The 275,395-nt window shown below is 41.2% G+C and overlaps 15 protein-coding genes, 1 long non-coding RNA gene and 1 other non-coding gene across 36 annotated transcripts; 15 read left to right on the plus strand and 2 right to left on the minus strand.

Moving 5' to 3' along the window:
• The first annotated feature begins 8,793 nt into the window (after positions 1–8,793).
• On the plus strand, positions 8,794–33,715 carry ngfa (nerve growth factor a (beta polypeptide)). Of its 5 annotated transcripts, XM_086043330.1 has the most exons (4): positions 8,794–8,949; positions 29,206–29,253; positions 31,085–31,210; positions 32,396–33,715. In XM_086043330.1, the coding sequence occupies exon 4, from the start codon at positions 32,407–32,409 to the stop codon at positions 33,229–33,231; it is 825 nt and encodes a 274-aa protein (XP_085899456.1). In that variant the 5' UTR covers positions 8,794–8,949; positions 29,206–29,253; positions 31,085–31,210; positions 32,396–32,406; the 3' UTR covers positions 33,232–33,715. The 5 variants fall into 5 exon arrangements, with proteins under 5 accessions (XP_085899456.1, XP_085899462.1, XP_085899470.1 ...); XM_086043336.1 differs by lacking the exon at positions 29,206–29,253; XM_086043344.1 differs by lacking the exon at positions 29,206–29,253 and having other exon boundaries at positions 31,101–31,210.
• Positions 33,716–37,751: 4,036 nt separating this feature from the next.
• Positions 37,752–52,786, plus strand: LOC147152947 (tetraspanin-2-like). The gene is made up of 8 exons (XM_086050234.1): positions 37,752–37,997; positions 43,976–44,078; positions 48,956–49,053; positions 49,135–49,209; positions 49,296–49,379; positions 49,746–49,802; positions 50,301–50,384; positions 50,478–52,786. Exons 1-8 carry the CDS (start codon positions 37,929–37,931, stop codon positions 50,541–50,543), a joined length of 636 nt encoding a protein of 211 aa, XP_085906360.1. The 5' UTR covers positions 37,752–37,928; the 3' UTR covers positions 50,544–52,786.
• Positions 52,158–60,572, minus strand: LOC147152948 (mitochondrial glutamate carrier 1-like). Of its 7 annotated transcripts, none has more exons than XM_086049898.1 (11): positions 60,428–60,572; positions 59,125–59,181; positions 58,954–59,018; positions 58,002–58,127; positions 57,263–57,318; positions 56,666–56,756; positions 56,461–56,579; positions 54,565–54,760; positions 54,329–54,486; positions 54,172–54,247; positions 52,158–54,072 (listed from the first exon to the last, which is right to left on the minus strand). In XM_086049898.1, exons 3-11 carry the CDS (start codon positions 58,974–58,976, stop codon positions 53,913–53,915), a joined length of 1,005 nt encoding a protein of 334 aa, XP_085906024.1. In that variant the 5' UTR covers positions 58,977–59,018; positions 59,125–59,181; positions 60,428–60,572; the 3' UTR covers positions 52,158–53,912. The 7 variants fall into 7 exon arrangements, with proteins under 7 accessions (XP_085906024.1, XP_085906109.1, XP_085905782.1 ...); XM_086049983.1 differs by lacking the exon at positions 60,428–60,572 and adding an exon at positions 60,288–60,333; XM_086049656.1 differs by lacking the exon at positions 60,428–60,572 and adding an exon at positions 59,878–60,265.
• camkvl (CaM kinase-like vesicle-associated, like) lies at positions 60,106–103,201 on the plus strand. 4 transcript variants are annotated; one of them, XM_086049535.1, is made up of 12 exons: positions 60,106–60,130; positions 66,694–66,819; positions 92,361–92,467; positions 93,294–93,425; positions 94,304–94,378; positions 95,061–95,199; positions 95,824–95,944; positions 96,365–96,440; positions 96,522–96,658; positions 97,710–97,788; positions 97,878–97,965; positions 100,926–103,201. In XM_086049535.1, exons 3-12 carry the CDS (start codon positions 92,373–92,375, stop codon positions 102,276–102,278), a joined length of 2,295 nt encoding a protein of 764 aa, XP_085905661.1. In that variant the 5' UTR covers positions 60,106–60,130; positions 66,694–66,819; positions 92,361–92,372; the 3' UTR covers positions 102,279–103,201. The 4 variants fall into 4 exon arrangements, with proteins under 4 accessions (XP_085905661.1, XP_085905399.1, XP_085905577.1 ...); XM_086049273.1 differs by lacking the exon at positions 60,106–60,130 and adding an exon at positions 66,389–66,609; XM_086049451.1 differs by lacking the exons at positions 60,106–60,130; positions 66,694–66,819 and adding an exon at positions 67,342–67,465.
• A 386-nt stretch (positions 103,202–103,587) lies between these two features.
• uba1 (ubiquitin-like modifier activating enzyme 1) lies at positions 103,588–119,564 on the plus strand. Of its 3 annotated transcripts, none has more exons than XM_086050444.1 (26): positions 103,588–103,805; positions 106,474–106,590; positions 106,673–106,731; positions 109,144–109,312; positions 109,926–110,060; positions 110,145–110,251; positions 110,326–110,416; positions 110,517–110,649; positions 110,737–110,834; positions 112,131–112,277; positions 112,403–112,579; positions 112,674–112,781; positions 112,876–112,956; positions 113,270–113,422; positions 113,496–113,661; positions 113,735–113,931; positions 114,019–114,083; positions 115,237–115,432; positions 116,027–116,101; positions 116,188–116,377; positions 116,464–116,549; positions 116,634–116,726; positions 116,824–117,015; positions 117,289–117,390; positions 117,477–117,577; positions 118,543–119,564. In XM_086050444.1, exons 2-26 carry the CDS (start codon positions 106,474–106,476, stop codon positions 118,676–118,678), a joined length of 3,174 nt encoding a protein of 1,057 aa, XP_085906570.1. In that variant the 5' UTR covers positions 103,588–103,805; the 3' UTR covers positions 118,679–119,564. The 3 variants fall into 3 exon arrangements, with proteins under 3 accessions (XP_085906570.1, XP_085906658.1, XP_085906486.1); XM_086050532.1 differs by lacking the exon at positions 103,588–103,805 and adding an exon at positions 105,034–105,274; XM_086050360.1 differs by lacking the exon at positions 103,588–103,805 and adding an exon at positions 105,727–105,895.
• LOC147152951 (small nucleolar RNA U6-53/MBII-28) lies at positions 117,087–117,207 on the plus strand. The gene has a single exon (XR_015089720.1). It is a non-coding gene; the product is annotated as a small nucleolar RNA U6-53/MBII-28 (small nucleolar RNA).
• A 346-nt stretch (positions 119,565–119,910) lies between the features above and the next one.
• Positions 119,911–127,708, plus strand: arhgef3l (Rho guanine nucleotide exchange factor (GEF) 3, like). 3 transcript variants are annotated; one of them, XM_086050746.1, is made up of 13 exons: positions 119,911–120,181; positions 120,377–120,425; positions 120,513–120,563; positions 121,882–121,953; positions 122,055–122,162; positions 122,241–122,399; positions 122,611–122,673; positions 123,878–123,974; positions 124,459–124,535; positions 124,619–124,876; positions 125,356–125,526; positions 126,521–126,713; positions 127,281–127,708. In XM_086050746.1, the coding sequence occupies exons 1-13, from the start codon at positions 120,144–120,146 to the stop codon at positions 127,526–127,528; spliced, it is 1,584 nt and encodes a 527-aa protein (XP_085906872.1). In that variant the 5' UTR covers positions 119,911–120,143; the 3' UTR covers positions 127,529–127,708. The 3 variants fall into 3 exon arrangements, with proteins under 3 accessions (XP_085906872.1, XP_085906963.1, XP_085907049.1); XM_086050837.1 differs by having other exon boundaries at positions 120,386–120,425; XM_086050923.1 differs by lacking the exons at positions 120,377–120,425; positions 120,513–120,563.
• A 109-nt stretch (positions 127,709–127,817) lies between these two features.
• usp21 (ubiquitin specific peptidase 21) lies at positions 127,818–134,464 on the plus strand. Its single transcript, XM_086051062.1, has 12 exons — positions 127,818–128,008; positions 128,289–128,597; positions 129,510–129,566; positions 129,647–129,764; positions 129,847–129,961; positions 130,665–130,784; positions 130,861–130,925; positions 131,002–131,189; positions 133,198–133,276; positions 133,359–133,466; positions 133,669–133,783; positions 133,912–134,464. The coding sequence occupies exons 2-12, from the start codon at positions 128,442–128,444 to the stop codon at positions 134,003–134,005; spliced, it is 1,215 nt and encodes a 404-aa protein (XP_085907188.1). The 5' UTR covers positions 127,818–128,008; positions 128,289–128,441; the 3' UTR covers positions 134,006–134,464.
• A 1,544-nt stretch (positions 134,465–136,008) lies between these two features.
• On the minus strand, positions 136,009–137,458 carry LOC147152954 (uncharacterized). The gene is made up of 3 exons (XR_015089549.1): positions 137,430–137,458; positions 136,651–136,833; positions 136,009–136,023 (listed from the first exon to the last, which is right to left on the minus strand). It is a non-coding gene; the product is annotated as an uncharacterized LOC147152954 (long non-coding RNA).
• On the plus strand, positions 137,457–141,099 carry LOC147152955 (rho-related GTP-binding protein RhoA-C-like). The gene is made up of 5 exons (XM_086051409.1): positions 137,457–137,543; positions 138,346–138,501; positions 139,109–139,229; positions 139,313–139,443; positions 139,524–141,099. Exons 1-5 carry the CDS (start codon positions 137,469–137,471, stop codon positions 139,695–139,697), a joined length of 657 nt encoding a protein of 218 aa, XP_085907535.1. The 5' UTR covers positions 137,457–137,468; the 3' UTR covers positions 139,698–141,099.
• Positions 141,100–141,227: 128 nt separating this feature from the next.
• rbm10 (RNA binding motif protein 10) lies at positions 141,228–155,328 on the plus strand. Its single transcript, XM_086050655.1, has 23 exons — positions 141,228–141,929; positions 143,596–143,662; positions 143,746–144,262; positions 144,333–144,503; positions 144,570–144,639; positions 146,605–146,678; positions 148,607–148,693; positions 148,801–148,861; positions 148,942–149,103; positions 149,252–149,412; positions 149,537–149,634; positions 149,964–150,051; positions 150,322–150,523; positions 150,771–150,850; positions 150,943–151,024; positions 151,115–151,206; positions 151,311–151,505; positions 151,664–151,810; positions 151,961–152,014; positions 152,098–152,292; positions 153,531–153,575; positions 153,710–153,765; positions 154,117–155,328. The coding sequence occupies exons 2-23, from the start codon at positions 143,646–143,648 to the stop codon at positions 154,205–154,207; spliced, it is 2,745 nt and encodes a 914-aa protein (XP_085906781.1). The 5' UTR covers positions 141,228–141,929; positions 143,596–143,645; the 3' UTR covers positions 154,208–155,328.
• A 123-nt stretch (positions 155,329–155,451) lies between these two features.
• On the plus strand, positions 155,452–158,866 carry lrrc23 (leucine rich repeat containing 23). Of its 2 annotated transcripts, none has more exons than XM_086051193.1 (8): positions 155,452–155,750; positions 156,413–156,516; positions 156,591–156,711; positions 157,149–157,290; positions 157,381–157,511; positions 157,589–157,725; positions 157,840–158,044; positions 158,142–158,866. In XM_086051193.1, exons 1-8 carry the CDS (start codon positions 155,676–155,678, stop codon positions 158,163–158,165), a joined length of 939 nt encoding a protein of 312 aa, XP_085907319.1. In that variant the 5' UTR covers positions 155,452–155,675; the 3' UTR covers positions 158,166–158,866. The 2 variants fall into 2 exon arrangements, with proteins under 2 accessions (XP_085907319.1, XP_085907407.1); XM_086051281.1 differs by having other exon boundaries at positions 157,197–157,290.
• A 997-nt stretch (positions 158,867–159,863) lies between these two features.
• Positions 159,864–169,470, plus strand: tktb (transketolase b). The gene is made up of 14 exons (XM_086051620.1): positions 159,864–160,140; positions 162,862–162,979; positions 163,068–163,181; positions 163,260–163,357; positions 163,507–163,698; positions 166,684–166,811; positions 166,892–167,088; positions 167,426–167,590; positions 167,755–167,911; positions 167,992–168,122; positions 168,224–168,307; positions 168,379–168,475; positions 168,620–168,739; positions 168,813–169,470. The coding sequence occupies exons 1-14, from the start codon at positions 160,043–160,045 to the stop codon at positions 168,983–168,985; spliced, it is 1,872 nt and encodes a 623-aa protein (XP_085907746.1). The 5' UTR covers positions 159,864–160,042; the 3' UTR covers positions 168,986–169,470.
• A 3,440-nt stretch (positions 169,471–172,910) lies between these two features.
• LOC147152959 (extracellular matrix protein 2) lies at positions 172,911–186,527 on the plus strand. Its single transcript, XM_086044466.1, has 10 exons — positions 172,911–173,067; positions 173,147–173,292; positions 175,128–175,364; positions 175,432–175,678; positions 177,578–177,693; positions 178,665–178,797; positions 178,881–179,038; positions 179,429–179,568; positions 184,430–184,756; positions 185,865–186,527. The coding sequence occupies exons 1-10, from the start codon at positions 172,911–172,913 to the stop codon at positions 186,037–186,039; spliced, it is 1,836 nt and encodes a 611-aa protein (XP_085900592.1). The 3' UTR covers positions 186,040–186,527.
• A 5,060-nt stretch (positions 186,528–191,587) lies between these two features.
• On the plus strand, positions 191,588–204,310 carry bgnb (biglycan b). The gene is made up of 8 exons (XM_086043124.1): positions 191,588–191,763; positions 197,171–197,432; positions 200,729–200,841; positions 201,298–201,511; positions 201,597–201,707; positions 201,947–202,040; positions 202,942–203,080; positions 203,157–204,310. Exons 2-8 carry the CDS (start codon positions 197,186–197,188, stop codon positions 203,352–203,354), a joined length of 1,116 nt encoding a protein of 371 aa, XP_085899250.1. The 5' UTR covers positions 191,588–191,763; positions 197,171–197,185; the 3' UTR covers positions 203,355–204,310.
• Positions 204,311–206,530: 2,220 nt separating this feature from the next.
• b4galt3 (UDP-Gal:betaGlcNAc beta 1,4- galactosyltransferase, polypeptide 3) lies at positions 206,531–215,846 on the plus strand. Of its 2 annotated transcripts, XM_086051744.1 has the most exons (7): positions 206,532–206,856; positions 208,242–208,731; positions 209,436–209,671; positions 210,535–210,725; positions 212,220–212,342; positions 213,338–213,442; positions 214,761–215,846. In XM_086051744.1, the coding sequence occupies exons 2-7, from the start codon at positions 208,449–208,451 to the stop codon at positions 215,110–215,112; spliced, it is 1,290 nt and encodes a 429-aa protein (XP_085907870.1). In that variant the 5' UTR covers positions 206,532–206,856; positions 208,242–208,448; the 3' UTR covers positions 215,113–215,846. The 2 variants fall into 2 exon arrangements, with proteins under 2 accessions (XP_085907955.1, XP_085907870.1); XM_086051829.1 differs by lacking the exon at positions 213,338–213,442 and having other exon boundaries at positions 206,531–206,856.
• Positions 215,847–222,576: 6,730 nt separating this feature from the next.
• Positions 222,577–243,428, plus strand: atp6ap1lb (ATPase H+ transporting accessory protein 1 like b). The gene is made up of 7 exons (XM_086052105.1): positions 222,577–222,795; positions 236,222–236,259; positions 236,779–236,861; positions 238,924–239,162; positions 239,777–239,827; positions 240,235–240,478; positions 241,497–243,428. The coding sequence occupies exons 1-7, from the start codon at positions 222,662–222,664 to the stop codon at positions 241,731–241,733; spliced, it is 1,026 nt and encodes a 341-aa protein (XP_085908231.1). The 5' UTR covers positions 222,577–222,661; the 3' UTR covers positions 241,734–243,428.
• Positions 243,429–275,395: the final 31,967 nt, after the last annotated feature.

The following is a 275,395-nucleotide window of genomic DNA, read 5'->3' on the forward strand; positions in this document are numbered from 1 at the left end:
TGGGAACATATTCTTGAAAAAAATATGTTTGGGTTGATTTCCGCATTAAATAACATTTACACCTTGTTGCTCTCTCTCTCTCTCTCTCTCTCTCTCTCTCTCTCTCTTCTCTCTCTCTCTCTCTCTCTCTCTCTCTTTCTCTCTCTCTGTCTCTCTCTGATATTGTTTTCTTACTTTTCTGTGAGACAAAGTAAGATGTCTGTGATTGGGGCAGCAGTTTCATGAGGCACATGATGAACTGCCTGTTTAGAGGAAAAAGGTCATTTGTTCAGTGGTCAGACTGTGATGGTTGTTGACCACAGTATTTCCATACAGCTTCTCTTATTAGGAAATGTCCATATCTGTCACAGCTGAAGAAACGTTCAGTAAAGTGTTGCTTTGTTTTGATATTTTATGTTACACAACATTTTGAACTGTAGAGTTGAGCTATAAAAGGCGAATATGTGGTCAGTTATGTGTACCACTCAGCACTTGACACTGATCACAAAGTGTCTCAGTTTTAACATGTGACAGGGGCATTCCATTTCCTTTCTGCTCCATCATAAGGAGGCAAGAGTGTACATGTGAATTCCCAGCTGTGATTGCATATGTAAGAGTTCGTCGGCTAACGGAGTTGAACCCCTGACAAAGACTTGCAAAGACGTTTCGAGAAGTAAAGCCTCACCAGCTGCTGCTTTGTTCAAGCCCCAGGTGTCTCTTTTAACTCTCCCCTCACAAGTGATTCCACTGCTCTCATCTCCCCCTCTCACCCGTTATATTTCACCAATAATCCCACGCCTCACTCAGGCCAAGCAGGAATGTTTAACATCCAAGAAAGCCACATTTCAGACAAAGCGCACATATAAAAGCATGATATTTATGGATCTGTCTCCGAAGTTGACGAGCACTTCTTCCTTGGCCCATGCTACACCCTTTCAGCAAAAGTCTGTAAAAGTCAGTTGATTTCTGGTAATGGGCCAGTGGTGGCTTTTCTGTGCCTGGATTTACACTACATTTCTCATGTGACACAATTCTGAACTTCTGCTCCCACGTGGCACAGTTTGGATATGGTTTGCATCGAATGCGATGTCGTCAGATCGGAATGAGTCCGTTTTTCAATGTGGATAGAAATGAATGAATGATAGTTGACTGCCAATACAACTGTACAATAACCAGACTGATGACATCAACCCTGTTAATATAAGTGTGATACAATCGCAGCACACTACACCAATGTATTACGTGTGCCCAAGTATGTTAATGAAACCAATACAAAAAAAAAAAAAACACGGCACATCACGGTACATCCAAACAACGGAGAAAGCATTCCATTAAAGATGAAACGTGCAAAGATTTCAGCCACTAGAGAAAAGTCAGTCCAGACCAATTCAAACTTTAAGTCATGCTAAATGAGTTGTTAAATAATTGTACTAATTATTCATTTGCGAGTGAAAGTTTACTCGGAATCGCAGACGGACGGTCGTTTCAAATTAGAGGCGGACCGGCCTATAGTTTTTATCTCCCGGAAAAAAGGCAAATGACAGACGATGGAAGGGTACCCACGCTGCTGATGGATGACGAATAATGGATGCTCAATTTGTAGTAAAATGCCCAGCGCTGGTGATTAGTATTGTAGCACGATAACATGAGAGAGTGTGTGCTCACATGTGCGCAAAAAAGGAAGGATGTGAGTCAATAATGGTTGCTGTTGAGACCCGATGGCTCAAATTCAGTCCATAGATAGAAAGGGAGGTGGAAGGCGGGGGGTTGGATTGAGGAGGACAGAAAAATGAGTTTGTAAGAACACGAGCCAAGTGATTTCCCACTTAAAACGCTTCACTATTTTTTGCAGAAAGTCCTCAGGGGTCGTGGACTGGCACTCATTTTACTGAAACTGTCTGTGATCATGTGACGTGATCATGTTTGCGGCCACTAAGGACCAGATGCTATGAAACCGTTTCGGGACAGACAATTTGGCCATTAATCTTTCATAGTTTATGTTGTTGTTTATAAGATTAAGGACTAGTTCAGGGTGTACCCCGCCTACCGCCCGAACACAGCTGGGCCTACGACCCTAGTGAGGATACGCGGTTTGGAAAATAAATGGATGGATGTTTATGATGATGAGTTGTTCGTCTACATTTTTAGACACATTTCACTCCTGTCAAACTGCTGGAAACATATACTCCTTGTATGATGTTAAACCCGTCCAGCCATTCGCCATTAGTCACACTGCTTTTTCTTAATGGGAAGTCAACCCAAACATTTTTTTTTTAAGAGTATGTTCTATGCAGGCCCACGAGTTGAAACAAGGCATTCTGATTAATAGTGTGTTTTGGGAATATGAGTTAAGCAGCAAAATCCAGAAACATTTCTATTCTCTGGCTTTTGATACGACCTGAGACTGACAAATTGTCTGCCGTTTTCATTGTCTATTGTATATAGTGTTTTGTGTTAATTTATTGATTTCATTTGTTGTATTATGGCTATTTTGTTGTTGTATGTAAAGTGGTGGCACGGTGGTCGACTGGTTAGCACGTCCGCCTCACAGTTCAGAGATCGTGGGTTCGATCCCAACTCCGGCCTCTCTGTGTGGAGTTTGCATGTTCTCCCGGTGCCTGCGTGGGTTTTCTCCGGGTACTCTGGTTTCCTCCCACATTCCAAAAACATACAGGGTAAGTTGATTGGACACTGTAAATTGCCCCTAGGTGTTATTGTGAGTGCGGATGTTTGTCTCTGTGTGCACTGCGATTGGCTGGCAACCAATTCAGGTTGTCCCCCGCCTGCTGCCCGAAGACAGCTGGGATAGGCTCCAGCATGCCCCGCGACCCTTGTGAGGATAAGCAGGATAGATAATGGATGGATGGGTGTAAAGTATTTGTTATAGCTGTAACTGTTGTGAAATGCGTTGTATAAGAAAATTGTATTGTATTGTATATTATCCGCAAAAAGCAAAGACGCAATATTGAGATCACCAATCCAGACCGCCTCTGTGACCTTCTTTGGAAATAAGTCCAACTTACTACTGGGAATGCTGTCCAAGCTCTGACACCTGTCATAGAGAGACCAAATAGCGTGTATAAGAGATTCTGGTACTCCATTCTCTGACAGCAGCCTCAAGTCCAGGACCCTGCTTGGGTGTAGAGCTGGCAAACTGTTGGGAGGCTGTTGGATTTGATCTGCCTGAATTTGGAACACATCTTGAATCCCCCGTCCCAAAAAGCTGGTCTGCAGAGGTGTGTCAAACAAGACAAGCCCAAAACAGACAGAGCTTGAGGAACTCTTCCACCCCCAACAACATCAACTCCAGATATAGGATAGTCTACTTCAGAGTCCCCAGTCTCTGCTTCCTCATTGTATCTGCCTCCTTGAAGTATTCTCCCCACCCACAACGTCCAGCCTTCCATCTGCATTTTTCCTCCTTGCAGGGTAACGTTCTGATGAAGTCCACCTCATTTGATTCCAAGTATTCTGGCATCTTCGGGGCTTCCCTCCTTGCCTTTTAGCTTTTACCTAGAACCATTGTTTTTTGTTGTTGTTGTTGTTTTTGTTTGTTTGTTAATGAAACATTTTTCATACTTGATTTCTTTTTGTTTGGATTTTTGGATGGAGGAATTTAAGACAATTCCTGTGGCATCCTGTGAAGCACTGATAGGTTTCCTGGATAGTTAAGGTGGTGCTGGAAATAGTGGCCACAAAAATTATAAAAAAATATTGACACTTTGGAGATTTTCACATAGGGGTGTACTCACTTTTGTTGCTAGAACGTGTAAAGTTTTCATTTGCCTCATTCCGGTATGCTGGGCTGTAGCGCTTTTGCTGTAGCATGTAGTGCACGTGATGCATGAGAGTGCGTGCAGGGCTACACACTAGGTTTTGCATGCCACGGGCCGTCCTTGACGAGACAATAGTGGGATTCTGCAAAGAGAGCCCGTGGGAGGAAGGGTACTGAGTGAGGAGGCTTCCAGATACGTCAGCGCTTTGCCACCACGAGGGTGTAAGAGGACAAGCCCGGCAACTCAACAATGTGCAGGATGTCACACATACGATATGCAAACAATCAAGGGTATACAGTGCAGGTAACATTCAAGCATGTTTGCGATATTCGGCTTTCGGGTGAAATTCCAGTTTGAACCTAAATTGCATGATAACTTTTACAGGTGAATTTAATTTGAAGTTCAACCTATCTTGAATGTTTATGTCATTTTGCACAACTTTCTCTTCTCTAAAGCCCTTTTCACACTGCACTTAGAAGGGCGCACCAGAGAACAGAGTGGTGCTGGGGGATGTGGCAAGAGGACTTCTGCCGCAATGACAAGTCGCTTCAAATTGGAAATTGTTCCACTCAAGAGCGGTGTCACTGTGACATCAGGGAACGTCTCCAATAGGAGAGGAGCTGGCGGATTGATTTAGTGCTATTTTGGTGGATTTATATACATGTAAAGACGTGAGGACAATGAAGGAAACCTTGATAAATGAGGTGTCTTGGTGTTCTGAGCTTTGGGACACACAAGAGATGTTGCACAGAGACATTTTCAAGAAGACACTGCTCCGTGCTAAAACCGAAATATACCTTGAAGCGGTCGTGGTGAAACTGAAGCTCACGAACGAGATTAAACTGTCCTAGTTCCCATCGAGACATTGGTAAAGTCCCTTTTTCAGATGCTCGTCTCCTCCTCCTATCTCTTAAGACATTTTCAGACCCTCTTTTACCCTAACATTTGAAAAAATGTGAACAAAAAAAAAGTATGAATACGTTCCTGGGATTGAATGGCTGGACTGTGAAAAGACAAGTAAATTCGTCAATGGCAGTGAATGAGTTAAAATGAGCAAAGCCAGAGATTTTTTTTTTTGCGACAATGAAAGACACATTTTGTCGAGGTGTGGTCTACTTCTTGTCTAAACCAGCGGCAAAAGTGTGGTACACTGCTACGTCAGCACTTCCAAATATGGGCACGTTGGCAACCAGGGAACCATTGTTGTTCTGGGCCGCCTCTCCAAACTGAAGGAGTGCAGTGTGAAAAGGGCTTAACAATGAGCTCCATGGCAAATGATGTCTTATTCATGAATGGAGCAACACATTTCCAAGGACGTCCATTTTGTATGCCTTTCTGTGACTCTTCCGGTCTCTGTTGCAGCCTGCTCGTGGTACACTGTGACACTCTTGCCATGATCTGATCACGATTATTTCTTTGTACCTTGCTCTATTTGAATTTTGTTAGTTGACTATTTTGAGTTTTCTTCGTGCCTTATTGCCCTTTTTGCAAATAAATGCTGGTCCTTGTGCTTGGGCCCATCTTTTACCTCCTCATCAACACATTGATTACCTAGTTGTGACAACGCTAAACTCAGTGGTTGCTTCCCTTGGAGAAAATTCTGTTGGAAGCCATGCAGGTACTGTTAGTCGATTGTTTGGTGTCTTTGCTGAGCTGACACCTCATGATTTTCACAGCTTAAGACTAAAAACTGAAAGTCAGAAGGACGTTTTTGAATCAGTTCAGTGTACAGTGCTAATCTAGGTTGTTGTTTTTTTTATTATCAGTCTTTTCCTAGTCTTGGCCTTTTTGACAATATTCAACGTGCTTGATATCACTGGTCCATTTTAGTGATCGCCTGTTGTGAATTTAGTTGTAAACCTCCTTGAATTTAGCTGTAAACCTCCTTGTAGGAGAACACCAAAATGTGCAAAAAATTCTGAAACATTGACTAATTGGACCTGCATTCAAATGTTTCAAGAAGGTCAAAAGAAGGTCACCGGGAAGGTTATCGTGCATTTTAGGTTGATCCAGTAATTAAAGTGCCCTATAAATACATTTGAGTTATGTTAGCAGGAAAATATGACAAACACATTATCTAGCTTTTGTGAAATGTGTGCTTTTAGACTGCCTTTGACTTTTGTCCTTTCCGCCAGGCAATACGTTGCATTGTGGTCTGAAGTAACTGAATTTTCCTCATTACTGGATCACTTTGAACATTAGAACTGCCCATAAACACATCAAAAACATTAATCTGCCCATAAACACACAGTGCCCATAAACACACAGTAAGGTGAGGTACAGTAAGTATTCCCACCAACGGACCTCTGTCAAACGGAAATTCCCTCACCCGGAAAAAAAAAAACGTATGCATATAAGTTTCTACTACTATATTACATGCGATTCCTTACAATGGAAATTCCGGTATCTGGAACCATCCATAGCGAAGCCCGCAGTAGCACAAACTCAACCAGTCCCCGCTCGATACTACGGAAAAACTTTGCAAAAGATTTAAAATGTATTCATTTACATTTTCGTCTGTAGATCATGGCATCCAAACAAAGAAGAATGGTAATGACCGTGGAAGAGAAAGTGAAATGCATCTGATTAAGGGAAGCTGGACACAAAGTAGAAAAAACATCCAGGAGACACTTGGAGTTGGAAAAACTCAAATCTACAAGACTTTGAAAAAGTCGTGATGTGAAGGCACTGTCCAGCAAGGAAGCTATGGAGATGGCATCAAAAAATCTACGAGACAGTTACTTGCAATTAGTAACAAAACTATGATACGCAAACAAACATTTTCATACAGCAAAGAATGAAGCCAACACAACAACCCAAATTAGACCGCAGGACCATGTTTGTTGTACTGTACTGTTTGTACTATTTGTTCATATACCTGTACTTTATAGTGCAGTTTTTGTTTAGTAAAAATTTGAGGGAAAATAATTTTTTGCATTATATTGCTTGTGTTGTTACACATGTATTTTGTTAACATACTTGCACGTTCATACAGGACATGTACCGTAGTGGTTTTTTCCCACATAAGGAAATTCTGTTATAAGGAAATATTGAACAATACAAATATGATTCCTTACTAGAGAATACTTGCTGTGTTCCAATTTGGATGCTTATTGATCATATTAGACAATGTTTCAGCTCATGAATATGATAATGATGCAGCTTTAAATCAAACAGTTGTGCAGTGCATGTGTGCATCAGGAACAAGTTCAAGTCCTTGCAGGAATTTACTGGAATTTATAGAGCTGTAAATTGATTATGACTCATCCCAATTATTGCTGGGAATGCATGCATGTACATGCACTGTAATAATGATTAATTGCGCATTTTTTGGAACAAGCAGTAATGTCTTGATGTCTACCTTTGGGCATGTTACATTGTTTTGTTTTTTTATATATATATTCTTTAATAACCAAATTGTTTTTTAATTGTGGTTTCACGTGTGACCCAACTAGCAAATTATAAACATTTTTGTCCTCTAAACTTTCCAACTTGTACAAATTGCTCATGATTAAAAAAGTGAGATAAACTGCGTGCAGGTTGATGTCTGAAGCGGACACCCAATGTGAAATATGAGCATTTTCGCGCACTCCTGACCTCTACGGCGCACTACCAGCCCAGCATGCCCACCCCCCCCTCAACATTTCTCACCCTGAAACAACCTCTGAGTCGAGTGCGAGGGCAAAGTCCACCGTCTGGGGGTTTCCTCTTTCAGCCCTTGTGCCGATAACAAGGGCCTAGGCAAATCTGACAGTGACACAGGCTTGGGCATTAGGCAAATGCTCACCAGGGTTTGAAGTCAGATGCCTGGGTCAACATTCTTAAGCAGATACAAAGAGAGAGAGAGAGACAGACAGACCCTTCTCAAGTAATCAAAGTAAGTTTTTTTTGGGTGCCAGTTTGCACTCAATAAAGTGTTCTCATGAAGGCCAAAACTACATCAACGCATCAAGTGAGATCGAAGGAATGTTTTGCTCTCAATGGGAGGAAAAAGGGATGACACTGACACACAATCCTTCCTTTCTCTCATTTTTCTATTTGTCAGAGAATAGGGGGGTGGGATGACTGTCCGCTCTGTCAGCGCCAAGCAGCACTACAGCAATACGGTTCGGGTCAAAAAGAAGCCGTGCAAGACAGCTTCACTTGGAAGAAAAAGAGAGGAGAGTGACAAAACAAAGGTGCCAAAACAAGAAAGAAGTGTCACTGTTGTGTGTACAAGAGCCTCAAGGCCCGAGGGACTGGCTTAATTTTTCATATTGCTCCCTCTGTTGCCATTCAGCAAGTAGCTAGGCTTAGCTTCTGGTCCTCTTTTCCGACTGCATGAATGTTGCATCACATTTCTGACAAAGTTGTTGCAGTCTTCACCAGATGCGCCCATCTGGAAAGGTATTTTGGAAACGCAATTCTAGCAATAACTCAGGTGGCGTACAGCAACGGTGATTTGCCACACAGGCGAGAACACTGACGTCCATTGGCATTGGAAAAGGGTTGCTTATCAATGTAAGTAACATGCATTTTATGCTGCGGATGACTGTCATAACTCAAGAATACAAAAATGTGGAATTGAAGTGATAAGGACAATGGAAACAACAAAGCCACATGCTTTTTGTACCAATTGCGCCTGTGGCAAAAACTCAAAGCAAGAGATGCACACCCTTCAAAGGGAAAGTAAATGATTTGAAGGTCTCCTCTGTCAATGGTGATTGTCGTTACAAGCATAGGTTGTCGAGCTAAGTACTTTTAACAGGACAATCACTTCCCTCTGTGTAAGATTAGCTCTTTAAAAATGTGATTTTCACAATTTTTTTTTACTTTTGTAAATGTGCATTTTACTAATTTTGCAAAGCATTTTTGTCCACTTTTGTTTCTACCACTGTATTTGTTTTTCCCCTTCCATGTCGGAGCACATGGGAGCAGACGGCACTAGGACCTGCAGTGAGGAACACCAGGAGGGAGGGAGCAGTATTGGGACTCTTGTTACTAAAGTTTTAGAACAATCCATTTTCCAAGAGTGTGGGAGAGAGACACACAGACGTGAATGGCCCCAGACCTGGATGCACAGCTTTGAAATAAAAAGCAGGATCTGACTTTGGGATAATTTTGGGGAGAGAGTGTGGTGGAATATCAAAACACCTTTTTTCTCTGGAAGTTTTCACTCACTGAGGAGAGCAGGAGAAGGAGTACTAACAGGGTGGTGAGTTTTTCATATAAATATAAGCATGTGTGGTGTGGATATTGGCTGGTCAAAAGCAAGAGAGAGTTTTTCCAAAGATGTTGGCTTTACGCCTTCTCAACACCTGTTATTATTCAGTGAAAGTGGACCCTCTGAATTGACACTGAGGCCAGCCTGAACCTTCTGCTGATGGGAGAAAAAAATCACCTCAAACGCATGAAGCATACCAATTATTTACTAATAAAAAGTGGGTGGGGTGATGAAGTTACAGCTTCGTGGAATTCAGGTAGGGGTAAATGAGACAACGAGAAGGGAGGAAAATTGACAAACTAGAGACTGGTTAAGAGAGGGCTGGGAGAAAAGGAGGTTCTCCAAACTTCAGTTGGAAGCAGCTTAGTGTTCTGAAAACCCCTGAGACATCAGGTTACCTTCTTTCTCTCTCACCCCTTTTTTCTATCTGTCTGCCCCCCCCCCCCACCCCCCTCCCTCTATCTGTCTGTCTAGCTGCTCATGTTACACAACCCTTGAAGGGCTTGTAGATTGGGATGAGCTCCAATGTCCATTTGAAATATGCTATTGAGGTTCCCCCTCATGCTTATATGGGTGGAGCCAAGCTGCAGACCCTGTGATGACCGTCATTGTTTATACCTTGACAGGTATACTGGATGTATGTGCTCCGATCTGCGTGTATACAAGCGTGTGTGCATGTGTGTGTGTTTGTGTGTGTGAAGTGAGACCTCATGCCTGCCACTCCTACTAGGGAATTCCTTTTGGCTTTGACAGGAGAGGAATGTCACCCGGGACCCAAATTTACTATTAATCCTCCAGCAGTCAATACAAACCAAAGACCTCCTCCAACCACTCTTGACATCTTAAATATATACAGTCGTACCATGAGATACACATTTTATTCAAATCATCTTTCGCCAGGGAAATTCTTAGAAATGCCATTAATCCGTTCCAAACCCATTTGTGTTTGTTTTTTAATGAGGGAAAATAGCAGTCTGAAATGTATTTTACAAAAACATATTGGAATAACCTAATCAAATAGATTGTAAAGAAATATTCAGTTTGTGAGAGAGTTTTAAAAAATGAGAAAATAACTACATTTTATAATTATGAAACTAAAACTAACTCACAATCACACCTAGGGACAATTTAGAGTGTCCAATCAACTTACCACTCATGTTTTTGGGATGTGGGAGGAAACCAGAGTACCCGGAGAAAACCCACGCAGGCACAGGGAGAACATGCAAACTCCACACAGGGAGGCCGGGATCAAACCCACAACCTCTGAACTGTGAGGCGGATGTGCTTACCAGTCGACCACCGTGCCGACCTGACGAAATGCATTTTATGCTAATTATAACCCTTAAAGGGTAAGTCAACCCATTTTTTTTTTAAATGAAATGAAAATAAAAGCTTAAAAAAAGAAAAAAAAAAAAAATATATATATATATATATATATATATATATATATATATATATATATATATATATATATATATATATATATATATATATATACAATAATAAACCTGCTCTAAAAACAAATTTACTAGAATGAAAAATCTAAAACACAATAACCCTCCAGGGAGGCAGTATAGTGCTGTATAGTCATGCAGAAACAAACGAAGAAGAATAAGTCTTCTTCTATTACTACTGTAAATGACTCAGTTAGATGCTGTAATATTCGTAATTGTTTGTAGATGACAAAGAATATACGCCTATAACTATTGTTGTATCAATTACTTGCGGGGTTCTAAAACCACAGTTGATGCTAACTGTTCGCATGTATTGCAATTTTCAGTTAAATGTTAGCAAATAGCTGGCGGGCCTTTCTAAATGCAACATTGATTGGTTGTTTTAATAATCACAAAGTATAATTATCTTTGTTTTATGTTTAGTTTGGCAGTAAACTTCAACAAGGAGTTTGCATTAAAAAGCTCGAAGTCCCTCTTTTCTTTCCCAACTCTTACTTGCTATAAAGTGAGTTGAATTGAGTTTATTGGTATCTCAAGTTTGTGCTCCCAAGTCAAAGCAGAAAATAAATAAATAAATAAATTGAATGATGGCTCATGTCACAAAAACTATTCGTCAAGGTGGATTTTTTTTTATTTATTTATTTTTTGTGCGCGTGTTGTTATTGTTTGTTTCAGCTTGTTTTGTTACAGCCTTGTACTTTACACCTAAATATTGAAACAGTCACCCAAACTTACATCCACCCATAATTCAGCCAAAAATGTTTCTTGAGAAGCAGTGGTACTTTTTATGAGGGTGCTTTTTTTTCTTCTTCTTAATGAGCTGACAGCGAAAGTGGCAAGAGCAAGCTATACCCGTTCTGGCAGTAGATTTCACACTAAATGACATCATCGCACATTCTCAATGAGCCATTTAAATTGATGTTCACATCCAGAGTTCCTCTGCACCAGGTCCAGAAATTGTTTTTTCACACAAAAACTCATCATTGACTGTCATTAGGGGCATACACAAGCAAATGGTTGGCACAGTTTTTTACTTCCAACTTTGTGGGAGCAGTTTGGGGAAGGCCTCTGTCAAGTTAGTTGGATGAGTTTGGTGAGAAAAGGAACCTACAAGCCCTGACCTCAAACCCTTCAAACCAACCTGGCGGCTGTGGCTCACTTGGTTGAGCAGGTCGTCTATCGATTGAAGGTCTGCTTCAAAAACATACAGCAGAATGTGAATTCCTTGAGGGGGTAGTGTATAGTTAAAAAAGAAAAAAATAATGATATCAACATTGCGAGTACCATTATGAGTTTGGTTTTAATTACCAAAGTCAGATTTTTTTCCATGTCGACATCTTCCATTGAAGCTCACAAACTGCTTTTAAATTGCCTTCACTCTGTGCACTTATTTTGTGCAATGCCACAAATTTTGCAAGCTGCAAGGCCAAGACCTTCCTGTAATCTTGTTTTGTATGTTGCGAGTCGAATAGCTTCATTTTTCATCAATATTTGTCTATTGAGCTGTTTGTATGATCACTGTAGATCCATTCTTCAAACCTCAACTGCAGTAAACACAAACACGAACTGGTGTGTGAATGCAAGGCAGATGGACAGTTTTCCAGTGCAGACAAAGATGTCTGTGATTATTCATGACCAGCTCAGGTTTCCTTTGAAGCTGAATTACAGTTTTCCCTATGCTTGGGGTGGGAGGGTAGTGTATAGAGAGAAAATGAGATCTTACAATCTATCTCCACACACCATGAATCAGGAAGTTAGAGTTTTCCTATCTTTGAAAGGATCACTTTAAAGGTGAATTCACTTTTTTATTTTTTTACTCCAAACCATACCCGCAATAGGAGAAATCCTCAAAGTAGCAGCCCAAATATGTATTTTATTATTTGTATGGTTACGGTATTTAAAGTTCCATGCATATGCCGAAATATATATACATGTGAGGTGCTGGTATTATGTTTGTCGACTTGGGGACTCCATCCTCACATTTCACACTATATCATCTGTGACGTTGGACTTGCGTGTGTCTTTAAAAGGTAGGCCTTGACTGTTAAGTGATGTGCAATTCAGCAAAGGTAGAATTGGCTGTTAACTGGCTAAGCGTTAGCTTCTCTGCTGTTCAGTGACGGCGTCAGTTGAGGCCGTCTGCTGGTCGTCTAAGAAAGCTTTTTTTTGGTATTGTTTGTTGAGTAAAGCGACTAGAAAGTGCACAAGCAGCTGCGTCTATATTCCCTATATTCTAAACTCATGTGGCAATGGAAGCGAAGGTTGAGGGATTACAACTCCAATTAGCGGCGGTTGGCTATATTAAATTAGCTAACAATGTTGACTTTACTGTAGATGTGCAGTTGTGTAACCTAAGACATTTGTACTTTGCAATAGACTCTCTTTGTTTTATGCACTCTTTTCTCCTGACTCGTGCTTATTACATGAGTCTCCAAGAACAGTCCATTTGGAAAAATCCTGCGATATAGCGTATACCCACAATAAGCATGATTAAAAAAATAAGTATGGCAAGTAATTTTATAAATTTTACATAGCAGATTGCTTTGACTCTGGGTCCACTTTTTTTTAAGTTGGCCCTTTTTTATATAACTATGTGTATCTCTTGATTTAGTGAGCTACGACCAATGTTGAAATTGCACAACTCTTCAAATGTGAAGATTTTGATGTCATGGCCACAATTATCATGCATACATACAAACCTGCACCGTCAGATTACGCACAGCAAAAGTAAGATATGAGGATGGAATGGTGTAAGCAATCTACAGAGCAGTACAGGACACCTGGGCAGGGGACAAGCTGTGATAACACACCTGGACTGGCAGTTTAACTGTGGCTATTTCACCTCGGGCCCATAGCCAACATTAAGCAACCTCTGAAGGCCACAATTACACATTCCAGCAAATAAATAAGCAGAGCTGGGCAGTCCGTCCGTTGGCCAGACCGTTCGGACTCTCTGGCCCCGCCGGATGCCCATTTTTGGGGTGGCGGCTGACAAATTTTTTAAAATGGCTGGACTAAGCATGGCCGGAAGTGGATTTTAGTCCGGCCCACTAATCGGCCCTCATGCGTTTGACGTGGTCGCAAATTTCATCGCAGCCTATGGTGACAGGCTTCTTTTTAGGCTTCTTTTTAGACAATTTTTATGAATAAGGGCGGGAGGTCGTGGCCGGAAGGTTTCCCAGGTCAAGAGTGGAGCGTCGCGGCCAGACCAGCAAAGAGGGTCACGTGCCCAGCTCTGTAAATAAGGTAAAGAAAAGTAGCTGTTTTAGCCCTGCAATGTCAACTCCAACGAAAAACTTGTTTTGCTTTATTGGAAAAGCACTGTACTCAAGTTCATAAAAATGTATTTTGGTAAACATGGTTGAGGTAGTAATTACATTTTAACAATGTCTGGAATGTAAAACACTATGGCCATGCTTGTAGTCAAGTAAAACTTTGAACAGTACCAATTTAGAACAGTGATGTTAAATGCAATTTTACATACATGAACTAGTCTAGAAAATGGTAAATGTTCCTGCTGTGCAGTGCTTCCATAAACAGTTGTCACAGGGCCTTTTGATCAAACAGTGCCACCAGTTTGACATCTGGGGCAGTGCCACTTGGCAGCCGAAGTTCAGTTCATCAAGGGTTCTCGATTACCTTTCCTAACTTATTGATTTAACAACTTTGAATCAAACAGATGACATTCACCTCTTATTCGCTTTTAAAAACCTTTTACATCAAACGACAATATCAAAACCAAGAGAAGTGATTTTCATGTTTAATTGTCTTCTTCAGATGCTTTTACACAGAGAATAAAAACAGTCCCATTCATGATTAATTTGGCCTGCGCAGCAAAGTAAACCTTTAATGATTTATAATGTGTCTATTATGAATCGCCTGTTACAACTATCTATTAAACTCAGCTTGACAAACTTCAGGATGTGTTCAAGTGAATGATTCGAACTTGCTTAAAGTGTCAGTGTGATTTTTCAAGAGTGCTGACAACTTAAACCACTGTGTTATTTTTTGCACCATGTTGCTTTCAACCAGACACTCTGCTCTCACTGTTTCCTTAACAGCAGCGCTGGCTACCAAAACAACATCTCGCGTGATAATTGCCTCAAGCTTTTTGAAGAAATAATTCAGTCTGAGGCATGTTCATGCATTCCAATTGATTTTTAAGAGCATTTAGATAAGACAATAAAAACATTAAGAACCAATTAATTACTAAACAATTACTAAAGAAATTACTATATATATATATATATATATATATATATATATATATATATGCTACTTTTTACACAAAGCACCACCTTGAAAAAATACTTCGCTCTAACTTGTGCCACCCTAAATAATACCAACATTAAAAGTCACATTCAATTGTTGTTTCAATCACAATATCTGCACTGCTGATGACTTCAAATTGCGTGACGGCTTTGTGCATCATTTCCACAGCTGTCATGTCAGTACCACCACACCATTGATATACTAACATTGCTTAAAGACTCTGTACTTTTGTCATGTCCTAAATGCTCATTTTGTTGCAGTGGCTTGGTTGCTGTAATACTAGAATGCCTCAAACTACAGGAGACAAATTCCTTGCGGGATTTTAACATCCGTGGCCAGAAAATTTGATTATGATCATCATTCTGTTCCTGAAAATACAGTAGTGTGAACAGCACAGTTTAAACATGTACATTGTGCCTAAAATTTAAATAATGATTAAATTAGATGTGATTGCACATAAAAGTTGAATTAAAAATGTACCTAAATAAACATTTGGAAACATTTAAGAATAATTAAATGCTTACGTATTGTACTTCAAACTTAAAAACTGAACTGTATTTAACATAATTCCATACAGGATTAAAAACCAAAAAATTAGTAATCATCTCTACAAATTAGGTCAAAAAAATCTTTTTATTTAATTGGAAAGACAGAATAAATGAATCACTAAAACATTGGTATAACCTGCTATAATAACATTAAAAACAAAACTTGTCCTCAAAACTTTTCCATAAAAGACAATATCACCCATTTTAGCAACAGCTGGTCCCCATTCAAGCAGTTTATCCCGAGCTGGTGCCTGTTTTTTCATCCTTCAAAGACTCAAGCTTGTCCTTGGGTGTGAAAGTGAGTGTGAAAGCTTGTTTGTCTGCGGGAGCCCTGCAGTTGGCTGGCATGGGGTCCTGCTCGCACGTTACCCAAGTGGGGGTGGGTGCTAAGGAAAGTGCATGGATCACTCTATTCACCAACAACAGCCCTTTTTGTATCGTCTCATATTGTTGCTTTGTTTGTTTAGTAACTACTCCCTGTTCTATACTGTTGCGTGTTTAGTTGATTGTCCCAAAAAATGTGCACCAATGTTCATGACAAAAAAAAACAAAAAAAGAACGTGAATAGGCTCAGAACATCTGGTGTAAAGTGAACCAGCTGAGCTGTTTGGTGGGGGCTCAGCGGAGAGGTGAAAGGTCAGCGTGTAACCTTGGGGTTACGATAGCTGTTGGTGGAGGCAAACTGAGATCTGGAGGTCACTGGAGCTCAGGATTGTCAAGCATGAGGCAAAGGATCGCAAATAAGTCGTGATAACACCATATGTGATCATCCTTGCCATTACCTACATTATAAATATTATTTCTATAATATTGAACAATTCAATCAATTATATATCATATTTACACAAACCAATACGAACAAAAAGCTTTATTAGCATTTGTATCTCTGTTTGCCATTTCCCTCCCTTTTTTTTCTGTATTGGCACAATGCATCATGGGATTAATTTAGGGGCTAACCTATTCTCACTATAAAATTGCAAAATCACTATGATGGTACTACAATGATTCCGAACACATGCGTGGTCATGCAGATGTCGTGTTGGAACCAAGAAAGCATGCAAGCAACAAAAACAGAATAAGATGGGGATAATGCAGCAACAAAAACCAGCTGGCTAGAACTGGACATACACAATGAACTAATAAAAGCCAAAGCAAAAGCAAGAGAGCTAGGAAATACACTCAGATTAATTGACACGATGAGGCGCAGCTGAGAAGAACCCGAAGGGATGGAAGGAGCTGAATGGTTTGGACACGGGGAGCAAAGAAACAACACACAGGTGAAGCCAATGCACAAACAAGCTACGCGAAGAGAACAAATATTGAAGTCCAAATTGTAAACTTAATACCGGTAATTCAATCCACAAACGAAAAAGACCAACGAAGCCGTGATAATACGACCGCTCTGAGAGCACATTAAAACACAACAGAACAGAATGACCCCATTTCCACCTGCTTTTCAGTTTGGAATCTGCATGAATATAATCTTGTGTATACATAGAAAACCAGTAACGTTCAAGCACGTCTTTGCGTTCAACAGAACTGACAGTTTTGTCAGGTGCTTCGTCAAAAGAGATACATTTGCCTGTTTGTGCATGTTTGCATTTCCATGTGTGTCCTCAGCAATTGTGCAGACGGCCCTGCTGAGTGCACATGCACGTATGCAGTGGACGTACAGTGTTGAGGTGGAAATTAGCAGGCGCTTGTTCCAGCTCAAATAATGCTCTGTGTGTGTTGTTGTTTAATGCCGCAGTTATGTTCTCAATTGTTTTGCTGAAGTTGTGTGGATATAGCCTCACTTTCATACCGTATCACCGATTGCTTGTTGGAACATGAAACAAACTTGCTGCTACTGAGAGTGCAAGAATTTTCTTTTTGTGCCTTTACGCCTGAAATGACCTAATATTAAAAGTAAAAGAGCTTTATTTGCCATGTGTGATAATGTACAACAAACCTTCTTGCTGGAAGCATTTTTCCTTCCTGCGAAATTGTGTTTGTCACTAAAGTCAGATTATTTATTCCCGTATGAAAGGATCATGTAGTCAAAGGAAAGTGATTCATAAGGACTTTTGTCTTGTTAAAGACTGACAAATCTGTATGTGAGCATATGTATGTTTGTGTTGGATACGCATCAAACACACGCACACGCCTTTGCCCCAAGTCTACAAGCGAAGCCGCTTATTATGCACTTACTCGGATTATGTCGATCTGGAATGCTCACTACATGATATGATGAGTCATAATTGGACTGCTAGACAACTGCAAATTAGTAAAGAGTAGTCTTTTACCGGAGGAAGGAAGGAAGTGATTTTCTGCTTCTGCTTTGGTCTACATGAGTGTTGTATGGGAAGCCATAGTTGTCAGATGTATCCAAGGTGACGCCTGTGACTCGCATCAGTAAATATGAAACCATCTGCGTTTTAGCTGCAGGTCATACTGGGAGCTTTATGTCTTTTAGTTGTGGATCCGCTCACATGGCCAACATGGCATGCCGCGAACAGACGGAGTGCGGGCCTGGGAGGTCCCACGCGGACAGGTGTTTGGCATCAGCTGGAGGGAGAGCGAGACTCAGGGACGGACGGTTGGGGGTGTGGGAGATTACGAGGCGGCAGCGTGGACGCAGGCGGGAAGAGATGACAGAACGATGTGGAGACCACACAGAATTGAAAATGGCCTGGTTATGTCTTCAGCGAGACTGGGGTCGAAAAAAACAGCGGGAGCGAGGAAAACTCCGAAGACAAGTGTCGAGTCATGACGAGGTGGTCTGCTGCATTGCACAATTTTTTTGGTGTGTGTTTCCTTAACGTAAAGAAATGGCAGTAGTTATAGAACATACCCAATTTTGAGTTCAAGGAAGCCAAAAGAGTTGTAAAATATGTTTTGACCATTTGAGGTCTTGTCGATACCCAATACTGACACTCTATAACGTGCTAATTACATCTTGCAATTGTGTGAAAATAGTTTTATTTTAATCAAGTATTGTTAAAAAACACATTTTTTCTAGAAAACAGGATAGCAATAGCATGAAAACACTAATAGTAGAAATTAGCAGAGGAGGGCATTCCGTCTACCGGTCTGTCTGTCCGTCAATGACGGACGCCCATTTTGCCGACGTTAGTCGATAGAAGAGAAACTTAAAAAAAAGATTAAGGATTAAGCACGGATGGAAGTGGATTTTCGTCCGAGTCCACCATTGACGGACGCCCGTTTAGCTGACGAGAGATGCAAACACGACCTAGACTGCATTGACTTTATATGTATAGCAGGTGGCGGTATGCACCAAAGGGAGAATCATGAGATATTCAGGCTGACTAATCAATGAGCCAAAAAGTAATAGTACTTATATTTGTATAAAGAGCTTTGAATACAGAGACAGTTTTTAAAAATGCTGATAAAGATTCAATACACTGAAAATGGGTTTGTAATAAAAATGTTGCAGCGGAGCCAGCAATAGCGCTCATCAATTTCGATGCTTGCTATCCGAGGTGTTCATTCAAAATCACTGAGCATCATTTTCAATGCACTAAAACTTTTGTCAACTGTTTCCTCAAAGTATCTGACATGGCAACTATCCAGAAGGCATATGTCAAGCTGGTGATGTAGTCTGACAATTTGTACGATTGACTTCATTTATGGTACTGATACCTAATTCTGGTATCAGTATCAGTGAATAGCAACTAATGCAGCTAAATACAAGAACATATATGGTTAACACTAACAAAACTCATCATTGTTATAAACAATATTAAACGTTGACAGATCAATTTATCGTGCAGTAAAGTGTGTGTACACAACTCCGAACAGCAACCTCAGTGCTAACGAAACGTGAAAAAAACATGCGTCACCATGCCAATAATAGAGACACCGTTTTTCCTAGTCTATGCCAATATCAAGATGAGTTTCTCATCTGTGGAGATGGTAACACATGCAATTCATAACTATTTATCTCATGCATACTTTTCTTAGGAACCAACTTAAGAGAAAAAAACACAGACAAACTGAATAACACTAAGAAGAGAAAAAAAGAAGCTAGCTATGCAAAGCAAATGAATCTGATTCGGCTTTTGGTAAGTTTCGAACTCTATATAAACAGTAACCTATTTATTGTAGAAATCTACTTATATGTTTCATAGAGCATTAATTGACTCCAATGACTAAACTTGATGTGTTATTGTACAAGACTTTCAAGTGTGTGTACACTTAATTTCTTAAAAACGTAAATATCTTGTGTTTTATCTCCTCGGTGGCTCTATAAATGGGGATTATTCATGTTAACTGGTCAGTGCATTTAACCCCTCGGTAAGTAGGGAATATTCAAAGAAACCCACGCATGCATGAATGCATACCCTAATGTCTGACGCAAAGCACACCTAATTCTGAACACAGCGTAAGTCATGCGTCATGGAAAAATGACGTGTCTCCAAGAGTGAGATTTGGCCCAGAGGTGGAAAAAGGAGTCTTGGGATTAGTCGTCTTCCCTGGTGCTTAGTCTATTTTGTGTTCCTATCAAAAAAATGTAATGCAAACACTACTTTAAATAAATAAGGCCCTGGACTATAAGGGCTTCACGTGTTGCTTTTCAAAAGCAGCCTCTTGAATTCCCCGAGGGTAGCTTCCTCCACCTGATTATTTTATATAGTGAAGGGTTTTGCCAAAGACAAGTCTCAGTCCGTCAAAAATATATCAGCCTGATGAAAAAAATGACGGCAAATTTGTGTAGCGTTCATATATACATTTTAAAAATGATGTAAACCCACTTTGATGTTATCACAACATGAATATACATTACAGTGGTGCCTTGAAATACAAGTTTAATTTGTTTCTCGGGAATTCCATTGATTAACCTCTGATTCTAACCAGGGGTGCACATAAGCGGTGCGCAGCTGCGTATGAGCACTGGAAATTGAATATTGCCCCCCAGTTCAAAAATCCGAGGCCAGCCGCAATTCGAAGTCAAGTCAGCCACCGCATTGATCTTTGACCCTTGCTGTACATTGCATAGTAGCATATGAACAACCATTGTGGTGGCTGGCTTGACTTGGCCGGCTCCCCCGTTAACGGTTACATTCACCGTGAGACGGACACGTCGCAGGAGGGCTGCCAGCAAGACGGTTATCTCCATGTCGCTTCGACGGTCCGTCACAATATGTTCTGACGCATAAACGGTCTGTGGTGCAAAAAGAAAGTGGACAGCTGCCCTCGAGAAGTGTGCTAAATTAGACAGAAGTCATGTCATGTCATCTTCCAAACCGCTTATCCTATACAGGGTCGCAGAGAGTTGCTGGAGCCTATCCCAGCCGTCAACGGGCAAAGGCAGACTACACCCCGAACTGGTCGCCAGCCAGTCGCAGGGCACACACAGACACTGTCACTGAGCGGGAATCGATCCCACACTGCCCGCACACAACTCGAGCGTGTGTACCACTACACTATCAGTGGACTAGACAGAAGTGGGCAATCCATTTTTCGAAAGGCCCATGCAACTCAATTGTGTTAAATATGAATTTAACACTTGGTGGCCGGGGGCAGGGTGTGTGTTAGGGGGCGGGGTCTTAGTGAAGGCCCATAAGAAAGACATATATATATATATATACATATATAAGACTACTATTCCCAAGCCTTCTTCTTTCATCGTCTCTCTAACATTAATAAGCTCACCGTACAGAATTCTGACAGGCCAATTCAAAGCAGCAGTGCAAATGTAAGTCAAGAGTTAAGAGTTAGTAAAGAGCAAAAAATCACTGCAATTAAAAAAAAGAAATATTTGAGCATTGGTCAGTGATCTTTATCCAAAATCTGGCATTTGTTTTATGTAATAAGATTCCGACTGATATTACCCTTCTCTCCAGGAAGATTAGCCACGCCAGTGATCTGCTCATACAGAGTGGAGTGTTTGCTTTGCAGGATTCCCTTACAGTAAATATGCAACATGTGCTGCAACAGCTTTGTTGGAGTGGGCTTTGCTGACAGGTGGAACAAAGATTTTCTTGTTGAACTCGATGAAACTCCATGTGTCCCTTAGTGCTATAACCCCCCCCTACGTCTTTGTTCTCAAATGCTCCTTTATTTGTTCATTGCCCACCCTCTATTGCTTGTTGCCTCTCCCCATCCCTTGATATTTCCGACTCCTCCCTCCCCCTCCCTCCCTCGTCTTCATCATTCTCTGGGTCACACAGAGATGCTGGCCTTTGCTCGGAGATGTTGGATTTTCAACAGCAAATGGGACTCATAAGTAGAGCCTTGCCAAAAGATTTAACATTAGCCTTGAGCGGATTGTTCAACGTCAAGGTCATAAGAAGACAAAGGTCTGGAAAACATGTTAAGGCATTGTGTTCATCCGAGCTATGAGGCCTCCCACATCTGCCGGTCGAATACTGGGAGAGTCATCAGGAAGAGGAATGGGTTTGGCTCTCACTAGCAAAGATAGCACATACTGTAGTTGGCCTCATCATTAGCACGGTCATGGTGCTTCAAATGTGGTTTTGCTCCACTGCCAGAATAACCTCTCATGGCTGGAATCCCACCGTGTTCCAAAACAGAAGTCAAGTTTATTATGGGGATATAAAATGAGTTGCCTGTAATAACATCTTAAGCCAACATGTCAGGGATCACTTTCATTAATGTGTCATTGCTCTCAGAGTGTGATAAATTCAAACGGAGACATTTGTGGGTTTTGTAAGAAAGACTGCTACTACACTTGTTTGCAAACTATGATCAATTCCCAGAGTAAGGAAAATTCATACGACATGATGGTACGGTCATAAATTTATCAATCTAAAAAAATGTGTTTTGAGGCTTGCTTTCCCTAGACACAACCTGGGGAAGATATAAAAACCTGTTCCAGAGTATTAAAATAGTTACAGCAGCTGGAAGTAAATGTGAGTTGTGTACAGATGGCTGTCATCTGATGCACTAGTGAAATTATATTCAGATGTGGTGTATAACCTGGGAAAATACTTAGCTCTCCAAGTACTATCATTATGACCAACATTTAAATAGAGTAACATAGTAGGCATCGGTGTTCATCCAAAAAAGAAAAAAAAATAGGCGGTGGTTTTATTTTAGAAACCGCACAGTTTGAACATTACCACTGGACTTAAATCATTTCAGTGGCTATTTAACCTAATCCACCTCTTAATAACAACATCATGTTTCTGAATAATATACAAAAACGCCTTAAACTGTAACTCTGTCTGGCATTAAAGAGGAGACAAAGGCAATTTGCATTGTTAAGGATGAATTATTACTAAACCAATGAAAAAGTTATTTTTGTCATGTACGACATCGTTCTCCCAGCAAGAATATGTTCCCAGCAGACCCACTAGTTGAAATTCTGATTAATATTGCGTTTGTGGAATCTGAGTTAAGCACCAAAATCCTGCCTCTCAGGTAGGGCTGTTCGATTTTGCCTAATAAGAAAATTCCGATTATTTTCTCTCAAACCCGATTTTATCATTAAGATTACGATTCCTTTGTAAAATAAAAAATAATGAACCATCTGAAACGAAATCATCAACATGAGAGAAGGTAGACAGTCAAGTTTGTAAACCAAACAGTCTGTCAGCAAGTCATTTTGCCACCCAGCTAGTGACTAGCCTTTCACCTTTCTCCCTGGTCTTACTTAAACATAAATCAAAACATAAATGATTAGTACAAAACTGTCACTCAATGATACAATGCACTGTCAAGCTTAAGTACGAATGCATAGTCCAGCTGGACCAGCGGTCCGTTGTAGAGAAGAAAAAAAAGGGAGGACTTTCAGACGTTGAGTTACTTGCTCACGGGTTGTATTGTACATGCGGGCGACACACTACACAACAGATCTATTTTTGCCCGATTTATTAACTAAACGCTCACTTGCCTGAGCAAACAGCAGAATCGCCGGTAGCCATGGATGTTGTCGTTTTTTTGGACTGCGCGCTCGTGGGAGGAAGCGGAAATGCAAAGGAAACTACGGTGGCTTAGATACACCAAAAATAACAAAATTGAACGTGCCGATTTTAACGTTTTTAACATCGTTTTATCCAGAAAATTCGGTTACGGTTCAAAATCGCTTAATCGAGCAGCCCTACTCTCAGGTAACAACCAATCACCACTCAGCTTCAGAAAACAGGTCAGCCGTGATTGGTTGTTATTTGAGCCCTGAGCAGTTGTGATGTCATTTTCAGTCGACAGAAGTTACAAAATGGTCGCCCCCAGAGATGGCTAAAAACGGGTGGATTCATTCATATTCCACAAACGCAATATTTATCAGAATGCCTTGTTTCAACTAGTGGGCTTGCATAGAACATATTCTTGAAAAAAATATGTTTAGTTTGACTTCCCCTTTAAGTGTAGAAAGACACAACAGCGCTGCCGACTTTAGTGGTAGAAACGCGAATATGCGCTCTCGGCCTTAATGGGGTAAATAAAGACAAAAGATTGTTGGAAATAAATTATTAGCATTGGACATAAGTTGTACTGCACTTTCCTTGCTTCTGGTAATGTTTGGGCCATCAGAGAAGTCATTGAAGGCCTTGACTACACACCACTAAGCATTATCTAGGGATTGTTAGCAGTGTGTTTGTTAACATCTACCCATATTTAAATTCCCTTCGCAATTTTCATAATCGCCATTAAAATTACACAGCTTCTCCCACTGCACAAAGGAATGTGCTACCAAAGCAACTTCAGTTGAGCGAATGTAAGTTTTCTGGCCGCCCAACTGAAATCAATCAACCCTTGCTGGGCACTCCTGTCTGACTGATTTATGGTGGCTTACAATAACATGTAGTGTTTCATGATGTTTCCTCTCTACTTCAATCGAACATGCAATGATAGCTGTAAGTTGTACTTAATGATTGAAGGGCAGTCATTAAAATTGCAGGAAAGATCTTCACCCAATCAACCATAGTTGACTTCAAAATGAAAAGACGGGCATAACTTCTGCTCAGTAAGGTATACAACTCGGCCAAGGCTGAACACCTGACCTTTTGGTCAACACATTGGCACTCGAGTAATGTGTGTTAGTATGCTGTTGAGTGTTTGCGGTATCTGCTGTAAACTAAACCCACATGAGAAAACACTGACAGATGCCACAAAGAGCAGGCATTCTTCTTCTTCTTCTACACTGAGTGAGTGAAGTGCATTTAAGAACATTTCACAAATCTCACAGCAACACCTTTTATTATTAGCAGCAAACTTGATAAAATATTTCAGTCAATGAGGCACTCTGTTTTGCACTGTTTTAATGAACACTTTATTTTTTCTGATTATTTTCTCTAAATTGCAATTATTTTCGTTCAAGTCAGTCTTTCCATTCTGAACGGACGGAAGGTCAGACGGATAAATAGGTAGGTAGATAGATAGGTAGGTAGGTAGGTAGCTAGCTAGCAAGATATAATTAGATAGCTAGCTATCTAGCGATCTAGATTGCGAGATAGCTAGATAGATAGCGCCGCACTTTCACTCTGAGAGATAAGGTGCAAAAACAAAGCCTCAGTCAGTTGAGAAAAAAAAAATCATTACAGTATTTGTTGGTTCAAAAATGTGCCAAAGTAACCAAAGTATAGGATACTGACTTAAAGTTTTCATGCTAAAAAGTTGGTCTTTGTCATTTGTTTCATTGAGCTAAACAGCATAAACAGATTGGATTTTCATGTTGATGTTTTCGACGCGTTATTGACGTGAAAGTAAAGCCATATGCAGACACGTCCAACTGTCGGAAGGATTTCTGTGTTACGGCCCACATTGGGACGTGGCCGTTTTATTTGTGTGGGTGGGTGTGCGTGTGTGTGGGTGGGTGTGCGTGTGTGCGTGTGGGTGTGCGTGTGTGCGTGTGTGCGTGTGTGTGTGCGCTCTCCCCTGCTCAGCCCTGATTGTAGCCACCCAATCAGAGCAGGGGAGAATAACCAAATTAGTTAATTTGCTTCAGGTGTGGCACCAGCACACAGTTTAAGAGGGACTGGGTTGCTGGTGTTCGGGGCTGGCTGTGGGTGATGCAGACGGTCTCTTGCATTTTGATTTTGTCACCACTGTCTTTTGTTTAGTGCACCTTCTTCGCCATAACCTTCATTTATACTTTTGAGTAGCCACATTAACCATCCGTTTTCGCCATAGATTCTACCAGTCATTCCTCAGTCATTATTCGTTCGCGTGTGCATTAGGGCAGTCGGGTTTGGGTGATCTCTCTGTTTTAGTTTTTTTAATGGCCAGGTTTTGTGTTGGTGCACTTTTCATTTACCCCTTCCAACTCTCACACCAATGTTAGACCCCTCCTCCTTGCCATCTAGAGGAGGGGTCGTAACACCTGGCATAACTATGCACAACTTTTGAAGCAGTACACAATTATATTTTTAAGTCTTAAACATCAGACAAGAAACACACACTGAGTGTGAGATATCAGTCAGGGAATTCAGATATACAAACCATAACAGGTATATGCAGCATCCCTGTGTATAAATGATTTTTTGTTGATCGAAAGAATACATACATTGCTGAGGTATTTTTTGTAGGATCTGGAGGTTCTGCTGCCAGCGAAGTTGAAATTTTCTGGGAGAAATGCTAGCATGTTGTTGGGTCAAGACATGTTTCATCTATCCATCCATCCATTTTATATAGTGCTTAGCATCATTAGAAAGATGGTGTGCCAGGGCCTATCCCTGCTGACTTCAGGCAAGAAGCAGGTCCTGCCTCGTAGAGGTTGAGAGCCAATTGCAGGGCAACTTCACACCAAAAGACTATTTCAAATTTTCAATCCATTTTGATTTTGGAATGTAGGGGGAAGCCAGAGTACCTGCAGAAAAGACAACTCGGATTTGAAACCCCAACCATAGAACTTTGAGGCAGACAGGCTAACCACTCACTATGCCGCCGGCATATTTCATTTGGTAAAATTCCAAAATAATACCATAATACAATATGCACACAATTGATCCCTGTGCTCATTTTTTATTAACTTACGGCACCAGTTGGCAGGAACACAAAAGTTTGCAACGATAAGTGATTTTATTAAAATGTTAACAACAGCTTTGTTGGATCAGGAGTTAGATTTTTTTTATATTTAATTTTAACATTATAATCTCTTATCTTATTAAATATCATGCACTTGTTTGTCTGGTTTATTTTTGTAAAATTCCAGTCAGAAGATTCTACGGGTAGGAATGGACCCTCGAAATATGAAAGTTGAATTGTTTTATATAATAAAAAAAATGTGTGTGTGGTGCATTTATGAGCAGCAGACCTAACATGCATGGGTGTGTTTTATTAGACAAGGTTGAATCAATAGCACAGTATAAACAACAGCATTAGGAGAAAACATACTTCTGTCAGGCATTAAAAGCGCAAATAGCATGGCACTCATGACGTATTATTGCCTTATGCCAACCCCATAATGATATATCAGAATTTTCAACAATATACCCTATTTGGAGTCACCTACAAAAACTGGTTTTCAATAAGGCCGTATTAAAGCAATAATCTCCATTCCCCATAAGCGCTAAGTGAAGGTCTTAGCCCACTAGCTTGAGAAAAATCCATCCAACCATGTCATGATCTCCTTCCTTCCTCGTCATCCCTTCATGAAAACAATTATTAACCGTCATGAAGGTGAAAATTACTGACCTAGGGGTGACTCTGCAGCCTGTTTAGCCCTACTAGCTAGCCAGCCGAAATGTGTTGGTAGCTAACAGGTGTAGCGTAAGGAGCATCGAGCTGGTGTGGCGTGACACGTGCTCAGTGAAACTTTTTGGAAAAAAATGTCAAATCTGTGATTTTCAATTTTGCTATTCGGTGTGTTAATGAAACACAAAGTGAACGTTTGGACTGGCAAACTGTGATGCGAAACCGCTTAGTGTCTAGATGGACATGATGTGCAATAACAATAATGATAAAACATTTAAGATGTGTATTTCGGGAGCGCGGAAAGCAAACGCACCATCTGTTTTATGTTCTCTCGGAATGGAGGCCTACAGTCCGACACATGGAAAAGCCTTGTTTTATAATATGTTGTCTTACCCTATTGATCAGTTGCCTTTTCCAAAGGATTTTTTTTGTCTGCATTGGCAACCTCTTAAAATTTGGCCGGGCAGGGTTTAATTCTGCGTGTAGACAACAGATGGTGCATGACATCAGTTTGCGTGACAAAAAGCATATGACGACATTGTATTAATGTGGTATTAATTTCAAAGGAGTGACTTGGTTATTGCCAATTTTTTTTCGACAAAGTAAAGATTATAATGCCATTCATCAGTTCAGTTCTCACATATGATCCGACTTCATTCTGTTGTGAGTGTACAGTATGTCAATTGCATTTACCCCAAAATACTTATCACTTGTTGGCTTTGGAATACTGGTGCGATACACTTGACCAAAAGACAGATTTATTGTCTCAGCTTTGAAAGCGGGTGTGTTGACCTGGCAGTCATCCCTCTCAATAATAATTTCCAGTGGAGGAAGTGCTCCGGCTTCATTCGATGAAAGACACGTACAGTGAAAACGTGTAACTTCCTCTCCATTTGCTCACTCCATCGCCACAGCTGTCAACCCCGCTTTCACACCTTCTGATTATCCGAGGCTGCTGTCGTCACCCACCGACGTGAGCTGTGTTTGTCGGTGGAAGCCGTTGACACGCTTCTTTTAGCCAGGGCTTTGTAACGCATGACAATTGCGGCATCACAGTTGAAGAGATACAGACAATGGCTCCATCCTGCTCTTGACTAGACGTTTTGCGGGTGCAGAAGCCAAACAAGCGTTGAACTAACAATCAGCTACCTCTACATAGTCAGTATGTGTCAAATTGAGGCCGTCTTCCCCTGCCTTGGGGCCAAGTAATTTGCTTCCTCTTCATGTTCCCGAATGATTGTTTTTCCAGGTCATAAACGAGCAGCGGCATGACCTAGATCGTCTTCCGTTATACATTCCTCTCGTTAGAACCACGATGCGTGAACCCACCATTGATGGTAGAATTTGAAAGTGATACGTGACTCACAAGGGATGGTCTTGATTTACAGTGAGGGTGAGGGGACATAAAGTCATGAACATCCCCTATGGTGCCAATTTAAAGACCGTACAAGGTATGACTCATAAAAGCCATATTGAATAACTGCTTTGTTTATGCTGGACTGTATTAATACAATGTGAAGCATCGTGTGTTTGTCACTCGTGAGATGTTTTCACATATGAACCTGGAGACCCTTTGTCATAATTGAAATTGTGCATTAGAGAAAAACTCAGCTCGCACAACACTCTTTCTGAGCTTTATCAGTTCCATATGATTATATAGTGATATTGAATGTCGTGTTTTGGGTTGTTTTTTTTGCGCCAGATGCATTTACTACTCTCAAATTGTGGTTGAAACTTTTGCATTGCAATGAGTAAAGTGATTCTGGAGTGAAACTGGGTTTCAGCAAACAATAAGCAATTGGCATCAGGAGCACATCCAAACTCCAGTTACAGAAATATTCTAAAACCTCAGGAGCGATTCACGAGTTTGTGTACGGATGCGTGCTAGTAGATACAGTTTGTTTGTTTTGCTCAACTCAACTTTGTTTACACTATATGCACTTTATACTTTACTTTTTCCAGTTGCAGCTGTAACAAAGCACTTTGCAGAACACATGGGATAGCACATTAACAATAATACAAACAAAACAAATTACGTCATATTACACAACAGTTGGGTTAAAAATAACACAATTTTGGGTCAAAAATGGACCGCTCCACTAATTGGGACAATCCGACCCAACGTCTTGCGTTGTTTTGTACAAAACAACCCAATGTTTGTGTTGTTTTGTACGAAACTACCCATTTTGGGGTTGCATAAAGTTGGGTCAAATTGATCCAAGTAGTGGATGGGTCCATTTTTGACCCCAAATTGTGTTATTTTTAACCCAACAGTTTTTAGAGTGAAAAGTCAACAAGTAATGTCTGTGTGTGTGTGTGTGTGTGTGTGTGTGTGTGTGTGTGTGTGTGTGTGTGTGTGTGTTTGTGCGCGCCAGGGTCACAGAGATGGATGACATCCAAGGATGGGGAGAGGAATTGATCCTGTAAGTCAGAGGTGCTAAGCAAACCGCACTGACCCCTGAGCTCCCACAGCAGCATTTGTGCTGGCTCCACCGTCATTAAACACAAGCCACATATTTTTAACATTAGGAGTCTCCTGGCTCGCACTTTACAGAGGGAGCTATGCGTCAGCCTGGATCAATCAACCCACTGCCTGCTTGGACCTGCTCCATTTGTGTGTGTGGGTTTTTTTTTTGTGCACACGCATGCGTGCATGTGTGAAGGCTCGTTGGAGCCAAAACAGTGGTTCCTCCAACAATTCCTCCCCAATAAGATTATTTAATTCTTGAAAATTATGAAATACTGTCGTACATTGCAGTAATTTAAAAAAATGTGTCATGGCATGCACTCACAAGTAAAATGAGATGAAATTCTCATTATTTTAGGATATATACTTTCGTGACATTTTTGGGGGGTGTTGTGCCATACAAAGTGGCTATCATCCTCGATTCATTTTAGAATTGATTCTTCCAACGACTGTTCCATCGAGTGAGTAATGTTCCCCACAAAGTCTGACAGTCCGGGTGTCAACATATTTTTGTATATCATTGCAATTAAAACTTAGGTTTACTAAAATCATTAAGTGACACTAAGCAGTCGTTTAATAGTAAAGATTTTCATAAGAATAAATTTGTCCAAAAACTGGCGTGGGGAGATTTCAGGCACCGGCGCGCATCTCAGGAACGAATGATGACATCCTTGTGCAGGGATGGACAACAGGTGCCCCGCAGGACACACCTGAGTGGCCCTTGATATGATATAACATAATATAATAATATAACATTACGTAATAATAATAATAGAACAGTACTCAGTCATGTTATTTATCCTCTGTGAAGAAGGGCTAATATAGTATTTAATATTAGTGCTACACTGACGATCTGAGAGGCGTTCAGACCTCACTATGTACAGTATATCCATGTCTGGCTTATACTACCCCCTGGTGGCCAAGACGGGCACACAGAAAGAAAAGTACAATATTGTAAAGTACATTATTATGGAGTGCTATTTTTCCTCATTAAAATACCCATTGCATCATTTGCTGTTGTTTTTCTCATTTGTTTGTTTTTAGTTCGGAACTGGTTAATGGCATTTCCATTCATGGTGATGAATGGAAATGTATTGTGTGTGACAAAATAAATGATTGTGTTCATCTGCTTGCTTTTCTTCAAATAACCTTCACAATCTTCCAATCAACAATTCAAAAGTGAGCATGATTGACTTTGATAACGTCCAATTTTGGAGATAGCGTTTCAGATCACCTAATTAGGGAGTGATCTAATGTGATGGGTGGCGAGTGTATTTATGACTTTTAACGAGGCGAGTGCTGAGAGATGTCAAACATTGTAATGCATGGCAAGTCTAAACTATAAGAGGTAAACATGGTGAGTGTGTGGCCGCAGAAAGAGATAGTGTCACATCAGGCTCTAGGGGGAGGTGAGAAGTCACATTTTAATATCAGGAAGAGTTTTTTTTTTTTTTCTTCCTGACTGTGACATACCGGCTATTACAATTCAGTACATCACTTGCCTTTTTTAAAATGTATTTATTTACATTTTTACATAAGCAAAAATACTCAAGTCTGTGCATTTTTCACAAATGCACTTACTTTAGTTGGAAAAACATCATGTCTAATTTTCACTACCATGCTCAGTTTGTTAGGTGCAGCTAAAGGTGCATGACAAGCAACAATGCTTTTCAGACTCATAATTTCACACAAATGTGTACAGACATTTTGTTCGATTTCAAGTGATTTCATGTGGAGATTTAAATAATGAATCCTAAATGTGTGTACTATGCATTTCTTCTGTACAGTGCGTGTGTGTTGCAGAGCTGTGGTTCAGGGGGGTCCAGATGGGAGGCATAAGGGGCCCGGCCTGCACTGGAGTCTGGCTCTAGAGTCCACCAAGGGCTCCCACTTTAACTGGACACATTCCACAGGTGCGTCTTTTGGGGTGAAAATGAATGTTGGTTGCTGTACTGGACCGACAAGAAAATCGCTATGCTCTAGTATACATTTCTTTGTATGCACCTACATGCTATATTATACTTTATATTACAACGAGGGCCAAATTCACTAAAGGCTTTTATGTGAGACTAACTGGTTTAAAAAAATTAAGAAATGGATCAAACAGAGTGCATGTAATTCACAAAGCACACACAGATGCTGAAATGTGCCACTAACTGCACTGTCAAACAAATTGTGTCATGGTGCGCCGGTGTTATTTGCCCACATTTAAATGAGGTAATATGTATATATTTGGAAATTGACCACCTCTATGCAAATGAAATTATTATTTTTTTTTTTAATATGTATTTATAGACAAAATCTAATTTAGAAATATGGCATAAACTTGGCGCTCCTATGAGAATGTCCGAAAATATCAAAGCAACCGCCACAGTATTTTTAATTTTATCGGCATTATTAAAACGTCTTCCTCTCTATTTTTGATCACTACACCTTAATGAAAAAAATGCTTATGTCCATAAACTCCAAAATAATGAGGCGATCTTTTTGATGTATTCTGAGATTTTTGTGGGCATGAGTAGAGATGTGCAAGTCAGTTTTGGTGACGATTGATAACAGTTTTCTGAAAGGCCCATTCGCAACTTCTCAGTCAGGACCTCACGTACTGAAAATGTCATCTTTCATGTCCTAACCGTGTTTGCTCTGCCACACGGCAGCAAAAGCCAGCATTTATACTTTGCCATGTGTGGCTTATTGCAATCAGAGGGAAATTAGGTGCAAACTACAACCTTTAGAGGCATTATTCAAAAAGTGCAGATAAACCTCCAATATGCATTTCCCACAAAACTGGGGGTTGGCTCACCCCACTACAAACACACACAGGTTTTTTAAAATTACTGAGGAAAAAAATGGCGAATAGGAAAACATATTCATATTTTTTTCGAACAATTAGCCTAACCTTAACCCCAAATCACGCCCCCCCCCCCCCCCCCCCCCACCTCCAAAATAAAACTATTTGTCAAAAATTGACTGACCCACTGCTTGGGTCAATTTGACCGAACTGTTTTTTTTTTTTTACCAAGCAGTTTTAAGAGTTGGACAAGCTGAAATGAATTGATGAATGTTTCGACATAATTTCAACTCTGTGTTGGTCTCAGGACGTGTGCCCATGAGGTCGTCACCACTGGTCCTGGTCCTCCTGATCGGCGTCCAGGCTGTACTGAACATGGAAGGTGGACTGGCCCATAGCGCCGGGTTAGCCAACCACAAAGCGGGACAGCAGACTATAGCCAATCACCGAGTAGGACAGCATCACCAGAATGCGGCGGTGGCGGGCGACCAGCACGCTGACCTTCACAGGACCAGCCAACAAAGGACCAAGAGGCGTCACCGGACAGCCTCGCACACGCCTGACCCCTCCATCCCGGTGGTGGACCCCAAGGTCTTCTCCAAGAGACGATACCTCTCCTCGCCACGCGTCGTCTTCAGTGAGGTGCCACCCTCGCATGACGCCCTGGAGGCTGAGGGCTATGACACTGAAGGTGCGAGGGGGCTACGGGTGAGGCGCAGGGCGGGCTCGCATACCAAGCACAGAGGAGAGTACTCGGTGTGCGACAGCATTAACACCTGGGTGGGCAACATGACCCAGGCCACAGACATCGCTGGGAACGAGGTGACCGTGCTGCCCAACGTCACAATCAACAACGTTGTGAAGAAGCAGTTCTTCTACGAGACCACCTGCCGAACCCCAATGCACAGGGGCTCCGGAGCGAGGGTGGGGGGGCGAGGTGGCAAGCAGGGCTCCAAATCGGGCAACTTGGGCTGTCGCGGCATCGACAGTCGCCACTGGAACTCCTACTGCTCCAACACACACATATTCGTAAGCGCACTCACTATCTTCAACGAACGGACAGCCTGGCGCTTCATCCGCATCAACGCCGCATGTGTGTGCGTGCTCAGCAGGAAGTCTTGGGCGGGGCGACTCGGACACTGACTAGGAAGGATATGAAACTAGCACACACATCTCCCAGACGACCACTACAGATTTCTTGCCAATACTGTAATCCTTGTCCCCGCGTCCACACACATACACACACACGCACGTGCGCATACAGGGCCTCATCGTTCCAGCCCCATGGCAGCCCCGCCCCTCACCCTACCTCAACCCGAGAAGTCCTGGTCTGGACTGCATGTTATATTTATGGTTTATACAGTGAAATATGAAATTATATAGTATGTGTGTGTATATATATATATATATATATATATGTTTGTGTGTGTGTATACACACAAAATGAACTCAAGCTTTATTGTTGTCGTTGTTGTTGTGTTGTTATCGTTGTTGTTGTTGTTATTGTTATTTATTCAACACATCTGTACTTGCCTGGTTTGTTTTGTCAATTTGAAATATGCACATTCAGAATTTTACATGGATGATGGATAAAAAGAAATGACCAACTCTACCATTGTATTATTGACTTCCTGTGCTCCTTTTTGACTCTACTAATCAGGTTTTTGTTAGATAAAGGCGTCTGGATGCAACTTATCCAAAGTCAACATGAGTCTAAAATACATACTGTATATTTAGCAACTGTGTAATGATATAGTATACTGAGGCAAATCTAGAATTTAGTGCCATCCGCTGATCACAATCGTGATATGTTTTGTCTTGCTCCAACAATGTTGTCATCCATCCATTATCCAAACCGCTTACAGTCACAAAGGGTCGCGGGTGTGCTGGAGCCTATCCCAGCTGACTTCGGGCAGTAGGCGGGGTACACCCTGGACTGGTTGCAAATCCTAAGGCACACGCAGACAAACAACTGGTCACATTCATCATCATCACAATCATACCAAGGGACAATTTAGAGTGTTCAATTAGCCCACCACGCATGTTTTTAGAATGTGGGAGAACACCGGAGTAGCCGGAGAAAACACACGCAGTCACAGGGAGAACATGTAAGTCCACACGGGAAGGCCAAGACCAGATTCGAACTCACGACCTCTTGCGCTGTGAGACAGACGTGCTAACCAGTCAAACACCGTGCTGCCGCAATGTTACCATTGTTTCCACATTTTGGCATTTCATCCCTGATAGGAATTGCTAAAACTGTCTAAAGATTGAGCTTGGAATCATCAGTAACATCATATCATAAGCATCTACAAAAGAGATGACTAAAAAGTTTGGACAAAACCTAACCTTACCCTCACCGCTCTCCATAAGCCAAGTTCCTTCTAAAATGCAAGTAGCCACCAGCTGGAAAATACAGACTGTACAGTATGTGCAAACTATGTTCAGGCAATAAAAAATGTGACAATGACATCACTGTTCAGTGGACTCATTTGGCACGTGTGTGGTGGATGTCTTTGTATTTAATTCATAAATATGACAACAGCGTGTGCCAATCCCAAGCAGGCAAACATGTCAGCTTGGTTCCCTCCCACAATGGCGAAAACGTCCCTTTCTCCCTGCGTCCGGATACCAAAAGTATCAAAAGAAAGAAAACTCCACCCATGTACACACTTAGATTGTGCTTTGCACTAGACCTGGGCTGGACACAAAAGTAGGGCCCCAGTTCTGTCATGTCACGTCATGTCATCTTCCAAACCGCTTATCCTATATAGGGTCGCGGGGAGTTGCTGGAGCCTATCCCAGCCGTCAATGGGCGAAGGCAGACTACACCCCGAACTGGTCGCCAGCCAGTCGCAGGGCACACATAGACACTGTCACTGAGCGGGAATCGATCCCACGCTGCCCGCACACAACTCAGGCGGGCCCCAGTTCTGTGTTTGATATTTTATTTATCGAGACCGATGACCAAGACCTGACACCTTCATGGACGGAGAAAAGGCATTTGTCGTTGTATGGACGTGTTCATATTTATTTCTACAGACAATAGAAATTGAAGAAGAACGTTAAAACATAAATTGATTTTTCAGTGCTACTGATTGTTGGGAAATTCAGCGGAAAAGATAATTGAGAAAGATGCACACATCTTTACATGATATTTTTATTCTCTAAAGCAGTGCAGCAAAATTTATTGAGCCGGGGCATCTGTTTTACATTTTAAAAAATTCTCAGCGCACACCACAAAATAAAAATGTCACAAAAGCACAAATAATTTAAATAACAATGATCTCATAGCAATTTACTCACAAATTGACTTGAATGTAAAATCTGGGCCTGCTTAATTTAACACAAGGCTGTTACAGTGCAGGAAGCCATGACTTATTATTTTGTAACTCGTACAAGAGCATTTAATTATCCCGCCTGTCACTATATCTCGCTGGCATCGAGAGAAGATATATTTGTAATTACTATATCATTTTCAATCACTGCTCCACACAAATATTCCAAATTTAGCTAAAACGAAAATGCATTCGTAGAATTTTCATCCACAGAAAGGTCGCAGACCTGTCCCATTAATACATCATTGTGTTTATAGCTTCATAGTTTATTTTTGTTACCTTATTCAGCAGCTCTCACTGGTGCAGGCCAGCTCTGCCCGAAAGGATAGGCCGTCAATCCGTAGCTGCAGTACCACCAGAAGGTGGCACTGTACTACCACAAATAGGATCTTACAGCTTTTAAGACCTAACGAAGTAACAATCGCTCTGCTACTTCGTCGAAATTACATGTCCACATACCGGTAATCTCTAACGGCACATACAACACTACAACGGTGCAACATAGTCATTTAGATATAGAACAGAACACAGAACAGGCGATTAGTTGTCTATAACTGTTGTCTGTTATCTGTATTGAAAAATCATCACGCTACCATGGGGCACAGCAAAAAAATGTGGCCTTATATTGACATAAATCAAGAGCGACAAGACCCACAAACGGTGTGAAAGGTGACACAGGAGCATAATTGATGGCGACCCTTGAGTTTTCCCTCATTGCATAATACAGCATGCACCATGGAACTGTTCGAACGTGGTGTGCATGTTTAACTCAAGTCATCATTAAAAGCAGAGCTGGGTTGTGAAAGGTTTTGTTTTGGTGAGGTTTTCCTTACAACCTTGTAATCTGCATACAGTATTTTTTGTTTTGCTTGGAAGTGCAGACAACCAATCACAAGCTTGTCCCCACTCATATCAATGTTTCCATTTTTGGCACCATTCTGGTAAGGTCCAGACGAAACCGTATTGTTTTGTTTTCCTCCCCAATTTCCCGAATAAAAGCTAATCGGAGACTTTCAGGAGGTCCAGATGTGAGTCCCCACACATTTCTGAGGCTCAGAAGAGATGCATGTTCACGATTATACACATACATCACCTATTTTTGTCTCACTTCTCCTCTTCTACATGGTTCAGCTTGGCTTTGTTCCTTGACAAGGACATTTTCAGAGCGTGGCCACATTTCTCGGAGAGATAAGATGAACTACTATTTGTTCCCTCGGGGTGATTTTTTTTTTTTTTTATGTTGGACCTGGTGGTGTTGATAATTTGCACCACCACAGAGGGAGCAAATCAATTTAATCATAAGCTTTTAGTCGGTCGGTGTCAGTGTCTTAATTTAGCTTATATCAGGGGCGGAGCTATGGGTGGGCCTGGGTGTGCACAGGCCACCCAGATTGACAGACTACCCAGTGAGATTCATGAAAAAATATATACTTTAACATTTTTAGTAAATTATTATTACATTATGTTTTAATTTGTGTTTCGTTGTATTCGTTGTTCATTATTTTATTGAATATTAAGAATGGCATAATTGTGGTTGTCTAAAGAAGATCAGAACTTCATATTATTCAGTTTGTCATTTTATTTGAATATGTGATGTGTTGGGACAGTAAGATTGTGCTCAGTGAGAGAAATATTCAGGCCCGCCCTGATTTGTTCAGGCCCACCCATCAGCCACGTCTGGCTCCGCCCCAGGTGTCTGTGTTCATTTATCTTATTTAGCTTAATTTAGTTTCATAATTTAGGTATTATCAGCTAGAACTAATACAATTTGATCATTGTTACTTCACTGTTCTGCCTTTTTGTACTGTCAAATAAAATGTACAGACTGTACTGTGGTTGTGTTTTAAAGCAAACAGCTGGTATTAGAGCTCCATTCATTCTTTTGAGTGTTCCCTTATGCTTGATGTTTTATTAATTCTCTTTAGAAATACATTGAAGCGGTTCTTCCATTAAGAAGTCTGTTTTGCATATTTATATTAATATATGCATGAGGATAGAGGACACAGGGACCAAAGGATTACCATTCGGGGGAAAAAGAAACTGTGACAGTTTGTTTTTTTTCCTTTCAGATTTGTTTGAAATATCTTTAAATAATTGCAGCTGTAGCAACAATCAACTATAGCGTATTGGAGAAATGAGAGAGAGCATTTTTTCCCACTCCTTTGTGAACATTTGCCAAATCCACATTGTAGTCCCCCCTGCAGCCAGCCCCTCCCTCCCTCTGCATTATAGAAGGGGGCGGTCTGGAAAGAAGTGTGTCTGTGTGCGTGGGTGTGTGTGTGTGTTTCTGTGTGTGTTATGACCCCTCTACATGAGAGAGAGGGAGAGAGAGAGAGAGAGAGAGAGAGAGAGAGAGAGAGAGAGAGAAACTACCATGACAGCGCTTCTTGATGCACAAGTGTTTTGACTCGCTGGGACTACTACCCTTGTCATCTTGAACTGAAGCAACTCCATCAACCCTCCCTCGGCCGTTTTGTGTGGATAAAAGCAAAGCCAGCTAACATGGGGAAAGTGGAAGGAGGGATGAAATGTGTGAAATATCTTCTGTTCGTGTTCAACTTCATATTTTGGGTAAGTGCCCTCGAAGATTGCACTGGTGTAAGCTGCGCAAGCATGCAGGTGCAGCGAGTGCATCTGTGACTTGTGGTCGAGATTGTTTACATACAAGCTGTCTCCGTCTTCCTCTTGGTGTGCGGTGGGCCTAAGTGCTTGATTTTGCAGTCAGTCAGTGTGGTTTCCCTCTGTGTAGCTCTGTGAGGGACAGCCAGAGTTTTCTGTTGTCATTTAACTCCTCAAATCAGATTTTCCACTGAAGAAAAAAAACAGCAATCGTTTTTTTCCCCTAAAGGAAAGAATGAATGAAGAATGGGAGATTGTGGGTCAGCGAGGATATCCAAGTCAGCAGTGGGTGCCACATGACCTCGTTGACACAAAATGTGGAGTTGATTGATAAAGTCAGCGCATATGCATCATCAACAAGCTGCCGGGACATTTTTAGCACAAGTCACTTGAGTGTTCATAGTGAGGCTCAACAGAGTCAGGTGGGCATGAAAGGTATACGTGTGTGCGTGTGGGGTTGGGGGGGGGGGGGGGGGGGGGGGGGTTCGATAGACACACACACACATTTCTTATCCAAGCTATGCTAGAGTGGAACTTTTCTTTTCTTTGTGTATGTGAGAGAGAGATTTTCCAGCAAGCGTCTGTGGTGAGGCTCAGTGTGAATGGATCCATTGTGACAGCAGGACAATAGCATCACTTCAGCCTGCTGCTCCAGCCCGGATAAGCAGCAGAGCCCGCTCGGCTCCCAAAAGCAGCAATAGCCCCCTCCGGTTGAGTTGCTCTAACCCCACATAGAATAATTAATCTTGTATCTTGATGGCTGTAGCTGATGCAACAAAAAAAAAAAAAAATCAAAGGCGCACAAACGCTGGAGGCCAGAAGACGAATATGTTTTGTGAGATAGGATGAGGGTGAGGGGACACAGAGCGAAAAAGGTCATCGGGAGATTGTGAGGGATGTTGGTGTGCGTGTACTTGCTCACATGCCAAAAGAGGGTCAGCCGGCATGAACTTGACCCAGATAATGGCAGAAAATCAGTACGAGGATAACACAATGTCATGTGAGTGCATGTGTTGACGTTACAGCGCCACAGATTTTATTTCTCGGTCAGTGCTGCTGTGCTCACTTAATAACAACGACCCATCCATCTCATCTCACTGCAATTCAGTTCCTTCAGATCTCCTAGATTTTCTTGTCATTATGATGTGCGCTTTGTGTGTTCCAATTAAGGCTCACAGCAGAATATCTTGCTGGTATGTCTGGTCTGCATAGTTCAACAACTGCCCTTTTGAGTCGCAGATATTAGCCAGAGACATAAACAGCGCAAGATAAACATTGCTCAATAGAAATATGCACTTTGAATCATCGTTCTCGCCATCATAGAATACAAAAACATTTTTTGGACATCTCTGCTTTCTATTCGCTTCCTGACATATAAATTCAGCTTTTAATTCCTTATGACGTGCTTAAATCCCCTGAAAACAAGCCCACAGAGAATAGTGTTGTTAACAACCTTGCCATACAATGATTTAAAAAAAAAAAATTTAAATGAGGTATCAAATCATGAATAATCAATCCCTTCTCTTCACTCTATGTGGGCGTGTCGGCTGAATGCACTGAAACCACGCCCCACTAAATAGTCAATCAAATAACTCTAATACAAATGGACGTTTCTTCGACTAGCATCTTTCTTATGCCTACACATAACTACGCTTCAGTCGGGAAAAGAGAGCCACTAGAAGCCTCAGATGGCGGAAATGTATCATACCGGCTTGTTGCAGGGCTTTTCCACACCGCAACAACGAGGCACTCTAAAGCAGCCGCTCCAGTGCAAAGTGTCATCCAAACTGGCTATCACATTGGACATTATTTTACCCCTCGCTCTTTTGCCTTCTGTCCGTGACGTATGTACACTCATGGCTGTCAATGAATTGCTCTAAAGCGGCCATGCCAGTCCGAAGCCCTGGACCACACGGGGGCTGTCAAGTCGGACTTTGAAAAAAATAATGACAGATTTCCCCCTCCTCGATCTTTGGCCTGTCTCTGCCTGACATTCTCACTCTAAAGCGGCCACGGCAGTGCACGGCAAAGCGTGCCGCAATAGAGCAGGATTTGCTGTTTTCTTTATTGTAAGAGTGAATAATATTAATGAAGATTCAAAACATACCAAAAAAATGTTAATGCCTTTAAATCCAGGTTAAAAACTATGCTCTTTTCCCGTAAATATGATTAAGGTCGTGCAATACATTTTTAAAATCATGACTTACAAAATCGTATCCATGCACTCTTCACTCTTTCATTAATTTTAGAAAGCTACTTTGTATTTTTTTACTTTCCATTCAAATGTCTTTACCTCTTGTTTGTAACTGCTTTGAAATGTTGTACTTTTAATTAATTGATGCACATTGAGTTACCTTGTGTATGAAATGCACCGTATATATAATAAATAAATAATAATAATAATATAAATAAAGCTGGGCTGCCTTGCCTACAGATATGCTGCACTACTGGCATTCGCTAAACACGTACAGTAGGAGCTTAAGAAAAGACAGTGTAATGACATGATATAGCGCCGTAAAAAAATAATTACACTTAGTTACATTATTACAACCTCACATATATTTTAACATAAATTCCCTACAGTCACTTTGCGAGTAGCAACAATTGTTACAATGTTAGGTGACTCTCCACTGTAGAGTCTACACTATGTAAATAGCCAAGAACATGCCCTTATATGCTTGAACGACTTGTGGCCAATGTAATCGGGTTAATGTGGCTAAGCCATGATTGGTCGTTGTGAGTAATTGTGATGTCATTTTCAGTCGACAGAAGACAAAATGGCCGCCTCCGGAGATGGCTAAAAACAAGTGCATTTTGCTGGTTGCACAAACTCAAAATTAATCAGATAGGCAGTGTTTCAACTAGTGGGACTGCTGGGAACATATTCTTGAAAGAAATATGTTTGGGTTGACAAAAAAACTCTAGGTAATTGTAAACATCTATTAAAGGTGAATTTTTTTCTTAATTTTTATAGACCCTTGTACAATACAGGGGGATTGGGGAACTTGTTTTTGCAAAAAATTGAGTATTAATCACAGGGAAATTACTGTAACACCACGCAAATATCTCTTGCCTCTCTTACAAGTTGCTGTTCAGTGGGGATCATTATCAACACCTCACAAACGATCTCATTATGCATCATAAAAAATTTGCTCCTCAGTGGATTAAAATAGGACAGAACACTTACTCTACTTTGGTTATATTCTGCACTTTTTTATAGCAGTATTTTAGTAAAGTGACCAGGAAAGTCTGAGCCCTACAGACATAATTTTATACGTCACAACATTATACCTGCTGCTTGCATGTTGTAGTGTACAATGGGCTTTACCCCACCCATAATTATCACCCTATTGCTTACATGTTCCCTTTCCCCATTTCGTTGAATATGCTTTTATCCCAAGCATTAAGTCGGTCTGTTTTCATTCATTCATCTATTTCATTTCAAAATAAAGCTTTTGCTTTATTTTACAGTCAACACTGTTTCATGAAAAAAAAGAATAATTCCACAGACTGTCTCTGAGTGAGACCACATCCTTGTGTCCGTTTTGCATGCTCTCATGGAAATTCCCCTCGCAAAAACACCATTTAACCTTACTATTTTAAAAGTTGCCTTTACGCATCAAAGAACTGTTCAAACATAAAGAAATTAACATCAACTTCCAGAACGGGCCAGACATACAATAAGTGTTAGCTCGTATGTAGTATGATTACGCATATAGTTGCAGGCCGCATCTGTTGTGTGTGTCCACAGGCAGGGGAGAAAAGATGATCCTCCGATAGTGTACGCCCTGCCGTCACTATGTTATTATCTCATTCATTGTGTTTGTCACTTTCCCTCCTTTTGTGCGCCAAACCCACAGGAAGACAGTGGCTCTTTGTCCTCTGGGGGAGATTGGGTGGGAGGGCATGGGACAAGGTGGGGTGGAGTTGGGGGGAATACATGGGGGAAAGTGAGGGGGTGGGTGCAGAGATTTAGGATGAGAGTCGAGGGAGGGGAAGGGTGTGTCTGCTGTCAGGATTCGAAGGAAAGAGTTTGGGGTAAAGCAGGGGGATATTAGTAGTGAGGGGGTTGCTTGGAGTTTTTGGTGCGCCGAGCTGGTATTTATTACCACACTGCTTCTTCCCCACAGGGCATATTTCAAATGTCATGTTGACTGTGGATTGCAACCAGTAGAGGGGTAACAAAGAACCCCTGACCCGAGCTAGAGCAAGTGTCTCGGATTGGGTGACATTTTCATAAGGGCACTAGTGCAGGCAGTCATCCTAGAAAGTTTGAAGAGTATTAGTTGAAAACTAGGATTCAGTGAGTTAAATGTTCTATGCAGGCCCACTAGTCCAAACACAGCATTCTGATTAATATAACATTTATGGAAAATGAGTTACGCAGCAAGATCAACCCATTTTTTACATCTCGGGCCATTTTGCCACTTGCTGTTGACTGAAAATGACATCACAGTTGCTCAGGGCTCGGGTAATGACCAACCATGGCTCACCTGTTTTCTGAAGTTGGGCCGTGATTGGTTGATACCCGAGCCCTGCGCATCTGTGATGTCATTTTAAATTGACAGCAAGTGGCAAAATGGCCGCCCCCTGTGATGGATAACAATGGGTGGATTTTGCTGCTTAATTCATATTCCACAAAAGCAATGTTAATCCGAATGCCATGTTTCAACTAGTGAGCCTGCGTAGAACATATTCTTGTATAGAAAAAATGTTTCGGTTGACTTCTCTTTAAGACAAGAATGAGCTGAAGAATGAGTTCATTTGTCTCCCTTCTCTACAGTTAGTGTGTTCAATCAATTCCCACTCAGTGGTGGTATGAATGTGAGTGTGAGATGTTTTTTGCCTGTTTTTATATGTACCGTGTGATTGCCTCTTGCCCCTAGTCAACCGGGATAGGTTCCAGTTTCCTGTGAAGATAATGACACAAAACGATTAGCAGAACCAGAGACCGGCATCAAGGATACAGATTGAGAATTTATTACCAGAAACCAGCACCTCCCCTTGAATGCACTACACAGACTATGCAAAATTGTCATACAACCTGTCGAGAGAATTTCCGAGATATAGGACGCAGACACACCATGTGACAATCGCTGCTTAATGCTCCTTATCTTGTTCTCTGTGCACATAAACATGTTTTGCGCCCGCGTATGGACTGGATTATCCACAAAGAGCGTGAGCCTTCACTGGCTGATTGTATTGATGTGTCAGAGTAGCAGCCACCACTGTTTGTGCCCTCCACAGCGCCTCCAATCTCACAGGAGCACTTTGACGTCAGGCTCGTCCAATAAGGTTACGCACTTTGTGGAGAAGACTTTTATTCAACATATACCAAATGAAGGAAAATATGAGCAGCATGAAACCACTTTTCCAAACAAACAGGAGGGCCTGGTTTAGCTCAAGGTGGCACACTGCTGCACACAGCCAATTTTCAAGCCACAGATGGTTAGGAGTGTTGTAAACGTTCTTCTTAATGGAATTTGTTGGTCAAAACAGCAGGCCATGACAAATGACAAATACTCAAGTCTGTTAGGTCATCATTTAATTTTGCCCACACCAAAATCACACTTGTATATATTACTGCTTAAGTGCAAAGGGTGGAGTGCCCGTCTGGAAATTTCCTGTCATCATTTTCTTCATTTTGGTGGAAAACCACAATTAGGCAGGGCAAGAGAACAAGTCGTCTGTTAAGCAGAAAACATGCACTTTTACAGTGTTTCTTTCCTTTGTAAGACTGTTGCTGAAACAAAGGTATTAGCAGTTGTTATTCTCCTCACTTTGCTCATGAATTTTCAGGTAATAAAGAATCATTCTTGATAAAAGAATACAACATATGGGTCTGCCTCTATTGAGTGCATTTTGTAGTTTGTTTTTATTTTACATTGCATTTGATGTGATCCTAATCTTTCTGCTACATCCATCCACAGTTGATGGGATCCTTTGTTCTGGCAGTGGGACTGTGGTTACGTTTTGACCCGGAAACTGTGTCCCTGCTCAACGGTGATAAGGCTCCAGACACATACTTCATTGGTAGGTACCACAGCATCTTATAAGTTACGTTTTGTATGTTAACTCTTTCAGTACCTGACCTCTAAAGTCATTGTGTTTGAACCAAAAGCCAAATTAAGCAACTGTTATGATTACAGTGGTGCCTTGAGCTATGAGACGAATTCATTCCATAACCATGCTTGTAACTCAAAACAATTGTATCGCAAATCGTCTTTCCCCATTGAAATGAATGGAAATTCCATTGATCTGTTTCAGCCTCCCTCCCAAAATTAATTTAGTATTCATTGAAAATTTTTTTTAGGCGGCACGGTGGTCGACTGGTTAGCACGTCCGCCTCACAGTTCAGAGGTCGTTGGTTCGATCCCGGCTCCGGCCTCCCTGTGTGGAGTTTGCATGTTCTCCCCGTGCCTGCGTGGGTTTTCTCCGGGCACTCCGGTTTCCTCCCACATTCCAAAAACATGCATGGTAAGTTGATTGGATACTCTAAATTGCCCCTAGGTGTGATTGTGAGTGCGGATGTTTGTCTCTGTGTGCCCTGCGATTGGCTGGCAAACCAGTTCAGGGTGTCCCCCGCCTACTGCCCAAAGACAGCTGGGATAGGCTCCAGCACGCCCTGCGACCCTTGTGAGGAGAAGCGGTACAGATAATGGATGGATGGATGAAATTTTTTTAAGAAAAATATCACTCCGTAATATTGTACTTTATATAAAAGCACAGTTATCATTCATTCATTGATTCATCGATTCATTATCCATACCGCTTATCCTCACAAGGGTTGCGGGCGTGCTGGAGCCTATCCCAGCTGTCTTTTAGCAGTAGGCGGGGGACACCCTGAATTGGTTGCCAGCCAATCGCAGGGCACACAGAGACAAACATCCGCACTCACAATCACACCTAGGGGCAATTTAGACAGTCCAATCAACTTACCATGCATGTTTTTGGAATGTGGGAGGAAGCCGGAGTACCCGGAGGAAACCCACGCAGGCACGGGGAGAACACGCAAACTCCACACAGGGAGGCCGGGGCCGTGATCGAACCCACTACCTCTGAACTGTGAGGCGGACGTAAAAGCACAGTTATGACACATAAAATATATATAAAACTGTTACATTTTGCCTCGATTCAATGGACATTGTGCTGCTCCCCCTCTCTCTCTCGCTCAAGGATTTTGTTTTTCTCCTCTTATTTCTATATTCTTAGTTTCTACAATTTTTTCAGCGACTCAAACCATTCCAACTTTAAACTGTTCAGCTTATCCCTACAATTGTGATTTTTTTTTTTTTTAATCTTTTTCGGAGGGGGGTGGGGGTAGGTTTATATCCACATTGAAAAGAGGCCCGGGTCGGAATTGAATAAATGTGAATTGTCCTGTTCACTTTGCATGAAAAATGTCACATGGCAAAAAAAAAAAAATTGGAATTACGTGATTCTATCTGGTGTTCGACTGGTTAGCACATCTGCCTCACAGTTCAGGGGTCGTGGGTTCGATCACGGCCCCGGCCTCCCTGTGTGGAGTTTGCATGTTCTCCCCGTGCCTGCGTGGGTTTTCTCCGGGTACTCCGGTTTCCTCCCACATTCCAAAAACATGCTTGGTAGGTTGATTGGACGCTCTAAATTGCCCCTAGGTGTGATTGTGAGTGCGGTTGTTTGTCTCTGTGTGCCCTGCGATTGGATGGCAACCAATTCAGGGTGTCCCCCGCCTACTGCCCGAAGACAGCTGGGATAGGCTCCAGCATGCCCCATTATTGATAATGGATGGATGGATGATTCTATCTGCAAAACTGTCACTTGTAACAGACTGACACATTACAATTCTCTTATCTGTCAATTTTTTGCTCACAATTCAAAGCAAAAAAAAAAGTCAGAATAACGGCTCAAATCGACAAACTTGTAAGTCCAAGCACTCGTTTGTGAATGCACCACTGTATTTTCCCAATTATGTCCAAATGAAGCTAAATCAAGCTAAAACAACCGTTCTTTTTAATCGTTCTGTTCCATTTGATGACCCTGACAAAGGAGCAGGAGTTACTACTTTGCTGTCACATTCATGTTTTCCCTAAATACTGGTCATAACGTGAGCCACGTGGCTCTCTTCTCATTCTCCGTCTGGAAAGGGGCTTAAAATGTTGCCATTGACATGTTTCCGTGCTACTCTCGGCTAAAGAACGACATCACTCGGGATATTCCTACCACCGTCTTGTGGTCAAACGCTCAGTGACCACACACAAAAGCCACATGTGCACTAGTCTTGGGTACAGCGGAAAAACATTCACATGGGATTTTGGCGTTTTTTTTCCCCCATACTGTAGTTCCGCATGCTCCCTTCCAAAGATGGATGATTGCTATACTGTATGTATATTTGTTCAAGCTTCAGAAATACTTGGAAATGAGCATATAGTGCACAGAGATGAATTTGGATTTAGTAATGGACATGTGCTAAACCACGGCAATGACTCAAAGGATAATATCAAATGACATGACATGCCGCAAGTGGAGCATTCTGAAATAATGCATTTCATGAATCATATGCATCATTTTGCATGTCTCAGGCATTCATCATCAGCTGTTGGCTTATAAATTCATGAGCGTAGCGTCTGAGGTGAACTAGTCTCAACAATCGCAGTCTGAATCATTCCAACATCCGGGTGATTTTGTCTTCGCCCAGCACAAGTGTCTGACTTTCAGAGCACAGCGTTTCAAAACAGTAATCCGCAGAGTGAACTGTGAAAGCAGATGTGACAAATGCGGTCAGAGCTATAGAAGAGTGATGTTGGGCTCCTAAATGGACGACAAGCCAGCTACGCCCAAAGAAGTGACAATAGCATTCATTTTAACAGCTCATTCACTGATTGTATAAATGTGGACGACACATGAGCACACAGAGTCCACTGCTCTACCATGGCTTAACTCATTTACTTCCAGACATTTTCAGACCCTCCTTTAACCTGACGTTTGAAAAAAAATTGAAAAAATACAAATAAGTTGCACAGTTTTTCATAAGTGCGAATGGTGGGCCACATAAGACCACCAGATGCATGACAAAAATGCCATTTTAAATATGAACAAAATATGTGCAAACTTGAAAATTACATGCTCTTAATATATTTCATTTTTCATAATACATTTTTCAATGCATGTATAAAAGATCCAATATCCAAACCCAAACACAAAGGGTTTGAAGCAAACAACAAAATAACCACAACCGCTGATGTTTTTCTTTTCCAGCGCAAAAATTACCATTCACGGACAGCACAAAACTGCTGTACAGCAGACCAACATTAAGTCATTTTGTGTATTTTTTCACAGAATTCAGCTCACTCGAAATTTTAATGTTATTGAGGGTCTGTATGCCTACTATGTTTGTGCTGAATATCATACCAAATCTGCAAAAAATTATTACTACTCACGTTGTAGTATCGGGCTGAAAAGACCTGGTGTAATGCAGTTAAGCTCTGTCTGCCATCTAGTGGTGAATAGTGATATTACAACGTAAAACTACAGTCCATCCCTGCATACTTGTGGCTTGGCAACCATGGATTCACATATTCTGTGATTTTTTTTCCTTTTTGTTTTAAAAAAAATTGGGGGGGGGGCAGTAGTTGTTTCTGGGATTTTTTTTCATCCATTGCCTCCCATGTTTTATCGAAAATATTGAATACCCATTAGTATTTCTTAAATCATCTTGTTTTTTTATAAATTAATAAAAAAATGATTTGATTTGATTTTAAATTAGTCAAGGGGCCACTCAGAGAGTGGTCGGCCCACAGGCCGCCAACTGCCTTTTCTCACAAAACTGGATCTGAATTTTTCATGTCGCCATGGGAAGTTCAGGTACAGGCAGCCTCTTGTGTGCGTGTTCCTATGGTGGCAAACGCACACAAAAATAACTCAAGTCTCCCTGTTGAGAAGAACAAAAACAATACAGCCAACACAGTGATCGTGCCTCTGTAAAGTTCTTTCGTTGCCACCTGAGCCCACATCACCTGGGGCCTCCAGGGGAGTAGCCTAGCAACACCCCAGCTGCACAAGAGAAGAAAACTTGCAGTTGTCGGCTTCATCTCTACAGACCCATGATGTACTTTTCCAAATGAGTTTAAGCTCTGGGTGTCGACATCTCACTTGAAGATTCCTCAAACCAGGGGCGAAACCAGATTGACAGACTGCCCACCCAGTGAGATTCATGAAAAAATATATACTTTTACATTTTTACTAAATTATTATTGAATTATTTTTGAATTTGTGTTTCGTTTTTTTATTTTATTGAATATTAAGAATGCCATAATAATGCTTGTCTCAGGAAGATCTGGGTCATATGATCATATGATTCAGTTTGCCATTTTATTTGAATATATGATGTGTTGGGACAAAAGGATTGTGCTCGGTGAGAGAAATATTCAGGCCCACCCTGATTTTTACAGGCCTGCCCACTACCCACATTCTGGCTGCGCCGCTGCCTCAAACTGATATTTCTGTGCGGCATTCGATTGGATTGAACTGTGGTTACATGTAAAATAAAACCAACATTTAGCACGGTAACTTTTGCCTTTTGTTCATTACAGTCATTCTGGTAATGTAATGCCACCGGGAATGGTGTCTTGACAAGCGCAGTCAACAGTCTTAGGTTTATGCTTCCCCCTGCTGGTGAAAAACAGAAGTAGCTGAACCAACAGGAAATAAAAGTATTTCCAATTTTTTTCCCCTCTTTGAACACACTTATGCTTTGCATACAACATTTAGTGTTGTTGGATTCATCCTTATGAATTGCACAATTTAATCGTAACTTGAGTTGACAAAAAGCTGAAACACAACATTACGTATAATATATCTATGGCTGTATAATGAGCAATATAAGTAGGCCTAAACACAAGAGGTGAAGTAAGTCCTTCCTATTCTCGCAGGTGTGTACATCCTGATCGGAGCTGGCAGTCTGGTGATGTTGGTGGGTTTCTTCGGCTGCTGTGGAGCGGTTCGAGAATCTCAGTGTCTGCTGGGTTCAGTGAGTCCAAAAGTAACATCTCAGCTGGAATCAACAGATAGCAATTTTGAATCATTGCTTGTATGTGTGTATCTCTGCTAGTTCTTTGCCTGTCTATTGATCATCTTTGGCGCTGAGGTGGCAGCAGGCGTGTTTGGATTCTTAAACAAAGACAAGGTACATTCAAAATTTCACAGCCCGGCTATCTTGTACTGTTTGTACACTAGTATGCGTGCGTGGTCAAGACTTTCTCTCTGCTATAGATCATCGAAGACGTTCAAAACTTCTATGCAACGACCTACGATGAAAATAACAACAGCACATTGATCATCTCGTACCAGAAAGTCGTAAGTTGGAAAAAATAACGTTTCTTGTCCCTCATTATCCACATGTATAATTTGACAAATAGTGAAATGGACTTACTCTTTTACAGCAGTTGTTTTGGACAGTAAAACAGTAATAGTATACATGCTTGTATTAGCAATGAGTGTTTCATTTAATTTTGGTGTATGGGAGGCCTTGCTATTTGTCAAACGCGAGGACAACAATAATAATAGTGCAAGCTAGTATTATTGAGTTTGAAACTTGTTGTTTTGTATTTTCTGCTTTTATTTAAGTCAGATAATTTAATGTATTTAAAGAGACTGCGAAATGATATATTGTCACAGGATTGTAAAAAAAAACATTGTAAACATGTTGCTTTGCCTTTCTAGCTGAACTGCTGTGGAACGCTAGCTAACAACTGTCCCGATCAAGAACCAGGAACAAAAGTACGTTCACTTGTTTTTATCCTCAGAAAACAACTAATATAACTGCTCATATAACCGTCCCCATGTTTACATCCGTTGGGCATCTATTGTTTATCCTTCACAAAAAACGACTAGTGACTATTTACAACAGTTTACTAAGTCAATTCTAGAGGACTTTTTCACGCGCATCTGTCTGTACTATACTACCCACGGTAGGCTAAGTAGCAGCGCAGTGTCTATTGAACCAACAAATGTGGCAAAAATTGTTTAGCTTTTTACATTTGATTGAATTCTGCCATTACTGCATGTTTTTACTAAGTGAATATTATAGAGTGCTATTTTTCTTATCAAAAAAACATATTGCATGTGTTTTTTCGGATTAACATTTCAATTCTTTTCAATGATTGTTGCAACAATGGTGACAGAAGAAATTCAACTCTATCGCAAGACACCGCTGTATTTCACTTGGAATTTTCATTTTCTTGACATGCACAACATAACATCATGGACATTATGCAGGACTGTGAGACAGCTATCAAGGATTTCTTCAACAGTAAACTCTATATCATTGGGTACGTTGGCATCGGCATCGCTGGGGTCATGGTGAGTTGGCCTTCGAGAACCGTTGCCAAAAGTCACGCGCAGCTCGTCACTTTTGACTGCTATTTTTAAAAATCTGAATTTTTGCTCTAACAGATCATCGGGATGATCTTCAGTATGGTGCTCTGCTGCGCAGTACGTAACAGTCGGGAGGTCATCTGAACGAGCCCAGCAGTGAGCAGCCATCATTCCACATCCGTCATCTGCCGAGTGATCCGCGGAGCAGCGCAAGATCCCAGCTGTTTTCATTGGATCCCCTTTTATTTTCTCAGTCTTCTATTTTACAATGTCATAACATGATGATGGTACTTGGCCCATCCCATTACAAGCAATACTCTGATGCCCCTTCTTACATTTCAGATTGTCTGCCCCTGTGGCCATTGGGCAACCGCAAACAAATACTTTCACGAGGTTTGTCGCACAGCCATTGACCTAAAACGCATGTCTTAGTCACAATTTGGCAGGACATGCTTAGTTTTTGTCTTTATTGATTCAAACATGCAGGCTGCAGATGGCAACTAGCTAGGTTTGTCTAAAATTAATTTGCCATGAGGGACACACAAGTCACATTTGATCTTGTGAACAATGTTGTCATCATTTTTAGGATTTTTTTTATGCTATCACACATGATTGGGTTATTTCATATCCGATCCAATGTTTGATGCTAATTTTAGGCATTATGTATGACATGATTGTTTTATTATTATATCCCTTTTTATTTTCTCCTGTTCAATTTTTCAACAGCATTTCTTTTTTTTCTTTTTTTTTGGGGTGATTCTTAGAGACCAAACTGTCTGCAATACAATTCAAACATTTCTGGAGATTCAAAAAAAAAAAAAACTTTTATTGTGAGAATGACATGAACTAATTTGGTCGGACATTTAACCCAGTGCCATAAATACCGATACCAAATGATTGCCACTCTTCTCTCTTACAATCTCTGTAAATCTGGACCCTCATGCAAGTCCAAAAGTCCCCAATCATGTGACCATGTGTTTCAGGCTAAACAAAAACAGAGGCCTGTTACTTGATAAATTGCACCAGGGTTGACAAATCCACTCCTCGAAGACTATCAGCGAATATGCCCATTTGTTTCCTTCCCGTCTGTGAAAAAACACTACTTAAGGGGGGAAACCTTTTCATTGTTGGTTCTTTCTTTCACTTTGTGGTCCATTATGTAAATATCCGACAGGTTGGTTTTTTTTTTTTGTAGCTGTCCATTTTTGTGGCTGATTCGATCGTACTTGTGTAGATAATGTTTTGGAATAGTTATACAGTCAGCATTCCCGTAAAGAAATAATCAGAGCTGGGCATTCCGTCTATGTGACGGACCGGACCGTCTATCCATCGCTGACGGATGCCCCTTTTGCCGACGGTTGACAGGAACATTTTAAAATAGACGGATTGGCGAGTGTCAGTGTAGTCCGACTTGCCGACAGACAGCCTTTGAAAAGTAGAGATGGACCGACCTATAGACGGGTACTATCCCCCCTGCCCCCGGAAATAAGGCAAATGACGGACAACGGAAGGATACAGACGGATGACGAATAACGGACGTTCAATTTTTCGTAAAATGCCCAGCTCTGGAAGTAATTCATATGGCCAAAAAACAGCCTTTCAATGTGCCTTTATCAACAAGCTTTTTTAGCGACAATGTGCTGTCTGGGTGTAGAGCGTAGATGTACATACGATTGTGACGTTGGACTGCATTTAATTAGCACATGTTTTCAACAAGTAGCACGTATGAGTCATTCAACTGTTTGTTGGTGTTGTTTTAGTTGTGCCACTCAACTGTGTCTCCTTAGCCTCTTGGTAAGAGGAAAATGTGTTTTAAAAGTCTTTTTGATTATATAAGTAATCAAGCAACGTGGGACATACCTTTTTGTTACTTATTATTTTAGTAGCAACACGAACAATGACGTGATGATTCAAGGCTTATGTTACAAGAGTGAGATACAATACAGGCAAAAGTGATGGGCCATGTGATCACGTAAATGAAAATATAATCGATCCTCCCTTTGCAGCGTGGTCATGCCTTCACTCTTCTGAACAGACTTGCTTCAAGATTTATTTTGTTTGTTCGTACACAAGAACATTTGTAGGATCAGGATTCACTGAAACAAGGCAATCGTACTGGTCACAGTCTTAGTAAGATGAAGATTGAAGAGGGACATAAGGGGTCGAGTAAGGTGATTATCTGGATACTTCTAGACGGACAACCCTGCTCCTCAGTTCACTTTACCCTAACAGGCATATATTGTATGGTATGTAATATTCCCCTCCAAAACAATTGTGCACACCATCAAGCCTTTTTGTAGTCTGTTAATTTATTTTGTTACCATTCTGGGCTTCTCAGGGCGACACAGTAGGTCTTTGAAGTTTAATAAAGTGTCTAAAGTTTTAAACTGTTTTCCTTCATTTTATTCCAGGTCTGTGATATACTTTTTGCCTTTGCATGTTGGGCATATTTGGTTATCGTTCTGAGATCGTTGCATTTTGCCCATCCGGTGTGGCTGAAGTAAGTCTTGCGAACAGAGCCATATTTTCATTGTTCAATAAATGTTCAGTAAAACAAATCCGTTTACCGTTGAAGATGCCCATATCAACATTGGTCCAAACGTTGACGCCGCAGAGTGAAGTGGGGCTACATTTCAACATGATCTTGTCGGTTTCGAGAATCCTTCTTGGTATTATCCAGCATGAGCTGACGTGACGCTCTTTAGAATGTGACAGGGAAGTTTGTGATTCCTACCATTTTACTAATTTCCTACATGACATCATAAAACAGGATTGGGTATCCCCTCAGTTGAGAAGGTACTGTATTAACTGGAGTCGAAAAGACAGCTGAACACTTGACTTATGTGAGTGATGTTGCAGAGGCCCCAGGATAACCCCAAGGTAGAGTTACACCAACACTGCAGCATGAGCATTTCTATGGTCACAAATGTGTCCACGCTAGTGCCGCATGCACTTTGGGGTAGGGTGACAGAAAGTTTGCAACAGAAAGTTGAGTTGTCGGAAACAAAACGCGCGCAGTGCATAAGTAAATAGATGAAATTGGATCAAATGTATTATTCTGTATTATTTACATCTATAATTCTAAAATGAATTTAAATGTAATGAAAGCAAAGTTGTTCTGTGGTTGAAAAAGTTATGATTTTTGACATGGTAACAATCTGAGGTTTTTTTTCAAAGTGTTTTTCCTCACTTTTGAGAAAATATCAAATATATCTACAAGACATATTTACAGTGCTTTAATTGCTAATTTTCATCACTACGTACGTGAATGCAATGCGGCAAAGAGAAAGTGGGAAAGCAGGCAAGTGGCTTGCATTTGGGCAAAGCCTCAAAATATTTGAGCTGACAATACCGTGTGCCTTATATCGGAGTTGGGCTATCGGGTATTCCAATGGCGGACACGTGACTTTTGTTCAGCTCCAGTGGAGACCACAACAGGCATCCTTTCCCTTCCAAACATGGCTCCTATCCGCTTTCCGCTTTATTAACAGGATGCCAGAAATGCCAACCTGTCTACGTAGAATAGATGCTATAAGGTGTGTAACCAAGCAGTATCTCTCCAACTCCTACAAAGTACACGACCTGGGCGATGCCAAAGAGAGGGGCGATGACAAGGGCTCGGCAACTGGCCCCCTTGAGAAAAGCAGACGGACCCTCTTTTCTCGTGATTTTTCTGCAATGAAAGCAATTATAAATATTTCATATTGGGGTAGCAATATGCGACATTAATTACGATTCAGCTCCTTCTAAAAATAAGACATGCCCGGTTTACCTGACACAGTCGACCACTCCATTGTAAGTTTCCTCGTTCGTTCCCTTTTTCAGGGATTGTAGTCTTGTTTTGACCACTAAACAAGACGGAGAAAAATGCAATCGCTCTGAGTTTGCATTGCTGCGCTGCCACATTTCTTTGAACGACAAACACTGACCATCACAAGGGCTGACGGCCACGGCTGCAACGGATCCAGCCAAGCATCCAGAAACAAAGGACCAATAGAAGGGCACTGATGGGTTTTCTGATGAATGCTGACCGAGTTGGTGCAAGTGTGCAAAAAGAGGGAAGTAAATGACTGAGAAGGGAATGTCCCTAAAGAGGCAACAAACAAACCTGTTAGGCATGGAAGGAGGTGAGCCAGGTTCAAGTGTACATTAAGCGCAGTCTCACCGCATTAATGTGGCCCCAAGTCCTCTGTACAACCCTGTGACACCTTTGGTCTTCAGTAGGTCTCTGGTGATCTGTGTGGCTGATACTGTCCTGACCTGAGGCGCAGGGCTTGCGTTGTAGGAACGACTAAGGACAGCACTGGTCCCACCCATCTTTAGAGTTGCTACCACGTTGGGTATCAACCGCTGCTGTGCCGCTGGTGGATGAAGCAGGGTTACGACAGAGAATTGTATAATATAAAGTTTCTTCTTACTCATTCCATCAATGAGGTGCCACCGCCGCCGCGCGTTTGAAATCGAAGGTGTTATGTCATGTAATCAGGTATAATCTTACTTTCGCTATACTTTAGCATGTGCGATGTTACTGACTGGAGACGTGTAAGATTTAATTCCTATATCGTTGCTGTCCTGTGAAAAACACGTATGTCCAATTTTGGATTTTTTTTTTATTTTCACGTCAACGCGACGTCTTTAACGCGGAAACACCATTCACATAAAAATAAGGACATTTTTAAAAAACTGGACATAAGTGTTTTTCGCAGGACAGCGACAATATATACAGTGTGTACATTTTATTTAGCGGTCTTGATCACTGGTGTTAAACTCAAGGCCCGGGTCCAGCCCGGGAAATTATTTTACAGGGCCAACAAAGTCAAATCATGTGTGTTGACTTGACATGTTTCTTTCAACTTCTCTTCACTTTTATAACGACATATGAGATATTGCAAACATTTGTGGCCAATCCCACCTTTAAAATACATTTTTAAAAGAGTTGAAAAAAGTTATTCCTCTGATTTCAAAACTAGATGTCCATGAATTTGTTGTGGATATGTGATAATATAATGCGATCATACATTTCTATGGGTTCACAGTCGTAATGGGGGACACCATAACTATGATGTGGCCGGCCACAAAAATGAGTTTAACACCCCTAGTCTAGATTATAAAGTCATTGTTTTAACAAGTGCGGTCCAAATATTTCATGGATTAATGCTTCATTTGCCTTTATCTTGGTATACTATAATTATCTAATGTAGGTCTGCACGATATTGGACAAACATGCGTTGGCTAAAGCAATCTTGATATTATTGTTATTATTATTATATGTACGGGAAAGAAATTACATTTTTATGATCGAATGAAAGAAGTTCATTTTTGCGACAAAATAAGCAAGATCAATTTATCCTTCACTAATTAATTGTAATTCCCCTAGATAATGTTCAACTATTTGCTGGCGATGCAAATTTAAGTTTGCATCTGACTCGTCAAATTCAGATAAGAGCATACATTCCATAAGAAAAAAATTATTGCGTGCCTAAGCGATATGCATATTGCATAGGCCATTATCGCAATATCGATATTTATTTGATATGTTGTGCATCCCGATTCTGAAGTTGTCTATTAATAAACATTAATTAATTGATTGTGTTTGTTGAAAAATATATTACGAAAGGACCTTGAAAAAAATAATTGCATATTAAATCGCAAAACTGAGGCAAAAAAATAATAATCACAATTAAATCATTTTGCAAATCATATACTCATATGTCAAGGTACCCCTGTATAGTGGAGGCCTGTCATTCGCCGGTATAGGAATCGGAAATCTGAGTATAATTGACGGCAATTGAAATGCATTCTAGGGGGAAAATAAATAAATGAAAATTTAACTACCAAAAATTCTTCAAAAACTGCTGATAAGCATTCAAACGTGGGGAAAATGGGTGATTTAACCTGCAAATCCTGCCCAAAAACTTTTTAAATATTGCAAAAAAAAAAAATAAAAAATAAAAAAAAAATGTGAATAAGCAAATCCACGTGTGCCAAACCACAAGTATGCAGGCATCCACTGTATTTTGTAAACAGTGCAAACAGCACAGTGTATCCTGTTCAACCTCACCGAGCCTTCCGGCATCCTGGAGCTGGATCTTGAGCATCTCCATGGGCGTGGTGACAATCACTTGGCACATTCCCGCACAGCATCCTGCCAACATCTCATTAAAAACCGTCAGCTTGCCACTGACGACAAATGCGCATAAAAGTCAGTTGAAACCAATACGACGCTGGGGTAGCGAGATCCAGTATTTCTTTGTTGAACTACTCACCGGTCTTTGCTTAGCTGGTGGCGAAAGAAGTCGTTGGCGGCGAGTTTGATGGCCTTCTCAGGAGTCACTAGGGTGAGATTGACAGCAGCACCTACAACGAGGATTTAATAAAATTAAGATTATTTGCGAAGTAAAGGTCAGTAAAAAGAATTCATGATAAACAGTGGATGGAAAATGTCTACACACCCCTGGTAAATTCTAAGTTGATGTTACATTGGCATCACCTGATGCAGCTTAAGTGTGTTGACCTTTTATAATATGTCCACTGCACACATTATTTTGTTTTTATCTGATTTCTGATATCTGATCTAAAGTTGAATGTCTTCAAAGGTATACTATACATCTACAAAGTTGAACCATCATATGAACCCTGAAATGGAATTTGTTGGCATATCTATCAATGACAGTTGCACTATAACATTACCAAAATCTAAAATGTTCATTATGTACAGTATACTGTAGACGATTTGAGATGAAAACATTTCTCCTAGTAATAGGGTACCCCTCACAAACTGTAGTCCTCATGCTAATTATGTTGACTTATAGGTACTTATTATTTTCACCAATCAGACGTATGAACAATGAAATTAACCTTACCTCTATACATGCCAAAGTAACCCTCGGATTTTACCGTCTTTATAAGACAGTCCATCCTAGAAGAAAAAAAAATGTTAATTTTGGTAATGCTCTGCGAGTGATCGCTGTTGATTAGATTAGATTTGATTATTTTCATTTCCTGCTTCTTGAGCTGACTTGATTGGAAACTTAAAGCAGAGATGAAAAGATGACCCTAACCACCGAGGAGAATAATATACAGCACAGGCACATCTCAAAACATAAGAATGTTGGTTAAGACCTGTTTTATTTCAGTAATTTAATTTAAAACGTGAAACTCATAAATCACATAGTTTTATTACACATAGTGAAATATTTCATGATTTTATTTTCCATGATTTTGAAGATAGACGCTTGTAAATGTATACCAAAAACCCAAATTGGTCCACAAGAAACAATCCAAAACATATTTTTCATAAAAAAATGTGTTATGAATGAACCTTCTGAAAAATATTTCCTTTGTTTGTAATGAATGTGAATAGTATACAAGTTTCACATTTTGAATTTAACTACTGTACTGAAATAGTGTAAGTGAACATGTACAATATGAGGTACACCTGTTGGTAACATCTAAAATAAATGTGGGTGGGAGGGTGAGTGTGTGTGTGTGTGTGTGTGTGTGGGTGGGGGTGTGTGGGTGTGTGCGTGGGGGTGTGTGGGTGTGTGTGTGTGTGTGTGTGAGTGTTGTGTGTATTCATGCACATGAAGAGGTGGTTCTTACATATTCTTGTACAGTTGCTGCCCGCTTCGTTGGTTTTGCAGGCGTGTCTTTGCCAAGTCGACTGGGAATACACAGGTGACTCCAACCATGCCTGCAATTCCTCCATTAATCAGTTTGGCTGGCAAGCTGGACTCAGGAGAAGTCAAACACAAATGCACAAAGATATATAGCAAACATTGCTGCTCTTATTATGCGTGAACAGTGGAATATCTCTCTCTTTCTCTCTCTCTCTTTCTCTCTCTCTCTCTATCTCTCTCTCTCTCTCTACATCCACAACTTGGGTCAATTTGACCCAACTTTCTTAAAACAACACCAAGAATTTATAGTTTTGCACAAAACAAGCCACAATTGGGCTGTTTTATACAAAACAATGCAAGAAAGTGAGTCAAATTGACCCAATTTGTGTGTTGTTATTTTTAACCCAACTGTTTTTAGAGTGTATGATCAGGAAAACAGCTGACATTGGTTTGGGGTCATTCAAAGGCACTTTAAATGGAAGCATGAAGTTTGAATGACACGGGTTAATTCCGAACACAGCCACACTAGTGCAACTACTGTACATTTTTTCCCGTTTATTTAGTTTCACCTTATTTTTACTTCCCCTCTCGGAAAGAAAAATACAGTGAAAATCAAACAAGTTGTACATCTTGGCCTCATCTTTCCTGGCATTTGAACAGGGCTCCGTAGACTTTTTATATCCGCTGTATGTATGGAGTAACAGTTTGGCGTTGTTACTAAAATAATCTAATGAATAAATGAGTACACCCACTTGGAAAAACAACTGTGATAATTTCAGTGTACATGCATTATAGTCAGTCTTAGTCACTGTGGTGAGTTTGCCGAATTACGCACAACAAAAAGTAAGGTAAGCTAAATTAGCTTGACAGATAAAAATAAATAAATAAATAATTTAAAAAAACCATACAGTGTATTGAAAGCAGGTTCCTCCTACCTCATCTGTTGCTGGTGGGCCATGGTTTTGGTTTGTTGTGGGTGCAAAAGCACAGCGATGAGCAGCTGAGGGTCCCAGAGAGACGCCGAGCAAGGCAAGAGCAAAGAGTGTCTCTGGGTTGTATATATAGACAAATCCAACACAGTAGCTCCAGGGATAAATTCCACTCACATCACTCCTCACCCCCTGCCATGCTAGCCAGGAAATGGAGCCAGTATAGTCATTGAGCTGCCAAAAGCAAACCACAATCACAAAACTTGTCAGGTATGCATCACTTAGCTGCGGATATACTTTTCTTTACATCAAATCAGAGTCTCCGATTTTAAAGCAATATGAAAATGTCTTGTCGACAATTCTATTCTAAGAAGCGAAAGCAATCATCAGGCCAAAGCCGGCCCATAACAAGAGTGTCGGATGACCCGCTTAGGTGTCATTTTCTCCTTGTAAATTTTAACCACTGCCACACTGAAAGAAAGAAAGGCCAATATGTGCCTGACGCAATATTAAGAAGACATTTAGAGGCCAGGATAAGAAACTAACAGTTGTCACCAACAAGTTTGTGCTGCATCCAATGGTTAATGTTTTAACCAGTAACTGTGTTAAAAGAACCACTCCTTACTTGTTTAACTACATTTCTGGGTAGCATAGGTTATAACTCATAATGTCACTTTTCTCAACATCAAATAGCTTCTCAGTAGTGAAGCTACACTCATGTCCACAGGAGCTACATTTCCCCGGGCTGTGCTAAAACTTACATGCATCTCATCCATTTGACGTCATGTCCCACACAGTGTAAAAAAAGATGCTCAAGAATAGTCTGACAATGCAGTAGAGCAGAATGGAAAGTGCACTGTGGGGGATATGGCAGAGGAGGGGACAGAGATGTGCATGTCTCGTGAATCACATTGCTTATGGAGTCCTTACAGTCACAGAAGAACAGTTATTTGTTCCATGGGTTACTGTGCAAACCCAAAAGAAGCTCCTGTCACCACAACACATTCAGGTATTTCCCGAAGTTAACACAACAGCGGCTAAGCTAGTCGACACAACAGCGGCTAAGCTAGTCGACACAACAGCGGCTAAGCTAGTCGACACAACAGCGGCTAAGCTAGTCGTCACAACAGCAAAGCTAGACGTCACAACAGCAGCTAAGCTATACGTCACAACAGCAGCTAAGGTAGTCGTCAGACTCGTCACAACGTCTAGCTAACATGGCACTAGCAACATGTTTTTGTTAGCAGAAGAATAAAACTGTACATGTGCATCCCTATTTAAATAATTGATTGACATTTGATAACTTGAAAAAGCTCAATTGCATCCAGGAGGACGATTACCACGTCTGCAGTTACGATATACACGTGGTACACACTGTTTGGTTTTAGAATTAAGTCTTCATTCTACCCCTCAAAGTACAACTTCCAAAAGTGGTTCAACATTCATGCTTTAATGTAGTTGAGCTAGTTTAGCTTGCTACCTTTCTCTCCTGTGTAGCTTCATTGCAGCGATGCTTCACTTAATGTACAATGACCTGAAACTTCGCTCACTACATTTGCCAATTAGGTTTTCAACACTGTTAGAAATTGGTTATATAGTAAAACTGTGAGCTGTTAAAACTTTATGGCAAAAGTTATTTTCTAAAACACACCTGTAATAGTAATTAAATCAGGCAATGTTTACCGGTCATATGTTTGCCAGTGGTTTAGTAGCCTTTTCCAATATATTGATAACTGAGGTAATAGTACACCAAAATATATTTTATGTATTTTCTACATGCTTACATGTTGTAGTTTACAGTGCATCTCAGAGAAAACATTTCAATATTCATGGAATGAAAACATTGTGGCTGGTCAACTTTAACCACCAGATGGCAGAAAAGGATCTCGAAAGCACTTTAGTGAGAGTCAAGTTGCGTCCACCAGTAGGTTGAATTATCTTCTTTTCGGGTGGTGACACCTAAACAATAATACCCACACAGATTAAAATGAATAAATTAGTTTTAAAAAAAAAATTAAAAATACGCAAGTCCCTTAGTCATAAACGTGATGTCAAGACTCAGAAGAACAGGTGGAAGATGAGAATGGCCACCTGTTACAGCTGTCTTGGAATTAAGCATGATGCCTCATGGGTATATTTTATTGACATTTTAAATGAAGGCCTCCAGGCCTAATTGCATCACCTTTACATTGCTTTTAAACACGACACCAGAAGGCTCTAGTAGATAGTGGCACAAATGAGTCATTGGAAAAGTAAAGGAAAAAGTGCATCCTGTTAAAAAAGAAAGAAATGTATTTCTGATGTTTGTTCTGGAGCTGAACACACCAAGATTTTTAGGGCCCTTTTTTTTGGAACTTCTCATAAGGAAGAGGAAATAGTTTGACCCAAATCATTGTTGCAGTCCTTGAAGAGAGTCTTATTAATAACCTCAGGAATCTGGAGACCATTCCTCCCACCTTCCTGCCTACCTCTTAATTTGAAGTTTTCATCACAGAAAGTTTTTGTTATTTTTATTTTACCTCATTTTGGACACCATTGACTTTCTTCACAGAGACCCTCAAGTTCCACACAGGGCCTCCAAATCAATCTTGCACTACTTAAAATTAACAGCCTAGTTCAAATAATAAGCCTAGTTCAGCCTAACCCCAGCCCCTAACCGGTGACGTTTCCCTTAGCTTACAACTTGTAGTTTTAATTGATTTCAATCACTTCGATCCTTAGTTCTTTTTGAATTATTTTTGAAGATGCCTTAATTCATACCAAAAAAAACACATTTTGCAGAAAGGGAATACCAGGATGCAAGGATGCCAGCATTTTCTGGAAGGTGAAATCGCTCCGCTTTTGTATGTTTGTTTATTTTGTCTGCTGCGTCATTCTGAGGCTATATTTGAAGACTGAATATGTCATAATATTGCACCAAGGTTATGCCACTTCGTTGAGGCCTTTACCGATAATGATGCAGCTCCATGAGTTGCGACACAGATAGTGTCTTCATCTGCTATTCAAATGAATTCAACCCATGAGAATGCAGCGTGTTGCATTACATGAAGCAAAAGGTCATACAACATAAGATAACGGGCCCCTAATTTGAGATGCTTGCATATACTTATTGAGTCAAGAAAGCATGGGAGTGAAAATGGGAGCGGGAGTGAAAAGCTGTCTTTCCTCATTTATAAATGTTAAGATTAATTAGGAACATTGCTTAAGTGATGCAGTATGTCTAAATGAGCATCTTCTTACAGACCTGCTGGTTACAAGCTTCAGCTAATGAGAACCACAACGTGGAAGAATACAAAAGCTTGAGTTGACCAGGCTCTAATTAAAAATATATACTGTAAGATAAAAACAAGCTTCTGAAGTCATGGTCATTTCTTGCTTTTATGCCACTTTATTTAAAAGACTGTTGTTTAATTGGAAAGGTATTCCAATGTGTCCCAAACCAGTGCTGAAGTCAAGGAGGCATTGGTCGCCCTACATTACAACTCAAATATAGCTGTGCCAATTAAGGCCAACTCTCCTATGCTACATTAAGCATGAGAGACAAACCATTCTATATCACCATATTATTTATCTCTCAACGTGGGAGCGGGTGCAGACATAGTCATGGAAAAAAAAAAAATGAGACTGCCACGTTTTCTTCAAATTCTTGTTCTTTGGAATGCCTGGTACCACTACATGTGTGTCATGGGACTAACAGAAAAAAAACATGGAATGCCTAAAAACAGTTTGTTTTTTTTAACATGCAACTATAGCTATTGATATAAGAACTAAAGTAATGCTGGTTATTATCAAGAAAACCATCAGATTGGGTCAACACTGGCTCTGAATGAAGGCCTGTGATGGGCCACGAGAAGAGACCAAGAATCACGAGAATGGAGGCCAAATTGAAAAGGGAGAAATAAGTGATCGCAAAGAAGTAGGAAAAACAGAGTGGATGAGCAGTGAACCGATGAGGGATGCTAGTGGGTGACAGAAGGGGAGGGCTGGCAAGATAAAAGGAGAGCTTCCGTCAAACGGAAGCGGGACACTGTCCAGTAAAGACACCAGAGTGAGGGGGGGTGGTGTATGTGCGCGCGCGCATGTGCCCTGATCGTGTACTTTATGCCAAAGTAAGACGCATGCCGCGTGGATAAATTCACCCCTCTTTGCGATTTCATTCCATATTAAAGCCCACATGGACAAAATACGGTAAAATTCTGTGAATAACATGCCCCCGTGTATAATACTTCACCCCAAAATCATCCTTAAAAAGCATTTTTTTCCCCTCTTTACTTGTGTATAATATGGTCTCCTGATTTGCTGGTATGTTTTATTATCAGAGTATTCACTCTGATGGATGGATGGATGGATGGATGGATGGATGGATGGATGGATGGATGGATGGATGGATGGATGGATGGATAGATAGATAGATAGATAGATAGATAGATAGATAGATAGATAGATAGATAGATAGATAGATAGATAGATAGATAGATAGATAGATAGATAGATAGTGAAAAGCTCAAGCTCTCAGTCCCTCTCTTTCAATGGCTGTTGGCCTTGAAGTTTGCCTGCCAGCGCCGAGTGACACATTTGGCACAAAGACATGTTTGCTCTGAGTCCTCAAAACCAATGATGCAGTTCACTTTTATCCACACAGCTGTGCTTTTGCTTCCTCTTTAATGGCACAATTTAGTTGACCACATTCTTTCTGTCTTTTTTTTCCTCCCCCAGTAGCGCAGGCGTTTTAATGATAAGTGTGTTTTTCAGCCTGGTTTCACAGCACCCATGGAGGTGCTTCTCATTAAGAATACAGCCATTCACTACAAAACATAATGGGTCTCTCACACCTCTGTTTGCCTTTTACGAGTCTTGCTGGCGCTCTCTCGGCGACACGTGGTGTGTGGACAGGTTTTAGAGACAATATAGTCAACGCTGTCCACTTTCATCAGGCTGCTGTCGGAAAGGGGTATAACAGGAGTAAATTTCGGTCCCTTAATGTTCAATCTGCAGTAATTACAGAACCCCAAGGTAACTGTTTTTACCTTTTCTTCGGGAGAAATGTACAGGTACAGTTAAGGCGAGGTGAAGCCGATTTGTTTATGTAGCACATGACATACACAAGGTAAGTCAATGTACTAAATGTACAACATTTAAAAGCATTTACAAACAAAACTGTAAAATACATTTAAAAGGAAAGGGAAGAAATAAAGAGTAGCTTACTGAAGTCTGTTTTTTTATCCTTATAGGTGGAAAAAAGACAGTAAAGTGACTTAAGAAACTATGTTAAATACTAATTTACATTTGGTAAAATATTCATATCCTTAATCCAGGTAATGTCTCAAACTCTCAAAGAGTGATGCATGGTACACAAAACAATCACTAAGTGCAGTTCAGTTCTAACTTTTTTAACTTTTATATATAAAATGTTTATATTTTCTAGAAAAGAAAAAAAACATATTTTTTGTAGTATCTATTGAATATTTTTTCAAAATGAATGTGCAAACGATTTCATCTTAATCATTTAGGTATTTTTTCCATATTCAAACTTTCTGACAATGTTGAAACTGCATAATGTTACAGTGACTTACAGCAATTTGTAATGTACTTTTTTGGAGTAAAATCTTCTTATTTTTTATTCCCTTCACCTATGACATTATAGTATTTTAGTGTTGGACATTGTGGTTGTACTTGGAGAGTGGAAGTCTTTTTTGAGGCAGTATTTGGTTAAAAAAAAAAAAAGAGTTTGAGAAAGACCAGCCTAGTGTCATTTTAACATTCAGAATAACTACAGTATACAATTATGACATTGGCCACACCTTTACTGAATATTAGTTGATATATTTGACTGCTTTCTCTTGTTATTTCCAGCTACAAAATACTGATTCACTATACCACAACTCAAAATGTGGCCAGTTTTTGGAATACTTTCATCTAAACTGTATGGTTCCATGGTGAGTTAGCGGTTGTCATGTTTCAGTGACAGTCACGGGATCCTGGGTTCAAATCTCGACTTTGGTCCTCCTGTGTCGGCTGTCATGTTAGGTTCATTTAAGACTCTAAATTTACCACTGCTGGTAATGTGAGAGTGAATGGTTGTTTGTCTATAGATGCACTGCTATTGTCTAGTGATGGTGGCTATACTTCGCCTCTTCCCTGAAGTAAACTCTGATAGGCTCCTGCTCACCAGCGACCCTATAATGACAACAAGCGTTATAGAATATGTTCCCAAAATGTCAAAACCGAGCAGAACATTTGCAGATGGCACCTGAGAGGTGTAATGTTAGGTGTTTTGAATGCATTTAAGATAAGCATGTCTGGACAGTGTTCCTCATTAGGACACTGATTTAAAATTCTCTCCATTGATGGTTGTCGATATCAGTGCATAACAACCAGAAGAAACCTTCACTGATGAGGCAATTATTTGGCGAGTTGTGACCCGTTCGCTCTCTCTCTATTGACCCGTCTTCTCGCTCTCGCTTTCTGTCACACACATAGACTTTTTTTTCCCAGAAAATTAAATATTGCCTGCCGCAAGCTCAAGGCGAAGGGTCTTTGTGAATGCAAATTTTAAACATTTGGACCAAGTGTGCAAGGTATCACTTCTTATATCAAGAGCTCAGAAAATTTGAGGCATTCGTGTCCCTGGTGAAGCTACGTGTTGCATTTTACAATACAATACAATACAATTAGAGGGAAAACGTACTGTATGTTAAATAGGGAGTTAGGCAATCTTTTTATAGCTGAGGCGATCTTGATGGTGAGCAACGATTGTTTTTTTTCAGATCCTCACAGAGTTCTTTATGAAGAGGTGCCATGTTGAACTTTGAGTGACAGGTATGAGAAAGTGTGAGAGAGGCACACCAAATTTAAGTCACGAGCAGCCAATTCACACCTGAGACATTGTAATACTAACATGACACCAGGAAGAGAAAATGACAAGTTGCCAGCTGTTTAGACAATAATGGCTATATGTTGAGGTACTTACAGGGGAGAGTACATTTACACTGCTTTACAAGCAAATATTTACAAAATGTGAATGGCATACTCAATTTTTTTTAGATATCAAATATAATAAATATAAATAGTGCCTCTCTAGTGCCGGCATAATCCATGCAAACATACGCTTGAACCCAGGAGTTAGTTCCTGCGTCATTACAGTAGCCATCTGTCAGCAGGCACACCGCCTTGGCTATGTTTATGCGTACACATACACTGCACATCACGTGCCAAACAACTCACCCGTGACCCCACTGACCCCTCCTGACGCACAGCGGGCCACCAGGGTTCTGCATGATGCTTTACATTCAATCCATAACGGAAGTGAAAGATTTTCACTGTCTCGGTTTTTTCTCCCCCCCCCCTCCATCTCTGGCCACATAATAGTGGCGCTCATCTGCCAAACACTGATGTCATTGTCCAACAGCGCATGAGATGAAATGATGAACATTTAAGGCATAATCCCACAGTTTAATCCTAACTCCTCTGATGTGCCTACACTGAGAGACGATTTGTTTGGCTGTGTAACATGCAAGTTTTGGACTGGGATGGAGCGCACATTTGGGCTTCAATCAGCTTCCAATGGTGATCTCACATGAAAGATGTTTTCGTTCTCAGTGAGCGAGCGAGTGTGGTATTGGTGAGCGGAGCAGGGAGGGCTGGCAGTCAGAAAGGAGCAAAGTAATTCTCCCCAGCAAAGCGCAGACGGTCGTGCTCGTGTCGGAGCTGCAGTTACATCCCCCTCTTTTCTCCTTTGCTCTCTAGACTGCTGGCATTTTCTGCTCATCGTCTGTTGCCCTCTCGAGTCCAGACGGATCCACTGGTCCCATTTTGGATAGTTCGGCTGCAAACGTGCGCCCCCACACTTCTCCAGAGCCGCCACAACTCAAGGTAGGAACTCACTGGTGCGTGATGTACGCCTGACATGCCAAGTGAAAGCATAAAAGAAAGGTTTTGTCATGATCATGCCGCCGATGATGAGGGTGGTGGCGGTGCGTGTGTGAGTAGTTGCGCATGGTAAAATCTGATATAAACGAACTTGTTGATTTGCATGTCGTTTACGTCATGCAAAAGATAGTCCTAAAGTGTAACTATAGTTTTTTTTGCGCTTGTATTGATTATCAAACACCTTTCCTTTTGCATGGTGGATGGAGAGTAAAACAGTCCTTTATGGCTCTGTTGACTTTTGAGCGCTTTACTTGCTCCATCCTGAGATCTGTTGACTGAAGGCTTATGTGGAATCAAGGCAGATGCTCAGGGGTTTTAAGTGCCCATTTGAAATAACTGCAAGCAGCCAGCTCAGATTGCTGATAGGAAAAGAGAAGGAGGGGCTTGTTAATCTACATGCTCTAAAGTATGATGTGTGCATTAAGCGCCGTCGGCAACATTTCTAATTGCAGTGATTTGAAATCATCATGATTGTTCAGTCAGTGAGCATTTTATCATTTTATATACATTTAAGAAATGATCTGAAGAACGCGTGCGCGTCAGATATTGTATCAACAGCTGGGAAAGTATAAGGATTGGCCAGGAATAAGTGAGTGTGGATGTTCACCTATTAATGTCATCTATGTAGTCACTGCCCCCTGGTTTGCAGGGGCAGTATTTTACAATTGAAATCATCTCCAGGGAGCTCGTGTAGAGTTTGTAGAAAGGATTCAGCCGAAAGGGGAAAAGGCTTTCAAACCAGGTGTGTGTTCTCTTCCTTTTACTTGTGTTCACTTTTTAATGGTTTGAAAAAAAAAAAAGGCTGTGCTTTTTATACTTTTTATGTTCCATGCACGCAGAGGGGATTCAAGTTATGCAGACTGCATATACTAAATTACTGCCAACTATGTCGATGTAGTCCTTTGTTGCTTTGAGAGATGCAGCACAGGTTATAACCTACATCTGCAGTTGCACACATTTTTTCCTCCAAATTTTGGAATTACTTGGTCTTCAGATTTATGATGATGTATGACTATATGAGTATAAAACAAATCGTTAACTGAATACCTCTGCAATAGTGATAATTTTAAAAAAATGCATTTTTCTGCAAAATGTTTTTACACAACTGTATTTAGACTGTACAAGTGTACCTAATGAAACATCTAATTAGTTTATAGATACACAGGAATCAATCATCTTTTATGATTTTGTCAGGTAGTTTTCTCTTGTGACGAATGTTAAAGAATTCAATTTCGATCATGTTTGGTAGGAAAGTTAAGCCGTAGGCCAAGAGCTGTATTTTGGTGCAGATATGCATGCAGGTGTGAGGCTCGCTTTTTATTTGCTTCCCATTCTGCAGCATTGAACTCGTGACCTTGCTGAATGAAAAACCGGCTTCAGCGTGTATTTCACGGCCATCCATTCATATGCGAATTTTCTGCAGATATATATTTTCAACGATTTCTCCCTTTTGCCATGTAAGTTGCTTTAAAAAAAAAAAACCTCATTAAAGTAGCTGCCTCTTTTCTATGTTGTTTTCATTTATCTGATTTGTTTTGTTCTCTCGGTTTAAGGATGTCCTTCATGATTGAAAACCGGGAAACATAAGCATGGTGTAATCATTATACTGGTATCGCTCAGCTCGCTTTTACAGAACCTTATTGTAGTGTGATCAAGGGTTCTTTTATTAAACATATAAAATATAAACCTTAAAAAGATAGAACACATGAACATTATTATCACTTAAATTATTCAATGCAGGATCAGGACAGTGCCGCATATCTGGTTCTGGCCAAGCAGATAAATAACATTAGAGCAGATTTATGATTTCATCAATAGGAGATTTAACAGCAAGCTGTGTGTATGGTGCACTATAGACATCAATATCTCATTATAGTGTAATGCGGCACAAAAGCAGTAAGGGAAGCCCTCTGATTTTTGGTGTGCCAAAATGTTAATATTTCCCGTCGCTATGCTATTGAGAAGACGGTCCAGTTGAATCTACTACTTAGCGAGCGGAATATGAGTAAACAAACAACTTGCTTTTTTTCACACACTCATGTTAGATAAGTGTCTGCTTTAGGATACGCTGAAAACACAGCATATGTTTCCCCCTAACTTAATTTGGTGCCGGAGGTTCCTTATGTCCATGTTCATTTTATGCCTCCTTGCATCTCATCTGCGCCCCCCCCCCCCCTCATCCAGCTGAGTCCCTTGTACATCACCCTACCTCTCATCTTTTCTATCTGAAACCACCCAACAGTTTTTTTCTTCTGTGCAAACTAACATTACTAAGCATTTAGCGAAGGAATATGAGAGTATTAACCAGCAGTTTTTTTGTTTTTTTTTTCAGTGTGCAGCAGGTAGACAGAGATTCAAATTGCCAAGAGAGATCATACAGAACACAAAAATTAACCACGTTGCTAAAATAGAAGTACACCTGACACAGAAGCGAGAACTTGAGAGCGAGCAGAGCATCGGTTTGCTGTGGAGAGCAAAAGATCGAAGTAGAAGAGCACAGATGACCAAACTGAATGGACATACCGCAAAATATTAAAAGTTACAAACAAACATGGTGATGATGATGACACCTGGCTGGTTTTATTGTAGGTTCCTGGGAAGCGTTGTGGATTGTGGCACAGTTTATCAGTGATGCTAGCAGATGATATCCACCCACTGGCCAACTGATTCTTAATCATCACTTTGTTTCCATTCAAAGGCTAAGCCATGCTTAAATTGGCATGTGTGCAAGACCGCAGTTTTTTGTGGGGACTGCATTTTACACACACATTCTGGAAAAAGAAAGATACAGTACTACATACTGTGCAGCAATCCCATCTCTAAAATAGCTGTAAAAAGAGTCTTATACTGTATGCAAGCTAAATAAGGTTGAGTGATATACAAAATATGACTGTTAATGACATGCTTTGCATTTAGTCCTAAAAAAATCTGTTAATGACATGCTTTGCATTTAGTCCTAAAAAAATCACTCAAATGAAAGAAGAGACACTAGTGATGGGGCAATACCAGATATATGTATCGGGCCAATATCTGCCTTATTTCAACGTATTGAGTTCTCACGTAGGCTTCCGATACCCAAACCTGTCAAGTCATATGCTTTTAATTTGTAGAGGTAGAAACTCCTCTTCAAACATGTACGTCGTACATCGCGAATCTGTACGGCCAATGTTAATTTTATAATGTTTACTTTTTTTTTTAATGGCACCATTTTTTTTGTTTTAATGGAGTTGCGACCGCCATTTGCAAACTGTCGTCTGCTCGCCCTCATGAGATTCTCGTGCCTCGCGATATCCTCGCATGAGTTTGATTCCGTCGACTAAAGCTGATTTCCGATCAGACAGCAGCCATTCGAATATAATGTTTAAAGTCCACGATTATATACAGATATGTACAGGCAAATTACAACTTTCGTGAGATTCAGCAACCCCGGGGTTGCCAGGTATGATACCAGTCACCGATACCAATCACTGGCGCCCTCTTGTGGCCATTCTACTATTAGTTAGTTAATGACAATGGCTGAGAGCATGTTTTTCGGATTTTAACTGCATTCATGTCAACTCTATCAAATGCCCAACGAGATGCAATTTCTGTCAGTATATGAGTTTACAACATTATATTAATGCTGACTGAAGTAGTGTGTTGCTCCCAAATATATACATATTTACACAATTATCCACACTTCTGCATGGCTGACAGTGTTTTTCGCTTTTGAATTCAATCCATGTCCGTCCTCTCTTATGCTCATTAAGATGCAATTTATACAAGTAAATGTATGCTTGTAATGTTTACATTAATGCTTGCAGTGCATTAGTAGTGTGTTGCTACCAATATTTCTATGTTTATTTGCTAACTCAATTTGGGTGGTATGATGACTTTCTCCATTATGGTATTTCATACATAAATATTTGACACATTTACCTTCTATCATCGACTGAGAAAAATAGAACGCTATTATTCAGTGCATTAAAGTGGAAGTCAACCCCAAAATTTCTTTTACCTGGAGTGGAGGAGTTCAAGTATCTTGGTTCGCGAGTGAGGGTAGGATGGAACGGGAGATCGCCAGGCGGACCGGTGCAGCATCTGCTGTGATACGGACTCTGTGTCGGTCTGTCGCGGTGAAGAAGCAGCTGAGCCGAAAGGCTTTACCGGTCGATCTACGTTCCGACCCTCACCTATGGTCATGAGCTGTGGGTCATGACCGAAAGAACAAGATGTCTCCCGGCTTGCCTGGGAACGCCTTGGGATCCCTCCGGAAGAGCTTGAAGACGTGGCTGGGGAGAGGGAAGTCTGGGCTTCCCTGATGAAGCTGCTGCTACGGCGACCCGACCTTGGATAAGCGGCAGATAATGGATGGATGGGTGGATGAGCCCTGAGCAGCTGTGGTGTCATTTTCAGTCAACGCACGTGACAAAATGGCCGCCCCTGCAGATGGCTAAAAACGCGTGGATTTCTTATATTCCACAAACGTAATATTAATCAGAATGCCTTGTTTCAACTAAGTGGGCCTGCATTAAACATATTCTGGAAAAAAATATTTTTGGGTTGACTTTCTCTTTAAAGATCTCTATCCCTTACACTGGGTACTCATAAAGACACCACCACAACTTGGAAAGGAAGATGCTAAACTCATGAATTCTTCATGAATTCTTGTGTTTCGCATTTGTATACATAGTGTATTCAGGCAGCCACGGTTTACCCAACCTCCCTTGTCCTGGAATTGTGCTATACTGCTCACACGTCCACAGTCCGTTTCTTTTTATGCAAACCAGTGTTTTCGTCTCAGAGTGATTGGGAAGCAATGAAATAACCAAACGTAATTTTTTTTTGGAACACATGGATGGCTTCATTTATTGATTTTTTTCTTTCAGGCACATGAAATCATAATAGCCTTTGTGATGTCTCTGTCGGACTAATACAACATTATATAATTCTCAATGAACATATTCATTGTCTTCAGTTCAAATGTTCACTCAGTCCTGTAGTTGAAAAGCCAATTTCTAAAAAAAAAAAAAAAAAAAAAGCATGCAAGCAAAAGGAAAAGAAAGGAAAGAAACAAAGCTGTCTTTCCTGACCTTTTTGACTACAGACTTCCTCCAAAGTGGCGGGTGGGAAGCATCTTAATCATTCACATAAAAGATGTGTTGTTCTTCACTTTTTGTAAGGTACTGAATTAACCAGAATTCAAGGCATTGTGAATACATACAGTGGGGAGAAGCTATGAATTAGTTATGAGTCACCCTATCCTTATTCCTCTGTAGTATCACAGGAGCAAGAGGAATGATTAGAAGTCCAGTACAGGGAATCAATTGGAGAGAATTAAAAGAGCAACAAAGAGAAAAGGACTTAATCACTGAAATGCCGTCTATCATTTTTCTGGTGACTACTTTTAGTCTTTTTTTTTTATCTGTATCTCTCTGCCGTGCCTTGTTTCTGTCTTCGTGTTCTCCCATTTTCATCTTATTTAACCGCAGTATTTGTTGTGTAAATGTATAGTTCATTATATGGTATCCATATGAAAGAAAAAAACAGGTGTAGAAATAGAGTGGCCTATTGTTTCTCAAATTGCTCTGTGGAGGTCCAACTGACTCCATTGGGTCCAATTTCCCGTGTTGTGTCTCTTGGGGTTCCTTCTCATGCTGGCCCAAAAATGCCAGCAAGCGAAAATGGTGCAACATTTGGCACAGCACTCCGAGAACACATAATCTGGAAATTCATAATAAAATAACAAACCCCATGACACACCATACCTGAGTACAGAAATGTCGCCTTCATCGCAGGGGCTACATTCCAGATTATATCTGCTATAAGTGAAATCCCCGATATAGAAATACCCTATTTAAATACTCTCGAAGCATGTTTTATAGCATTTACAGCACTTCTTGTTTAAGGACTTAAATCATACTTTTAAAAATAATACAAACACATTTAAAAAACAGTATGCAGAGTATTCCCACACTAACAAATTTACCATCACACAATATACTGTACCAGAGCTGAGCATTCTGTGTATGTGACAGACAGGTTCGTCTATCCATCATTGACGGACACCCGATTTGCTGACGGTAGACGATTGACGGGAACATTTTTAAAATAGACGGTCTAAACATCCTTGGAACCCCTTTATTTAATCCGTCATTCGTCTGTAGGTCGTCATTAGTCTATTTTTCGTGGTGTGGAACAATAGTCAGTTGTAGTTGCCTTTCATGCCGCAGTAATTCTTCCTCTCTTTCTGTTTAACTATCGGTCAGCAGGGTGGGGGGGGGGCTAGTTTAGTGAATGAATCGCCGACGGAAGCCCGTTTAAAATTAGAAGCGGACCGGCTGATAGACGGGTACTAATTTTTTCCTCCCAGAAAAAAAAGGCGACTGATAGACGACGGAAGGGTACCCACGCTGCAGACGGATGATGAATAACGGATGCTCAATTTTTAGTCAAATGCACAGCTCTGCAATATACATCAATAATCATGCCCAAAGATGTACATTATAAAAAAAAACATTCACACATTGGTTGTGCTGAAACACTTCCTGTTTCATTCTTCTTCTTTCCATTTTACAAACTCAAACTAAATAACACCATTTTATGGTCAATAGTGGAGTTACACCCACTATAAAAGAGAGACCAAAACAGAGTTGTCCATGCAAAAAAAAATATGTGAAATAGATGGACCACAAACCTGGAACCCAAAATTTGGGTTTATTGTATTGTCCTACTTATTACATTGTAAATGGAAAAAAAGAGGTCAGGGTAATTACAATTTATGTGTCATTGCATCATTACCTGAATAGTGGACAGTTTATTGTTTGGCACTTCATCATTATTATGTGCTCAGCCCAAGCCGTGAGCTCTTACGTAATGCCCCAAGCTGTTGGAATGATGGATCCAACATGGCACTGGCTTATCAATCCCTCAAGTGCGGCTCACCATCAGAGCATGACTAAGGATGGCAAAAAAAACCTTCAGGAATCTGTCCCCGCTGCTTTGACAAATATGGCCAACGTGTTTTTTCAGTTAAATGTCATGACTAAATGGGGTGATTAAACTTATAAGCGAGGGCAATTTTTATTATTGTTTGATCAGGTAACACTAAATAAATGTCAAGCGACTCCACTTAATCCACTTTAAAGCATGGACGGGTTTAATGGACAGCAATGCAATCTCTTTAATGATTCTATTTCAAGGAGAAAATAGGAAATAGTAAAGTTCTGGGCTAAAAAAGGGTCTGTTGAAATGATCTAAATGAGATGAGAGGAGAAAAGGAATAACAACAACAGGTCTGAACTGGTCTGTATTTATCGGCTGTGCGGGTCTTAAAGGACTTTCTATGCTCACATTATGCAAACCAAGATGCTATGCTAGCAATGAATGATGACTGCTCTGTAGGTGCTCTCTTTCTCATCGTGCCTCGCTCTCAGGATGGATGAGTTTAATACTTAAGTGCTTCACAACAAAGGCAGTTTTCCTCGCCATGATCCATTTTTCACTCTGGCTAACTCGAGAAATAAGACTAAGGGCTTCTTGCGCTCTTGTCCATCTCTAAACCAATTGCTTAACTTGGCCTTTGGCTTTTTTTTTTTCTTTTTTTTTTAACTTTTCAACCCTCTCTCTTCGCTGTGCTGCGGAGAGGCTTCTCATTAATGGATGAACGGATCGGCTCTTCTACAAAAGACAAGAACATGGTGAGAGGTATTGACAAGAATGGATGATGCGGTTTCAACCACTCTTTCACTGACTAGCAATCCAAATAATCACACACGCAATCTCTGAGCTATACAGCTTAGAGGTTGAACAGACTAGTCAACGCGCAATGATTATAGCTTAGTCGATTGATTAATCGGCAATCATGTGTTGCATGGTCATTAGCCAAATACAGAGGTCTATCTTCAACTATAATAAAAGCACTAGTGTGTTCACAGGTGTGTAAACGTATGGAGAATTGAAACTATTGAATGAAAACATACTTATGGTACCAAGGCTGTTACAACCGCTCCATTTTCTAAAACCAAAAACTATGAATATCTAGAAATCGATCCATGTGATCCATGTCAACTCGACCACAAAGAAACTTGTTTTTGTCAAAATGTTAAAAAATATACACCATAATCCAGTACCTTCTGGCCTACCTGCTATTCTTTGCTCTAATTTATTTTCAACCAATTGGATGAATGAGCACCTAGCATTTGTTGATTCATGTGAAGTAACGGACACCTAATGGCTAATCTGCTCTGTTATTATTTTGTGGGGTGGATCAGAGAACTTAACAAGGCCGTGGCGTGAACAAGATGCCGAGAAAGGCAGCTAAATTGGAGAAAAAGCTGGAGCATGCTCTGCTTTTGCTCTGACCTGGTTCCAGTTAATCCGCCCACTTTCCACAATGAACATTACCTCCACACTGTATTTATAGAGCCATTTGCTGTGTGTTTTTCTGTCTAAGCCTGCCTGTATGGATTTCTTACAGTATTTTCAAGTAGTATTTGTCCAGGGACTCTGAAAGCAGGTTATCGTCAATTCTAACAAATTAGATTAGATTAGTACAGTTTTCACAGGACATCGCAACTCATTAGCATGTCTGCAAAGGAAAATAGCTCCCCACGAACATTCAGTCGATGCTGACTGACTGCATGCGTCTCAATCAAATGTGTTTCAGTCATCACGCTTGGCTGTTTTAGATTTTGATTTGATTTTAGACAGTTTGAGAAAAGGCAAATAAACACAATCTTACAGTAGACACTGTGGGGCATTCAGAAAATGGCCATAAAAATAGCTGCCACACTTCATTCATTTTGGAGTGTCATTGGGGATATTTGTTCATCCTCCAGATTTGTGAGGTCAAAGACGGCCCGGCCCGCCTCACAATCTGTTCTAGTTCATCCCAAAGGTTTTGTCTTAGAATAGAATGGTGAAAGATGTCTTTCTATGGGTCAAGCCCAACCCTTGATTTATTAATGAATTGATCAATAGGCATCTCATTACTTTTATCCATGCAATATAGTGTAAGTTTATAATACTTTTATGGGTCAGGGATAAAACTAGAAACACTATGAGTGCATATGGACATCCAACTCCTCGAGGAATTGGTTCTGGCAAATTTCCATTTCAAGATGCAAGGCCATCATTATTTAATGAGCAGAATTCTTCCCCTCTCCCAAAGATGGTAGCCCTGCAGTGATTTCAAGCTCCACAGGTATACAGTACTGGATGCTATAAGGTGTGAGCCATATACGCTACAGTGTACACTTTCTAAAAATAGAACAGGCCCTAACAGTCCTCTACTCAGCTTCACTGCCGAGACCTCTGTTCAAATGGTCCTCAGCCTCACGACTCCTGTCCAAAACTTTAATAAATGCCGCTTTCTCCTCCTCATTGCTTTTCTTTTTTTTTTTCTATCTGTCACCAGAGAAGGTTAGTTCTCAATCATTCTGAATACTGTATTTCCAAAAAAGAACAACTATGACTTCTCCTGGCTTGGGTTGATCAACTTCCAGGGAACAGTTCTCACTTTGATTCCTTTCTGCCCTTTACGTTTGTCTGGCATTCTTCTTTTTCTTGGTTGTCATCATCTCAATCTTATTCTCCCCTCTGATCACACCTCATCGTCTGATGCCACAGCTCATTCGTCATCGCTCTCTACTGTGGTATTTCTCTTTCTGCTTCTCACTTGATCGCAAAGCTCGCCGCTTGCTCCATCACACCTGCACCTGTTAAACTGAATTTAGTCTATTGTTAAAAAAAAAAAAAAAAAAAAAGCAATGTTCATTTTTCTTCCTGCTGACGTCCATTGTTCATTGTACAGGTCAAAACACAATTTAATGTAACACATTAGCCACATGAGAATCTGAAACTCAAGTGATAAACCCACATTTTAAGAAGGATTGCTGATATTGTGTCCTGAATGCATTTTTCTTTTTCTTTGAAGCTGTAGGCTCTCCTTGTCTCTTATCATTTGCCTCACACACCTTTTCACACGAAGCTCTCCAAAGATGTTTGTTTTTTGTTTTTTTTTACTCATATTTGCTAGTTTGTGGGCTTACTTTTTTTATGATGAGCGGCATGACTACTGAGGCACACGGCTCTGAGTTTTGCAGTAAAACTTCTTCGGACTCTGATGAGCAATAAAAGTATTTTTTGTTCACTCTCTATGCAGTCCAGTAACAAATGTGCTCTGGACCGGTACCAATCTGCGGCCCAGTTGTTAACAAGTCACGCTGTGCAGGGGATCCCAATGTTGTGGCTAATGCGGGTATATTTAATCCAAAATCTCAATGATCACGTTCACAAAGGCTTCCAAGAAATGTACGCTGTTAACATTGCGTTCAATAAAGGTGCACTCCCAACAGTAAATGAGCGCACACATCATTGAAGACTCAAAGGCATTTCTCTTCCCTATGAATCATTTATGTGGGGCGCAGGCTCTATTTTATCGCCGTCGTTCCGCACTTACAGTTTATTTCATCTCAGACATATGATTGCTCATCCTTTCACAAGTCCTAATTGTTGCCTACATGTGAAATCTCCTCTCCAATATTCCAGAAATCCAAAGAATTAAGACCTATGGTCTGTTATTCCAAGAATACCTTTCTTCTATGAGCTAGTCATCCTCTTCCTCTGATTGTGATAACATGTTCAAGTCAGAAGTTATTTGTAATACAATGCAGGTAGAGACATTTGAAGTGAGATTCTATTGCATGACATTCACGGTTAATATTTCATAGTATACTACTCAACGGCATGCTACTCAGGAGGAGCCCAGCTTGGTGCCTGCAGGCTAATTCCATCAGGGTGACACGCACTGTGTCCCTCCTTAACATGTTAGTCTATTTGTTGCATGCCTATTGTGTAAATGAGTCTTAAGGAACAATACACTCCGAGCATACACTGGGATTACACTGTGTACTATTGAAATGTAATTCCATTTTTAGCGAACTGTGCGGTGTGAGCATATCCTGAGCGCTGCAGTCGTTTATTCCGTAGAAAGCAGCATAATGGATTCGCTGAAATGATGTAATTCACTTATATGAGATCAGATGCATGTGCATTTACAGTACATGTTGCGCCAACATATTCACATTCAAGACTCTGAGGAGAGGTTATTGAGGCAAAACAGAGATTGGAGAGTTTACACTCTAAAAATATGTGTGTGTGTCTAAAAAGGACCAATCCACTAATTGGGTCAATTTGACTCACCTTTTTGTGTTGTTTTGTACAAAACATTCCATTTTGGGGGGGTCAAACAAAGCTGGGTTAAATTGACCCAAGAAGTGGATCGGACCATTTTTGACCCCAAATGGTGTTATTTTTAACTTAACTGTTTTTGGAGTGTAGAATTTACAGTAGTAATTCCTGTGACTTGTGTGTGTGCCTGTGAGGTGGATATGTTATTCCCTTGTTCTCATCCTCCTAACATATCTTTCGCTTTCTTTATGATCCTTTTTTTTTTTGGTCTTCACTTAACCTTCTCATGCTCCGCTTTTCTCACTCTAACTTTCCCACGAGACCAGATGTCCTAATTTACTTCTTAAGACTTGAGCGGCATCACCCATGCAGTCAAGGGAGTGGGTGCACAGTAGAAGTGCACACAACACACTATAAGGAGCCCAAGGTGGTTTCTACATTATCCTTGATATTGCTTGTGCAGATGGGACTCAAACAACTGCCTCAGTCAGACAATGTAAAGCCTGAGTGCAGCTGTGTCCTTTTACACTTACAAACTCTCTGAAAGAATTAAAAGAAAAAAAAAAGCCACTCAGCCTTCATACAAATTGAAATTGGGCAATTGAAACCCAATTTCCAGGTAATGTGCATAAATAGCTGTGTGTAATAGTATGACATTGAACACAAAAACCAGAAGGAAAGAAAGGTTATGATAATGATGAAAATATTGACAAAAATAATATTGAACTAAACCGTGGTTAACTATTATATATTTTCTTATTGTTATATATTATACTGTACATCACCATAAATATACTGCAAATGTTGTTATTTAATATTTATATAATAATTTTGTAATTATTTTAATAATGTTGTGTTTTAAGTCAAACACAAAAAAATGATTAAGTATTTGTGCTAATATGGAATTTCCAAAATACAAATAGTTGACACAAAATAATAGTCTACTGTAGTTTTTAGGTGCATATTAAAGGTTTAATTGTTTTCTTTGGTCACTCTACAAAGTCAAAGTGCTTATCAGAGGCTCTGAGTACACGTGAATGGGGCGGCACCGTGGTCAGTCAAGAAGTCAAAGTGAGATAATGAGCTGAAACATTGAGAGACTTAAGTAACAAGTAATATGTGAACGGATCGGCTCTTCCACAAAAGACAAGAACTGATCCAGTATGCTGTACTACTGCAAATTGCTCTAGAAAAAAAAAAAATATATATATGTCCTGGCGTCGGGCCAAAATGTAATATTTTTTCAAAAATCTATATTATTGGTATGTCCACATGCGTGGGTGTTACTTATACACATTATTGTCCAATCTGAAGTGCTTGAAATGGCTTGCTCTCTTTCACGATGCAATGCTGATAACTGAGCAAAGTTGTTAGTTTTGGGGTCTCCTGAAAAGTGACTTCACCTAACTGCTGAATGTCAAATATTTGCTTAAGCTTTAAAACGGTGGGTGTGGCTGACAGACGTAACGTTGAAGTGCTTTAATGTAAACCATTTAATTTGTGACCCCCGTGAGGATAAGCGGTTTGGATAACGGATGGACGGACGGATGAATGCTGCAAAGCCTTTGTGCGTCTATGCACAATAATGACAAGAACGCAGCACTTTCCACATTTCTTCATTTCAGCACATCCCCTGAATTTTTAACTGAGATCTCAAGCTCTCATTCTTTGCAAGAAGTGCGCGTGTCCGAGTAGACAGGAGGAATTTTATTCAGTGGTTTTATATTTTCATGGGCAACATGCTCGTGACTGCCTTTTTTCTGCAACAGCAATTTTGCGTATATACTGTAGGTTCATTTTTCAGCAGCTACATGCATGAGTGAACCGTGAAATATATGTTTTTTAATCAGCTGTGAAGAACACATAAATGCAATAGAGAACTCAAAGTAATAACAGCAGCATTGCATTTTATTGAAGCTGGAATTTGAGAGGCGTTATTGTATTTGCTGTCTGGAGATGAAAAAGAAACAATGACTGAATACATTTCAGGAATGTTGCAGAATGGCAATGATGCCTTTCACGATTGACTGTCAGCAGATCTCCATAGCTTTATTTGTGATATAAAATGCAAAAGGCTTGGCTAAAGGAAAGAACATGGAACTGAAATGCTTTGTATATTTATCTCATAACAGAACTGTACGCAAACAAACTTAAAATAGTAACAAATGATTGGAAATTAATTGTAATTATTCTGTTGAGCTAAGCAGCAGCACTATGTGTATGCTTTTACTTTCTTCATATTTTACTTTCGTCATATCTTTTCCTGACATGACTGGTTCAGTACTAGAATGTTGACATCATAGAAATGGCATCTATAGAAGGTAACACATTAATTTCCACTTTCATAATGTATTCAAGATCCGCATTTGCACATTATTTCCTCGCATTTGGGACAAACATGAAATCTGTCCACTGCAGTACAACATGCATCTTGCAAAAAAAAAAAAAAAAAAAAGACGAGCAAAGCATAACCTCATGACAGGCTGAGTGACGCGAAAGCTACAGAAATTAAAGTCCCTGTAATAGGAAAATAAATATCCCAATCTTATAATGTAATCTGTATTCATCTTTCTTCTATATTTGACCACAACACAGAGAAAATTGTTGTTAACGACCCCGCCAAATTTGAATGATTAGAAAAAATTGCAACATCGAAGCCCCAGTCCACACGCTGGCTGTTACTTCAGACTTCTTCATTCCCCTTGCTATTCCGCCTTCACTGCATGTGGGCGCGCACTGTCTCATGACAATAATGCGCTCTAACCCGGTCATAACGGCGCACTAACGTAAGAATGCGTGACTTTTCGGGGTGTGGGTATAGCTAGCTTGCTAACTGCACATCGCAATTGCACCAGATAACAGCTGAAATGAGCAAAGGCACCCCACTTTTTATATAGCGGATGAGGTGCAACTAATGCCGGACTACAAATGCGTAACATGGCGTCGTTTTAATCACAGCCAAAAAATCAAGAAGAGTGAAAGGCTAACCATTTAATGCCATACCGAATCCCCACAAGTGAATGCACGTTTTCAGCAATTATTTTCAAACAAATCCCTCAATTATCTTTTCAGTGTCTTTAAAAAAATGATATCTTACTTTTGTATTAAATGTCTTTCTCGCCCAAAAATCTGTTTTCCTATGAAGAAGGCCATTCACTGCCTGTGTCTCTGGTCTTGGCTTTTCTATTCTTTTTGTCAAAAAGAGCACACATTCAATCCTAGACATTGCACGGTTCAGCATAAATTCTTGACAGGCATGTTCAGCCTTACATTTATTTATTTTTGTCCAGGTAGAGAAAAGCACTCTTGCAGTCCTGCAGAGGCTGACTCACCTAATGAGGGAACTGAAACCTGAGTAAAGACAATAGCTAGAGAAACGGAGGATTGTATTCTACTAGAACTGTGTAAAAAAAAAAAAACATATGCATCCATTATTTGTCAGTATATGTGCAGGTTGTGTTCATGCTATTTTACTGTTTTCTCTTAGCAGATTAGATGAATGCACTACTTCTTTGTTGCATTTTTCTCACCTGAATGCTTAAACTCTAACAGTAATTCTTGTGGCACAATACACTCAATTTCCCAATGACTAGAGATGCGCACTTTCCTCTTTTTTGCAAGTCCGCCTTCCGTCCGTGACCTGGGTACCCTTCCATCCTCGTCCTTGCTTCCTTGTTCATAAAGTAATCGTCCTCCGACTCCGTCCGTCCTCATTCTTTTAAAGCGATTTCATCCTTACATTCCATTATTTCACTGGCTAAGAATTGGTACCAAAAATAAAAGCAAATAGCGTATACGCTCTCCCGGCTGGAAAGGTAGAATGACGCTCTAGTGGTAGAAACGCGGTTAAAATACAATTGAAAAATTGTTCAACAAATATGACCTCAAATTAGTGATGGACAAATGAAGCTTCATGAAGCACTTGTGATAATGTTTGACTCCTCTTGATGACACTGTTGATTTAAAGAATCAGTGGAAATTTAATCAATTTCCATTGCACTAGCCTTGATCTTTAAACCAAGAACAACATCTAGAAGAGGAAAAAATATCACAAGTGCTTCATGAAGCTTCATGTCAGTTTGAGGCTCAAACTGCAAAGAGAAAGCAAAAAGCCAGATGTGTTTTTCATCCTTCCCATCAACGTGTAGTTGGCATAATGTCTGCTTACTAATATAATGGCTTGTGTTAATTGTTTGATACAAAAATATTTTTTACGACAGTTTGAAGAGTTAAGCAAGACTTGCCAGTAGTTATGAAAAATGTGCTTGAGCCATTACAAACAACTTTAAGTGCATTTCTAAGTGTGTGTGTAGGTGTGTGTGGGGGTGTGGGGGTGCGTGGGGGTGTGTGTGTCTATAGACACACTGTACTGTATTTCTTTACAGAGACAACGAGCAACACAACACACAAACATAATAAAGAGCTGAGATGAGAGTGGCGCTATGAGCAGTAAGGGAATTAGTGTTTAGTGCAAGCTGGAGAAGCACCCCGGTGGAAACACAGAGAAAGAAATAAAAGCAATTGAACTGATTGCCCGACACACACACCACACACACACACACACACACATGCTCGCTATTATATGTTGATGTTCACCTCATAATGTGTGAGTTGTTGTGTACCCAATATACTTTATTTTCAGATTATCCCTTAGCCTGCCTCTTCATTTCTCCTGAGTATTCTCTTTTGGCCTAGCAACTCTTGCTCTAGCTCCACTTTCACATCACAACATCGTAATAAAGCCAGCGAGTGACCTGAGGCGGACGAGCACTCGGCTCAATATCCAACGCACGCTTGTCAACTGGGGCAATGAGCTCGAGAGTAATCAGTAGACCAATTCCCGTTTAATGTTTTGCAGGCCAAAGTGATATTAATGGCAAAATATGTTGTGCGCTTTCAGATGCATCTCGAATATTGATTGTGTTATTGTTTCCTAATTACACCCTTTGCAATTCTTACAAGGGGTTGTGAATCCAATAACACTTCTACTGACAATTCCCAAACGCAAAGTACTAGAGAGACTTACAAAGAAGGTTGTTTTCCACGCTTACTACTTGCATGGTCGGGAAAATCAAAAGAGGTCTGAAGTATCAATCAATAAAGACTGAGCAGCAATTGCCTTACGTACTCTTTAGTACCGGAGAAAAAGAAAGAATCATCAAAAATGTGGTGTTCATCACAAATCGTGTTGAATGTGAGAAACTTAATGGCAGCGGAGGGCTCAATTACTCAGCTGACAGTGCAAGCATGTTGTAAGTGTCCGAGTAGCTCTCAATTGTATTTATTTAATTTTATAACATTGCACACGGCGAGGCAAGCCCGGCAGGACCAGCGGTCGTAAAGTGCTGCAATGACGACCACATTTCACCGTTGTCATTTCCGTTTGTGTAGTCGAGCATCCCTTTGCCACAATTGTTGTCGCTACTGATGTTCTTCCGTCTTCTGCTGTGTTCTGTGTGTGTGCAATTGCCATGATAACGCGAGTCGGCACCCAAAATGGGTCACGGCTATTTTTTTTTTTTTCGGGGGTGGGTGGCTCAGCAGAGTAAAATACTGTAAGATATTTGATTTACCTTGAAGCACTTTTTGGGGGTCAAGAGACCCCTTAGAGGGAGCTAGAACATTTTCCAAGGTCCCCAATAGCCTTGTATTGATTTTTTTTAACTGCTAGAGGCCATCACATCTAAATAGTTTGAAATACTTCATTCAAATTTTATTTTGATTTAATACAATACAATACAGTTTTATTTATATTTAACTGCATTTCCTGAGGATGTAATTAGATTGGCACAGTCCTATACCAGTTTAAATATAAGCTTTGATATATGAGGTGTGTCGGAAAAGTTCCAGGACACTGAACAGTAATGATTTTTTTATTTGAATGAAAGTATATACAATACCCATTTTGACAACTTTCCATAGTTGATTGTGATTAATCACATTTCTCAAATACAATTTTCTATGAAAATTAAAATAAAAGAACTCAGCAGAGATACTGTTCATCAAATATCTTAATGCAGGGGTAGGGAACTCCAGTTCAAAACAAACAAACATTCGCACTCAGGGGCAATTTAGAGTGTCCAATTAACCTACCAGGCATGTTTTTGGAATGTGGGTGGAAACCGGAGTACCCGGAGAAAACCCACGCAGGCACTGGGAAAACATGCAAACTCCACACAGGAAGGCCGGGGCTGGATTCGAACCCACAAACTCTGCACTGTGAGGCAGACGTGCTAACCAGTCGATCACCGTGCTGCCCTTGTATTATTTATATAATTTAAAATATAATATTGATTGTTTATGCATAAACTATTAATGTCTCCATACTGTATGTCTATGCACCGTCTCTATGAAGAATGTAGAAAAATTCCACGAGCCGCCACTGCAAACTGCACCATTGCTCATATACAGGTAGTTTAAATGACGTAATCCAGCACAACTGATTCTGAACTCCCTTGGAAGATTAGATTGACATGGCATGGCATGTCAGTGTATGCTGCTGTCACGTAAGAACAGTTGCACTGGAGAAATGTCCAGATCTATCGGACTGCGTACTTGTGTGCATGTACACTACTGTGTGTGTGTTCACATGGCGGGTGTGTAACAGGTGCATCATGCTCACATGAGATCTGACAAGCAAGATCTGTAAATTCTTGTTCACAGAGGCAGAAGTAACCCAAGGCCAACCACACACCCTCTGCTGCTCGAGCTCCACTCCCCAGGCAATCATTGATTTTTTTTTTTAATAAAATATTTCATAAGCACACTTACATACCACTCGACTCAGAATTAAAACCAATCCCAATGATAAATGACATCCTAACATTGTGAGTGCTGTATATATGAACGAATGAACTTTGGTTGAAGTTAGCAATGCGGTTTTGCAGCAGTTATTCTTACGATTGGTTCCTTCAAATTTTGTTCCAACATGGGAGCATATGCACATAAATACTTTAGTTGGGAAAGCATGTGTCTAATGTAGTTATTCTCAAAGTGTGTTAGCCCAAATATACAGTATGCCGGTGCCATATTGTCACCCATCTTGAGATAACGCCAGTCCGCAATGCAATTCAATGCAATTGACCATTTCCAAAATGTAAGGGATATTTTCCACAGAAAGCTCACAATCTAAATATTATGTGTTAATCTGATATTATCATCATGATTTAGTCAAGTACAAAAGAAATTTGCTCCTGTTAAAACAAGATATATATTTTTTTTTTTATTACCTATTCCATCACAAGGGGTGTGGGGTGTGCATTGGCGAGCACCCTGGTTTTAAAACAATATATCATTTTTGACATAAAATACATTTTCCATCAAATGATGCTCGATTTTTTATTTTTATTTTAATATTTGATTAATATTGGGTTTACCTCCCTCAGGCGGCATGTTTTGGGGATTTTCCGGAAACACTGCATCTGCATGGCTTGTCTGGAATGAGTGGAACAGCAAAAAGCCATTTAAAAAAGGCCGAAAACTCATTATTTTAAGTGGAAGTCAACCCAAACATATTTTTCAAGAATATGTTCTATATAAGCCCACTACTTGAAACAAGGCATTTTGATAAATATTGCGTTGTGGAATAAGAGTTAATCCACCCATTTTTAGCCATCTCTGGGGGCAGCCATTTTGTCTCTTCTGTCGACTGAAAATGACTTCACAACTGCTCAGGGCTCAGGTAACAACCAATCACGGCTGTTTTCTGAAGCTGACCCGTGATTGGTTGTTACATGAGCCCTGAGCAGTTGTGATGTCATTTTCAGTCGACAGAAGTGATAAAATGGCCGCCCCCTGGGATGGCTAATAAGAGGTGAATTTTGCTGCTTAACTCATATTTCACAAACGTAACATTGATCAGAATACCGTGTTTCAACTAGTGGGTCTGCTGGGAACATATTCTTGAAAAAAAAATGTGTTTGTGTTGATTTCTCTTTAAGTATGCAGCGTGATTAATCCTTCTATTACACAACTACATTTTGGTCATGATGGTGACACTTGAAGACCTAAGTACTAGGTTTTGGTGTAAAACGTTTGAGAATCACTGGTTTAATATTAAATAAATGTACGTATATTTTGTTTAGAAAATACCATACTAAATTGGATAATTACTTTTTTTCACACCAAAACCTCTCATCATTGCTGCTGCTGCTGTTGTTGACCTTCAAAAAAAGTCTTACTGTGTTTGTAATGTGAACTGCACTGCGTCATTCTGAGAGGTGTTTCTAATATGATATTACTCTAATACATCTTATTCAAATGTTAGAAACACCCCTCAATATGATTCCGTGCTGAACTGCGAGTCATTCCAATGTTAACATTATTATCATTGAAAGCCCTTCTATTGGATGTCAGAAGACTGACAAACAGTATGCATAATTTACATCCATAATTAGGTTTATTATAGCATCTGCATTGGAGGCACATTATTTAGGAATGAGCAGCAAAACGCATTATTGGCCTTAGCAGATTGATGCGCCACTGTGGGATTGAACATGAGTGCCAGCACATTGAATTTAGTTCTAAGAATAACCTTGACTTGTCGCCTTCCGAGCTGATGAAAAGATGTTTCATTCCATTCATTTTGGAGCCGCCCTGCAACCTCGACTCTGCACTTGTGAACAGTCATGATGACAACAGCACAAGCAATTTGAAATGAAAGTGTGATGTCTCCGAGAGCTCTGTGCATTCACACCCAACCTTTGCATGTACATCGGTGTCCCATCTCCATATGCGGCATTACCGCCGCGCCCGTCAACTATTGATTCTTTTTCATTTTGTGTCTTTTTCAGCTTTACTTCACCGTTTACTTCACCAGCATGAAACTCGATAGCCAGCAACATTTTATTGAACAGCGAGACCTTTTCGTTGTAATTACCAAGCTTTGGCACAAAGTAAACATGTCATGTAATGAGATATGTTAGCTTGACATTTCTTATCCCTCATATCACAAAATTGGGGGAAAAAAACCGTTCTTTTAAAGCGTTCATGATCAAATCATCCTCATTTCAAACCAACATTCCAGGTGTTTTTTATGTAATTAGCTTCATTTGTAAGAAAATTTTTCACAGCAACCTATTCTAACCTGCCCCAGAGAACTTTACTTGGCAGAACTGCTGAAACACATGACAACGTTGCTTTTCTTTCATCTCAGAAACGTACCGTGCAACCTCATGCATGAAGCATGTCTCGGCCTACTTTTTCTTTTTTAATGTACATAGCAGCCGTCTTGTCAGTTTAGCTTATCTGTGACATTGGGGACAGCCCTTCATAAAGAGACATGTTCACACACATCCACATCCACAAACCCATTTTTACCATTGTAAACGTTCACACACTCACACAGTTGTGAAGCTGTGAAGAGGTAAGTCTCAAATCTGCCTCTGCAGTTTTCTGTTTTGCACTGCTGCGCTATTTTCTATATGTTAACCCAAGTCGCAGAGCCCCATCCTTTTGCACCTCTTTCCTCATCTTTCATCTTTCTCACCACTCTGTTCTCATCTCCCTTCCTCCCTTTTGCCTCCTACTCGGCCTCCACTTCAAGGTTTGCTCTGACTCAGTGTTCTGCATGCATATAAGTGTTTCTACAGCATCTTTACATTGTACCTTGTGAGAAAAAAAAAAAATCCTGTGACCTCACGAGAGAGAAATATACCCGAAAGAAAGACGCAACCATAAGCCATGAATAAAATACATGATATAGCTTCACATTTGAATTGAAAAATAGCTATTCAAGAAGGAAACCATCTTTTAGAACTATACTTTGGAAATTGAACCATAAATAAAGAAAAACTCATTTTAAGTTTCACTGACCCTGACTCGCATCGATGCCATGTTCAATATCTCCTGCTAATCATTAAATTCGTTCCAAAGTCAGAATTGGTGTGTTAAATCTTTCATGCTGATAGATATGATGATCTGCATCCACTTGAGGCAAATCCAGACAAAATGTTCTTTAAGATGACAGTGCTACTTATTAAGAATAATCACATCTGTGTCTGCAAAGTGACCCGTCCTCCTCCAATGCACAGTGGACACGCATTTATAGACTTGTGAGCGCTTCATATATACACGTGAGCTAGGGGCAAAAATTGAGGAAAGGGTTACAGTATGTAAATAAACTTTGGGCGAGTGGCGGGGTACATCCAATAGTCAGCAGTCAGGGCACCTACATAAAGACAATCAGTCACACTCATATTCACACCAATGGGCGATTTATTCTTCAGTGAACCGAACATGCATGCTTTTGGAATGTGGGAGGAAGCTGGCGTACCCGAAGAAAACCAACGCAACAACAGAGGGAGCAACTCTTTACAGTAACTACCAGACAGAAACAAATCCAATTTTAACATGGTGTAGCTCATTAGCTAATCCTGGGATGGGAAACTGGCAGCTCACGGGCCGCATGCGGCGGCCTCTTCTAAGTGGCCCCCAATTAATGTTCAGAAAAAACAAAAACATACAGGTTCATCTATTTGCAGATGTTTTTCCCCAATATTTATTTAGGGAGGTTTATATAGGCGTGGGGGGCAGGAGGGTAGATGTATTTTTTCAATTTTTTTGTAGGAGCCAACACCCATTTTTGTGAAAAATGCTTACTGGAGGTTTATCAATGTTTTTTTTTTCAAGAATTTGGGGAAAATTACACAGATTTTTGCTATTTGCACATATCCATGAACAGTGGGGTTCTCCACTGAATAGTTATAAGGTGTACTATCACTATTCACCCCTAGATGGCAGACATCGCTGAGTTGCACTTGCACTGGGTCTTATACTGCCCTATACGATAACAAGTAGGCCTAATATTTTTTTGCAGTTTTGGAGAGAAACAGAAAACAAACTTAGTACCTGAATAATAATAACATTTTGAGTGAGGTGATTTTTGTGAAAAAAATTGTGATAGGAAAATAAAGCTTCATGAAGCACTTTTTTACTCCTCTAGATGGCCCTCTTGGTTTAAAGCTAAATACAATACAATACAATTTCATTTATATAGCGCATTTCATAACAGCTGGAGCTGTAACAAAGCACTTTACAAACAATAAATAAATAGTAATAAATAATAATAATAAACAATAAAAGGCCATAATATTACATTTCAACCGCATTTTTCGACCTATAGTGCCACCTAGAGTCACCCTAGTGTCAGAAATCACCGCAAGTGATTCATGAAGGTTCATTTGTCCGTCACTGCGAAAAAAATGCACAAAATGAATTCTTGCAGTTAATGTTGGTTTCTTGTTCAGTTTATTGTCGTCCTTGAACGGTAATTTTTATCCACAACAGCCCTTCGCATGGAAAAAAATATCGAATTAATTTTTTAGGATTGTTCAAACCATCTGTTGTTGAAGACTAGATCATTATACATCACCTGTTTTCTGAAACTGGGCCATGATTGGTTGTTACCTGAACCCTGAGTAACTGTGATGTCATTTTCAGTCGACAGAAGTGAGAAAATGTCATACATCTGCTTAGAAAGTGTGTGGTCCCATTTGCTCCAACTGTAATGCTGATGAAAAATTGTGGGCTCCCTCCCTCATTTAAATTTCCCTTCCCTGGGCGAATCAAATTTACACTCCTTATAAAATAGCAACTTTAGTCAAAAATAAAGTGTCCCCATACGCTTATGAAAGGCATTCAACACAAATTGTGCAAACTGAAACACTTTGAGTGTAAACACAAAAAAAACAAATCAAGACAGTCTGCGAGCCTTTTACAGAATAGCTGTTATGTGAGATTATGATATAGAGAACACTAGAATAAAAAGTGTATTTCATTTTCAACTTTATCTAAAATCACGCAAAACACAGACCACGGGCGTTGCCTTAATCCAATTGGGACACTTTTGTTTGTTGATCAAAACCCTTTTCACATCAAGCCTCACTTTCACCATCCTGGAAACTGTCATGGGAATGTTGTTGCATTTACATAATCTTTGCCTTTTGCAATCCACCTCTCATTTCCCCTCTGCCTGCTCTGAATTACCCCAGCGCACATATGGGCACGCATGCGCACACAAACATTCATCATCCAAGTCGAACTCCTATAAGCGCATGTGACATATCTGCTTTGACCTTTGTGCTTCGCTCAAACCGACACATTCATGAATGCACATGCGGACACACATACGTCCGTAGTGTATCCCAGTGCTCTGGATTAGAGATACAGATTAGAGATTAGGGCCAGCAGCGGTTTTACACAATTCTCGCAAGTCCCGCCTATCCTGAAGCGCCTCTCGCCTGATCATCTGCAATGGTGATGGTACATACAGACAGAGGGGGGATTTTACATCATTGCATTGATATTTGTTCCATAATCCTAAATTAGCACTCTCAAAATGTCATTACCGCTGAGGATTTCCATTGTTTTCTGTTCCAACGACTCTCCATTTGTTATCTGCTCTTGTCTTCCTCTGTCGGCTAATCTTCAAAAACCCAATTCTGAAGTCGTTGCAGCCTTATTAGTTTACTTAATGACCTCAGTTCATCAATGCTCTCTCGAAAGTGATCCCATTGCTTCTACTTGGTCAACTTTGTGGATTCATTTTCAGACAGATTCTGATCAAGTGGCCAGAACTATCCACTCAGTTGAAAGGTTAAGAGTACATAAGCACAATATTAATTAACTAAAAAAGTAGTCAAATCCATAATTAGGATCATTGAAACAATTGTCATGTTTTTGGCTCCGAGCACAACCACAATGGATTTGAAATGCAAGGAACAACTGCAGACTGTCATCTTTAATTTGAGCGGATTTACATCCAAATCATCAGAACGATGGAGGCCTTACAACAATCTGTGTGCCTCCCACTTTTTAAGAGACCAAAGGTTTTGGGACATTAGGCTGCTAAAATGGTCCAATACTAGGTGGAGATTAGGGCCATCATATATGACCGCCAAAGGAACTGGTTCCTTTGTTTTTATTGATGACGTGACTGCTGACAAAAAGCAGCAGGATGAATTCAAAAGTGTTTCGGGCAATATTTTCTGCTCATATTAAGACAGATGCTTCGGAACTCATTGGCTGGCACTTCACGGTGCAGATGGACAGTGACCTGAAGCATACTGTGAAAGCAATAAAAGAGTTTTATAAGGAAAAGAAGTGGAAGTTTATGCAATGGCCAAGTCAATCATCTGGACGTTAAAGATGAAAGTCAACCCAAACATTTTTTTTCAAGAATAAGTTATATGCAAACCCACTAGTTGAAACAAGGCATTCTGATAAATATTGCATTTGTGGAATAAGAATTAATCCACCCGTTTTCAGTCATCTCTAGGGGCGGCCATTTTGTCACTTCTGTCGACTGAAAATGACATCACAACTGCTCAGGTCTCAGGTAACGACCAATCACAGCCGACCTGTTTAATGAAACTGAGCCATGATTGGTCGTTACCTGAGCCCTGAGCAGTTGTGATGTCGTTTTCAGTCGACAGAAGTGGCAAAATGGCCGCCCCCTGAGATGGCTAAAAAGGAGTGGATTTTGCTGCTTAACTCATATTCCACAAACGCAATATTAATCACAATGCCGTGTTTCAACTAGTGGATCTGCTGGGAACATGTTCTTGAAAAAAAATACGTTTGGGTTGATTTCCCCTTTAGATCCTCTTGAGCGTGCATTTGGAAGAATTGTCGATGTCCCAATCTTTATGGGCCTAACTGTACATCTGGTAAATGCTGGAATGTTGCGCTAGAACAGGAGCTTGCAATACAAGACATGGCATTAGCTTGCACACAGCGTCTAGGATGTGGGTGGGTAAAGGACCGGGAGAAGTTGCACTGTATTGATTGCTGATTCACTACTTCTCTTACCTGGATGTTCAGGCACTCTTATTTTAAAATGGACTAGATATACAGCGTCTTTGTGTGCGCATGTGTGTGTCATCTGTATACTGCATATTACGTGGAGGAGTGGAAAGTCAACCAAAAATTCATCCAACCTGATGGACATTGAATGAAATTGCCTTTTAACATGATGAATTTAAACTTTCTGTCAACTGCAGTCAGTGTTGCTGACTTCCCCAGCCACTGCAGACATTGACTGCAAATAGACATTGACCTTTATAAAGCTTCATTTGAACTTGATAGATGTCGCAAATAACTAACAGAGTGAAGCCGAGCTTAGTGAGACGCATAGTCTCTGTTGACGAGGCTAGCAGTCAACCACGAGTCTGCCATTTTGTTTAGAAGTTGACCATCATTGAATTAGATGCGTACCTTGTCATTAAACGCGCAGTCCTGAATGAACATTTTGTCAAAGTGAAATGTCAAATAATTGGTCTTTTTCTTCCTGTATTTATGTATGCTTTCTGTAGGTGAATGCCGTCATGCCATTTGGGTGCCTTGCTCTGCGAGATGGGCAGACGTATGATAGTATATCCGATGTGACAGACAAATATGAGATTGGCCAGGTTCTCCGAGCGTAAGTACTATAAATCTTTGTGTAATGTGTTTTGACTCCTTCCTCTTCTGCAATGTTTAATTCATTGACATTCCCATTCGTATAGGCAGTATGCATAAAAAGGAATTGTGTCAGGAGCTCCAATTCTTTTTGGGCTTGAGAATCCAATGATTTATTCAGAAGGACTGAAGTTGGTAGTACGAAACCTGCAAGTAGCAGAATTAAGAGATTTAGTTCTGCTAACTATTCAAAGTTGGCCAAGCAACTGTGTAATTTTGCTCTTGGTTGTGGCGTGAAAATCACTGCTGCTTTTCGCCCAACAGAAAACCTATTCTTGACACATTGCAGCGACACACATACCCTCTTACACGTGTGTGCGCAAGCGCGAGCACACACACACACACACACGCACACACGCACGCGGCCATATGGCAACGTCAGCATCTGGCCTCAGAGATTTGTGTGGATCTTTTATATAACACATCGAAGACCAAACTTAAGTGCACTTTATCACGTGGTGTAGAGAATATCTGCGTTCTAATTCTTTCTCCTTTTTTTTAAAGTTGATTTAACTAACATGTCATGAGCTTCACATTCAACAAATAATTATAACAACACAATTTCCTCTGCTGCCTTTCTAAACTATAATAGAAAAATTGTTTGTTCTTTAATTTTGCATACTTGTCCTTTTCAATTTATTTCTAAAGCTTCTACATTTTTGTCACTTAAAATCTATTTCATTTTTTATTCTATATCACTGAAATAAATGTGATAGGATTCTAAAGCTCGGTTGTAACAATGCTGTATAAGCATTTGTTTTTCTTCCTGTTTTGTTCTTGTGACATAGGAAGGAGTTCTGTGAGCTGTGCCTGGCTAAAGACAGACAAACTAACAAAGTATTTGTCTGCAAGAAATTTCTCAAGAAAGATGGCAGGAAAGTCCGCAAGGCCGCCAAGAACGAGATCATGATCCTGAAATTGTACGCAGTCAGTATGTGGACAGAAGGACGTATGATTGAGGAGTACAAGGAGCAGAAAGCGAGAATTTGAAATGTTCATGTTTGCAGTAATAATCAATAAATTGTACTCTATATCAGTGAAGTGTCCAATTTCACTTAGGGGGGGGTTTGCAAATATTCAACGACCAAAAAAAAACACTTTTTGGTTTATTTGTAAAAAGAGGCATTATGGCTTGACATTGTATAATTATGATCTGAGAAAACTTCAGCCATCTCTTGCCTGATCTTGCACCTCGAATTTGATACGCAAGAAACCACTGCGCCTGAGGAAACACAACCAATCAGAGACAGAAGGCTTGGCTCACGAGGTGTCAATCATTCGTCATAAAAGCAATTTATTCTTAATGAACTGTTGCTATAACACGGAATGTTATCAGTTTGAAGTTGTTGCGGTATTTATGCGAGGCCGCAGGATTTGCCCGACAAATTACTGCCACCGTGTGAGTGCAGCCTTCCATCTTTGATGGGTTGTTTTTCCTCAGGTGTGGCGGTTTCTTGCATAACAAATGAAAGGAACGTGATGGGGCCAGAGGCAGTTGATTTTTTTTTTTCACACATATTTATCATGCACTAATCAATTCATCAAATCAGAATTACTGCTTTAATATATATGGCAAAAAAGCGTTTTGAAATTGCCTACTCCCACATTAATTGCTCCCGCAAAATGATTATTCATTCACTTCAAATGGTGTACTGTATCTTGGTTTAACTACCTATGGCAGTAATTTTTGTTTGTAAAATACGTTGTTTGGCTTAAGAAATGTTGGGAAACACCGCAGTCTACATTAACAAGTCTTGGCATCCTTCTAAATAATCTGACTCATTTTATTATTTCCTAGGGTCAACCACCCAAACATCCTTCAGCTCATTGATACATTTGAGACCCGAAAAGAATACTACATCATCCAAGAACTGTGAGTGTCCTTAGTTTCATGTACAGTATCTTTCTTGAGCATCCATGAATATAAATGGTTGGTTAACAAGAACCAGAAATCTGCTAGCTCAAGGGGCCGAGCAGAGCGTACGCTGTTATTACTGTGTGCTCTGATGTAGCCCTCCACAACTGAGAGAGGTGTGCGATTTGATGAGATATTTGCTTTCTCGAACACTCTACACTACTTATTGCCCCTGAAGCGATGCTTTACCTTAAGAGGATCGATATTCTTAGTGCAGCCAGCCAAGAGTGTGTTCGCAACTTCTTGTCTCGCAATAACAGCAGACGTGTGGGTAAGGCATTTTGGTTGGATTAGGTCTCCAAACCGTTAGGAGAATTGGGATGGACAGATTGGGTTATTGCAGTCACGCTGTTGGCCTTTGCAGGTACTCGTCCTCCTTTAGGCAAGACACAACTGTCTCACCTATCATTTATGTTCCTTCCAAAGTTAAGTAATGAGCCATGCTCCCATTGCTTTAATTGCTCACAGTGGTACCTTGGGGCCCCGTGGAAGCAGATTGTCTTACTAATAGACATGAGAAGTAGCAAACGCAGGATTTTTCTACTGCGTTAAAAGCGATTTATCGCATTGCAACATGTGGCTAACAGCAGCAACGTTGCTCTCTGTTCATGTTTGTGTTTGTGTTGTGTTTACGCACCAGGGCCACGGGGGGAGATGTCTTTGACTGGATTCAGGACCAAGGCAACTACACAGAGAGAGATGCTTCCAACGTCATCAGACAGGTCTTGGAGGCTGTGGCATATTTGCACTCCCTCAACATTGTCCACAGGAACCTGAAGGTACTTCAACGTTCTGCCATTTCTCACTAGTATCTTTGGCCATCATGATCAACCCATCAGGGTTAACTGTATATGGAATTGACTTAACCAATTAAATACATGATGGCCTTAACCAGAGCGTTTACCCCTCATTGGAAAAGTTGATGAGCAATAATTGTAACAATTCTTTTGTGGCCTCCTCCTTAGTTCAATCAATTAAATAAATCGGACAGTATGTACAGCTGAGTTACAAAGTATTTATGATTTTATTATATATTTGTATTTATATAGTTTTATTGTTTAAGAGGTTGGTAGACAACATGTGATCTTTAAGTGACCTAAGTTTGAAGATTGATTTTAATAGGGTTATAATAGTATCTGTTAAAGTCATTGTCAATGAATATTGCCTAAGCAATTAACATTTTGTGGAAAACATTTCCTTTTAGGATTTTACTCAAATGCATATAGTGACAGGATGACAAAGACCTTTTAAAAAGACCAAATGATTTGACATTAAAGCAGAAAGAAAATGAACTGACCTCTTGAACACCAATCAGTTGTAAAGTATATTTCAGAGTTGAGACACTCTTAGATTTCCAGTGTGTGAAATATTCATATGATTTGTGTCCTCCCTCTGTCTCTTAGCTAGAAAACCTCATGTACTACACTGAAAACAACCACAACAAAGTAGTTCTGCGAGATTTCTATCTGTCCAGATTTGAGAATGGCCCCATCACAGAACCCTGTGGCACGCCAGAATACTTAGGTAGGATTTGATCACTTACTCGGAATAATAATTGGGATTTGTCTAATCACGTCGTTATGTCTAGCTCATGTTATTTCTATAGCATTTTCCACAGCGCGTTGTTGCAAGTTTTCAATTTTACACAATACATGCATCATCAGTTTTTTCCTCTGTGTAATTCTTAATGTCTGTAATCCCAACAATTTTAGGATGTGCAAGACCTACAGTACACTAAGGGAAATATACAAGCAGTCCTACCAGTATAAGTCAATTAAAATGAATAGTGAAACCCTGGCCCGCGACCCTTGTGAGGATAAGCGGTATCGATAATGGATGGAGTGAAACCCTGTGCTGGGTCGAATTATGACCATGATCTGAGGGTATTCGGATGAACATCCATTAGAGTAATTTTGATCAAACTTTTTTTGTTACATCCCTCAGCACCTGAAGTAGTGGCCCGTCATCGATATGGCCGACCTGTGGACTGCTGGGCTGTAGGTGTCATTATGTTCATACTGTAAGTCTTTAGCATTTGTATAAATTAACCAACAACAGATTAGCTTCTTCTGTATCAGACGAATAGGGTTTTGTTTTTCAGATTATCGGGTAACCCTCCGTTTTATGATGAGACAGAAGAAGAAAACACAGATCTCCATAATCGCATAATTTTCTGTCGAATTGTTGCTGGTGATTTTGAGTTTGATTCTCCATACTGGGATGACATCTCGCCTGCAGGTACACGTTTTCGCCACACGATGGCAACAAATATCTTCAAAGATTCATCACACAGTGGCCAAGTTTATCACTGGTAGCGATGGTGTCACTATTTTGCCAAATTAAATATTTTAAATAAAACCAGATACATACAAGTAAAAGTATTGCAGGAAGTTTGATTTTTATTGTATGAATATAACATTAGAAATCACTTTTGAAAATAATATATTGCAAACAGTTAAAGCAGCAACCAAAATGAATTGTAATGCATTAAAGGTCAAAAATGCGTCACAACCAAGCTCTGCAAACCCACACTCCCACCCCACCCCCATGCACACACACACACAAAGAAAGAAAGAAAACCATGCATAAAAAGAAGTACATGTAGAAAAACGTAGGCTTTCTAAGTGTTGGGCAAACAAGGAGTGATATGACTATTTGGTGAGGATTTGAAAACAAATAATAATAGAAGATTGAATTAACAAATGGAGTGGAAAGATGAACATCAGTAGCATTTGTAATCCCAGAATTTCAAATAAAACAAGCTTTAATGTTAGTACATCACTTATACAATACAATAATCATGTGTCTAATAAGGATAAGCAGTACACAGAATGGATGGATGGATGTCAGAACACCTAATAGACTAAGTTAAATTGCTATGGTTAGTGTAGTTTGTTTAGATTCACTATATAGCATTAAGTAACTTGCACTGTGGAAAAGAAAGTAGAAGACCCGACCTTGGTTGTGAAGAATAAATGATGCTATTAAGAATTTGGAGCCAGGGACACAAGTGTTAACTTTCCTGGATGCTATTTGGAATAGAATAGAGTTTATTGCCATTTGTGCAAGTTAAAACAGGTCAAAACAGGTATAATTCTTGTGCGTGTCTCTGAGTCAGTAACAACGTATGAACAAACACACAGTGCATTCGACAGTGCATAAGAATAGCATACAATATAACAACACTACCTGCTTGAAATTGTATCACAGTTTATTGGTCAACTAATTACTAAATAATTCCTCCCTAGTTCCTTCCTAATTACTGTATGTTGCATTATGACTCTTTCAGCTAAGGAGCTCGTCTGTCGACTCATGGAGGTGGACCAGATGCTGAGAATCACAGCACAAGATGCACTTTGGCATGAATGGTATACTAGTAATTTTTACATTGTCTCACAAGTGCAAATGTATTTGTACACAGCACATGGGCTCACATGTTGTGTGCGGCTTTGGTCAGGATTGCAGGTAACGGTGCATCAGAGAAGAACCTAAAGGATGGCGTCTGCGCCCAATTTGAGAAGAACTTTGCAAAGGCCAAATGGCGGGTACGAAGTCAAGCTCACTCGCCATCGCTTTACATCAAATGATGTTATTGTAAAGATGCTGGATACATGATTCAGTGAGAAAGTAATAGAAAAAGGATTGTTGAACATAGTAGGGATGCACTGATAGCACTTACTTTCAAACTGAGTAGGAGTAAAAGTTATTACATTTGAGTACTTGCCAATACCAAGTACTGATACTCGTTATTAATAACATTACATCTTGCAGTTGTGGTGAAAATGTGTTTTATTTGAAACAAATATTGTTCTCAAATTTTCTAAAACCTGGCATATGTTTCAGTCAAATACAACACTTTTGTCATTACTGACCCTTTACCATCTAACTGCATTTTATTTTTTATAGTTAAAAATTGTTACAAACTTGCCACATTTTTCACTTGAATGTAGCCTGTGAGGCTTCAGTTACGTTCTGTTTCAGTGTGAACACTAGGGGCACTATCCAAAAGGATTACATAAGAAACAAAAAACGTAAAGTCTGACAAAAAATGTAGAGTCTGACGTACTGTATATAGGACTAGGAACATGGATGCCAAGGTTTCCTGTGTGTTAAAGTGGAAGTCAACCCAAACATATTTTTTCAAGAATATGTTCTATGCAGGCCCGCTAGTTGAAACAAGGCATTCTGATAAATATTGCGTTTGTGGAATAATTGTTAATCCACACGTTTTTTGCCATCTCCGGGGGCGGCCATTTTGTCACTTCCGTCGACTGAAAATGACGACACAGTTGCTCAGGGCTCAGGTAACAACCAATCACGGCTGACGTTTTTTCTGAAGCTAAGCCGTGAATGGTCATCACCTGAGCCCTGAGCAGCTGTGATGTCATTTTCAATCAGACAGAAGCGACAAAATGGCCACCACCTGAGATGGCTAAAAATCGGTGGATTTTGCTGCTTAAATCATATTCCACAAATGCAATATTAATCAGAATGCCGTCTTTCAACTAGTGGGTCAGCATAAAATATATTCTTGAAAAAAAATATGTTTGGGTTGACTTCCGTTTTAAGTTTGTTAACTACAAAATAAAGTGAGTAAAAAGAAAGAACACATCTTCTTTCTTCCGGATGCGCCGCTGGCTCAGAGGGAGCCGTGCAGCCCGGAGCAAGAGGCGACAAAGCTGGAGAGCATTGCTGTTTGCCGGATGCCACCTAAGCACAGTTCATCACCCTTTCTTCAGAGTATAATTTGCAGTGAGCTAACAACATGTTATCACACGTGTTTACTTTGAAGTATCCCCACATGGTTGACATGCCTCCTACTCCACTTGCCCAGACGGTATATGTCAGGCTAGTAAAGTGGTATCGGTGTCAAAGTATCAGAGCCATTTTTTGAGTGCAAGTATGAATGTAGACATACTGTATCAGCACCACTACTGATATTAATATCAGTGCATCCCTATAGAAAGTAGTACCCTACATCAGAATTAATGAATAGTATATCATAATGTGACCATGTTAAGGAGAGAGCGGGGGAATATGAAGGTGCTATTGCTGACCTACACAAGTAACAGTCATAAACTTCTTCTCTCTTTCCCCATATAATTCCCAGGAGCTGAAGGTATTGTAGATCATTATGATAGAGAATGGAAGGACAGAGCGTGGGTGGAACTGCACATTCACAGTCTGGCATGATTCCGTGAAAAGGCATCTTTCTGTGGCTGTAACTGTATTTGAATTGATTCTTTTATGGGTAAATACTACAAAAGAACTAAACGTGAAGAAAAAAGGCAGTCAGCCATGAGATGTGTTGATCATATCTTGACTGGTGAAGGTCTCCTCATGAGCTCTGTCCATGCACTTTCACTCTGCCTGTCCCAGAGGAGATCCACTGTCCCACTTTTCCTTTTTCACAGTCAAAAGTTCAAAGTGGCCGGCTCTGCTCCTTTCCTACTCCTCATCTGCACTCGTCTATGAAATCAGCTTAGTTGTACAAATAAGATCATGATCAGCAACGGGGATGTTGGGATGTTTGTGTAGTTGTTACGTTAGTGTAGATAAGGAGGGAGTCAAATGGAAAGGATGCGGTGGCTGTAAACCACTGTGGACCATTTAAATGTAATGATTCAATGTACAAGGCCCCCTGTCATTCCTCATATCAAAATCCACTTTGCACCTCAATGTTACGTTTGCGTTAAGAAACTAGAAGCTGCTTCGTCATATGAACATCATAGCTTGTGACTTCCAGATAATCCATTCCCTGGTTTAGAAACATCTTTTAAGATCCCATTTTCCTAAATTCATTCAGTGTTTACAGTCAGGGGAGTGGAAAGCTTAAATGGGAAATCAACCCGCACACATTTTTTTCAAGAATATGTTCCCAGCAGGCCCACTAATTGAAACACGGCATTCTGTTTAATATTGCGTTTGTGGAATATGAGAAATCCACCGATTTTTAGCCATCTCAGGGGGCGGCCATTTTGTCATTTCTGTTGACTGAAAATGACATCACAACTGCTCAGGGCTAAGGTAACAATCAATCACGGCTCAGCTTCAGACAACAGGTCAGCCGTGATTGGTCGTTACCTGAGCCCTGAACAGTTGTGAAATGGGTGGATTAACTCTTATTCCACGAATGCAATATTCATCAGAATGCCTTGTTTCAACTAGTGGGCTTGCATCGAACTTATTATTGAACAAAATATGTTTGGCTTGACTTCTGCTTTAATTAAATATATCAAGTAACCAAGAAGGAATATGGGAATATGGAGTCTTGAGACTGATTCACACCAGGGCGAATTGTATCAAATCCACTTGGAAGTAAACACATGCGCAATTCACTTCAAGCGAATCACATCAGAGCGCTCAATTTTAATGTGCCTAGATGAGCTAGCATAAGTATAGCACCAAAGTTTGAATGTATTGTCGGGGCAGAAGTAGTCATGAGCCCATACTGTATGTGAATAACTTTTCTGTTTTCATTCTATTTTGTTTCCCTGTCTTGCAGAAAGCGATCCGCGTCACCACCTTTATGCAGCGTCTGAAGAACTCTGAATCAGTTATTGACAGTTCAGCTGAGGTGCAGTGTGGGGAAGATGCGAGGGAAGTTAAAGGAGGGGTGTCCAAGTTAACAAGTGATGAGGAGGGTGGCAGTGTCACACAGAGTGGGGGTATAACAAGTGGTGTGCCTTTAGAGGTCACGGTTGAAAATAGGCCACCGGATGTTAACCCGGAAGTTGAAACACAGCAGGCAGTAAAGATGCATCTGGAAGTTGGAGCATCCCCATCCTGCGATAAGCTGGGCGCAAAGAAAGTGCAAGACGGTCAAACCAAGAAAACAGCCCCCAATTTGGATGAAAACAAAGAATCTAAAATAACGACCACGGAACACACCAAGCTAACAGACAGTAATTTAGGCCCTCATCTTAACAGGGAACCGCCATGCGCCTCCCCTGATCCCAACAACAAGCGTAAGATGACCGCAACACTTCATGGGCCTCCACCCACAGCCTCTGCTAACGCAACACAGGACGATGGAAATGACGGCAGCTGGTGTCAAACACAACTGCCGGAGGCAGTCGCAGAGAGTTCAGTGGGAGCATCAGCCACTTCGACTATTGCGCCAGGAGCTGGGCCAGATGTGGGTCTCGGTGTTCGGTTAAGGGGCGAAGCCAGTCCCGTGTTGAGGAGGGACAGGGACGCCAAGAAAACAGACCGATATAGTGCAGAGTTTAATATTGCCAGGGAAAGCCCTCCAACAGGTCACGGTTGCTACACAATTGGCAGCTCTGCTAGTTTGGGCCGGCACGCCACACCGTACAATAGAGACATTGGCACCGTAGGCATGGGAACGGCAGGGCCCTATGGGAGTCCATATAGCACCTTATATGCAAGTGGAAGAAGTGTCGGGATGTATGGGACGGGGTTACATCACGGAGGAGTGAGCAGCAGTATGACAAGCGACTGGCAAATGGACAGCGTGATCGAACAGATAGAGAAGCAAATGGTGGCGGTGCTGGAGAAGATTGAAGGGGACATGCCCTCGTTGTTGGAGCAAATTAGCGACTGCCCGTCTGAACCACTACGCATCCGCAGCGCACACGCCTCACCTGCCACCTCCCGGGCACGCACCTCACATCACTCCTCTTCGGAAACCTTGGCCACGCCGCCACCTCTTCCGACCTCTCCCAGGCCTGCGCTGCCTTCTCTCCCTCACCTTGCTATCCCTCCTCCTTCCTATCCTCCGCCCTCCCCACCCTCTCAAGCCTCAGTCCAGGCTGCAGGAGAACAAGAGTGTGGACAGAGTGGGACTGAATGTTCTGGACATTCATCCAGAGCTGGGATGGGTGGAGGTTTATAAAGTATAGGTGGGCATGAATGATCAAATACAAAACATGTCACAGACTGGAATTTGGTATAAATCCTCGTATTTTCCCGTGATTGGCAGCTGACCAGTCCAGATGGGAGTCCTGAAAATGGATGGATGGATAATCTTATTTATCGTTACTCTGTCACACAAAGACAGCACAGCCACCTCATCCTTTGAAAGATGTTGTAGTTTGGTACAGCCACAAGACGATGCCTTCTTGATATGTTTCGCACCAAACACTTATAGTTGAGTAAAAAGGAATAGACAAAAGCATATCGTTGTATGGAAGCAGTAAAGAGCATGATCTTAAAAAAACTATGTGTGCATTACATGCTCACTATACAACATCATCATTCTGGAGTCCAGGCGCTTTTGAATAGTTTGACGATAATGCACAGCATGGGGGGAGAAAGTAGAATAACAGAAATGACTAACCACAATTTGAATGATGTCCGGCAAATTGTAAATACATTTACTGTAACTGGCTTCCCAAATTCGTGTTATGCTTTGTGTTGTAATCTTCCTCATGTCTAAATATCTTTTAACTTTATTGATCAAACACTTCCAGTCCTACTATCATCCTTTTTAATGTAGCACTACATTTGAGATGGAGGTCAAGGTTGCAGAAAACTGGACTGCTGAAACTTTATCAGTGCTATCGAGATTTGTTCTAAATAGGCCTTTGATCCTTGAGAACACCCAGTCAAACCTATCCAAAAATCTTGATTAGATATATTTTGGGCAGAAATAACTTATTTTACTATCACAAATGTAAAAGCGATGTACATTTTATTTATGTTTTTTGGGGTCTATGTTACCTCCATGTTATATGCTTTTCTCTGGAGCAAGTCCACCCAGTATAACATATATTGTGTCTGTAAGCCTTTCAATAAACATAAAAATATCTTTACCGATTTTATTTATTGGTGTTTTGATTGAGAAGTGATAAATACTTAAGTCAAAATAAATCATGACTGAATGTGGTTGTTCAGTGGGGGACAGCCAACTCCATCACACAGACGTTCAACGAGCCTACATATCCCATAAGGCTTTGTGCGCATTTTGGATTATACCATCATTTTGAGGGCACGGGTGTGGAAAAACATACATAGCGGTAAACAAAGCAAACACGATGCAATTATCGTCAAGTGTCCAACTCGATCAATTTAGAATTATCCTTTTGAGTGAACATGCATGATTATTGAAATTAAATCTTTAAATAAATCATACAAAAGTCTTTCATTGAAGCTTCTGAAAGGGTCAGATGGGTTCGTCTGTAACGTGCACATGTTGCTGCTTTGCTTTCTACTGAAATAGTGAGGGGGGAAACGCTTGAGCAAGCAAGCACCGGGCAGCCAGCCGTACAGCGGAAAAACTCACGCAGAGCCCGCCACCGTGACATACTTTCCTCACTGCCATCAGTAGTAGCGTTCAATTGTCACGCGGTTTGTTCGGACGTTTTTTTTCTACAGGCCGATTTTTTAATACTACAGACCAGGCAGGGCAATATCGGATGTGGTAAGTTGTGCACACTCGTGTAAGATTCACGTCAGTGCTAGCCCGAGCTACATGGCTAATGTTAGCAAGCTAACGAAGATAGCGGCACGAGATGGGAGAAGTCATTGGGTGGCTAGATAGCTCGAAGGTTAGCTAGGTGCACACACGCTAACAACTACGCAGTCGGGATATTGGTAGAACGCCGCACTAGTTCAGTTCTTCGATACAGCAAAATCGTGGTCAAGTGTCTTCAATTAGCATCTGGACATCCCCTGGAGTTGTTTATTCTTTGGTATCTTCAATGTAGCTGGGAAACACTTTACTGGGCACATTAAGATGTGCTGAAAGTTAAGCATATGCTCATTGCAATTTCCATCAAGCGACGATGGCCAGAATCTGCTGGAACAATTTCACGAAAATGGCTTCGATTGCGAGGTAAACGTTAGATTAGCACGATACGACGTTAATCGAAACACGACCGACGTTACCGGCCATAGAATGCCGAGCATCTTCTCGAGCTTGCCAAGTTATGCTGCCTGTGTGACATTTTACTAAGATTTTGCAGCATGGTAACGCCATGCTCCAAATGTTTTTTTTAAATCATGATGGGGTGAAAAGCCGAGTAGACTAGTGGAACCCATGTCGACATGTGTACCCGAGAATGTGCGGCCCACACGTTCCTGAGTCTTTGTCATTCAGCAGGCAGGCACCCCCTCCCCCAATACTCTTCTTCTTTTTCTTCAGATATGAACGCTCCTCACCCTAAACCTTTACTTGGCCTATGGCTCAGAAGGCTCAGCATCACTTGATATATATGCGGCTCCCGATCACACTCCATTTGCACTGTTTGGTTTAACTCGTTGCAAGTTTTTGTCCTCAGATTAAATGTGCAGACAGTGTAGCAACACAGAGGGACCAATTGTGTTTTGCGTGTTTATATAATTGTCCACAGTGATGTGCTTTTCATGGCTTGATCTCTCTCCTTTCACTTTACTCGATTGAAAATATCAAGCGTTGAGGGGATACTTGGTCGCGAACGGCTTGACTAGTAGATGCTGCACTTGATTGTACTGTACAGTAAGTGCAAGTACTACTTTCCATGCGGCCGTGTCACAAGGGGGCGGGGCGAGTGAGTGCGCGCAGCCAATGGCGCGTCGGCGTGCGCGAGCCGCGTGGCCCAAGCCAACCTTTCCTGTGGAATATTTCGGGCAACGCGTCACGCCTCCCCCCGCCCCTTTCTCCCCATCTGCCATTTTGGTTTTGTTCCCGTCTGCAGTCGTAAAGCCAGCCAGCCAGCAGCCTATTGCATAGGAGAGCCCTCGCATTGCAAGCACATAGTGACTCGACAATATAGCGCGAGGAGACCGATCTTTTCACCAAGCTTTTTCCCCCTCTTCTTCACCTCCGTCGACATATTTCCGACCGCTGACATCTGAACGCAACGGGAGGGGAGCGGGTTCGCATTGGAAAGGCCCCGGGAAGGATTATTGGTAAGAATGGAGAAATCAATGGGGCGCGAGTGGAAGCGGCTAAGAGCCGAGTTAGCGCGAACGGGTCGTGTGTGATCGCGCATGTTTGACGTCGCATTGTGTCCCCTACCTTTTTTAACATACAACCGAATCGTCTCGCCTAGATGTGATCGGAAGCTTTGGGGAAGATCCGCGCTTGCTGGTCGTTTTGTTGGCGAGAGCCGGTAAAGTTGTGATGCCGGCCGAGTGACCGAACGAGGCCTCAAGGCCAGGCTGTCGCGCTAATGGCGTTGGGCTTTGCCTCTTAACTTATTCATGTTGCCACCCCGTCCGCTCGCCAAAACGACTTAACCGATTAGTGGCACGCAGCCGGCCGCATCTCGCCGGCCTCCACGAAACCCTGACGCGCTTTTTGGGGCGTTGTATTAAAGCCTTTGAAGTGGCTTCCTCGCTAGCTTTTATCGCGTTGCGCAAATGAGCCAGCGTCAGGGAGCGTGCAGTCGTGGACCGTGTGCGGGAACACTTTCGTTTTTTCACCCGACATCCACTGTTATGCTCAACCGAACTGTGAATTTTGTTCTGTACGCCAACTGGCTGCTGCTTTTCCGGATCGTTCGAGGGTTTCAGAAACTGCTTTACACGGTAAACCGACACTGACTGGCGTTCGTTACACGGTGGTTGATAATTCCGACACGCCGCGGCCTATTTGTCACCTCGAGTACTGGGGCGTATTTTAACTGGTCACTCGTCGGAAGAGACTCGTCCTTTCGGTTTGTGGATGGTTCGTTCTTGTGGCCACACCTGCGAGTCATTGTCAAGTGTTAACCGCATTCAAGTTTGAATGATTCAGCGTTTTTTTGTTCAAACGGCTCCTCGTCCAAATCCAGGTCTCGTACACAATAGAGCACCATCAACAAGGGAGACCTGTGCCTGCATGAAAGCGGCACATAATGCTGCTATTCATAGCTCTTCCTAGGTTCGCTGTGTTGTCTATCAGATTTGTTGTTGGCTCAAAGCCAGCCCCCCAGCTGCTCTGTGGATGAGAAATCCCTTCTCAAAATGACTAGGTTCTACCATGGATGAGAAATCCCTTCTCAAAATGACTAGGATTCCATCTGATTTTAGATGGATCCACGTCGACTGTGATTTAGTTGCCGTTTATTCCGTGCGGATTGTCCTACATTGAAAATGATCTGAATTTAATTGCCGCCAACCTGCAGATGTCCAGCTCGCCGCTGTCCAAGAAACGTCGCTTGTCAGGAACAGAGACGAAGACGGGATCCCACTGCTCCTCCTCAAACTCCGTCAGAACTGATCTGTCCCACACACCTGCCAACGTAAGCACACTCACCTGCCGGGCAATGGCTCGTCAAAAATAAACATTTCAGTATTTTCACTCATTTGGTACTGTCTGGGCAGGGCATGGCTAAGAATGGCAATGACGCTGAGATTGATGAAGGCCTGTACTCCAGACAACTGTAAGTACTAATTCTCGCTTTCAGAGTACAATAGTTGTGCTTAGTGTACCTGAATCAGTGTCGCCATAAACTGCCTTTGAGTCTTCCCTATTTCAAAGTTTTATATGTGTATAATCCTTGCATTAAGCAAATTCTGTGCTGTTAGAAATGCATAACGCTCAAGCTCATACCCCCTCCTACCTGTTTTACAAATAAACTGCAAGCAGACGATGTACACGCAAAATATGAGCTTGCAGACTGTGCGGTGGTTTTTGACTGACACACAGTTGACCTTCACCCTGCAAAATTCTTCAGTTAGCAAGCGACTGTAGTGTTGAACTAATATCTAGAATTTCTGAAAGGGCATTATATCAGTTGCCATTTCGTTTTGAAGATGTAACCTTAACAACATCCAACTACACACATAACATTACAATACACTAGTGTAAATACTCCCAACTAGTGGTGCAACGGATGAAAAAACTCACGTTTGGATTGGATTTAGGTCTCGGATCGTTTTTCGGATCAGGAAAAAATAAAATAAAACTTAAACACTATTTCCTATTAAACAATTAACTCAAAATGTCAAATATTCAGGATAAGGCAAGATACCCTCTTATTTTATACATGGACTGTGAATGAGAAAGACCTCAAAGTGCAATTTAAGGCACATCATTTTCCTTTAAACACAGAGAGTGAATTACAAACTAGACTTTGTGCACATCATTGAAAAAGGAAAGAAAGCAAAGCAACAGCCGTCGGCACTACTTTCTGTTGCCAGCCGAGCACTCGCTGCTGGCAGCTAGTGATTAGCTGTTTGCCGCGAACACCAGAGACCTGTACCGTGTCATATGATGATGGTGTAATTAACTAATGGTTTCTTAGCATCCTAAATTAGTGGTTGAATATGATTTTGTGATTGAGTTGTCTTGATGTTGGTAGTAACTATGGAATGGCAATAAAAACTGTGACAAGGCAAGCCGAAACGCCAAAAAGTCATGCTAACCGTCACGCCACCACGCGGGCTAACTTAAAATAAAAGCCTACTGAGGCTATTGCATTGGCATCAAGGCGTTATGTGGTAAGCCTTTATTTTGAAGTTAGCCTTTGCGTTGTTAGCGTGTTACATTTGCAGCTTCCTTGGCATGGCTAATGAAAGCGCACGCACCAAATAAACTGTTACCCATGGTAGAAAAAAAATCCTCTCATTTTTGGGGGAGATACCCAAATTACTTATGGGCTCGTATCACCCCTAGTAGCCAAAATGCTCCCAAACATGCGATTTAACATGATCAACAAGAGTTTTCAAGTTTCTCTGCTGCTATTATAGTGAATGTGGACTGATCATGTCTTCACGTGAACACGCACACATTTTTTTCCCCACTGGCCAATCCGTGGACCATGTACGGCTCAAACCGTGATCGAATCACGTATTAAAGATGGTCCGTTGCACCAATTTCTGCAACTGTCAATTGTTTTAGCCTCCACTGGCGAAAGACAAAATGGTCATGTTACTGAAAACATGTGAGTTGTTGGTTTTTTTTCCTCGTAGTGACAGGGTGGACAGCGATTTCAGGGACGCACACAATATATTTGATATAGTTGTGAAAATAGAATATACATATTAGGAATAGACCGATATGGGTTTACCAGGGCCGATACCGATTATTAGTAGTCCAGGAGGCTGATAACCGATATTTGAAGCTGATATTAAAATGGCGTATAATTTTAGAATAATAAAAACTCCAGCTTTTGACTCTTTATATTACTTTAAGCACATGTTTATTAAACAGCTTTTGTGATTTGCAATATGTTAAAGTTTTTTTTTATATCTTAGAAAATGAACAACTTAGTTTTAAAATTCTAACAAAATGTAGACTCTCTCTCGAAGCAACAAGCAGCTTTGACTGCTGATTGGCTGTTACCCTCTGCACGAGCAACCAATCAGATGGTGCTGTGGGCGGGTCAATGCCGGACACAGTCACAGCCTCAGCAGACCAAGACGTGCGCTGCAGCTATGAGAGCCAAAATAACAAGAGTTTTTAATTGATCGCATATCGGCCACCAAATTAATAAAAAGGCTGATGCCGATAATCGCCAAAATGCCAAATATCGGTCCCGATAATCGGCTCGACTGATAATCGGTCTATCTCTTATACATATATTTCATCAAATCTGCTGTGGACAATTTTTATTTAGTATAGTTTACCCACCTACACTCATTGCTCTCACATGTCGCCGTTGGGGGAATTGTGGGTGGTAATAATGAAGGAAACTCATTTTAAGAGCCTCATAGTACTAGTATGTGTGCAAATGTTTGGCCATTTAATCATAAGACCAAGTGTTTTATTATTTTGCCACATGTTCATGAGTGATTCTGATGAGGCGACTAAGTCATTCGTTGTGACATTGTCCCACCTATTCCTTCGTCAGGTACGTGTTGGGCCATGCTGCAATGAAGCGCATGCAAAACTCTAATGTGCTCATCTCTGGTATGAGAGGTCTCGGAGTGGAAATTGCGAAGAATGTCATTCTGGGGGGAGTTCGAAGTGTCACCGTGCATGACGAAGGTGCCGCAGAATGGAGAGACCTCTCTTCTCAGGTGAGTGGACACGTGCATGGAGAGTCGTCTTTTAATGATTTACTCCATTTTTCAATAAACTGATTAAATCTGGTGAGGTTTAATAATCAATTTGATCTCCTATGATTTCCACAAACTGCAATGTGATCTAATGAGAATACTTTTGTATGCTATATGAGAATCCCAAATCATAACCATGCACTGACATGATCAACTCACCATGTTAAACACATTTTGCCATTTTAAAGCAGCACTTAAGATTATTTTTTCAATTGTGAACGTTCATTTCTATTACTCGGCACATTCTCCTATTTAGTTTATTACAGCAACAGGCTTTGAACTGCTTTCATTCCAAACAAAGCGCCGCTGCAAACCCACCCCTCAATTACTGTGAAAGACTGACCCAAATTTATCAGTGGGTGGCCTGTGGTTGAATCGTAATCACAGTGGAGCTCAGGACAGTTTTAGGACATCATTAAAGAGGGAGCTTTCGCCTCACTTCAAGTTCATTCTTGAGAATGTTTTTTTTTTTTTTTTTTTTTAATTATTTTTTTGATCTGCCACCGATCATTGAGAAGAGAGTGCATGTATGCATGTTTAATGGCATTTATGAATTCTTTGTTTCTGCATTTAGTTTTATATTCGAGAGGAGGATCTGGGTAAGAACAGAGCAGAAGTGAGTCAGTCCCGTCTGGCCGAACTGAACAACTACGTCCCTGTGGCGGCACATACGGGTGCACTCACAGAAGACTTCCTGACCAAGTTCCAGGTATAATCTGTTTTTGAAAACTCAGTGAAGGGTTATGGTATGGACAAATAAGAACCTTTTAATGTTTCACTTTTTGTAACCCAGGTTGTAGTGCTGACCTGCTCCACCCTTGATGAGCAGCAGAAAGTGGGAGAGTTCTGTCACAGCAAAGGCATCAAGATCATCGTTGCAGACACTCGGGGCCTGTTTGGGTAAGATCGTGAACGTCCTTTGTTTGACTTCCACGAGGTGTCCGATGCTCTCTGACACATCGATTCTTTTGTAGCCAGCTTTTTTGCGACTTTGGTGAGGAGATGATTGTGCATGACACGAATGGAGAACAGCCACTGAGCGCCATGATTTCCATGATCACAAAGGTTAGTCCTTTCAACCTGCTTTGTTTAGTAATGGTCATTATTACATTTCAGGACTAACGTCTGTGTTAATTGTTGAACAAAAACTGACCTTTTTCTCCAGGACAATCCAGGTGTTGTGACTTGCCTGGATGAGGCCCGACATGGTTTTGAGAGCGGAGACTTTGTAACCTTCTCGGAGGTTCAGGGAATGACCGAGCTAAACGGCTGCCAGCCGGTTGAGATCAAAGTTCTGGGTAAGACCTTTGTGTGTTTCCATGATTGTTATTGCAATTGGTCTTGTGACGAACATCACTCGACTGACGTGGTCCATCTCTGTCCAGGCCCCTACACCTTCAGCATTTGTGACACAGCAGGATTTACAGATTATATTAGAGGAGGAATTGTTTCCCAGGTCAAGATGCCCAAGAAATTCACTTTTGTAAGTTGAGTTGAACATAAATGGACAAACATTGAGTTGGTCATTTTTATTGGCTCACTTGCGTAGTAGTGTTCATATTTGAGTAGCTAAACCAGAAATGAGTGCTACTGCTTTGGTGTTCGTCATGTCTTTTTAAAATAGATTGAAAGTTTAAGCAATCAAAGCATGCAGGAATGCTCCTCGGATGTTCTGAGTTTTCTCAAAAATATCTTTTTGGTGCTCTTCAGTCGAGGGATCAATGCAGGACTTAAAAGCGGAAGTCAATGCAAACACATTTTTTTCAAGAATATGTTCTATGCAAGACCACTAGTTGAAACAAGGCATTCTGATAAATATTGTGTTTGTGGAATAAGGGTTAATCCACTAATTTTTAGCCATCTCTGGGGGAGGCCGTTTTGTCTTCTGTCGCCTGAAAATGACATCACAACTGCTCACAACGACCAATCACGGCTCAGATTCATAAAACAGGTCAGCCGTGATTGGTCGTTGTGAGCAGTTGTGATGTAATTTTCTGTCGACAGAAGACAAAATGGCCGCCCCTAGAGATGTCTAAGAATTAGTGCATTTTGCTGCTTAACTTATATTCCACAAATGCAAAATTAATGCCGTGTTTCAACTAATGGGCCTGCTGGGAACATATTTTTGAAAAAAATATGTTTGGGTTGACTTCGGCTTAAAAAAAGAAAAACAAATGTAAAGTTTTTTTCTTTTTTTACACAAATGTTTTTCCACTATAGAGAAAAATCTCTTATCTTGCTGACAGTTTCGACTGTCACTTCAGCCTTCGTCAGAGCTGACATCTCTTCCTTGTGTGATATGTCTAAAAATAGCCGAGTGGGTCTGGAAACCTTCAAAGTAAAGCTCCCTAACCCCTGTAGGATGGTGTCAGATGCATGGGAGCATGTAACTCCCCTCGTCCCTGTTGATAATGCCGTCTCCACGCCTCCTTATGGCGGGTCTCCTTTATCCATCTTTTCAATTACCGGTAATTGGTTTCTAAGGTGATGACGGCGATGGGGTTTGGAGCATACACTTGGTTGGGTCGGGGAGCTTTATTTTGATGGTTTCCTGGCCCGATCAGCTGTATTTAGACGGCACACAAGGAAGTTGTGACAGCTCTGACCAAGGCTGAAGTGACTGTCAGCAAGGTAAGAGATTTTGCTCTTTATTGGGAAAACATTTATCTGTAAAAAAAAAAAAAAAAAAAAAAAAGCAGCTTTGAACCTGGAATTTATTACTGACATACTATGTGATTTTGAGGAAAATTACCATCTTGTATTGATCTTGGTGCTGTAGAAATCCATTTCCTCCTCCATGGCTGAACCAGAGTTCATAATGACAGACTTTGGCAAGTTTGAGCGTCCCGGACAATTACATGTGGGCTTTCAAGCCGTCCACGCCTTCCAGAAGAAAAACAACCGTCTGCCTGCACCATGGAACCAGGTAATCTTGTCACTGTCGGAAGCACAAGAACGTACCTTTTGTTTTTATAAATGGGGTGTTCCATCCTGCCTGCCTCTGTCGGGCATTTACGGCACATTACTAACATTGCTGGCTTTTCCTTTCAGGCTGACGGTGAAGAGATGTTGACATTGGCCAAGGAGCTGAATGCTGCTCAGTGTGGATCAGCTAAAGTGGAGCAGCTTGATGAGGCACTCATCAAAAAGATGTGCTACGTCTCTGCTGGCGACCTGGCCCCCGTCAACGCCTTCATTGGCGGTCTGGCTGCACAGGAAGTTATGAAGGTCAGTTGGGAGCTGTTGGCTCACTTTTGATCTATATATCAACCGCAATTATATGATCATGTTTTTTCACTGATTTCTGTGCTGTTTGTTTTAGGCATGCACAGGGAAATTTATGCCTATTATGCAGTGGTTGTACTTTGATGCATTGGAGTGCCTGGCAGAAGAGGAGGGAGTTTTACTCACAGAGGAAGAGTGTGCCCCTGTAGGTGTTATCAAATCCCCCACAAATATGGATTCTGACTGTAGTGTAAAGCTCACCAGTGCTTTTTTTTTTTTTTTTTTTTACCCCCTCCTAGAGGAACAGTCGGTACGATGGACAGATTGCAGTATTTGGCACCAAGCTGCAGGATTTGCTTGCCAAGCAACGCTACTTCCTGGTGAGTGTGTGATTCCATCCACTGGCATTAATGGCCTTGTGTAATCAAAGCAGATTGTAATGAGAAGTTTGGTGGCAGCAAATGCACCAATGAAATTGTCTGCGTGGAGACTAAAGACTAGTTATAGCCCCAAAGTGAGAGGTACTAAAACAATACTCAAATGGTTTGTGACTCTAATGATGATCTAAATTACAGTACTGTTGCCCTACATTTTTTGGACTTATTTATGCACAAAAACAGGAGAATGTCTTTGTCTGACTTGCTCTATAGCTGCTGTTTTGTTTGAATAATTTCTTACTTGCCTGACTTGCAGGTTGGAGCTGGTGCTATTGGCTGCGAGCTCTTAAAAAACTTTGCCATGATTGGACTGGCTGGTGGCGAGGGCGAAATCATTGTGACAGATATGGACACCATCGAGAAGTCCAACCTCAACAGACAGTTCCTCTTCAGACAATCAGACGTTACCGTAGGTGTCGTCTTCTCAGTGTTGTACCAGACCGCCAACAATTGCGTTGCTCACGTCTTTGTGCGGTAAACAGAAAATGAAAAGTGACACAGCTGCAGCAGCAGTCAAGCAGATGAACCCCTCCATCAAGATCACCGGTCACCAGAACAGGGTGGGCCCCGACACTGAGAGAGTCTACGACGATGACTTCTTTGAGAGCCTTGATGGAGTAGCCAATGCACTGGACAATGTGGATGCTCGTACGTAACCATACGTGTCGTTCTTCCACCCTGCCTTGCAGCACATCATCAGGTTCTTTGTATTGTGGTGCAGGTTTGTACATGGATCGGAGGTGTGTGTACTATCGTAAACCTTTATTGGAGTCCGGTACTCTGGGGACCAAAGGCAATGTCCAGGTTGTGATCCCCTTCCTTACGGAGTCGTACAGCTCTAGCCAAGATCCACCTGAGAAGTCCATCCCTATCTGTACCCTCAAGAATTTCCCAAATGCCATTGAGCACACACTGCAAGTGAGTAAACGTGCGCAGTTGCTGCGATTAAGGGGGGAAATGTTGAGTCAAGCCGATTATTGATGTGCTCTTACTTGTTCTGTTTAGTGGGCCCGCGATGAGTTTGAAGGGCTTTTCAAGCAGCCACCAGAGAACGCCATGCAGTATCTCTCGTAAGTTGGCTTCCCTCTAGTTGCTTTTTTGTGTTTCGTAGTGGTGAACTAGTCTACAGCTGCACCCAGGTCTTTGTGTCGCGCTTACACAGCTACTCCAGCAAAAGTGCTTGCACGTGTAGTAATTGAACGAGGAGTTGGCTTTTTCTACAGCACTCTACCTACTCGGTTGAAAAATATTCTTTCACACCTACAGACACTGTACTCCAATTGTGGTCTAATCAACAAGAACTTTTCATGACGCATTGCACAGAAGTCACATCGATATGACTTCAAATTTGGTTTTGCTAAACAGCAAAATTAGCTTGATTTAAAATGTACATAAGAATTTAAACGACATATGAACGGCTGGCATTAGGTGTGTTGAGCTGCTACTATCATTGGGATATATCGTCACTGCCGTATGAAAAACACATATGTCCAATTGTGCCCTTTTTTTTTTTTAATTGAAAAAGTATTTTCACATTATGGGCGGGATGTCTAAATCGGAAACCCCATTTACGTAAAAATAAGCTGTTTGCATAACGGATAGATGGGGGAAAAATGGGCATAAGGGTTTTTCACAGGACAGCGACAATATGCTCTTACGCAAACTAAATCTATCAGACTCCATAAAAAAAACTTTTTTATCTCTTATCTTGTCTCTTAAAGGGGAATTTCACTCACCGTCTGCTATGTGTTTGTCTAGTACACCACATAAACAACTAGATCACACTCATGCAGGCAGGCAAGGAAATGGTGCGAAAGCAGTGCACATAGTGCCGCACCTCTTAAGCTCAAGGGGTGGAGTCGATGCCTTGGGCAAGAGAATCAACAGCTGCCAGGAAGCAGACTAGCCTCCGTCCAAAAATTAGTTGTCTTGTTTTACGTTTTGTCCATAGTGTGACTTGAACCGTGACCCTCTGGTTTAAGTCCTCACAGATTCACTCTGCAAACTGCTCTGATTGATTAGTCATTATGAGCTGAAGACAATATTTAGCAAATATGTGTTTACATGCAAGTTTTTTTTTTTTTGTACCAGTGTTAATGGCACTAAGCAATTCAAAAATGTGTATTTTACTGAATATTTGGGTCGCTAATGCCTCATAATGGTGGAACCGCAGTATCGTGACTAACAGGTTTGTGTTGCTCGACATACTGCGTTGTCTTGCAGTGATCCCAAGTTCATGGAGCGCACCCTGAAACTTCCCGGAGGTCAGTCTGCTGAGTTGCTGGAGGCTGTTTACAAGAGTCTGGTAACAGACTGCCCCCGCAATTTTGCCGACTGCGTAGCCTGGGCACGCAACCACTGGCAGTGCCAATACAGCAACAACATCCGCCAGCTATTGCACAACTTCCCCCCAGATCAGGTATTCATTTAACTGTATGTCACTGGAGCGTTTTCCTCTCATCTTGAGTCCACTTAAGAATTAAGAATAATTACATAAAGAAATGAAAGAAAGTCGACGCAAAGTCTCAGCCTTGAAACTTGGCAGGGAACAATTTTCCACTGGACTGTTAGTGCAGTCAAAAGTACCACTTCCTGTAGAAACACGTTTTGAGGGCGGCGAGCCACGAGGAGAAAGTCAAACATAATTTCTGAAGTTTGACATAATTTCACTTTGAGTGCAATGGGTACCACAACAGCAGAGCTACAATCGCCAACACAAGGTGACACATCTACGATAGCAAATTAATGTAGCCTGCCATCGCTAATTTTGTTTGTTGCGTTCTTTTTCTTTGGCTGTTGTCACTCTGCCTATATATACCATGCAGTTGACACACCAGCCAAGTTGGGGTTTACTAATCCAGTCTGTACCGTGTCTAAATTCAGCCGTACTGAAATTTTCCCGTTGGTGAGAATATGCCTTGAGTCTAGTAGCACAAAACCTGGGCAATTGTGTGTTGGCAAAACCTTTTACGATATTCAACATCTATTTAGAATTTGCATTTGTGGCTTTCAGCTGACCAGCTCTGGCGCCCCCTTCTGGTCCGGTCCAAAGAGGTGTCCTCACCCCCTAGAATTCAGCACTAGCAATGTGAGTATGCATTTGTTTCCTCGTCGTGTTTTGGACTCAAGCAGCATGTCCGGTTCATAATACCAGGAGGTTGATTTGTCTCGCAGGACCTGCACATAGACTACATAGCGGCTGCAGCCAACCTGTTTGCCCAGACGTATGGCATAGAAAGCTGCACCGATCGCGCAGCTGTGGTCAAGCTCTCACAAGAGGTCAAGGTGCCTAATTTTACGCCACGGTCAGGTGTGAAAATCCACGTCTCTGATCAGGAGCTACAGAATAGCAATTCATCTGTTGGTAAGCAGGCATGATTCAAAATATGAATGTCATTTATAAAGGTTTGTCTTTTATTCTTTAAGTAAAATGTCCTTTTGCTTTAACAGATGACTCTAGACTAGAGGAGCTGAAGGTCCTGCTTCCTCCACCTGAGTCTTCTCAGTTCAAACTCTGCGCGATCGACTTTGAAAAAGTTCGTTTTCTGTTGTCCTCTCTTGTGCAGTTGCTTTTTTTTGTGTTTGTGTCTTTAAACCCGAATTGTGCTCCCTCCCATTAGGATGACGATACAAACTTCCACATGGACTTCATAGTAGCAGCCTCCAACCTGAGAGCTGAAAATTATGACATCCCCCCGACTGACAGACACAATGTGGGTGCTTGCATCATTGAAGTCATCACTCCGATGTTCCTTTCCTGGATTTTGTTATCTCTGTATATACAATTAACCTTATTCTCCCACCATCCAGAGCAAACTTATAGCTGGCAAGATTATTCCCGCCATCGCCACCACCACAGCTGCTGTGGTGGGTCTGGTGTGCCTCGAGCTCATCAAGATCGTCCAAGGGCATAAGAAGTTGGAGTCATTCAAGAACGGTTTCATGAATCTGTCTCTGCCGTTCTTTGCCTTCTCCGAGCCCATCGCTGCTCCCAGACATAAGGTAGGAATCCGGCACACATTTTGTACTTTTCACATGTGTGGCTCACATAGAAAATTCCCACCAGTGATTAGCTCCCATGATGATCCAGCCATGCTAATACTGATGCATCAGGCAGATGCTGTTCATCTGTCGGGGTGCAAGTGCGTTCTACTGACCTTCTCACGCTGATAGTTTCAGTGTGTGCTGAGGAGACAATTTGCTCGCCTGCTGGAGGCTGCGAGGTTGAACGTGATGATGACGACTAATGATCCCATTTTGGCCTTTATCTTACAGTACTATGAAATTGAGTGGACGTTATGGGATCGTTTTGAGGTCAGTGGTTTGCAGCCCAGTGGAGAGGAGATGACACTGCGACAGTTTCTGGACTACTTTAAAGTATGGGTTCATCTGCTTAAAGAGACACTCTTCATGTTACCATTTTAGTCTGTTGTACTAAAATAAACTTGTTTTTTACTTTTAAGAATGACCATAAGTTGGAGATCACCATGCTTTCTCAGGGAGTGTCCATGCTCTACTCATTCTTCATGCCTGCTGCCAAACTTAGAGAGAGACTTGATCTGCCGTGAGTAAAACCGCTCATGTCATGTTGTCAGGGAGAATTTGGGCTGCAACAATTAATAGAATACAGTTATCCCTTGCTTTATTACGGTTCACTTACTGCAGTCTCAATGCATCGCAAATTTTTATCTATTGTACCTTAGTTACTCAACTGCATGTCTCGGCTAAAGTAAACATTCTTACCTAATTGAATGTTGCCTACCGTTGCTAGTGATGGAAAAGTGAAGCTTCATGACGCACTTGTAATACGTTTTGCCCCGTCTTGACGGCACTCTTGGTTTAAAGGTGCTGTGGAAACTATGCATTTCCATTGCGCTAGCCTTTATTTTTACACCAAGAGCACCCTTTAGAGGAGTAACAAATATCAAGTGCTTAATGAAGCTTCATTTTCCCATTACTAGTTAAAAGTCTTGTAATCCTTAACAGGTGGTTTCTCTTTCACTCACTTCATTAAACAAACGGCAACAAAAAAGAGAAGACTGTAAACACAAGCATGTTATCAGCACACTCCCGGTAGCCTCAACTGACACATCACTGTACGCCACAGTGGCTAATGGCCAATCCGAAAGGAAAAGAAAAACTCAAATGAGTGTATTCATACACAAGCTTCCGATGGCCGCAACTCGCATCGAGTCACTCAACACACAGAAAGCAAATGGGTTAGCCAGCTAACAACCAGCCATCTCTGCACTCGTTTGACACGCGTCACTCACCAGGCTTGGCCCCGCCTTTTCAAGCCATACAGATACTACAGTAGCACATGGGAATGGCGACCCCCCGACCCCCCCCCCCCCCCCCCCCAGTTGACAAAAATAATACCTGCAACACATGTGCTTGTTATGAACATTGCAAAATCAATTTATCTGATTTACATGATTATTTGATGAGGTAATCAGTAGAATAGTCAATTCCCAAAATATTTAGAATTTATTGAATTTGACAGTATTGTTTCTCTTCTGTGACCCGTAGGATGACTGAGATTGTGACCAAGGTGTCTAAGAAGAAGTTGGGCAAGCATGTCAAAGCTCTGGTGTTCGAGTTGTGCTGCAACGACATGTCGGACGAAGACGTGGAAGTGCCGTACGTCAGATACACTATTCGCTGAGCTCCACATTGGACCCACCTGAGGGAGGTTGGGATTACTGGAGGGAGACAGTGTTTGTTATGAGGGGTTGAGGTAATTTTGCGGGCGGGGGACTAGGGTGGTCCAGGTCTTCTCGATAGGACAAATCGATCTTTTTTGTTTTCAAGGCCTGTGGTTTGTCTGAACCCCGTGCCTCGGTGTACATAGCCCCATTGAGCTGACTCACTGGTAGCGCGTGTGAGGGATACACTTGTGCTCAGTACTTCGAGACACGGCTGTTGCAGGAGGCAGGAAACCTGTACATATACCGGACGTCCTGAGATTTTTGCAGAGCCTCGGGGCTCAGTTGAAGCCTGAGTGACGTTGCAACTCAGAACTCCATTACATGTCACACGACTGTTTCCTTCTTTTTACATGTTGCATAGAAGAAACCCGCCTCCCCAATAAAATAAATACATCAAATGATACATGTAAGTATTTTATCCATTTGACTGTACTGTACAACTACCCCTCATTCTACAATGACACCCATTTTTGGATTGTGGGACCGCCAGAAGATCTGATTGCGCCTCAATTGCCTCCTCAGCACGCAAAAGTTAACCCCCCCGTCAAGTTGAATTGATAGCGGGGGGGGAGTTCAGGCACCTCACCTCAGTAAGCACTCGTTGCAGTGTCTTGAGTGCTCTTGCACATTGAATCTGATTTTTTTTTTTTTGTTTCATGTCCTGTTTTTTTTTTTTTTTTTGTATTTTATTTTTTGGGGCTAATTAGGGCTCACCCAACATGTAGATGATAAACTCTTCTCTCTCTACCGTGTAAACTCTTATGACATTACAGTGTAAAAGCAAGGTAATGTATCTTGATATGGGAGCACTTAGCTTGATAGTGAATAAATGTTAAATCATCACTTGTGCGTTTTTTTTTTTCCTTTCCACCCTCATTTTGCAGCGATGGTTACTACCCTAAATACCATGCGTCTATTAAAATCTCTGATAGTCAACATTTAACTTCATTGCAGTTTGCTCATTACATTAAGTACACAACTCCTGAGAACCCTGCCTGACTAGGCAAAATACCTCCCACTCACTGCTGGGAGTTTACAGCTTGTAGCATTGATTTTGTAGAGCTGCAATCACTAGCACTAAATCAAGTTTGCCTTTGCAAAATGTACTCTCACTTCCTCTTCTCACAAAGTATTGCAGCTTGAGTTCACTCATGCCTTTGCCACATACGTGTAGTGTGTGTCAGATAAAAGTAGGTTAGTTAGCCTCCCTGAGTGGGAACGGATACATTGTGAAGTACAGCCCCAAAAGGATGTGGTTGAATGTGAGATAGCGAAGCAAAACGAGATGGAACAAGTTTGCCCTGCTCTCTGCTGAATTGAACAGCGTCTCACTACCAATATAACGAAAGCCTGGCTGGTTTTCAACATTCTTTTTTTGGGGTAATGTAATGGATTTCTAACAAGGATTTAATGACATAGAAGATGGAAGTGGAAGAAAGCTGTGAGATGACAACAATCTGGTATGACTATGCTTATGTCCAAAACTGATTGAATGCTATTTGGTGTTTTATTTAAAATACAATTTGTAGTTAAATTAATCTAACCTAATCTAATCTAATCCATATTTGCTGGTATTGAGTACAACTCTTTGGTTGAACATTTCATTTGTTTAGTTATTTTTCTTCATGAAATTAATTTTAAAATATTTTTCGGAGGTCACAAAGAGGAGAAATGCAGTCCACAACCACTTGTGACCATGCTGGAGTAAGTCTTTCAATTGGCACCCAATCACAAAGTAGGCCTAATCGCCCCATTATAAAAAAAATCAAACTTACACCATTCTTGTTTTAGAAAAAGAGAAAACAAGACTTGACCGCCGAGGCCACGATCAAAATCCCAGAAGTGAGTTGTCTCTAACTCCCATCTTGATCTCTTTGTTGCCATCAGATGTTAGACAACATTAACTTGGTGAGCAGAGTGGATGAGTGCTGTAAAGATTTTAAACCACTTATTTTCCCTCATTTGTATTTTGTGCATCAATAGATTTCACTGCCAGCAATTCCAAATGCTTTTCATTTCTGCATTGACAATAGAAGTAAGCCGTCCTCTTGCGTTTTACTACACAGGCCCACTTTCAACACGCTTCCTCTTTGAAAGAGCCACACAGGAAATGAGAAGGCCACACCACGCAACAGCTCTTGTTCCACTTTTCTGAGCTCTCTGCCGACTTTTTGTGTATGCAGTGGATGTGAAATGTCTACACACCCTTCTTCAAATATCAGGCTTTTGTGATCTAAAAAAAGACCAAGCTAAATCATTTCAATACTTTTTCCATCATTCATGTGATCTTCAACCTGAAATCACAAAAAATGAGAAAATATTTTCAAATATAACTGAGAATGTACATCTGTGCACATCTGCTTATAACTGGGGATAATAACAAGCAGCGTTGTGTTTACGCCAGCTGTAATTTTGGTAATTATGACCCAAAAAGTTAACCTTGTTTTCTTTGGCCTGTGGCATATTTTCCCACATGTCTTTGGGCAATGTTAAGAGCTTGAGAAACCACCTTTTTGGCCATAATTTCATAAGATGTGCCAACTTCACTCCTCATTAGTAAAAAGTGTACGTAGGTTGCACAAAATCTAGCTGTTTCTCCCAATGGTCTCACATACTGATCGCAATTCTAAAATGGGGCATCAATCAACTTGATACAATCAACATGTTTCCAAATTTGAAATTAGCATCAGCCGCTCTTCAACCCATCCCTGTTGGGAAAAAAAACCCTAAATAGTTATACAGTACTTGACATTGGTATAGTGAATGAATAATTGCAGTTAGTCTTTGCACAAAGCCTTGGCGCTTCTGCTAGAAAGAACAGTGTCAGGAAAGCCTACTTGAACATCTGAAATGTGTTTGAGGATATAAGAAGCACTTCAAATGGTGGCGGATGTGTGTTGACTCCTTAACATGAATTTGATTGTGAGTAATTAACTGAACATAGCCACATTTCCAGTTATAAGAGGGTGTGCACACTTCAGCAACCACGTCTCAATTATTTCTACGTCTGCTATTGAAAAGATTTTTAAGAAGATGCATGGGTGCTACTGGGTCACATTAATGGTGAAAAATGTATTTTATGTCACACAAACCTGGCATTTGAACAGAGATGTGTAGACTTTTTATATCCACTGCATGTGCCCTCTTTTGGTTTTGCCAGGACGAGGACGAGGATGAGGAGGTAGAGCCAGAGGAGTGTGAAATGTTTCCTGAGCACATGAATGACTCAGAGGTGAGTTTTCCACGTCGGTAAAAGTCTGACCACTGAGCCAACCTGATGAAGCTCTACTTTCTCACGCAAGTCGAATTTGGACTCTTGATTTTCCCTTATAGGAGCCCACCAACAAACGGGTCAAACCAGTGGTCAAGTCAAACAGCCTAACGGGGGTCATCAGCCCGGTCAAGACCCCTGCACTCAAACGCATCGGACTGTCCATTTCGGTAACAGTGCAGCAGCACGCTCAGTGCACTGGTCCAGAAGAAACATATACGCCCTGATTCACGTGTTCTTGCGCTCAGCGCTCCATTAGTTTTCGCACGGAAGCACGGCCTTTTCCCACGCCGCCCCTGCGCGCTCGCACCAAGGGCTCGTCGTTTCCACGGAGGCGCAACAGCCAATGCTGGAGTGACACGGTGGAAAGTCACAACCTCACCGCCAAGGAGATCAAACGTCAAGAGGCGAGTGAGGAGAGAGCTCAGTAAAGCTCAACATATTGCGTTATCAATGGCTCCGCGAATGATTGCGAAAGAGGATGTGCGCTGGAACAGCAGGCTTAACTTCCTTTATTGGACGGTCAGCTGCGGGAGCTCACGTCGGCCCATCTGTGCATCACGCGCGTTATGCAAGCGTGTGCGTATTGTGTGATGTGTGTCCTCGCCTCCTCTGCAGGTGATTTATGAGCTGACTGAGGGGGAGCGGCAACTCATTGAGGACCTCAGTCTTGTTAAGAAGGTACGCCACCGCAATACACGCTCTAATGCACGTATTCAGTTCTTTGAATATCTCTTACATCATACACTAGGGCAGACATCATAGGTCCTACCTGATGGGGTGCCCCCCCCCCCTCATCAATGATATATATACACAATACAGCAGTGTAGTAGGCCCAAATGTTCATCAAAAATCAGACCGATTTTTTTTTAACCAACCTAAAACATTTTGTACTATTGTAAACCACTGTAACATTATGCACAGTTTGAACATTAATAATATACTGCACTTTTATATATAGGAAAATAATATTTTTAAAATACTAAAATAATGGTTCAGATGAAATGTATTGCAAATACTATACTGTATGTTTTGAAGAGTGATTTTGAAAAATTGTACCAAAGTAAAATTTAAAAATACAGTTCTTAACTCATTCAGTGCCAGACATTTTCAGACCTTCTTTGACCCCTAACGTTTGAAAAATGTTTAAAAATATATATAAATAAGTTCCTGGGATTGAATGGCTGGACTGTGAAAAGACAAATAAATATCTCCTTGGCAGTGAATGAGTTACATAAATATTGATTGATTAACTCATTCAATCCCAAAGACATATTTATATGTCAAGACATATAAATATGTCCTTGGCATTGAATGAGTTAAAGATTAAATGTAAATAAATATATTGTATTAAAAAAAAAAACATACAGCTGAATTCTATAGGAAGTGATTATTTCACATACCACTAGAGGGAGCCTGCGTACCACTATTGGTACTAATACCCAGAGTTTGGTCATTTTATTAATATTTTGCGGTCCGTTCATCGCATTCCGCTTGCAGCCGGGGTACCCTTCCGTCTATCCGCCATTTTGTCCAGTGGAAACAAATCTGATTAACATTTTCAATGGGCTTCCATTAGCGTTAACCCTAACCCTAGGGCTCACAGTCACAGTCAACATAACATCACTTACCACACTGGCTATACTCAGCCATTGCCTACTTTTTAAGCACTTGTATGTACCTATATTCTGTAATATTTTGTGTCGGTTTTACACTATGGTTCAGTAAAATGTCCAAAAGCAAGTTACGGCTTCAAATGGATTTATTAAACTCTTTGTCTAACTGACTGCATAACCGAACTGCTGATGATCTTTGTTCACAATTCTCTGTTGTTAAATTGTGTGTATCAAAAGTGCTAATGGTGTCATTCTGTGGTTGTCACCAGGTGTACTACGAGCCAATGCTCAAACTAGACATCATGTCCGAGAGTGAACTCAGGCAAATTTTTGGCACTCTGGACTCTCTCATTCCCCTCCATGAAGGTGAACACCCACTGTTGCTTTGCACATCATCCATTAAATGGGTGCCTGCCTGCATGTTTTATGTAAACTCACATTCTGCACACATGAGTATTACAAAATTCTGGCTTTGCAAAGATAATAATGCTCAGTTTAGATTTCAAAGCGGTATTCATTTCTGTTGTGTTGAAATGCACTATACAGTATATGCCGCCAAGAGGTAGTCTTAAAGAAGAAGTCAACACAAACATTTTTTTTCAAGATTATGTTCTATGCAGGTCTACTATAGTTGAAACAAGCCATTCAGATTAATATTGCGTTTGAGGAATAAAAGTTAAGCAGCAAAAATCACCCGTTTTTAGCCATCTCGGGGGACGACCAATATATCGGTGTTGATGAGTGTATTGGATATTTATCCTAAATTCTGACGGTCTTTATTGTTGGCATTTAAAGCTGTGTTGTTATAATGACAATTGACGCAAAAGGCCTGCTTTTGCTCCCCAAAAAGATCTGCTGAGCCGTCTGGAGCGTCTGAGAGGGTCGAAGAAAACTGTGGGCGAAGTGGCTCCCACTCTGATGAATTGGGTTGGTATATTTAGTACCGCACCCCTTCCCCAAAACCGCGGTTGCTCCTGAACTCGCGGCCTTCTCCTCTTTGCACCGAGCAGTTTCCTTGCCTGGAGGCCTATGTGACATACTGCTGCAACCAGGTGGAAGCCAAAGCCCTGCTGGACCACAAGAAGCACGAGAAGCAGGTGGAAAGGTTCCTTCGCCTGTGCCAGGAGTCGTCGTTCAGCAGGAAACTGGACCTCTGGAACTTCTTGGACCTCCCTCGAAGTCGTTTGGTGAAATACCCTCTTTTGCTGAAAGAGATTCAGAAGTGCACGCCTGCTGAGCACCCTGATGAGTTCACATTGCCTGATGCAGTGAGTGAATATACAGTCAAGACATTCACTCAAAATATTTATGGTTGCTCTCCGAACAGTATGCAGAGTTATGCTATTTTTGTGTAAATAGAAAATATACTGGGGACATCAAGTTGTCACTGATTATTTTCAATTAACAAAAATTAAAAAATAAATTACTGATGGGAAATAGTGATGTCCTAGGGATGTTTTAGAAGGGATCCATTTTAAATGTCAGTACTTGCAGAGAATTTTTTTTTAAGTTTTGTAAATTGATATACAGTATATGTTTCTTACCTTATAATTATTAAGTTTCTTCACAAAGATGAATGTCATTAATTATTAATAATAATGTGTTTGTTTGAATAATTATTCGAGCAAATGTGTTGTTTCGGAAGCGTGTCTCAAACTACCAGCCCTTCGGATTAATCAATTCCCAAAAAGTAGCTCAGTTTCTTCAGTTCCCAATTTGAAAACATTTATTGCTCATTTATGCTTAGTTGGAATTGATCCAGAGCATTGTGGCGGAGGTGAACAAAAAGACGGGTGAGGCTGAGTGTCAGTTCTACCGGCGGGGGCTCACCTACCTTGAAGACTGCCAGAGGCTTCCCGAGATCCAACAGTCACGTTTCCTTTATTGCCACGGGGAGCTCAAGAACAACAAGGGCCAGGTATACATCTTGTTTGCTTCTTTTTGGGGTTCGCTAGCTGACCTGACCTAACTGACTGTTTTTCATCGAAAAATGAACAGAACTTTTTGAAGGAGGAGTCATGCTTTTATATTTGCACAAAACAAATGCAACTGTAATATCCTTCAGTAGTTTATTGCAATATTATATTATTTGGGTTAGAGAAATTGCAGCTGTGACCTAAACCTTACATTAAAATACATTTTTTAAACACACATATACGCGGTGTGTCAGGAAAGTTCCAGGACTGATATCACAAGCCATATTTCAGAATGTTGTGTTTGGGAAAGAGGGGGGAAAAAATCACACGGAGAGAGGTCAGGTGACACGGAGAGAGGTCAAGCCAACGCCACATGCTGGTTGACCGTTTGATAGTCTAGTTTGGATTTAAAAAACATCTTTTGTGACACCAGTCCTTGAACTTTTATGACACACATCATTTGTTTATACACTACTGGTCAAAAGTTTTAGAACACCACAATTTTTCCTTCTTTTTAATTTTTATTTTATTTATTTTTTTAAAGAAATTAATGTAGTTCAATGTCTCGATGTACTCTCAAATAAAAATGTCTAACAAATACACAATTCAACAAAAAGAAATTGTGGAGTCAATCTAAAAACAAAAACGTATTCTAAACTGTCGATTTAAGACCTCGGGGATACATGACAGCTGATCACACTCGTGGCTACAATCAAATCAACGATTCTTGATAAAGTTCTTCCCAACTCTGTTTCAAAAGTTCCCATAAATGATTGGCACTTGTAGCTTGCTTTGCTCACTCTTTTGTTCAGAGGGTTTAAAGTCTGGAGGAGTGTGCCTTTGTGGGTCATTTTCACCTGTTTATTTTAATCCCTGACAGTTCACCACTTTTCTTGGCTTGTACCATTTCAAGCTATTAATTGGACATGACTTGACTTTAATTAACTTGACGTTCAATTTTGAAGAATGCTGTGTGTTTGTGTGTGTGTTTGTCAGCGGCTGCATGTATTCCTCTTTGAACTGGCTCTGGTGCTGACCAGACCAGGAGAGGACCGGGAAGGAGGTCATGTCTTCCAAGTCTACAGACAACCTCTTTCCAACGCCTCCTTAAACCTGGAGGTGATCCCAGATGGGGAGACGGGTGGAGGGGGTTCCTTCAGAGGAGCCTTCACGGGGGGCAATGACAAAGGTAAGACTTATGCTTGGGAATGAATCAGTGATGTGCGGTGAGATTCACGGATGGTGATACACTGATGTTAATTTAAAAATGTATGAGTCAAACAGAAACAGAGTGGCCTTTTTGCCATTAAATTAGCTGTTTAACTCATTCACTTCCATTGACGTATTTATTTGTCTTTTCACAGTCCAGCCATTCAATCCCTGGAACTTGTTTGTATTTTTTTTCAAAATGTTTCAAATGTTAGGGTAAACGAGGGTCTGAAAATGTCCGGCAGTGAATGAGTTAACATAACATTAAAAAACGGTCAACTTGGTATTTTCTGACTTGATGTTTGAAGCACTGTCATCCAGAATCAAATTTGCACATGCACAGTAAGGAGATGGAGTGAGAAGGAAGGGGGGAGCATTTGAAATGATAGATATTGTTGCTATTATATAAATGTGATTTTCAGCGTGAGAATTACTATTAAAACAATAAGAATTGCTTCAACCTGAAAAAAAAATATGATGCTTCTATTTGGCTAATGGTAGCCCGAGTATTGTATCACTTCCTCTATCTTCTGTCTTCCCCTCCTAGTGAAAAACTGTTTCCGTGTGAGCAGCAGGGGGCGCTCCAAGGCCCACTCCTACAGTTTACAGGCCAACGACTCCTTCAGTAAGCAACAGTGGGTCACGTGCCTTCGCCAGGCCATGGTCCAGTCTCGAGACAGGAAGGCCCGGAGCAGACAGTCGGCGGCGCCTCCCCACTCTGACCCCGCTCTGTGTCACATCGCCGACCTCACCCTCGGTTGTGACACCGACATGGCCGACGTCACCAGCCGCTGAGTGAAGCGAGCGGCCGTCGAAGGGCCTCTTGGGTGTCTGCTCGGCTGTGTGTTGGGCTTTTTGATCTCTTTGGGAGAACCCCACTGAATGGGCTTCTTTCGTACAGCTTTGGAGCAATATTACGGAATGTACATTTATCCTGTGTGAATCTTTGTAATAATAAACTGGCACTAAAAGGTTTGTTGAAGCCTGCGGAGGTGTGGTGTCCAAGTATAGCCGACAACAGGGAGCGAGAAAAGATTAGAGATGATTATCCTCTGTCACTCTCTCTCCCTCTCCCTCTTTCTTTTGACCCCAGTGACGGGGCACGACACAGAGGTAGACTTTCATTTCTAGCCTGCACACACACACACACACGCACACACACCCACAGTGAAACAGTAGACACATCCCCTCCATGCATTTTTAAAAGCTCAGCAGGTGATGGGAACACTTAGGTCGGGACTCTTTGTTCGCAGATAAGCTCGGCCAAGTGATCAGGTGAGTCCAAAATGTTTATTTACCGAGGCTAATGATATTTAGCAGGTGTTTGTAAAGCTTGATTCTCTCAAAACTCTCTAAAGCGTAAGGGCGTGACACAATCAACGTTTGTCACAAGATTAAACAATACATTGTTTTTCGTAGCCAGACTCTGATTCAAATCGCTTTGCAAGACATGGCGACAAAAAAAGGACCTCCCGTCACAACGGATCAGCTGGATTTATTTGAGACAGACTTACCTCAAGGGGATGCTCATTTCATACTTAATCCTGTTTTTCAGCTGCATTTGCTGAGTAAGGGGATAATACCCTGTTGTACTTCATTCATCAAAAAGGGTTGACTTTATGAGCTACCACCGCATTGTCATCACCTTCACCCTGCATGTGAAAGAACAACCCCCCTGCTTGAGAGCCTTGTCGGTAGATGCGTCAGGATGCCCGGAGCCGACGGCGCCAACCAGGAGGGTTCTTGCAAGGCCTTGTGTCGAAACTTGGTGTCCCAGAACGGCCTGCAGAGAGAGACAGCTGATATCTCACAATCTGTCCTCTATACCTCCCTGATGGGGCTTCTGTTGGTCGCCGACAACGAGGTGTGTGCCACGCAATAATGTATACTGGATCAAATCCTCATTTTGCCCATTTGAGGATCGATAACAACTGCATGAGGGTCGACAAACTTAAATAAGCCTGCTCAGTGATTCAAGTCGGATGTTTACCACGGGAAAAAAAAAATACTTGGAGCCACATCTAAAGTGAGGTTTACTGTCTGCTTTTTATATATTTACTTTATAATTGCCAATTAGAATGTGTATTTTTTTTTTTTAACCTGGTTTATATGTTTTTTTTGCTCCTGAACCTAACTATAGAGCATCTGCATATCGGGGCTGTAGACGTCACCTTTGTTTTTTAAGATTGTGAACTGTCATCTGTGAGGCGCGAGCGATGTTTGGTTTTATTGTAGTTCACGTAAACCATAAACATTGTGTTTTATTCAGAAACTTGTCTTTTCTTGGATTTATCCATGTTTGCCAAATACCTCCGCCAATCTTGACACCTGGGTGTCGGACATCGGCGCTCGGGAAGCGCATTTTGAGCGACAAAAAGAAAAGTTTGTTTTTATGTTACAAGAGCACCGTAGTCTTCAAAAAGTCATTTAAAATTAAATATTTATTTTCCAAAGTCACAGCTCCAGCAGATGAGTGAAAGATCCACATGTGGCCCTTGAGCCGCAAGTTGCAACCCGTACTGCACATCAACATGCACATGTTTAAGCACCTGTCAGCACTCCTCGGTCTCTAATAGGATGAATGTTTGCCACTGACCTCCTTTTAGACTTTCTTGTTTTGCTAATGAGATAAGAAGGCTAAATCTGTCCTAGCGTGCACACAAATAGACGCACTGGCACGTTGGGGTTAAGGCAGACACACGGGGTCAAATAATGCAACGCACAAAGATCAGCGATATTATTAGTGTCATCTGGTTTTTGTTTGTTTGTTTTCTAGAAGGAGCTCCTTGCATTAGGGAGTGGAAGGGCGGGTCTGAGAAACATCGGCAACACAGTAAGTAAAGAGCTTTCTTCCCAAAGAGCATTATTTGGGGTCAGCATCATCATCGTGTTTACTCTGCTCTGTTGCTGCAGTGTTTCTTGAATGCAATAGTCCAGTGTTTGTCTCACACTCGCGGCCTGCGGGACTACTGCCTCCTCAAGTCCTACAGACATGACAAATTCTCCAAGGAGGAGCCAAGACTCACAGAAGGTAAGTCCTCCACACTGCCATCATTCTGTACATTTGCATTGTGACGCACTGCTTTTTGCTTATTGTTATTGTCCTTATCAAGCGTTCTCTCAGGTATTGTCCGGACTTTGGGACTCAAAAGAAGAGGACACTGTTGTAAATCCAAGACAGTTTTACAATATTTTCAAAGACGCTGTGCCTTACTTCAGTGGTTATAGGTAGGAATACTATACATCAGTAATGTTGTTTCTTTCTATTTTGACCTTAAGATCTCCTGTTCACCACCGTAAAATGTGAAGCCTATAGTTGTAAACAAATTGCTGTCAGGCTCTTTACTTCTACCAAGAGGTTTAGGTATTTTCATTGTGTTTGTTTACTTGCCTATTTAAACAAAAAGAAGAACTTACATTTGGGTGTTGATCCTGGTTTAGGATCTCTGCACCCCCCCACACACACATTTTTTTAAAAAGAGGAAGTCAACCCAAACATGTTCTTAACAATAATATATTGCATGAACCTCCGCTAATCTAAACATTACAATTGCGTTTGTGGAATATGAGTTAAGAAGCAAACTCCACCCGTTTTTATCCATCTCAGGGGGCGGCCATTTTGCCACTTGCTGTTGACTGAAAATGACATCACAGTTGCTCAGGTAATAACCAATCACAGCTCAGCTTCAGACCACAGGTGAGCCGTGATTGGTTGTTACTTGAATGGATAAAAACAGGTGGATTTTGCTGCTTAATTAGTATCCCCGAAACACGATATCAATCAGGTTTGGATCAGAGTGAGGCTGCATAGAACATATTGTAAAGAACATTTTTGGGTTGACTTCCACTTTAAGAATTGCAAATAACAGTATTGCTGATTGAAATTATGTTTTTTGTTTGTTTCTTTCTTTTCCGTCTGTTTTCTCTCCAGTCAGCAGGATGCTCAGGAGTTTCTCAGGTTCCTTTTGGAAAGGCTACACACTGAAATCAACCGCAAGCCCTACATTCGACGGTCACTAAAGGACCCAGAGCAAAAATATGCCAGATTTAGGTGCGTATGGAAAATGAGTTTCTTCAAACAGTCATGACATTCATACGATTTTCCTTTCATTTAAATTCCTCATCAGGATATCTGAAGAGGCAGCTGCAACATGGAAGAAGCATTTAGAGAACGACGACAGCAAGATCGTCGGTAAGATGCGCGCCGGCCTCATCTTTCCCTTCTTGACACAAACTTTGACAGCGAACTGCCTTCGCCCTCCCGACAGATCTGTTCTCAGGCCAGCTGCGCAGCTCGCTGCACTGCTCCGTGTGCTCTCACTACTCCAACACGTTCGATGTGTTCTGCGACCTGTCGCTGCCCATCCCCAAACGCTGCACTACTGGAGAGGTTACGCTGAAGGAGTGTCTGGACCTCTTCTCTCAGGAGGAGAGACTGGACAAGGAGAATTCTCCTGTGAGTTCATTGAGATTTGAAAATGGATCACTGGGGTGACAAGGGATTAGTTCTTTATACCTTGCTTTAGATATTTCCAGTTAATATACGGTACTGTATTACAGATCAAGGGTGTCAAACATACACAGCCCATCAGGGGGTATCCCCTGGGGACAGAGAAAACATTCAACATTATCACATCAACGTACATTTTTTAATATAATCATAGGTCTAGTAATCGCTAATTATATAACGCAGGGTGCGCCTCCCGGAACGGAGGCCATCTTTCTGTGACGGATACCCAAAGGAGACAAACTAAGCAAACATAGTTCCTCAACATCATGACTATAGCATGTGTAACAAATCCAATGCACTTACCGGGCGCCACTTGAAGGAATACTAAAAGTTGTTTGTGATGACATTTTGCTTGCACTTCTGCTGAGGAAATTGGTGGTAGGCTTGCAACGTGTAGTCTCTTTGAGGCGCCGTTTTGTGTGTGCTTCAAAATGCTTGAGCTTCAAATTTAGGTCGTAGCATCCTATTAGTTCAACACTAGATGGCACTAAGTTCTACACAATGTCCCTTTAACTATTTTCAATCAAATTAACTGCCATTGCCAATTTAGTCTACCGGAGGGCGCATTGACGACGGCACTTTATGAAATTGGTTGTTTATACTTAGGGTTTTCGTAGATGCTTCTGATGGCCAAAAAGTTTTAGGAGCTAGGTAAACCGACGTCATACAAAATGTCGTGCCGCCTTTACACTAGTTCTGTGAAAATAAGAAAAACCATAGAAATGCTTTTAAAAAATTGAATATTGCAAAATGTCAGTCAGATGCTTCAATTTGAAAGAGGTTCATTTTCTGGAACCCTTTGTGTGTTTTTTGTTCATGCACTGCCACCATTTGTATGTATTCATACATGGATAACTGCACTGTCTTTCTGAATAGTTCCCACTTTAGTTGTTTATGCTGTGATGAAGTCGGTTGAGGTTGTCAAAATGTCCAGATGTCTGGGGAAAGTCATATGAATTTAAAAGGATTTCTATATCTTAACAGTTGTTTTATGAGGGTACATTTACAGATCCACTTTAATCTGTAAATTGAACATGTGTAAATGGAAAAAAAAACGGATTCATAATACTGCTGAAATTTGTATTGCTTTTGTTAATAAAATTTCAAATTGCTCAAATAATAGACAACAAGATCATGCTCAATAAATTGGAATTACTTACAAATATTTGCAATATAAAATGGGGGGGTGAATTGTTATCTATATCTTGTTAATTAAGACATGCTTTTGTTAATAAAATTTCAAATTGCTCAAATAATAGACAACAAGATCATGCTCAATAAATTGGAATTACTTACAAATATTTGCAATATAAAATGGGGGGGGGTGAATTGTTATCTATATCTTGTTAATTAAGACATGAATATCCTAGTCTGGCCCACTCTAAATGAAATCGGAGTGAATGTGGCCCCTGAACTAGAATAAGTTTGACACTCCTGTTAAAGATATTCGCATCAACCTTAAAAGCACCACCAATAACAAACATTACAGCATGAATACACTTTGAATTGCAATCTGTGAGCACTGAAGTAGCCATCTCTATGTGAATGATCATGCAACTGTGACCTCTGACCACTCATGTAGCACTAACTATGAACTATTATGTATATTTAAATGGTGGCTTTTATAGCTCGCTCACTGAATGTGAATGCACATTGAGGTGTGTCTTGAGATAACGTGTGGCAACCCCACTGCTGTGGCATTCCTGCTTATTTCACGAAGATGATGCCAGCCCACATTCCAAACATGTTACTACAGCCTCCTCTCATAGGAGGTGGATTGACTAGAGCTGGCAGCAATTGTTGTACCTGCAGTCCACACCCATTTCCCCGCTAAAGAAATATGAAAGCAAAGTTGGTGAATAACTGAGGATTTATACATAGCTGCATAGATGACGAAGAGAGGAATTTCCTTTGAGCTTGATTGCAACTTACTTTCAAGTGCTGTGTGTTTCAGATGTGCGAAAGGTGTAACAGGCATACAGAGAGCACGAAGCGGTTGTCCATCCAGAGGTTTCCCCACGTTATCGTGATCCGTATCCTCAACCATACTTCTTCTGAATTAACCTGCTTGCTTACATGAATGACACCACTATGATACTTAACACGCTCAATTAGATCTGAACCGTTTCACGACGTCACGGTGGTCGATCAGTAAAAGCACCACCTACGTGTCCTTCCCACTCACCAACCTTGATCTCGGGCCCTACGGACCTGTTGACTGTGGTAAGACGTATGTTTATGTGGGGGTTAACCTAGTGTGTCGTTGAATTTATTTAGAGAAAGAAAAGCTCACGGGGAAAGTTTACTTTCTCGCAAATAGAGAACAGTCTAAGAGACGTTGTTCATTTGATAATGTATCGCTTAGAATTTGAAAGTGGCTAAACAGAGGAAATAATCATCTTTGTGTCTCCGTATGTCCCTAAAGGAGCAGTATTGTATGATTTATATGCAATATGTAACCATGTGGGGACTGTCAACATGGGTCACTACACAGCCTGTTGTTCTGATGAGAATGGATGGTGTTACTACAATGACACCAGGTGAGTTCTATGCAATGTTCTACCCAATTCATTTGACTTATCATAACTAGCTTGCGTGCATTTGTATTGATGCACATTATGCCCAAAATTGGAGCAGCTTCTCATGGTTAGTCTCTGTCTAACCACAGTGTGTCAGCGGTTTCCGAGAGCCAGCTTCAGACCAATCAAGCCTACGTCTTATTCTACCAGCGCAGCAACAACGCCATCACTACAAGGAAATAGACCCCTGAAAGCCAATCAGAGATGTTTTTACAGTCAAGGACTATAGAAACCAACACAGTGGAGCCACGCTCGCATTCATGAACTTTTCAATCCCAAAGAAATGTGTGGCCTAAATGGCAGATTAGAAAAATCGGGACCACAACGGAGGGCATTGTGAAGAGGTGAATTTGTCAAGGAGAAGCATCTGAAAAGAGTGTGGGATAAAACAGCTGAGATGCCTTAAGAGTAATTATGCAAAAAATTGTGAGACCTGTATGTGAACATTGAACATTGCTCTCATGATTGACAAGATTCATGCTGGATAAACTCAACCACCGCAGCCCAAGTTCTCAAGGACATGGAATTATCGGACAATCATTACATAATACTTGTTTATTTTGTTTTCAGTTTTTGTGCCACCATTTTGTAGAAGTGGGTGTAAATAGACAAAAGGAATAAAGGTATACTTTTTAAAAAGAACATTTTTTAAAGTGATTGCACACATTTGCTCTGCTTATCCTATGTGGTGTCATTAGTAAACGGAAGCCTAACCCAGTTGACCCTAGGCAGCTTGAACCATGGACTAATCGCACATATAGACAATTATTGACATTCACATTCACACCTGCAGTATGTATGATTTAGAGTGTTCTGTGAAGCTAACATGAATGTTTTTGGTATATGTGAAGTCTTCAGTACCTGGAAAAAAAACACACAACCAGAGATGCAACCGGGGATTTGGATCCTATGAACATAATTTCAGTACAGACCCAACCAATTCAGTGTCATAAATTGAAAGTAACAATTTAAAGTGTTTAAAGAAGTGAATGGAATGCAGGATGAAATCAGAATGTCAGGAGTACCCATGCAAGCATGGGGAGAGAACAGGAAGGGATCAAGACTATACTGTATGTCAAAACTCAACAAAAAAGGCCATGATTTTTTTTTTTTTTTTACTGTGAGGCAAACTCTCTAAGCAAATGCATCACCGTGCCACAATTGTATTATCACTGTGCCACAATTGCATTGTTATGGTTAATTTTGTTATTTTTTTCTGGACAACTTGAAACTGGATTGTACTTTCCTCTTTTTACATGCAAATCTGTGCTAAACTAGTTTTGAACAAATTTTTTCACACACAAATGACACAATATTAAAGGGACGGTGGGGCCGGGATGGCCATGTTTTCACTAACAAGTTCATTTTGTATATTTTTCGATCAGGAAAATGAAAAGAGTTGCAATTTTCTATTTTAGCCATTCATTTTGGAGAAATTAGGAAATAAGTAACTCCATAAATAACGCCCCTTGATAATGAGTACAATGGCCGCGCCCCCTACCATTCTATCCTTGTTCGCCGGGGCCACGCGAGGAACCGATTCCAAACCCTCCATTGGAAATCATTGTACTTTTATTGCTTGTAACGTCCAAAAATGGCGATCAATTGGCACCAAAATTTATGTGGACATCTCTACTAATGACCACTACAACCTATCAAAAGTATTAACCTTAACCCTAGGACGGGTGAGGCATTAAACACCAGTCAGGATATTTTCAGAGACTGAAGTGGGAATGAGTAGACGTGCACATTTATTTGGATGAGGAATGGCCACAGTTTTTCGACCGACAACGCGCCGTCCAATTTGGAAGGTAACAGCCGAAATGGGACGTTCCAATGCGGCCACACTCGGCTGTGCAGTCAGCCTCGCTAGAAATTTTTGTTCGCTGTTCGATGAGGGCTTTCGTCACTCTCACGCCGCTTCACTCGGGCAGAAGGTGGCGGCCGCAAGCAAGCAAGCAAACAGGGACACTGCGCGCGACTGCTTGCGAGGCGACATGAAGACACAGGCTCATCTTCACCTCCACACGCTGGGCGGACAGTAAGGAGCTAATGTTGTTGTGCTAACGCCTTTTGTTTTAACGGCCTGAAGCTAGTTGTTGCTATTAGCTGTCCCATTACCTACCTTTAGCCGGGAGGGAAGAGGGGGGCGTAAAGCTCCAATCTGCCTGCTGCTGCTGCTGCAAGCCGCCGTCTATCTCCTGAGAGTTGACACAAGTTTAGCGTCACTAAATGTCAGAAATATAACTAGTCGGGGTTCGTGTGCGCATTCATGCTCTTGTACGCTTCAGCTTGTGAAAGTCGAGGAGCAATCGCCACGGTATTTTTAATTTTGTGGAGGTGATCATGATGAGATCACATTTTATGTCAATAAATCCAAACTATTGTGCAGAACACTTTTATACTTTCACAGGTTGAAGTGGACAAGAGTAGTAATGTGCATTTGCATTTTGGTGGCGATAGGTCACCGACAACAGAACTGACAAAGCGAGCAATGTTACCAAGCGTGCCTTCCTCGCGTGACGTAGACCGCTGAGACCGAAAACATAACATAAGCCACGCCCCTTTGTGGGACTGGGAAATTTGTCGTAAACCTAATCACAAAAAAAGACCTCCTCAAAAGAGAGTCTTTTGAGGTGGGCATTTTAGTACTAATGTCATTTTTACATGCAAACCTATTATATAAGTGCCAATGTTAAGCTCACCCAAGTGTCCCCTTAATATTTTATTATGTTGACAAAATACATTTTGAGTCCTTGTGGTCTTTTGTTTTGCATGTATGCCTCACAGTTCTGAGGTCTGGAGGTTCAAATCTCAGCTCCGCCTACCTGTGTGGAGTTTGCATGTTCTTGCCCTGTGTGCTTGCGTGCGGTTTGTCCAGGTACTCTGCTCCCTCCCACATTACAAAAACATGCAGGGTGGGTTCATTGAAGACTCTTAATTGTGCATATGTGCTCTGCAAATGACTGGTGACCACTTCCTGGTATACCCCACCACTCGTCCAAAATCTGCTGGGATAGATTCCAATTCAACCACAACCCTAATGAGGACAAGCGGCATTGAAGATGGATTATCACTTTGTTTTTTAACACCTGCATTCATTCATGAATTGATCCATTGTCTACCATTTATCCCTGAATCTTATCGCAGCTGACTTTTTACTTGAGGCAAGGTACATTGTATGCCTACTTGTTTACATCCGCCACACTGTACATTCTTCTTCCTCTCTTATCTACTGTCCAACAGTGTCAGTCGCCACATAATTGAAATGCCTTGTTACAATCCACATTTATGAGGTGTGGCAAGAACAAAACAATAACAACAAAACATGTAGTTTGATGCTAGAATTTAAAAAGAGTGTTATATTTCAGGGTTTTTTTTTCATTTATTTATTTTTGCCATTTTCAAGAAAAGTTTGTGTTTTTCAATATATAATAACCTCAATAATAATAAAACACGTTTTCATCATAAATGCAAGAGTAATCAAGTGTCAGTACGCGACTACGCGGTACTGACGACGAGTACAGTACTTGAATTTAAGTACTTGGAATCTATACGGGTTGACAGTCAAAATGGCCCAACCACAGAAAAACAAACAAAAACAAACCTTTTGACACCCTTGCTGCGTGTCTGACGTCATACGCGCATGCGCTTGAATGATGGGCGGAGTCAATCAATCGGTCAGGAAGAGGAGGAAAGGCGGACGCAGAAACATCAAGCGGTAACTCTTTCCAGCGACAGTTTTCAAACTTTAAACGAGGTTTTGTACTGCCTACAAGTACAAAGATGCGGTTTGGTTTGATGTTTTCCTCATGTCAGAACGTATCCGCCGATTGCCGATTATGTAAATCAATCAATCCATGATCCAAGCATTAGCCCCACTGCTTGCTAACGTTAGCGGGTTGACAGGCCCAGGCTACTGTACACTTTCGGAAAGGGACGCCGTACCGCAGTACTTTCAAATTTGCATTTACTGTTTTCCCGTGAACCTTCGCATTGTCGAGCGAACCTTCCTTGTAACCCGTAAGTCCTTTTGGCACGCCCGGCCAATAAAAAGTGGTACGTAGTTGTCTGTCAAAACAACAGATGGCTTTCGGTTGGAAGCTGGACGATGATGGCCTTGTGGGATTCAAAACATTGACTTTATCGTGAGAATGGCTATGACGATCACTACGTGGTTTGGAGGGATATCGTGGCCAAAGACACTGAACATGTTTATTTTTTCTGCCACTTATCAGCCACACACTGGACAACACTACACTTGCGTAACTGGGTCCAATTTTAAAGCAGTGTCATTATTCTACTATAATAACAACAATAATAATATTTAGTTTCGACAAACTACTTTTCAGTGATGTCCAATTATTACATTGAATCATGCAGTACTGAGTGCGCTTCCTCATGCTTCACTGCAGTGCTACATACAGCAGCGATTATAATAGGCTTGAAACAGACATAAAAAAGCTCTTCTTTGTGGAAAGTAGTGCCATGCGCCTAACATTGTTTTAAAATCCTTCCTGTAGATGGCTGCTATCAGGAAAAAGTTGGTCATAGTTGGAGATGGAGCATGTGGAAAGACCTGTCTGCTCATTGTCTTCAGTAAGGACCAGTTCCCAGAGGTTTATGTCCCCACAGTGTTTGAGAACTATGTGGCCGACATTGAAGTGGATGTCAAACAGGTGAGATATTGATTTTCAAATTTGGGCCTCCAAATATATACTGTGTTTTGACTAGATTAAAAAAATAGTAGGGGGTAGCCCATCTGCCTCACAGTTCTAAGGTTCAGCGTTTGATTCTCCGCTGCAGACGTTTCTGTGTCCAAAGTGCATGTTCACACAGGCAAAGCAGGTTGTCCCTCGAATAAAATTAGATGTGTAGTGACATCTGTCTTGGGTGTTAAACTTCACACTGTGGTCACAGCTGGCAACGCTCTGCCTTTGTGGGTGTAATTCTAGTCTGCTGGACTGGGAGAAGAGACGTTTAAGTTGAAGTGTTGAAGAGTAGTCGAAGAGCGGCGTACAGCGTTGTAGAAGAAGAGCGAAGCAATGTAACCTATGAAAGTGTGCTCCGAAGCAGGCTTTGCTCAGGGCCCATCTCTATGGAAACGAATGCCAGATTATGAGGCTAGCTTCAAGGGCCGCGTAAATTTGCACACTGGCGCGTGGTTGGCGTGCGCTGGAAGTTACGTCATGTGATCTTCAGATTCGGGCTTCGGAGCACGAAGCCTAAGAATTTGGACACAGCCTATGTTTTCTGATGCTAAAATGTCTCTCATTCAAATTTCAGGTAGAACTAGCACTTTGGGATACTGCGGGTCAAGAAGACTACGACCGACTGAGACCTCTCTCCTACCCTGACACTGATGTTATTCTCATGTGTTTCTCTGTAGACAGTCCAGACAGTCTAGGTACTGTGTGTGCAACACTTGCATCCTGAACCTTCGCCAGATTAATGTAACTTAATTGCTGATTGCTGCGCATCTCCCGACAGAGAACATTCCAGAAAAGTGGACGCCAGAAGTGAAACACTTCTGCCCAAATGTTCCTATCATCCTTGTGGGTAATAAAAAAGATCTGCGCAACGACGAGCACACCAGACGGGAGCTTGCGAAAATGAAACAGGTGAAGGAATTGACAACATTGGGTATTTTTCGTTGCTGTAGTAGTCAAAATATAAACATTGTCTCTAAAATCTTTTGTAGGAGCCAGTTAGATATGAAGATGGCAAGGAGATGGCAAACCGCATTTGTGCCTATGGCTACCAGGAGTGCTCCGCCAAAACCAAAGAAGGTGTGCGGGAAGTCTTTGAGATGGCAACTCGAGCCGCGTTGCAGGCCAAGAAACGTGGCAAAAAGTCCATCTGCCTTCTGCTATAGGCTGTGGCACAATGGAAAGTTACCCTTTAAGTGCGGCTGGAGAGCTTGCATTGAGAATTGGATGTTGGGGAGGGCCCAAAAAAACTTGTACGGACACTCAATTTCTGATCACCCATCGCACATCAGCAAGCTCAGGCAGATTTGACGTAAATTGATACACAGTGAAACTTTTGGTCCCTGGCCTGTATAATACCGTTTAACTTGGGTCTAATGAGAACTGTCGAGAAGTCAGAAGGACATATGGGAGGGAGGGATTAAGTATATTCATCGAGCGGTTCAAATGTGCCATATTAGGAATGGAGACAGAAAAAGGTCTACCAGACCAAAGTTAATGGAGACATCTGACAGGTCAAATAAGTGAGATATATATATGAGGTTTTGAGTAAAGACAAAGTCTAAGTGTTTTTAATGATGGTGTCACCTACACATAGTGCCTTGAGAGCAGCAGGAGGGCTGAGTAAAGCGCAGAGGAAAACATTTAGAACTTGGATGAGGTGTCATTCCTCATTTGTAGTATAGTGTTTTTACCTCTGTTATTGTTAGCCTATGTACTGACTCGGGCGCTATGCAGGGGGATGCCTAATCCAGATTGTATGAGATATTCCCCCCCTCCACACACACACACACACACACACACACACATGCGCGCGAAAAACGTAACTATACAGTAGTGAATTTGAGTGTGAGGCCATATGGTGCTTCGTTTTCTCCAGTGCAGGTCTGCATGCAGTGAATGTGTGTACATTATTCTCTTGTCTAAAACGTGCTAGTGCTATGGAAAGGCATTCAGCGACACGGATCGAAAACCCCTTATTTCCATGCCAAAGTTACTCCTGAAAGCCGTATTTTGTGGCTCGGGCTGGTAAAGGAATTAACAGCCTCTCAGGAGTGATATTCAAAGCTCCACTTGATGAAAGACATATACAGTACGTAAATAGAGGTGCAATCAGGTTAATTATTTTGTGACTTTTAGGACCTTTGTGTGTGTGCGCACACTTAAGATTTGATTGTTTTAATCAGTGCTAATCATGAGTGGTGTGGTTAAATCGAATATTATTTCTAAAAATTCAAGACGTACTGTATGTCTCACAAGGCCTTGTAAGGACATTTTAATGATGCGTTTACTTTTGACTGAATTTATGAATTCAGAATTCCTTGATTGTCACTATTCTTTTTTGACTTTTTTATGTTAACTGTAATTTTCTTTGTTTTATCTCTCAATTAATCCTGCTATTATATGTTTAGGTCATCATTTATAAGCATAGTCATTTAATTCATCGAAGGGGTCAAGCTTGGGGTGCAAGGTTTTTGGAGGGTGGGATATCAGATATTTGTCATTTGTTTTTGGACCGTGACTGCTTGGAATATTTTGTTTCCTCAAATAAAGCTGGTATTGGGGTTTTCTGTTTGTAATGTGCATGTTTTCTTTAAAACGAATACATGGAAATTTGCCTTCTTTTTTTTTTTTTTTATACAGCTTGTATACTAATAGGTGGGCCTTTGAGTGCCTGCCCACTCAGCAAGTGTCAAATTCCACAAGCTAGTGAATCTTTACAGAAACTGCCTGTTTAAAAGCACAACTGTTGTCGCTAGTTACTTGTTGGACTTTTGGGGAAAACTCACCAGAGGAGTGCATAGTGGCAAATTTGGCAAATGGACCACTTGCTTTTCAGCCTCTGCAAAAGATCTGGATGGGGTGAGCAGTGTCTTATTTGCATTAGAAAGGACTACCACCCCAAAACATTATTTCAGCAAAAGTATTTAAAAAACGTGAAAAGTGTTATAAAATCTTGAATCTTGGGGGATTTGGGCAGAAGCATGTCACTGGACATGTTAACAAGATAGGAATTGGTTTAAATTGTGATTAGAATGCATAATGTCCCTTAACTTGCCAGTTTCATGGTTCAACAGCTGTCCCTGCTCTAATAATTTAATGTGATCGTAATTCCTGAAGTGTGAAGATGTAAGCATCACGATCGTCCCTGAGCATAGCACAGTACCTCTGTTTTTCGGTGATTGGCTTGCAGTTCATCGTTGTTCTCTTTTCGTCCAATTAGCTTCCACTTTAGTGTAGCTGCTGTCCAATCACGGGCCAGAGTGGGACGCTGTTCCGTCCCACTGAAACGTTCCCTTACTGTGGCCATTTTCTAGCGTTCGCTCGAAATAAAAACATTCAGTTTAATTGGAGTGCTGATGTGTTGATTTAGTGAGCGTCGGCTTCATAAAAAATTGGTAAGTCTTCCCACAAACTTCATCTGTCTGTCGCCATGTCTGCGATCACTGCCGCCAGTGAGGACAACTTGCTAGCATGCCTCACACTAGTTAGCATTTTCGGCTAAAAGATGACCGCCATACGTCATTGTTGAATATATTTGAAAGGTTATGTGCTTGTATTATCAGTACGACTTTCCTCACACTGGTTCAACCCTCGTCTTGCACTCTTTAGTACATAACTGCACCGGCTAACCCGATGACAAAATTAAGACGTAAGGTTACCTGTGTGTGCACGCCTTACGCAGTACTGTGTAGAGGTGTGTGTAAAATTTCAAATATTACTTTAAGACGATTCAAGTGATACAAGTATAATATTTCAGTGGCATATATTAAGAAGTTATGACTCTTTTAAACCGGTTGCCAATGTATAAATGCAAAATAATAATACAAAAAAATAGGGGTTGAAATTTTAAGTGTGAGCTTTTTTTTCCCCAGTACGCCGGTAACGTCGGAAAGCTTGCTAAACAGACACGATAGAAGCCATGGGCCCAGGTTTACAAAAACGTACAAAGGGTCAAGTGACAGTTTTCAGATGGTGGTTAGGTGATGAGTCGTTTAATTTGGCACTCATAAATGCAAAGAAAAAACAAAACAACAAAAAGCCGAGAATGAACAAACACTCCATAAGTTGATCAAGTACATTGTAAGGAATACATATAGCACAGTTAAGGGGCATTTGTAGTTGGTAAAACACATAAAATAAGTGTTGGAAGCGATGGAAAATATGAGCCATCACGACGGAGTAACATGGTCCCGAAAAATGTCTCTGGATTGACCAATTTACATAAAATGTTCAGAATAATAGAACAATGTGTAATAAATATCTGCTCATGGATTTGAAAAATGGCTTTGCTCACCTAAAAGTTGTCAACTTTAAATTCAGAATATGTTGTCTGACAATTACAATACATGTACTTTATCTTTAAAAAATAAAGGAAGTTCTAATTAAAACTAGGACATGTGTTCTACGTTATCTACAGTGGTGTATTGTGGTAAGGTGAATAATGTAGAAAACAGTTCCATTGCCTCTCAAATTGCGCTAACATGATTGTGGCTCTTTGAGTGAACATTGGCGACAGTTAGCTAGAGATACACTCATACCTACTGTAAACGATGTGCACTACTTTGTGCACCAGTTCACGAAAATGTCTGCTGTAGGGCTGCAACCAATGATTATTTTAATAATTGATTAATCTGTCGATTATGTTGTTGATTAATCAATGAATTAGATTATTTTTGTTTAAATGTCTTCATTTCCATCCCTCTATTCAAAAACCGGACATTATTCCCAAAATAATTATGATTCACTTAACATGTCAGGAAATACGTGAAAATTATGATAATTGTTTTCCAAAGTAAAAGTAGACATGTTTTATTTTAATTCAACACAAAGATAGTTAGTCCGCTTTCACTGAGGGCTACAGAAATCAGAGAATATTTCATGTTGAGAGTCTGAAATTCAGAGGATATGGTCACTTTTTATAAAACAAGGTCTCTAAATGAGTTGAGACTAGATGAGTTGTCGATGAATTGTTGCACCTCTAGTCTGCAGACTTTCTGCGTTGTTAATGAATTCATTGCTTGCCTCACATTGAAATCCAGTCAAATGTTGTCATAACGTCAGGTTATTCATGCTGATGAACAAAGACAGAGACTAGCGCCAGTGGATACGGGATGGATACTGAGCGAAGGTGAGTTATCCTCTCGGCTACATCGTTGCCCGTGAATGAAAGGATCTGTCAGACAAGTCTTCCCATGTTTTATTTGTGTTCAGTGGTGGGCGAGGTGATCGCATGGGGCGATATGGCAGCAGTCATGATGACCACAACTTTCAGGACATGGACTACCGTGGTTTTGGCCAAGATGACGAGGCGATAGAAACAGAATACGATGTCCGTAAAGAGGAGGACGGCCCCTATGTCTACGACGAAACATCTGTGTGCGCCTCTGAAGTCTTACCAGGTCACCTCCAAGATCGCCAAGGGTTTCTTCAGAGAGGGGATGGTGGTTGTGAGGCCAAAGGGCTCCTGTGGCCGCCTTGCTCTCAATCCTCAACTGATGGATTTGACGAGGAGAGATCCAAGAGAGATTTTGAACGGCTACGGACTGGGTCAGAGGGAAGGGGAAAGAGAAAACAAGGTAGAAACTTTCCTGAGAACTCGACCCGACATTTAGGCAGCGGCGAAGGAAACTGGGGTCGCCGAGGTGGGGCCTGTTCTGAGCAGATGGAGCACAACTTCAACAGGCACCGAGAGGAGGGCAGATTCTCTCAAGGAGCGGGAATGAGACGGGTAAGGGGGGAACGCAGCTGTAACTTTTAACTTGCCACTCTCGGTTGTTAATTAGTCCTCCTTGATTCAGATGTTTCCAGCTGAGCCAGAGGAGCATGGCCGTAGTGGTTGTGAGCCAGACCTGTCTCATGAGGAGTTGGAGCAAAGAGACCAGGATTACCGTGCTGATCTGGACTACAACCAGAGGCCCAGCAACATTGTAATGCTTCGCATGCTGCCACCCAACGCCACTGCCAATGAGGTGTGTGTATGTTGCTGGCCTCATTTTGGATTTCCCTCCATGATGATGTCATCAATGTGTCGACAGATCTGGGCAGCGCTTCAAGAGCAGGAGATCCAGCCAAAAGAGGTTCGACTCATGAGGAACAAATCCTCAGGTGAGAAAACTTGTCCGTTGTCCTTTTCAAATTTTCTTTTTTTTTTTTTTTTTTTTTTTTTTTTAAATAACACTGGTCAACAAATTTTACTGCTACTGATGCAAGTAAACTTTTCTCAGCGAATTTTATGCTTTGAACACGAATCTGCAATTTTCTCTAGCACATTAGGTTTTCATAATGACAGTAATGTTATATGCATTATATTTAGTAATATATGGAATAGGTTTTAGGTTCAGCAACAGGTGGATTTTTGTTCTTAAATCTCACAGTTACACAATTACAACGTATGTCAAAATCCGTATTGCACAAGCTGTGATAGGTCAAACTTAAAAACAAAAAATGAAAATATCTAAAAAAATATATATTTTTTAAAATAAATAAATCTTATGTGCTAGAAAAAAAAAGTAAGGACATTTTTTTTAAATCAGCGTCAAAAATATGTTTAGGGATAAACAAAGACACCTTTTGATTAAGATTTGCTGTTGACCAGTGTAGTTCTCCCACGGATTCCCTTGCTAGCCATTTCATCAGGATACTTTCTAAACTTCGTTTTCATTAGCATAACATTGAGCACCAAACATATCCTCCTCGTTTTCAATGCAGGAAAAATACATGCACATCACAACACTGTTTTTTAAGCATACATTGCATTCACCAGACACATGGCGTAATTAGGGAACTTCTCCATTATAATCCAGCCCTACAAGAGGTAATTAACGAATTATGCATTGACAAAGCGGTCACTTCTTCACCGTGCCTTCTTTGTTCGTTCATTATTCTGCCATCTCTGCGTGAGCGAGTACATGAACAATGCTCACAAACCTCCTGGATGACTTGACAAAAGCTAGCCTGTCGAAGTGTGTCACCGCGTTTGCTGTCGTAGTTGCGTTTACGACTACTACAGTCAAGGTTCTGCAAGTACTTGGCAATATTGTGAGCATTACATATACCAACCCCTCCCCAAAAAAGTATCCATTTGGATTCATGGTTCCTACCTAACTGGTCACCTGTGCTGTGTGTTATCAGAATTAGCCACACACTGCTACTCTACCTTTCCCACTCTTTCTGATTACCGTAATTTCCGGACTACAGAGCACACCTGGTTAAAAGATGCAACAGCTAAATTTAGCCATAAAAGCGAATGTGTAGATACAGTGGTTGCTTCCTCTTATTTGTCGCAGGTCTCCATGTTCCAACGTGGGATTTTTGCACATTTTTTTTTTCCAAGCCAACCTGGTGGTCCCGTTTATTCAACACAATTCTCGATGAACACTTCATAAAAAAAATCTTTATTGAACACCTCAAATTACAAAACGCAGACAATAAAGTTATGAGCACACATAGCAGATATTCTCGGCGAACACTCCCTCGTCGCGACTTCATACGTCATCACTGTTTGAGTTTTCACGTTAACGCTTCACTCTTTGCTTGCGGATAGATTTGGTAAAAGCTTACGTCATCCAAGCCTCCCACAGAATTACGCAAATCAGTCATTACGTTGATCTATTTTTGCTCAAATAAACCATTCTCGCTTTGTGAGATTATTTGACTAATGTGGCAGCTAAAAATATTAAAAACATAACCACAGCGGGCCATCCAGCGAGTTTTTTTTATTTTTTTTTTCTTCGCCCAAGTTATTGCACTCTGAAACTTGGCCATGTGCGTGTCTCACTTGTGTTGGCATGTGGGTCCAACTTAACCTGGGGAGTGGCCAGGAGTCTCCCTCCCACTCCCTCCTTTTGGCCACCAAGATACGGGACCTTGTGTCCTCCTCACCTTGCAGAGAATCTTTTAACAGTGGCTCTCCAAGTGACTTGTCAAGCCTCTTCATTCCAAGGGAGAGCGGTTGTTGATTTTGTTAGTGCTGCTACAGGGTCTCTCTCTCCTCTGTACACAAAGCACTAACCCCTCACTGCGTTATGTTGTTGTTGTTATTCGGTAACCATGGCGCTGGGCGGTGTCCAGGTCAGAGCCGAGGATTCGCCTTCGTCGAGTTTAATCTCATACAGGAGGCCACCCGCTGGATGGAGACCAACCAGGTCACTCTCCCATACACACATGACACGCACATATATGCAATGGGCAAGACAAATGTATTGTCACATCACGCCTGCTTCACGTTAGACTATAGCATGTCATTTGCTCACGAAGAATGTGTGACAGGTAGGTAATTCTTACGTTGGATTGATACATGAGGAAACCATGTCTGGAACTGGTCTGGGGTAAACTTGCAAAAAATAACTTATTTGGGCCCCCCCCTGCACCCCCCAAAAAATCATATTGTTCTTATTTTCGCTCTTCAGTTTAAAATCCAGTCTATGGAATGGATTTTTGCTGTTGTTTTTAGAATAAAAATAGTCGGTAAATTGTGAATATAGCTCAAAATCCTCTCAATAGCTTTTATTTCCGTACATGGGAATGTATTGGGAACATTGCACATTCTATGCTGAATCAAAAAACGTATCATGTGTTATTCCTTAAAGGGGAGTCAACCCAAAACAATTCTTTGCAATAATATGTTCTATGTGACTTCACTAGTCTAAACATCACATTCTGATTAGTATAGCATTTGTGGAGTATGAGTTAAGCGGCAAAATCCGCCCGTTTTTTTTTAGCTATCTCAGGGGGCGGCCATTTTGTCACTTTCTGTCAACTGACAATGACATCACAACTACTCAGGGCTCAGGTAACAGCCAATCATTGCTCAGCTTCAGAAAACAGATGAGCTTTGCGCTGATAAAAAAACCCAATAAAAAACATTATTTTTGCATCTTCGATTGAAATAGTAACAATTAATAAACTCAGGCAGGTTTGAAATCCACATGTCTAAGATTTCAATTTCATTTTGGAATTATGTTACTATCTGCTACAAGGGCTGAGATATTGATTATTTTCTAGGTGTTCAATTTCCGGGATAACTTCAGGTTTTCGAGGGTGATTCCAAAGACGACCTTCGGTTTTAGAGAGTTGTTTAGCCAGGCGCTTTAGGCCTTAATGGGTTAAAAGAAAGTGAAGAAAACTGAACATTAATCTGGCCTTTTTTTGTTTTGTTTAGAAACTCATTAGCTGGAATAATCCATATAGGTTCTTCTTTCTTGTGGCTCATTGATTATGAATTTGTTTGAGAACTGCTTCACATCTCTGTTGCACCGAGTGAAACAACTTCTGGCAGCTGTGATGTTCCCGCCCAGGGTCTTTTTTTTTTTTTGGTCCTAGAAACAGAATTTTTTTTTTAATGTCCTATATTGGATTAAGGTCCAGGGATTGGGCTGGCCACTCGAGAACGTTAATCTTGTTGGTCTGGAACCAAGAAGCTGCTCTGATGTATTGAAAGTGATCTAGGATGCCTGCTGTGCCGTTGATACACCAAAGTATGAGAAACAGCCCGTATACCACGCTTCGCTGTCTTCAGTGTATTGTGGCTTGGATTCAATGTTTCCAACTGCCAAAAGATCAGTCGTACTTTCTGCTTCCATATGTCCAAAAATGTTGTGCAATTGCCTCTTTAGGTGTTGTTTTTTTCAATTAATGTTTGAGTTAAAGTAAAATGAACAGCCAAATTTGAACAACTTTTAAATTGGAATAAAGAATGATTAGTGTTTTTTTTTCCTGTGTAGCCTGTGTATGGAAAAGCTATTAATGAAGATTTTGAGCTTTACTGGCTTTTTAAACACTGCTATTATTCTGATCTTTACAACTGCGTAGTACATAACAAACTACTACTTAATCTGGGTCAGGTGAATAGTGTCGTAAAACGCAAAAAGACGGCATCAAACAAACTTCCCTAAAGCTGAAGGTTGCCATTCTCTGTTGTCTTCTGTCTTTCAGTCAGGTTTCTTTGTCTCACTCTTTCCCTCTCTGGTCCCCCTCATTCGTTCTCAGAGATGAGGCCTCACTCTGATGCGTGTGGCCTAATTCTTGCTCATAGTCATCCACTGTTCCCCCTCCCTCTCTCTACTTCTTTCAGGGCATGCTACTGATTCTTGGACATCGGGTGTCGATGCACTACAGCAACCCCAAACCACGAGCTAATGAGGACTGGCTTTGCAACAAGGTTGTGTTTGAATACATGGGCATGCATGTATGACAGTCATGGTTCTGCATTATTTCTTTTAACAATAAGTCTTGTCTTAAAAAAAAAAAAAAAAAAAATCTCAACAGTGTGGAGTGCAAAACTTTAAAAGGAGAGAAAGGTGCTTCAAATGCAGTGCTCCCAAATCAGGTAACAATGAACCGACCTGTGTTGTCCCCACTACAAAATATTGTCGCATAAGGTAAAGGAGATATTCTGCCTGTTTTCAGAAGCTGAGCTGAAGTTGCCCCAGATACACAAAGATCCAGCTCTTGGTCTTCAAAAGGAGGGATCCCAAGGCTTGCTGCCCCTACCAGCACCCTTTCATTCCTCAGTTTCTGCCGTCCACTCAACGGGTCAAGTTACTCAGCAGGCAGACGTTGCCAATGACAGTAAGTGAAAAGGCGTGGAGCAAAAGCAGTCATGTTGTGTGCCCATCTTGTTATCCGTAGAGAACCAAGTGAAGGTGATTTTATGCTAGTAGTTACCTCCGGGTTTCTTATTCATTAACACTGTCGTTTATTTCCTCCTCCAAACTAGCGCTGATCCTCAGAAACCTTGGACCGCATACAACGGTGGAAGCCATTTTATCTTCTTTGGTCTCGTTTGCCACACTTACGCCCTCCAACATTCGCCTCATCAAGGACAAGCACACCAATCTCAACAGGGGCTTTGCTTTTCTGCAGCTCTCCACGATTGTGGTAAGGAGCAGCAAATGGCATGGATTGAAGCAGATGTTTGTGATTGTGTGGAGATTAGACCTTCATCCATTCAAAGTGATGCCCTGGCTGTAGTCACTGCATGTCCTTTGGGTTTTGTCGTTAGGAGGCATCTCAACTGCTCCAGATCTTGCAGGCTCTCAAACAGCCTCTTTCTATTGATGGAAAGGTGATTGTGGTGGAGTTTGCCAAAGGCTCCAAACGGTAAGCGCATGTTTGCACATGGCCAATGGAGACAATACAGTATTGTGAAATTCAACTAAGTGACACACTTAAAAATTGCAGACCAAAAATAGAAGTCAGCATGTGAGGTTTGGTCTTATCTGGAGTTTTGAATAACAAAAACATTTCTGAATGCAAAAAAAACTGCTTTGGTATTAGCGACAAGTAATTTAGGTCCCAAAAATAAAAAGACTGGTATCCCTATCTTCTGCTGGGGTAAACTCCAGCTCACTTGTGACCCCATTGAGGACAAATACTATAGAAAATGGATGTAGTCAATGTGAAACCTTTTTTTTCCCTCCCCTCGTCAGTGACGTTTTTCTGGCGGACAGCGGTCGAGTGAGTGCTGCTACGGTGGCCAGCACCGCTATTGCTGCAGCACAGTGGGCTGTCACGCAGGTAACTTGTAGCTGACTTGCCAACGCCGCTTTTCTTAAACTCTTTTATTTAAGGAAAAAAGAACAATAAAAAAAAAAAAGTACACGAAATTTGCGCCTTATGAGAATGAAATTCTTCAGGCACTTGTTGGGAAATACACAATCACCCGTTGCTTTCATGTGCTTTTTTTAGCCTGCAAATCCTTAATACGGACACTTACTGTATTTATTCCTATATTTTTTTTCCACATTGTAGTCACATCTATTTGTACTTTGGGTTTTTCATCCTCAGGCTGCACAAAATGGTTCAGGTGAAGGCCAAGAGTACAGAGAGATGTACCAGCAGGGAGCGGCAATAACATACGGCCAGGATGGGAATGATTACATTTTGTCGGATGGCCAACATTTTCAAGTCCCGACGGACTCCAGGGTTGCTTCTTTGCCCAGTACAGGAGCACCCCTGAGGGGGGCTTATTCGGCACCAGCTACCCCAGGTTTCTATCTGATGATGGGATATTTCCCATATGTATTATATCGTTGCTGTCTTGTGATAAACATTTATGTCCATTTTTTTTTTTTTTACATTTTTGTATCTTTACATGAATGATGTTTCCGCGTTACAGACATCGCATTAATGTGAAAAAAAAAAAAATCCTAAATTGGACATAAGTGTTTTTCACAGGACAGCGATAATATAACGTCTTCGGTATGGATGTGTGTATTTGTATTTGACATATGCAGCTGCAGTGGTTCCAGGTGAAGCATTGGCATCCGGGATAGCTGTCGCGCAGCAGCCTCAAGCTCAGGCTTCTGCTTCCAAGGTACTTTTTAACCTTTTTTAATCTGCCACTGCCATGCATCATATTGCATGGCTTGAGCTGTGTCGCCCTGTCATGTCTGTTGTATTTTAAAGGTTGAGATAGTTGGAAAACCACAGCCAGCTACTTCCAGCCAGCCCGCAACACCAGGCACTGCACAGGAGCTCCAGCAATATCGTAAGTGCCACCTCATCAACTTTGTTTGTCTGCAAATACATGTTTACTACTCCAGTGTTTTTTATTAATTCTTTTTTTTTTTTGCTTTAGCTGTGCCCGATGTAACCACATATCAATATGATGAAAGCTCAGGCTATTATTACGACCCACTGACAGGACTCTATTATGACCCAAACTCCCAGGTAAAGACACTGTGACAAAAATAAAATAACTCTGCTGGAAGTTCAGTAAATCAGTTTCAGTAATATTGTGACCCATTGATTATCATTCATGACTCTTTTTGCAGTACTATTACAACCCTCACACTCAGCAGTTCATGTACTGGGAGGGCGACAAGCACACATACATTCCTGCAGCTTCAGAACAGTCAAACACCGAAGGTGCTCCCAGTGGTGATCGTGCAGCCCACACAGACTCGATGTTTGCGAACCTTAGCAGCAAAGAGAAAAAAGATAAGCCCAAAAGTAAAACCGCTCAACAGGTGAATTTTCACACAAAATAAATTCACACCTCGGCTTTTTCCGCTATGGGAATAATAAATGTGACAATGCGCATAATTCATCACCTGTGTTAAAGGACAGAGAAGAGCTTGACTGCATGGTACTAAACGTATCCCCCCTGTTGGGCTTGTGTTAATAGATTGCCAAAGATATGGAGCGTTGGGCCAAGACTCTGAACCGACACAAGGAGAACGTGCGCTCTGTCTCTCCTTCCCCTGCGTCCGGTTCCACAAATCGCAGAGAATCTGCCAGTGCTGATGCAGGTTATGCTGTTCTGGAGAAAAAGGTGTTGCATCCTTTCACATAACTCATATGTTGACCCAAGATATACAAATAATTAGTATGCCAGTAATCTGTAAAGCTATTGAAAAAAATAGTTGATAGTAAACATTTGTTTATTTGCTTAACCCATTGAATGTTTTCTTCTGTCCCTCAGGGGGCGCTTTCAGAACGGCCTCAAATTTTTCTGGACCATCTCAGACAAGCAGAAGTATGTTTACGTGCGCCGTTTGTCTGTTTTGATGTCGGCTTTTGTAGCAGATTCGCCTCACAGTGTGTCTTTTTTCCTTGTAGTCACCCCCTCCTCAGCACCTGGGTCTCGTCCCAGCCTACAGTGGGGAAAGTGACAGCGAAGAAGATGGAGGCGATAAAGATGAGAAGGAAGGGAGAATGACTGACTGGGTGAAACTGGCCTGTCTGCTGTGTAGGAGGCAATTTCCCAGCAAAGAGGCCCTGATTCGGCACCAGCAGCTCTCTGAACTACATAAGGTTTGTTTACTGTCATGCTATTACAAAGATTAGTATTGTCCAATTGCAGTACTTTAGTGCCTTACGATACAAGTGACCTGACTTGCGAGTTTTCAAGATACAAGCTGTCGGCAGATTTTTTTAATTTTTTATTTATTTTTTGCTTTGACTCGCAAGCAAAAACTGGCAAGAATTCATGAAAAACAAGGCTTTAAGATGTTCAATGGCACTCCCATGGAAGTTTGTGGTCACACTAATAAAACAAAAACAATTACATTTCAGGTTTTTAAAATAGATAGATAGATATAGGATAGTAATATTCACAAGCATATAGTGTTATCACAATACCAAAATGTTCACTTCAATACTATATCTGCATAAAATACCTCGATACCGGTACTGAAACGGTACCTCGACAAAAATCTAAAAGCGGCAAAATTAGAAATGACAAAGAACTTCAGATTAAAAAAAAAAAAAAAAAATTGCACAGAGGTTTATAAAGCCATTAGTGTGACATATATTGTAATGCAGTATTGAGCCGGTTATGATCATTTTCATGGCCAGATATGCAGCTGTATAGCCTCTGAGCTGTTTGGAAACAGAATTGGCCAATTCTGATTTTAAGAACAACATTTTTTAAATAATGAGATCAATACCTACATTTTTATTTTTATGTTAGCATAATGTATACATATCAATGTATACGTGTTTTTTTTTTTTTTGGTTTAGTTTTTTTAAATACCGACGTTAAACAAAAAAAATGGTATCGAGCTGTTTTTGATGCCGAAAAATCGGGGTACGGTACTGGTAATGGTATCCCGTGCAACAGGCATATATTCTTTATCCTCTGCAAAACATCTCATTAACAGTACTGCAATTTACTGAGTCACAGTAACTCTTAGTTTGCGTCTGCATGACTTAAATTTACTGCCCTCTGATCATGCACACTAAAAGGGGCCGCAATGAATCAATCATTATGCACAAACTTTCATTCTGTACATTCTCTTTGTTATTGCTGTTTTTTTTTTTTTTTAGTAAGTACAATCGTATGGACTGGAGTGCTAATTTCCTCATTGAAAAACATTGCAGAAATTTTGTTTTGAGTTGCAAGCGTGGCCACGATATCAATTAAATTCATATATCAAGGCACCATTGCATATAATTAGGTCCCCTAAAAAGATGTTGTGATGGAGTATTAAGTATTGTAGCATTACAATCATTTTTTCTAAAGTTGCTTTTTTTATCCTGTTTCCCTTCAGCAAAATCTAGAGCAAAGAAGATTGCAAGAAGCTGCAGGAAAAGAGGTTTGTCGGAGCAGTAACACCACCAGTAAAAGACACATGGCAACATAGTTTCTATATATGTATTGTATAACTGTATACACAGTTAATTTTAATGCCATGATGGTCTATTTTTTTTTTTTTTTTTTTAATTACAGAAACGAACGGATGGGCTCCAATCTCCTGATTCCAAGAAGAGGAAGTTAAGTGCCATGTAAGCCTTTCCACTATTTTTTTTCCCAATCATTGTGTGATGTTTCACAGTTTTTTTTTCCACAGGAAAATTCTGATTCAGTGCAAGAAATTACATAAAATGCCATAAAAAGAAATATATATTTTTTAAATTCAGTCTATCAATCATTCAAAATCCATAGCCTCCTAACTGAGGCTGTCAGAATCACAATTATGTCATTTACTACTTTGCAGTTTTCTCCCTCACATTCAATTGCAGTATTCTAAAGTGTGGAATTTTAATTACTATATGCATACACATTTTATGCGACTTATTTTTTTTTCTCATGTTGTTACTATTTTGCCTGTCTTTTAACTCTGCCCCTCTCTTTAGTGATGGGATCACAGGCTCTAGCCTTGGTGCCAGAATGCTCCAGGGTGGTGTGAAAAAAGGACTTTTGTTGCGCAATATGCAAATGCAATGAGCTGTGACGCTGCAACGCCGACTTGTCCTTGGCAGGACGAGGACAGACACTTTACACTTCACTAATTCTATCACTTGTCCATAAGGTGTTCTCACATTTGGCTAACTTCACATTTGTCACTAACTGATCCAGCTGAGGATGACAGAATGTCACCATTTTTTTTTTCCTTCCTGATGATGCCAAGTCCTGCTTGTTTGACAAGCTCGCTCTCAATTGCAGTCAATGATGTTTTCTAATTACAGTCTATGCTCCATGATTTTTTTTTGCTTAATTTAAAGAGGAAGTCAAGTGGAAACCTTTCTTTACAAGTTCTATGTACCCCCACTCGTCTAAATATGATATTCAGATTTTTGTTGCGTTTGTGGAATAAGCAGCAAAATCCACCCGTTTTCATCCATCTCAGGGTGCAGCCATTTTGCCACTTGCTGTCGATTGAAATTGACATCACGGTGCCTAACGGCTCAGGTTGCAAACATCACATAAGATGGATGAAAACGGGTTGATTTTTCTGCTCCATCCATATTCCACAAACACAATATTAATCAACCTGCTGTGTTTAGTTGGACTAGTGGGCTGCATAGAACCTATTGTCAAGAAAGATTTTGACTTCTCATTTAATGCTTTACGCCTTGTCATTCAGTGAATGACTGCTAATAGTACTGTGTACAATACTAATTGCATGTACATTATTTTTACCACTAAGAGAGGAACTTAAGGAAAAGTATGTTATTTTACAGGTATGAATTCAAACTGTTATTCATAGTTGTTTCTCAAGGAGGCTGTATTTTTAGTGTTTTGTTCTGTGACTGTTAGAATGAAATAATGTATAGGATTGTATATGTACTTTATTTGTTTTTGACTTTTTTTTAATGAGAAATCTAAACTTAAAAAAAAAAAAGTGTGAATCTTTGTCCCTACAAGTTTCTTTCATTCGACCACAGGTGTGCATTATTGTGCATTTATTAACCTAAAAAAATAATTAAAATGTTCTGCTGTTTATGCCTTGTTTTCAAGGCACAAGGCAGAAATGTGAACAAAAATGGTACCAGTTAAGGTATAAAGCATGTGCTGGAATAATAGACACAAATAAATGTGCTCGTCAGCCTAAAACAAGGAAATTACACTGTGTGGTCGTACCACCTGAAATGTTGAGTCTTTGAAATGATGTGGTATGTAAATAAGCAGCTGTATAAATATGTACATTTGACCATATATACACTACTGGTCAGAAATTCAGAATATATATATATATATATCCATACATATATATATATATATATCCATACATATAGCCTACTGCGTATTTATATATTTTACATGTATGTTTTGGTATACTGCTGGTTTCTGTCTCCATGGCAACGGACAACACTCGCAACTCCATCTTGGAAACGGGACCTTGACGGACAATGTCTATCTAGAGTTAACATTTCCTCTAGAGCTGTGACAAAATTGCAGATGACTGACCCAAATGGACGAGGAATCTGTGTCGTCGGATGTGGAAAACGGGGAAGAAAATCAAGATGAGGACGAAGAAGCAGTCGAGGTAAATAACGACGATCGTCTGCTTAAAAGACACGACCAACCACAATCATCATCTGATCACAAGTAGGCTATAAGCTATTGTTTTATTTAGGCTTTAAGTTACTATTTATTTTTGGGCAGGATAAGTGTAGTTCCGCGAAGGACGAGCACATATTCCTGTGCTGTGTACTTGTTCCGTTTGCATTTGCCCGGTTTTTGCGAGTACTCACCAGGTACTCCAGCCTTCACAAAAAAATCCAAAAACAGGCAAGTTAGGTCAACTGCAGACTGCGGTTTGTCCATAGGTGTAGTTGTGAATTGTTGGTTGTTTATATCAAGGATGGGCAAATTATTGTGAATGCTGGAGGAGGAGGGGAGCGGGGTTGTACATTTTTTCACAAAATAAGATCACTCAAAATTTCAATATTTGCACTGAATTCAACCCAACACCCCCCCCCCCCCCGATATTTTTTCGTATTTTTATACGTATACATGTAATCTTTATTATTTTAAAGTAATTGTTGCTTTTGCTAAAACAAAAACAAATTTAATTGGTCACCCAGGGCACCCAGAAAGGCGACGCGCATGCAATTAATTCAATGACTACAAATAGTTAAAATTGTTCAGTGTGAACCCCCTTGCCTCTGAAATCTGTGAAGATGCATCCCTCTGTTTTATTAACAGATTCGCCCCTTGGATCAAGATATTATAATCCCAGGTCTGTCTCTGTTGTGCCGAACAGGAAATGGATTGAGACACGCATTCATTAAAGTCGTCCTAAAGGACAAGTAAGAGGGCACAATTGCCAACAGCAAATTTGTTCAATCCTAAACCTCCACTTCTGTGCTTGTACTCAATTTAGAAGACTAAGTGACATGGCTGCGATCAGCAATTACGTTCACCTTCGATTCATGGACGTGTCCAACAACCGCATTTCTGACCTTTCGCCTCTGTCATCCCTCACTCAGCTTCTTTGGCTCAAGGCAAGGTCTTTTCTTATCAAGAAAAAAAAATGACACTGTGTCTTCCACTTTTGTGCGGTGATTCTTCAAATGTGGTACGGGTTGGTACAACTAGTAGTACAAGAAAGAGTCACTGAATGAAATACGAATAAAATGTACATTTAAAACCTAAACTGCAGTCAAATACATTAAAATGAAGCTTTTAGTTGTGCAGTAGGCTACTTTTTTCCCCCTTCCTGTATTTAAGTGCAATGTTGATGTTCAAATTGTGCGTAATGTTATGTTAGTTACTGAAGTTTTCACACTGGTATATTGTTTCAGGTTAATAATATGTTACTGTATTTTAATGTTGGTCATATATGGTGGCACTTGGGAGTGTTAGCATTTTTCGAGGTGGCACTTGTAAAAGGTTTGCGAACCACTGCTCTAACTGAAGTTCAAACTGGACTATTTCTTAGATTGACAAGAATTATGTAACATGCTTCCAAGGACAAACCTTTTCTCAGTTGGCCTACCTGCAGTGGTTGAGTATGGCAGCAAACCGGCTCACTGAGGTGGAAGGTCTTGTTGGACTAGCTTTGGAGAATCTCAATCTGTCAGGTTGGGTTGATGAATTCATCTGAATAACCGCCCTAAACCATAAACATATTTTTGTCTGCAAATCAAGTGTGTCCTTTATTTTTCCTGCAGGGAACCGTATACAGAGATTAAATGGGCTTGAGAGTTGCCTTTTTTCCAAACTGGCTACTTTGGAGCTGAGAGGAAACCGCTTGACAACAACGAATGGCATCAACCTTCCCAATCTGCAGCGATTATATCTGGTAAAAAGTCGGTTATAATGCTTGACTAAAATGCATTGGCTTCGCTTTTGTGATTGTGTTCTTGCTCCGCATTCGAGGCCCAAAATCTTATTACAAATCTTGAGGGCATGGAGAAGTTAGAGAGGCTCACCACTCTCCATCTCCGTAACAACAAACTTGCAAATCTGGACGGACTCAGCGCCAACATGAAATGTCTCCAGTACCTCAATATCAGGTATACAGTATATGTCACAATAAGAAAAAGCACAACAATCAACATTCCTGTGTGTCTCTCTCTCTCTCTCTCTCTGTCTCTGTCTCTGTCTCTCTATCTCTCTGCCTCCCACAGAAGCAACGACTTCCTCGATGAGACCTGTCTGCGGGCTCTTGGCCTTGTGTCAAAAACCCTGCGAGTCGTGGTCCTCTCCGAGAATCCACTCGACGGGACCACAGATTACCGACCATATGTCCTGACTCTCATTCCCAAACTGGAGCGCCTGGATAAAGAGCCTGTCTCCCTGGAGGAGAGGGCTGAGGTGTGGAAGACAATTAAGGTGACAAAAAAAAGCACAAAGGTTTCCACTATTGCATCATCAGGGAAAGTCTGCTCCTATATTACTTCTTCTAATGGTATGTGTTTTGTCATTTCAGGAACTCAAAGAGGAAACAGCCTAAGTCAAATATTTGTAATAGTTGCTCCACTTCCTTGAAAAGACTGTTTGGGGATGGATGCCTATGTAGAAACTTGAAATGGTTGTATCTTGCATACGTTGTTGTATGATGCACTGTATTATTGTTGTTTTTACTTAATTACATCTATTAGCAATAGCATAGCAAATGCTTCAAATCATAACTGATAGGGTTTCATCTCTACTGTGACTTATTTATTTCCCTGTGTAATGATGACGAAGCGATTTTGCAGCATTTCCCTGTTGGCAGCGATCCATCGGCACTTTTAAAGGGACAGTACAGTAGTGTGGTGGTGAGTCGCCATACACAAATCTGACATTCAAGTGCTACTGACTTCAAGAGAAAATACGAGTGCTGTTATTCCATTTGCATACCTCATCACTGAGTTGTTGCTGGGATGTGAAAATGTCCTTCTCATCTTCCAATACTGTCTTAAAACAAGTGAGTGCAGCCTCGCTGGTTCTCTGAGAGAACAAGAATGCAGAGTATTGTGCAGGAGTTCACCAACATGGTGCAAGCAGGCATAAGGCATCCCCCAAGGACTACATGAGTAGCCTCCCCGCCTGTTTTAAAATGAGCTCAACTGTGAAGGGACATTGTGATTTCTTATGCATGTTGTTGGAGTGATCATTTGAAAATGTAAACACTTGCAGAGATGTAAATAAAGTGTTGCACATGGACTTTCATCCGTTTCCTTCCGTGTCAAATCATTGTTGATCTTTATTGTGATCATTAACATGAAAAGTGTCTTCATATAGATGAAGGCAAGGCAGTTTTATTTATATATGTCATGTCATTAGTTAGTAATAAAAAATAATACTTAAAGGTAATTTGAGCAAATCTGTGATTTCAGAAGTGTGTGTCAAACTGGTAGCCCTTCCCATTCGTCAGTACCCAACAAGTAGCTCTGTTTCTGAAAGGTTGATGACCCCTGGTCCGTGCAAAGGCCACTGCAATGTGGAGAACCCGACCTAAAAAAATTAAGCAATAATTAAAACTATTTAAAACAGTCAATGGTCCATTACAACAACAGTTCCATCAGGCAATAACAGCAACTGGGCAATTTTATGAAGAGCAAGTAACAAAGTACAAATATTTAGTTATACTTAAGTAAATTTCTCTGCATTTGGGTATTTTTTTGTTTTTCTTTTTTTTTAATTTTACTTCATAAAATTGAAAGCGGACATATGGAGACAACTTTAGCTTTGTGAAACTAGGCTTGCTGCCTTCTTTTCCCCATTTTCCCTGGATGACAACAATGACGTCGCCCATGGAAATTTGGAGACTTAACAGAATACAGTACATGAATCAATCAAACAAACAAACAAAAAAAAAAAAAAACAGGCAGAGCAGCAACAACTTGTGAGTCCCTGTTTTGTGAACCAGGGAGCATTACCAATGACACCGACAGATTTAGAGATGCAACATATTCCCCATCCATGTCATTATTTAAGATAATTTATGTTGAATGAGAGTTAAAATGAATTGTGGCAAATTCATGTGTCTTGGGGTAGCATAAAAGGAAAAAAAAAATCTGTCTTATCTGAAAAAATCACACACAAGTACATGTGCTTAAATATAAATACATTGTGTGAGTACCGGTACTTTTATCGCCTCAGGCACAATCCATTTCCGGTGTTTTCAAGGTTCACAGAGGATACTTCCGCTTGTGAGAGACAGTGTTGGTGGGCGGGGCTTGAGTGTACTTAAATCCCCTCACTTGCGACACCCCGACCTCCTCTTGCTCAGCAGACGTCGGAGTGGTTCACCACCGATACCAGGAAGTAGACGCGGCATAAGAACCCATCGATCAATTTCTTTAAGTGACAGCGACACTCAAAAGGAAGGCAACCCCAGCAACCATGGCCATGCCCGACCAAGTAACTATCCAGGCGCTGAAGGACGTCGCCAATAAGCTGCGAATTCACTCCATCAAAGCAACATGCGCCTCCAACTCTGGGTAAACTTCTCAAACGGGCTTCTTGAGGTCTTTTGACGCTCATATAAGAGTTGAACACGGACCATTATGTCATGCTAACGGTCACGAGGCTAGCTGTGAGCCTTGTAGCACGTGCTGCAGTTCAATTGGACGTCTTGTAAAAAAATAGTCATGCTTTAGCCATGTGCTCACTTTGAAGTCATTCCGAGTTGACTTGTTGTTGGCTAGGATAGGTTCGCGTCATTACGACAGTGACGATGATCTACGTAAATAATATGCTGGACTGCAGTATTTCAAAATGGCGGGAAAAGGTTTATTTTTTTTAATAGATTTATATTTGCTAACAAGAATCACCCGAGGCGTCACGTGCTGACTTGAAGCCACAGCTGCATGCCATATGGTTAGCTATTTAACTACAGCGGTCAATAAAATCCTTACAGCATTCTGAGCACGGACAGATATATGAATGCACTACCAGTAGGCTGAAGCAGGAGGGCAGCCATCTTGCGTTGCCGTCGTTAGTGACAACTTGTTACTATTTAGCTGAAAATACTTTTATCAGTGCGTGTTTTATGCTCTCTACGACCTTCACTGTTTGCATCAACCATTCAGAGCATCTTATCTCAGTATTGTGCATTGTAAATGACAGATACAGTAGTACCAGGTTTACATTTCACAACAAATTTTGTCCCACTGGGCTTTGCTTTAATTTAATTGTTGATGCTTCTGACATGATGCAGACTAATCTTTGAGTAGAACTCGGAGATCTACCTTTAAGTCAACCCAAATATGTATATTTTTTTCAATAATATGTTCTATGCAGGCTCACTAGTTCAAACAAGGCAATATGTTTAATATGAAATGAGTTGAGCAGTAAAATCCACCCGTTTTTAGCCATCTCAGGGGCTGACCGTTTTGTCACTTCTGTTGACTGAAAATGACATTATAGTTGCTCAGGGGTCAGGCAATGACCAATCACGGCTCACCTGTTTTCTGAAGTTGAGCTGTGATTGGTCGTTATCTGACCCCTGAGGGTGTGTGATGTCATTTTCAGTTGATAGAAGTGACAAAATGGCTAACAACGGATGGATTTTTTTGCTGAACTCAGATTCCACGAACACAATATTAATCAGAATGCTGTGTTTCAACTAGTGGTCCTGCACAGAACATATTCTTTAAAAAAAAAAATGTTTGGGTTGACTTCCACTTTAAAATCACATTCTTACTGATGAAATGTGCATGCAGAGCTTCTCCCAGACTAATTGGTACAACCCTATGGTGGCATTTTCGCCAAGGAGACAAAAAATGTGAAGACGCCACTGAGAAGTCAATGCATTCAAGTTGGCCTCACTTAGCAATTGGTAATGTAAGATGGCCGCCGGTGACTTCACTTCTCCCGACTGAGCAAGCGGCATTGTTAGTCCATTCATATACAAGTCCGTGATGGTGAATCAATCAGCTTCACGCGGAATGTCAAGTGACCAAAACCCAGAAAGCGATTTGAACTTCTTGTGGATGCTGCGATAACGGGCATAAATGCAGGTTGATGACATGATGGTATTGAACTCGGATTTGCTCAAATTTGGCTTGGGCGTGAGTTACGAGCATCTCTGCTTACGAACTATTTGACGCACGTAATTTTCAAACAAAAGGCAGTGTAGTCCTTTGAATGTTTCCACACTCACCTGAACCGGAAGACAGTGCGTCAACCTGTTTTGCAGAATTCCGAAGTTAATTGCACATAACTCTGAAACGCAACAAAAATGAAACCTTCTGCCACTTTTGCTGCTGATGTAAAAGCAATTCATTCATACATACAGACTGCTGTCTTTGTAAAAGCAATTCATTCATACATACAAAGTGCTGTCTTTGTAAAGGCAGAAATGTGTGTTGGATTGTGTAAGTGCACCCAATGTTGGTGGCCAGTAATGCGTGATTACCTCGCTCGTGTATATTTTGGTAGTGCGGCTGGATGCAAACACTTCCTTCACGGAAGTCACCTCAAACAGGTTTTGTAGGCAATACAGTATTTCCTTGTCAAACAAAGGTTGATGCTGTTGTTTTCTGGCATCACAAATGCCTGTCATTTGATAGGGGGGTGTAGACGTTATTTTAAACAACTACTGAATCTTACAAGGTTGTTAAATGACATTTACTTACTGCGTTGATGCTTTTAATTTCCCTTATTTCCCACCAGGTCACCGCTTGGCAACAGCACAGTGGGTAAATGAATTGTGGAAAAGGATGAGCATAACCATAACGGCTGATAACTTGGCATGTTGCAAGTTTGGTTGAAATGATGCTGTTTGAAATGCAAGCCACATAGGGAAGCTGAGATGCTGTTGAGTACAGAGGATTTCAAAAATGATTACAATACTCTGACCGCTATTGCAGCAGCTAACAGTTTCTCAAGTTTGCATGTGTTCATTCTCATGTGTTCGTTTAATTTTTTTTTTTTTTTGAATAGGCCTATAGTGTTAACTGACAATTTAACAATGGTGTGACTTGGTGCCAATGTTCTCACAAGGTATCAAAGGATGTTCTATTATGTGTGAAGCAACCTTAAACCGTTTTTAAAAACTGTACTCTAACATGTTTAAAGAGTATAACAGAATATTCTTAATGCCCTTTCAAAAGAATCAAATGTAGTAACGTGCATGTTTTGTGCTGAGTTTGAGACAAAAAACAAAAAAATTGTTCAATTGAGGTTATTAAAATGGCCCCGCTTGTCTTCCCCCTCAGCCACCCGACATCGTGCTGCAGTGCAGCTGAGGTCATGTCTGTGCTCTTCTTCCACACCATGCGCTACAAAACCGACGAACCCGCCAACCCATGCAATGACCGCTTTGTGCTATCCAAGGTTTTGATGTGTACAATACATGCTTTAGCTCACTATTACATGTAGCGTGTTAGAACCGTCATGACGCTCCCGCCTGCCGCTTTTGAAGGGTCATGCAGCACCAATCCTGTATGCTGCCTGGGCCGAGGCCGGTTATCTGAAGGAGTCTGACCTTGTCAACCTGCGCAAGATTGACAGTGACCTGGAGGGGCACCCCACACCAGTAAGACGAGAGCTCAAAGTTCCTCTTGAACCTGACAAATGTAACTGGTACTGATGTGTATTCTTTTCTTTTCCCCAGAAACTGCCTTTTGTTGACGTGGCAACTGGATCTCTTGGTCAGGGTCTTGGAGCTGCCTGTGGGATGGCATACACCGGAAAGATGTTTGACAAGGGCAGGTGAATATGTGTGAATTTGACACGTTTGTATTGAAACTGTGTGTCTGGGTCACTCATTTTGCAAGGAATAAATGTGCAGGGTAAAGGTTAAGTTCAGATGATCTACAAATGTGACCTAATAATTCTTCAAAATCTGTTTTTCTTTGTAGTTACCGTGTGTACTGCTTGCTGGGAGATGGCGAGTGTTCCGAGGGTTCCGTGTGGGAAGCCATGGCCTTTGCTGCCTACTACAAGCTGGACAACCTGGTGGCTATCATGGATGTCAATCGGCTCGGGCAGAGTGATCCGGCGCCTCTCCAGCATGATATGGAAGTCTATCAAAAGCGCTGCGAAGCCTTTGGGTTAGTTACGACTTAATTCTACGTATTATTGAAATGCAATCAACCATACCAGACTTAGATTCCTGGGTTGAATGTTATGATCTTTAGATTGGCTTGAAATACACATTACTTGGACTAGGTGAAAAAAGATGGCAATATTTTTTTATACATGGGCCCATCTCAACTATTGCAATTGTTTTTAAATTGCCACTTTTAAAGCAGCTATACTGACATACTAATAAGTAAATGTTTAAAACAAAATGGTCAACATAGGAAAAATATTTTAAAATTTTACTTGACAGTAAAATATAAAACAATGTACTATTTACAGCAGGGGTGTCAAAGTCAAATGGATGGAGGGCCAAATAAAAAATTTAGCTACAAGCCAAGAGCCAGACTGATAGAATGTTCATTGAAATTTTTTTAAATGTCCAGATTGGATCGGGTCCTTCGCGCCTGCTGATGATGTCACGCTTTATATTTCTGTAATATATTTCTTTGCCTCTGTTTGTCACCCCCCTGGCTGTTGTGTTTTTATCTTCGGAGTTACTAAATAAAATAAAGTACATTACTGCTACTTTTGCGAGGCAGCTCGTACGTCACTTTCGCTTATGACCGAGAAGAAGCCGATGCCCGTCTTGTGACACAAGATCAGTAAAACTGAGAGGCTCATATGATTGGTATGATGTCTCCAGCTGACTCTGTTTTAGAGTGGCAAGGTATGAATGTGGGTGCTCCCGTCAGAAAACACAGGCCCGTATTCCACTTGACACGTCTATTTATTGTCTGCAACAACACAGACAAAGAATAACCTAGCAACATCATCCAATGCATATCCATTAGTTAACAATAGGCCTAAACATTACAATTCACCGTAGTAAGCAATTAAACAGCCAAACAATACATACAATACACATTCAAAAGTTTCATCACTAGAATCGTTAGCATACTAGCCGAAATAACTAACTAGTGTTCGTGACATCACTCACGAGAAGATATCTAGGCTATTATGTACAGCAGTTACCTGACACGAACCTAAATGATTAAACTCATCGTTTAACATTCACACAACAACAAACGTGGTGAAACATGGGAAATCTGCAACTACTGAGTTTGCTGGCACGAACAAACTACTAGCTAGCTGTTTCGAAGGAGGAAAAAGAAAAACTACGCCTCTCTCTGTCAACACTTGGTGCTCGAGGAGTGTTCAATGCCTGCTCAGTGTGGGACATCTCAGCACTACATCAAAACCCAATGAATTCACGATCCTCGCAAAAGTAGCGGTAATGTTCGTTATAACAACAGCCAGGGGGTGGCAAACATAGATGCAAAGAAATATATTACAGAAATAGTGTAACGAATTGGGTTATCTATGTTGTGGGCGAATTTGTGTCTTGCCAAGTTATGTTGTTTCTGAGGTTAATGAATGCATCGTGCGGCTCGCTGGATTGGAGGGCATGCGAGCGAGAGTAGCGGAGGATGAAGAGGAGAGCCGTTGCTCTTTTTTTTTTTTGACTGAACGGTTGTCGTACTGTATTGGTGTCGGCTGCGGACCACAGTAGCCGGTTGTACTAATAAAAACGTGATAATGAAATTAAACTACGTCCGTGTTCTTGAAAGACGCTACAATATATTTCAAAGCGTGACGTCATCGGCAGGCGCGAAGGACCCGATCACATCTGCTACCCACACCGGCTTGCTGCGGGCCGGATCTAATAATAAAGCAATATCATATATATAGCAATATCTCAAGGGCTGTGGAAAACCTTACTTCCTCCTCCTCTGCCATTAACGCACCCTGATTTTCAGCATTTTCTCATACTTTGCGGCCGTCAAGTGACTCGAGTCGTTATGCTTTTAGAGGCAGTGTTAATACTCGATAATGTAAAATTTCACATCGTGAAAGCAAGAAAGATGATATTGATGACGATATATATCGCCCGCCTCGAACGATGAGCCATTTGCAAAGAAATATTATACTGTTTTTGAGGCAAAAACTCATACTTTGGACAGATCAGGCCTGGCAAAAACATTTATTTTACTGTTATTGTGCAGTTTCTTAAAATTGGCTCCAAGTCCGCCATATTGGTTTTACTTTGAAAACATGTTCCTCCTAGGGAATATATCAGATTGTTTTCAAGCTTTGGGTGTTTCGTCAGATGTTTTTGAAAGCTTTTTATTGGCAATGAGTTCATTTGCAAAGATGCTGTCTTTGAGGGTCTAAACCTAGGCAAAATCTCATGAAACTTTGCACACACATCGTGCCTCGCATAAAAATCTATTTTTGATGGTTATTGTTAGGGGTGGGCGTATATCTATCGTCAAAGTTGCTTTCACGATGTGCAATTTTACATTGAGTATTTATACTGGCTTGAAAAGACTGTGTCCATTGATGGCTGCAATGAAGGATAAAGTGATGAAATCCTCAATCGGCGAATCGGCGTGCATAGACCCTGTACCATTAAAGCAAGTAAACGTTGGTGAAACATAACGCCATCAGCATTACATTACTTTGTAAGCACGTTAAACTTGACAGGACAATTTTTTTTTGGGGTGGGAATATCATCAAATTATGATTGAGTTTATTTGGGAAAAATATAGCTTTTTTTTTTTTTTTTAAGATCATATCGCTCACCCCTTGTTATTGCCCTATGTAAAAGTACCCCGTGGGCAGGGTTGCAAGGGCTTTTTATAGCTGCTCAAAGCTGTAGTATTGAATTAGATTTCAGCAAAGTACTGCATTCACTCAAAAAGTTTTAAGAGCCATTTAGTGTTTGAAATGCATTATTTGACATTGAACAATCAAATTAAATCCACCAAATCTTCTGGCCTGTATTGCACTTTTGCACATAATGTATTTTTAGACCTGTTTTAGTATGACATGTTAAATATTGTCACCTTTTATTTACAGTATGTTGCACCTTTTGGTTCGACAATGGAGCCGATTCCGGGTTGTGAAGGTTTGAATACTGCTTAATGTGGATTCTTTTTTTTTTTTTTTTGTAGATGGAACACAATCGTTGTGGATGGGCATGATGTGGAAGCTCTGTGTCGAGCATTCTTGGAGGCTCAGCAGAGTCGGGGCCAGCCCACTTGCATTGTTGCCCAAACATACAAGGGGAAAGGCCTCAAAGGTAGGAAGGGCTTTCATGTAGAGCTCATTCAACATTTATCTTTCCGCTTTGAATTCATTTTTATTTTTAAATTTTGTAAGGTATTGAGGATCAATTGGACTGGCACGGAAAGCCTATACCAAAGGACAAGGTGGATGGACTCTTGTCTGAGATAATGAGGCAAATCCAAAACCCCAACAAGACCTTGTCTCCAAAGCTGCCAAATTATGACGTCAAACCTGTAGACCATAGCATGATCCCCCTGTCCGAACCGCCAACGTACAAGAGTGGTGAAAAGGTACCGCTTTTGTACATTTCATATTAATATAATACTATAATTTTGTTGTTTGTATTCTTGTAATTTGTAATGGGACGACCTTGACAGTGGTTGCAAAATTGTTTTGAAGATGGCTTTGCTGCATTGATTACATTGTTAAAGGGGAACCCAAACATATATTTTTTTCAAGAACATGTTCTATTCGGGCCCACGAGTTGAAACAAGGCAATATGATATCAAATATGAGTTAAGCAGCAAAATCTATTTGTTTTTAGCCATCTCAGGCGGCGGCCATTTTGACACTTCCGTCGACTGAAAATGACTTCTGCTTTAACTTCTTTCTTCTCCGTTCTTTCAGATGGCAACAAGGCGTGCGTACGGCAAAGCGCTGGCCAAGCTGGGCCAATCGAGCTGCAGAGTGGTAGCCCTTGATGGGGACACCAAAAACTCCACATTCTCAATAACCTTCCAGAAAGCTTTCCCTGACCGCTTTATCGAATGTTTCATTGCTGAGCAGAACATGGTAAATGCGATTTCAAGCTCTCTGAAGTCAACACCTGAACAATGTTCTTCTGTTCAAGTGCTCACTTTGAAATGTAACTGTTAGTAGTGTTTCACATTAGTCAATCTTTTCCTATTGTGTAGTCATCAAGAGTAACTTGTATTTTCTTTGACTGTCTGCTGCAGGTGGGAGTAGCAATTGGCTGCGCTGCTCGAGACCGCGCTGTGGTATTTGTCAGCACATTTGCGGCCTTCCTGTCCAGAGCCTATGACCAGATCCGGATGGGAGCCATCTCTCAGTCCAATGTCAACTTTGTGGGGTCCCACTGTGGCGTCTCTATTGGTGAGCTTTTGGAATGACACCTGCATGTTCCCGTTTTTATGTTTGACTGAGGGCTAAACAATGGACTGCTATCATTCTAGGCGAGGATGGGCCTTCTCAGATGGCGCTCGAGGACTTGGCCATGTTCCGTGCCATCCCTACTTGTACGGTGTTTTACCCCAGTGACGCAGTGGCCACCGAGAGAGCTGTGGAGCTCGCAGCAAACACAAAGGTTGCTCATATTTCTTTCTTTCGTGTTGCATTGCCAAACTTTTTCTTTTGACATCTTTTATTTATTTTTTTTGTCTTTCCCCCCCCCCCTCTCTCCTTCAGGGTATGTGTTTCATCCGAACGAGCAGACCCGATACTCCAATCATCTACTCTGCGAATGAGCCTTTTGCGATTGGTGCAGCCAAGGTGAATAGTTATCCTTATGTGCCAATAAGATGTGTTAAGAACGACGTGTAATGAAACTTGACCCTCGCCAGGTTGTACGCCAGTCTGGCAATGATCTCGTGACTGTGATTGGAGCTGGTGTCACTTTGCATGAGGCTCTGGCTGCTGCCGACATACTGGAAAGTGAAGGTAAACCTATACTGCCCCCTTGTGGTTATGTGTATAAATGGGATTGCTGCATTGCCTCACAAAAGACGGTGGTCATAAAAACATGAACAGAACTGTTTCATAACAAAAAGCAGTGTATTGATTTTAGTGCTGTATTTGATTTAGGGAAAAGCATTCGTGTGATTGATCCATTTACTATCAAGCCTTTGGATGCGGGCATCATTTTGGCCAGTGCAAAAGCCACAGGAGGACACATCATCACAGTGGAGGACCACTACAAGGAAGGTGGGTAGTGTGCTTTGTCTTGGGTTGTCGGCATGAGTGTCGTTTAGGTCTTTAACGGTGTCCTTTTGGACAGGTGGTCTTGGAGAGGCAGTGTTGTCAGCGGTGGGCCACGAGCCAGGCATCGTCGTGACCCGGCTGGCGGTCACCAGCGTTCCTCGCAGCGGCAAGCCCCAGGAGCTTTTGGACATCTATAACATCAGCGCAAAGCATATCGCCAACACTGTGCGCCAGAAATTTGCCAACTGAAGAGACTGCACCTTGTTCAGCTTGGTGTTATCATGCTTGTCCACAGTTTTATCCATCTTGTCGCATAGTTCCCAGAACTAGTCTGGGTGACCTTGTTACTGTTTTGCAGATCAACTTATTTGTACCTCTTCACATTCTACTACTGTATATGCAAAACATTGCTTTGCTTAACACTGTTTTCGAATGAATAGTTCATTTAAAAATGTTTACAAATGTCAACCTTTCCAAAGTCCGTATTGATCATTTGTCCAGATTTGAACTGAGTATGAGACTGATGCATTCCAACCCTTGTGTGTCCTGCACTATGCGCGTGTAAAACATGTCATACCAGTTGACTTGTCTGGTGTCTTCTTTGTGGTACTTAAGGCAATTTGATGTTTCTGAGGACAGAAAACCTGATGGTTTTTTCTTCATTACTATATCAATGGCCAACAAAATGTTACTGATGTTCTTCTGGTCTGCGGAATTAAACATGATTAACCCAAGATGAATTGCGTTTTGTGGTTTTTTTTAATTTAAATGAATTTGACGGATGCTTGGAAGCGCTGCACTTTGTTTTCACTGTTAAGAGTGTGCGATTTACTTGTTGGCGAACAGAATAGCTGTAGATGCGTTGTAAAGCATCAGAATAAATATATTTAGCCTGAAGGCATAATTGCTTCAGACCAAACCGTTTAAAATATTTTGGGGGGGGAAAGGCAAGGTGACATCGCAAATGAGTCAAGTTGCCTTGATTCATTCTTTCCAGCTCACCATGACCTGGATGTGTGAGAATCAACAGAAAAAAAGAAATCAATTTTGCAGCACCATGTAAATGGGCTGTCACTTGTATAGCGCTTTCTACCTCGGGTACTCAAAGCGCTTTACACTGTACCTCATCTACCTACTGATGACGCAGCGTCGGGGGCAACTGGGGGTTCAATATCTTGCTCAAGGACACTTCGATATGGTCACCATGGCCGGTTATCGATCCCACAACCTCCGCGTTGGGCAACGACCACTCTTACCACAGAGCCATGCCGCCCCACTAAACCAGGTTGGTAACAGTCAGTTATTGTAGTTATGGAGTAGTGTCACGGCGCCTCTGGTTTGTGTCAGTTTTTCCCTCCACTTCAGTACACTTTTCATGCATAGCCAGTCAACCTCGGGGTGTACTGAATCTTATGAAAGCTGGAATTTGCCCTCACACGTCTGTATGTAATCTTACACATTACAAATTTTCGAATGGCTGCGGTCACGTGAATTGAAATCAGCGATGTACGGCGTACATGTTTGAAAAGATGTTTCCATATGTACAAATCACGCCGAAAATGTACGACTTGACAGGTCGGGTAGTGCTTTTGAGTAACGCGTGGTATGGTCGGGAAATATTTTGTTGTAAATTAAACAGCGGCTTGTATTCCACAAGAAGTCTTTGCTCCTTCGGCTATCCAACAACACCCGTCCAAATTACCCGCTTCAGCTAGCACCGCCACCTGTTACAGTAAGCTTTAGTGGTAGTGGTCTTGAGTGGTTTAAATCCTATTTGGATCACAGAGTTTTTTGTGGTAGCCTTGGTTTCTCTGCTTCCCGCTCTACCCCACTGTCTATGGTGTTCCACAGGGTCCGATTTTGGGGCCTCTGCTATTTTCATTGTATTAGCTGGCCCTGGGTAACATCTTAAGGCAACATGTTATTTCCACTGCTATGCAAAACAGAAACACAGTCAGATCTACTGTATGTCCCACTGAGCAAAGAGGATCTCATTAAGGCCGCTTTTGTCCTGTCTGGAGGAAATCAAAGCCTGGATGGCACAAAATGTCTTAAATTTCAATGAAACAAAAACAAGTTATGGTGTTTGACTTTGGCTCTGGCACTTTATCTAAAGCCAGCAGTCTGGAACTTGGGTTGTAAATATGACCGTGATTTTAAATCGGACCGGTAAATTGGAACTTTTGTTAAATCCATCTTTTTCAAGCCTCTTCTTTCTCAACAGCACGTAGAAACTGTAATCCATGCCTTCGTTACATCTCAGATGGATTACTGTAATCCACTTTATTTTGGAGTTAGCCATTTTCCTCTCAAGCGTCTCCAGTTTCTGTCACTGGTCCCTCTCAATGGAATGACCTTCTGCTACATGTTAGGCAATCCCTTTCTCTGTCCGTTTTTAAAGGGGAGGTCAACGCAAACATATATTTTTTGCAAGAATATGTTCTATGCAGGGGCAGCACATTGCAACGGCTCACAACGACCAATCACGGCTAAGATTCAGAAAACAGGTCAGCCGTGATTGGTCGTTGTGAGCAGTTGTGATGTAATTTTCAGTCGACAGAAGACAAAATGGCCACCCCCAGAGATGTCTAAAAATGAGTGCATTTTGCTGCTTAACTTATATTCCACAAACGCAAAATTAATCAGAATGCCGGGTTTAGTGGGCCTGCTGGGAACATATTCTTGAAAAAAATATGTTTGGGTTGACTTCCGCTTTAAAACTCATCTTAAAAGACATTTTTATTCTATGGCTTTTGACTCAGCATAAGTTTTAGTGTTTTATGGTGTTTACCATTTCCATGTTAATTTATTATTTGTTATTGTGTGACGAATTTTTACCCCATTTGCAACACTTTTCATGCAGCAATGGCTGTTTTAAAGTGCTCTATAAATAAAGTTGAGATGTGTAATTACAGATATGACTTGTTGCAGACTTTGCTTTTAGTCTTACTTTTGTTATTACTTTTTCAGGGAACTGTGTGAAGGGCCCACCAGGACCCGAGTGTTTCAATGTTCAGTGGTGATAAACTGTTGCATTTGGCCAGTGGTACTGCCAAGGATTTGGGGCGTTGTGGAAAAAACAAAAAAAACAAAAAAAAAACCAACACTGCTTCCAATGCCGCAAAGTGAAAATACTGTTTTCAGTTCTGGGCCCGTAGAATTGTCACCATTTTTCTCCACTTTATGGCGCTCCTGCATTTGACCATTTGTCTGCAGCAGATGACCTCGGGTTAACGCATATTTCAAACAAATGTGGACAATCTGTTTTGTGTGACTTTGCTATATGGTCACACATGTTGACAGATTTGTCGGTGTAAGTGGAGTTCCTGACCGAATACATTATGGCTGTGGGCAGGTGTCAAACCACAGTGAAAGAACCCAACTGGTGGCACCTGCCCAGTGTGATGAGTTCAGGCAGCACTGTGTGTCAAATTGTGTGCGCCCACATGCATTACATATGTTGGGAACATAAAGATGGTCGGTCTCGTCGTTCATTTCCGCATGGTCGTGTTTGTTTTCATACATAGATGCTAGTGGAGCTTAGCCAAACAAGGTTGACTCTGGCCTGAACCCACACCCCCAAAAAGAAAAAGCCGCCTCTTCTGGGAAAAGACTCAATACAAGCACACTGCACACCTAGTATGTCAATATTCAGAGGGAAAACACAACATTGCTTTTCCAAGTGTAAAACCAAATTATGTAATGGATAAATAATTCCCATAGAATGAAAATATGCATGCCAGGTTTACCTCTGGGTGACACGTCAGCCTTTAGCAAGTGTTCGGCAGACAGTAGGTAGGAAGATGAAGGGAGAGAGGAGACGAGGAGGAGTCGGGCGTGTCCGTTTATCTAATGCTTGGTCGAACACGAGCCTCTATTAACAATGTGAGATTTTTTTTTTTTTTTTCACCTCTCCACCTACAACATAGGCTTACTCCTTCCCATCTTGTACTCTTCTACATGCAGCAGTCCCTGAGTTGACAAGGCTGCGGCAGAGTGAACCATAGCAGAGAGACTTTTTACCTGCAACGTTCATCGTCTTACATCCTTGTCTGGGAAAAAAAAAAAAATCTCTTTGTATTTTCAGAACTCTTTGGCTGCTCTTTTTGGGGACTTCAGCTGACGTCGTTTGCCAACTGAAATAAGTGGAATACTGTAGAGGGAACATTCAACGATGCCAAAGTCATGGGTAGTGCTCATTTGGCTGAGTGGCATAGTTTTATCTGGACAAAGCATGTCACATGACAAAGATGTCGGGATGGAACCCCAGTCACTTAAAGTCGACCAAACGGCAACCCCAGAAACAGATTCTGGCGCGTCTTTCCTTGCAGGTAAATTTTTGATTATTCTCATGCTATTCTAATGAATAAGATAATATGATGTTTCAAAAGGCATCTCTGTTTTTTAAAGGTGAGGGAAGAGGAGACCATAATGTCCTGATCCAGACAGAAGAGCAGCACCAGGACCACCAAAACCTGAAGGCTGATAGACTAAAGAGAGACACCTGGTGGAAGAGGAAGCATGCAGCCACAGTGGACTCCTTTGCCTATAGAATAGTAAGTCATGATACTTTCTGCCAGCGTCTATCTTGATTGACAGTCACCACAAGTATTCATTCAACAATATGTTTGTTTTTCATTGTGATTGTTGTTTTGAAGTTCAGAATTGCCCTGAGGTTTCTTATACCTCAGTACAGGGGCATCGAACTTGTTTTCATTGCAGGCCACGTGGGTTGTCCTCAGATGTCGGTTACAAAATGCGAAACTATAGATGGACATTATAATCCCAGGGATGTGACATTGAAAACAAAATTCACATTCTGGTGCCTACCTTGTTCACGAATCGGTTCACATTTGGTACAGTGGGGGCGATGCAAAACCAACTGTGTCTCTATAGACAAAAAACCTGGCATACAGTTAACGTAATTTAAAATGAAACACCATCTGCTTTTCTTTTTAAGGAAGTGAAACATAAATAGTTTGACTTCCTTTTAGGGAATGAAGGATACAGCCAAGTGCAATAGTAATAATTTGAACTTTGTGAATTATCATGCTATTAAAAAGACAGCAAATGTCATTTGCTATTGCCTGAGCTTCCCTTAAATAGCCTGAGCTTTTTTTTTCTTTTCTAAAACATATGACAAGCCAGAAGGTGATCTGGACTGGATAAAATTGCCCCTGCATTTGAACATGAGTCACATTTTTGACCATCTTTTGTTATGTTTTCAAGAAACACAGCTATTCAGCCATCATCTAATTTGATTTGTCCATCTCAACCATCATAAAGACACTTTTTATATAATATCATTTAGTTTGCCATACCATATATTTTGCTGTGTTTGGTGCAACCCTATAAAGCATAATTAGACAAAGTACGGCACGGGGGTTACATCCGGCTCGATCACAGTCTCCAAATCGCCCTCGCAGAGATCTTGACGTCCAAATCAAATGTGAATTATGCAGTGCTTCTATTTTAAAAGTTGGTAAAAAAAAAGTGAGGTATCAAGCAAGGGCAAAACATAGATTAAAAATAATATAGAACAAAGATGAGGTTAGCATGTTTACTCGTACCTCGGCAAGTGTTCCATATAGCAGGGTTAGATTGGTTTGAGAGACTCGCTCCAAAATTTGGAAAACATTGAAAAAAGAAAAAGTACTTACCTTTGTCATTTCTGTAGAGTCAAGTTGATATCTTTTTTGCTTTAGTGATTCTCAAAGTGTGGTGCTAGTTCGAAGGCTCCTTCTGGTAGCACGCGAGAAAATTACTGAATTAAATGTTCAAACTTTGCAAAACGGTACAATTGCTTTTTTTTTTTTTAAACTTTAATCCAGTACAGTACATTTGTTGAGTGCACTTAAGTTATATTTCATTTTAAGGGCAATACATTTGCAATTAATCTGTCATAACTATTTGTTTTCATTTATTTAGGTACAACTTTTATTTAAAAGTTATGTTCAATACATATTAACTTTAATTAATATTAATATTTCAACAATTGCAAGGAAGAATTATCAACAAAATCAAACCAAAATAAAGTTTTAAATTATTTTGTCTGTTGTATTTGATATGTAAATAGGAAACGGGAAAGGGGGAGGGGGAGCGAAATGCCGTTTTATGAGGTGCTCAGGAGCTATTTGGTATTTTAAATAATACAGTAATCAATTTTAATTTTCTTTTTTTTTTTTTTTAAATCTCTAGATTGCTGTAATTTCCACACCAGGTGCATATTTCTGTTTTTTGTGCATTTTTTATTTCTAATTTCATGTGGAGGATAGAAAATGTCCTCCAACTGTGGAATGACACATGCATCATTTTTGTGTTTATTTGCTGGTCCGTGTTGTGCAATTTCTAATGTGAAGTTTGAGAAAAAGAACCACTGTTTTATTGTTAGGCAGGGTTAGGGCGCCGCCTGTCGGGATGGAGGATGAACATAAAAGGAGAGCAAGCGAGCGGCACCTTGATGTCTGTACTGAAGCAGTTTCATTCTGAGAAGAGGCATCTAATGGATCAAGAGAAAGCACAGGAGGAAGAGGAGGAGGAAGAGGAAGATGAGGACGATGATGAGGACGACGATGACGACGACGATGATGATGATGATGATGATGATGATGATGATGATGAGGAAGAGGTTCAAACTTATTAAATGAGTTGTGTTTGATATTCAGTGATGCACATTGCTGACTTGTTTGTCTCAGGAAGAGGAGGAGGAGGAGGAGGAGGAAGGAGAAGAAGATGGGAATGAGGAGGAGGAGGAGGAAGAGGAAGAGGAAGAAGAAGAGGCAACTGAAGCTCCTGGCAATCAGACTGAAACAAATAGCGTTTCACCAGAGTCTCCCATGGATCAGTGTCAGACTGACAACAGTGAAATCAGCTGCAGGGATGTTGGCATGACTCACCTGCCGATCATCCACAACCTGGAGGCCACTAAGATGGACCTGGGAGGTGTGTTGCTTTCAATTATGAATGTATCATTGGACCATCCACTCTCATGTATCAATGCTGCTTCTTTCATTAGCTTCTCTAAAATATTCAGTTTTATGAATGAATTATCAACCCGCCTGCAGCTCTACATAGCATTTGTTGGCAAAGGTCATGTCAGGAAATAAAAAACAAAAACGTGATGTTTTGCTTCGGACAATTTCACTCATATTTAAAACAAAGGTTCCAGCAGATAAGCAGAGAAGTCTTTTTTATTACATTTCAATTGCATTGAATGTCCGCTGATAGTGTAGTGGTACACACGCCTGAGTTGTGTGCGGGCAGCGTGGGATCGATTCCCGCTCAGTGACAGTGTCTATGTGTGCCCTGCGACTGGCTGGCGACCAGTTCGGGGTGTAGTCTGCCTTCGCCCATTGACGGCTGGGATAGGCTCCAGCAACTCCCCGCGACCCTATATAGGATAAGCGGTTTGGAAGATGACATGACATGACAATTGCATTGAAACATCAATCCTAGCATTTTCTAGAGCGCTTATGGTTGCGGGTGAACTGGAGCTCTGACTTCAGGTGAGGGGCAGGGTACACCCTGGACTGGTTGGCAGCCAATCCCAGGGGCGCATATGGAGAAACAAGCAATCACACCAATGGGCAATTTAGAGTCTTCACATCACCTGTCATGGAGGGAGTAAGATGGAGTACCCAGAGCAAGCTCTGAAACACATTTAGACATTTACCGGAGCCCATTTCGCTTTTGTGCCTTTTTGCTAAATCCGTATATTTAATGACAATGCTAAGAATGAAGTTTGGAAGCATGTTGAACAAGTGCTTTGCACTTCTGCCTCACGGTTCAGAGGTTTAGAGTTCAGATTTCACCTCTGGCCTTCCTGTGTGAAGTTTGTATGTTCGCCCTGTGCTTGCGTGGGTTTTCTCTGCATACTGTGGAATTCCTCCCATGTTCCAAAAACATGCATGTTAGCTTCATTGAGGAACTAAATTGTTCACAAGTGTGATTGTAGTCGGAAACGGTAATGGAAGCCTGTTTAAAATGATAGTCGGATCGTCCTATAGACGATTACTATTTGGTCCGGCCGGACAAAATGGCGGACAGACGGACGGCGGAAGGGTACCCTGTCTGAAGGCAGAAGGCAATAAACGGACCGAGATTTTTTTGTAAAATGTCTAGCTCTGGAATCAGGTTGTGTTGCAGCAGGGAGAGTTGGAAAACAGGGCAGACAGAGGCCCTTGAGGACAGAGTTTGGACACCCTTTCTGCCAGATGCGGAAGAAGATCTAATCTGTCCAAAATAGTTCAAATTCTTATGATGGAGGGTAACTCTGCATAGCCCATATGACAATGTGTCACTTGAGTTGCTGGTCGAAACTGGTTTCAACTGGTAAGATAGCTAGCCAGCTAGCTTTCATCTATCTATCTATCTATCTATCTATCTATCTATCTATCTATCTATCTATCTATCTATCTATCTATCTATCTATCTATCTATCTATCTATCTATCTATCTATCTATCTATCTATCTATCTATCTATCTATCTATCTATCTATCTATCTATCTATCCATCCATCCATCCATCCATCCATCCATCCATCCATCCATCTAGCTATCTATCTATGTAGCTTGCTAGCTAGATAGCGTCTCAATTTGTGGGAAATGCAAAAAATAAAAATTGACCACATTTGGAGGTTTCCATCCAACAATGACTAAATGTTCTTCTGAATGAACGTAGAAAAATGTCCAACAGACACACACACTCAACAGCATCTTTTAGAACTACATTTTCCATTCCTGTGTACGTAATGGCCATGTGTCACCATACTTCTGTCTGCATAATGCAACTGCGTTTGTATCACATAAACTCATTGTCCTGCATGTTTTGTGTCACCAAGAGAACAACATCAGAGTCATTCCTCTAGACATTTTCTCCGGCGTGCCAAAGCTGGAATCCCTGGACCTGAGTAAAAACCAACTGGATGATGATTCATTCAGCCGAAACCCACTGTCTGTGAGTAGCCTTGTACCTACACGTCTTTCCAGTTACTCAAAATAGTGCACCCATAAAAAATGTTCATGTACCTTGTGGCTAAATCGTCATACTTCAGAGGTTACGCAAAGTAACGATGTCTTGCACCAGCAGTTCCAGTAAAATTGGTGCCTTTAAAAGGCCAAGGGAGAGAAACTGTTGATTTAAAACCACACCAAATGCAGCTTTGTGATAACATAGGCATGCACAGTATTCTGATGAAGTTATTTCGGCATAGGATTGGCATCTTGTTACATATAAGTAAGTTTACAATGTATTTCATTGATGTTAAATTCAAAAAGGCCCTTGCATCTCATTAAAATCAAAGTAAGTCTTAATCCTGTATGATTACAATAATTTGAGAGTGAGTGCTGGGAATCACATTAACTCATCCTTTCTAAGAATAACCTTTGGTCTAACCTCAAATTGACCACAGGCCAAACGCACACAAAGATCCTGACCGCGCTCAAGCGGCCTACTGCTTTCCGACCAATCATTACACACCACCATCAGTGCACTCTGATGCCATTGGCTGCGCGTATTTGTTGGAAAACAGCTGCAGCCAATGACGTGGAGGAAAGGAAATTATTTTTAGGGGATTCTTCCACCCCCCAACCCCCGTCCATCGCAACGCCGCCCGCTAACATCCCAGTAATTACAGAGGACGGATGGACTGGCTCGAGGGACGCTGCAATGGATCCAGTCCACAGCTTTTAGATGACACGCATCAACCACCGCGGCTTTCGCTCAATGCCACATTGATAGGCTGAACCAAAAATACGACTTGATAGATGATATGGAGGACTTGCACAGACTTCTTTGGCTTTCTTTCACTTGGTTCATTTCTTTGAACTCTGTAATTCCATTTTCAGGATGAAAATGATGGAGTTGAAGACAAGCATCTATTTTGTTCTTTGGCCGTTTCACTGCTCTTTTTGATGTGTGCTCTTTAGAATTTGACCTCTCTGAAGAAGCTGAACTTAGATGGCAACCAACTCACAGTGATCCCCACACTGCCGCTGGCCCTTGAAGAACTGAGCGTCAACAACAACAAGCTACACACCCTCTCCCCTCATTGTTTCGCAGGTAGACATAGTGTCTCTGTACATTACACAGCCATCAAGCCTCCGTATGCAAATTGAGTAGTAATGATACATGGCTGCCTTCAGGGTTGACAAACCTGTTCAACCTGGAGCTGGAAGGGAACAATCTGCATGAGGGTGGTGTGTCACCTCAAGCATTCAAACCACTCAAGGGGCTTCGTCACCTCAAACTGGAGAACAATCGATTCCGTTCTCTTCCCCGTGGTCTTCCCCCCTCCCTGCAGGTGCAACTCTTCACCTTTTAAAAAGTTCAACCACCACTACAGTTATAATAAATTGTGATTTTTATATTCATGACAGTTATTATTATTTTTTTTTAATTTTGTTTTTACTTTTGTTTTTCAAATTCTGTTATTTTTTTAGAGCATGTTTGGTAGTTTTTATTGTTTTGTGTTGGGGGATTGAAAATGCTTCATTTTAGTTTAGTTTTGATTAGTTTTAGTATTAGCTTTCATTTTTTTTTACTCTTGGTTTTCTTTATCTCTTCGTTATTTTGTTTGTTTTTGGGAACTAGGGTAACCTTGACGCCCACCCATTGATAAAGGAATGTGCTAAATTCTGCCTTTATTCCCGTGTACCTTTTTTTTCATTCTTTCTGTCTTTCGTTGAAACAGACTTTAGAAATGGATGAAAATATGATTGAGGAGGTGACAGAAGAGGCCCTGGGTTGCTGCCGTCATTTGAAAACGCTGGACCTGAGTCATAACCTCCTGCGTGAGGACAGCCTTGACCAACATGTCTGGACCCGTCTTAGGTAGGTCCATCCAATGACATCCATCCATAATCAATGTTTCCCACCCTTTAATGGGTGATGGCAAATAGGTGACAGTAGAAAATTCTCTTGTCACCAAACATTAAGTTCACAAAAAGTATATACTGTACTCACTTTATATTTAAAGTGAAAGTCAACCCAAACATTTTTTTTCAAGAATATGTTATATGCGAACCCGCTAGTTGAAACAAGGCATTCTGATAAATATTGCATTTATGGAATAAGAGTTAATCCACCTGTTTTTAGGCATCTCTGGGGGCGGCCATTTTGTCACTTCTGTCGACTGAAAATGACATCACGACTGTCAGTTAACGACCAATCATGGCTGACCTGTTTTCTGAAGCTGAGCCGTGATTAGTCGTTACCTGAGCCCTGAGCAGTTCTGATGACGTTTTCAGTCGACAGAAGCGATAAAATGGCCGCCCCCAATGATGGCTAAAAATGAGTCGATTTTGCTGCTTAACTCATATTCCACAAACGCAATATTAATCAGAAAGCCATATTTCAACTAGTGGGCCTGCTTGGGTTGATCTTCTGCCATCTAGTGCTAGAACATTTAATGTTTCTGCCTGTCACTATCCATAGCTGGTTTGGATATATGAACAAAGATATATCATTTCCAGTAAATCGTCTATACATGATCTATATGGTACATACAGCATTTCCATACAGCATACTGTAGTTCCTGTGTCAGGCACAAGGGGGTAGGTTGTTGTCTCTTGGAAATGTGATTATCATACTGCATGCATTTTGATTCACGTTTATTTGATGGTGGTTTAAACTTGTGGTAGATAAACTCCCAACCAAAGTAACACTCACTGACAGATCATTTGGATAATTTGCTATTCTTGACATCAGTGCCAATACATCAGGCTATGATGCATATTTCACATCATGCTATGATGCACACACACACCCACACACACACGCACACAAGATAATACCGGTACAAATGAGAGTTTACGGTAGCTTGTTTCGAATTCCTATCATCAGTGTCAGTCATTATGAATTATGTTCTTATGTTCTTCTTTCCCTCACGCACGGACTCACATACACACGCACTTGGTCACCGATTCTCAGGCTGACTACGTGTGTGGAGATTTGCAGCCGTGTGAGCGAGGGCAATTGCATGTCTCAATGTGTCTATGAGTGTGTGCGTGTGTGTGTGTGTTGTGTATAAATATAGTTAATTCCTGTGGGTTTTTCCATCGCTCCTTGGGATTCTTTTGAACCTCAGCGGGAACCTCTGGGAGTGCTTAGGAGGAGCAAAACTGCGTAGAAAAAAAAAGCAAGGCAAGCATAGTAGACTATGTTATGAAAAGCGACAAAATGAGACAAATATGTGATATCCATTAACAATGACGCAGGTTGCAGCCTAGGTGCTTTTCTATATTTTTATCATTCAACTAAATTTGAATGATTTCAATAAAAAGTATCAATAAAGTCTCAATAAAAAGGGAGATTGCACTTTTGATGTGAAAGATGCAGCGCTGGACGATCTTTAAATGGCACAAAATATACTTTCGAGAATGAGTGGATCAGGAAGTGCCGCAGACTTGGTGCTTGTTCGCAAGCTACACACACATGGACAATCCTTGAATTAATTTGTGCTACCTTTTGCGCATGAGCAAAAGAGTGTTGCTTTGGTCCGGTGTCTTTGTGGCTTAATTTACGAGTTTTCGTTGCATTTTGGACATAATGCCCCACCCGCACTTGCGCCGACAGGATTGGCGAAACTTTGAGAGGAAGCACAGATCCTCCCTCGGGCAGTTCAGCTCAGCTCCGACCTCTCTTGCTTTTTAGAATTACTCGGCACAGCGTTGGTTTTTAATGTCACCCATGTCCCATCTCAAACTGTAAACCACTCCTCATCCCCAAATCATTCACTGCACATGCGTGCTTGTCCTTGTGCACACCGGGGGCTCAACAAAACTTGCATAAATACACTTTTGTAAAAAAAAAAAATAAAAAAAAAAGTGGAATAACTTGGCAGTGTACACCTTGTTTTCTGTTTCTGGTAGACTCTTGCAAATTTTTGCTATGCATTATGGCCTCATTTGTCTGTGTCCTCCTCATCGAATGTCTATTGTCTTGTTGGACCCAACATGGACGTACGTGCCCGTGTGCTGAAAATGTTGCCATAAAAGTGAAGTACATCAAAATGAAGGTGTATTTTTCAGCTCTTATGTACTGTTCCAAGTTAAACTAATTAATTATCACCAATCAAGCCACACATGTAAAATTAATAAGGCCGTCCTTTAATCGATCAATCAATAAATTGATCAATTAATCGATCAATTAATCGATCAAACTTTATTTGTAGAGCGCTATTTATACATGATAATGTAACTCAAAGTGCTTCACATGAAAATACCACCCAGCAATCATAAAGTCAATTGCTTTTCAAACAGGGCAGCAACATTTTAAAAAATCTAGCATGGAAAGAGAAACATTTATTTTTAATTGAATGCTTCAAATGACCGTATTCTCTCCAAGCAGCACGCAGACGCAGAGTTTAGTAATCCTTCCTACAAGTACTTCCGAATGGTCGTGTTGAAATCATGGGTGTGTGAAAGTACTGCTCCAAAATGTTGGTGTCTTTTGCCACTAATGGTGCTCTCACGGTCGTGAGCTTTACCTTTGCCAAAGGCGCTGACACACCCAGAAAGCATGCCAGACCCTGGCTTCTGGATTTGTTCATGAGAACTGTCTGGATGAGCCGATTTACTCGGATATGAGCCACAAAGTGTATGTTTCCTCCCAAACAGATCCTGAATTCTGGTTGCTATGACCACAATTAACATTTTTAACAATGCACAAAAGTGTGCCTATATGAGCTCAGAGTAGCAGACGGCACTGCTGCAAGGTTTGACCCCCCCCCTCAACTTCACTCATCAGTTTTCATCATGCATGTGTTAGGCTCCGTGTTTTGAGCTCAGACTGCAGTATCTGGATTTTAGTGTTCGATTTTCTACACTATCCTGAGTTGATGCCTGCCCTGTCTGCTTGTTGGAACATTATTGTCTCCACCTTCTCTCGTCAGCTTTGCTCCTCCTGTGTCAGCCAATCGGCCTCTTTGTTTTCCGGGCGTCTTCTCGAGTTGTTTCTTGGCCTGTCATTAGCTTGTGTGCATTCACTTTCCAGTGTTGGTTCACTCATGCTTCATTTATGTGGTTTCTTGTGCTCCTATCTTGGAAAATCTCAAGTAACTCCCCTTCAAGTGCCGTGTGTGGGCTTTTTTGAGACTAAAGTGTTTTTGACATCTTCCTGCTTCATCTCTTTGTCCACTTCCTCCACTGAGCCATGACAACATGGATGTTATGTGACCAGAAGATGCAGTAGCGAGACAGCAGAGTTGCACAAAGTGTGCCACGAAGGCAGTCCAAGGCTCAGGCGGCATTGCTCATGGACACAATGTACGCCACACAAGTGTTTTATGAAGTGAACTAGCAACAAGTCCAAGTTTTCAACGCTTGGTCTGAAGCACAACTTGAGGTTTATGTTAAAGGCCTGGGATCCACGTTGCTACGGTTAGGGTTTCAAATTAGAGTTCTAAGATAGGGTTGGGGTTTCAAATTAGGGCTTTAAAATACTGTAGGGGTAGGGTTTTGAAATTAGGGTATTAAAAAATGGTTAGGGTTTCAAATTGGGGTCTTAAACTCATGCCCGGGTTTCTATATAGGGTTTTAAACTCAGATTGGGGTTTTAAATTAGGGTTAGGGTTTCAAATTAGGGTTTTAAACAGGGGTTAGTGTTTCAAATTAGGGTTTAAAACTTAGGTTAGGACTTCAGAGTAGGGTTTTAAACTAGGTTTGGGTTTCAAAGTATGGTCCACAGCAACAAATTATTTTTCAGGGGCTTTTGTAGCTAAAAGCTAACGAGTTTGGTTAGCACATCACTGGCACAGCGCATGTGTGTGTGCAGCAGCTGCCAAGAGGGAGGACTGTTGTTGTTGGAGGAGTGAGTGTGTCTGCTCATTAATACCATGTGGAATTCTGAGCACTGTTTGCACCACTGCCGAGTTTCCTCGCCAAGAGGCCAAGATTGTGAATACAAATCAGGTGCGAAGATTGAGAATGCAAATCAGGTGCGCTCGGCGAGTCCGAACTGCTTCTTACAAATGGACTGCCCAATAAATATTCAGAGATTTTGACAGCAATCTGTACAACGGACTACCTTGAGAATGACCTGTGATATATTTCGCAGTGAACAATTCCTCAAAAAGAGACTTGAAGATGTTAAATGCCGCTCCCAGTTGTGGTTTACTGTCAAACTCAACAAACAACCACACAGCTTTGCCTCCGCTTAGCTCAATGCTAACAAACAATGCAAAACACCATAGACGAATGCCTGGACTAGTAAAAGAAAAAAACATTAAAAAGGCTTTTTAAACAATATAGATGCTGCAACAAGTGGTGCATCAACACACTGTAGGAAGATATAACAATACTCACAGGCATGTATTGTTTATCCTCTCCAAAAATTGTGATTATTACTGCAGCCTACTTATTACTACTCCTTTAAAGTAGGTGTAGAAGAAATAGTCTATTCTTCTTCGCTGGTGTCTGCATGACTGTACAGTATTTTACTGCCTCCTAGTGGCCAAGTTGCACATACCAGAAGGAGCAAGAATTAAACTTGTATTTCAAGGCAACACTGGATTACAAAAATACGAAACCTTGCTGTATCTTTAATTTTTTTTCTTAGCAAAATAAAAGTATTTAAAATTCATAAATGTTGCCCATTTTTTGGATTGAACATTAAAACCAGCAATTTTTGATGATACAGTATTTGCTTCGAAGCTCTTCGTGGAAATATCCAAGCTTGCTTGTTTTTTTCACAGGAGACTTGAAGCCTTGGACCTCTCTTCCAACCAGCTGACATCGATGGCCATGCATCTTCCTCGCCGTCTCCTCAAACTGAAGCTCCAGCATAACAACATCAGCCGCATCCCCGCTCACATCTTTCGCCACCTGCGGCCTGGCCTGCAGTCGCTTGGTCTGTCTCACAATGCCTTGAGGGATGAGGGGATTGAGCGCGGCTCTTTTGTCGGAACGTTCCGCTCGCTTGTTGAGCTCCTGTTGGACAACAACCATCTGGGGGAGGTCCCTCGTTGGGTTCGACAGTTTAAGAACCTGCAAGTGCTGAGGCTGGACAACAACTATATCAGGTGGGATTGCAGTCACATTCATTTTTTTATTGCAACAATAAACAATTAGACAAACTTGGTCTCAGTCAAAGCGATTCCAAAAGTTTGTTCTGTTGGACCAATTAAAATGTAGTATTTCTATTTATTTTTTTGTAGCAAGGTTATTATAATTAGCGGAAACAGGAAAAAATGAAAAAAAAAACTGTTTTCATTCACGAAATAAAATAAAAAGGAAAATGCTTTTTAAAAATGAAAACTCGCTGAAAGTACATCTTGCGTTTATGGAATTGACTAAAACTAAAGCAAAAATGTCCTTCGTTTTTGTCTTTGCCATTTAATGATAGTATATGTGTAACAACTTAGAAGTACTTATTGGATTACATTATAATTAAACTCAAAATCTGTGAACATGTTCTTTTATTGTTATTTGTTCTTTTATTATCCTCCATAACCAAAGGGTGGAACAAACATTTTTACATGTTCCCCTACTTTAATAATTCATGTGGCACTGCCTCTTTTAAGTTGGGCTCACACCTTTGACTCTCCCCTTTTTCTGTTGATGTCCATGGGGAGGGGCACGTTGTATCGCGCCACATTTGACGGGAGGATTTTGATTTGTGCTGTTGTCGTCAGGTTTGTGATTGAGATGGTTAGTCTCACCAACACAGGAAATCCTGCTGCGTGTCGTGTCATGTCGTCACTACTCTGAAACACAACGCCACCGAACACGACCAGTTTCACATGATCCTACGAGGTTCATTTTAAATGTATTTATTTCGGTATTGCTGTACATCTGTACAATAGAAGGAAAGTTAAAGAGTCATTTGAGAATTGTAGCTTGCTTTACCCTATTACACAATACTGAATTTTTTGTTTTTTTAAATCTTGCACCCAACAAATACTCCAGAAACAGTATAGAAAAAAACCCTAAAACTAATACTAAAACTAAACTGAAGCAACCAAATTTCCAAAAAATAAAAACTAACAAAAACTATACAAACCTATCCTGAAAACCAATTAAAACTAACTGAAAAGCAAAAGTCAAAACAAAATAAAAACTAACTATAATGAAAAATCGGAAATTATTATTATAACCTTGGTTTGCCTTTGTTGCATGTTGTGTTTTCAGGCTGGTGAGGCGCTGGGGAGTGTGCCATCCCCAAAATTCTGGCTCCACCTTGGCGTCAGTCCATTTAGAAAATAACCTGTTGGCGGCCGACAAGATTCCTTTGAAAGCCTTTGCTTGCCTCACAGATGCTCAAGGCCTTGTTATCTATCCTCAACGGGATTTGCCAGTAATCTAGACGTCAACTTGGTCTCACCAGAATATAGTGTGAAACCAAAGGAAAAGTTACGCTTGCTAAGACTGAACAATTTCCAGCAGCATGGGTGGAATCTGCTCAAGACAACAACTCAACACTCTCCAAAAACAAATATGCTCTGGATGTGCTGCAGTGAAAAAGCCAATATTTTGCCATGGTAATGTTGACATATTTGCAGAGCAGTTTAGTTCAAGAGGTCAATGTGTATTCTTTTTCCTAACAGAATAAATATGTAAGTTGTTTTGCACTTGGCCTAACCCAAACAACATTGGATTTATAGAAAGGGTAAGTAATTAGAGCATATTCTGATGTGTATGAATTCCTCATTCATGTTCATGCTTCTCAGCTACATGTACTGATACTCAGATGAGCATCATAGAGCTTATTTTCTTTTCAGTCATTTACATCACCGTACAGCAAAGCCAAAATTTGCCATTTATTTTGAATTTTGCTTTCGCTACCTTTGATAAACTTTCATATCCAACCTCATCCTCATTAAATTCCTTTTTACAGAATCAAATGTCAATGTGGGTTTTCATTTGTATAGTATACAAATAACAGTCTTGGCGGGCTTGTTGGGCAACATTTTTTTGCATGAGAAAATTATATATCTTAGAACTTTCAGCACAATCATTGCTCTATTCCCTCCCTTTAACTCATTCACTACCAGACACTTTCAGACCTTCTTTAACCCCAACGTTTATAAAAAACATACTGTAAATAAATTTCTGGCATTGAATGGCTGGACTGTGAATAGACAAGTAAATTCGGTGAATGAGTTATAATGTTTTCTTTTTTTTTTTTTGTCTCGTTGCAATTGCACAAATGTCCTTTTGGCAGAGCCTAATCTGTGTGATGTGAGTGTAAGCTTGGTTTGAAATTGGTTGGCATTTTCCCATTTGGTTTTATGGATTTGTGTCAGATGTGTTTCTGTTTTGGTTGATGATGTTCATGTCGATCTGTGTGTGTGTGTGTGTGGCTTGTCTCTTTATGAGTGTCACCTGTTTTTCTTCATTCTCTTTCTCCTCTGTGATTAGTCCTCTTGTACTTAGATTCTCTGTTTGTGTTCAGTGTTTTTGGTTCATCGTCACAATGTGTGCCATGGTGTCTCCTCATCATCTTTTACTCCTGTGCTCCTTAGTTTTTCATTTTTGCCGACAAATCTCCTTCTTGAGAAAGTCTGCTTTTTGGGATTTGAGTCACCTGACCGATGCCTCAATGATGATGACTTAATGCTAATGGAATTGGGAATTAGAGTACATAAAAGCAATCTGGGTCCAAGAGCAAAGAGTATTTTGATATTCTGGACTTCAGCAATAATTCAGCTGGAATCTCCTTTTTATTTACTCATTACTGGTACTGATTCCAACACAATCAGAAGCATTGGTTGTAATTAGCCGATATGTGCTCAATTCAACAAATACTCAAAAGCAGCTACACAAATCAGTGTTGAAGCTGTCTAATCTTTGTGGCACGTCCTCGAAGATCATTCAGAAATAGGATGAAGACTATCAAATGCTAGCTTTCAGTAAGTTCTACTGTAAATGCAAGTAATTCATGCTTTGCAAATTAGAGACGGTCTCCTGCAGATCCTTAAGTAAACAGGGAGAGCAGAATCGAGTTGAAATAAAGCCGCATTGAAAACGCTACAAAGCTGCTTTTGTACCATTTACATTTAAACACTTTCTGCCAGGGAGAGTAATCACATGTTACATTTCTCGTTTTCAGCCTGGCGCATGTGGTGCAGCTTCCATTCTCCATAATTGTACAGTCATTTTGCCAACAGCGTATTACTGTTTAAGAAACTGCTCATTCTCATTTATGCAGCAGTCGCTGCGAATTTAAGCAGAGGCGAGGCGCTTCACACAAAAAAAGGACCAAAGTGTATTAGCACTCATTCCACTCTGATTTTCAATCCGCCAACCTCCTCGTTCGCGGCTTGTCACATTTGGGTATTTTCAAATCTGACAGGCTTGCCATCCTTCATAATGTGTGTGACAGTGCTGTTAAACCCACATCCCATCCAGCAGATGTTTAATTCATCATGGCCAACCCAAAGTTCACAAGAGAGCAGCATGGTGCTTTTAGTCTTAGATGCCGTGTATGTTTAGCTTCATATGTTTGTTAGGAGAGTAACTCAAACAGAGAAAGGCAGCTGAAAAATTCTGCCTTCGTGAATATAAAAAGTCTGCACACCCCCTATTAAAAGGCAAGTATTTTATGAATAATCAGAACTTCCCGTATTAATGTGACCTCTAACGTCTATAAAAAAACATATATATATATATATATATATATATATATATATATATATATATATATATATATATATATATATATATATATATATATATATATATATATATATATATATATATATATATCCATCTATCCATTATCTATACCACTTATCCTCACAAGGGTCGCGGGCGTGCTGGAGCATATCCCAGCTGTCATCGGGCAATAGGCAGGGGACACCCCAAACTGGTTGCCAGCCAATCGCAGGGCACACAGAAACAAACAACCGCACTCACAATCACACCTAGGGGCAATTTAGAGTGTACCTACCAAGCATGTTTTTGGAATGTGGGAGGAAACCGGAGTACCCGGAGAAAACCCATGCAGGCACGGGGAGAACATGCTCAGTGTCATCTATCTATCTATCTATCTATCTATCTATCTATCTATATATATATATATATATATATATATATATATATATATATATATATATATATATATATATATATATATATATATATATATATATATATATATATACCTCCATCCATCCATTATCTATACCTCTCATCATCACAAGGGTCGGGCAGGGAATGCAAGATAGTGTGTTTCCTCAAAATATTTCAAATGTAAACAACAATGAACATGTGGATTACTGTCATACAACGTTTTAAGACATTTTGCCCCATTCTTGTGTCATTTCCTGTTAAAAGGAACACATTTAACTCATACGCATTTACATTACACATATGAGTAATTCTGGGTTTGACTGAATATGATCACCCAAAGAGCAAACAAGCGGGTGCACTAATACACGGAGACCCAAGGGAGAGAGATAAATAAAGTTACATTTGGATGCCGTTCCCTCCAGCTCCAGACTAACACCATAATCATCGAAGCCACAGTAAGAGAGCAACAGAGTTGGATTTAAAAAAAACAAAACAAAACAGTGAAATACAACATGTGCCAGAAGCCACACAATGAGAGCTCGAGGAAGAATGCTGTCTGCAAAGGATTTCATCCAAAATCCATCCCTGCCAATCTCCCATCATAGCACCAGGCTGGCCTGCAACAGTGGATTGTCCACTGTAAGACAGGAACAGGAAGTCGCTGTTGAACTAGATAGTGAGGCTAAAAAATATGATGTGACATTCAAAAGGCCAGAGCGGTGCGCGCTCAGGGCCAATGTGTGGCTAGTTGAAAAATGTTTGTGTGGCTTCATATTGGACGAGGTGGGAAAATCTCCCATATGGTGCGGCTCGCCAAACTGCCTCATTCTGGGTGCTGGCAAACCACAGAGGAAATCGGGGAGCCAGTGGATGTGAATATTCATCCTGCAAGGACAAAATCAAAGAGAAAGCAGCGAGAAGTGTTAATCACCACTATCCCACATTTGATCCATCTTCTTAATGGAGCCTGGAGGTGACACCATGTCCTCTCCATGGATTAAAGTACGGTTAAACAACCATATAGGTTACTGCATGAGCAATTTAGACTAAGTAAAGCTACATTTTTTTTTTATCTTGAACTTGGATTTTGTTTGGCATTAGCTTACCCGACATCCCGTACATATCTGTATATATAATCTTACACATTATTTTCGAATGGCTGCTGACAGGTAATCGGAAATCAGCTTTAATTTAAAAAAAAAGTAAACATGATGTTGCGGATATTTGTGACAGCTTGACATGGGTGTCTTGTGTGCATGCGTGAGGAAGAGCACGGAAGACCCTCGAAGACCCTCGGCGTACATGTTTGAAAAGGTGTTTCCACCTGTACAAAGTTGACTGGTATGCATAAAAACAGTCTTCCTAAAGTAACAAACAAAGCACTTACTGTAAATACGCGTACCAGCCACAATATTACAGATCCGTTACCATTACAATATATACTGTATATCTAAAAATGCAACTACTAAGATCAATTACAATCTAATATCTAATGCATATTCTCACAGACTTCCTCCAGTGGCACACGGACAAATCATTGAATTAAATATTCAAGCTGTGCATAAACAACTTTAAATCGAGTAAAGCACATTTATCAAGTACAACTCAGTTGTATTTCAATTTAAGTACAATGTATGCACAGTACAATTTGCATTATATTTTATAGAAATGTTCAAACATTGATGTTGGTGTGATTTTTGTGCACGTTGTGCAATAAATTTTAATTGACTTACTATTTAAGAATGTTTAAGTACGCAGCTGTTTTCTAATGTTTGCCATTATAGTGAGCCAAGCATTTTTGGAGGTGAAAGTCCATATAAACAGCCTGAAAGCCACCGTTCTATAATATTGTACTTGATAAAAACCTACAGTAATAACATAATTTAATATGTTGTAAGAAAAACAACAACAACAAACGTTTTTGCTTCAATTCAGCGGACATTTTGCTGCTTCTTCTGGTGTAACTGCCATGGCCACCTGGGGGGGGGAGTATGATACAGACATATGGAAATGTGTGGCGCAGGTCCTCAATAGGCCACAGTAATATTGATCGTGCCTCACAGAGGATTAAGAATATATGCCTGTGAGAGTATTGTTATTTTATGTGTACATGTGTTGCTCCACCGTTTGTGCTCCTTCCATCCATCCATCCTTCCACTTTCCGAACCGCGTAAAATGTAATAATGCTGTGACACCGATGCTGTTCGTTAGCTGCTAGTCTATGGTGCTTTGCATTGTTTGATAGCATTCAGCTAATCAAAAACAAGGTTGTGTGTTCGTTTTAAATACGCCACATGCATTCCTCCTTGTTTTATGTTTAGTTTTTGACTAAACTTCCACTGGGAGTGGCCATAACACCTTTAAGGCTCTTTGTTTATCTATTTAAGAGTTGTTGACTGTATGCCAACCTGCTGATTGTTGTGTAATGAGTTGACTTGACTCCAATCGTCGCAGAACGTTTAAGTCCACTAACAATATCCTGTTATCCTTGTGTTTTAATTGTGTTTGTTTTAGGATTGTGCTTGTCTTGTTGACAGCAATCAGCACGCCATAGACAGACACGGAGTTCTACCATGGTGCTCATCAGTTTACAAGAAACATACTTAATGCTTTGGTATCTTAATCTATCACTGCGAAGACGCCCAGTCATCAATGTTGTCTTTTCTTGTTGGAAGGACTTCTAACTAGAAAACATTTTTGCCCCTACAACAGGAATCAAAGCAAAAGCGGTACTGCACTTCTCCTCCTCCCCCTCCTTTATCCCAAAAAAGGCGAGAAAGGAGGCTGTCTCGTTGACTTTATGGGCTGGAAGCCCTGGTTCGGCTCTCAGTGGCACACGGTGGTGGAGGAGCAGAGGCTGGATGTCAGAGGAACACATAGAAATACTGTAATAATCCCTGAATGTGATGAACATATAAAAACAATAATCTGCAGGATAATCTGACGCACAGAGGGAGGCAACGCTGTTCCACCTACTCTTGGAATTTGGAATTAATATCAGAGCTCTATTCAAAAGGTAGGGGATAATATTGTTGTTTTTTCAATTTGATGTAACATAATCCTCTAATTGTAACTTTTGTATCTGTTACCACTATCAGGCCTCCACAGGAATTTGGAACGGGTAAAATTAATGTAAACTATTTGGTTCTTGTCATCATTGAGAAGCAAGAGAGATTAAAGTACAACTTCTCTGCATGGTGCATTTCCTACAATTCAACAAATTGCTGTTTTTTTTTTTTTTTTTTTTTTCAAAAATCATATTCACAGGTGTCTCACAGTTTGGAGTACAAAAATACCTCTTACTTTGTTATTCTCTCTTTTTTTTTTTTGTAACTTCCCTCCAAAGGACTGCACTGTAATCATTTGCGTCCGATAAGACACTGGTCGGTGTCCTCGATAAAATCACTCGCATCTGCCTTTCAACCTTTATTCCACATTCATCCACACATAGTTGGCGCAATCTGTTCGTAAAGACAAAATAATAATGTTTGGAACTCACACATTCCCATCTGTGTTTCTTAAAATTGCCGCAGCCTTTTTTTCTCTTTACATATACATCTGTTGATGTTGTGTTCAGGTGTCACATGGGGAAGAATAAAAAAAGAAACACCGTCTCTCCCGGTGGCCCCTTCGGTCTTCTAGCCATGACCTCATGTCCACCGTATGAGCCAGTCATGCCATTGAGTCACCTTAACTGTGCAAAGACAGAGCAAACAGTGTGGTGGCACACTGGTCAGACACTGTAAATGAAACGTGTCTGTTTCCTGTCTCTTTACTGTCCCCGCTTATTAGACAGTCTGAGGCTTTCCCAACACACTCCCACAAGTGTGTCGCCATTCACCTGTCTCTCTCAGCATCCATCTCAAAGTCAAGTGTCCTCGGCGATAATACCACGAATAACCGCCAGCACTCCAAAGTACTTCCAATTGGGCTCATCTCACAGGCTGTTCTGGTTCTTTCGTATGAAGCTTCGCTCCCTGCAGCTTGCCACCACATCCAAGCTTGGCAGCCTCAGAGGAGCTGCCAAAAAGGCGTCCTTTTTTTAGGGGCAGCAGTCACCAAATTACAGCCGCTGGGGCACTTTACTCCACCCGGAGCCTGCTACAGGACCCGCCTAGCTCAGCCTGTGTGAGGAGGTGTGTGAAAAGAAGAGAACGATATCGAATGGAACAGAAGAAAACAGGCCTTGATTAGTCCCACATTGGGGAGATTTAAGTGTTACAGCAGTAAAGTGGACAGTAGCAACACCTGTCTATGCACATATTGATCAGATCAAGCAATAATAACGAGCAGCGTGAGCTGAAATAAATTCTAGTTAATGTAGATGTGACTTTGAACAAAAGGCAGCAAGAAGCAACAGCAACACTTTCCAGCCCAACCGTTTGTGTGTGTTGGACAAAATTGAGAGGTCAGCTCAACCAAGCCCGAATTTTTTTCCGGACTAAAACACCTTATCAAAGTGCATGCAAGTGGTGGTGAGTTTGGCCTCAGGGGAATACTTGTGAGTTTTAGGTTTGTGTTGTTCTAGCTTTATTGGATTGAATTTTATATTGGATTTCTGTTCAGAATAACACAGACTTGTTACAAAACACTTTCTGTAAACATCATAAAATTCCTTGGTCCAACCCAGGCCATGAATAGATTTTCTCGCCACATAACAATAAAAAGTCAAAGCTACAATTGGCACTTTGCGGTCACTTTGTCTGCCCGTGTGTTAATCACTTTTCAGCTTTGACGTGGCAGGTTTCCCTAAATTGGATAACCTAACCCTTTTGGATGACCTACAGGTATGGTAATATTAACTTACCGACACAACTAATAATGTTATTATGAACTGACTGACCCACCTACCAAAATCCACCCACACAAAAACACCCCTACCATATCTTACCTCCATCTGGACTTTCCATCCTCCCAGGGTAGGCGACCAATGACGTGGCAGCTTTTGCTTAGCTTCTGACCCAATCTTGACTGCGCTTCCACTCTGTATCTGCTGCTGGTTTGGCAACCGTGCCATAGAAAATTGGGAAAATGGCATCCTTTCTGAAACCTCAGCTGCTTGTGGTGTGGATGATACTCAGCTTTGATTCAAATGCAGCATATTATTTGCCTTGTGTGAGAGGATGAATGAGGCTACATTCTATATGCACTTTTGAGGAACCGAGAGGTAGAAAAACACTTCTCTGAAAGGCATTTGAAAAGTACCAACATTACCGTTTTTGGGCCACTTTCCTGACGTTTGAATCACATCACAAGTGATGAGTAGTGTGACAATGTGAGTTAAATGACAGGCCTTCACGTGATTCCCCTGACTCACCACAGTGGGCTGTAAGCCAGGGTGATTATACTTTTCACACAGGCGGCATATAGCCTAAAGAGATATTGAGCTTGACAAGGGAAAAACCTGCCAAGTGGGAATGACAACAATTTAATTTCAGATATTATTATAAAAATGTCTACATTCATGAATTGAAATTGAGTTTTTGCAGGAAGATACAGTGAGGAAATCTCTGTGGTTTGAAGAGAAAATAGGAATGTGGGATTCTTCCTGCACTTAGTTGGGGATGAAAATCACAATTTGTGTTGGGCTAAAAGCATGTGGATGTTTGAGAATTACAGACACACGCATTTTCCAAAAGAGCTTAACTGAGGCGTGGTCATGTGTGGTCAATTTATTGGTTTCATTTTGGACGGAGTTATATACGTATATGGCTCACTTGACATTAGTCCAATGTTTCATCAGCCAATTCCTATTTGTCTTGTGAGGAATAAATTCCCTGTCGGACCTCATAATTTACCCATCGGTGCCTAATTGTCTCATCGGTTTACATCTTATTTATTTATTTCACGTCTATTCTTTTTCCAGTTGTTGCTGGCTCCTTCTATTCTTCAGAATTAAACTGGATGTAGAGATGAGAGGAATAATTCATACAGAACAAATGATCACAGCCAGAGTGGCTGGAATAGTTAACAGTAGCCATGTTTCTTAACAAGTTCTTGCTTGCTTTTATTCCTTTCCATCTTTTATTCCTCTTTCCAATTCTTTTTCTTGTCAGCCAACATCGTACACCGCATCCCGACAAACGGCAGACAAATCATTGGTTTGACCATCGAAAACCCTCTGATTAGGGCGCACATTTTTAGATTGACAATATATTTGTGATGTCTCCCATAATTTTCAGCTGCACACGTTGCAGAAATTGTAGGTGTCTGTTGGTGTTGTGTTGCAGCTCTTCTCTGTGTGCCATTGTGCGATGCTGAATAAATGTGTCGTCGTGGCCGTGTCCCGCTGGCTTCATTCTTCTGACCAAGCCAAGGCCACGGCTGTTATTTCTTTGCTGCAAAACGGTATAATTTGGCTGCTATTTATATTGCAGGGAACGGTTTGCAAGGGCAGATCGGCTCCACGTCATGCAATATATTTTTTTCTTACTCATTTAAAGTTAAAAAAAAAGAACGAACTGTTATTTTGGCCTCCCATCTCACCATTCTTGCGAAGGTGGTTGTGGTGAACAGAAATCTAAAGATTTATTTTACTGACAAAGACATTGTTGTAAGAAGCCAAACTAATTAATTGCGCCCTAAATGAACCAAACATGCCTTGTAATAGAAAGTAGTGTGCAACAAAGTTTGTATATGCAAAGTACACAAAACAGTAGCATGCTATATGTGTTAGGGCTGGTACACCAATGATATAAAACACATAAGTACCGTAAACCGGTGAAAATCTTATCCTCTTATGGCATGCCAGTGATTTAGCTTAATGATTTAAAGCAGTGGTGCAATAACTTTTTACTCCCAGTACTACTCCACCAAAAAAAAAAAAAAAACTTGGCGCCCAAAGTGTCACCATAATGACCAACATTAAAATACAGCATCAAAAATGAGACCGAGGTTTGATGCCCAAGAAGTATATTTAATAATATTGTAAGCCACTGTATCATTATGCAGTTCGCTTCAGTATAGGAGAATAGGAAAAAACCATATACTTAAATCACGGCTCAATTAAAATGTTTAAAAAAAAGCAAACCTCAATTAACGTTTAAAAACTCTCATAAAGATTATATGCAAATGATTCGAATTTAAAAGTTAAATACAACTGAGCTGTACCTGGGCAGTGATTCTTTCATGCACCACTAGAGGGTACCTGTGTACTACTAGTGGTAATGGTACCACACTGAAAATTACGGATTTAAATGATATACATACTGTATAATGATACAAATGCTATAGTTGTTATATTGAACATAGTAAATATACTTCATAAAGTTGCAATTATAATAAACCCCAAAAGTCACAAAATGTCATGTACCGTAAAATCACGTGAACAAAACCTACCCGTGTAGAATACACCACCTGTTGGAACTATTGAGTGTATTTATTTATTTATTTATCTACCCCAAATTGCTATGTTATCATCCCTCTGATACTTGTCAGTGCCACCACTTGATGTTGAATATGTTGCAAACCAGAAGGAGCTGCTGGTGCGGATGGCATGCAGGCTCAGGCTGTTGGCACCAGTTCCAGCAGTTTATGGAATTACGCGGCTGTGGATGAGAAAATCAGTTCACACGACAATGCTTACGAGCTGCGCTTTGCTTCATTGGATTAGCATTGATGCTAACGAGCAACACTTTCAGCACTGGGGTCACTCTTAAATTTCTAGGGATTTAGACAAATTGGGTGTTTGTCAAATCAGCACAGGCAGAATAAATCAAGTCAACACATACCCTCACATGCTTGTAGATCTCATGTGCAGTCTGACATAAGCTTTTGCTGACTTGCTAGAAGAGAAGAACACAAACACTTGCACTTGCTCTTGGCCTGTTTCCTCCGTGAATGAATTGCATCTTTGTAAGGCTGCACCGTTGCAATAATTTCCACCTCCAAAGCCACGAAGAGACCTGACCTCAGCTCGGTGTGCAGGAAGCAGACGCCGGCATTTTGTGGTTGCAGTGGCTTCGCTTCCCCGAATGGATTATTGGGTCCCTCTTGGTGCAGTGTAAACTTCTGAGATGTGTACTTTAGATTCATCAGACTGTATCATATTATTACAAAGTGCGTTAATCACTATACTTAGCTCACCAAGCACCAGCTATCATTGACCTGTTAGAAGGCAAAGTGAAAAACATTTGCTGTTGGCTTACCTCTCGCCGTCTTTGGGTGGGAACACGTTCATTTTAGGTCATGTGAACATGTTAGCCGTGTACACAGTGTGATGTGTCTATGGAGCTGCATGATTTGACCTTTTTTTTGTTATTATATATTAGAAATGCGTCTTCAAATGAAAAAACACAAATACAGATCGAATAAAAACAGGTCAACAAAGCCAGGTCAAACCTTTATGAAACGTTAGCGCTGACTTCTTTGTAATATATCAAATTCTGCTCCTCTTCATTTGACTTTGTCTGTTTTCTTTTAAGGTGTCCCAAACAAAGATGCAGTCCTGCTGTTCCTTCCTGCTATTACTATGCGTGGCCCAGCTGCTATCGCCGTCCGCTGCCCTGCCGTTCGAGCAGAAAGGCTTCTGGGATTTTGCCTTGGACAGTCTGGACATTGACATGAAGGCCATGATGAAGGATGAGGAAGAAGGATCAGCCATTGAAGAGTTGCCCCCTCCTGACATGCCCACATGCCCCTTCGGCTGCCAGTGTCGACTCAAAGTGGTCCAGTGCTCTGACCTCGGTCAGTGAGTGTGTTTGTGTGAGTGAGTGAGTAAGTGTGTGTATTTGTGTTGTGGGGACATGGGGGGGTTATAACAAGGAAATCTAGCTGTGATACTTGTCAACACAAAATGTGCAATGTTTTCAAACGGGCCCATGGGAATGATGAGCGAAACACAACTGAGTCACACGCTGACTGAAAGTCTGAGCGTTGCATGACTCTCACAACTCCAGAAAGCAAAGACGTCTTTTGTTCTAATATCAAACCGATTTATCCCTTGGGTAAGTGTATTTTGACTAGGGAAGGCATCTCTTTCAGGGATTCTCTGTTCCAGATTCTGAGTAAAGATACTGAGTGGGAAATGAGGAAAATAAGTGGAGCTTTGATGGGAACTGGAGGAAGTTGAAAGTCAAATGAGTGAATGATTGAGGGTAGCGGAGAGAAAAACAGTATGGTCTTGGACAAATAAGAGACACTCACAGTATATAATGGGAGTAGACATGTCCAGGTCAATGGGTTCTTCCAAGAATTTAGTGGGAAAGTGTAGTGCTCAGTTTGACCGAAGATAAATCAAATCCAATTGGACCTGTTGGTTTTTAAAGACATTTCACTTAAAAACGAAAACATATCTTCATACTCTACTTCCCTTTTGGATTCAAATTGCAATGACTTCAACGATCTGAAGATGTCCAGATGCTTTCACTTTAACATTTGGATGACCATAACCAAGATAAAAGACATTATGTTCAAACCATTTCCATCACAATGGTTAATCCGCGTACAATATACTCCAGAACCACCACTTTTCAGGAAACAAAAAAACAAACCATGTTTGTCAAGCTATTACCATTCCATTGTCAAAGAGAGCAAGTCATTTCCAACACGTGAATTGGTCAATAATTTGTAAAAATTACATACCCACGTGGGGTCTGACCAATAGTATTGATTTGCGAAAAAATATGAAATTGACCAAATTTGGACATGTGACGTTATCTATAAGCAGAGCCGGGCATTTTACAAAAATGTGTCTGCAGTCGTGGTAACCTTCCGCCGTCCGTCTATCCGCCTTTTTGTCCAGCCGGACCAAATATCAATCACTATAGGCCGGTCCGCCTCTGATATTAAAGGGGCTTCCGTTAGCGTTTCCGTCTACCAACTTGGACCAACTTCTACTAGCGTCTCCGACCCCACCCACACCCGATATTTGAAACAAAACACTCACCGTGGCATGGAAGCTATTTTTTTAAGTTTCCCGTTTATTTCCGAGAAAATGGGCGTCCGTCATAGGCGGACCGGTCCGTCACATAGGCGGAATGCCCAGCTCTGTCTATAAGCATTACTTTAGGTAGGATCACAGGTCAGCGTTTGATTCAGAAGAGATGGGAACACATTTTTTTAAATGAATGAAAAAAGTCAAAATGATGAATCAGTCAAAATTCCCAATGAAACTCCATAAAACATGACGTTCATCCCATCAGCTCCTGAATGAATGATTCTCAAATTTTTCCAATTTAAATTTGAATCTCACTGTTGCTTGGACCAAAAATACTGTAATCTGCCATATACACAGGTATGAAGCTCCTCAACGTTCTCCTAGTTTCTGTTTCGACATAATGGTTCTGTTGATTCATCACTTTGTGAACTCTCTGTATTTACTGTGGAGCCCTGGTGTTTCTGCAGAGGATAAATGTGGAAGCATATAATTTCCTGAATGCTTATTTAGAACAGATGTGTGTTCGGCAGTGGCGTCTGTCTCCTCTCCGTGTGCATCTCCACACGATGTTGAGTATTTGTCTGGAGGGGCGCTGGGGTTTGACAAGGTGCCAGTTTTGTCAGTTTGTGGTGAAGCCTTTACGCTGTGTGGTTTTACGGGTGAAAACTGCGGTTTGGGGTTTTAGGTCGCTGGAGATGAATTTTGATCGGTGTGCTTCTCGAATGTTTCTTCAACTTAGTTTATACGGACTATTAAGTTTGATGCTGCATTCCACGTTTGAAGCTGCTCTGGCACAGATAAACATTTTTTTCTTCAACTCACCTGATAAGATTACACTGCCGGAGCACCCCATTAGTCAGAAACATTTATGAACATATTGGAAATACCGGTATAATACAAAATTGCATTTACTTTCGGGTTAAAGCCAGCTTGCAACTTGAATCCTTCTCAGTACTGCTTACGTGGATTTGAACCGAAACTGGACAGCAGTGCGATGTTCGATCCCTGGTGGTGAAAGGGAGGGTGCGGCTGGTTCCAGCCAAAGCCGTATCTAAACTTAACTCTGAACGGACAGCTGTGGCTGGTAGATGTGGTTGGTGGAATGCCGGATCCCGATGGGACAGCTGGTACGAGCTGCCAAGCTGACCTGCTTGCATCATACACGCGGTCCAGATGAGGTTCGCTTGAGCAACTGACTGAATTTGATACACACACATGCACTTTTCTTTGTGATGTGGTTAACGATCAAGTCAACACAATGCCATTCAACTCAAATGTTGAGGCAAAGGTGTATTTCTAAACATCTGAATATTCAAGGGGTTAATAGAGTATAACATAGTGGTGCCTTGAGACATATTTATGTGCAGTAAATATAGTCAGTGATGGTGTCGTGGTACATTTGCATGACTTCAGTGCAGGTCGTGTGACTTTACTTACAGTACATCGTGACAGTCAATGGTTATTTGTCTCTATATGTGCCCTTGGATTGCTTTCTTAACAAATCATGGTGTCACTGATGTCATCAACTGCACTTTGTTACTGTTTCGTGTACTTATTTTTTTCTATTGCAGCTGGAACAAGACACTTAAATGGTCAAGTGCTAACTTCAGCACACACGCGATAACGCACAACCGACAGAGTGCCAGCTTGTGCTGTTTCCTTTTCATTTAACAGAAGCTTGGTTACTGATGGTACTTATTAAATCGCCGTCTTTGTGACTTTGATTTAATGAAGACCAGACGGAAAACATCTGGTGTGTGTATGTGTGTGTATGCAAGTGTGCATGTCTTTATAAGCATCCAACCAGTTACGTGCTACTTTGACGTCTGTGAGTGACCTCCATGGTTGTGCCTACGTCCATCTCTCATTAAAATAATGAGTCAGAAACCCAAAGCGCTCATTTGACATTGTGTGGCACTGTGACTGGTTTAATTCGCAGGCCTTTAAAACACACCAACTCTTTATTTTCTTTACCTTTAAGTCTGGATATCATAAGTGGTGGCACAGTGAACTCAAACCATCTTTTAAGGCTTTTGCTTCACAAGTTACCCGTGGAAGTGTTTAATGGACTGTGGCTCCCTTCTGTGTTTATGTTGGTCTCCAGGTCTGAGTGAGGTGCCAAGTAATATTCCTCCTGACACCAGGTTCCTGGATCTTCAGAACAACCATATCACCGAGCTGAGAGAGAATGACTTCAAGGGCCTCACCAATTTATATGTAAGACAATCATGCAGTCAGGTCGCATTTACATTGAGCTCTGCTGGTTGTGTCACGACTCACCTTATACTGGCTTCATCGCTAGTATGAAATATCATGAAGAACCTCCACTTCCTAGGAGAATTAGATTTCTGTGTTTTAAATGTCCTATAGACTACACCTTTTCTGTGACAGCTTAAATTGTGTTAAAAAATGAGGTCTAAGGCCAAATAAGAGTTATCAACCTCACACTATTTCTTCTCATTTTGGAGAGAGTAAAACTGACCAATACTGGCAGACCAAATATTATGCAAAAAGCTCTTTTTTGGATTCATTACATCAGTCCTAGTCTGTCTCTCTATGTTTCAGGTGGAGAACTATTCATCTTGATGAATTCCCACATTGTGTAGAGAAGACAGGACATTGTTTTCTATTGACTATTTGGGCTCTACCACTTAACTGATTTGCTTTTCACAGGGATTATCTCTGAGGAACAACTACATCTCCAAGGTCCACCCCAGAGCATTCATTCCTCTACAGAGCATGCAGAAGCTTTACTTCTCCAAGAATCTGCTGACCTCTATCCCCAAGAACTTGCCTGCCTCCTTGGTGGAGATCAGGATCCACGAGAACCGCATCAGGAAGGTGCAATCTGGCGCCTTCTCAGGACTGGGCAACATGAACTGCTTAGGTCAAAGATCCCAAATACAACTCTCCGTTATCCACTGGGGCACTCATCATTAAAGAGTCTTGACGTTCTGTCGTCTCTCTTGCAGAGATGGGAGCAAACCCCATCCAGAACAGTGGTTTTGAGCCTGGTGCCTTCAAGGGTCTGAAACTGAACTTTTTGCGCATATCAGACAGCAGACTGACTGGCGTGCCCAAAGGTATATGCTCTCTGTGACTGACAGGCAAAATATGTTTATGATAGAGTCATCCTGTGGAAACAGTTACAGCGTTTCAATTGTAGGTATTGTTGACTCACAGTTTTCAGGTTTTTAGGTTTTACCTTTGAGCATGATGAAGCATAGTCAATTCAACCATACTCAAACAGCTATGGAAAATGTATTTCTGGCAATTTCACTGGAGTCTGTCAGAGACAATGTTTGTTTTTTCCCCCATTCAGATCTACCTGAGAGTCTTCATGAGCTTCATCTTGACCACAATGAGATCCAAGCTGTGGAACTGGAGGACCTGAAACGCTACAAGAACCTGTACAGGTAACCTCCAGAAACAGGCATTTAAAACTTTTTGAACAATATCAGCATAAAACAAAAAGTTGGGAAATGTATATTTTTTGGTATATCTCAGTATTTAACAGTCATTGCCATTAGATTGACTTGAAAGGAATGCACATTTGTGGGATAGGCAGCACAAGTGAGTATAAGTACAAGAATTATATGTTCAGTGATAAATCCAGATTCTGCCCAAGGAATTGCGCACCAATGAATTGAATGACACCTTTTTAGTGGAGGCAGTGTTTTCATTTAAGACAATTCAGACAGATGAACTGCTTGCCCCCACACAGCAATGTTTTTGAGAGACTACCTCCAGAATTTTGGAGAACAAAAGAATAGAGTAGCCTGCCAACAGTCCTTACCTCAAGCCTATATAGAACACTTGTGGGATCATACTGAATTTGCACATAAATAATCTACCAAAACACAACTGTGAATTTTTGGTTTTATGTTTATGTTCTCCTTTGTTATTTCGACAGGCTTGACCACTTTGGAGAAAGAATGAGAGCATGTCAGTAGGGATTTTGCTGGTTTGTGTGTGTGTTTGATGTTTACTGTAATACTAAACACAAAACAAAGGGAATTACACTCTGTGTATTTAACCGTACACCAGAATGAACAGCACAAGGCCCAATGAATAATCATGATGCGCAAACTGTTTATTTACATTTTATTCATTTTTTTTTTTTTTTTTTTAATTACAGTATGTTTTCATTAAGTACAATACTTTAGTGTGCTATTTGTTCGATTTAAAAAAAACATGTTTTCGAAACGCCAATTTTTTTGTTTGGTGTTTTTGCGGTGCCGTACAGGGTAATAGCAAGCTGCATCAACAGTAACACAATTAAGGTACAATTTACACCCCTACTCCCTTTTGCTCCAGGTTGGGTCTTAGTTTCAATCACATCCGTAACATAGAGGGTGGAAGTCTTGCCTTCGTATCGAGGCTGAGAGAGCTGCACCTGGACAACAATCGTCTCTCCACTGTTCCCAAAGGCCTCCCAGATATGAAATACTTACAGGTGGGTCTACACCAACCATCAGCCATGTCATGTTTTTGCAAGGACATGCCACAAGTGTTCTACTTTTCCTCTCAAGGTGGTGTACCTCCATAATAACAACATCGGCAAGGTGGATTTGAATGCCTTCTGTCCCAAAGGAGCGGGAATGAAGAGAGCTTTCTACCATGGCATCAGTCTCTTCTCCAACCCTGTCAACTACTGGGAGGTGCAGCCCGCAACATTCCGCTGCGTCAGCAGCCGAATGGCCGTCCAGTTTGGAAACTACAAGAAGTAGAGGAGGGGGTTTGCTCGGGGATGCAGAGTATGGGGGGCAAATGATGGAGAAATGAAGGAGACAATTTAAATTAATAAACGTTCAAAATATTTTAAGAAATTGACATTTTCTTGAATAATAGTTTTTCTTTGAGGGGAGGGAAGCGGATAAAATAGGTGGCCAGCATAAATCTTGAGAGAGAGTTAAAGTTAAACTTTGAGTTTCTGTTTTACAGTCGAGAGGATAATTCTGGGAAGAATATTAGGCCCGATTCAAAATAGAAAAAATAAAAGAAAATCCCCCTTGCACATTGTCTTTTTTGTGATTAAAGTTTTGCTTTTGTATTAGAATTACCCCCCAAAAAACAGAAAAGCCACATTATAGATTTTTACGAAGAAACGTTTGCTTTTTATGACTTTGAGTGTTTGTACTATGGGAGAGTTGCTCAGGTCTTTTAAATTCAGCAACACTTGATGTTGCTCTTTCTCACCATCTTGCAAGTAAAAACAAATGTCTTGCAGAAACGTAGACACTAATTCAAGTTTAGGTGGTTCAGTAATGTGTTTTCTTTTGACTTGGGGTTCACTTGACTGAGCGGCCTCTTCTCAACAGTGAACGTGTTTTATATTGACCTGAATGAACCTCCAGCCTGTCTGTGTCAAATGACTCTCTTGTGCCTTTTATCTCTATTTCGCTGTCTGTAAGTAGTCCTTGAGGGGGCACTGAAGTCGTGGGGGTGTGCCCCATTTAGAACAACACAAACACCAGCTTTGCTTACGGACTCTAAAAAGTATTGTGTACACATAGTGCTGCAAACTAAAGTAGTGTTGATGCATTGTTTTGCACAGTTTTTGCTCACTTTCTCTCTGCTTGGTAACGCAAAAGCGCTTTTACCATAGACATGTTGTCATCTCCACTCTGTAATCTGACAAGCTACTGCTGCATGTGAATAAAGACATTTCGAAATGCTGCATTAAGCCAGAGAGCAACCGCTGGGTCCAATATCATATTGCAGAAATATTAAACAAGGGGAACATTTCATAGAACGAATCAACCGCATTCTATTATTATCATATCAGTATAACTGTTATTATTTTAATTGTTAGATTGTTACAGAAGCTGTCATTGGGTCCTTATTGGAGTTTACACATACTGGCTTGAACACATGAATCTGTCGTCAATTTAAATCATATCTTATGTTTAATGGTGCTATATGTACATTTTTTTCCAGTGTAAACCTTCACAGATTATTACCAACACAACAGAATGCAAATAAATTATGTCAAAGATGTCTATGTGCCATTTTGCCACGATAGGTCTATCAATTGAAGTCAATACTTATCCACACCCTCAATTCACCATTCCTTCATCTTAATTTCCATCCATCCATCCATCCATCCATCCATCCATCCATCCATCCATCCATCCATCCATCCGCCCGCCCGCCCGTCCGTCCATCCATCCATCTGCCCGCCCGCCCGTCCCTCCGTCCATCCATCCATCCATCCATCCATCCATCCATCCATCCATCCATCCATCCGCCCGCCCAACCCCATCCATCCATCCATCCAAAAAAACCAAAATGAAAAAACATTACTTTTTTTCATTATATAATAAAAATGTAATTTCTTTAGGTACATGTTAAATGTCACAATACTATCGATATCTCTATAGTCAACATTCATATCGCATATAGCATGTTTTTCCAATATCGTCGAGCCCAAAACTGTAGCCATATATCATACATTAAATGGTTTTCTGTCGCACTAAAATATATATTGTAATATAGCACTGCTCTATTTGTGACCTTTACAAGTTAGGTACAAGAAAAAATACAACCTTTTAAATCCCATACCAATCAGATGAAATTTCCATGATCGGCCCCGATTTCCTATCGGGTAATCGAACCACCCTACTATATATACTGGGACATCAGAAATGTACCCATTCAACCATTTTAAAAAAGCCATGTCGTATGTACTGTACATTTAGGTTCAATGGACTAATGTAGAATCAATATTGCAAATATTGAATTTCACTACCATTGTTGAACAACAAATGATTTGTCAATGCTGATGTTAATACATATAATGAGTGCAGTATCCAGTCTCCCCTTAGTCCAGCATGAAAGGGTAAACCTGCAGCCCATAGGCACATACTGTATATCAAACAAAGTATTCCCCCTGACCTACTTTGGACAATTCAGCATATGGATTTAGTGCAGCTAATTACCACTGGAGCAAGAAAATATGGCATTTTACGTCAGTACAATGTTAAGCTTCCTGACCCAGTAAAACAAACTGGGTCAGGAAAGCAAATGTAACTTGTATGTAAATTTGGCAGGGTTGTTAACAACATTTGGTTACTAGAGCCCATGCGGCCCACTCAGTTCATTAATCAAGCCTAAGGATTGTTATTGTCAATAGTTCTGTAATATACTGTATGTTTAATTATTTTTTCTTTAAAATTGAATTTAAATTGTTGAATTAATTTCTTTAAAATTGGTCCATTGAAATGTATTTTTATAAATGTATCTAATTAAATAATTGGTTAATTGATTTGTTGAAAATAATATTTAAATAACAGTAAAATAAAAACAACAATATATCCTCATTATTTTATTATCGTTCATGCATTTGTTATACTAGAGATCGGGTTAGAGTTAGGGAGCTGAAGTTAGTTATTAGGTCAGCTATTTAGTTTTGTAAATGCCTCAAAGACAACCCAAGCAAACATTTTATACATACCTGTGAGAAATAGAGAACAGAGCGATGGAGGTTTGGTCGCCGCCAAGTTTGCCATATATCAATTTAGATTTATTTTTATTTTTATTTTATTTTTTGAAGCAAACCAAAAAAAAATTGGAAATGTGTGGTTATTCTGGCTGTGTAATCCCAAACACAAATTAGTCAATCGATTTTACTCCAAGTCATTGGTAGCCAGCCACTTTCTGCCACCCGGAAATACACTGTTCCTCAAGTTTATAATACACACGCAATATAAGGACTATGGAGTGTACTAGCGATTTATAATAATAGGTAGCGCAATTAAATGGTGTCAGAAGGTACAATTGACTTTTATACTTACCTGTTGCCATGAATAAAAGAGACAAACGTCTTCGTGTTCAACAGGCTATATGAATACTGGGCAGGTGGATTTCAAAAAAAGGCGCTCAGTGACTACGCGATGATGCACCCCAGGACCTAGCTACGCTGCGTGCACTCGCTCGTGTTGACAGTGCGCCGACATGCATCGCTTGCAGCCAATCCGGCCATGCTCTTGCGTGTAAACTCGTCTGCAACCCACCGATTTCGCCCCGGGATGAGCGATTAAGGAGGGACGCACGACGGAGAGGAGGAGGAGCGAGCAGCATCTGCGAACAAACTGGATCTTTTGGTCCATCGCCTCTTTTGGGAGGCTGGCCGCGGCCTGTGGATTGTCGGCGGAAGCCTCGGGCTGGATTGGAAATGTCGCAGCAGCAGCACCAACAGCAGCAGCAGCAGCAGCAGCGATGTGCTAGCTGGTGAGTCGGCACGGCAGCAGAGATTGTAAACACAGCAGAATTAGAAGCTGGCTTTTAGCCAACGAGATAATTCAGACACATTCGCTCAGACTTGTTGGGGGTGATTTCCTTGCAACGGTGATGATAGGCTAATCAGATGATGCGCGGAGGCTACTGCACTTGCTATGCTTTCATCTCATCGTTCCATTGCACAGCTACTTTCTGAAGGTTAAAAACAAAATTCACCGTGTGTGGCGTGATAAATGCAGGCGTACCAAGCTTGCTCTTGCATGCAATTGTGCAGACTGACAGAGAGCTGTGACGTTGGCTTCATTTGATCTGCAGGCATCATGCCGCGCCACTTGCTCCACAGACCCACGGAAATGCCACATTGCTGAATCAGGGCAGAAACATGACATTTGGCTCAGGTTGCTGGCATTGCCAAGGTTTAAGTTAGATTTGCAGCAGCCTGTTTTGCAGCCGGTGCAATACTGTATCTTCGTGTGTTTTGTTTTTCACACAACGCAGTGCATGGTGCTTCCTGTCACGCTAGAGACCTGTAATGATCATCAGTAGTTCTTCTTCCATTGGAAACCACTAATGACAACCTTGGGGGCCTGCAACCCCAATGACAGGAATGGATGGAAAATGACAAACTAAAGTAGCACTCGATAGAGCACAGACCTCAACCGAGCTTGAGCTGTTAACACACATAGAAATAAATTAATGAAAGTACATATTTATGTTTGTTCGGCCATCATTTTTCATTATAGTCGTTTTTTATTTTGTAGTTCGAGTTTTATTTTTGAAGTTAAGTTACTTTTAATTAGGTTTTAGTGCAAGTTTGTTAGTTTTCATTTTCTTCCCCGCTGAAAATGCTTCTTTTTGGTTTAGTTTTTACTAGATTTAGTAATTCTTTGTTTTTTGTTTTTTTAATATATGGAGTACTAGTCGAGTGCAGGATAGAAAAAGTCATAAAGCATTGTGTAATAAATTAAACTACAATTCTCGAACCGTTTTCCTCTTTTCTTCTGTACAGATGTACAGCAATACCAAAGTAAATACATTTATAATGAACCCTGAATGCTAACAATGATTGACAGATGAAAATGAAGGACATTTTTGCTATAATAAGAGTTTGAGTTAGCTTTCTAAAGATGTAGTTTCAGTTCCTTTTTTAGTATTTTGTTAAGTAAAATGTTTTTTTCAGTTTTACTTTGAGTAAATTACTTACTTTTCGTTAGCTATAATAACCTTGGCTCATACGTATCAATGGCTATAATTGCTATAGTTGCTCTTATATAGTGAAAGTCTTTGACAGACACCGTGCTCTTTATCTGCACCCGAATGGAATACAGAATTTCATGAAAATCCTGTTGGTAAATAAAATCCTTGTGTTTTCTTAGTGAGACAGAGAGGTGATGGCAGTCCAGACTGAGCTTCACCACGACGACCATCTGTGCCCGATGATGGTCGCCGCCCTCGCGCACGCCTGAGCCTTCACCCTGTGCTGTCCCTACATCCCCACCTCTTTCTCACCTCGCCCCCCTAACCCCCCACCCCTCACAACTGTACCCATTCTGTTTCCGTGTGTACAATCAGCATATTTGATTATGGCGTGCTGCGGGCGCTCTCTGGGCTCCCCGTGCACACTGGCCTTGCTAGTGGGCTTCCAGTTTGCCTTTGTGCTCTACTTCTCCCTCGGGGGCTTCAGAGGCTTGGTGTCCGTCTTGGTGCACACCACAGAGCAAGAGTTTGACTACTCAAGACCCCACGACGTCTACACCAACCTCAGTCATCTGAGAGTGCCGCCTCCACCGCCTCGGAACGCTGGCATTGGACCTCCTGCGACGGGACCACCGCTGGAAAACTGCCAGATTGTGTCACCTCTGCTGGGTGAGGAAGCAAATATATGAAACATACAGTTGTGCCTTGAGATACGAGTGACCCGCCTTTTTGTTTTTGGCGATACGATTGGGCAGTTTTTTTGCTTTGATTTGCCAGCGCAAACGTGAGAGATGAGCGCTGGTTGGTGGCAGGTGACTCAACGCACATGACATCTACTTTTTTGATGCCATCAAAAAACGAAAAGGGTTTGAGCTGTTTATGACACTCCCAACTGAAGGTTACGATCAAACTAAAGTAAAACATTAAAAGACTATTATACATTGGGATTTTAAAACTACCATCTAGCATAGGCTAACTCAATGCTAACAAACAATGGAAAACTCCATAAGCACACAAGCTAACAATTTGCATCTATGTGGTGGTGTTATTAGCCTTTAGCAATGGCCATATGAACACAAATGGTGCTGCAACACATGTACACAAAGTAAGAATTCTCACAAGCAGGGGTGGGGTGGCCATTGGGAATTTCGGGAATATGTGTGATTTTTATTTACTGGCCGTAACGGCCGCCAGCACTCCCCCCTAGCGGCACAATTCAAGCAATGGGGTAAGATGATTTGAGATAGACGTTTTTGAGTTATGAGTGTGGTCAAGGAACAATTAAACTTGTATACCAAGGAACTACTCTAGTCTGATTCAACATAATTGTAGGGACTGTATGTCATTTGATAAAACCTCTCCTTTCCCCACAGTTGGGCCCGTGTCTGTCCATCTTTCCTCACCTCTGACCTTGGAGGAGATCCGAACGAAGAACCCGTTGGTGTTGCCAGGTGGACACTACCGTCCGCCGGATTGTGAACCCCGGCACCACACTGCCATCGTGGTACCCTACCGGAACCGGCAGACGCACCTTCGTGCTCTCCTCTACCACCTTCATCCTTTCCTGCAGAGGCAACAGATCCACTACAGCATCTACATCGTGCAGCAGGTCAGGAGAATGATTTAATCATGCTAATTGTTCTTTTAAAATCATGTTGTAACCTGAATTTGACTTTGCAGCGTCAGTGATTGTTTTTAATGGGCGTTACACATTCAATGATTGAAACTGAAATCATGTCGGTTTATCAGCTATAACAGCAAGTTTACATCAAAGCATCTCACATGATTGTGAGGCAATAGCTACAAATGCGGGCCACGGTTCGATACTTATTTGGTAGTGATGGGGAAATGAAGCTTCATGAAGCGCTTGTGTGTGATATTTTTTTACTCCTCCAGATGGTGTCCTTTGCTTAAAGATAAAGGCTAGTGCAATGGAAATTTCTGACATTTCCACTGCATTTTTAAAGCAAGAGTGCCATCGAGAGAAGGCAAAAATGATCACAAGTGCTTCATAAAGCTTCATTTGTCCATCACTGGCATTGTGTATTGGTGTGTTGTTGTTTTTTTTACTAAGTGTTGTGTTCTGTTCTCTAACATTGATGTTTCCAAACTGTAAGAATTGCACTAATGATGTCTTCATCATTATTGCACTGCTTTTCATGCGCGTGCCTTGAACGTAACTTGAGTATAACCTCCGCGGCCGAGGCGACAGTAATGTGAAGAGCTGTTGGAAGCACATTTATAAATGTTTGGCTATAAAAAGAAAGCTGACGTCAAAAGGCAACTCCTGTAGTTATTTACGCCTCGAAGCTGCGACATTACCTATTTGAGTCACTCAACTGTCATGTGTCCAGCAAACGTTACGGATACGAACACAGGAGAAGCTCAGTTTTATTGTTGTGTTGTGTTTTGCAGGTGCGTCTTCAAATTTGCATCCTTCAAATCTTGTGCTCGTGTGTTTATGTCTTGCAGTGGGGCAACGGCACCTTCAACCGAGCCAAGCTGCTGAATGTTGGCGTGCGGGAAGCTCTCCGGGATGAAGACTGGAGCTGCATCTTCCTCCATGATGTTGACCTGCTGCCCGAGAACGACCACAATACCTACACTTGCCACAAGCAGTTTCCCACACACCTGTCTGTAGCCATGGACAAGTTCAAATACAGGTAGATGCCCACCACGACTAGTTGGCTACTTCAGCTTTCTTCCTTTTGCAACATTCCCCACATTTGAAAGTGCTACTTTCATTTTGATGTGCACGCATGCAGACGATATGAGCAAGCAAGAGCTACGACTTGTGTCTTGGAGTTTTGCCAATTTAGCAACATTTTTGATAAATTTACTGACTTTTACAACCTGTCCCGACTTTTAAAAAATGTTTTATTTTTTATGAGACTAGTGACCATTGATCGATTAATTTAGTCCCAATTAGGAATGCCTAATGAGCTAACAAGCTCATTATCAGCACATTTAGAAGTGGAGAACAAACTTTGTAGACATGATTTAGTGAATGTTGATAAAATAGTCATATAATGTTTATATGTGTATCAATGTAATTTTCATGGCTGCTTATAATTTTTCTTTAAAAAGAATTACTTGCTAATAATAATAATAAATAGCATAGCTAGACAATTATCATCTTATTAAAACAAGACTATTTCATGCTTTATGTAAATACATTGAATTAATGTGGAACAGAGTTGAGGTTAGCAAGTTTGTGTGGCCCTCAACAACCATTCCAGTTTCTCGTGGCCCCTTTGGAAAATTAATTGCCCAGCCCTGTCATATGGCTAGTTAATACGTAGCCCCTAAGGTGACATGGAAGCAAAAAAAAAAAGACTTTGCGTTCCCTCGCAAAAAACTTTGCGTTCCCTCGGAAAGATTGCAAGATAACGCAAAGTTTTTTTGCGAGGGAATTAAATTAGAAAATTAACAAATGTAACCAAAAAATGTAACCAAAAAATGTGCGTTTACGTACTTCTAAGCAGCTAGCCTAGCCTGTAATGCGCGGCTGTTTGAGAGCCGACAGTACATCGGAGACGGCAAGAATCATGGAGGAGGACTTCTTGCTGTTAAGAGATATCCTCTTTTGTTTAGCACTCGCTTCAGAAACTGTGCTTAATATCAAGAACTGATTTTATGTCTTTGTATCTCAAGCACATTTCAAAGTATTTCAATTAAACTCGCCCACGGGTGAAAACGCTCCCTCTGTTGCTTTCGTTTACCCGGTCGATAAACCGGAAGTACATAAGCGCGCATTAAAAAAAAAAAAAAAAAAAAAAAAGCGTTCACTTGCAGAAAAAAAATTTGCGTTATCTCGCAATTTTTGCAAGGGAATGCAAATTTTGTGAGGAAAGACAAATTCTTCAAATATTTCCTCACTGAAAATATTCATACAGTATTTCCAAAACGAAAACACACCACACCGGTATGCCCCTAAAGTTACAAAATGTACTTTTTGCAAATGAAAGGCATAAACAAAATTACTATTGAAATGTTTTGAAGTAATCCATCAGAATCTAGGAAATGTGTACTACTTAGTTACTGTATGTGTGCAAAAACAACCCTACCTGATTGAAATATGAATGTGAAGAACAATCTACTGCTTTGCCCTGTGACGTTCTAATCAAGATATTATGTTGGCTGTGCGACCCTACCAGGCTACCGTACCCACAATATTTTGGTGGGGTTTCTGCAGTGACTCCAGACCAGTACATGAAGATGAACGGCTTCCCCAACCAGTATTGGGGCTGGGGGGGAGAGGATGACGATATCGCGGCAAGGTAAAATGTAAACGTGTGGTCGACTCATCATAATCATCTTTGGCTTTTGTCACTCCATCACAGTCATCTGTTGTATACTTCCACTCTCGCATGTTTCTTTTGTTTTCACTTTTCATTCTTTGCGAGCTAACATCATCTCTCATCTTCACATCACCTCCCACTGCTGTGGCTTTGCTGTGTGTCTCAGTTGAGCGCAGTGAGTATGTTTGCATGGACAAACTCGTTGGGCGGGGCTTTGTCGCTTCCCTTGCGCTACTTCCTGTTAGGAGACACACTGAATGCATCACATGCAGTCACATCCAAATGTGCAGCGGTCACCAGGCAAGTGCAGCCAAGAATCAGCTGGCAAATGATGACATGTTTATAGGCACTTGATAAAACAGCCGTTCAGACAAGGAGAATCAGACGAGTATCGACAGGGAACTTGAATAAACAGATAAAGCTACCATCTTGACTGACAACTGTCCCTACCTAGCTTTTCAAACGTACGTAATAGCAGATAAAATCACCAAGACTGAACAACGTAGACACGTGAAGGCAGCTGGAGACAAAATCTGCCGTAGTCCAAAACTGCGGATATCAACAATTCATGTGGGACTACCAAAAGCTTGCAAACATTGTAATATGAAGCGAGCTGCAATAATATTGCGGCCTCCTTTTGTGTATCATTGATGTGAGTTCAATTTTTTTGACACTCTTCATATTGAGTAGCGTACGGACCACACTGAAACAGAACTCAACAGAGCCCCACATGAGATATCAATTTGGCCATGATGGAAAAGAAGAACAACAACTGCTAGGAGTTAAATGTTGGGTGCCCATCTGCCTTGCCCAGAAAAAATATAGAAAGATGTCAGAAGAGCGAATAGTGCAATTGACAATAGTGTTGCCAATAGTAGTGATAGCAGCCAGTGCTTTATTTTGAATCTTGTTGACTGATTTTCCATGAGTGTTGATTTTCTGCTGTTTTTCTCGATTGTCTGCTGCTCAACCAGAGTGCGTCTGTCTGGCATGAAAATTGTGCGCCCTCCAGTGGCCGTTGGTCATTACAAAATGATCAAGCATAGAGGAGACCGAGGGAATGAACAAAATCCACACAGGTACGCCTGAAGTAGTCGGATCAGGATCAGCATAAAGTGCCTTAGGCGTCCTCATCAGAATCACTCAGTTATCATGAAAATGGAGCAAGACATGAAACGTTTAGGTCTTATTTTTTTTATTTGGTTGCTACAGTGTGTGTAATTGCTGGTTAAAAGTTTATAAATGAATGCATGGTTTTAGTGTAAACAACTAATTTGATAAAACGAGTCAGTGATAATCTCGTGAATATTCTATTGTAATAATCATATTGAATTTTGCATGTGTCTGAGATTGCTGTCCCACCTGTCATTCACTGGCGGAGACAGGGGCGACTGCCGGGGCACTGCCAAAATATGATTGGACCCCCCAGGTGCTACGCAAGATAATTGATTTTGGGGAATTTTCTGATTTTCCCGGGAATTTTTTTCCACATTTCAACCCATTCTCTGTAGCGAACATATAATGAATGTCTAAGAGCGTTTTCGGAAGAATATTTGGGGTTTGTAAAAAAAAAAAACATTTTGCGGACCCCCTGAGCTTGCCTTAAAGGGGTAAAAGTCTAGCTCTGCCACTGCTGTCATTACGGAGTAAAATTCAGCTCAACTTAACTTTATTTATCAAGCCCTTTCACAGCAGCTGCAGGTGTAAATAAAAACAAATGAATAAATAAAAAGCACTTTTACAGAATATGTGACATAAAACATTTACATAACAACCAACAAAGTATTTTTCTTCATTCCTCCATATGCTTTGTTGTTGTTTAAAACAAAGCCAATGATGTTTTCAGTGACATTACAACAAGCATTTTGTCTTTCTTAAGTGGAATAAGATAAATATTTACACTTTCATAAATTTCATTATTGCTTATAGTTGGATGTTGTCAATCTTAACAAGTCCACTCTGTCACAATGAAATATCACTCGATTAAAAAAGAAATTCAAAATATATTTGTGAAACAGTATACAGTCAGCTTGCTAACTGAATCATGTGGCTAAGTGATTGTCCACTGTCCACCATAAAATGCTTATGTTAATGAAAAATGTCCACCCTGTCACATATTCAAGATCACATATTATGCTATTTGCATTTGTTGTCTACTTGCAGTTCATTTATTAATACAAAACATGTGGGAACTTGACTAGTGTGTATTTCAAACAGTATCTAGTCAATTAATAGAAATAATATGAAGCTCAAAGGAAAATCTCAACTTTTTTTGAGTGAACTGGGGACATCGCAAAGGTACCTCTAGTGATATTGACTCAGTTGTATTCTAAACCTTGCAATTATTTAACACACTCACAATACCATTTCTCTGTCAAATGGATCTTAACATTCTAGATTTGACCTCCTGAAAAGGACCAGACTCAACTGGCGCTCTGACGGCCTCAACTCTCTCACTTACGAACTCCTCTCCAAAGAACAGGAACCTCTCTACACCAACCTCACTGTCAACGTCGGAGAAGAGCCCCATCACCCTCAGGGGAAAACGGCGCCCCCTGTGCATCCACGTAGCGCCTCCAAGACCGGAACCACGGATAATCAGGAGACCAAGACGCCAGACAGCAAAGCCTCCGTGGTAGTAAATGTCACTGTGACAAGAGCTGATGGCATGAAGGCAGAAGCTCCTCGGACACAGGCAACTCATGAAATGACACCGGAGAAAGCAAATGTGCATGCGTCTCACCTGTAGCACTAAATGGCTTTTCTTCATGGCTTTTGTGGGAATTCTTGCAGGACTTGCTGGTTGAGCAGTTCTATTTGCTCACTACAGTTATGGATGCCCCACTTTGGGCTTTGTGGAACTAGACTGGGTCAAACAAGTCACATTTCCCACGAGTAAATAACCCAGCTGCTAACCTGCAACTTCATCCGGTGTGCTGCGAATAAACTTGTGCCTTCTCTTTTAAAGCGCTTTTGTAAACGAGGTCCCCACTTGAGATTTATCTGACCTCCCCTGCCTTGCGGCAAATGTTCCAAAGCAGGGAGGCGCGGTTTCAAAGTGTCTGTCTGTGTTCCAGGATTGCTGTTTTCTATCAGTGTGCATCAAGGTCACTATAGATTATATTTATATCGAGAAAAAAAACCCTCTTTATTTGTTTACCAGTTTATATTTTCTTTGTTTGGTGCCTCTCTCGTTGAGTTTTAGTTTCTAGACAATCAAACCACGTAGGGGAACAGATCTTTATTCTATGACTCAGCATATAATAGCTATCATGGCTGTCAGATAATCATACACTAGGCATGATGCTGTGTTTGTTATTGATTCTGATATTGATATTGTGGTGTTATTCTCTTACCAGGTATAAGAAAAGCAACCTTGCAGATCATATTTAAGGCGCATCACTACCTTGTGTCTATAGTGTCAGAATGTGTATCCGTATCAAAAGTGGCTCTAGTGACAATTAAACACTGTGTATAAACTCAGATTGAAAGCATCTTCATAGAGGTCATCTATGCGTATTGTAGTTAACCAGAAGCATCTAATTGTGTAGATGAGTTTCTGAAAATCATTGTTTTCATTCATTCAAAAGAATAATGTGGACATTGGAAATGAAATGGAGACCATTTAGACGGAATGTATTGTACTCAGAGGATAGACTTTTATTTTTTAACTCAGTCATTTTGAATGTATTTTAGCAGTTTGACAGGAGGCAATGTGTACTGTGTGTGTGTGTGGGGGTGGGGGGGTGTTTTTGGGGGGGGGGTCAACGTGCATGTCACATCTACTGCTGCTCTATATATTGGTGATTTGTACAAAGACATAATTCAAAATATGATGCTTTTATTTATGGCCTGCAGTTATCATTCAATGTAGTACAGATACAAATTTGAATGTATTTAATCACTGTTTATCAGACACTCGTGAGCTAAATGGTTTGTTTAATCGTAGACTTTGTCTGTCTCTCGTCGTGCCTATATCCGCCGCTCTGGTTGTGCTAAACTCAAACTCACATTATCGAAGGCGCGCTGCTGATGGCTTTTTAATATGAGCTCAAGTGGTACAGTGCCAAGTGGAGCCGAGGAATGAATGAAAGTGCGGCGTATGTGACATGAATGTCAAGTATTAATGTTCACCATTCACAGGATTCAGCCAATCAAATGTGTGCATTGCTCTGCGTGGAGGTTTTCTCATTTGCACCACATGAGAGATCCTGCCAGTTTAAAGCTATAGACAATTCTGGTTCACCAAAAGCAAGCTAGACATCAGATCATTATATCAATGCACGTAGTCTAAGAAACGGAATATGTTCATCGAGAGTTTCTATTTAGAAACAGAGGACTTTGACACTATTTGACTTGACTATTTAACCCTAAAACACTCTTTTGTCAGCCTTGAGCAACATAGCCATTTAGTTACACACTGTTCAGTAATATAGAATGCATTATTATAGGATGTTATGTAATCTCAGCAGTGATATATGCAAGTTTTGATCTTACTTTGGGATTGTCCTATAATTTCATTAAGTGTGAGTTTTATATCACGTAGAAGTAGAATTTGCTATCAAGCTCACTGGCACCAAGTACACCCGCATTGACTAACAAAATCTGTTGATGGGCTTTGTAATTGAGGCTTTGGTTTGACAATACTTTTAGTTTTGTGCTTAGTTGGCAATGGAGTACAACTGCATTACATAATTCTGGTAACTGGTTCTCTATTTATGTTTAGCTACCCGTACAAAATATCAGAAACAACATTAGTGAGTTCTATTTAGCATGTACAATACATACACTCATAACACTGGTCAACATTTTAATCAGAGATGTCTTTATGTGTCCCTAAATGTATTTTGGATGTTGATTGTCAAGCTTTCCTGTTTGTCTAGCACATCGAGTTTTTTATATATTTTCAGATTTTGTTTGGGATTGGGGTTTGACCTATAAATGTTTACGCAAGATGCATTTTTACCATACGTTGTAACTTTGCTATGACGTTTCAGAAAAAAAAATCCCACCTGTTGCTATTCATTTAATTAATGAATAGTACTCAATATATTACATTATTATGAAAACTGATGTGCGAGAGAAAAACGATCTGAATCAGCCCCCAAAATCATAGAGAAAAGTTTACTTGCATCTCTAATTAAAAAAAAATAGGAAAAAAATGGTTGACCAGTGTAATTATTAATCCATTAAATTAATAATGTACCGACAGTGATGTGACAGTATCAACACAGCATTATCATCTTTGTAATAGCAGATTTTTTTTATACAGCTGTTGAATTGACACTGCCCATTGGAGCAAATAAAGACTATAATTCTATTTTAAAGGGTGTATTTGTGCATGCATGCATCACAGGACCAGTTGGTTAAAATGCAAAGCGATGTCTCTTTCTCATGATGTGTTTTGAACTCACCACAATCATTCACCCTGATAGCATCGTTGTTGTTGTACATGTGCTGTGAGCCCACTTAGAATGCACGGAACCTCCCACACCATCTGAGTGTGAATGTTGATGACAACTGGTCATTCGAAGATTAACAGTCACGTATTAATATCAACACATCGCCGTGAAATTGCACAAACCTGTTACATCACCACTAGCATGAGTGTTTTGTGTGGGTATGAAGAGCGGGATTAAAAAAAAAGTTGGATATGAGATCATACCTATAAATAGACAGTGACCCCCCTCGGCCTTTTATGTTCGATCTGTTTCATAATCTCAAATGCTGCATGACTCACTGAGACAAGGCCAAACACAAATTTGGGTGAACAAAAGTAGAAGCTAGGTGAATTAAAAGCAACTTGTAACAGCCACTGCGTGCAAATGAAGTTGTTGTTGATGTTGTTGTTGTTGTTGTTGTATCCCCATTAGCCCTCGCAATCTACAAGAGCTAATCTTCCTGGCGTCCATACAGGTGAAAGGCAAAGCAATACAGAATATGTAAAACTAAATAAGTATATAGTATTAGATCTAAAATAATAATGATACAATAAACATTATAAAGTAATAATGAAAAAAAAAACACACAAATACAATCAGTGTTATCTGTACTAATATGCATGAATTTAAAGTATGCATGTGCCTCACATCACATCACAGACAACATGGAGGGAAAAACAAAAAACAAACAAAAAAAACTATTCCTCACATACCCAGATCTCACCCCACACCAAGGTATGTGTTCAGGGAAATGAACCCCAACATTCATTTATTTGGACTATTTTCCATAAGGATTTTTTTTTTTACGTATTTTTTAAAGTGGACTTTGTTTGTATATTTTTTATTGTATCAGGTAATGCGTTCCATCCTGTGATTGCTCTGTAGATTGTTAAGGATTTTAAATGATTTGTTCTGGGTTTTGGAATCGCTAAATAGTTTGAATTAGCTTGCCTTGTGATGTGATTGTGTTTTTCTCTTTTGTAGACTAATTGGTCTGAAATGTATTTGGGGATTTTTTCTTGTAAAACATTCCAGAAAAAACTGAGGAGATGGAAGTGTAATCTTTTTTTCAACAGGAAGCCTAAAAAGATTGTCATGCAATTCTGTAATATGTGTATACCTTAAACAGCCAAGAGCCAATCTAGCAGCCTTATTTTGTACTATTTGCAATTTCTGTAAATCAGTTCTTGTAGCAGATGACCAGATTCCTGGACAATAATCAAGTTGTGATAGGACTAGGGCTTGGATTACTACTATTAGTATTTTTTGTGTCATGTACCTGGAGCATCTCCTTATTACAGCAGCTCTCTTTCCCATTTTACTTATTAAATTATTTAGACCATTTTAGTTTATCATCCAAAGTAATACCCCGTAACTTAGTTTCTTTTACCTGTTCAATTGTTTTTGCGGCAAAGGATAAACTCAGTTGTTGGACTCAACTCAGTTGTTAAAAACACAAGCGACACACCAAATGTATGCATTTCCTATATTACCGATCCATGTGGTTCGTTCCACCTGGATGCTCGCAAGCGTGCTGTCAGTCTGCGCTGACAGCGGTGACGGTCTACTTTGCACTTTCCCCTGCAGCAGACTGACACACTGGCCTGTTGAAGTGACTGCGGCAGGCTGAGACAGCCTTTAGTCACTTCCTGTTACTGTGAGCCCCACAAGACACAGATGACCAAGCTTGGCCCCTGCGACACTCCAGCCTCTTTGCACACTAAATTGTTGAGCCTTCATTTTTGGGAAATGTTTATTGACAACAAAGCATGTCTAAAATATGCATGCTAACGTTATCGTGTTATCGTTTGATACACTTAATATTATAGTTTCCTCAATGATGTAGATAATGTTTGATGAATACGAAGTACCCGGAGATAACCCACGCAGGCACGGGGAGAACATGCAAACTCCACACAGGGAGGCCAGAGCCAGGATCGAACTCATCTGAACTGTGAGGCAGACGTGCTAACCAGTCGACCACCATTCTCCCCGTGCCTGCGTGGGTTTTCTCCAGGTACTCCGGTTTCCTCCCACATTCTAAAAAACATGCATGGTAAGTTGATTGGACACTGTAAATTGCCCCTAGGTGTGTTTGTGAGTGCGGATGTTTGTTTGTCTCTGTGTGCCCAGCGATTGGCTGGCAAAAGCTGGGATAGGCTCCAGCACGCTCGCAAAGGATAAGCGGTATAGATAATGAATGGATGGATGTTCTCTGCAGGCCCACACAGCATCCTGATATTGTGTTTGTGGAATATGAGTTAAGCAGCAAAATCCACCCGTTTTTAGCCATTTTAGCCATTCAGCGGCGGCCATTTTGTCACTTCCGTTGACTGAAAATATCATAACCAATGCTCAGGGCTCAAAACAGGTGAGCTGTGATTGGTCGTTACCTGAGCAACTGTGTTGTCATTTTCAGTCGACGGAAGTAACAAAATGGCCGCCCCCGGAGATGGCAAAAAATGTGTGGATTAACAATTATTCCACAAACGCAATATTTATCAGAATGCCTTGTTTCAACTAGTGGGCCTGCAACATAATATTGAAAAAATATCTTTGGGTTGACCTTTTTAAGTGAAGATGAGAATCTGCTGACTTTTGATTATGATCTACTCATAACCTCGCAGCTTTGGTTGATATGTCATAGGTCAGCACCAAGAATGACCAGACTTTGGCAATCCAAGTACCAAATTATTGATGTCTGCGCTATTTTGTTGTACAAATTAATGATCATGATCTTTCGACTGAGCTCAATATGCTCACCAGGCAGAAATTACATTAAAAAAAACAAAAAAACGCTACGTGTTTTCTGAAGTTCCAAGTGGAGAGCTTGTAAACTGAAATGTGTTTTTTTAGGCAGACACAGGTGTACTCTTTTTCATACTCTCTATGCAAAACATAGATGATGGGTTGTCTCTTCTGACAGAGAGTTGCATGTTTCTTCCGTTGTTTCTGCTATGCTTCACGTAAGTTAGTCACTGAACACTTTGTTTCTATGTTGAATTGTGTAGATCTTTTGTGTGGTCATGTGAATGCCTGGCATCATTTTATTGGTGAAATTGAGTCAAACAGTAGTGGCTAACATTGGATTGGTGAAACTGGGTAAACCAAAACGTGCTCTGCAGAAGTCTCTGATGAATCAAAACAAATATAAGTCATAAAAATCAAAGCACTGAGTGAGTAAGTGGAATGTGGCTCAATGTAGTAGAGTAAAAGTAACATTCCTTTTGAGAAAGTTTGAAAAGTTCAAACGGAAGAATGCAGACTCAGCGTAATTCAGACGACCGTCAACACTGCCACATTTTCAGTTTTGTCTTAAAATCAATTGCTTTAAACAATAAATCATTGAAATGTGTGACTGATAGAGCACAACCACACACGCACGACCCCCGCCCCCACACACAATTCTATGTTCTAAACTTTGTGGCAGCATGGAAGCTGTTAAAGTTGTATTGTAAATGGTGGGCCAGGGTTTTATCAAACTCTTTGGATTAAAAACGGGATTTCACTTAAATTCATATGGAAGTCTAGGTAGGTGAGTGAATATACACATGGCAGAATTCTGTCTGTACTGAATTGACTTTCATGATCATTTTGAGTTACTGCGTGAAATCATTCAATGAGAATTGTTTTGGTAAATGAGGCTATACCATCAACACAGATTTGCAGAAAGTGTGGCCGCAGAAGATGGACAGGAAAAAAAACGTATACGCACTGATCTTACATTTTAACATCTCATCCATCTTGTGACAGTTATCACTCCCAAAAAAAGTTCTTTCTTCCACCATAAGAAATATAACACGCAAGTGTGAGGAATATACGTTTAGTTTGAAAAAGAGAACCGAGGCCAATGAAGTCCCATTACTTCACCTCGTTATTTCTACAAAGTTGTTATTGATAATATGTGAACCTTGCATCTGCAAAACATATCTTTGTTCAAATGATAAACGAGGAAGCACTGCTCTTGTGACAGAAAAACGACAGACGATGTCAGTGTGACTCACTTGCCGTGCATCGATGAGAAAATCTCCCACAATAGTAGGTCAAAATATTTGGTTATATAACCACTCTTGATATTCTGCTCGTTGGTTATGGAAATGCGAGATATGAGAAGACGAGGTGCGATCTCTGCAGGCTCATGACAGATGAACACCAAGGCGGAAACTGAAACAGTGGTCAGGGTCACCGGGGGTCGGACCTTTCCTCCTGTCTCGTCCCACCGCTGCTCAGCTGCTGCTGTCATCCATATTTGCAGCCTCAGTGGACAATTTCCTCCGCTGCGGGCTCACAACAACGCATAGATCAAGTGAATTAATTCTGCCTTTGTGGCAGCGCACTGGAGATCTAGGTCATGCAGTCGTGGCTCTGCCCCCCCCCCCCCTTGTCAACATCCTCCCATCTCCCTCTGTGATCTGACCTTGACTTTCACAGGTTTTTGCGTGTGTGTTTGCTCTTGTGACTTTGTGGGTGTGTGTGTGTGTGGTCGTGTGTGTGCAAACACGGAGGCTGACATTGGAGACAGCCAAGGTATGACGGCATGTCAAATACAGCGAGATGCTTCCTATATGTGGGACTGGCCTGCAGCTACCTGTGTGTATGCCAGAGGCAGAGTGGATGGAGAGCACAGAAGTGGGTGTGGGAGGGTGAGCGGCGTGAAACAAGCAGAGGAAGAGGGGTGGGTGGGGGAAGTGGGGGGGGGGGGCGAGCGAGGGGACTGTGACGCACGCCGATGCTCAGCGCCGGCCGCTGATTGGCCGCGGCCAATGCCGCTCACAAGAGCTGTGTTAGCCAGGCGCCGCTTGGAGAGCAGATTATGAAGCGGCGCTCCAGCAGCGGCAGTCTCCTCTCATTGTCTCAATGGCTGCACACGCATTCCTCCTGTGCTCCATCGCCTTGCTGTCTGCTCTCAGCCGGCCTGCTCTGACTCTGTCCGAGGAAGAGCTGCAGCCAGGACTCACCTACGATGAAGTGCCTGAAATCTTGGACAGAAGGTAACGCCAACCTCCTCTCCATCGCTATGAGCACAAGATGTGTGTGCGTGTGTGTGAGTGCGTGCGTGTGTGCGTGTGTGTGCGGTAGAGATGCAAGGCTCATTCTTTCCTCCGTATTCCTCCCCATTGTCTTGCTTCTACATCTCACCTCGGCGGTCTCATAAATGGTGAAGGCTGCCCGTGTTTGGAGAGGGCTGCGCTGCAATCCTTTGTTTGCCTCAGCATTGGGGGACTGCATCAGAGGCCACTCATCGATCACCGATGAGGCTGTTGTCTACATGTAGAGTTGTGTTGGTCCGAAACGAGGACGCTTAATAAGGCTGTGGGCGTGCGAGGGCTTGGCGAGGACATACAAAGGGAGGAGAGTGGGACATGGAGAGAAGGTAAACAAGGATGGGACAGGGAGGAGAGAATGCATCAGGGGTGGTCTGCTGGAGTCAATTTACTGATGCAGTCATTGAGAGAGAGCGGGAGGGAGGAGGAGGGGTGGAGGCGGAGGGGGTGACAGAGTGAGAGAGTGGAAGATTGGGGAAGGGAATTGGAGCCAGACATGTCTGCATGTTGCAGTCCTGGAGGTCAAATTTGGATCAAACATTCAGGGGCCAACGTAGGAGTCACTCACAACAGTGTTACGAGGGCAAGACTGAGCCGGCATGCAGCGATGAGCCTCGCTTGCTCTCAGTCATCACAGACACGACCGATAGTATTGAACCAAAGCCATGTTGGGCCTTGGGAACTATGCCATGCTACGCGGGATGGCTCATAACAATTCTGTAGAATGCATTTTTGTGGGATGAACAATTGAGACGAATACATTCAACAAAAGGCATCTTTAAAGGGACGGATACAAAGGGGCACAAGAGGTCAGGGCCTGCAATAGCTGGTCTGTCGAGACTTGAGCTTTGGAACTGTTGGGTCACGGTTCGACTTCCCCCGTGGACCGAAAAACTGCATCGACTCGTCGGAGAGGAAGGCTTAAAGTTGGCTCTGGTGTAGTGCTTCAAATCGCTGACTGTCATACAGCTGGTTCGGGATGAATTCCCAGTCTATGCTTTACTCACGATCGATCGCCATGTCGTTTACTTGCCATCAACTTCTCAACTAGTATTTTTGTAGGCTAAAAGTTGAAACAACTTTTAAATATAAAATATTGACACTTGTTAGCACAACAAAGCAAGCAAGTTGTTCACTCCAAAACAATTTGCTGATTTATTTGCACTTATATCTTTAAATTGGGCGACAAAACAAGGATACAATTATTCCTGTTAACTCTAATTTCTTTGTTGTGAAATTAAAAGACAATTTTCACAACCGCAAAACTTAAAATATTTTTGTTGATTTGCCTAACTTAAAATTTTGAGTTCACCACTTTCTCTCTAAGGTCACTGATGGTGTAGTGGTACACACGCCTGAGTTGTGTGCGGGCAGCGTGGGATCGGTTCCCGCTCAGTGACGGTGTCTGTGTGTGCCCTGCGACTGGCTGGCGACCAGTTGAGGGTGTAGTCTGCCTTTCGCCCATTGTCAGCTGGGATAGGCTCCAGCACCTCCCCGCGACCCTTTACGGGATAAGCGGTTTGGAAAATGACATGATGACACTTCCTCTCTCTCTCTCGATCTCTCTCTTTTTAATTTACACAGTGCTGTGGCTCAGAAGACAAGTGCTATATAAAATGAATGAATGGAAGGATGACCTTAACATACTAATGTGGAAATTAGATTTTGTTGTATTTTTTTTTTTTTTACCATTTTGGGCCTCTAAATAATAAAATAGTAATAATGATAATAATCCCTCAATTGCTTTTTTTGACTGGCTATGAGAAATGAGACAATTCTACTGTATTTTCTCATTATTATGGGTACAACATGCACCAAAGTTGCTATACTGTATTTTCCCCCAGTCCTACAAGAGAAGCGTGGAACAGGAATGATTTGTTTTATGGCATTACTCTAATTACACCTCCAGCTAACTTGTTTTTAACTTCCCTAGCCATCTGTTATGATGGCAAAGGGCTGCATTACTTTCATCTGAAGGGTAGTCTGAAGTTTGATTCCATTTGCCCAGGATCAAACTTTGCGCGTAACTTTAGGAATGTGACAGCTCGTTGCCGGGTCCCCAAGTTGCAGCATCATTTTCTGCTCTGACACACTCACCATCTTGTTATGTAAGAGCAGCCTTTTATGCCTTGGTTTTTTTTTTCAACTGAAAACTTCCAAATAGCATCTCATTGGCTGAAATTAGAAGTGTGCTTCAAAATTGATTGGTGCAAACCTATTTAAATGCAGAATGCCTCTTTAATTAACCAACCAATATATTGATAAATCACAATGTATTGCATTGTTAAAGGTGTAGTCAAACAATCTACGACATTCGTTATACATGTTTTAAATAAACATGGCATAAACAGTACAAATATATAAAAATATCATTTTTCATTTGTTGAATATAATTCAGTATGTTTATGTTACCATATAATGTACACGTGTGTTAGGAGTGAAAAAAGGAATTAAACACTTTTTTACATTTCCATTCAAACAAAGACAAACAAAAAACACTGGGAGGCTGCATATCAGGTTTCAAAAATGAAGAAAAGATTATCAGATATATTGTCATATGATATACGATGGTGTACTATACTGTATATAGTGATATAGTGTTTTCAAACTTTATTTATAAAACTTGCTGCTTTTAAACCTACGTATTTGGGAACTATTACTAAAGTATAATGTTCCAATATTGTAGCTACTAATAATGTTGGGTCCATTGTATTTCTCAGGCCTTTTGGAATGTCCTCATTTCTTGAATTACAAGCCAATTATATTACTGCAATCCCCCAGAGGAAACTGAACACTCAAAGGACTCTGTGTGACATATGACCTGCAAATGCAGACTTCCTCTTGCGTGCCCTTGTTGCTAAGGAGAGCAACAAATTGACACTGCGTCAAGATTAAGGGCCCTATTTTCATGGCCAGCACAAAGTGCAGTCTAAGTGTGTGCGTGGGGGGAGTTTACTTTATTATGGGTGAAATACGATGACATTGAACACATCAGCGGAGTGCGAAATCTGTCTGCCTGTGCCTGGATCAAATCCACCAAAATTGTGCTACACCACCTGCGCCACAACTTAGACCTGGTTTCACCTAGTCTAAAGTCTAGTCTACTGTCGTTCACCAGTTTGTCAAGTGCGCTGAGGGAGTGTCATAGAAAACACCACCGGAACGCCCAGCGAGGCGTAGCGCGATCTGCCAAATTCCCAAACACGACTGAATCGGCAACGAACATTGGGCCCTAAGTGTTACACCGTATTTTGTTGTCTTGTCAGATCGTGGCGGTGGGAGTGTCAACATGTGCTTGAATGTATCCTTGAATTTACGAAACGCAATCACATTGACTTAAAATTATGAGCAAAAAAACTTGGATTTGCAGGACTGAACAGTGATCAACAAGAAGTTGACAGTGAAAAGAGCAACAGCTAATAGTGGAAATAACCTGTCCATAATTTGACCGCTATATAAAATTCTTATTCAATTGATCCACAAACTAATGAGTCATGAGTTTAAAGGCAAAATCTCATTTGATCTCTGAGGCATATGAAGTGTTCATCAGTTTCGACACTTGACCAGCAGTTACATTAGAATCTGTAATCAAATCTACACGAAAACGACAACAGGGACGGGCAAAACCTCAGCTTAATCTGCCTTAATAAATCTATTCATAGTCCTGCCTGCATCTGCGCAGTGTAGGATTAACACTTGTTTTCTTTCACCAATTATTGATTCCGAATGAAGCCAAGAAAGAACCCATTCAATTTTGGTGAGGATCTGGATAAAGGTATTGATCTAGGCATTATTTTTCCTTATTCTGAATATTGTGTCTAGGGGGAAAGGCAAGAGGGAGAAAGGCATATTCAGGAAGTTTGTATAATTTAGTGCTGATCCAAATTAGGATATCATTTTATTTATTTATTTATTTTTAGTATTTAAAAAAAAAATGAAATTGTAGTGTTTTAGTGATGCCACATGAAGCAAACATTGCTTGTCCTTATCATAAATTACAGCTTTGCGGATGGAAGAGACAGAGAGAGTCGCTTCAGACTTTCTTCCTGATATCGAGAACAAAAAATATCATTGAATTAGGCAGCATTCAGCCCTTACAAGTTTAACACTGTCACATTTGGCGTTTCGCAGTTTTTCAGGTCTTGATTACAGCTAGGTTCGTGGCACTTGCTCTAAAGTTCAGCTATTGATATGAAAAAGGCATTTTCAATGAATTAACAGAACATCACAGGACTTTCAGCAGGGAGTTAAATAGTACAAATGAAAACTTGATGTGTCATGAAATGATGGACAAATGATGCAGAGAACTTGATACTACAGTGTAGTGTATTGCACCAAATACTGGCACACAACTGAGAAGGCATTAGGTCAGGGATCTTCAATCCTATTCCTCGAGTCCTGTCTGTTTTCCATTTCTCCCTTTTGCAACACACACCTGTGTCAAATGATCAGGATCGTTATCCAGCTTCTGCAGACCTTGCTGATTACCGGGTCATTTGAATCAGGTGTGTTGCAACAGGGAGGGATAGAAAACATGCAGGACACTGGCCCTCGAGGAACAGGATTGAAGGCCCCTGCATTAGGTCATCCTCAGAGAGCCACGTTGTCTTCACTAAAATAAGTCAGAAGACTGTTGTAGTGGCAGTGCCCCACTAGATCCAGCAAACGCCAGCGTTTGACTTGTTTTAGTTTATATTTCACACAGAGTAGTTCATTATTACGGAAGGGCATTCGACTGTATTTGGGAATGGGGCAATTTCACTCTGAATGTTTTGAACTCCTGTTTCGGTGCCATGTTGTATGAAGTGGAATAGTGTCACCCACTGGAGTTGCGCCTCAGCAGAGGTCTGCACGGATGCAGCTCCATTTCCCACAGCTGATTTGATTTTATTCTTACAGGGCGTCCTTGGTTTGCGATGACCTAAGAACTTTTGAGGTTACGAGCGAGTTTGTCTAGAAGTGTAAGCGTTAATGTCGTACTTACAAAAGTTTTCCTTTAATTGTTTTCTATTCATGCACTAGAGGTTTCTTTCATCGAAATATTTATTGTAATGATGACTTCATTAATGTGTTAGTTTAGGTCAGTGATAGATAACGGCCACAAATTTGGATTATGACGCAGAACTAATGTATGTCATAAACCAAGGAGCCCTGTTTTTAAGCCACCAAGTAGATGAGAGTAAATCCATATGGGTTGAAGCCACTTTGTTTCTTCAATTTTGTTTCGGTTGTTTCAGGACACAATTAAGGAACAATCAACAGCACACGATAGACCACAAATGAAATTTATTTTAACTTAACTGAAAACATTAAATACAATCAAACAAAGAGAAAATTGAAACAAAAAAAGAAAACTCCGGTACGTTCATCAAAAAAATTATGTACAGTTCAGTTGTATTTAACTTTTAAGTACAATGCATTTGCATTTAATCTGTAACTGTTTTAAAATGCTAATGTGGTCATTTTTAAAAAAACTTTTATGTGCAATACATACTCAAGTATTTTTTATTGTCTTACATTCATGCACAATGTTAATATTCAAACTATGTGTAATTTTACAGCGACTTACAATAATATCAAATACACTCATTTTTTAGGAATAAAACCTCTCTCATTTTTGCTAAAATCCTACTCCTTACATTACTATATTTTAATAATTGAATGTAATGTTATGTTCTTGGATACATAAATGTCTTGAGAGATGGCATTTAGTGAAAAAGCATGAAGAAGCACTGCAATAGACTGACTCACCTATTTTCGCCCTCTGATCACCACGTGTGCGACAAATATCAGTTTTCCATCAGCTGTGAAGTTTTACTCATGAATTTGCACGTTTGTACAGTTCCATTCATTGCAACAAAAAAGCAACAACATGAACATGTATATGACAGTAGCCTTCCCGATATGTAGGCCCCCAGGGTGCTCTGTGCTCAATTCATCACATCCTCATGACATCAGGTGGCACATTGGCGGGCATGTTCAAATTTAAGAGACATATCAAGAGGGAGTGAGATGAGCCAAAGGGGTGGCGTTGATTATATAAAAGGGCATGTTCAGCACTCAGGCACCGTGTGACTGGTTCAGCCAATGACGCGGCCTCAGCAGTCCTGGGTTGCTGACCTCACCAAATTGGCACAAGAACAAACGCGAGGGCTTTAGCTAACACTTGTGCACTCCTCTGGTCCCTTTCGGCCAGCTGAGGCTGGGCTAGGTGAGACGGATGGAGCCTCGGTCGTGTTGCATGTGCAAGAGCTACGTATTGTTTTGTTTTCTGTCTTCTCTTTTTGTCCCTCTTCCCTCTGTGCAGCTACTCTTTGATTGAGACATGAGCTACTCTTAACAGCAGTTAAGCCATCATCATGCCATAGGCTTGGCATGGTTCAAACTGATTTTCTTCACTGGGAACCTCCAATACCAAACAAACAAACAAACAAACAAACAAACAAACAAACAAACAATATTTGACTCAATTGTTACATCACTTTTAGCAACTAGGAGCTCAATCATCACCTTTCCCAGTCAAAATGCAGGGCCTGAATTTGAATGGTAAGCAAAGCTCGAAATAAGCAGCTTCGCGTCATAGTTTGCGAGGCGAAATTTGCATTTTAGGCCTCATCAAAACATATTGAAAAGCAAAACTGAGAATAAGCGTTGCTGGGAAGCTCGGTGCAACTTACGCCGCAGCATCCAGCTAGCAACGACCTTTGGTGGCTACTAGTGCGCCAAAACAAGTTGCAGAGTCGCTCCTTTAGTCGGTAATCGACAGCTACGAGTAAGCTACATTTCTGTAAAGTATCCTTCTCTCGAGAGGATGATGAGAAAAGACAGAGAAGCCATGCTAATTGCCAGAGCTGGGCACTTGACCCTTTTTTGCCCGTCCGGCCGCGACCCTCCACCCTTGACCTGGGTACCCTACCGGCCGCGACCACCCAGCCATATTCATAAACATTGTCGACTCCCACGCACCCCCCAAAAAACAACAACAAAAAAACCCTGCATGATGCCCCCACGGGAGAGATGCTAACGGAAGAGGTTTATTTAAAGACAATTAGGTGGCTAACTGGCTACTATTCAAACCTGCTGTGGACACGCTTCAAACGCGCCACTTACTCACGTACGCATGTACTTACTTCCATTGGGAGCCCTGGGGTTGGTTTTGTCGTTTTGTATAATTGTTTGGGTCCAATAGACGAAAAGTCTGCAAGCATTCAACAAGTTACTTATTTTCCACACTTTCCCTCCTTCACACTTTCCGGCCTTCAAAATAAAAGCATACCAGCAAACCACTACACAGCGGTTTTACTACGGCGCATTTCCGGAAGTAGGAAAGTGCGTGATGTGCCATACTTGAGTGCTGCGCGCAGCTTGAATATACTCCCGGACACAAGTTGTTCTGAAAGAAGCCTAAAAAGAAGCCTTTCACCGAGTAGGCTGAGATGAAATTTGGCCGCCTCGCGAGCACATCACACGCATGAGGGCCGATTAATGGTCCGGACTAAAATCCACTTCTAGCCATGCTTAGTCCAGCCATTTTTTTTTTTTTAATTTGTTCACCTCAAAGCCCCCCCCAAAATGGGCATCCGGCCAGGCCGGAGGGTCCGACTGGGGACGGACTGCCCAGCTCTGCTAATTGCTAAGCCAACCTAAGATTGACACGGCTAGCACTGAAATAAGTGATATGTGCTTGTGGTGATCCGAGTACACATTTCATAGCTGTCTCATTGGAACTGTGTTAAAGCGGAGCAGATCCTACTTAGAACAGCAAGTAGCAGACAAATTCAAAAGTGTCTGGACTCTAGAGGGAAACTCATACTCGCTAAACAGACCCAGAAATCAATGAACTTTTGTTATTATGTAGCAGCCAGAAGGAGTTGCCTATAAAGTTAGAAGTATATTAATACTGTATAAAATATGTAAAATATGTATAATATCAGTAATGTTATTTGTTTGGTTGCACAACAGGCTCCTAAGTTTGGATTTTGACTTTGAGGTATGCGCAATAAATGTTGTCAAAATGAAATTACATCCGGTGTTATTTTATTTCATTTTGTTTTTGTTTTTTAATTCAATTTAGATTTGCCTCCAGTCAAGAAAAGATGGTTTGCTGCTATACACAATATGAATTTAAGAAATAAAAGTAGTTGATTACATAAAAAAGAAAAACAATTGTTCATTTGTTATTTTGTCATATTTCTTATTGTTTAATAGAACTCTGGCATCAGGTCCATGGGATTAATAAAAAATTGCAAAAAAAACAAAAAATAAACAATAATAATAAATTGCGCCACAAAAGGAAAAAGTTGCTCCTCGAATGAAGTCATTGATTCACAAAACCGCTCCACAAAGAAAAAAAAACTTGTATGGAAAGTTGTCATTTTCAATAGGTTTAGCTGCAGAAATGCAAGGGTTAGCATGTTAGCACATTTGGCTAGTTATTATAATTCACTTGGTGTGGAAACAGCAAACATCACGAGTGAGTTTATGGAGAGAATATGTGTAGCATAAATAAAAGAAGAATGTCAATGTCCATGAAAACCTAAGTTAAACAAGCCAGTCTTGTATTATTAGTCTGATTATTACAGTGAATATAGGTTGGGGGGTTGTTCCTGGCTACACACTGGCCACGCTTTCTTTGTTATCTCATTGAATTGTTGTTTGAAATGGTCAGTTCGCATTTGCACTGCCCAGGATAGTGCAGAATCTGACTTCATTCATCTTGGTTAATCTTTTCATTTTGCCTGTGGCCTGTGTTGTCTTTCCACGGTCAGACTCCAGTCGACCTGGCCTGTGTCCGCCGCTAATCCTAATCTACCTGGCACCCAACTATACAACATTGCTCAGGTGGAAACTGCACCAGATGGGTGGATACCTGCTCCAGACTGCTGAGACTCTTCCATAAATACATTTGGAAACCTGCAGTACTGTTTGCAGTTCTTTCAGAAGGGCAGCCGTGGTTCAACCTTGGTTTGGACATTTTTGCAAAAACACACTTGATATCTCCCAAACGTATATGTGTGGTGTGCATTATGAATAGAAATAAAAATTTCAGGCTTTGGCTATAGAAAGCAAACAACAACAACAACAGAATGTCAGGGGGGAACTACTAGAACATGTAAACTTTATTGTGGTTAATCAGAGGCATTTGAAATTGTAGTAGGTGTGCGCTGACTCATGATTTTGGATGTGAACGCTTAATTCCCAACACAGCTACATCCCCACTTGTGAGGTTGTGCACATTTATGCAAGCACATTATCTCATGTGTTTATTTTTACTTCCCCTCTCGAAAAGATTATATATTTTTTTCAAATTGGTTGTACAAGTTAAAGGTCAGGGGGAAAAAAAAGGTTTGAAATTATTTATATTGGTCTGATTTTTCATATCACCAAACCTGGCATTTGAACAGTCGTGTGTGCGTTTTATACCCACTATTATAAAGGAAATCATGTGCAAATCAATTTGTCCTGTCCCCAAGACTTATTCAACACTTCTGAATTACCAATGCGAGATTACATATTTTTTCTCGAAACAACTGTTATTAGAAGAAAATGAATAAAGGTGTTGTCATTTAATCACTTGCAGTGTAGCAAATGAAAGCATCAAGCCCAGCCCTGTTTATTTATTCGATAGATAAATCAATTCTACCTCTCCCTTTCCCTGAAGCACAGCACTGAATGGTTGCAGTCAGAATGACATACTGAGATTTATTTAGTGTGTATGTGGGGGGAAATCATGTCAACTGTGTCTGAGCCATTGTGCACAGCAGCATTTGGATGCAAGAGCCAGGATAAAAAAAGGAAGAAAAAAAAAAACCTTTGGGCAACAACCACCACCTCAAAAATGGGCTGAACATCTCATTGACGTCAAAAGATTTGAAGCAGCCCAACTGCTTCAAATCCTCAGCTTGACTGGCTCCCAGCAGTGCGTGAATGATGAAAGTAACTGCACCAAAAACATTTTGGGCGAATTTCAAAAAGTAGCATTGTCTTGCTTTTCTAACAGCTGCACCAGGCAGGTCTAACGCTAAGTCACCATATGTGATAAAATTAGGGCTGCAACTAACAATTATTTTTATAATCAATTAATTATTATTGTTGTTATTTTATTAATTGACGAGTCGGATACAACATTGTTTTTCCATTGCTTTAGTAAAAGACTGGACGTTATGTCAAATTGACATTGCAGAAAATGCACAAACAAAGTGATTCAGATTCATTTATTGCTTAATCCATCTTTTTCAAGCAGGGCTATAGAAATCTGAGAATCTTTACTGTTGAGAGGCTGAAATTCTGAGCATTTGGACAATTTCAAGTTAAACAAGCGTACCAGGGCCAGAAAAAATTTGGAAGTACTTATTGTACTACATTATAATTACCCATACACAAAATCTTTGAATTGATACCTGGGTGGAACCAAATTGTTTACGTGTTCCCCTACTTTAATTATTAATGTTGTGCTGCCTCTTTTAAATTGTGCACGCGCCTTTGACTGCCCTTTTTCTGTTGATGTCCATGGGGAGGTACGCAACTTTACTGGTGGAGAAACTTTTGTTGTTTTCGTTTACAAGTTCATGTATTTTGTTGCATTGCTGTGCCATATGATTTGCGTAGGGGAAGATTTTGTTTTGCGCTGTTGTCGTCATATTTATGATTGAGACGATTAAACGCACCAACACGGGAAATCCTGCTGTGTGTCGTCAGCACTCTGAAACACAACGCAAACGCGACCGGTTGCACAAGGTCTCCAAACAATTAATTGATGATAAAAATACTTGTTAATCAATTTGATGATCAATTAGTTGTAGATTAATCGATTAATTGTTGCACCTGAAATTAAACATGCAAACACACTTTGACAACAGCAGTTGACCGATGAATGACTTTTGACTGCTTAAACTCGACGTGCCAATCTATTCCATCATGTATTGATTCCAGCGAGATCTCTCATTTGATCTCACAACATATTTGCTTTCATTAGGCGACAGGAATAAACATTTCAACTGGAAAAGAAGTGTGACACAGAATGGAGTAGACTGAAGCTGTCATGCTAACTGCGAAAGGTCTTTAAGAGGTTAATTATAACAAGCTATTGTGCGGGGATTAGCGAGCGTCTAGATGATTGCCGGCAGACCAGCAGACCACAGAGTTAAAGCAAAGCATCCCGACAAGTAGAACGGGCCCATCCAGTGCCGCCCAATAAGCCAATTTCCTCTTTGTGACGTCTTTGATGAGCTTGACTGAGGCAGAGGGAGTGTGGAGCAGCTGCTGGCTCATAGGGCACACACGTGAAGGAAATGTGTGTCCTCTATGCCCCTCCAGCAATATTTGGGTCAGTACTACATCAGTGATTAGCAGTCCACCAGAGACTCGAATGCTTCAATGTAGGGCTGTTCGATTTTGCCTAACAAGAAAATCCAGATTATTTTCTCTCAAACACGATTTTACAATTACGATTTCTTTCTAAAATAAAGAAATAATGAAAAATGAAGTATTTTGAATGTCTTTTATTTAAACTTAATTTTCTTTCTTTGAACTCAAACTGCCAGTCAATTTAACTTAATACACACAGAACAATCCATTGGGATTAACAGCATTTTACTTAAACAATAGATTTCAGATCTGATCGTAATTAAACCAATAATGAAAGAAGAAAGTGCATATACCATCTGAAACGAAATCATCAACACGAGAGAAGGTAGACAGTCAATTCTGTAAACCAAACAGTCTGTCAAGCTAGTCATTTTGCCAACCAGCTAGTGACGAGCCTTTCACCTTTCTCCTTGGTCTTACTTAAACATAAATCAATGATTAGTGCAAAACTGTCACTCAACAATACAATGCACTGTCAAGCTTAAAAGTACGGATGCACCAGCTGCCCAGAGGTCCGTTGTAGAGGAGAAAAAAAGTGACGCCTTTCAGATGTTGAGTTACTTGCTCACGGGTTGTATTGTACAGGCGGGGCACACACTACACTACAGATCTATATTTGCCCAATTTATTAATCAAACGCTCACTTGCTTGAGAAAATAGCAGAATCGCCGGTAGCGCCCGTGTTGTTGTAGTTTTTCCGGTATGCGCGCTTGTGGGAGGAAGCGGAAATGCAGAGGAAACTACGGTGGTTTAGATACACCAAAAAAAAAAAAAAAAAAAAAAATCGAAAGTGACGATTTGAACGTTTTTAACACCGTCTTATCCAGAAATTTCGGTTTTGGTTCAAAATCGCTTAATTGAGCAGCCCTACTTCAATGCAAAGCGATATTGACTAGCCGAAAGAAAGGGTCCTGTGAAAAACACTTATCTCCATTTTTTTTTATGTTCTTATTTTTGCATGAATGGTGTTTTTGCGTTACAGACATCACATTAATGAAGTTTCCAAAATTGGAGATAATTGTTTTTCACAGGACAGCGACGATATGCAAAGTCATAATCTGAGATTATATGTACAGAATACATAACATTTGCTTAACATAACAATACTTACACAGACACGCACTTTTGAACAATTAGGAAAAAAGTATTCAATGGATGTAACTTCAAGAGGAAGTCAACCAAAACATTTTTTTCTGGAATACGTTTTATGCAGGCCGACTAGTCCAAACATGGCATTCTGATTAATATTGCGTTTGTGGAATATGAGAAATTCACCCGTTTTTAGCTAGCTCAGGAATCCGCTATTTTGTCGCTCCTGTCGACTGAAGATGACATTGAAGTTGCTCACGACTCAGATAAAGACCAATCATGGCTATCTTAAGAAAATTTGATTGGTCGTTTACCGGAGCTGAGCAACTTTGATGTCATCTTCAGTCGACAGAAGTGACAAAATGGCCGCCCCCTTAGATCGCTAAAAACGGGTGGATTTTGTTGCTTAACTCATATTCCACAAACGCAATATTAATCAGAATGTCGCGTTTAGACTAGTGAAGACACATAGAACATATACTGGAAAAAAAACATGTTTGGGTTGACTTCTACTAAGCATGAATGTCTGTGAACACAATCAACACAGTCAGTAAATCTATCTACAAAGGAGGTGAAGGGAAGTGGATTAAAAAAAGTCCACGCGCCCCTGTTCAAATAGTGTTGGCTTGTGTGCACTGCGACTCAGCAAATGGCGCAATTCTCACAGTAACTCCAATAAACATCTGCCACTTTTGGGGGAAATTGATGACGGAGAGGGTGTATTTTCTCGTAGAAAAAAAATGGGCTGCGGCACAGGGCAATTTTCCCACGAGGAAAAAGAGCTGGTGCTGGAGCACTACCTGGGTGCTATCTGTGCACATGCCTGATGACGGAGCATTATTTTTCAATTAATCCTCAATCTGTCAATTGCTGCGGTGTGCTCTGAATCTCATATTGTCTTGTCTTTTCTCCGCAGCAGAGAGAACCCCAAACAAGCCACAAGAGTCACATCAAGTAAGTGAGCGACCAACACGGCATGATGGAAGGCCTGATTCAATCAAGCCGGCCATGCTGACAAAAGCATTTTGCTCCTGACACACATCTTTGCTTCACTCTAATGCGAACAGAAGGGGGATCTGTGTGATTTCATGCACCCCAAATCTGGCAGATGTGTGGTTATGTTTAGACTCTCCGACAAAAAGACAGATAAACACTGCTCCAATTTCGATGATCTTGTGATGCAACAAAATGTGGATGTTTGTAAATACTGAATAATGGTGTTAGCGGGAAGAAAAAAATAAAACGCTGATGAGTCACAGGGATGACGCAAAACAACTGGAAATAGAGAGGAGCTTGAGCACGGAGGTGTAGGCAGGATCTATTTGCGAACGTGTGTGTCAGGAGCATGCGTGTGTGTTTGTGTGAAAGGGGCTGAACTTTTATGATTACGTTGCAATCTGCACAGCGGCATTGGGATCAGCTTAATGTGTGTATGCTGATGTAACCTTTCCCTGCCAAACCATGTGTTTTCAGGTCAGGATGGAGAGTATGGCTTGGAAAGCGAAGAGGTTGTTTTGACGCCTGAAGATGAAAACCCACTCAGGAGAATCCTGCAGGTACGCACGCACACCACTTCTGCCTCTCTGCCATTGTGTCTTGCGCTGCACTTGCACATCTTGTATGCGCATGAAAACCAAACAGAGCACTCTGCCGCTGTGCGTGACCTTGGATGTGAGAATATTCCTTGGTGTCACATTCACCACAGGAACATCTTTGCCTGCCACAGACACACACACACACGCACACACATTTGTGCACACGGCATCATTGTAAATGACACATCTGTGCGGCCATATGCTACTGATGCAGTCAGACATGCTTAAATCTGTTTCCTATAGATTAAAGCATCCTATAGTTTCTGCTTCTTTTCAAATGGCGCATTCACAAAGGGGGCTATTCCAGGCATGGAAAAGAACCTGAACTATATATGACAACCCTAAGTCATCCACTAATTCATAAATAATGACAGAAAATTCGTTCCCAGTAAATGTCTTGTAAAACAGTGCTGGATTAGCACAAATGCCTTCCAATGCGATGTAGCCCCCGAGCAAAGAGATTACAAAGATGGAGGAGCTCTTGGTATATAGGCTACTACTGTACGTCATGTTTTTCTCTGCTCCTGATTGATTCCAATCCAACTTTGATGACATCACTCTCACTTTAAATTCCAGATACGTTAAGCATCTGTTGGAATCAAATCGAATTATAACAATTCATTGCCAAAATATCAGTATGCTAGTATGGACACCCATTTTAGAAAAAGAGTGACAGTTTCTAAACTCTCACGGGATTACCGGTATTTACAATTTCACTTAATAATTTATTACAAATTTCAATTAAGGATTTATTTTAACACAAAGACACGTGTTTTCAATAATTCAAACATCCAAATGGGTAAAAGTTGTATTATTGCGCTTGTACTGTACTGTACAATAAGGATTCACGTACTGTCTCCCTCTAGTGGACAAAGTGTGGTGGGACAGCGTTTCTGTTTGTCATAGACATTTGTCACGGCCGGAACAATTGACAGAGACAGACCCCTTAAAAAATAAATAAATAAATTAGAAACTGAACACAATCTTTATTGTTCGGCTAAACTCCTCATAGGAATACAGTTTAAATTATTCATGAAATATTTCTCTCTTTTTTCTTAAAAAAAAAAAAAAACAACAAGCAGATCACATCCGTCAATCAACATTTCAAGTTGTTGCTCACCACTGACATGTTACAGTGGAAAAGTATTCCTGATACAAAATAAACCCAGCATAGGTCTGCATTTATGAAGCAGCTTTTTGCCAACGTGCAACTCTTTTTCTCCATTTTACAACTCTTTACTTTGTACTGGTGTTGGGCTGACTGGCAAAATTAAACTAGCTAATAGCTAGTTAGATATCAAGTAACAGAGGATGACCAACCAGGATGAAAATGAACAGTTGACGTTATTTTGATTCTGGCTGACTAACTTTTATTCTGTGGACTATGACCAAATTTATCTACTAACATTTGTTAAAATAACATAGTTGCTGATTATTAAATGTATGAATGTATGCAAATTGCTACAGATGTCTATTCTTGGTCAAACTTGGGCTTGCTCTGACCAACCAATCAGAGGACGCAAAACAAATGACGTTATCATTGCCCACCTATAGCTGGCCCTGGGATGTGCATTTGAATACTGATTGGTTAAAGAGTGTCCGATTGCTGATTTAGTTGAAGCTACATCCGTGAGCACAACTGATTCTAAAGGCCCTGGACAGATTACATTGACATGGTAACATGTAGAAACTGAAATTTGATTGGACAAAAAAAAAGGAAAAAAAAATTTAGGTTGTAATAGTAGGCCTATACTATGACGGCATATACTGTTTACTTGCAATGGGGGAAATGAAGCTTAATGAAACACTTCCGATATTTTTTAAAACTCCTTTAAATGGTACTCTTGGTTTAAATATAAATGCTGGTCCAATAAAAATGTATTAAATTCCCACTGCATCTACAAACTAAGAGTGCCACTGCCAAGCAATATCTCAAGTGCTTCATGGTGCTTCATGAAGCTTCATTTGTCCGTGGCTACTGTAGTTATACTAAATAAACTGCCTTTCTTTTTTTTTCTCCCAGCCTTTTAAGTGGCATTCTGTCGGGATGTCTCACAGCAAGAGGAAGCTGCTCCAGTCGCTGATGGGACCGTACGGCCCCTTGAGTGTGTCCTACAACGGGAAGACGTGCATTCTGTTCAAGGCAAAGCGGCTAGCCATCCGCTACAGGAACCACACCTTCATCGATCTGACTGAGAGAGTGTTCAATGCCAACTCACCTGTGGACACCAAAAGTTCAGTCTGCACCAAGGAGAAGGCCACGTAAGTAACCACGACTCCAGGCATGTTGTAGCGCTATTCCTCGAGGTCCATTTTCTTTGGCGTTTCTTATCTGCAAATAAACCAGCAAGCTCGGCAGCCACTGTGTCAGATGACAATCACAATTGTGTCGGGTGACAATCAAAACGTTGTTGGATGAATCCATCATCAGCTTGTAACAGTTTCTTTTGAAAGACAACAGCTCTTGTTCTGGTGCTCATTTCAGCTCATGTGGTCATTGAGCATATTTGTTCAAAGGTTACTTTTGACTCAATTCGAATGCCTTTTATTGACACTATATGCATGAAAAGTGACATTAACTCATCCACTGCCATTGACGAATGTATTTGTCTTTTCACAATTCGGCCATTCAAACCCGGGAAATTATTTATATTTTTTTTCAATTTTTTTCAAACGTTAAGGGTAAAAGAGGGTCTGAAAATGTCTAGCAGTGAATGAGTTAAGGGTATTGCACGGTGTTCAAAACAGATTAAATATTGCACAGGGGTTAGTCTGTGGGGTCATTGCATGTGTGACTTTAGGGTGATAATGGCTTAAAAAAAAGTTCATGAGTTGGTTTCATCCTTGCTCAACATTTTCATGTTGTTCGTCTACAGGCTTTCGTTAAAGTTTGGTGATGTGGAAGACTTGCGAGGTCTGGTTATCAGGTACCTTTTGTTTTCTTCTTTGAAATGTTTTCAACACCTTTTTATGAACTGAATTTGTCATCCTGCAGTTCAAAATGACTGCTCACAGAATGCATGCAACAATTGGAAATACAAATGACCTCTTTGCGTGTCTTTTTTTTTTTACACTCAAATAATAATAATAGTAATAATAGTAATTATTCTTATTATTAATAATAAAAATAGTAATAATAGTAATTATTATTATTATTATCAATATTATTTTGCCATTTTCACATGAAACTATCAATCATCCATGTAGCATGTTTCTTACTAATATATTCAAATGGTGCCACATCGTCTCCATAGAATCCACAACAAAACTATGTTTTCCCTTTCACTAAGTTTACTTTCTGAAATTACATTATTTATGTATGCCTTCCCCCCAGGCTTCAGATGTCAAACACCTTTTATGAGGCAGCGGGTCAAAACTGGTTCACCCTGGACAGTGTGCACATCCACTACAACTGGACTCAAGAGGCCACGTTCAACGCCAGCGAGGTTTACGCTCCCGCCACGTCGTCCTACCACTGCCAGCACGTCAGCAGTCTGCACAAATATGACACTCTACTGGTGCCCAGCTCCCACACCGACACGTCGGCCAACTGGCACATCACGTTCACCGATTTCCAGGTACAATCTCATAAAAGGGGGCATAGGTGTTGTAACCTTGTAGCCTCGTTTACTTAGTAAAGCAGAGGCTGGTCTCGCTGATTCTAATAGCGATGCCTGTGTTAATAATAGGGCTGTCAAAGTTAAAGCATTTGACTATGGAGATTAATTAAAATTGTATAATGCACAAAAAAAAAAGACTCAGTTCACTCAGTTTTATTTACTTCCTGTTGCAGCTGACCTCTGCTCACTGTGCATCCAACCTTAGAGGAGAGTCACTGTCGCAAAGACAGACTTTTACGTAGTTTTACTTTAATTAAAAACTTGCTCGACGGCTCATTGGAGAAATCCCAAATATTTTGCACACTTTGCAAAGCCAAATTCAAATACCATATTAGTTGTACATTTTTGGTCGTTTATCTGTTGTATTTTACAAGAAAAGAATAGTATTCGAGGAAGAAAGAAAGCTATTAGAACAGTCTTTGAATCGAAATCTACTTTTATTTTTTTTCCACATTAATTCCAAGCTTTTACGCAAGTAAATATCGCTTTCAAGCATTGTAAAAAAATTGTAGTTGAAAAATGTGATTAATCACGATCAATTCTAGAAAATCATGCGATTCATTAGTTTAAAACATTCCATCTCTTGACAGCACTAGTTAATAATATAATAATAACAAGACATCTTTCAAACGACAGAAATTGTTTTCCATGCTTGCCTCTTTTTACTTTTCACGGTCAAACCTCGTTGATATCAGAAATGTTCATATTTCAGGATGCTGGTAGTATTCTCTCCTACTGCCACTTCTTTTGTTTCATCCCATTTTGTACTTGGGTGCATGTCGGCGTTTGCCAGCCATTTCCTTTTGTGTGCCATCAGTCTGTTATAGCGTATGTTTGGCAGTCCGTTGGCCTGTCTGTACTCGGTGCGCTTGGCCATCTGCTCGGCTGTCTCAACCTGTGTGTGCCGCTAAACCCAGTAAGCGCCACTTGTCCTGTTTAATTCAGCCTAATCTCAGCTTTCTGCCTTCTCTCTCAGATTCAAGCCTTCAACGTGCAGTCGGACAAGTTTGCGTCAGCCAGTGACTGCGCCACTTTCCTGACGCCGGCCATCCTCATGGGCTTAGTGACGTCTCTGATCCTGCTCCTGGTCTTGGCCTACGCCCTGCACATGGTGGTCCACCTCAAGCACATCGACCGCTATGAGGAGCACAAGGCAACCGTCTACTTCCCCCGGAGTCCAGAGGCTGAACTGCCGGACAAGAACAGCCTGTGAGCAAAGAGGACAAGGGGCGACGAGAGAGGAAAAGCAAGGCTGCGGCACAAAGCAAGTCATGGAAAAAGTATCCTCCACAGAGTATTTCTTTAACAAAACGCCTGTTCACATGAAAACCTTGTAAATCACTTGTAAGTAAATGCAGGATACTCTTTCCTCGTTGACTTGTATCTTGGCATCCATTGTCCGGATGCTTAAGCCTCTCCTGGGCCTAGAGTTTGTGATCCAAATGTCAAAAGGTCAAGGACAGGCCCTGGGGGGCAACAAGCGGCCTTTACCCCAGCCAGCCACGCCACCCTTACCAGGATATGTCACTGACACAGCTAACATCAGATGCTCTTGATTCAGTGTAAGTAGTACATGGGTCACCCACAAGTGTCATATTACAAGCTTCCGCCACTCGTCATCTTTCCAGCTTTCTCTAAGATAGCCTTTGTCCTACTGCTGCAACAACTATATGCTTCAAACAGCCAGTTTTAGCACTGGGGTAGTCGTGTTAGCTGCATGCCATAACAAAGCTGGTCAATCTGAGCTAGTGCAGTGTTTCCTGATCATCAGAAAGTGTTGCATGTAGTGCAGTTTCAAATAAGCAAGTGAGGCACAGAGCAAAAGGAGCTCGAAAAGCTTACGAGCCCGAGAGAACGGGAACACAACTCTGCTCTAGCATCTGGCTGGAGTGAGCGGCCCCTCAGAGCCTTCCATGTCTCTCACCCCGTCCCAAAACAAGACTGCTGCTTGGGATTTAACTGTGAAATGGCCTTTTACGGACCAGCTGGATGAAGACGAAGGGGGGAGGGATTCTACAAACTAGCACAACATTGGTTAGTCGCAAAAGCACTAACCGGAAGACTTTGAAAAAAAAAAAAAACTATAACGAAGAACAATGGTGCAAAAGACGGCCCGCCTTAGGGCGACAGGGGAGTGCTTCCCTCCTGGCTCTCTGAGAGTCGAGATTTTGGACAAGGGAGGCATGTGTCCTCCCGCCAAGACACTGGGTGTGACTGCCAAAGCGAAGCTTCAAAGTTGTTGCCATAAAATATGGTGAGTGAGATATTGTGAAAAAGAGCGAACCGTTTCAGCTATGTACAAAACAAATACATGTACAGAAGTGTCACTCTGCTTTTTTTTTTTTTTTTTTCGTTTTGTCTTTTTTATATACGATGTAATCATGAAAAACTTACTGGTACAGGATAACGATGCTCATCCATCTGGATCTCTTTACAACAGCTGCTTATTTCAAACATAAGAAGCATCATTACACCACATTGTGTAATGGGAGTAGGATTAGTGAGATGACTTTTCCCCCTTCCTCCATATGTCTGACTATTTGTTTTAACATGGGGTCTGATGAAGTCAAGTCCAGTCAATCTAACTGTAAATCCAAATTCCTGCCATAGAGGGACGATACTATGGAATGCCGTTCAGCAACCGGGATTTATAGATGCCATTATTATGCCAGAAGCCACACTAGCAGCAGTAACAGCATCAATAAGTCATTACCACCGATTAAAAAAAAAAAAAGTGTCAGCATGACAATAAGTAGATATCTTAACATTCGATATGGCAGTTCTGTCAATCTGTAGCGGTGTCAAATGTGTTCTTTGGTCATAAGTGTATCCTACAAACTATGAAATGAGTGCGGGTAGTTTGTCCAAGGACCAACTGATTGAACAATAAATGATATTTAGAGGAGAATGTGTGCTGTGTTGATATGTGGATGAGCACTGTTGATATTCACTCATTTACATACGTTATGTATTTATATTCATATTATATTCAATTGTCACATGGAAATGACAAAAGCTTTAACATATATTTTGGTCTTTGACTAACCCTATATAAAAAAATGAAACTGTAATTTCATATCATAACCAGTAGATGTCACCGAATCATCACAACTGCACAGTTACACATTTTATTCTTTATATTTTGAAATTTCTCGTACCACATGGGACTAAATTGTTGTAATTCATCCAGACCTGTTTTACGGAAGCGTATTGCATTTATTTGAGAAAAGTCTTTTAAAAATCCTGTTTTTCGGAGTAATTATTTTGAGGAGCCTTTGTTTTTTTTATTTTTTATTTTATTTTTTTTCTATTTTATGGAATTATTTTTTTTTCTGTTCTGGGGAATATTTTATTTCAGTTTTTCTGAATAATTTCCTATTCTGTTTTTCAGAGTAATTTTTTTCTGTTTTTTTGAGTATTTTTTTCTGTTTTTCTGAATTTTTTTTTCTCTTTTTTGAATGTTTTCCCCCCCTATGATTAGAGAGCAAATAAGTTACACGTCCTTTCCTGATAGAGCGAGCTCGTATGCAAACATGGCCGACATATTTCATCCATCCATTATCTGTACCGCTTCTCCTCACAAGGATCGCGGGGCGTGCTGGAGCCTATCCCAGCTGTCTTTGGGCAGTAGGCGGGGGACACCCTGAACTGGTTGCCAGCCAATCGCAGGGCACACAGAGACAAACATCCGCACTCACAATCACACCTAGGGCCAATTTTAGAGTATCCAATCAACTTACCATGCATGTTTTTGGAATTTGGGAGGAAACCGGAGTGCCCGGAGAAAACCCACGCAGGCACGGGGAGAACATGCAAACTCCACACGGGGAGGCCGGAGCCGGGATCGAACCCACGACCTCTGAACTGTGAGGCGGACGTGCTAACCAGTCGACCACCGTGCCGCCCCACATATTTCATCTAATCAAATTTTATTTTAATATTGGTTTAAGGAACTGGGAGATAATCCTGTGTTTGAGACACATAGATGGCATGCTGTTCTTTTGTATAATTTTTTTCAGTTTTTCTGAATATTTTTCCCCCTTTTTTAAAAATATTTTTTTGTTTGTTTTTCAGGATTTCTTTTTTGTTTTTCAGAATATTTTTTGTTTTTGTTTTTCAGAAAATATTCCCCCCCCAAAAAAGAAAAAAAAGAAAAAAAAACACAAAGCCCCCCCGCCCAAAAAAATACTCAGAAAAACAGTATTTTTTTCCAAGTGAATGCAATACGCTTCCGTAGTGTTTAACTCAATTAGCATTCAAAAAAATCGAATAACCATTTGCTTATTGATGGTGTAATATTACACGAAATCATCTAGATGTCAGTATTTGGCTGCCTTGGAATCTTCTGCCATTGGTCATGCCAGGCCAATAGAGGACTAAAGTGCCCACAATGTAATGTTGACGTGAAGATTGACAAAAAGATTCAATAGGACATTCAAGTCAACAAGTATCCCAAGATAAATGATTCATCAGCACTTCTTACAGCTAGGGCAGAGAAGCTTTATGATGACCTCAAAACATCAATCAGTCATGTGTTGTGATTAATGTTAATCTCTACCAGTGGAGAACTCCGGCGTGAGGATGTTTGGAGCGCCTCAAAGCTGCTGATTGTGGACTTTATGGCCGTGGCTTGAGCAGAGACAGATAGGCCGGCCTGTTTTATATGTAAAGCTGCCAGTCAGAAAGGAGAGGACTGCGGGGTTCTCCACACAACCGCTTCGTTGCAGCCAAACTACGATGGGGAGGCTCGAAATAAGCTGCTTTGCATTGTGGGAGCTCAAGAGACCAGAAGGAGGGTTTGTTGGGTTCAACCTTAGCAGGAATCTCATCTTCACATTTTCGTACACATCAGTTAAAAAAGAGACCAAGAGAAAAACCCTCTTCCTCTTGTCCGAGACAACATCGTTCACAGTGACTGATGTTATCAATGTTTTTCTCCAATGGTGCTCTTTAATGTCTGATGAGGCTTGGCAGTCAACTTTTTATTGGACCTAGCACTCAAGACATCCACAGACTCAGAATTCCCGCTCTCCTATCAGCATAGCCAGCATGGAAGGTCTAATTTTAGCCCTTGGCATGTTATTATTGCAAATGAGGTGCTAATCAACAAGCCTGCGGGCCACCGGCGAATATGAATTCTGTGCTTCTCCACAACCAGGAATATAAATATAGGTGTAGGAAGTGTATTTTTATGTAAATATTCAAGTAATACATTGGGCTGTAGGGAGCCTTGATTATACTGCATTTTATGGATGATGACTTTTGAAAATGTATTCTATCTAGACAGTTTGCCTCACCCAAATTAGTTTTGCGCATGAAGTACTGGGACTGTATGCACGTAATGACAAAGTGCATAAGTGAACGAAGCATATTCTGGTCCCTGGCTAATAGGGGGCCTCCAAAAAGCTTCTTCTTCTCCTTTTTTTTCATTAAAAATTTTTTTTTATTATGATTGCTAGTACTGTAGTAGTTCTTTCTGGGGTTGGGTGAGGGCGGGGGGTAACATACTAAACATGGTGGAGAAGGGCCCAAAATCTAAATCAGCATAAGGTCCCATAAACTCTTCGGCCGGCACGGAACGTAATCATGGGCAGTTAAAGCGAAATGAAGCTTGTGGGGTTTCTTTCTACAGTATGCGTGTGTTTGTGCTGACTGCGATTTCAAGCGTTGAGCCTTCAAGACTAATAAAACAGCGACATCTGGTGGATACTGCAATCAATGCAACCTTTCAAGCAAACCGAAATGATATGTTGAAACTGTTAAATGCACTTTATTCTTGATTACTCTTTTCTTTTTATCAAGTACAAAATGATCCTGTAAATGTGATGTGAAATTCAAATTGTAGAATGAAAATGCATTCTGCTACATCCACCTCTGGTGCCTTACATGCTTGCACACATTGAAACGGTGAATAACATTTTTTCTCTTTGTGTTATTTTTTGTTATATAGTTTCACCATGTGGAAATGTGTGTTGGAATTCCAGAATACTTTAATCCAAAATTCAACTTTACACATGACTTGAAAGAATAAGAAGAGGTTAGAATAGTTGAAAATTAAATTAAAAGTGAAGACAAGCGTTTCAGATTTTAAAGAATTACTATGAATACAAAAAAATATTGTATGTTACTGCACTACGCGGGTTAGCCTTTTAGGGGCAGTGAGGTGCGGTGCATGTATGGAGTCCAAAGTTACAGTGAGCTAGAAGGAGAGTAGAAGAAGAGGGATGCGATTGAGATCAACATTTTTAACCATTTGGGAAGAAAATGTACCTTTGAGTATTATTATGTTACCTGTGTGTGTGTGTTCCTATAGCGTTCGTGCGTGAATATTTGTTATTTGAACGAATATCACTCCTGATGCAAATTTCCCGTTGCTGTGTTTAGTTTTACAGTAAAGTCCAACTGGGCTGTCTATTAAACAGTTTAAAGTACGGTCACGGAGGGCGGAATCACGTTTATGGTGCATTCTGAGTACTTTCGCAACGTCGGGAACTTGCAAACATACCGTTCTGCACATTGCTATTTTTTCTTCGATTATAATGTTTTAAAGATCGAGAGAAGCCAACAATGCAATCAATATTAATTTTTGATTAATTTGCCAGCTCTAGTTTTTATTGTATTATTCTAATATGCATTCATCTCCAGAAAAGCAATTGCGCTGTCAAATTCTACTCATGTTTGGTGACAGTTTCAGATCACAATCTCAATTTCAGCGAATCCCATTGATCTTTGAAGTCAGGTCGTGCACACCAATCTCATCCTACCATATAATTTTGGACTTTGCTTAGTGCACTCGGGCACAGTCATCTTGCAATAGAAAAAAAGCAAACTTCCCCAAACTTTCCCCTCGATGTCGGAAGTATAAAAATGTCGAAAATATATTTCATCTGACAAAATGCAAACGCCACACAAGATTCAAGATTCGAACCCCGGACCTGTCACGTTCCGGAGAAGGAAATTAGAAAGATGTTCAAGAACATGACAGGAGCCGAAGCAGCAATTTATCACTGAGCTTGATGTTGACAGTCACTGTGGAGGATAATTTAGCCCAAAAGATTAAATTAACCTTCATTGTCAAATAAACTACTTGCAGCCACGGGCATCCTTGGTGTTTGTCCAAGATCAGAGATCAGATGTTTTGTTCAAGGACATGATCCATTTCGGGAGCAAAGCCCAATAAATGTTCCCCTGATTGATTTCACAAGCAAGTGACATTGAGGAAACTATTGACCACACTAATGACTTCACAAACGCAGTCGTGTAAGAATGACTACCAGTAATCTCTGTCCAATAATTGTGATGAACAAAACAGGATGGGGTAGTTAACGAAAATGTTTTTTTTCGATTTTAAATTGAATTTCTGGAATACAGTTTGACATTAATGAATGAAAAGATGTACTGTATATGCATATCAAGTTCTATCAAGGCACCCTTCCCCTGTGGATCTTTTGTTTCATACAAGTTGACCTTGATGTTAATGAGCAGCTGGAAAAAAAAGAAGAGCAAAATCCAAAACAAAATCAAAGTGGCAGCAAACAAAGGAGGAACATTATAGAGATGATGTTCTTACAAAAATGCACTCACTGGCCTCTTCATTGGATACACATGAGATCCAGTGAAAGAACTGTGATTAAAAGCAGCAAATGACCAGAGCTGCATTGGCACTTCACACATTTTTGCCGGTCCGTCCTCTGTCTGTACCCTTCCGTCCTCATCCCTTCGCCCTTATTCATAGAAATGTATCGTCCTCCGACCCCGTCCGTCCTTGTACTTGTAATAACGTGCTTATGTCGCCCCGCCCCTTTGTGCCCTTGTTCCACACTTCGGCTGAGCCCAGATCCACAGCCCCTAAACCGAAGCATATTACCCACAATTTATTGCGGATTTGACCAAAATAGCGGGAAACTGATGACATTCGGTGGAATTGCTGTACCTGTGTCGAAAAATGTCTCTTCAATTGTAAATATCCGATTATTACAAAGTTTATCGATGCTTTAACGTCACCGTTTACCCTTTACCGTTTTTCTACGTATTTTGTCCTGGCTCTGTATTTTCAAGGGTTAGGGTTTCCAGCTAGGGTTTTCAGTTAGGGTTTCAAACTAGGGTTAGGGTTTCCAGCTAGGGTTTTCAGTTAGGGTTTCAAACTAGGGTTAGGGTTTCCAGCTAGGGTTTAAAATTAGGGTTAGGGTTTCAAACTAGGGTTAGGGTTTCCAGCTAGGGTTTCAAACTAGGGTTAGGGTTTCCATATAGGGTTTCAAACTAGGGTTAGGGTTTCCAGCTAGGGTTTTCAGTTAGGGTTTCAAACTAGGGTTAGGGTTTCCAGCTAGGGTTTTCAGTTAGGGTTTCAAACTAGGGTTAGGGTTTCCAGCTAGGGTTTCAAACTAGGGTTAGGGTTTCCAGCTAGGGTTTCAAACTAGGGTTAGGGTTTCCAGCTATGGTTTTCAGTTAGGGTTTCAAACTAGGGTTAGGGTTTCCAGCTAGGGTTTTCAGTTAGGGTTTCAAACTAGGGTTAGGGTTTCCAGCTAGGGTTTAAAATTAGGGTTAGGGTTTCAAACTAGGGTTAGGGTTTCCAGCTAGGGTTTCAAACTAGGGTTAGGGTTTCCATATAGGGTTTCAAACTAGGGTTAGGTTTTCCAGCTAGGGTTTTCAGTTAGGGTTTCAAACTAGGGTTAGGGTTTCCATATAGGGTTTCAAACTAGGGTTAGGGTTTCCAGCTAGGGTTTTCAGTTAGGGTTTCAAACTAGGGTTAGGGTTTCCAGCTAGGGTTTTCAGTTAGGGTTTCAAACTAGGGTTAGGGTTTCCAGCTAGGGTTTAAAATTAGGGTTAGGGTTTCCAGCTAGGGTTTTCAGTTAGGGTTTCAAACTAGGGTTAGGGTTTCCATATAGGGTTTCAAACTAGGGTTAGGGTTTCCAGCTAGGGTTTTCAGTTAGGGTTTCAAACTAGGGTTAGGGTTTCCAGCTAGGGTTTTCAGTTAGGGTTTCAAACTAGGGTAAGGGTTTCCAGCTAGGGTTTAAAATTAGGGTTAGGGTTTCCAGCTAGGGTTTTCAGCTAGGGTTTCAAACTAGGGTTAGGGTTTCCAGCTAGGGTTTTCAGTTAGGGTTTCAAACTACGGTTAGGGTTTCCAGCTAGGGTTTTCAGTTAGGGTTTCAAACTAGGGTTAGGGTTTCCAGCTAGGGTTTTCAGTTAGGGTTAGGGTTTCCATATAGGGTTTCAAACTAGGGTTAGGGTTTCCAGCTAGGGTTTCCATATAGGGTTTCAAACTAGGGTTAGGGTTTCCAGCTAGGGTTTTCAGTTAGGGTTTCAAACTAGGGTTAGGGTTTCCAGCTAGGGTTTCAAACTAGGGTTAGGGTTTCCAGCTAGGGTTTCAAACTAGGGTTAGGGTTTCCAGCTAGGGTTTTCAGCTAGGGTTTCAAACTAGGGTTAGGGTTTCCAGCTAGGGTTTTCAGTTAGGGTTTCAAACTAGGGTTAGGGTTTCCAGCTAGGGTTTTCAGTTAGGGTTTCAAACTAGGGTTAGGGTTTCCATATAGGGTTTCAAACTAGGGTTAGGGTTTCCAGCTAGGGTTTTCAGTTAGGGTTTCAAACTAGGGTTAGGGTTTCCAGCTAGGGTTTTCAGTTAGGGTTTCAAACTAGGGTTAGGGTTTCCAGCTAGGGTTTAAAATTAGGGTTAGGGTTTCCAGCTAGGGTTTTCAGCTAGGGTTTCAAACTAGGGTTAGGGTTTCCAGCTAGGGTTTTCAGTTAGGGTTTCAAACTAGGGTTAGGGTTTCCATATAGGGTTTCAAACTAGGGTTAGGGTTTCCAGCTAGGGGTTTCAGTTAGGGTTTCAAACTAGGGTTAGGGTTTCCAGCTACGTTTTCAGTTAGGGTTTCAAACTAGGGTTAGGGTTTCCAGCTAGGGTTTCAAACTAGGGTTAGGGTTTCCATATAGGGTTTCAAACTAGGGTTAGGGTTTCCAGCTAGGGTTTTCAGTTAGGGTTTCAAACTAGGGTTAGGGTTTCCAGCTAGGGTTTTCAGTTAGGGTTTCAAACTAGGGTTAGGGTTTCCATATAGGGTTTCAAACTAGGGTTAGGGTTTCCAGCTAGGGGTTTCAGTTAGGGTTTCAAACTAGGGTTAGGGTTTCCAGCTAGGTTTTCAGTTAGGGTTTCAAACTAGGGTTAGGGTTTCCAGCTAGGGTTTAAAATTAGGGTTAGGGTTTCAAACTAGGGTTAGGGTTTCCAGCTAGGGTTTCAAACTAGGGTTAGGGTTTCCATATAGGGTTTCAAACTAGGGTTAGGGTTTCCAGCTAGGGTTTAAAATTAGGGTTAGGGTTTCCAGCTAGGGTTTTCAGCTAGGGTTTCAAACTAGGGTTAGGGTTTCCAGCTAGGGTTTTCAGTTAGGGTTTCAAACTAGGGTTAGGGTTTCCAGATAGGGTTTTCAGTTAGGGTTTCAAACTAGGGTTAGGGTTTCCAGCTAGGGTTTTCAGTTAGGGTTTCAAACTAGGGTTAGGGTTTCCAGCTAGGGTTTTCAGTTAGGGTTTCAAACTAGGGTTAGGGTTTCCAGCTAGGGTTTTCAGTTAGGGTTTCAAACTAGGGTTAGGGTTTTCAGTTAGGGTTTCAAACTAGGGTTAGGGTTTCCAGCTAGGGTTTCAAACTAGGGTTAGGGTTTCCAGCTAGGGTTTTCAGCTAGGGTTTCAAACTAGGGTTAGGGTTTCCAGCTAGGGTTTTCAGTTAGGGTTTCAAACTAGGGTTAGGGTTTCCAGCTAGGGTTTTCAGTTAGGGTTTCAAACTAGGGTTAGGGTTTCCAGCTAGGGTTTAAAATTAGGGTTAGGGTTTCCAGCTAGGGTTTTCAGCTAGGGTTTCAAACTAGGGTTAGGATTTCCAGCTAGGGTTTAAAATTAGGGTTAGGGTTTCAAACTAGGGTTAGGGTTTCCAGCTAGGGTTTCAAACTAGGGTTAGGGTTTCCATATAGGGTTTCAAACTAGGGTTAGGGTTTCCAGCTAGGGTTTTCAGTTAGGGTTTCAAACTAGGGTTAGGGTTTCCATATAGGGTTTCAAACTAGGGTTAGGGTTTCCAGCTAGGGGTTTCAGTTAGGGTTTCAAACTAGGGTTAGGGTTTCCAGCTAGGTTTTCAGTTAGGGTTTCAAACTAGGGTTAGGGTTTCCAGCTAGGGTTTAAAATTAGGGTTAGGGTTTCAAACTAGGGTTAGGGTTTCCAGCTAGGGTTTCAAACTAGGGTTAGGGTTTCCATATAGGGTTTCAAACTAGGGTTAGGGTTTCCAGCTAGGGTTTAAAATTAGGGTTAGGGTTTCCAGCTAGGGTTTCCAGCTAGGGTTTCAAACTAGGGTTAGGGTTTCCATATAGGGTTTCAAACTAGGGTTAGGGTTTCCAGCTAGGGTTTTCAGTTAGGGTTTCAAATTAGGGTTAGGGTTTCCAGCTAGGGTTTTCAGTTAGGGTTTCAAACTAGGGTTAGGGTTTCCATATAGGGTTTCAAACTAGGGTTAGGGTTTCCAGCTAGGGGTTTCAGTTAGGGTTTCAAACTAGGGTTAGGGTTTCCAGCTAGGTTTTCAGTTAGGGTTTCAAACTAGGGTTAGGGTTTCCAGCTAGGGTTTAAAATTAGGGTTAGGGTTTCAAACTAGGGTTAGGGTTTCCAGCTAGGGTTTCAAACTAGGGTTAGGGTTTCCATATAGGGTTTCAAACTAGGGTTAGGGTTTCCAGCTAGGGTTTAAAATTAGGGTTAGGGTTTCCAGCTAGGGTTTTCAGCTAGGGTTTCAAACTAGGGTTAGGGTTTCCAGCTAGGGTTTTCAGTTAGGGTTTCAAACTAGGGTTAGGGTTTCCAGATAGGGTTTTCAGTTAGGGTTTCAAACTAGGGTTAGGGTTTCCAGCTAGGGTTTTCAGTTAGGGTTTCAAACTAGGGTTAGGGTTTCCAGCTAGGGTTTTCAGTTAGGGTTTCAAACTAGGGTTAGGGTTTCCAGCTAGGGTTTTCAGTTAGGGTTTCAAACTAGGGTTAGGGTTTCCAGCTAGGGTTTCAAACTAGGGTTAGGGTTTCCAGCTAGGGTTTCAAACTAGGGTTAGGGTTTCCAGCTAGGGTTTCAAACTAGGGTTAGGGTTTCCAGCTAGGGTTTTCAGCTAGGGTTTCAAACTAGGGTTAGGGTTTCCAGCTAGGGTTTTCAGTTAGGGTTTCAAACTAGGGTTAGGGTTTCCAGCTAGGGTTTTCAGTTAGGGTTTCAAACTAGGGTTAGGGTTTCCAGCTAGGGTTTAAAATTAGGGTTAGGGTTTCCAGCTAGGGTTTTCAGCTAGGGTTTCAAACTAGGGTTAGGATTTCCAGCTAGGGTTTAAAATTAGGGTTAGGGTTTCAAACTAGGGTTAGGGTTTCCAGCTAGGGTTTCAAACTAGGGTTAGGGTTTCCATATAGGGTTTCAAACTAGGGTTAGGGTTTCCAGCTAGGGTTTTCAGTTAGGGTTTCAAACTAGGGTTAGGGTTTCCATATAGGGTTTCAAACTAGGGTTAGGGTTTCCAGCTAGGGGTTTCAGTTAGGGTTTCAAACTAAGGTTAGGGTTTCCGGCTAGGTTTTCAGTTAGGGTTTCAAACTAGGGTTAGGGTTTCCAGCTAGGGTTTAAAATTAGGGTTAGGGTTTCAAACTAGGGTTAGGGTTTCCAGCTAGGGTTTCAAACTAGGGTTAGGGTTTCCATATAGGGTTTCAAACTAGGGTTAGGGTTTCCAGCTAGGGTTTAAAATTAGGGTTAGGGTTTCCAGCTAGGGTTTTCAGCTAGGGTTTCAAACTAGGGTTAGGGTTTCCAGCTAGGGTTTTCAGTTAGGGTTTCAAACTAGGGTTAGGGTTTCCAGCTAGGGTTTTCAGTTAGGGTTAGGGTTTCCATATAGGTTTTCAAACTAGGGTTAGGGTTTCCAGCTAGGGTTTTCAGTTAGGGTTTCAAACTAGGGTTAGGGTTTCCAGCTAGGGTTTTCAGTTAGGGTTTCAAACTAGGGTTAGGGTTTCCAGCTAGGGTTTTCAGTTAGGGTTAGGGTTTCCATATAGGGTTTCAAACTAGGGTTAGGGTTTCCAGCTAGGGTTTTCAGTTAGGGTTTCAAACTAGGGTTAGGGTTTCCAGCTAGGGTTTTCAGTTAGGGTTTCAAACTAGGGTTAGGGTTTCCAGCTAGGGTTTTCAGTTAGGGTTAGGGTTTCCATATAGGGTTTCAAACTAGGGTTAGGGTTTCCAGCTAGGGTTTTCAGTTAGGGTTTCAAACTAGGGTTAGGGTTTCCAGCTAGGGTTTTCAGTTAGGGTTTCAAACTAGGGTAAGGGTTTCCAGCTAGGGTTTTCAGTTAGGGTTTCAAACTAGGGTTAGGGTTTCCAGCTAGGGTTTCAAACTAGGGTTAGGGTTTCCAGCTAGGGTTTCAAACTAGGGTTAGGGTTTCCAGCTAGGGTTTTCAGCTAGGGTTTCAAACTAGGGTTAGGGTTTCCAGCTAGGGTTTTCAGTTAGGGTTTCAAACTAGGGTTAGGGTTTCCAGCTAGGGTTTTCAGTTAGGGTTTCAAACTAGGGTTAGGGTTTCCAGCTAGGGTTTAAAATTAGGGTTAGGGTTTCCAGCTAGGGTTTTCAGCTAGGGTTTCGAACTAGGGTTAGGATTTCCAGCTAGGGTTTAAAATTAGGGTTAGGGTTTCAAACTAGGGTTAGGGTTTCCAGCTAGGGTTTCAAACTAGGGTTAGGGTTTCCATATAGGGTTTCAAACTAGGGTTAGGGTTTCCAGCTAGGGTTTTCAGTTAGGGTTTCAAACTAGGGTTAGGGTTTCCATATAGGGTTTCAAACTAGGGTTAGGGTTTCCAGCTAGGGGTTTCAGTTAGGGTTTCAAACTAGGGTTAGGGTTTCCAGCTAGGTTTTCAGTTAGGGTTTCAAACTAGGGTTAGGGTTTCCAGCTAGGGTTTAAAATTAGGGTTAGGGTTTCAAACTAGGGTTAGGGTTTCCAGCTAGGGTTTCAAACTAGGGTTAGGGTTTCCATATAGGGTTTCAAACTAGGGTTAGGGTTTCCAGCTAGGGTTTAAAATTAGGGTTAGGGTTTCCAGCTAGGGTTTTCAGCTAGGGTTTCAAACTAGGGTTAGGGTTTCCAGCTAGGGTTTTCTTTTAGGGTTTCAAACTAGGGTTAGGGTTTCCAGCTAGGGTTTTCAGTTAGGGTTAGGGTTTCCATATAGGGTTTCAAACTAGGGTTAGGGTTTCCAGCTAGGGTTTTCAGTTAGGGTTTCAAACTAGGGTTAGGGTTTCCAGCTAGGGTTTTCAGTTAGGGTTTCAAACTAGGGTTAGGGTTTCCAGCTAGGGTTTAAAATTAGGGTTAGGGTTTCAAACTAGGGTTAGGGTTTCCAGCTAGGGTTTCAAACTAGGGTTAGGGTTTCCATATAGGGTTTAAAATTAGGGTTAGGGTTTCAAACTAGGGTTAGGGTTTCCAGCTAGGGTTTCAAACTAGGGTTAGGGTTTCCATATAGGGTTTCAAACTAGGGTTAGGGTTTCCAGCTAGGGTTTTCAGTTAGGGTTTCAAACTAGGGTTAGGGTTTCCAGCTAGGGTTTTCAGTTAGGGTTTCAAACTAGGGTTAGGGTTTCCAGCTAGGGTTTTCAGTTAGGGTTTCAAACTAGGGTTAGGGTTTCCAGCTAGGGTTTTCAGTTAGGGTTAGGGTTTCCATATAGGGTTTCAAACTAGGGTTAGGGTTTCCAGCTAGGGTTTTCAGTTAGGGTTTCAAACTAGGGTTAGGGTTTCCAGCTAGGGTTTCCATATAGGGTTTCAAACTAGGGTTAGGGTTTCCAGCTAGGGTTTAAAATTAGGGTTAGGGTTTCAAACTAGGGTTAGGGTTTCCAGCTAGGGTTTCAAACTAGGGTTAGGGTTTCCATATAGGGTTTCAAACTAGGGTTAGGGTTTCCAGCTAGGGTTTTCAGTTAGGGTTTCAAACTAGGGTTAGGGTTTCCAGCTAGGGTTTTCAGTTAGGGTTTCAAACTAGGGTTAGGGTTTCCAGCTAGGGTTTTCAGTTAGCGTTTCAAACTAGGGTTAGGGTTTCCAGCTAGGGTTTTCAGTTAGGGTTTCAAACTAGGGTTAGGGTTTCCAGCTAGGGTTTTCAGTTAGGGTTTCAAACTAGGGTTAGGGTTTCCAGCTAGGGTTTTCAGTTAGGGTTTTAAACTAGGGTTAGGGTTTCCATATAGGGTTTCAAACTAAGGTTAGGGTTTCCAGCTAGTGTTTTCAGTTAGGGTTTCAAACTAGGGTTAGGGTTTCCAGCTAGGGTTTTCAGTTAGGGTTTCATACTAGGGTTAGGTTTTCCAGCTAGGGTTTTCAGTTAGGGTTTCAAACTAGGGTTAGGGTTTCCAGCTAGGGTTTTCAGTTAGGGTTTCAAACTAGGGTTAGGGTTTCCATATAGGGTTTCAAACTAGGGTTAGGGTTTCCAGCTAGGGTTTTCAGTTAGGGTTTCAAACTAGGGTTAGGGTTTCCAGCTAGGGTTTTCAGTTAGGGTTTCAAACTAGGGTTAGGGTTTCCAGCTAGGGTTTTCAGTTAGGGTTTCAAACTAGGGTTAGGGTTTCCAGCTAGGGTTTTCAGTTAGGGTTTCAAACTAGGGTTAGGGTTTCCAGCTAGGGTTTTCAGTTAGGGTTTCAAACTAGGGTTAGGGTTTCCAGCTAGGGTTTTCAGTTAGGGTTTCAAACTAGGGTTAGGGTTTCCAGCTAGGGTTTTCAGTTAGGGTTTCAAACTAGGGTTAGGGTTTCCAGCTAGGGTTTTCAGTTAGGGTTTCAAACTAGGGTTAGGGTTTCCAGCTAGGGTTTTCAGTTAGGGTTTCAAACTAGGGTTAGGGTTTCCATATAGGGTTTCAAACTAGGGTTAGGGTTTCCAGCTAGGGTTTTCAGTTAGGGTTTCAAACTAGGGTTAGGGTTTCCAGCTAGGGTTTTCAGTTAGGGTTTCAAACTAGGGTTAGGGTTTCCAGCTAGGGTTTTCAGTTAGGGTTTCAAACTAGGGTTAGGGTTTCCAGCTAGGGTTTTCAGTTAGGGTTTCAAACTAGGGTTAGGGTTTCCAGCTAGGGTTTTCAGTTAGGGTTTCAAACTAGGGTTAGGGTTTCCAGCTAGGGTTTTCAGTTAGGGTTTCAAACTAGGGTTAGGGTTTCCAGCTAGGGTTTTCAGTTAGGGTTTCAAACTAGGGTTAGGGTTTCCAGCTAGGGTTTTCAGTTAGGGTTTCAAACTAGGGTTAGGGTTTCCAGCTAGGGTTTTCAGTTAGGGTTTCAAACTAGGGTTAGGGTTTCCAGCTAGGGTTTTCAGTTAGGGATTCAAACTAGGGTTAGGGTTTCCAGCTAGGGTTTAAAATTAGGGTTAGGGTTTCAAACTAGGGTTAGGGTTTCCAGCTAGGGTTTCAAACTAGGGTTAGGGTTTCCATATAGGGTTTCAAACTAGGGTTAGGGTTTCCAGCTAGGGTTTTCAGTTAGGGTTTCAAACTAGGGTTAGGGTTTCCAGCTAGGGTTTTCAGTTAGGGTTTCAAACTAGGGTTAGGGTTTCCAGCTAGGGTTTTCAGTTAGGGTTTCAAACTAGGGTTAGGGTTTCCAGCTAGGGTTTTCAGTTAGGGTTTCAAACTAGGGTTAGGGTTTCCAGCTAGGGTTTTCAGTTAGGGTTTCAAACTAGGGTTAGGGTTTCCAGCTAGGGTTTTCAGTTAGGGTTTCAAACTAGGGTTAGGGTTTCCATATAGGGTTTCAAACTAGGGTTAGGGTTTCCAGCTAGGGTTTTCAGTTAGGGTTTCAAACTAGGGTTAGGGTTTCCAGCTAGGGTTTTCAGTTAGGGTTTCAAACTAGGGTTAGGGTTTCCAGCTAGGGTTTTCAGTTAGGGTTTCAAACTAGGGTTAGGGTTTCCAGCTAGGGTTTTCAGTTAGGGTTTCAAACTAGGGTTAGGGTTTCCAGCTAGGGTTTTCAGTTAGGGTTTCAAACTAGAGTTAAGGTTTCCATATAGGGTTTCAAACTAGGGTTAGGGTTTCCAGCTAGGGTTTTCAGTTAGGGTTTCAAACTAGGGTTAAGGTTTCCATATAGGGTTTCAAACTAGGGTTAGGGTTTCCAGCTAGGGTTTTCAGTTAGGGTTTCAAACTAGGGTTAGGGTTTCCAGCTAGGGTTTTCAGTTAGGGTTTCAAACTAGGGTTAGGGTTTCCATATAGGGTTTCAAACCAGGGTTAGGGTTTCCAGCTAGGGTTTTCAGTTAGGGTTTCAAACTAGGGTTAGGGTTTCCAGCTAGGGTTTAAAATTAGGGTTAGGGTTTCAAACTAGGGTTAGGGTTTCCAGCTAGGGTTTCAAACTAGGGTTAGGGTTTCCATATAGGGTTTCAAACTAGGGTTAGGGTTTCCAGCTAGGGTTTTCAGTTAGGGTTTCAAACTAGGGTTAGGGTTTCCATATAGGGTTTCAAACTAGGGTTAGGGTTTCCAGCTAGGGTTTTCAGTTAGGGTTTCAAACTAGGGTTAGGGTTTCCAGCTAGGGTTTTCAGTTAGGGTTAGGGTTTCCATATAGGGTTTCAAACTAGGGTTAGGGTTTCCAGCTAGGGTTTTCAGTTAGGGTTTCAAACTAGGGTTAGGGTTTCCAGCTAGGGTTTTCAGTTAGGGTTTCAAACTAGGGTTAGGGTTTCCAGCTAGGGTTTCAAACTAGGGTTAGGGTTTCCAGCTAGGGTTTCAAACTAGAGTTAGGGTTTCCAGCTATGGTTTTCAGTTAGGGTTTCAAACTAGGGTTAGGGTTTCCAGCTAGGGTTTTCAGTTAGGGTTTCAAACTAGGGTTAGGGTTTCCAGCTAGGGTTTTCAGTTAGGGTTTCAAACTAGGGTTAGGGTTTCCAGCTAGGGTTTAAAATTAGGGTTAGGGTTTCAAACTAGGGTTAGGGTTTCCAGCTAGGGTTTCAAACTAGGGTTAGGGTTTCCAGCTAGGGTTTTCAGTTAGGGTTTCAAACTAGGGTTAGGGTTTCCAGCTAGGGTTTTCAGTTAGGGTTTCAAACTAGGGTTAGGGTTTCCAGCTAGGGTTTTCAGTTAGCGTTTCAAACTAGGGTTAGGGTTTCCAGCTAGGGTTTTCAGTTAGGGTTTCAAACTAGGGTTAGGGTTTCCAGCTAGGGTTTTCAGTTAGGGTTTCAAACTAGGGTTAGGGTTTCCAGCTAGGGTTTTCAGTTAGGGTTTCAAACTAGGGTTAGGGTTTCCATATAGGGTTTCAAACTAGGGTTAGGGTTTCCAGCTAGGGTTTTCAGTTAGGGTTTCAAACTAGGGTTAAGGTTTCCATATAGGGTTTCAAACTAGGGTTAGGGTTTCCAGCTAGGGTTTTCAGTTAGGGTTTCAAACTAGGGTTAGGGTTTCCAGCTAGGGTTTTCAGTTAGGGTTTCAAACTAGGGTTAGGGTTTCCATATAGGGTTTCAAACTAGGGTTAGGGTTTCCAGCTAGGGTTTTCAGTTAGGCTTTCAAACTAGGGTTAGGGTTTCCAGCTAGGGTTTTCAGTTAGGGTTTCAAACTAGGGTTAGGGTTTCCAGCTAGGGTTTTCAGTTAGGGTTTCAAACTAGGGTTAGGGTTTCCAGCTAGGGTTTTCAGTTAGGGTTAGGGTTTCCATATAGGGTTTCAAACTAGGGTTAGGGTTTCCAGCTAGGGTTTTCAGTTAGGGATTCAAACTAGGGTTAGGGTTTCCAGCTAGGGTTTAAAATTAGGGTTAGGGTTTCAAACTAGGGTTAGGGTTTCCAGCTAGGGTTTCAAACTAGGGTTAGGGTTTCCATATAGGGTTTCAAACTAGGGTTAGGGTTTCCAGCTAGGGTTTTCAGTTAGGGTTTCAAACTAGGGTTAGGGTTTCCAGCTAGGGTTTTCAGTTAGGGTTTCAAACTAGGGTTAGGGTTTCCAGCTAGGGTTTTCAGTTAGGGTTTCAAACTAGGGTTAGGGTTTCCAGCTAGGGTTTTCAGTTAGGGTTTCAAACTAGGGTTAGGGTTTCCAGCTAGGGTTTTCAGTTAGGGTTTCAAACTAGGGTTAGGGTTTCCAGCTAGGGTTTTCAGTTAGGGTTTCAAACTAGGGTTAGGGTTTCCATATAGGGTTTCAAACTAGGGTTAGGGTTTCCAGCTAGGGTTTTCAGTTAGGGTTTCAAACTAGGGTTAGGGTTTCCAGCTAGGGTTTTCAGTTAGGGTTTCAAACTAGGGTTAGGGTTTCCAGCTAGGGTTTTCAGTTAGGGCTTCAAACTAGGGTTAGGGTTTCCAGCTAGGGTTTTCAGTTAGGGTTTCAAACTAGGGTTAGGGTTTCCAGCTAGGGTTTTCAGTTAGGGTTTCAAACTAGGGTTAGGGTTTCCATATAGGGTTTCAAACTAGGGTTAGGGTTTCCAGCTAGGGTTTTCAGTTAGGGTTTCAAACTAGGGTTAGGGTTTCCAGCTAGGGTTTAAAATTAGGGTTAGGGTTTCAAACTAGGGTTAGGGTTTCCAGCTAGGGTTTCAAACTAGGGTTAGGGTTTCCATATAGGGTTACAAACTAGGGTTAGGGTTTCCAGCTAGGGTTTTCAGTTAGGGTTTCAAACTAGGGTTAGGGTTTCCATATAGGGTTTCAAACTAGGGTTAGGGTTTCCAGCTAGGGTTTTCAGTTAGGGTTTCAAACTAGGGTTAGGGTTTCCAGCTAGGGTTTTCAGTTAGGGTTTCAAACTAGGGTTAGGGTTTCCAGCTAGGGTTTTCAGTTAGGGTTTCAAACTAGGGTTAGGGTTTCCAGCTAGGGTTTTCAGTTAGGGTTTCAAACTAGGGTTAGGGTTTCCAGCTAGGGTTTCAAACTAGGGTTAGGGTTTCCAGCTAGGGTTTCAAACTAGGGTTAGGGTTTCCAGCTATGGTTTTCAGTTAGGGTTTCAAACTAGGGTTAGGGTTTCCAGCTAGGGTTTTCAGTTAGGGTTTCAAACTAGGGTTAGGGTTTCCAGCTAGGGTTTAAAATCAGGGTTAGGGTTTCAAACTAGGGTTAGGGTTTCCAGCTAGGGTTTCAAACTAGGGTTAGGGTTTCCATATAGGGTTTCAAACTAGGGTTAGGTTTTCCAGCTAGGGTTTTCAGTTAGGGTTTCAAACTAGGGTTAGGGTTTCCATATAGGGTTTCAAACTAGGGTTAGGGTTTCCAGCTAGGGTTTTCAGTTAGGGTTTCAAACTAGGGTTAGGGTTTCCAGCTAGGGTTTTCAGTTAGGGTTTCAAACTAGGGTTAGGGTTTCCAGCTAGGGTTTAAAATTAGGGTTAGGGTTTCCAGCTAGTGTTTTCAGTTAGGGTTTCAAACTAGGGTTAGGGTTTCCATATAGGGTTTCAAACTAGGGTTAGGGTTTCCAGCTAGGGTTTTCAGTTAGGGTTTCAAACTAGGGTTAGGGTTTCCAGCTAGGGTTTTCAGTTAGGGTTTCAAACTAGGGTAAGGGTTTCCAGCTAGGGTTTAAAATTAGGGTTAGGGTTTCCAGCTAGGGTTTTCAGATAGGGTTTCAAACTAGGGTTAGGGTTTCCAGCTAGGGTTTTCAGTTAGGGTTTCAAACTAGGGTTAGGGTTTCCAGCTAGGGTTTTCAGTTAGGGTTTCAAACTAGGGTTAGGGTTTCCAGCTAGGGTTTTCAGTTAGGGTTAGGGTTTCCATATAGGGTTTCAAACTAGGGTTAGGGTTTCCAGCTAGGGTTTTCAGTTAGGGTTTCAAACTAGGGTTAGGGTTTCCAGCTAGGATTTTCAGTTAGGGTTTCAAACTAGGGTTAGGGTTTCCAGCTAGGGTTTCAAACTAGGGTTAGGGTTTCCAGCTAGGGTTTCAAACTAGGGTTAGGGTTTCCAGCTAGGGTTTTCAGTTAGGGTTTCAAACTAGGGTTAGGGTTTCCATATAGGGTTTCAAACTAGGGTTAGGGTTTCCAGCTAGGGTTTTCAGTTAGGGTTTCAAACTAGGGTTAGGGTTTCCAGCTAGGGTTTCAAACTAGGGTTAGGGTTTCCAGCTAGGGTTTTCAGCTAGGGTTTCAAACTAGGGTTAGGGTTTCCAGCTAGGGTTTTCAGTTAGGGTTTCAAACTAGGGTTAGGGTTTCCAGCTAGGGTTTTCAGTTAGGGTTTCAAACTAGGGTTAGGGTTTCCATATAGGGTTTCAAACTAGGGTTAGGGTTTCCAGCTAGGGTTTTCAGTTAGGGTTTCAAACTAGGGTTAGGGTTTCCAGCTAGGGTTTTCAGTTAGGGTTTCAAACTAGGGTTAGGGTTTCCAGCTAGGGTTTAAAATTAGGGTTAGGGTTTCCAGCTAGGGTTTTCAGCTAGGGTTTCAAACTAGGGTTAGGGTTTCCAGCTAGGGTTTTCAGTTAGGGTTTCAAACTAGGGTTAGGGTTTCCAGCTAGGGTTAGGGTTTCCAGCTAGGGTTTCAAACTAGGGTTAGGGTTTCCATATAGGGTTTCAAACTAGGGTTAGGGTTTCCAGCTAGGGTTTTCAGTTAGGGTTTTAAACTAGGGTTAGGGTTTCCAGCTAGGGTTTTCAGTTAGGGTTTCAACTTAGGGTTAGGGTTTCCATATAGGGTTTCAAACTAGGGTTAGGGTTTCCAGCTAGGGGTTTCAGTTAGGGTTTCAAACTAGGGTTAGGGTTTCCAGCTAGGTTTTCAGTTAGGGTTTCAAACTAGGGTTAGGGTTTCCAGCTAGGGTTTAAAATTAGGGTTAGGGTTTCAAACTAGGGTTAGGGTTTCCAGCTAGGGTTTCAAACTAGGGTTAGGGTTTCCATATAGGGTTTCAAACTAGGGTTAGGGTTTCCAGCTAGGGTTTAAAATTAGGGTTAGGGTTTCCAGCTAGGGTTTTCAGCTAGGGTTTCAAACTAGGGTTAGGGTTTCCAGCTAGGGTTTTCAGTTAGGGTTTCAAACTAGGGTTAGGGTTTCCAGCTAGGGTTTTCAGTTAGGGTTTCAAACTAGGGTTAGGGTTTCCAGCTAGGGTTTTCAGTTAGGGTTTCAAACTAGGGTTAGGGTTTCCAGCTAGGGTTTTCAGTTAGGGTTAGGGTTTCCATATAGGGTTTCAAACTAGGGTTAGGGTTTCCAGCTAGGGTTTTCAGTTAGGGTTTCAAACTAGGGTTAGGGTTTCCAGCTAGGGTTTTCAGTTAGGGTTTCAAACTAGGGTTAGGGTTTCCAGCTAGGGTTTAAAATTAGGGTTAGGGTTTCAAACTAGGGTTAGGGTTTCCAGCTAGGGTTTCAAACTAGGGTTAGGGTTTTCATATAGGGTTTCAAACTAGGGTTAGGGTTTCCAGCTAGGGTTTTCAGTTAGGGTTTCAAACTAGGGTTAGGGTTTCCAGCTAGGGTTTTCAGTTAGGGTTTCAAACTAGGGTTAGGGTTTCCAGCTAGGGTTTTCAGTTAGGGTTTCAAACTAGGGTTAGGGTTTCCAGCTAGGGTTTTCAGTTAGGGTTTCAAACTAGGGTTAGGGTTTCCAGCTAGGGTTTTCAGTTAGGGTTTCAAACTAGGGTTAGGGTTTCCAGCTAGGGTTTAAAATTAGGGTTAGGGTTTCAAACTAGGGTTAGGGTTTCCAGCTAGGGTTTCAAACTAGGGTTAGGGTTTCCATATAGGGTTTCAAACTAGGGTTAGGGTTTCCAGCTAGGGTTTTCAGTTAGGGTTTCAAACTAGGGTTAGGGTTTCCAGCTAGGGTTTTCAGTTAGGGTTTCAAACTAGGGTTAGGGTTTCCAGCTAGGGTTTTCAGTTAGGGTTTCAAACTAGGGTTAGGGTTTCCAGCTAGGGTTTAAAATTAGGGTTAGGGTTTCAAACTAGGGTTAGGGTTTCCAGCTAGGGTTTTCAGTTAGGGTTTCAAACTAGGGTTAGGGTTTCCAGCTAGGGTTTTCAGTTAGGGTTTCAAACTAGGGTTAGGGTTTCCAGCTAGGGTTTTCAGTTAGGGTTTCAAACTAGGGTTAGGGTTTCCAGCTAGGGTTTAAAATTAGGGTTAGGGTTTCAAACTAGGGTTAGGGTTTCCATATAGGGTTTCAAACTAGGGTTAGGGTTTCCAGCTAGGGTTTTCAGTTAGGGTTTCAAACTAGGGTTAGGGTTTCCAGCTAGGGTTTTCAGTTAGGGTTTCAAACTAGGGTTAGGGTTTCCAGCTAGGGTTTTCAGTTAGGGTTTCAAACTAGGGTTAGGGTTTCCAGCTAGGGTTTTCAGTTAGGGTTTCAAACTAGGGTTAGGGTTTCCATATAGGGTTTCAAACTAGGGTTAGGGTTTCCAGCTAGGGTTTTCAGTTAGGGTTTCAAACTAGGGTTAGGGTTTCCATATAGGGTTTCAAACTAGGGTTAGGGTTTCCAGCTAGGGTTTTCAGTTAGGGTTTCAAACTAGGGTTAGGGTTTCCAGCTAGGTTTTAAAATTAGGGTTAGGGTTTCCAGCTAGGGTTTTCAGTTAGGGTTTCAAACTAGGGTTAGGGTTTCCATATAGGGTTTCAAACTAGGGTTAGGGTTTCCAGCTAGGGTTTTCAGTTAGGGTTTCAAACTAGGGTTAGGGTTTCCAGCTAGGGTTTTCAGTTAGGGTTTCAAACTAGGGTAAGGGTTTCCAGCTAGGGTTTAAAATTAGGGTTAGGGTTTCCAGCTAGGGTTTTCAGCTAGGGTTTCAAACTAGGGTTAGGGTTTCCAGCTAGGGTTTTCAGTTAGGGTTTCAAACTAGGGTTAGGGTTTCCAGCTAGGGTTTTCAGTTAGGGTTTCAAACTAGGGTTAGGGTTTCCAGCTAGGGTTTCAAACTAGGGTTAGGGTTTCCAGCTAGGGTTTTCAGTTAGGGTTTCAAACTAGGGTTAGGGTTTCCAGCTAGGGTTTCAAACTAGGGTTAGGGTTTCCAGCTAGGGTTTTCAGTTAGGGTTTCAAACTAGGGTTAGGGTTTCCAGCTAGGGTTTTCAGCTAGGGTTTCAAACTAGGGTTAGGGTTTCAAACTAGGGTTAGGGTTTCCAGCTAGGGTTTTCAGTTAGGGTTTCAAACTAGGGTTAGGGTTTCCAGCTAGGGTTTTCAGTTAGGGTTTCAAACTAGGGTTAGGGTTTCCAGCTAGGGTTTAAAATTAGGGTTAGGGTTTCCAGCTAGGGTTTTCAGCTAGGGTTTCAAACTAGGGTTAGGGTTTCCAGCTAGGGTTTTCAGTTAGGGTTTCAAACTAGGGTTAGTGTTTCCAGCTAGGGTTTTCAGTTAGGGTTAGGGTTTCCATATAGGGTTTCAAACTAGGGTTAGGGTTTCCAGCTAGGGTTTTCAGTTAGGGTTTCAAACTAGGGTTAGGGTTTCCAGCTAGGGTTTTCAGTTAGGGTTTCAAACTAGGGTTAGGGTTTACAGCTAGGGTTTCAAACTAGGGTTAGGGTTTCCAGCTAGGGTTTTCAGCTAGGGTTTCAAACTAGGGTTATGGTTTCCATATAGGGTTTCAAACTAGGGTTAGGGTTTCCAGCTAGGGTTTTCAGTTAGGGTTTCAAACTAGGGTTAGGGTTTCCAGCTAGGGTTTTCAGTTAGGGTTTCAAACTAGGGTTAGGGTTTCCAGCTAGGGTTTTCAGTTAGGGTTTCAAACTAGGGTTAGGGTTTCCATATAGGGTTTCAAACTAGGGTTAGGGTTTCCAGCTAGGGTTTTCAGTTAGGGTTTCAAACTAGGGTTCGGGTTTCCAGCTAGGGTTTAAAATTAGGGTTAGGGTTTCCAGCTAGGGTTTTCAGTTAGGGTTTCAAACTAGGGTTAGGGTTTCCATATAGGGTTTCAAACTAGGGTTAGGGTTTCCAGCTAGGGTTTTCAGTTAGGGTTTCAAACTAGGGTTAGGGTTTCCAGCTAGGGTTTTCAGCTAGGGTTTCAAACTAGGGTTAGGGTTTCCAGCTAGGGTTTTCAGTTAGGGTTTCAAACTAGGGTTAGGGTTTCCAGCTAGGGTTTTCAGTTAGGGTTTCAAACTAGGGTTAGGGTTTCCAGCTAGGGTTTTCAGTTAGGGTTTCAAACTAGGGTTAGGGTTTCCAGCTAGGGTTTTCAGTTAGGGTTTCAAACTAGGGTTAGTGTTTCCAGCTAGGGTTTTCAGTTAGGGTTAGGGTTTCCATATAGGGTTTCAAACTAGGGTTAGGGTTTCCAGCTAGGGTTTTCAGTTAGGGTTTCAAACTAGGGTTAGGGTTTCCAGCTAGGGTTTTCAGTTAGGGTTTCAATCTAGGGTTAGGGTTTCCAGCTAGGGTTTCAAACTAGGGTTAGGGTTTCCAGCTAGGGTTTCAAACTAGGGTTAGGGTTTCCAGCTAGGGTTTTCAGCTAGGGTTTCAAACTAGGGTTAGGGTTTCCATATAGGGTTTCAAACTAGGGTTAGGGTTTCCAGCTAGGGTTTTCAGTTAGGGTTTCAAACTAGGGTTAGGGTTTCCATCTAGGGTTTTCAGTTAGGGTTTCAAACTAGGGTTAGGGTTTCCATATAGGGTTTCAAACTAGGGTTAGGGTTTCCAGCTAGGGTTTTCAGTTAGGGTTTCAAACTAGGGTTAGGGTTTCCAGCTAGGGTTTTCAGTTAGGGTTTCAAACTAGGGTTAGGGTTTCCAGCTAGGGTTTTCAGTTAGGGTTTCAAACTAGGGTTAGGGTTTCCATATAGGGTTTCAAACTAGGGTTAGGGTTTCCAGCTAGGGTTTTCAGTTAGGGTTTCAAACTAGGGTTAGGGTTTCCAGCTAGGGTTTAAAATTAGGGTTAGGGTTTCCAGCTAGGGTTTTCAGTTAGGGTTTCAAACTAGGGTTAGGGTTTCCATATAGGGTTTAAAATTAGGGTTAGGGTTTCCAGCTAGGGTTTTCAGCTAGGGTTTCAAACTAGGGTGAGGGTTTCCAGCTAGGGTTTTCAGTTAGGGTTTCAAACTAGGGTTAGGGTTTCCAGCTAGGGTTTTCAGTTAGGGTTTCAAACTAGGGTTAGGGTTTCCAGCTAGGGTTTCAAACTAGGGTTAGGGTTTCCAGCTAGGGTTTTCAGTTAGGGTTTCAAACTAGGGTTAGGGTTTCCAGCTAGGGTTTTCAGTTAGGGTTTCAAACTAGGGTTAGGGTTTCCAGCTAGGGTTTTCAGTTAGGGTTTCAAACTAGGGTTAGGGTTTCCAGCTAGGGTTTTCAGTTAGGGTTTCAAACTAGGGTTAGGGTTTCCATATAGGGTTTCAAACTAGGGTTAGGGTTTCCAGCTAGGGTTTTCAGTTAGGGTTTCAAACTAGGGTTAGGGTTTCCAGCTAGGGTTTTCAGTTAGGGTTTCAAACTAGGGTTAGGGTTTCCAGCTAGGGTTTTCAGTTAGGGTTTCAAACTAGGGTTAGGGTTTACAGCTAGGGTTTCAAACTAGGGTTAGGGTTTCCAGCTAGGGTTTCAAACTAGGGTTAGGGTTTCCAGCTAGGGTTTTCAGCTAGGGTTTCAAACTAGGGTTAGGGTTTCCATATAGGGTTTCAAACTAGGGTTAGGGTTTCCAGCTAGGGTTTTCAGTTAGGGTTTCAAACTAGGGTTAGGGTTTCCAGCTAGGGTTTTCAGTTAGGGTTTCAAACTAGGGTTAGGGTTTCCAGCTAGGGTTTTCAGTTAGGGTTTCAAACTAGGGTTAGGGTTTCCATATAGGGTTTCAAACTAGGGTTAGGGTTTCCAGCTAGGGTTTTCAGTTAGGGTTTCAAACTAGGGTTCGGGTTTCCAGCTAGGGTTTAAAATTAGGGTTAGGGTTTCCAGCTAGGGTTTTCAGTTAGGGTTTCAAACTAGGGTTAGGGTTTCCATATAGGGTTTCAAACTAGGGTTAGGGTTTCCAGCTAGGGTTTTCAGTTAGGGTTTCAAACTAGGGTTAGGGTTTCCAGCTAGGGTTTTCAGTTAGGGTTTCAAACTAGGGTAAGGGTTTCCAGCTAGGGTTTAAAATTAGGGTTAGGGTTTCCAGCTAGGGTTTTCAGCTAGGGTTTCAAACTAGGGTTAGGGTTTCCAGCTAGGGTTTTCAGTTAGGGTTTCAAACTAGGGTTAGGGTTTCCAGCTAGGGTTTTCAGTTAGGGTTTCAAACTAGGGTTAGGGTTTCCAGCTAGGGTTTTCAGTTAGGGTTTCAAACTAGGGTTAGGGTTTCCATATAGGGTTTCAAACTAGGGTTAGGGTTTCCAGCTAGGGTTTTCAGTTAGGGTTTCAAACTAGGGTTAGGGTTTCCAGCTAGGGTTTTCAGTTAGGGTTAGGGTTTCCATATAGGGTTTCAAACTAGGGTTAGGGTTTCCAGCTAGGGTTTTCAGTTAGGGTTTCAAACTAGGGTTAGGGTTTCCAGCTAGGGTTTTCAGTTAGGGTTTCAAACTAGGTTTAGGGTTTCCAGCTAGGGTTTTCAGTTAGGGTTTCAAAATAGGGTTAGGGTTTCCAGCTAGGGTTTTCAGTTAGGGTTAGGGTTTCCATATAGGGTTTCAAACTAGGGTTAGGGTTTCCAGCTAGGGTTTTCAGTTAGGGTTTCAAACTAGGATTAGGGTTTCCAGCTAGGGTTTTCAGTTAGGGTTTCAAACTAGGGTTAGGGTTTCCAGCTAGGGTTTCAAACTAGGGTTAGGGTTTCCATATAGGGTTTCAAACTAAGGTTAGGGTTTCCAGCTAGGGTTTTCAGTTAGGGTTTCAAACTAGGGTTAGGGTTTCCAGCTAGGGTTTTCAGTTAGGGTTTCAAACTAGGGTTAGGTTTTCCAGCTAGGGTTTTCAGTTAGGGTTTCAAACTAGGGTTAGGGTTTCCATATAGGGTTTCAAACTAGGGTTAGGGTTTCCAGCTATGGTTTTCAGTTAGGGTTTCAAACTAGGGTTAGGGTTTCCAGCTAGGGTTTTCAGTTAGGGTTTCAAACTATGGTTAGGGTTTCCATATAGGGTTTCAAACTAGGGTTAGGGTTTCCAGCTAGGGTTTTCAGTTAGGGTTTCAAACTAGGGTTAGTGTTTCCAGCTAGGGTTTAAAATTAGGGTTAGTGTATCAAACTAGGGTTAGGGTTTCCAGCTAGGGTTTCAAACTAGGGTTAGGGTTTCCATATAGGGTTTCAAACTAGGGTTAGGGTTTCCAGCTAGGGTTTTCAGTTAGGGTTAGGGTTTCCATATAGGGTTTCAAACTAGGGTTAGGGTTTCCAGCTAGGGTTTTCAGTTAGGGTTTCAAACTAGGGTTAGGGTTTCCAGCTAGCGTTTTCAGTTAGGGTTTCAAACTAGGGTTAGGGTTTCCAGCTAGGGTTTTCAGTTAGGGTTTCAAACTAGGGTTAGGGTTTCCAGCTAGGGTTTCAAACTAGGGTTAGGGTTTCCAGCTAGGGTTTTCAGTTAGGGTTTCAAACTAGGGTTAGGGTTTCCAGCTAGGGTTTTCAGTTAGGGTTAGGGTTTCCATATAGGGTTTCAAACTAGGGTTAGGGTTTCCAGCTAGGGTTTTCAGTTAGGGTTTCAAACTAGGGTTAGGGTTTCCAGCTAGGGTTTTCAGTTAGGGTTTCAAACTAGGGTTAGGGTTTCCAGCTAGGGTTTCAAACTAGGGTTAGGGTTTCCAGCTAGGGTTTTCAGTTAGGGTTTCAAACTAGGGTTAGGGTTTCCAGCTAGGGTTTTCAGTTAGGGTTTCAAACTAGGGTTAGGGTTTCCAGCTAGGGTTTAAAATTAGGGTTAGGGTTTCAAACTAGGGTTAGGGTTTCCATATAGGGTTTCAAACTAGGGTTAGGGTTTCCAGCTAGGGTTTTCAGTTAGGGTTTCAAACTAGGGTTAGGGTTTCCAGCTAGGGTTTTCAGTTAGGGTTTCAAACTAGGGTTAGGGTTTCCAGCTAGGGTTTTCAGTTAGGGTTTCAAACTAGGGTTAGGGTTTCCAGCTAGGGTTTTCAGTTAGGGTTTCAAACTAGGGTTAGGGTTTCCATATAGGGTTTCAAACTAGGGTTAGGGTTTCCAGCTAGGGTTTTCAGTTAGGGTTTCAAACTAGGGTTAGGGTTTCCATATAGGGTTTCAAACTAGGGTTAGGGTTTCCAGCTAGGGTTTTCAGTTAGGGTTTCAAACTAGGGTTAGGGTTTCCAGCTAGGTTTTAAAATTAGGGTTAGGGTTTCCAGCTAGGGTTTTCAGTTAGGGTTTCAAACTAGGGTTAGGGTTTCCATATAGGGTTTCAAACTAGGGTTAGGGTTTCCAGCTAGGGTTTTCAGTTAGGGTTTCAAACTAGGGTTAGGGTTTCCAGCTAGGGTTTTCAGTTAGGGTTTCAAACTAGGGTAAGGGTTTCCAGCTAGGGTTTAAAATTAGGGTTAGGGTTTCCAGCTAGGGTTTTCAGCTAGGGTTTCAAACTAGGGTTAGGGTTTCCAGCTAGGGTTTTCAGTTAGGGTTTCAAACTAGGGTTAGGGTTTCCAGCTAGGGTTTTCAGTTAGGGTTTCAAACTAGGGTTAGGGTTTCCAGCTAGGGTTTCAAACTAGGGTTAGGGTTTCCAGCTAGGGTTTTCAGTTAGGGTTTCAAACTAGGGTTAGGGTTTCCAGTTAGGGTTTTCAGTTAGGGTTAGGGTTTCCATATAGGGTTTCAAACTAGGGTTAGGGTTTCCAGCTAGGGTTTTCAGTTAGGGTTTCAAACTAGGGTTAGGGTTTCCAGCTAGGGTTTTCAGTTAGGGTTTCAAACTAGGGTTAGGGTTTCCAGCTAGGGTTTTCAGTTAGGGTTTCAAACTAGGGTTAGGGTTTCCAGCTAGGGTTTAAAATTAGGGTTAGGGTTTCAAACTAGGGTTAGGGTTTCCAGCTAGGGTTTCAAACTAGGGTTAGGGTTTCCATATAGGGTTTCAAACTAGGGTTAGGGTTTCCAGCTAGGGTTTTCAGTTAGGGTTTCAAACTAGGGTTAGGGTTTCCAGCTAGGGTTTTCAGTTAGGGTTTCAAACTAGGGTTAGGGTTTCCAGCTAGGGTTTTCAGTTAGGGTTTCAAACTAGGGTTAGGGTTTCCATATAGGGTTTCAAACTAGGGTTAGGGTTTCCAGCTAGGGTTTTCAGTTAGGGTTTCAAACCAGGGTTAGGGTTTCCAGCTAGGGTTTTCAGTTAGGGTTTCAAACTAGGGTTAGGGTTTCCAGCTAGGGTTTTCAGTTAGGGTTTCAAACTAGGGTTAGGGTTTCCATATAGGGTTTCAAACTAGGGTTAGGGTTTCCAGCTAGGGTTTTCAGTTAGGGTTTCAAACTAGGGTTAGGGTTTCCAGCTAGGGTTTAAAGTTAGGGTTTCAAACTAGGGTTAGGGTTTCCAGCTAGGGTTTTCAGTTAGGGTTTCAAACTAGGGTTAGGGGTTCCAGCTAGGGTTTCCAGCTAGGGTTTTCAGTTAGGGTTAGGGTTTCCATATAGGGTTTCAAACTAGGGTTAGGGTTTCCAGCTAGGGTTTTCAGTTAGGGTTTCAAACTAGGGTTAGGGTTTCCAGCTAGGGTTTAAAATTATGGTTAGGGTTTCAAACTAGGGTTAGGGTTTCCAGCTAGGGTTTCAAACTAGGGTTAGGGTTTCCATATAGGGTTTCAAACTAGGGTTAGGGTTTCCAGCTAGGGTTTTCAGTTAGGGTTTCAAACTAGGGTTAGGGTTTCCAGCTAGGGTTTTCAGTTAGGGTTTCAAACTAGGGTTAGGGTTTCCAGCTAGGGTTTTCAGTTAGGGTTTCAAACTAGGGTTAGGGTTTCCAGCTAGGGTTTTCAGTTAGGGTTTCAAACTAGGGTTAGGGTTTCCATATAGGGTTTCAAACTAGGGTTAGGGTTTCCAGCTAGGGTTTTCAGTTAGGGTTTCAAACTAGGGTTAGGGTTTCCAGCTAGGGTTTTCAGTTAGGGTTTCAAACTAGGGTTAGGGTTTCCAGCTAGGGTTTTCAGTTAGGGTTTCAAACTAGGGTTAGGGTTTCCAGCTAGGGTTTCAAACTAGGGTTAGGGTTTCCAGCTAGGGTTTCAAACTAGGGTTAGGGTTTCCAGCTAGGGTTTTCAGTTAGGGTTTCAAACTAGGGTTAGGGTTTCCAGCTAGGGTTTCAAACTAGGGTTAGGGTTTCCAGCTAGGGTTTCCAGCTAGGGTTTTCAGTTAGGGTTAGGGTTTCCATATAGGGTTTCAATCTAGGGTTAGGGTTTCCAGCTAGGGTTTTCAGTTAGGGTTTCAAACTAGGGTTAGGGTTTCCAGCTAGGGTTTTCAGTTAGGGTTTCAAACTAGGGTTAGGGTTTCCATATAGGGTTTCAAACTAGGGTTAGGGTTTCCAGCTAGGGTTTTCAGTTAGGGTTTCAAACTAGGGTTAGGGTTTCCAGCTAGGGTTTAAAGTTAGGGTTTCAAACTAGGGTTAGGGTTTCCAGCTAGGGTTTTCAGTTAGGGTTTCAAACTAGGGTTAGGGGTTCCAGCTAGGGTTTCCAGCTAGGGTTTTCAGTTAGGGTTAGGGTTTCCATATAGGGTTTCAAACTAGGGTTAGGGTTTCCAGCTAGGGTTTTCAGTTAGGGTTTCAAACTAGGGTTAGGGTTTCCAGCTAGGGTTTAAAATTATGGTTAGGGTTTCAAACTAGGGTTAGGGTTTCCAGCTAGGGTTTCAAACTAGGGTTAGGGTTTCCATATAGGGTTTCAAACTAGGGTTAGGGTTTCCAGCTAGGGTTTTCAGTTAGGGTTTCAAACTAGGGTTAGGGTTTCCAGCTAGGGTTTTCAGTTAGGGTTTCAAACTAGGGTTAGGGTTTCCAGCTAGGGTTTTCAGTTAGGGTTTCAAACTAGGGTTAGGGTTTCCAGCTAGGGTTTTCAGTTAGGGTTTCAAACTAGGGTTAGGGTTTCCATATAGGGTTTCAAACTAGGGTTAGGGTTTCCAGCTAGGGTTTTCAGTTAGGGTTTCAAACTAGGGTTAGGGTTTCCAGCTAGGGTTTTCAGTTAGGGTTTCAAACTAGGGTTAGGGTTTCCAGCTAGGGTTTTCAGTTAGGGTTTCAAACTAGGGTTAGGGTTTCCAGCTAGGGTTTCAAACTAGGGTTAGGGTTTCCAGCTAGGGTTTCAAACTAGGGTTAGGGTTTCCAGCTAGGGTTTTCAGTTAGGGTTTCAAACTAGGGTTAGGGTTTCCAGCTAGGGTTTCAAACTAGGGTTAGGGTTTCCAGCTAGGGTTTCCAGCTAGGGTTTTCAGTTAGGGTTAGGGTTTCCATATAGGGTTTCAATCTAGGGTTAGGGTTTCCAGCTAGGGTTTTCAGTTAGGGTTTCAAACTAGGGTTAGGGTTTCCAGCTAGGGTTTAAAATTAGGGTTAGGGTTTCAAACTAGGGTTAGGGTTTCCAGCTAGGGTTTCAAACTAGGGTTAGGGTTTCCATATAGGGTTTCAAACTAGGGTTAGGGTTTCCAGCTAGGGTTTTCAGTTAGGGTTTCAAACTAGGGTTAGGGTTTCCAGCTAGGGTTTTCAGTTAGGGTTTCAAACTAGGGTTAGGGTTTCCAGCTAGGGTTTTCAGTTAGGGTTTCAAACTAGGGTTAGGGTTTCCAGCTAGGGTTTTCAGTTAGGGTTTCAAACTAGGGTTAGGGTTTCCATATAGGGTTTAAAACTAGGGTTAGGGTTTCCAGCTAGGGTTTTCAGTTAGGGTTTCAAACTAGGGTTAGGGTTTCCAGCTAGGGTTTCAAACTAGGGTTAGGGTTTCCAGCTAGGGTTTTCAGTTAGGGTTTCAAACTAGGGTTAGGGTTTCCATATAGGGTTTCAAACTAGGGTTAGGGTTTCCAGCTAGGGTTTTCAGTTAGGGTTTCAAACTAGGGTTAGGGTTTCCATATAGGGTTTCAAACTAGGGTTAGGGTTTCCAGCTAGGGTTTTCAGTTAGGGTTTCAAACTAGGGTTAGGGTTTCCATATAGGGTTTCAAACTAGGGTTAGGGTTTCCAGCTAGGGTTTTCAGTTAGGGTTTCAAACTAGGGTTAGGGTTTCCAGCTAGGGTTTTCAGTTAGGGTTTCAAACTAGGGTTAGGGTTTCCATATAGGGTTTCAAACTAGGGTTAGGGTTTTCCAGCTAGGGTTTTCAGTTAGGGTTTCAAACTAGGGTTAGGGTTTCCATATAGGGTTTCAAACTAGGGTTAGGGTTTCCAGCTAGGGTTTTCAGTTAGGGTTTCAAACTAGGGTTAGGGTTTCCAGCTAGGGTTTAAAATTAGGGTTAGGGTATCAAACTAGGGTTAGGGTTTCCAGCTAGGGTTTCAAACTAGGGTTAGGGTTTCCATATAGGGTTTCAAACTAGGGTTAGGGTTTCCAGCTAGGGTTTTCAGTTAGGGTTAGGGTTTCCATATAGGGTTTCAAACTAGGGTTAGGGTTTCCAGCTAGGGTTTTCAGTTAGGGTTTCAAACTAGGGTTAGGGTTTCCAGCTAGGGTTTTCAGTTAGGGTTTCAAACTAGGGTTAGGGTTTCCAGCTAGGGTTTCAAACTAGGGTTAGGGTTTCCAGCTAGGGTTTTCAGTTAGGGTTTCAAACTAGGGTTAGGGTTTCCAGCTAGGGTTTTCAGTTAGGGTTAGGGTTTCCATATAGGGTTTCAAACTAGGGTTAGGGTTTCCAGCTAGGGTTTTCAGTTAGGGTTTCAAACTAGGGTTAGGGTTTCCAGCTAGGGTTTTCAGTTAGGGTTTCAAACTAGGGTTAGGGTTTCCAGCTAGGGTTTCAAACTAGGGTTAGGGTTTCCAGCTAGGGTTTTCAGTTAGGGTTTCAAACTAGGGTTAGGGTTTCCAGCTAGGGTTTTCAGTTAGGGTTTCAAACTAGGGTTAGGGTTTCCATATAGGGTTTCAAACTAGGGTTAGGGTTTCCAGCTAGAGTTTTCAGTTAGGGTTTCAAACTAGGGTTAGGGTTTCCATATAGGGTTTCAAACTAGGGTTAGGGTTTCCAGCTAGGGTTTTCAGTTAGGGTTTCAAACTAGGGTTAGGGTTTCCATATAGGGTTTCAAACTAGGGTTAGGGTTTCCAGCTAGGGTTTTCAGTTAGGGTTTCAAACTAGGGTTAGGGTTTCCAGCTAGGGTTTTCAGTTAGGGTTTCAAACTAGGGTTAGGGTTTCCAGCTAGGGTTTTCAGTTAGGGTTTCAAACTAGGGTTAGGGTTTCCATATAGGGTTTCAAACTAGGGTTAGGGTTTCCAGCCATGGTTTTCAGTTAGGGTTTCAAACTAGGGTTAGGGTTTCCAGCTAGGGTTTTCAGTTAGGGTTTCAAACTAGGGTTAGGGTTTCCATATAGGGTTTCAAACTAGGGTTAGGGTTTCCAGCTAGGGTTTTCAGTTAGGGTTTCAAACTAGGGTTAGGGTTTCCAGCTAGGGTTTAAAATTAGGGTTAGGGTATCAAACTAGGGTTAGGGTTTCCAGCTAGGGTTTCAAACTAGGGTTAGGGTTTCCATATAGGGTTTCAAACTAGGGTTAGGGTTTCCAGCTAGGGTTTTCAGTTAGGGTTAGGGTTTCCATATAGGGTTTCAAACTAGGGTTAGGGTTTCCAGCTAGGGTTTTCAGTTAGGTTTTCAAAATAGGGTTAGGGTTTCCAGCTAGGGTTTTCAGTTAGGGTTTCAAACTAGGGTTAGGGTTTCCAGCTAGGGTTTCAAACTAGGGTTAGGGTTTCCAGCTAGGGTTTTCAGTTAGGGTTTCAAACTAGGGTTAGGGTTTCCAGCTAGGGTTTTCAGTTAGGGTTAGGGTTTCCATATAGGGTTTCAAACTAGGGTTAGGGTTTCCAGCTAGGGTTTTCAGTTAGGGTTTCAAACTAGGGTTAGGGTTTCCAGCTAGGGTTTTCAGTTAGGGTTTCAAACTAGGGTTAGGGTTTCCAGCTAGGGTTTCAAACTAGGGTTAGGGTTTCCAGCTAGGGTTTTCAGTTAGGGTTTCAAACTAGGGTTAGGGTTTCCAGCTAGGGGTTTTCAGTTAGGGTTAGGGTTTCCATATAGGGTTTCAAACTAGGGTTAGGGTTTCCAGCTAGGGTTTTCAGTTAGGGTTTCAAACTAGGGTAAGGGTTTCCAGCTAGGGTTTTCAGTTAGGGTTTCAAACTAGGGTTAGGGTTTCCAGCTAGGGTTTCCAGCTAGGGTTTTCAGTTAGGGTTAGGGTTTCCATATAGGGTTTCAAACTAGGGTTAGGGTTTCCAGCTAGGGTTTTCAGTTAGGGTTTCAAACTAGGGTTAGGGTTTCCAGCTAGGGTTTAAAATTATGGTTAGGGTTTCAAACTAGGGTTAGGGTTTCCAGCTAGGGTTTCAAACTAG

This window comes from Filicampus tigris, chromosome 1, assembly GCF_054856515.1.
Source record: "Filicampus tigris isolate MCC_2025a chromosome 1, RoL_Ftig_1.0, whole genome shotgun sequence".
NCBI classification, from domain to species: domain Eukaryota; kingdom Metazoa; phylum Chordata; class Actinopteri; order Syngnathiformes; family Syngnathidae; genus Filicampus; species Filicampus tigris.

What these genes read in the sequence shown, in the direction of transcription:
- ngfa (XM_086043321.1), top strand. Translation starts at nt 31,066, where the DNA reads ATGCATTTCTTCTGTACAGTGCGTGTGTGTTGCAGAGCTGTGGTTCAG. An exon ending in TAACTGGACACATTCCACAG is followed by an intron (nt 31,211 to 32,395) that starts GTGCGTCTTTTG and finishes TGTTGGTCTCAG; the next exon opens with GACGTGTGCCCATGAGGTCG.
- LOC147152947 (XM_086050234.1), top strand. Translation starts at nt 37,929, where the DNA reads ATGGGGAAAGTGGAAGGAGGGATGAAATGTGTGAAATATCTTCTGTTC. An exon ending in TCCAGACACATACTTCATTG is followed by an intron (nt 44,079 to 48,955) that starts GTAGGTACCACA and finishes CTATTCTCGCAG; the next exon opens with GTGTGTACATCCTGATCGGA. An exon ending in ATCAAGAACCAGGAACAAAA is followed by an intron (nt 49,803 to 50,300) that starts GTACGTTCACTT and finishes GACATTATGCAG; the next exon opens with GACTGTGAGACAGCTATCAA.
- LOC147152948 (XM_086049656.1), bottom strand. Translation starts at nt 59,952, where the DNA reads ATGTGTTGTGGTGACAGGAGCTTCTTTTGGGTTTGCACAGTAACCCAT. An exon ending in GGCAGGGGGTGAGGAGTGAT is followed by an intron (nt 59,019 to 59,124) that starts GTGAGTGGAATT and finishes TGGGACCCTCAG; the next exon opens with CTGCTCATCGCTGTGCTTTT. An exon ending in CTTGGGGCCACATTAATGCG is followed by an intron (nt 54,487 to 54,564) that starts GTGAGACTGCGC and finishes TTGCCTCTTTAG; the next exon opens with GGACATTCCCTTCTCAGTCA.
- camkvl (XM_086049535.1), top strand. Translation starts at nt 92,373, where the DNA reads ATGCCATTTGGGTGCCTTGCTCTGCGAGATGGGCAGACGTATGATAGT. An exon ending in TACTACATCATCCAAGAACT is followed by an intron (nt 94,379 to 95,060) that starts GTGAGTGTCCTT and finishes TTTACGCACCAG; the next exon opens with GGCCACGGGGGGAGATGTCT. An exon ending in GGTGTCATTATGTTCATACT is followed by an intron (nt 96,441 to 96,521) that starts GTAAGTCTTTAG and finishes TTTGTTTTTCAG; the next exon opens with ATTATCGGGTAACCCTCCGT.
- uba1 (XM_086050360.1), top strand. Translation starts at nt 105,728, where the DNA reads ATGAGCCAGCGTCAGGGAGCGTGCAGTCGTGGACCGTGTGCGGGAACA. An exon ending in CCAAGCAACGCTACTTCCTG is followed by an intron (nt 112,957 to 113,269) that starts GTGAGTGTGTGA and finishes CCTGACTTGCAG; the next exon opens with GTTGGAGCTGGTGCTATTGG. An exon ending in TCAGACAATCAGACGTTACC is followed by an intron (nt 113,423 to 113,495) that starts GTAGGTGTCGTC and finishes TGCGGTAAACAG; the next exon opens with AAAATGAAAAGTGACACAGC.
- arhgef3l (XM_086050746.1), top strand. Translation starts at nt 120,144, where the DNA reads ATGGAAGTGGAAGAAAGCTGTGAGATGACAACAATCTG. An exon ending in AGGAGATCAAACGTCAAGAG is followed by an intron (nt 122,400 to 122,610) that starts GCGAGTGAGGAG and finishes CCTCCTCTGCAG; the next exon opens with GTGATTTATGAGCTGACTGA. An exon ending in CTCCCACTCTGATGAATTGG is followed by an intron (nt 124,536 to 124,618) that starts GTTGGTATATTT and finishes TGCACCGAGCAG; the next exon opens with TTTCCTTGCCTGGAGGCCTA.
- usp21 (XM_086051062.1), top strand. Translation starts at nt 128,442, where the DNA reads ATGCCCGGAGCCGACGGCGCCAACCAGGAGGGTTCTTGCAAGGCCTTG. An exon ending in CAAAAATATGCCAGATTTAG is followed by an intron (nt 130,785 to 130,860) that starts GTGCGTATGGAA and finishes ATTCCTCATCAG; the next exon opens with GATATCTGAAGAGGCAGCTG. An exon ending in CTACGGACCTGTTGACTGTG is followed by an intron (nt 133,467 to 133,668) that starts GTAAGACGTATG and finishes ATGTCCCTAAAG; the next exon opens with GAGCAGTATTGTATGATTTA.
- LOC147152955 (XM_086051409.1), top strand. Translation starts at nt 137,469, where the DNA reads ATGCGCTTGAATGATGGGCGGAGTCAATCAATCGGTCAGGAAGAGGAG. An exon ending in GGACGCAGAAACATCAAGCG is followed by an intron (nt 137,544 to 138,345) that starts GTAACTCTTTCC and finishes TCCTTCCTGTAG; the next exon opens with ATGGCTGCTATCAGGAAAAA. An exon ending in AGCTTGCGAAAATGAAACAG is followed by an intron (nt 139,444 to 139,523) that starts GTGAAGGAATTG and finishes AATCTTTTGTAG; the next exon opens with GAGCCAGTTAGATATGAAGA.
- rbm10 (XM_086050655.1), top strand. An exon ending in AAGGAGCGGGAATGAGACGG is followed by an intron (nt 144,263 to 144,332) that starts GTAAGGGGGGAA and finishes TCCTTGATTCAG; the next exon opens with ATGTTTCCAGCTGAGCCAGA. An exon ending in TGCAGCTCTCCACGATTGTG is followed by an intron (nt 149,413 to 149,536) that starts GTAAGGAGCAGC and finishes TTTTGTCGTTAG; the next exon opens with GAGGCATCTCAACTGCTCCA.
- lrrc23 (XM_086051193.1), top strand. Translation starts at nt 155,676, where the DNA reads ATGGACGAGGAATCTGTGTCGTCGGATGTGGAAAACGGGGAAGAAAAT. An exon ending in AAAGTCGTCCTAAAGGACAA is followed by an intron (nt 156,517 to 156,590) that starts GTAAGAGGGCAC and finishes TACTCAATTTAG; the next exon opens with AAGACTAAGTGACATGGCTG. An exon ending in CTCCAGTACCTCAATATCAG is followed by an intron (nt 157,726 to 157,839) that starts GTATACAGTATA and finishes TGCCTCCCACAG; the next exon opens with AAGCAACGACTTCCTCGATG.
- tktb (XM_086051620.1), top strand. Translation starts at nt 160,043, where the DNA reads ATGGCCATGCCCGACCAAGTAACTATCCAGGCGCTGAAGGACGTCGCC. An exon ending in TGGAGGGGCACCCCACACCA is followed by an intron (nt 163,182 to 163,259) that starts GTAAGACGAGAG and finishes TCTTTTCCCCAG; the next exon opens with AAACTGCCTTTTGTTGACGT. An exon ending in CAAGGGGAAAGGCCTCAAAG is followed by an intron (nt 166,812 to 166,891) that starts GTAGGAAGGGCT and finishes AAATTTTGTAAG; the next exon opens with GTATTGAGGATCAATTGGAC.
- LOC147152959 (XM_086044466.1), top strand. Translation starts at nt 172,911, where the DNA reads ATGCCAAAGTCATGGGTAGTGCTCATTTGGCTGAGTGGCATAGTTTTA. An exon ending in ACTCCTTTGCCTATAGAATA is followed by an intron (nt 173,293 to 175,127) that starts GTAAGTCATGAT and finishes TTTTATTGTTAG; the next exon opens with GCAGGGTTAGGGCGCCGCCT. An exon ending in CTCCCCTCATTGTTTCGCAG is followed by an intron (nt 178,798 to 178,880) that starts GTAGACATAGTG and finishes GGCTGCCTTCAG; the next exon opens with GGTTGACAAACCTGTTCAAC.
- bgnb (XM_086043124.1), top strand. Translation starts at nt 197,186, where the DNA reads ATGCAGTCCTGCTGTTCCTTCCTGCTATTACTATGCGTGGCCCAGCTG. An exon ending in CGCTACAAGAACCTGTACAG is followed by an intron (nt 202,041 to 202,941) that starts GTAACCTCCAGA and finishes CTTTTGCTCCAG; the next exon opens with GTTGGGTCTTAGTTTCAATC. An exon ending in CAGATATGAAATACTTACAG is followed by an intron (nt 203,081 to 203,156) that starts GTGGGTCTACAC and finishes TTTCCTCTCAAG; the next exon opens with GTGGTGTACCTCCATAATAA.
- b4galt3 (XM_086051744.1), top strand. Translation starts at nt 208,449, where the DNA reads ATGGCGTGCTGCGGGCGCTCTCTGGGCTCCCCGTGCACACTGGCCTTG. An exon ending in GATTGTGTCACCTCTGCTGG is followed by an intron (nt 208,732 to 209,435) that starts GTGAGGAAGCAA and finishes CTTTCCCCACAG; the next exon opens with TTGGGCCCGTGTCTGTCCAT. An exon ending in AATGAACAAAATCCACACAG is followed by an intron (nt 213,443 to 214,760) that starts GTACGCCTGAAG and finishes TTAACATTCTAG; the next exon opens with ATTTGACCTCCTGAAAAGGA.
- atp6ap1lb (XM_086052105.1), top strand. Translation starts at nt 222,662, where the DNA reads ATGGCTGCACACGCATTCCTCCTGTGCTCCATCGCCTTGCTGTCTGCT. An exon ending in CACTCAGGAGAATCCTGCAG is followed by an intron (nt 236,862 to 238,923) that starts GTACGCACGCAC and finishes TTTTTCTCCCAG; the next exon opens with CCTTTTAAGTGGCATTCTGT. An exon ending in TTGCGAGGTCTGGTTATCAG is followed by an intron (nt 239,828 to 240,234) that starts GTACCTTTTGTT and finishes CCTTCCCCCCAG; the next exon opens with GCTTCAGATGTCAAACACCT.